We start from the raw sequence: 243,793 nt of genomic DNA, 5'->3' as shown, positions 1-243,793 counted from the left end.
TATAATCAAAGGCAATTATAATAAGTTATGGCGCTGGTCGAGAGCGGACAAGCGGCTAATGAAATTATAAAACAAATGTCCCTCATTATTGGACACTAAACGCCATTAGGAATTCAAATTTTCACAAACGATGGCGATGGCGATGGCTATGGCGATGGCTGTGGTAGAATCTGCCATTCAGCGATTTAATTGATATTTGGCGGTCGGTGGTTTCCTTTGGTCGCGGGGTCAAATTTATGTGACAGTTGGAATCGGAAAACAAGCAACAAATGTCAGCCACGGCGTTGGCCAAATGGGTCGTGAATTAGCCAAACAAGTTGGCAGAGATAGATTCGAAATGCGCTTCTCATTATCTCGACATTATCGCTTGGCAGTTGGCCCAACCTAGTGGGCTCAATAAACCCGCCATTTAACGGCAGTTTGATGGCCAAGACTACGAAAAACTGTCAAAATGCCCAGCGGGTCTCAGTCCATATTTATTTGCATAAATGTATTTTAATTTGAATATACGAGACATCCGAGGCGATCCGATCTGAGCCCCGTCTCTGAGTTGGCCTCAGATAATTCACACCTCATTCGGTGGTGTTGTGTGCCACGCCCCCTTCGCCCCCATCAAACTCTGCGTGCGGTCTCAAATATCAAAAAGCAGGGAATTTCTCACGCTGCCCGCGATACAAATTTTCAATGCAAAATATTTCAAGACCCGTCCAGCCAACGACAAAACAAGAAAGGCAACAAAATTATTGGTAACAAATAATTTTTGGCGCTTTCTTTATGGCAAATTAGCCGCGGCAATAAAATGCCAAAAACATGTGTCTGTATGGCCATGCATATGCAGTGTGTGTGTAATAAATAAAAATCCAGAGTGCCATGCAAATGGCACAACAGGCGTAGTATAAAGCCTGCCCGTCCCTCACCGTCGCCCCCTCTCTTTCCAACAACTCGCCATACCTCTCTGCAGCGGTACATTCAAAGAAAAATATAATTTGAGACCCAATAGCTTTTAAATAGTGCTCTATTGTTTCCTAATAGACCCCAAAATCGTATTTTTAATAATCATAATTTCTTAACCAAATCAAATGGTTATTTTTCCATTTAAAATACATAAAAGTCGATTTTATGATATTGACAGTGAGCATTGAAATCTAAAAATTAATTTATGATTTAAAATTAATTGTCAGTAAAATATGAGGTGTAATTTTATTGATAATTTCAACAGAAAAAAAATTAAATGATCATTAATGTCAAATAAAACAAAAAAAAAAGTATTAAACAACCAATAGAAATATAGTTCTCATTTAATAGTTTATTTTTGCAAGTGAATAACATCTCATCGTCATATTACAATTTATTTCTGTGTAGAGCTCTTCCTCCTATCTGCTCGTTGAGTCCGGCTGAACTGGCTAGATAGTCTGGAAAATCGTTGTTATTATTTATTGCCGCCGATATTTTTATGTTTTGCCGAAGTCGTGACTTGGCCAGGTCGCCAGCCGCCGTCCGCCAACCGCCAACTGCAAACCGCCGGCTCTCGGCCAAACTGGCAGTCGCCAGAAGGTGTGTTGTTGGCCACCGGACAGCAGTTGGGCCGGAGGAAATGCCACAGAGGAGGGACAAGCCAAACCCAAACCAAACCCAAGCCCAGAGACCAACTGATGGACGTCCGAAAGAGTGGCGTTCTTGGAAAGTTTCCGAAGCGTTAACAATCAAAGAGCTTGCATCGATTGGTCAGCACCACTCACACATGTCCAGATGCACCGGAAGTGGACATTTCAGCTGCTGTTTTGTATGCCACACACACGCATACACAGAGAAAAGCCTGTTGTTAGATCCCAAGTTTCAGTTTTACCCATAAACGGTTTTATGTTTCATCGCTGATCCACTGCCGATCCGATCCGACTCCCACACATCCAGATACAAACATCAAAGCTCATAAACATGCACGGGCACACTCCATTCGAATGGAGGTTTTTGGAGGGGATTGGGGGTTTGAGGCATGGGATTGGGTGTCAGGACAGGGACTAAGACATCCATCCAAGCTGAATTACGCGTTCGATTTAATCAGCCAGAAGAAATGGAATCGCAGCTAAGAGATACTCTTCTTACGTCTTAACATTTTTTAAATACATTCCCATTTCGTAATAAAATAAGTAGTCAGCTAACTAGGCAATGGAAAAAAGGGAGCTAGAAATAGTAAATGAATTTATATTAACTCCTAAAGGCAAGGTGATAATAAAGGTAGAAGTACTCCTTACTAAATAATGAAAGAAACGGTTACTTGACCTCACACACTTTAAGCTAAACTATCTTAGGTATCAAGAAATACCATCAAATGAATTTAAATTAATTTTTAAAAGCAATATAATAAGAATGGTAGAAGATTTCACTTAAACTAAGCCATGGCTTATTTCGATAATCAATATATTAACTTGTAAAATCAAGATGATATATACGTCTTAAATAAACCGCTGTACCCTAAAAGTGCCCCGACAATATAAAGATACCAAAACACGCATTGCCGTAAAGCATGCACCAAAAACAACCTCAAATACGAGACACAAGATGTTGTGCGATCAGCGTTCGATGACTTCGATTTGCTGGACACGATCGAGACAAAGTCGCTTACTTTCGCTTGGTCATGAATATTAAAGACATTAAGTAGGAACAATAAGGAACAGGGACAGCTTAGAATCGAAGTTGGGATGGGAATCGGAATGGGTATGGGACTGCAGATAGGAACCTGCACTTGATGCGCTTTGGTTTTATGGGAGCCTTCTTTACCCCCTTTATTTATTTTTTTTTTTGTACTGCTTATTTTGTATTTTGTATTTGTGAAAATGTCCGATCATGTCAAAAGCGTCGCATCCCGTCATACAGGCCAACAACAACAACAACAACAATGCAACAAGCGGTTGCCAATGGAAAAAAAAAAGGATTTCGTGTCGTTTTGTCATCGCATGTTCGCTGCCTTGCTCCCTGGCAAATGAAAACGTGATACGGAGCCTCCGCCTGCTCCGGCTGCTTATAAATATGCATTTCTCGATATTTTTATACGGCTGCCATATAATTTAGCCAAAGCGAAAACCGATAAACAATGGCCCCGGGATCGGGATCCGCTTGGATCCAAGTGGGGGCAACTGAAGTTGCAATTTTGCTGTCATCGGAACGCCAAACGAAGACGCGCCAGATGCCATCAAATACTTCAGACCGGCGTTACATCAGTCTCAGTGTGGGGCTCATCCGCAGATGGAGTCGCTTCGCGATCGTTTTGATTTGAACTTTCATCGCCCCGCTGACCACTCGAGAAAAAGCGTCAAGTGTAGCCCGATTGACTCGTCCGTGGAGTGGGAACCAAAAGATTCGGCTTCTGCAGAGAAAATATCTTCAATTCGGAGTTTAATCAAATTTTGAAATATTTTTTTAGCTCTTCAAAATATGTTTACTACGGTTTGTTATATTAAACAAATTACTTCAGATTGTTGCTATGGCAATAGAATATGGACATCCGATCAAAATTAACTAAACTTAAGTTTTTAATAATGAGTTCGCCAACGGTGTAAAAACAGAAGGCCCGATAAACTTCTGGCTAAATAAATTTTTATAGTATTGTGTTTATTTTATTTTATATTTTTTCAAGCCTTGGGTTTGGGAACATTCCTATTCGAATCGCCCAATTACAAATACTATAGTATAGTATAATATAGTATTTGTTTAGCACTACTAAACAAGTATAATTTTATAGTTAAACTATTTAATATAGAGTATTCACAATCAAATGTTCAGTATTTGTTTTTTTGTATTTTTATTACCTATCTTATTTAATGTTATACGAGTGTGTTATATCTTTTCCCGCTGTGCACATTTATTTATGGGTTGGGCATCCTCTCGTCGGGCTTTCCTTTCTTGTCGGTGCTACATTTAAATCGTCATAATTCAAATTGTTGCTAGCGTTTTACATAAGTACTCGTATCTGGTACGGGCAGCGATCCCAATCATTAGGCGAAGAAACGCTTTTGATTTTGCCTGATTATTAATGATTTCCGTTCGATTTATCACACGATCGATGTTCGTATAGTGCAAGGTCATCGAAGGAACGTGTTGATTACCAGCACACCGTAATAATAACAATAAATTAATGGGCAGTGGGATGCAAAGGGACGGACAACCCGCTGCTCCTCGGAGCCCCTTTCTTTTTGATGGATTACGTCCGAGGTGTATAAAGGCACAACAAATAGGTTTTCCCAGGTACAATGAAATTTGTTTGCTAACAATGTGCGCCAGCCAGACGAAATATCTCGTTTATTCACAGCAATTCCGGGGCGTTAAATCGAATGGCGCGGCGTTCGTTTTCTGATGATTCATTGTGATTTAATTTCCAATTTTAATGCTTTAAATGAACTTATAATTTATATTTCCCCATCAGCCACACTCTAATACTAATACCCACCATTTATCCGGCTCGGCTTCCCGCCGAATTTGTCCATAATTTATATGTTCCAATTTGGTTACAATGCCACAGGATCGGGCTACAAATATGTAATCCAACACTAATTGGGAGCTCATGAGGCGTCTGCGTCCACATCTTCTAATGGTCAGCCGAATGCTGCAAATGCCGCAGACAATGCTAGCTAAAAATGAAACTCGTTAAATATTTATGAGGAGCACGAGCATAGAGCACCGAGCTGGGCCAGTCCACTCCACTCTAGTCCACTCTTTTCCATTCCGACCCGGCTAGCCAGATGTGTAGGCCATAATTGTGCACAGATTTTGATTTGCCGCTGCCATTGGCAGTAAGTGCGAGCGGCTAGCCTGGCCAAAACCCAGCCCAGGTGCTGCTACCAACTTCCAGTTGCAGTTGCAGTTGCAGTTTCCTCTGCAGATGCATTGCCTTGCCCATGGCCATATAGTCGCACACTTACGGACGACGCGGCTCGCACATAGCTGTAAATAAAAAACAGGCAAGAACGTTATTAATTTGGTGTCGACGATCCGATACTCAGTACTTTATTCAGAAAAATATAAACAACGCTACTCAACAATATATTTTTCTTTAAATCGTTCAATTTGCCAATATATATTCAGAACTTAAAAGACAAGGACTTCTGCAATTAAAGCCGTATTGTAAGGCGATATATTCCATCCTTTCTTAAATAATCTGTTTAAAAATATTTGATTTTAATGTTGTTTGTTTGTAAATTTTGTAAACCTTTAATTTCATTTTATATTAAATATATTTTGTTATTTTGGCTTACTAGTTTTGCTGCACCATTTTTTTTTGTCTATTTACCTAACACCTAAATACCTTTTTTTTAATCCAAATTGTGTCAATGAAATATCATAACCAACGCTAAATATAAGCAAAATCTTCGATTATGCATTGGTTTCAAACGGTTCTAGTCCTCAATTGTGATGAGGAAGTTTACTTAAATATTTGTTCTTAACAGTTTTTAGCAGTTTAGATAGTTTCTGATCTTTATTAGAAATAGTTGAAAGCCTAATAATTTTTGTCTGTTGCACTTAAGTTCATTCATATGATATGCACATCCCCGTGAGTACCCTGTAAACCAAAAGAAGCGAGCCCAGCCCAGAGTGGCGTTGGCCCATAGCTCTCGGCCATGCACGAAGCTGCAACACTTCAGCGGCAGCATCGGCATCAGCATCGGCTTCAGCATCAGCTTCAGCTTCAGATTGGGCTTGAGCCGCTGCCCCGGGTTCCGACGTTTGCAGGACTGCGGACCGCGGACCGCGGACCGAGTTGGACCCACAACCTGTTTCGTGGGAACATTACCTAGTCTGGCACTGACTCCGAGCTCTATCGCCAACTTGGGCTGCAGCAGCCGGGCTGAATCGCGCTGACCACTGGAGTTTGGAGTTTGAAGATGAAGATGGAGGTGGAGGTGGACTTGGAGGAGAAGTAGGAATCGGAATCGGAATCGGAGGCTGACGCTGACTGACTGACTGACTGACTGACGAACTGCCTGTTGGTGTTGTTGGCCGCTCATAAATGAAACCTGTTAAATGAATGAAATAAAGTGTTATTTGCTCGACTCACAAATGTTTCTTTGGAGCCCCTTTGGGTTCTTTGGATTATGCGCTTCGCTGGGACTCAGCATGGGGATGACAACGTGTATGGCAGCTTGAAAAGTTTGAAAAACTTGTTAGGTAAGAGAGGAGACCATATGGAAATTAACCACAAGTTACTGTCAACTTACCCATATTAAATGCTATTGGTTTATAGTTAAAAAGTACTTTAATTCAGGAGTCAGTTTAAGATTATAAATGTAGTAAACACATGAAAAAAAAATTAATGAGGGCATTAAAAATGTTAAGCCGACTTAGATTTGTCGTATCTAAAAACATTAGATTCAATTCAACATTTGTTTGGTAATTGTGATATCAGTTTGCAAATCAAATAATATGAGATTATCCGACTACTTAATTATTTTAACCATAAACAGCTTGATTTTAAAAAAAAGTTGTTATATGAGGCATGATTTTTCTCATAGGCACGAAGCCATCTCTAGAACGAACAAAGCCTCGATTTTAAGCCTCACGTGTGTATGCTTTGGGTTTTTTGTGTTTACTATGCTCTGGTTCTCGGACTTTGGGAGCTTTATGTTTTCTCGAAGACCCCGAGCGGGATCCGTAAGAAGTTTAATTTGATTTTTTATACTCCTTCCAGGCCTTCTTCTCCAAACTTGCTCTGCAGCCCTGCCCCAAGACCACAAGTCCACCAGTCCACCAGTTCACCAGTCCATATGTGTGAGTGCCAGTGACTTGTACATTTTTTTTGGATGTTACTGGCGTGTTTTTGTTATTGTTTGTGTTTACCTACAGTAGTTGTGGCCTGCATGTTTTTTGTTACCTTTCGAGTTGGTCTTCAACTTGAGTTTTATTTTTAACTTAATTTCTTGCCCGACCAAGATTCCTCAATCCTCGACTCCCTTGCCGCAGTGCGTGTAATTCATATTTCACCGTACACGAGCCCCGTACATAATTCGCAAGTTTTGGGCCAACCATATAATTTGTGGCAACAACAAGAGCAGCAAATTGTGGCCATGTTGATCCCCGCCACGCATTATACGTACACTTAGCCGGTATCCATGGACGGACATGCTATATAAATGTGCGGGCTTTACATCATTTAGAGTCGCTGCGCAGACGTTTATTATTTCGCGAGATTTACATTTTATTGTATATGTTTTAATTTAAATTTATAACGTGTTCCCTTTGCGTCGCCAGCTTCGTGGTCCGCCGTTAAATGTTGCCTTAATTCGACAATTTAATTTGGGTTTATGCGGCCTTAATAAGGTGAGCCATAATCTGGAGGCGAAGTCTTCGACCAAAAGGGCGCATTTTGTTTGACTTATGTGAAATGAGGAAGCCCGGCTTAAAGGGGGCGTGGCTCGTTGGCTTTAGCTCTGCAATTTTCGAGAGTTTTCCTGCTTTTGGTTTCTTTTGTTCACATTTTGCTCAGAGCATTTGCATTTGATTGGAACTTAACTCCGGTTTTTAAGCTGCGAAATTCGGGTCAAAGATATGAAGTTTTGGATTAAAAAAAAACTAATGAGAGTCGTCGTTTTCTTTTACGATTAATGAAAGTGTACAATTCTCTTACGAACTTTCTTAAATTAGTCCAGTTTTTGTCAAGGTATTTTAAAACTATTTCTTTGGTACTGATTTTAATTCATTTCATTTTGGTTTTTATTCAGGAGAACAAAGTTGAAACGTTATTTCTGAAAATTAGTTAAGCAAACCAAAAATTTCAAGACCTATTATAAACATATATGAAAATGTATCCCCCAAACAACTTCATTCTTTTTCAATCCCCAATTTAGAAATTTAAATTTTACGCTTCCAATCGGGTGTTCAACATTTTATTCTAAATTCTTAATTAAAATATGAGCACAAATTGGAATTTGGACCAGAAAATCATTGAACTTCCACCTAGGAAAAGAGTGTGAGATTAAATTCTGCCTTCGATTCGATTTGAGACAAAGGGTTTAAAGGGCGCCAAACTCTTTAGTTCCACTTGGTGGCCAGACAAGGTTATATTAGGCCGAAACAATTTGTGGCCCAACCAAGAAGTTAGATGAGTAATGCGCGCCCCGTTTACATTTTGTTCCCATGAAGAAAAATATTTAATTTGATTGCGGTTTTTATGTCTTCATTAGCCAAATGCTCGGAAGGCAATAAATTAGAGATTTTGGCTCGGAGGCTGGAGGCTGGAGTCTGTTTTGGGTTGGATTTCGGTCTTGTATCTCCTATTATTTCTGCTGTTCGGCTTGTAATGCGGCCCATGCCCATGCATGAAGATTAACACTTGATTAATGAACCCGATTATTCATAATTTGTTGTTGCCGCTTCATCTCTCGAATGCCTACAAATAATTGAATCATTTTGCGACTGCTGCGCATGCGCACATTCAATGCTAATGCAACTTCGATTTCAAGATCATTAAGCGCTACATGGACATGTACATGCGCTTCCTTTGGCTGCCATTAAGGATGATGGAAAAGACACAACAACAAAAAAAAAGAAATATACAAATAAAAAAAAAATTATAAAAATACCCACACATCCACGGCTGGATGCTCCTCAAGGGGCACGCACCTGTGTGCGTGTTAGCTGCACATTTGAGGTACGCAACTCGTCAATTAGTTGACCATGTGCAACCGGTTTGTGCTCCACTTCCAGTTAAATCTCCTCTCGATTGATTCCACATACCCTCATACTCTCATCACAGGGTTAGATCAGCTTGTTCGAATGCTAAGCACTATTCTACGAAAAGATATCCGATCTGGAAGATTAAGCCGGCTCACCACTCATTATACTTGAGGATACAAAAGAGTATTGTCAAAAGTTTTCACTAACAACATGATTTGTACAAATTATTCCTATTTAAGGAAATACAAGTAATCTGTGATAAGAATTTTATTTTGGGAACTTTGTATAAAATAAGACTTTTGATAAAACTGCTAAAAGAAAGTTTTAAAAAGAAATTTGTTACAGAAATTTATAAGCCTACTTTAGAACAAACGTTTTGATGGCATTAAAAAAGGTAATTCATTTAAAAGAAAGAAAGAAAGCCCTGAAAATTGCCTTTAAAATGTTCTACCTATTTAAGAACAACATTTTAAAGCTGTAAACAAATCTTCAAGATTTAGTTTATAAATTCATATTAATATTATTAAACGTTAATAAAAATAGTGTTTTAAAGTTAGATGAATTCCTTAAATTCGAAAGCACATTCAATCTTCGTCCATTCTCAATAAGCTGCTCAATCGTGTGCACTTTTTCTTTCAAGTTTCCTTTATTCTATTATTTTTTTTATTATCTAGCATGTGTTGATTTTTCCCGGGCTCAGCGGCAGCGCTTTTCCAACTGTCAACGGCGCACAGCCGTCGCGTCGAATGATTTGCAGATTCTGTTTGACAGTTGGTCCGGTTTTTCATTAATGAACATGAGCCCATGGCGGATCGATGGCCAAAGGGGAGCGACTAGGAGTGGAACACACGCACTGCAACGCTGGATGCGTTTGTTTTGATTTATGACCATATAGGATTGGGGTTGCTAGGGGAATCCCGGGGGCCAGGAGCGTACAACTAGGGAGGTTGCTCGGCCAGTGGAACGATTTCGTCAGGCCTCGGACTCTGTCTCGAACTCAAACTCGAACTCGGTTCTGTTTCATTTCGTTTCGGCTCCGGTATCGGGATCCCAGCGATTCCCCCAGCAACCCTAATGAAGATAATTTATTATGCGATGCCGTTTAATTAAAATCAGATAACCCAGCCGAACCGACCAGAACCAACGATCGCTGTCCGTTCAGCTCAGCTCACCTCAGATCAACTCAGCTCCTTCAAAATGCATACGAAGTCTCAGACATTCCCAGACTTGGAAGTGGAAGTTAGCCCCAGCCGAAATGTGCTGCCGTTTAGGAGATATTCTTATTTTTTTTTTTTATTTTCATAGACAGTAGAAACAACCGAAAGTAGAATCTTAATGGAGGTAGCCAATTTACTAGGTCTATTTTAACAAGAAATTTCAGTTTTGTCAATCAGAAAGGCAGTTTATAATTATTTAACAACGTATGAATGATAATTTTGCAAAATTTTAATAGGATTTGGATTAGGTAAGCAAAATTATTAAAATTTAAATTTTTCAATTAGTATTATAGAAAATATGACAAAAACTCGGAGTATAAATTACAACTAAGATCTACAAAAGGATAAATGAATGCTTAAGATTTTTATTTGATTAAACAATATCATATAAAGCTGACAATTTAGGATATTACAGATTTTACATATCTTTCTTTACAGTTTCTGAAGCTTGACTGTAGTTAATTTCCCAGACGGAAAGATTTCGCGTTAAGTTCAACAACTCGCGAGCGGCAACAAAGTTGTTGCGGTCAACGTTGTCGTCGAGATGGTCGAATCCCAATACCAATCCCAATCCGAATCCGAATCGCCGGACGTCGCCGGTGGCAGCTGCCGGGGTCCCCAATCCCCAATCCCCGTTTCCCCATCTCCGCATCATGATTGGTATTGGTTCTTTATCAGGATCTTGTTTAGGCCATCTCGGTGCTTTGTTGATTTTGACTTTGACTTTTAATGCGCCATTACTTGTGTGTGTGTGTGTGTGTGTGTGTGTCCGTGCAGGCGGCCTTCCCTCCGGCTTATCATATCAGCCAGATCAGGCCGAGTTTCACTTTTTCCTCGCCGACTTCCCAGCCATCCTTAGTCATCGATGAATCTGCTGCGGTTCTTGTTGGAGTGCTTGTTTTATTGTTTGATATGCAAATGATTTTTAATTGTGTGGTCGCTCCTTCTGGCGGCTTGTTAACCCCTTGAATCCTCATGTGATTAATTTGAAAGAATTTCTACAAAATAAATAGGTTTCTTATCGGTGAAATCCTTGTGTTGTAAATAGTTTTCAATTGAAAGTGTAGTAATTAGTTACAGCTTCAATTTTTTCCTGAATAAAAATAACAATAGTTAAAGCACTCAACAATTAAAATGATAAAAGCTTATAGCCAGAAATATTTATTTATTTATTTCACAATTTATTGTAAAATTCCAGACCTTTGAATTTCACAACTTTTTGTACTTAAGATATTTAGCTCTTGATCTCAATTCAGTTTGTCCACATAAAAAGAGATGAGTTGAATTATTTTATATTTTTTAAGTATCTACAGCGTTTGTTCTTTTATTAAACCAAAATGGAAAATTATAATAAGGCTGCGGTTATTAAAGGGTTAATCCATCAAAGATGTCTTTATAAGGACTAGAGAAACCTTGTTAATTAAAACCCAGACATTGTTGATTAACTTTCCCATTTCGGACCACACAGGAGGCTGTTCAATGAGTCACATCTTCCACGGGTAGTTTAACTTGAATGTACTAATTAAAGCCCAATGGCAAAGTAAATTCGTATCGCCCCATTTTGGCACTTTCTTTGTGGATTTTTAGCGCTCTGTGGTTTGTGCTTTGTGGTTTCTCGATTTCCGCTCCAAGGGGGCGGAGCACACATATCTAAGTCGGCTCTAACGAGTGCTTAAGAGAGGGCCTCCGGCAAAAGAGATGTTCAGTTTAAGAGCAGGAAAAGAGAAACCGAGAAAATTGAACTGGAAAGTAAAGAGAACTCCAATTGGGAGGCCGAAAAGTGCGCGTAATTAAAGCGAGTGCAGCCAAAGGCAAAAGCCCGCAAATCAATCAGTTGGGCAGGTGCAGCAGTTTGGGAGCCACTGGACGACGGGTTTCCTTCCACGGAGGTTGTTCGTGCTATGTTGTGCGCTATGTTGTGTGCTATGTGCTATGTCGGACTGTCATAAATCAAGGCAAGGAGTGTGAAATTTTTTCGCCATCTGGCCCGACTTGGCCCGGCTTCATTAGTATTTGCTAGCCATGTCCAATGTGCCGCGCTTGGTCGGCATTTTTAGCCATTTATGACTTAATTTCAATTATACGCATTTGGCCAAAAATATTTGTTGCCACTTTGCAGGCAATTAAAATGGCAACACGTGCAAAACACTTAACAGCATTGCCGAATTTTTCCGTCACCCGGTGATATGGAGTCTGGGAAATGGATCAATATTTAAAGGTTAGTGGCCAATGGATTGGTTTCAGGGCTAAGCTTTTGGTAAACAATAAAATTTATAATACAATTAAGAACTTAAATTGGCAAATTTTTTTAAAACTGAAACTAAAAACCCCCTTAGGAATAAATAAATTTCAATTTTCAAATCACAGTTTTCATCTAAAATTTATAATTAGTATGATCTTTAATCAAATGACTTAGAACACAAACTTAGCCTAAAATTTTTATATGCCTGTATACGGCTAAAACTTTAAAGCCAAGCAATTAAAGTTTGTAATTTATTTCAATGTTAATTATAAAATTGCTTTTTGTTCTATGAACAAAATACTTACCACTCTAACTTTGATTGCCTAACCTATTTATTGGCTAGTTTTACAACCAAATTCAAATAGCAAGCTGCGCCTTCCCAACTGCTGTGCAAACTGAGTTTGATTAATTACGTATTCTAAACTGAATCGTGGCTAATAACCATAATTATGTCCGCTAGCTGTTGCCATTGTATGGCCACTTGACACACATTTATGACCGTTCTTGTGCCCAATCTGTCGGATGGATGCCGCACCTTGCGGAGCACATATCTCCGGATCGGAGCCCCAGAGAGCAAGGTGCAGGAACAACGCCCCAAGAAGCCCTCGACCCCGAAGTCGGTGGCATCGATTTTAGAAAGTCCGTCGACTCGAGGCGAGTCGAGCATTAAAACGGTAAAGCCGCAGTCAAAGCCTTTTCCTTTTGGCCAGTGCCGCGTCAGGAGCGGAAAAGCAAAAACCCCAGACCGAAATCCGAAATCCGAAATCCGAAGCCTATATATAACTCGATGGCAAAAGGCAGCCGCATAAATTTCATTGCAGACATTTGGCCTTTTATTAATTGTTTGACGGCGCCCGTGCCCATGAAGCGGGACATCCCCTCCTCCAATGCCTCCTGCCCACCTCCCACCGACCACCTGCCTCCCGAATCAAGAACCAACCCAAGTGAAGCGGCAGCTTCGGGAGCACTGCAGCCACTGCAACTGCATTTTCCTCTCTCTGGGCGTGATGAGAAATTTAATATTGGCAAACGGATAAAACCGCCAGATAATTATACATTTTGAGTGGCCAAAGCTGCGGACTTGGACTGCAGTTCGGAGTCTTTGGTTTTGGTTTTGGCTTTAGCTTCGGCTTCAGCATCAGCTTCAGCTGCGGCTTTACAGTTCATGCGCCTCATGATAGTATAAGATTTCATTTCATTAAAGTGCATCACGACGGACAACGGCCAATGGACGGCAGGCGGAATCAATGAGCGGCGGCTACATAGTTCCCCTCCAAATCTTCGCGGACTTCCAACCCAATACCATTCCCTGCTAGGCAGCTACCAGCAAGAAACACTACAAGAAAATGGTAGGTTCTTGCTTAGCAGGTCTGTTTAGCTTACTGACTAAAAGGCAACTGCCATATATAACCAAGGCATTGCAAAATAAAAACCAAATCTAATTTAAAAAAAAATAACTTACATAATCTATGTTGTTGTACAAATTTAAACAGATTTATTGGACTTGAATATAACCTTGAATACTTTTGTTTTTCCTAACACACAAAAATAAATTAATAATTTTTGAATAAAAGTATTTGAGTCATTAACCATTAATAATTTGTATTATTATATAAAAGTGAAAAAAGCTACTTCAACTTTTTCCCAGTGCACCTACCTCGCTAACTTTTCTTCTTATTGGCAGATTACGGCGGCGGGGTGGCCGGGACGTAGCCCGGGCAACTTATAATCAAATCCGATAAAAAATTTCATTATTGCTCCACAGCAGCAGCAACAACAAAAACCATAACTGTTTTACAGGTAATTTTGCTGTTGTTGTTATGATTGTTGCTGGCTGCACTTAATTTTCGCATGCGCACTGGAAACCGAGCTCATGATCGCGATTTCTTGATCTTCCGTCTTCCCATCCCAGAATTGGAACCTCCCCCCAGCCGCAGATCCCACAAGCCCCCGATCTCCGCCAGAAACTTTTCGCTCCCGTTCGTGTGCGGACGCCATTTTGCGATTGCGATTGGGTTCTCAGAGGCCAGAGCTCGGAGTTATAGCCACTGAGCCACTGAGCCACAGAGCCACGGAGCCACGGAGTCATTGAGCCACTGGAGGTCAGTTCGGTCCACAGGAATAGAAAGAAGCTTTGATTCGAAATGGCAATCTCTGGCCTATCGCCGCCGCCGCCGCTGCTCCGGCAGCACATAAATTGGGACGTGATTATGAAATAATTGCAATTCTATACTTTGGACTTGCGCAACTGAGCCAAGCCAAAAGGTAAAGCCACACGGCAAAGAACTGCGATGAATTCGAACAAAACAAACGTATAATTTATTTAAAAAAGAAAACATTTTGGTCATCTGTGTTGAAAGCAACATTTTTGTAGTGTAACAAAACACATGATAAATGGCAGATATATATTTTGCTATAATATATTTTAAAGAGATAAGTTCTAAAATATTTTTTTTGTAAAGCTCTAACTGGCTTAAATGTACTTTAGAAATCAAAATAAAATGAATTTAATTTCTCTGTGTGGAAAGGCAAAAAGGCAATCAGTTGGCTTCGTTGGCTTCGATTTGCACCTTGGGGAGCAGCAGCCACCACTTCAAATGGGAGCAGGTGACAGGCGACAGATGGGTTTCAGTGTGATGAGGAAGCAACTCCAACTGCAATTGCTGCTGCGAAACTGTCGCCACACAAATCAAAAGAAATCGCTCTGGAATACGCAACTGTCATTAAATTAACGCAAAAGCAAACCGCTTTCATTCATTAGAGGTTTCAAGGGAACTGTAACCACAATCAATTCATGTTTTTCACAGCTTTCACAATCAATTTATATCGATTGGATAAAAGTTGGCTTGCTAAAATGTCTTCTTGACTTGAGACTAGAAAGTCATAAAGAACATACGGTAAACACAACATAAAAATGATATTAAAATTGCACATTGTTATGCATCGCAAAGCGAAATTAAGTTCCAAAAAAGTTATACAAAGTTATACAAAAGTTATTTTGTATAAACTTATTGATTGACAGTTTCGAAAATCTGGCCGTTCTTTTTAATGTTATAAATTAAAAATAAAAGTTAAATTTTCCCTTTCCAAAACGCTTATTTTCAAAGCCATTCACAAAACTATGGAAAATAAAAAGAAGTATAAATCTACAAATTAAAAAATGATAATGTAAAATCAAAATCGTATAATAATAATTGAATAATGTGAGTTAACAAGTTTAAGTTTAAGTTTAAAAACTTTGTTGAAAAAAATATTTTTACATTTAAAACAATTACCTTTTGTATTTTAAATATATTAGGCATTGTACAAGTGATTATGAAAAGGGAAATGTATTATTTCCATAACGTTATTCCTTGAATAACATTTTTTTTTGTTTTCATAGCTTTACCATAACCATTCAGAGAACTACTGAGAGCCAATGCTTCCGTGACAAATCCCTCTTGTCGACATTACACCTGATCCACGTGCAACTCCCCCAACTCATTTGCATCCTTGAGTCCCTCAAGGGGGCCTCCTGGACAGCGCTCCTCAGTCCACTCAGACGTCCGCCAACATATGCAAATTAAATATAATTTCAACACTCGCATTTTTTTTGACTCTGCTGCCGACGGCTCCTCCGCCTCGGGACCATAATTTACATGAGGTTAACACGCAAGCGAACAGCAGACAACAACAAAGAACCGGCCTTGATTATCAGCGGCAAATCGAATGCACGCACATGCGAAGGATGCGGGGGTGGATCTGGAAGGGGGGGGATTTTGGGAGCAGGAGCAGGAGCAGGGGCAGTCGCCGAAAAGGAAGTCAAGTTTTAAAAGGCTGAAAGAAATTCTATTACAATGTTGAAATATTGCCAAATCATGGCTTTGGGGTAAATAAATTTCCACGCCACCGCGCGCTATGACCGCTGAACCTGGATGGATGGCAATGGAGGATGAATCGGAAAACTAGAGGATGGATAGATGCAGGTACACGGAAAATAATTTCATGATATATAACAAGTTTAGTTCACAATTTTTTGCAGCTACTACTACACTAGATTATATCATTAAAGTACAAAATTAAAAATAAAACCATACAAGAAAATTAACATTTTATGTTATTAAAACATTGACTATTAAAGATGTTTTTGAAATAATTTACAGATACATTTTTTTTTAAGTATCGTCATGGATTGCGAATTTGTCTTGTTAATGAGAGCTAACTAATAATTCTAATCTCATAGATTTTCTTTTGAAAATTATAAAACGATGTTTTACACATAGTGTTAAACAAAAATGGACTATACAGCATCAATTTATATAAAACATTTGAAATAGTATATATTATCAATTATTTATTGAAATAAAATTAAAACCAGTTGGGAATGGTAAGCGTAATATTTGCTCTTATTAAAATTGCAATTAACATTTTAAAAAGGGTAGAGAATAAAATATAGAATTTACATATGTTGATATGACCCCAAAAGTGATATTTCTTTCTCTGTGATCGGGCGGACCAGGAGCGGGCATGGAAGCTAAAGTCCCTGGCCGTGTATAAATAAGTAACCTGATCCCAGCAACACGCTGCCTGACAGGGGCCCAAAAACGGCACACAGCCTCGGTTTGGATGGTTCGGGATTGGGATGGGATGGGATGGGATGCGATGTGGTCCCAAGACCCAGGTCCCATCGCATCGCACCGCATCGGATAGGATGGGATGGGATCGGATCGGAGAAAAGCGGAACCCGTTTGGAGCTTCTGCAGCAGCAGCGTCTTGCGGCATTTTGATTTATAGGCGATTTATGCACTTGGCTGCCGCGGTGGGAGTGGAAATGGAAATGGAAATGGAAGTGGAGTGGAGTGGAGTGGAGTGGAGTGGCCGTTAAAGTGGAAGTGGGAGACGTCTTGACCGAATTCATGAGCGGACAGCTGGCCAGGGTTTATTACATATTACATAGTGCATATCATATCATATCATATCATATCATAAGGTAAGCCTCGACAGGCACGGGAATTTCGGTATTATCGTATGCGCTGGGCGCACTCACAATGTTCTCGGTTGGAAAGCATTTGAATTCTTGTTTTGGCGAATACGAGTTAGTAAGGCACCGCTCATTTTATCATCCTATCATCTTATCACGGCCGCCGCTTATCTCAGTATCTCTGAATCACCGGCAGCGATCACCACTAGGTGCTGGCACTGGGTGCCCTGTTGGCGAAGAACCACATCAGGCCCATGAGGCAGCTGGGCGGGCTGTTGTTCACCGCTCCCTGCTGGATCATGCGCTTCGCCTCCTCCAGGGACAGCTCCACCACCTCGATGATCTCGTCCTCCACGCCGCCGCCACTGGTGGCCTTGTCCGCATCGGTCACCTCGCAGTAGTACATGATTTGCTTGGCACCCGATGAGCCAACACCAGATCTGTAAGAATTAGTGGCAATAATAAAGAGTTATTAGGGGATAAGATATAGATACTATATATAGCATAACAAATAAAACCTACATTAAGTAAATAGTTATAGTTCACCCTTTTTTATTGTTAGTCTACCTAATCTTGCTTTAATGCTGATAGGTGCTATCTTAAATTAAACTTATTTTCAGTTAACGATTAATTTTAGTAACTTCTTCGATAGTACATGTTTTAATAAAAAATTATAGGTTTCTTAAACCAAAAAATGTTTACCTAACTAACAATTTATTAGCGTTTGGTCTGCTGTTAAGGAGGTAGTGGAAAAATCAATTAACTAGCTGCAAACAATTCACTGCTAAGACTTTATTAGTAAAGTGTTAGAAATGTCATAGGAATTCAGTTTTAGTATTTTACAGCCCTAAATAATATAACCTTGAAAAATAATTATTGAAACACAAAATTGGCTAAACAGGTATAAAGTTATCAATAGTATTTTTTAAGTTTTTCAATTCTCGGATGTATGGTAACCAATCTGAACCCACACCCACTCACCGGTAGACCATGACCTCCTCGATGCGTACCACTGGGACGTCGTAGCCACACTCCTCCAGCACCTCCTCGCGGGCGATCTCCACCCAGCTCTTGGACTTGTCCACGATCCCGGCACACAGCTCCAAGGTGACCCCGATGGCGGGCGGGTACTCCTCGAGGTTCACCTTATCGAAGTTGCCCTGTGCACTGGAGATGATCCCGTGGTAGACGGCGGGTCGGAACTGGCGGACCAGCACCAGCTTCTGGCGCGTCGTGTTGTACAGTATGATGGCTACGCTGTCGTGGACCTTCAGCAGATCCCAGTTCTTCTCCACGCCATTCTGGACGTAGTACAGCCGGAATGGCTTCACATAGGGCGAGTCCGCGGGCAGGGGTCCCAGCCAGATCTTGGATACGTTTTCCATGCTGAAAAGTCGTCGTGGGGCACTGACAACAGCTGACTGGGAAAGCTCCAGCCGGCGATGGGGAACCAGAATCAGGTGGTAGCTTTTGTTGTCAATGAAGCTTTTTTGACATTTTTAGCCATTCAGACAACGGTCACACATTTCGAATTCGAAAAGTTCGTTATAAGTTACTATTGACTTGCTCGTGAGATCAGCATTTGTTTTAAATACCTTTTACATAAATGATATCTTTTAATAAAAGCCAAAATAGAAACAATAAAAGTTTTACTTTGGCTGAAAATCTGATTATCTTAGTTTACATAAATTGAAATTGATATACAGTTTGTCATTGATGCTTGAAAATCCAAACAACTACGTTTTGTGGGTCGCTACACTTTGTTTAATATTTCAAACTGATTGTTCTGCTCCAAAAAAATGATATTTTTATTTTAATTCAATACTGTTGTACTTAGGCAAATATAAATCAAATTTATTCCATATTTATTTTGGTAAAAAAAAACTTCCCAAAAGCATTGTAAAAAAATTAACATTTTAATAAAATAATCACAATAAAAGAAACCACTAAGTTTAAGTCTTGGGAGCCTTGTTAAGAAAAAACCAGAGTAATCCCATTAGACAGGATGGTCCGCCGTTTGAGATGGCTCCTGCCTGGACCAGCTGCCTTGACTCCTCCACAGACAGCTCCACCACCTGGATTTCCTCGGTTTCCACGCCACCACCTTCCGAGACTTTCAGACCATCGTTTACCTCGCAGTAAAACAAAGTCATGGCACTGCTAGAGGTTCCAATACCCGATCTGTAATCTAATACACGCTCCAGGGATTCCGTAGGCACCTCATAGCCACACTCCTCCAGCACTTCCTCCTTGGCGATTTCCGCCACGCTTTTGTCCTTGTCAACGGCTCCACCGCAAAGTTCCAGAGTAACTCCTATTTCAGGGGGAAACTTCTCCAGATCAGCGTCTCCCTTGGACATTTCTACATTTCGACCAGAATAAATTCCCTGGTAAACCGCTCCCCTGAACTGACGCACAAATATCAGTTTGTCCCGCGATCGGTTGAACAATATCACTACCACACCATCCATAGTTTTTATAATGTCCGTATGTTTTTCTACATCATTTTCAATATAGTGTAGGCGTCCTGGTTTAATCCAATTAGAGTCATTGGGTAGAGGCCCAAACCAAATCCGCGATATACAGCTCGAGGAATTATTAAGCCCCATTTTGACAGTCGAACTCGAACTCCAGAAACGACGCAGACCGCCAAGGATTTTAAACATGTTTTGTAATTCTGAAAAACATTTTGAAAAGTATTTTAGAACGATATTTCAAGGGTATATGTAATTTTTCATTTTTACAACTTACAATTATAAACAATATAAGTGGGTTCTTAAATCAATAAAATATTTGTATACCCTTGCAGAGGGTATTATAAATTCAGTCAGAAGTTTGCAACTCAGTGAAGGAGACATCTCCGACCCTATAAAGTATATATATTCTTGATCAGCATCACAAGGAGAGTTGATCTAGCCATGTCCGTCCGTTTCTACGCAAACTACTCTATCAGTTTTAAAGCTATCTGCATGAAACTTTCCCAAAAGTTGTCTTTCTATTGCAGGTAGTATATAAGTCGGAACGAGCCGGATCGGACGACTATAGCATATAGCTCCCATAGGAACAATCGGAAAAATAAATGAAAAAAATTATAACTTTGCTGTTTTTTAATTTTTTGTTTAGTTCTTCGACATATAGCAATGGTTAAATATTTCAGAATTATGGTAAAAATTTCATCAAAATCGGACGACTATAGCATATAGCTCCCATGAGAACAATCGGAAAAATATTATAACTTTGGTGTTTTTTAATTTTTTTGTTACTTCTTCGAGATTTAGTAATGGTTAAATATTTCAGAGTTACGGTTTAAATTTCATCAAAATCGGACGACTATAGCATATAGCTCCCATAGGAACAATCGTATAGCTGCCATAGGAACTATCGAATAATTAAGCTGCAAATCATCATAAATCATCATCATAAATCCTATCTTTAACGTTTTCAAGAGTATTTAGTTTTTGAAATAACTGCAAGGGTATATGAACTTTGGATTGCCGAAGTTTGTTTGCTTTGTTGTTATAAATTGTTGTTTGCGTCCTTGTTCTACTGTTCTACTTTCTTGAAAATTACATTTTATACAAATGATTTTTTTAAGTTTACATTTTAATTCAACATTTTAGCTCGTTGTAAAGGATTTCCTTTTGCCTTGTATTTTAAAAATAAACTTATTTAAGTATATACTCCAGAAACTTATGAAAGTATATATATCTTAGTCAATAAAAAATAACAAATTTTTAAAAAGTATAAATATTTTCCAGTGTGACCACAGCTCATATAGTATATTTAAGAGCTGAACGACTGCTTATTTTTATTGCGCAAGCTGGTCACACCACCACACATTTTCACATCAAAATTTCGGGACGAAAGTCGGTGCGTAAAGCCATAATAGCCCATTTAAGTTAGATAATAGCTCTTAAAGCCCCGGAATCCCGCATTTGCAGCTGGATACGAAACCGATAGCCCCCTAGGAAAGCGAACCACAAGACAACGATGCTCCGATCCCGACTCATCCAGGCGGCCAGCTCCGCCCAGCGAGCGTTCTCCACCAGCCAGAAGGCGCTGGCGGCCAAGCAGATGACCGTGCGGGATGCATTGAACAGTGCCCTGGACGAGGAGTTGGCCCGCGACGACCGGGTCTTCATCCTGGGCGAGGAGGTGGCCCAGTACGATGGTGCCTACAAGGTGAGACTACGCGGCGGTACCATTTTTCCCGTCCCCTGATTACGTAAACACCAGCAGGCGGTTGTCTGCGATGACAGCTGATGCAGGCGGACAGAATGAGGGAAAATCGGGGGAGTGCGGCGGTATATGCGTGCTATATGTAACTACTGATAATGATTCGGAATAGGACAGTGTATGAATTGTGAATGCGTGATCGAAACTCACAAGGTCACGCAGAATGTGTGTGTCTGTCTGCTGATAATAAGTGAATTGTCCCATAAAATCACGATTTGTTTACCCTTCTGTAGGCGGTTTAGATGCCGGCATATATTTATAGCAAATTTGACTCATTAATGGATACATTTTCGTAACAATATGAAAGCTATTCGTTTTCTCTTTAGAATTAAATGGCGAAAATAACACAATAAGTGTGAGGCGCATTTTTAAATTGTATTTGTATCTGAAAATATTGAAATTTTTATAACTGTAATGTTCTCAAAAAACGTTTATGTTTCACTTATTTCATCTGATTAATAATTTCCTGTAAAATTCCTGTATATTCCTGTATACAAGTAATACAAAATACCTTTTATTAATCATGAGTTGTCAAAATAGTTTTTACATCCTTAGGGACATTACACCTATAATTAACAAAAGAGGAAAATATGCAGATCACGTCCGCCTCCATGATTAGCTAATAAAGCTAATATAAAAACCATACCATTCAACACCGAATTTAATTTGCTCCCTTTCCGTTTCAGGTCTCCCGCGGTCTGTGGAAGAAATACGGCGACAAGCGCGTCATCGACACGCCAATCACAGAGATGGGCTTCGCCGGCATCGCCGTTGGAGCCGCCATGGCCGGTCTGCGTCCCGTGTGCGAGTTCATGACCTGGAACTTTTCCATGCAGGCCATCGATCACGTGAGTGCCTTCATCCTCTTCCTCAGAACACCACTTCCCGCACTCCAGCAGTAGGCTAACCACTCATATTATCTCATTGCCAAAGAAAAAAGTGAGAAAGTACACGAATATCCAATCCAAATGACCCGAAACTCCACTAGCTAGTTAACAGACCAATTCAAGTGCAAGAACGGATCGCGGCGCTTAATGGGATAATATGGGTGGATTAGCTGCTGCCCCCAGAAATAGATCGGACCTCACTAATCCCCACCCATATTATCCGATTATGTGCAGGCAAAGATCCTTAATAATGTTAGACCGCCGGTCGGGGATCGCCCGCTGCCCCTGAACCACATTATCGAGAGTCCTCGTTCCACCTGGCTCAACGAGATCAACGACATCCTGCACAGAGACCGTGTGGGCGAGGTGATTGCCCCGCCGCTGGACAAGAGCAAGCCGGACAAGATGGAGGCGGCTCGCCTCATCGTCATCCGGCGGCGCAAGATGAAGAAGCACAAGCTAAAGAAGCTGCGCCGCAAGATGAAGTTCGAGTGGGCCAAGGTGCGCCAACGCCGCGAGATGCGCAAGGAGAAGGCCTTCCAGGGCAAGCTGATGGCCCAGATCAAGCAGGCGGAGTCGTTCAGCGCAGAGCAGCACGTGGCCGAGATCCTGAGGCAGGCCAATGAGACACCATTGCCGCGGTTCTGGAAAGGACGGCGCCTGCCAGCATTTATCATTAAGCAGAAACTAGGCATTAAGTGAAGATCGAGACGGAAGTAGAGCGGAGATAAAAAATAAAGTGCGACTTGTATTAACTTGGATTGGGGAATCGACTTGAATTAGCAGGAACTAACTTAACAGATCTGTTACTGATTTTAGAAAAAGTCATTATACCTATCATCATGTGGTTCCTATCAATAAGATAAGATCATTTTTATCTTCATAGCAATGACACATTATTTTATAATCCCTGAAATTAGATCATCAATGGATAGGCAATTAGATCATTTACCCATCATCATATGTTTCCTATTAACAAGATCATTTATTTATAATTTTTATCTTCATAACAATGAAACTTTATTTTATTATCCCCGAAATTAGATTATCAACTCGGCAGCCAAGACATTTTACATGTCCGCCGGTGCTGTGAACGTGCCCATTGTGTTTCGTGGTCCCAATGGAGCTGCATCCGGAGTGGCCGCCCAGCACTCGCAGTGCTTCGCCGCCTGGTACGCCCACTGCCCCGGCCTGAAGGTCATCTCGCCCTACGACTCCGAGGATGCCCGTGGCCTGCTGAAGGCCGCCATCCGTGATCCCGACCCGGTGGTGTTCCTGGAAAACGAGCTGGTCTACGGCACCGCTTTCCCCGTAGCCGACAACGTGACCGACAAGGACTTCGTGTTGCCCATCGGCAAGGCGAAGATCATGCGGCCAGGCAAGGACATCACCATTGTGGCGCATTCCAAGGCGGTGGAGACATCGCTGCTGGCAGCCGCCGAGCTGGCCAAGAAGGGTAGGACCTCCAGTTGCTTTAAATGACTTTGAAAGCTAATCTTTTGTTTTTGTTTTTTTTTTTTAACCAATCAGGCATTGAAGCCGAGGTGATCAACCTGCGCTCCATTCGTCCCCTGGACGCCGCGACCATCTTCGCTTCCGTTCGAAAGACCCACCACCTGATCACCGTGGAGAACGGCTGGCCCCAGCATGGTAAGTGATCATAAAATATCAATTGAAATATTGGTCATAAAAATGATAAGTTATAAGGTTGTCAAATGATATCTTTACTTAAACTCACTTAAGGATTCATTCTTGGTATCTCCCATTGACTATTCTTTGTGAATAATTATACTATCCCAAATTTTGAGCTAACTTTTACGCAATTTTAATTTTGCTAAAAATATTTTATTTTTATAATTGTTGTTGTATATCCAAATTGAGATATTTTTTTTTAAATCCAAGTAATAAAAATGGACTAATAATTGTTTATTTACCTAAGATTTTTATAATTGTTATATATTTATTTCGCTGTCGTTTTTAATTTTGCAAATGACATTTCTTCTTGAAAAAATATAAATATATTTATTATAACATTATTTAATTTTGTATTCCAATAGGTGTTGGAGCTGAGATCTGTGCCCGCATAATGGAGGACCAGACCTTCTTTGAACTGGACGCCCCCGTCTGGCGCTGTGCCGGTGTGGATGTGCCCATGCCCTACGCCAAGACGCTGGAGGCGCACGCCCTGCCCCGCGTGCAGGATGTGGTGGATGCGACCCTTAAGGTTCTGGGCGGTAAGGCGGGCAAGGCCGTGGCCGCCGCCAAGTAGGAATCCTCTTCCGGAAAACGATCAGTACCCCAAACTAATTAAATTTATCGTTCTCGTCGAACCGCTGCCTCTGGTCTAACCGAGCTGCCCCCCAAAATTAGTGCACCGCACTGGAATCCAAAAACCGGAAATTGAATGTTTTGGAAATTAAACGGCACCGATAATGGGTTTTGTTTCTTTTTCGAACATTTTAGTTTAATTATTTGGTTATAGAAATCTCTTGTGAAAATAAACGAAAACATTTAAATACGCTAGTCATGTGTTTTAACTGTTTTATTTCGGTTAGAGGCGGAAGACATTTATATTGACTTACAAATATGAAACAATTAAATGGTATATTTTGAAAATTATTTTATTTACTGTTAATTTAATTTAATTTAATTTGATTTAAAATATAACTTTCTAAAGCTTTGATTAGAGAGCTTAAGTTCTTATCACTTGTGTTACAACTTTGAAATTTGCGCGCACTGCTGGTGCAGCCCTGGAAACCCCCGCTATCCAGCACTGCCCCTCACCCACACTCCTCCGAGCGCTGCCCAACACTGACGACATCTACGCAGAGGAAAAAGTTGAAATCTAGGGAAACAATAACAATAGATATAAACGCAATGCTCTGTCTGTAATGGCCAGTAGCTCCAGCTCCGATGAAAGCTGCAAGGCGCCCGATAACTTCCGCATCTCGACTGCCTCCACGAACTGCGAGGACGAGGAGGCCAGCGATGTCGCAGGATACACAACAAAGCGCAGACCATTGGCCAAGGAGCTGCTGCTTGTGAAGGATGCGAGCGCCAAGGATGCAGGCGTCACCGCGGGACTGGCTGCTCATCATATGCGGTGCCCGCTGTGCCACAGCTGCAGCGCCAGCCGATTCCACTGTCGCAATTGCGTCAGAAACGGAAACATTACTCACAGTCAGGCGGAAAGGCCCGAAAGGTTTGCTACCAACCACCGACCACCTTATCGGAAAAGCACATGTAATCTGGATCGATCTTTCTGCATTTCAGTCTGACGGAGAAGCAGCAGCGCTATATCAACCTGCAGGCGGGGCTGAAAACCTTCAGCACGCGCTATGAACGCCTCATCGAGCAGCACCGCTCCAACGAGGATCGCCTGATGGCCATCAAGGCGAAGCGGAAGCAGCTGGAGCTGCTGCAGCAACTAATCACAGGATCGGGCCAGAGATTGCGCGTCCTCGGCGAACGGCGCGATGAACTGCGTCGGGCCAATGCCGAGAAGCGAAAGAACCTGCCCAAATACCCGGACAAGGTTAAAATGCTCGAGGATTACGTGCTGGACAGAGTGGAGAAGATAGAGAAACTCAAGGAGACCCATCTGGGATTGCTGGACAGCATCAAGCAGGCAGCGCGGCGAGGCATCCAGCAACTGGTCACCTTTGTGTTCCCCATTGCCGAGGTGGTCCTCAAGGAGGAACAGCAGCGCAGGGCCAGCGTGGAGCGCAGCGAGGAGGCGGAAACCATAGCGGCACTGGCCGATGCCAAGAACACCTCGTACATACGCGGCAAATGGGTTTTCCATGGCAGCGGGATCAGTGAGGTCCAGTACAGGATAGTGGGTCCTTCGCTTCCCGCCAACGGCGACTATACCGCCTACCTAGACTGGCTGGCAGACAACAAGGACGACGTTCCGAAGGCTACGGCCAACGAGATTACGCCCAGTCGATTCGAGGCCTACCGCATCGTGGGCGCTCTCACCTACACGGCGCAGCTGACGCAGTTGCTCAGCTTCTACCTGAACGTGCGGCTGCCGCACAAAATCGCCTACGGAGACTTCTGTCGCAAGCTGCTCAACGAGGAACAGTTCCGACGCAAGATATCGCGGCTGAACTCCAACATCATGTATCTGGCCTACACGCAGCAGGTCAAGTTGCGCGCCCTCAACGAGCATCATACACTGGAGAACTTGCTGGCCATCCTGGATCTGGAGCGCAGTGACCTGGGACGTTTCGGACATCTGGACGTCACGAATGCCCCGCTTATGAAGTCCGTGGATTCCCTACTAATCGGCATCGAAACGGCCACGGAATCAGAGTCAGAGGGTGAGTTGGTCTAACATAAACATAAAGAGAAATACGATCTAACAACCTCCTCTCGTGCTATTCCAGATGAGAACTCCCTGCGCATGGACTGGGAAGCGGTACCCAGTGTCACTCCGCAGCCAGAGCTGGCGGATCCCAGCCTGATGCCAGCGGCCAATCAGCAATCCACCATCGCCTTCGTGCGCATGGCGGCCACGTCGGTTCTGCGCTGGATCAAGTGAGTCGCAGCGCAATCCCCCGATCCTCCGGCGATATCATCATCAGGCAGGTGTGTTATCTTTTACAAATTAGGCTAAGCTATCGTTTCTGTGACAGCGTGCCGGAGTTTGTCGGCAGTCGCTGATTTTAGCGTTATCTTTTGGTTTACAGAACTAATTTTGTATCGATTCTATATACATTTATCTGCTGTGTGTAAAGAAGGAGCGCCTCTGATTTACTTTTATTACATAACTTATTCGCCTTTATTTAATAAACATGGTTCTCTATAAATAAATATATATAAAAATTTGCTTTATTAATGTTTGCAAAGTACACTGACTTAGTAGGTAAACGACTCAATGAGAAAACAAAAATGAAACTGGTGCAAAATGATTGGAAGGCAGACACAGCTGCGAATGAAACCTACCTAGAACCAGCCCTAAAATCTTAGATTAGAATCGCAGGGGAGCGAGCTGAGTGACCCTAGCTAAATGAACTTTGTGGGCAGTTGTTGCGTGGGCGGGTGAGCAGCTCCAGCAGTGGTGGTCATTAGCTCGTCGGCAGCGCTGGTTTGCGGCAGGCTGGGCTTAACAAATACTTGTGGCAGTGTGTTGGCAGGAGCTCCCACCTGGGCGGCCGACACGGACACGGATCCGTTTGCCAGCAGGTCGTAGCGCGGTGAGGCGTGGCTCATCGTCGAGAGAACTATGGCGGCGGCCATCGCCTCTGGGTTGTAGAAGGCCGTCACAGCAGCCGGCATGGGCTGCTGTGCGACCGCACCCGATTGTCATTGACGCGAGGGCGTACTCGGTGCGGAGGATCCCATTCCGCCGCTTGATCCCTTGACGGCGCTGGGCGAGAAGGCCGAATGAATCTGCTTCTCGAACTCCTTCAGATTCTTCATTATGTGCGCTTTGGAGGTGAGATCATACACGGGTCCCATGGCTCTGGAGTTGTTGTAGATGTACATGTTATTGGCGTTGAAGCCCAGGGATCCATTGACCTGGCCCACGGCTCCCAACGAGGATCTTCCTTTGTTCTGAGTCTTGTTCTTGGGTTTCGGCAGGACTTTTCGTTGGGGCTTTGAGGCAGGGAAAACGCCCACGATCTCCACGCCATCCGACTCGCTGCTGCTGCTCTCCCTGGCAACCGGCGTAGTCTGGGCGGCCTTGGAGGTGGATGTAATGACGGATGTGGTGGCAGCCAGCTGCTTGGACGTCTGTAGTATTTCGCTGGTACATTGGTAGTCATCCAAATTGATTACATGCGGCGAGGGCCGCGCTCCCACGATCACCTTGGCCTGGCAGTCATTGGGATGTGGACTGGGGTTCCCGCTGGCCGCCAAGGTGGCCGCTGTTATCAGATTATAGAAGTTGCTACTGCTGTTAAGGTCCATTTTCCGGCTGGGTGATGCCAGGTCAAGAACCGTACTGGCGGCTGCCACGGCAGCAGCATTCAGGGCTGCTGCCTGGGCCGAGGTGCTTGGCATGGACAGCAGTGTATCCAGGTGGGGCAGGTGGTTGTGGTTGTTGTTGTGGTTGTTGTTGTTGTTGTTGCTAATGACTGGCACACTGACCGCCGCCGTGGCAGCCGGCGCCAGCTGGAATTGCGGCTGTTGTGGTAACTGCTTGGCCACCTTCTTCTTTGGCGGCTTGTTGCTCTGCTTGGGCACATCCGCAAGCTTGCGCTTCAGACTGTTGGAGGAGGCACTTGTAGCTGAGTCCGTGTCTGAGTTGCCCCGAGATCGGGGCTCCTCCACTGGCTTCAGGTAGCCGCTTGCCTGAGGCAATTGCTCGGGGGCAGGAACAGGTGCAACGGACTTGGGCGATGCAGACACTGTCGGCGCCTTTGACTTCTCCTTGGCCTTGAGTCTGGCGTTCTTATATCGCGTTATTTCCCGCTGCAGCTCATCCAGGCGCATCCAGCCGGACGGCCAGATATCCACCACCTTTTCCTTGAGATATACGTTGATGAACTCCTCCAGCGAGTCCTTGCGCTTCGCCAAAAAGGGGAAGGATGTCCAGCGCGCCTGGTAAACATCGTACAGCGCCTGGCGCAAGTCACTGGTCCACTGGAACTTCTTGCGTGGCATCTTCGGTGGCAATTCCGCATTCACGTCCGCCGCTCTGAAATGATTAAGAAAAAATCAATTAAAATATCCACTTATTCCATTCTGTATCTTACGCCTGTTCCGCAAAAGTGCGTAGTTCCGTCTCATAGTTGGCTATCGCTTTGGGCATGACCACAGCTACAGCTCGCCGCAGTTTCTCCACCATAATGGTGGACTTATTCTTCTCCTCCTTGGCGCGCACTTGCTTACCCTTGCGCAGCATGTAGTACTTGGGCAGTTGCAACTGGTATTCGATGTGGGAAAATACCATGTTACGCTCGTTGCGATCAGTGCACAGCACCGCCTCGTAGACCCTGGTTGAGAATAAGGGATTACAGGTCTATAAATTTATTATAACAGGGGGAAACTCACCGGAGCAGCAGGGGCGTGAGCTTGGCATCCAGGTGGAACTTCTTGCCGCACATGTCTCGACTCCTAACATCTTCTTTGAAGTTGCTGACTGCGGTCATAATATCCGCATCCAGCGTGGCGGGCAGCACAGTGTCGGCGGTACGTAGATCTTGAAGATAGCAAAGTTAAATATAATAAATGGTGAGCCATGACAATATAATCAAATGGAAGTGACTAATCTTCTACCATATATTCTGAATAAATCTCCGAAATAGTTCATTAGTTTTCTTATTAGTAACTCACTTTCCTGACCCTCCTTGCCTTGTTGGCCGCCCAGTTTGTCTATCCTGCCCTGCTCCGTGGCCGATTCCATGTCGCTGCTGTCACTGCTGGACATGTCCGTGGAGATGCACTTCAGCTCGCCGTTGACGACGCCCTTGACAGCTGCCGTGCCGCTTTGCGACTTGAGGAAGCTGTCCCGCTTGGCCTTCAGCATGTCCTTAACCGTAGTCGTTTTAACCACCTTCTTCAAGGCTTGAGCCTGGGCCTGAGCTTGAGTCTGGGGCTGGGGCAGGGCTGGAAACTGGTTTTGTGGCTGTGGCTGAATCTGAATCTGGGACTGCACCGGGCCTGGCCGTTCTTCCGTATCTGAAATCTCCACAATAGAAGGCCGTGGCGAATTCGAGGATGAGGAGGTGGTGATCGGCTTAGCAGGTGGCTTCTTGCCGCCTGCCGAAGAACTGGAGCTTGGCTTGGACTTGCTCGTAACGATGACTTTCGGCCGCTTGGCCAGATGATTGTCTTTGTACTTGCTGCTGGATTTTGCCGTGGCAGCAGAGTCCTCGTCCTCAAGGCTTTCGCTTTCGGAATCGTCCTCGGAATCGCTTTCGTCCTCCTCATCATCGTCGTCCGAATCGCTTTCCTCCTCCTCTTCGTTGTTGTCATCATCGTTTTCATCGTCATCGTCGGATGACGAAGATGAGCTATCCGAGCTGGTCGAGACCAAGCGCTTGCGCGATCGCTCCGGCATTTTGATGATGGCATCCGTTCGTGTGGTGTAGGACTTTTTGGCGAGGTTCTTGAACTCTAGGGCGCCGCAGTTGATGTAGAAACCGCCTTCAAGGGTCTCCGCCTCCTCCGGGATGATCTCGTCGTACTAAAAAGGAGAGACGAGTCAAAAGTAGAAGGTAAACTATTTTTGTGAAGGTCTTAAAATCATAAAAGATTTTGTGATTGTACACATAGTAAGCATGAAGCAATATGCCTCATATATTTTTCAATTTTCGTTAGGTATTGCCAATCCACTGATTTTAATTTAAAAGTGAAAAAAATGGTCATATATTTTTATTGCGTATTTATTAGAACTAGGTCAACACTGCGAGTACTATCATCAAAATTAGGTCAGAAAACAATAGTAAATACGAATTATACTTACAGCATCCGTGTTGTCGATGAAGGAGTCGGACTCATCGTAGCCCATTCCAATATCCCGGTAGTCGTCCTTTTTGCTCTTGCCCCTGCCAGTGGCATAGGAGTTGCCATACTTGGCCTCCAGCTCCTTGACGATCCGTGCCACATCGTCATCGTTGTCGGCAAAGGGATCTGCGCCGGCGGAACCGTTGCATGTGGTCACCTGCTTAAGCTTTTTGGCCTTTTTCTGTGGGTTTGGGTAGTTAAGATCGAGTTTCCTCTTCGGATTCAATAACTCACCTTCTCCAAGTACACAAGCCGGGTGTAGTTAAACTCGGGGTACTTGTTCGAATCAGTCTCGAAAAGATCGAGCTTGATGCGTATGCACTTGGCGGGTTTGCTCGGGGGTTTGGCGGTGTTAGTGGATCCGGCGGATAGAGGGACATCTGGCTCCAGGATGTTGCTACCAAAACGCGAGAAGCCCGCATCGCCCTGGATGATCGAGGTGAGGGTGACACGCTTGTGTTCGCCCACCCTCGACATTTCCGGCGGGCAGAGTTACGGATTATTATTGGGTTTATTCGAAGCGAAGGGCCTTCCCGCCCTTTTTTTTATAAAGAGCCGCGTGTTCTGCTTTGCTCTCTCCCTCCGTCTCTCTCTCTTGCTGCCAAACAAAAACAACAGAGAAGTTGACGTCGGTGCTCCTCCTCCTTCTGCCAACTCTTCTTCTTCTTCTGGGGATGTCTGTTTTAGGTTTTTTGCACGTACACCAAGCAACCACTAAATAACCGTGGCAATTTCACTTTTAACTGCACTAAGTTGGCCCACAAATACTGTTTATCAACATAAACAAATAGAGGACCTGCGCCGATTGCACTTAATTTCGTCACTCTTTATCTGCCCGCTTTGCAGCTGCATCCGCCTACCACGGCCACGAATAATTGTCACTTTTCTGGGGGAAAGAAAAAGTGGAAACTTTTTTTGGGGGGGTTTCCGAATTGCTGAGCTCTGCCGGCACGAAAACAACACAATCTTTATCGGCAGGACACCGGGGACTTCACACACTCGATCGACGCGATCAACGAGGACATTTGGACAATTAGGCGCTTGGCTTTTCGCACGGCCAAAAGCGCGATTCTTAAATTGTTTCTTATTAAAATCCGTCCTCAACGCTACATTCTCTCCGCTCCACCCCTCTCCAACGATCCGACCCTGCTTTTGGCTTTCGCAGCCACGTTGCTTAGCACTGGTCGCGGTTTTCGCAAATTATACGGAGACGTTCACACTAAGCGCAGTAAAAGCAGTCACTTGGTGCTGTCTGCTGCAACAATTCAACAACAACAATGCAACAAAAACCACATTATTATTTTATATCTTCATACTCTGCGGAAATTGTCCGGTGTGGAATTCTTACCGTTCAATATAGTATTTCAACACCAAATTTGTAAATTAAATAAAAACTAAATTGCTTAACTCACTCTGGATGTTGCTTTGAACTCTCATAAGAGAATAACTGTACTACCAAGTTGTTGGATAAGTCTTACAACGAAGTCCTTGTTAATATGATCGTGAATTAATTTATGAAATGGGCTTTAAATAAATTTTGGAACTTAAGATATTGTATTTGAGTCATGTTCAAATTTATTTTGTTGTCTCATAATAAAAGTACTTTTTATAAGGAGGTTAGATGTCTACACAACAGTCTTAAGTAAATATGCATAACAAGAATTCATGCAAAACAAAGTGATATTACATTCAAAATTGAAATCAAATAAAGAATAGTCTGCAACTATAAAACGAAGTAGGACAATATGAAAATCCGATAATATTGTTTTCTTTATTTTTATAGCCGCGAAACTGTATTTACTGCATTAATCCTATGCCCACAAGAAATTGATTAAAAGGTTTGAGAAAATTTGAGAATGTTTGAAGTACTGTATTTCAATCAAAATTAAGTGTTTTATTTTTTGTACTTGATTTTGCTGTCACAATTTTAAAAACTATTTCTACCTAGTAAAGCTGTTTCTTTTATATAAATTTGTTTTTGGTTAATGCACTGGTGTTTCGTCAGTGCAAACGCCGTATAATTTGCAGAAATCTGCAAACTTTCCGAAAACTAGCCACATCTAGCTCGAAAGCCGCCAGCAATCAGCACCAGCTGCAATGCATCCCTGTGCAGTGCGCATACATTTTAGGTTTGTTTTGACCAAATCGCGACTCTGTGCAACACTGATCGGCACAGCTGCTCGAAATTTGGGGGCCGCGGTGGGGGGCTATTATTTTTGGGGCGATTCAGTATTATTTCGTTTGTGGAGCTGTTTACTTCTCTGCGGGGAAATCGAGTGCCCGCCGTTTAATTAACGTAAGTGCAAGTGAGTCGGAGTACGTGAGCTGGGGGGTGCTATGCGCCTGCCTGGCCCAGCAAAAAAAGAGTTTGCATGCACAGAAATTCGGTCGAAACTGCAAGCTGTTATTATAACGGGAATGGCCAGTGCTCGTTATCGGGTGAAAACGATTAGGATTGTGCAATTAACAAAAGTGTGCCGTGCTTCTCTTTTCTTTTTTTACAACACAATCCCCAAGTGGTACACACTCATACAGTAACACTTATGCTGCTTTTATGCTTACAGCCCCCACTTTAAGGTTTTATATATATATATATATGTATATATTTATCCAATCCAACGAGTGCAAGTGACCGACGTCCAAAGAGCAACGTACGGAGCTCTGACAAAGGCTTCCCGCTTTTAGTGGTCCGGTGACTTTCGCCGGAGAAGCAACTCCGTCCCAGGAATCGAGCTCAACAAAAGACCCCCACCCACACGAAAAGGGTCATGAGACAATAAAGGAACATAGAGAAATAAAATTGCAAGCGAAGAGAAGAGTGGAGCTCCTTTGTCGCATCTCTGGCTCTGAAAACGCAGGTGAGTAATACCCATTTCCCATTAGTTTATTACTGGTGCCTTGTAGTTCGAAAACTACAAGGGGAAATCGTTCAAATAAGATACAAGAGACTACCATTATGCGATAAGAACTGGTAGTGCTTTCTTTTATCTAAGGTGACGTAGCCCAAGGCAACTACAGTGCACACTCTATACAGTGACAATCTTACGGTGTTTATAATATACATAGATAATGAGAATTCAAATTTTTTATTACCGAGGTTACAAAAATATTATATTTATTGATACAAAAAATGAACTCAACTTGACGATTTAAAAATACCAAAAAAATATATTCATCATTATTTATATTGTACAAAAGCAGGGTTTGGGCTTTTCTATATTATATTAATATAAAGAATGTTTATGTAAGAGAGGGATCACACTTCAGAGCGCCCACTGTATGAATGGTGAAATGATAAACTCCCAGACATTGAAATTCCCAAAACCTTATACCGAAATGGAGTTATGACAATCGACCTTGAAACATGTGGCCCGAACTGCCTTGCCAGCCAAAATTGGTTTTCAATTTTTCTATGAAAAGCAGTGTTTTTTTTTTTGGAAATTCATCCATTAAAGGCGGCAGCGGGTTTTCCATTTGAAATGGACAGAAGCCGCAAACAAAAATACAGCGATACACATAAACAAACAAATGGCAGCAACAAGTGAGCGCACGAAATTTAATTTGCTTTTAATGCGTCATTATTGCCAATTTGTGACATGTTCGAGCTGCTTTTCTGCTACGGTTTTTGCTCTTTTTTCGCATCCCCAACAGATTCGCACTGTTCACGATCGTTATCAGAGATCGGAGACAGGAAAGCTAAATTGATATTCATTTATACATATACACTTTTATAAACGATAACCTTTTATGGCAAGTGAGTTTATTTCTCATTGCTTTTTCATGACATCCATTCCTCATTACCTCAAGTAAATTAAATTAAAAAAAATATAAAGTTTAAACACAAGTATTATTGCAATTTGAAAAGCAATGGAGCTAACATATGTAAATAAACAAAGTAGTCACTGCAATGGGTTTTCAGTTATCTGGGAACCACACTTTTAAAGATTATACATTTCTTTAGAATTGATTAATGCGCTATGGAACAGCTTCGTCTCTTAGTTCATGATCGTAATAACCTAAGCTATTTATTTATTATCTTTTTTTCATACAATATACACAAAATAAATGACATAATATATAAAAGCCGAAAACAATGTGTGCACGTATGTGCATCCGTACATACAATTCACTTCTAAAAGGTCTACGAATTGTTAACTACGAACATTGTCTGAATTATATAAATGATTAATGCATTTGTTATACTGGTGTTCGCTAAAAATTTGTTCGACAAGAAAAGACAAAAAAAGATCAACTTATTTTGAAATTTTCCAATGACGAATTTTGATAAGAATGAGGAGATCATTGGCTGCACTTAGATAAGATCAAACCACATTTTATCACTGACATATTCATTTTCCAAGAATGTGTATTTTCCCCTTTTAACAATCGAGTACAAAGAGTTGAGCTGGTAGTTGCCCTTACCACCAACACGACCACCCAACCATACTTATATATTTGTGGTTCGTTTTTAAAACAATGACGCATCTACGGAAATAAATTACATGAACTATGCCTGACAGCACAGATTCTTTCCCTCGAGACGACAACCATCAATATCAGGGTTATATAAATCATTCGATTCTTCTTTGATTTTTTCAGTAAAGAGCGATGACGGAAAGTGTGGAGCTGATGAACAAGTACGGCGAACCACTGCGTTACGACCGGAACTTTACGGGACCGCGGCAGCGTGATCGCAGCTGCACGGATGTACCTTGCCTGCTGCTCTTCGTCCTCTTCCTGGCGGGATGGGGCTTTATTGCCCATTATGCCATCAAGACAGGCGATCTCAACAAACTTTTGGTGCCCACCGACTCCTTCAACCGGAAATGCGGCATGGATTCCGGAGTGCTGAACAAGGAGAACCTGTTCTTCTTCGACCTGAATCAGTGCATAGATCCAATCGTTCCCCTCACTGGATGTCCCACACCGCAGGTAAATTTTTTTAATTTTAAAACGCCTTACCCACTTTCATGCTTTTGAAAAAATTGGTTTAATTTCAAATTTAAAAAATAGACGGAAAATCATACATGACACATTTTTCATGTGATTTTAATACTACAAACTATTTCAACAGGTGTGTGTGGAGACCTGTCCAAGACAGACGTTTGTCTGGGACACGATGAAGGACAAACTCAGCTTCGCCGAGCTGCACAATCTCCTCATCTGCCTTACTGAGGAGCACAAGGCTCAGATTCGCAGCAAAGCGGACATTGAGAATGCCATTAAGGAGAACAAATGTGCCCGCTGGTACATCAAGAGTGCTCCATTCCTCAAGCGCTGCCTCTTCGAGTTTTCGCAGGGAGTATGTGATTACATTCCGTCGTTCCTGCTGCAAGGTGGAAGATCACGACGGGAGCTTCAACTGCTCCCAGGGAATGCCACCTCGGAAGCCCAACTCCAGGCCCAGGTGTTGGCCATTAGCATGGCGCAGGCCCAGGCTCTAGTTGTGCCTCAGGCCAATAACAAACAGGTGCCGGTGGAGGAGGAACCGATCATCCAGTGCAAACGCAGACTCAACGAGGCCGTCATCAAGGAGAAAATGATGCAGACGGACACGCGGCTAGCCAAGCTGGTGGGCAACATGGTGGCACACTTCTACAATGGGACCCACGACGCCCAGCGTTTGGGGGAGGAAATCGTCGAGGACCTGATCAACTCCTGGTCGGTCGTCCTGGTGGCCTGCTTCTGCACACTGGTCGCCTCACTGATTTACATAGCTCTGATGCGCTGGCTCTCAGCTCCGATTTTATGGTTCTCCATCTTCGGCGTACTGATCGGCCTCCTGGCGGCCATCTACTATACCGTCAAACAGTACATATTCTGGGAGAAGACTCCGACGGTGCCGATTCACGGCTTGAACCTGCATTCTACGGTTAAGAACGTGCTGCAGAACCAGAACACATGGCTCTATCTGTCCATCTTCGTGGGTGTGTGCTTCGTGGTTATCCTGCTGCTGGTGATTGTGCTGAGGAAGCGCATCCGGATAGCGATTGCCCTAACCAAGGAGGGAAGCAAGGCGGTGAGCAGTGTGATAAGCACCGTGTTCTTTCCCATCTTCTCCTGGATACTCTTCATAGCCGCTATTGCGTTTGCAATTGGCGTGGGATTGTATCTGGGCTCGATCGGAGATGACTCGTTTAGAATGGTGCGTCAGTTGACGGAAAACGGAGATGTGACCACCGAGGACTGCTTCTGCGAGGGACCAGCCATCAACTACACAGTTGGTGGAGCCTGTGTCCCGAAAGTGTTTCAGCAGAATTGCTTCGTTCGGCAGACAGTGTTTTTCCAGCCATCACAGCGCGTGGGCTGCTCGCAAACCACCTGCAGCTTTGACACGATTAACAACCCGCCTCTGATTAAGTGGGCCATCTTTTACAACGTCTTCGGATTCCTTTGGCTGAGCTTCTTCATCTCAGCCTTCAGCTACATGGTGCTGGCTTCCACGTTCGCCCGCTGGTACTGGACCTTTAAAAAGCGTGATGTTCCATACTTCACCCTCACAAGGGCGTTCTGCCAAACCGCTTTCTACCACTTGGGAACCATTGCCTTCGGTTCGCTAATCCTTGCCATCGTCCGACTGATCCGTCTGGTGCTCGAGTACATCCATGAGAAGCTAAAGAAGTATGACAATGCGGTGACACGGGCTATTCTGTGTTGCATGCGCTGCTTTTTCTGGCTGCTGGAGACCTTCCTCAAGTTCCTCAATCGGAATGCTTACATCATGTGCGCCATTCACGGCAAGAACTTCTGCAGCAGTGCCGCGGACTCGTTTAACCTGATTATGAGGAACTTCCTGCGCGTGGTGACGCTAGACCAGGTCACGGACTTTTTGTTCTTTTTGTCGAAACTGCTACTGACCGCGGGGGCGGGGGTGTCCACCTACTACTTCCTGGCCAATAATCCGGCCATTATTCAGCTACATTACAATGCGGTGCCCACCACGGTGGTCGTAATTGCCGCCTTCCTCATATCGAGCGTGTTCTTTGGTGTCTACTCGACGGCCGTGGACACACTGTTCCTGTGCTTCCTGGAGGACTGCGAGCGAAACGACGGCTCGCCGGAAAAGCCCTTCTTCATGTCCAAGCAGCTGATGAAGATCCTGGGCAAGAAGAACAACCTTCCACCGCGTCAGCGTCGCGGGAAGTAGGAGATTTCGACGGGAAACGGCAGTGCAAATTATAAATTAACTACTTACAAAATATATATATGTTTGTATTTAATCTAACCCGAAATCGAAAGGGTTGTGAGCGATTGCTCAACCGGCTGCAATAGGGTGTGCATAAAATGCAGACTTCTTTGCCAATACTCTTAATCTTTAATCTAATGTATATAATACGCCAGTATCCATATGTAAAAGTTTTTTGTGCGGCTAGACGTGCGATCGGACATGTGATAGGCGCGGACCATAAAGACCAAAAGCAATACAAAACAATACAATAATATGTATACAGACACACAAACGAACATATCTCACATTCATACAGCTTAGGTTAACGATAAACTTATATCATTTTGATTATAATTTTCGAATTTAATAAAAATGAATTTCATTGAAGTCATATTTTTCTCTTTTGATTTTAATTATATTTTACTTTCATCATTCAGCATTCTGAATTTCAAAAATATTTAGCAGTATAGTCATTTCGAGTGAAGCTCTTTTAATTACAGTTTTCATTTTCAACTATTGTTGTATTTTAAATTAAGCAATGCTCAAGACATTCATTTCAGAAAGTCTGATAATGCAAGAGAGTAAAGACCGGAGAAGCCGTAATAAAGAACAGTAGCTTTAAGATTTTATGACTTAAAAAAAAAGTGTGTAATAAAAATTAATACTGCCTCAAGTGTTCTTTATTTACAAAAAGCTCGCATACATTGAATCCAACTGGGAGTTAGTCTTCAGTAAAAAGCGACGTAGTTAGCTTGTCTACTTTTAGCTGTTTTCTTATATAAGCATACTTATGGGCCGAAAATAACAATACTACTTCTCGGCATAAGACCTTAATCTTTAATCTGAACTGCGTTTTAAATGCTCACACTTAAGAGCAAACAGTTGTGTTTTGGATCATCATTCTAGTTTAAGTTAAACAATCTAAAATCTTCGATACAATGTAAGTGTTTTATAGAAATTTAAATTTTAAATAATTTGCAGTTAGGATCTCAGATTCTTCTATTTTGGTTTTAGTAATTTGTAAAAATTTGTTTATTCGATTTACTATAAATACTATTTACAGCAAACAAGCTGATTTTCAAAGTCAGCTTCAGTCATTGTTCTTATTAAAAACACTTTATTTTTCTTGGAACTCATTAATCATTAAGAGTATAATTTATAAACAACAAAGGTTTCATGCTTTTTTTTAACATATAAGGCCAATAAGTTTATTTATTTACTTGAAACACTGATAAACAATTATGATTTATTCAAGCGCGATGGCGGAAAACGTGGAACGGATGAACAATTATGGCAAGTCATTCCGCTAAGACCGGAGTTTTACGGGACAACGACAATTTAATCGAAGTTGTACGGATGTGCTTCCTGCTTCCTAGCGAGATGGTGCTCCATCGCCTCAGCAAGCTTCCTTCTGGCCTATAATTCGAACCTTATTCAACTGCATTACAATGTGGTTCCCGCCACTTTGGTAGTACTTTCCTTCTTTCTCATACCCAAGCAATTAAAAAAGATCCTCCTGGGCAAGAGAAGGGTACTTCCTACCCAAAATCTTTGCCAATAAGATTATCTTTAATATGATGTTGTGAAGAAAATTTTTCAAATTTTATTCGGTGCTTAGCTATTTATCTCAAAAATTCAGATTTTGCAAGGGGATATTTAGCGGAGAAGCCGCAATATAAAATAATATATTTTATTTTACCAATTTTAGCGATCTTTGTTTGTCTTCGACTAGAAGATAATATCTTTAAGCACACTATCGCTGATGTTTTGCAGGTCATCATCATCACCTCCGATCTGATCGAAATCGAACTTATGCGAGACGTTTAGTGCATTTCGGTTGTTTTCCGTATTCAAGAACAGTGAGTCCTGCCAAATAAATGGTCAAATATTTTCTTAATGCAGAATTCTAGATCAACCTTTTGCAGATGAATTTATAAAGTTTATCACGCATAAGCGAAAAGTTTTAAACTATTTAAATTAAATTGTCTTAATTGTCTTAAGTATGTCTTAGGCGAATTAAAAATGCCGAATAACTAAGACATATACAATCTCACTTACATTGATGGTTCTGTCGTTGAGCTGAAGTCTAGGCGTATCCCCCTGGTGGGTGTCGGTGGAAGGTACCAAGGCGTCCAACCGTCCGGATGGCGAGGTGCTAAGGTTAAGGACATTCCGAGAGACCTCCATAACCTTCATCACCGCAGCGTTCATGGCGACCTGCGAGCTGTTGTTTTCGGAATTACGTGGAATACGTTCGATGCGTGTGCAATCGCTGACGCTTAAGGGCGTGAAAGGATCACTGGGATCGGCCGGTGAAGCCAGCGGGGAAATCACATTTGTTCCCGGCACTGGTGCCTCATCGAAACCGAAAGAGGCCTGCATTTCCTTCCACTTGCTGCCCAGAGCAGAAAGATTCGGCTGCGGCGCCGAAGTCTTGACCTTGGACGTGTTCTTGTGGATGGTGCGCAACATTTGCATGGGATCGTTGATCTTGGATCGGTTTAAGGTGCCATTGAGATCAGCTCCCGCCGACTGGTCAATGATTTTTAGCTTGCGCGCCGATCGTGGCGGAGCAGGTGCTGAAAAGAGAAGAGCATTAGGTTGGTGGTCAGCAAAAAGATCAAAAACTTATCCTTACCAAGTAAACTGTTGCTTAAAGCATCAAGCTGTTTGCCATTAAAGTCGTCCTGGAGGGCAAGACGCACTGGCGCGTTGCGGCCACTGCCGCCCGCCAAATCGATCTTAATGGGAGGAGTGGACACAAACTTGGAGGTGATAAGAGATTCAAAGCGAGGCGTGGCCGGCTCACTTAGCTGTCCTTGGGCGGAGGCACTTCCGTTGGCACTTCCCTTTTCTTTCTTGGACGGCTCATGCAGTTTCTTAAGCAAATCCTTGAGCTGGACTTCGGATTGAGTCAGTTCGTCGCGCATGGCCCGCAAATCAGTGGTGACGAACGCTGTGGACTCATTGTAGTGGTCGTTGGCATCCAGCTGCTCCGCAATTGTGCCGCTCACGTGATTGAAGGCGTCTACGAGGGCTTCCAACTTTGAACCGCCCAACTGGTCCAAGAAACCTGGAAGAAATGGAAATAATTATAGGGGACACCAGGTGCAAGAGAAGCTAAGGTATCCCACCATCTTCTGTGATTGGATCGCTGTCGAGTAACACTCGCATGCCCCGCAGGGCCTTGTCCACGGCCTCCTTGTTTTGATTGTGCTCCGCCTGCTTGGACTGGAACAGGTCTATGACCTCTTTGAGGCCGCACAGCGATTCCTCCAGATCTAATTTCCTTTCGGCGGGCTGAGTGAACATTCGCTCGACGCCTGATGAGACGTGGGCTTCGAATATGTCCAAAAAGTTATCGTCCACCAGTTGCTCCACGGGCACTCCCATGTCCGCAGATAGATTGGCCATTAGGTGATTGATCTTCTGGGTTTTGTGGCGCAGCAGGGCAGTATTCTCCTCCAGATTGACAATGTACGCTGAGGCATACTCCTTCATCACGGCATTTTGTCGGGACATGACCTTGGCACTTACATCCGGTGTTCCAGCGTCCTGTTTGCGCTGTTTGATCAGCTCCTGGATGACAAAGCTCACGAATTCCAGCATGAAGTTGATGAACCTTAGGCCACCGGGCATGACCACCAGATAGGATGTGATGTTGGCCCAGTGCAGCTGGTGTTTCTCATTGAGATGCTTCAGGTACTCCACTGTGCTTGATCGGAAGTTGGCCTCCGACTTCTTGTCCGTAATGGGCCAAAAGAAACGGCGCTTAAATTCGGCCGGATCCAGCATGCGGAAGAGGTAGTGCATCACGTGGACAAAGGCCACCTGGTTGGGTTTGAGAAACATGTCCCAGGCGATCAGTTTTCGCAACTCATCCGGCATAGGATGCACCAGGGCCAGTCCTTGCAACTTCCTGTGCAGCTTCTCGCTCTGCTCCTTTTCCTCGGCCTTCCTGGGCGCGATGGTTGTGCGATCCATATTTACGGTTCAATAAATATTAAATTCCTTCAATTACAGCAATGAGAAAGATGGCGGTTTTGTTTCAATTCTTTTTCCCTCGGCGTTTTTGATTGGTGCTGCGCAGTGTTACCAGGTGCTCAAAGTAAATTCACACCAAAAATATGTTTAAAATAAGCCACTCTCAATAAGTATAACTATCAACGTATTTTCTTTAAATAAAGATTCTGCTAATTTTTTTTTTAAAAACAATAAGCAATTCTCAAATAATTGTAGAACATATGAGGAATAATTATACCAACACAAAAAGGGAACTTTTTTTTGAGTGTACCACTGCAAGAGTGGTATATTTCAGCAGAAGAGCCACGGTCACACTTCATAGTTTTCTTTTGTCGGGAATTCGTCGGGTTGCTGGAATATATTGGACGAATTTATATTTATTTTTAAGCAATTGGTAATTAATTATTCAGTGCTAATAGCGAAAAGAACCTTTGACCAACTTAAGGAGTTCGTGATATAGCAAAACACCAGTGATTTGTTGACCTCTTAAGAGCCATAAACCTTGACATCCGGGTCCAACGCAGCACTTTCTTTTCGTCTGCAGCGGAGAAAAATCAATATATGTATGGGGTATAGAAATCGAATCTCTGCATATAGTATAGAGTACAGATATCGCGACGAGGACAAGTGGACGCCCCCCAAACGATAATCAAATCAGCGTGAAAATATGTATACGACTGAGCCGCCAATCTTTCAAAGAAACGCAGATTGCAGCCGCGGCTTTTGTGACCGTGAATCATTCAATTGAACGGGGAGCTGTATAGGTGGAACATATGCATGTTCTGATTCAGTGCACCGTCTGTATTCGCAGATATCGGGGACCAGGCTGCCACAATGGGTTCCCTGTTCCGGAGCGAGGAGATGGCGCTATGCCAGCTCTTCCTGCAGAGTGAAGCGGCCTACGCCTGCGTTTCTGAGTTGGGCGAACTGGGATTGGTCCAGTTCCGAGATGTGAGTAGGATGGATTACATAAAACTGCGGTCCAAATAATAGCACATGGAATAGGTTACCTAAGACCTAAGATTTAACATTCCGTCATTCGTTTCCTCTTAATGTAAAACAACGTTTATTTTAAGACTTACGACACCGTCCACAAAACATTAAAATCTCGTTTTATTATCTACATTCATGCAAATGTAAAATTTAATTGGAAGTACTAAAATGTAGCCAGTAAATTAAAAATTATTCATATAGTGTACGGTGTTTTAAAATAAACACGACATAAGAAAAAATATACAAAAAGTACTTAAAGAACTAAAATTCCAGTGCTATGATTTAGCCTCAATAAGTGCAATATACTGAGAATTTCCTAATATTCAAGAGCTTTTTCCAAATCCACAGCTCAATCCTGATGTGAACGCATTCCAGAGGAAGTTCGTCAATGAGGTGCGTCGCTGCGATGAAATGGAACGCAAGTTGCGTTACTTGGAGAAGGAGATCAAGAAGGATGGCATTCCCATGTTGGACACCGGTGAAAGTCCCGAGGCCCCACAGCCCCGTGAGATGATTGACTTGGAAGTGAGTGCAAATGCAGAGAAAATTGTTAAAATATTTACATTATTAATTAGTATTGAATTGATTAAAATTTGATAAAAGTGTACTGCCAATATGCATCTCATATTGCTTTTATTATTGTTTCCCATTTTGCTAACCGCTGATTAACCTGTATGGCTTCTTTTCCTGCACTTTAGGCTACCTTCGAGAAACTGGAGAACGAGCTGAGGGAGGTGAATCAGAATGCCGAGGCCCTGAAGCGCAACTTTCTGGAGCTGACAGAGCTGAAGCACATTCTTCGCAAAACTCAGGTGTTCTTCGACGAGGTAAGCAGCTGCATGGGCAACAACTAATGGGTATCAGCTTACAAAAACCGATCGGTAACCGATTTCCAATTAACATAAGCAGACCGGAGAAACGGTCGATAACTAACCAACTTTTCTAAGCAATAACCAATTACCCAACCGACAACATAAGTGTGGCAGCCACGGCTTCTAGTTACAAAAGCCATCTCTCCCAAAACCACACACTAAAATGATTTAACCCGACCACCCTGCACGAATCTCCACTTCCTCCTTCTCCGTTTCCAAAGGCAAACGATGTGTGCTTTACCCCTCAGTTTGAGTTTGTATAAATTACCTAATTGTGCGTTTGATATCAGTTGATGGTTATTGTTTCTAGCAGATGTGTTCCTGAGTACTCCACAAATATTAAAGCTTTGGCTTGGCTTTTTTTTCCAAACCAATAAAAAACTTCTTTGGGCTAAAGATGATTTTGATGTTTATATGTAATTATGATTTTATAGCCATCTAAAGAGTTTCCAGAACACATATGTATGTATATTACTTTTTCAATTGCTTTGTTTTTTCCACACTCTTTTTATATATACCTACATAGATGTTTGTACCAGCTTATTGTTTAGTATTAATTATTTGAAATTTTCGGTTATTTTATTATTCGTTTTCTACATTTTGTTTTTCCATATCAATCAATACACAATCAAACAATCAATCAACCAAACACTCCCCGACCAAAAACCCGAAAAAATACACAAAACCGCACACACCACGAACCCAACGCCCAATCAAAAAAAAAAAAAAAAAACACCACCCAATGCCACGCCCACTGCCGGTTGTGTTGCCAAAAGTCGGTGCCCACGGTGTATAAGTCGAGTGGCGCATACTCATCCAGCAAATATCGGCGCTATCTGCAGATGGCCGACAACCAGAACGAGGACGAGCAGGCGCAGCTGCTGGGCGAGGAGGGTGTCCGGGCCAGCCAGCCGGGACAGAATTTGAAGCTTGGGTAAATATTGATGCGGACCTGGGACAACGGACAACGGACAAGCACGGATCACGACGAGAACGGGGGAAAACTAAACTCAGGCCAAGACCCACTCGCTCTCGCCCTCCTGCTCCTCTCACTTTATGCTGTTGTGTTATACGCGTCCATATGTCCCATGTCCATGTACAATTGATGAGTGTTCCATGTTCCACGTGATAGGCTATCGAATTGATTTCAAACATAAAGCACATACTCTACTTCTTTCCTCTGGTGTCGGTTTCCAAACTCTATATCCAATCCAATCCAATCCAATACCATAAGCCACAACCAAACCCCAAAACCCAATTGATTCGGAGGCGGTTTTACTAACCTTTCTCTAAGTGTTAACTACAAGCTAACCGCATAAGTAAGTCGAGTCGAAATGACATTTGCCCACCATTCACAATTTCTAGCAAGAAGGCGGCGTAAACCAAACGACCGAGTCGATGACCCGCGCCTTGATCACGGACGAGGCGCGCACCACCGGTGCCTCCATGGGTCCCGTACAGCTCGGGTACGTATCCAGCAACCAGCAAGCAGCATCCAAGATTGGGCAGGCGCACACTCGGTCTGGGACATTGCTCCTTAGACAGCAATATATTCCTTGGGCGAAGAAATTGGACACTTAAAATTATATTTCATTTAACGGATATGTCATGTTCAAGTCTTCTTTAATAATGCAATTTAAGTGTATTATATGATAACAAATTAGGTCTTTCCTGTAAACTATAATGAAATCTGTTATTTCTGTGTTTAGGAACACCTTATAGGGATTTAACTGATTTTTTTTGGGTTGTATGATGATGATAAAAGTTTCATTTAAGTTTTTAATAGTTAATTCGAATTGTTTATTTTTACATACTTAATGAAGCTAGTTTTTTAATAGAATTTTTTAAACTATTAAGCTTAGACCGCTCTTGCCGCCCAAGGAAGCTTTTGCTGTACCTAATCTTTTTTAGCTCTTAACCAACGAAATGCCACACAAAATTATTGCTTATTGCCGCCAACGCCAAACTAACCAAAAGTCAAAGCAGCTGCGCCGCCAATGATAAAGATTAACCGAACCATGACCATTCATTTCGACCAGCTTGGAGTCTCTCGGAGTTTCGAGCAATAATTTTCTGTGAAACATCCCAAGAAATGACACATCAAAAAAACAACTAAATTAAACGTCGTTCTCTTCTTATGCTCCTATCTTCCCCGCCTTAAAAATTTCCAACCGAATAAAATAATGTTCAAAATATTTAGTTACATGGAGAAATCGAACGAACGTGAGGATTATCTTCCATGGTTGGTACCCTGCCCCTTCAAAAACACAAGACTAGACCAAACAATCAGTCAAACTCGAATCCATTAGCCAACGAACTACTGCGCTCATCAATCGTATTTGTATCCGTATTCGTATCGATCGGTCAATCAGCTGTATATAGAGACATGTCATTAGCTTCGCTCGCCTCGCCTCGCCTTGCCCCCCAACACCGCCCCGCATCCCGTCCAGATTTCAGAGTGCCACCTAGAGTGCTAACCTCTCACCCGCCCATCCAAGCGATCCACCCACCCAGTCAGTGTCTCATTCATCCCGATTTTTGCTATCGCCTCGCGCGTCCATTGGTAACTTGTGCTTGAGAGTTTAGTTTTCCTTGTTTGTCGTAAATAACCGGAATGACTCTGTTGGATAGCCCATAGCGGAGACGTGTCACTAATCGCTGGTTCCCAATCTCCTCTAGCTTCGTGGCTGGCGTCATTCTTAGGGAGCGGCTGCCGGCCTTCGAGCGGATGCTGTGGCGCGCCTGCAGGGGCAACGTCTTTCTGCGCCAGGCGATGATCGAGACGCCGCTGGAGGATCCCACCAATGTAAGTCCTAAGCGGAAAACTAAACTTAAGTATCCATATTTAAATACTTTGATTTGGAGTAATAGTTTAATAAATCATATAGTCTTCAAACTTTGTTGTCCAAAAATTACTAACCTTACTAAAAAAAAAGTTAAGGTTTGCCAAATTTTCATCCTACTAGTGATTTAATCAAAACTTTCAGTTATGTGAGTTTATTCAATAATTCAATTTGGAACCTCTCTACGTTAAAAAGAAAATTGTATCTTTTTTAATACCTAATTACTTCATACATTATTTAAAATCATATTTGCTCAGTAACCTAATCCTTGTGTCCATCTAATTTCCAGGGCGATCAGGTGCACAAGTCGGTGTTCATCATCTTCTTCCAGGGCGACCAGCTGAAGACGCGCGTCAAGAAGATCTGTGAGGGCTTCCGTGCCACGCTCTATCCTTGCCCCGAGGCTCCTGCCGACCGCCGCGAGATGGCAATGGGTGTAATGACCCGCATCGAGGATCTGAACACCGTGCTCGGCCAGACGCAGGACCATCGCCATCGGGTCCTTGTGGCTGCGGCTAAGAACCTGAAGAACTGGTTCGTCAAGGTGCGCAAAATCAAGGCCATCTATCACACGCTGAATCTCTTCAATCTGGACGTGACCCAAAAGTGTCTGATCGCCGAGTGCTGGGTGCCGCTTCTGGACTTCGAAACCATCCAGCTGGCCTTGCGCCGCGGAACTGAGAGATCGGGCTCGTCGGTGCCGCCGATTCTTAACCGGATGCAGACGTTCGAGAATCCGCCCACCTACAACCGAACGAACAAGTTCACCAAGGCCTTCCAGGCGCTGATCGATGCCTATGGCGTGGCCAGCTACCGGGAGATGAATCCGGCTCCCTACACCATCATCACCTTCCCCTTCCTGTTTGCCGTGATGTTTGGAGATTTGGGCCATGGCGCCATCATGGCCCTCTTTGGTCTGTGGATGATTCGAAAGGAGAAAGGACTGGCGGCTCAGAAAACGGACAACGAGATCTGGAACATTTTCTTCGGCGGACGGTACATCATATTCCTCATGGGCGTCTTCTCCATGTACACTGGCCTCATATACAATGACATATTCTCCAAGTCTCTGAATATCTTTGGATCCCACTGGCACATGTCGTACAACAAGTCGACGGTGATGGATAACAAGTTTCTGCAATTAAGCCCCAAAGTCGACTACGAGGGAGCTCCGTATCCGTTTGGCATGGATCCCATTTGGCAAGTGGCTTCGGCCAATAAGATCATCTTCCACAACGCCTATAAAATGAAGATCTCGATTATTTTCGGAGTCATCCACATGATCTTCGGCGTGGTGATGAGCTGGCACAACCACACGTATTTCCGCAATAGGATATCCCTGATCTACGAGTTTATTCCCCAGCTGGTCTTCCTGCTGCTGCTGTTCTTCTACATGGTATTGCTAATGTTCATCAAGTGGATTAAGTTCGCGGCCACCAATGATAGTGAGTACAAATGAATCACTTCCTGTACTTAGCTAATTGCACATATATCTGGTTTTTAGAGCCCTACTCCGAAGCCTGTGCTCCTTCCATTCTGATCACCTTTATTGACATGGTGTTGTTCAACACGCCCAAGCCACCGCCAGAGAATTGTGAGACCTACATGTTCTTTGGCCAACACGTCATCCAGGTGCTCTTCGTGCTGGTGGCCGTCGGCTGCATTCCCGTGATGCTTCTGGCCAAGCCGCTGCTCATCATGCAGGCTCGCAAACAAGCTAATGTAAGTAGTGTCTCGATCCATGCACTCCATCACTACCCATAGAAAAGCCGTCCATCCACATCACAACATATCAACGCACATCGCACTCCCAGCTCTCCACATTATACTAACTGCTTCTCGTTTGTTTGTGTTCCCAATTAACAAAACTAAAACCCCCCAACACCAAATCCACACCGAATTAACTAAAACACTCCAATCCACAACCCATAGGAAGAGGTTAGTCGTGTCGTTTTGTGTTCCATGTTTAGTCGAACTTTTCTAATTCGAAATTATCCCATTGTTTTATTTTTATTTACCTTGAACATAAGTGTACTTTAAGGTTTATTAGATGGGATTTCCTTTAGAGAAGTTCGACTTTAGTTCCCCTGGACATACCTCTTTTAAGTCAGTCACTAAGCCAGATTGTTTTCAGGTTCAGCCCATTGCCGGGGCCACTTCGGATGCGGAAACTGGCGGCGTGTCCAATGGCGGATCTCATGGCGGTGGCGGTGGACATGAGGAGGAAGAAGAGCTTTCGGAGATCTTCATTCACCAGAGCATCCACACCATCGAGTATGTGCTGGGTTCAGTTTCTCACACCGCTTCGTATCTTCGATTGTGGGCGCTCTCCCTAGCGCACGCCCGTAAGAAATCAAATGAATAATAACTACTAGACACTCTAATTCAAACTAATCTTCTCTGGCAGAGCTAGCTGAGGTGCTATGGACCATGGTCCTCTCGATTGGCCTAAAGCAGGAGGGCCCCGTGGGTGGCATCGTGTTGACCTGCGTGTTTGCCTTCTGGGCCATTCTCACAGTTGGCATTCTGGTGCTCATGGAGGGCTTGTCCGCCTTCCTGCACACACTGCGTCTTCATTGGTGAGACACTAGTACTTATCATTACTTTAAATCCTCTCTAAAAACCTGTCTTTTATAGGGTTGAGTTCCAGAGCAAGTTTTACAAGGGTCAGGGATACGCTTTCCAACCCTTCTCGTTCGATGCCATCATAGAAAATGGAGCAGCCGCCGCTGAGGAGTGAATGGAGCGAGATTAGACGAGGGGTTAGGGGAGCTACAACCAAAGCATGTAGAGAGTCTCATTGCGTTATATGAAATTAACTATCCAATCAAGTGGAATTTACAAATTACAGTAACAAATAAATATGTACGCTTTAATGTTCAATTGTGAATTTATCTATATATATGTCATATAGCCCATGCAAGAGTTAGATTGCTAATAATATTAATGTTCTTTGTAGACGTTCTCGTGTTTATTAACTATACTTGTAAAATCATAAATAAATACCAAAAGCTATCCCCACTTGGGGTTGGCTAGAAAAAGGTTATGTTTTTCTGGGAGTTTTTAGTTTTTATTTAGTGGGACATCAGTTCATTAATGGCAGAAACGAATTTGTTAAGATTTTCTGGTTGGGGCTCGTAAGGTTTCAGGGCTTTAAAGTCCAGAGAGACGATCTGGGCATCCAAATCCTTAACTTTGCAGTAGAACAGATAGTTCTCGGATGCCAATTGTTTGGCCAATTCCATTTGATGGTTATCCATTAGTGTATCATTTATAACAATTAGTCCATGTTTTTGGTTATTTAGGATATCCATGCATGTTCCGGCTCCCGCATGTCCAATAATTAGGTCCGCAGATTTGATATCCTCTATGTTTGGCCGGAATTTGTATTGTTCTATCTGGATTCCGTAGAGTTGTCGTATCAGTTGGCAATCGCCTTCCGTTAAAGGTTGGGAGTTTCCGTGTTGTATGACGAGTTTAGTGCATTTTCGATTCTGCAGCGCCTTAAGAGTTGTTTTCGAAGTTACAGCTAATATGAGGGCATCGAATTTGGTAGTGCCCACGGTAATATAAACATTGCTTAAATGCATTATTTATTTTTATGAAATTAAAACACAAGTCACAGCTGTTTTAAGTCCTGCTTCTTCTTCACTTTTGCCATTCAGTCTGCATCACTAAACGCTTTTCGGTTAAATGCCAGCCCTGAAAGCTCAAAACGCCGGCAATAACCGTTACTTTTGCATCAAATGTGAGTGTAAAGTGCTGAAATAAATTAAAATCTTAAGAAAACAGCAAATTAATATATTTGCTTTAAGCAAAATGCTTAACTTTAATTTTAAATGTAAGTATTCCTCCAGCCTTATTTCTCTCGCGCCGCAAGAGAATGCAAATAATTTCTCAGCCCGATCTCTGCTCTCGCTATTTCGCTCATTATGCTTCCGCAACTTGTTTGTAACGGTTGTGCGCGCTTGTCGTCGGATAAATAAATAAAAACTGTGTGTGCCGTTTAGTGATAATCCCTTGGCAAATTGTATTTTGATTAGTTTGACAGCCTTAGTACATTTGATTTGTTTACATTTAATTAAATTAATTTGGCGCCTGCAAATCCCCAACTGTGTTTGTGTTTGTGTGGCTGACCGCAATTTGGTGTCGAGCCAGCGTAACCGTAAAGGTGTGAAAGAGTCCGACAAACGGTTCCAGGACGGAGGTGAAACGGTAAATTAAATTATTCCCACGTTTTGAAGTCTACGCGTGTGTGGGTGACTTGGGCGTGTGTGTCCACTCAAAAAAAATGTTATGGATTTCGACCACAGCAAAATCAAAATTTAATATGTAAAATATTTAAATAAAATTTACATTTTTTTAAATATTTTACCAAAAGGTACAAAATAAACAACATTTTCCTAGACAGAGAATTATTATGAAAAATATAAATGTCCACTTAAGCTGCACATTTCGATTTGATATTTTTTTCTCTGTGTGGGGGTGCCGGCTGCTGCTGGCTCGTCGGAAGGTAATTGACTAATCAACACTTCATTTAATTTCGTTTTTATTTCTGCACCCTCGCCGTTTGTTTATTTTGCAAACAGTTTTCAAGTTTGCCTGGCATCTGCTTTCGATTAAAATAAAAAAAACAAACAGTTTTCCCACACGAAATACTTTATATTATGGGAAGCTCACGCAGGACCCATAAATTCGCTGGTCTGAAACTTTCCTCCCCTTATGATCGTCAATTTATTATGGTTATCTCTCGCTTATTTACTATCCAAATTTGTAGAAATCATCTGGTACTGCCCCAAAATTCAATTAGAGCAACCGTGCAAATTATCTGGAGCCCCCAACGATCGTTTATATTATTTTTTTTCCGCAAAAAGAATACACACCCATACCCGCACACACGGGCCATCACTCAACGGTCAATAAATTGCCGCTCTCTTGTTTCTTTGACGGGAGAGCAAAAAGCAGACGATTAAAATTTAACGTCTTATTCGTGGGTGTGTGAAGAGCCAATATTTACATGTCTTCTCCCCCTCGCATTTTGTCCAATGATTTGTCAATATTCGCTTTCCCACTAGCAGACACCAATGTCCTTGCCTTTATTATTTGTCTACACTTAAAGAAAAAATTTGAGAAACGAATTTTAAAATTTGATCGTAGATTATATTGTAGATTATAAAATGGTTTGAAGTGTACAAACTTTGTCCATTGCCATATGCTGACACATTGCCAGCGGCTTACACGCAGTTTATCAATGAAATATGGCTATAAATTGGATCCCCAACGAGCGACCCAGGGACACCCGGGGGGAGGAGTGGGCGGATGGTGGCATCGTATCATTTGCAGCCTTATTTTAATGAAGGTCATCGTGCCAGCGTCGGGGTTGACTTCTGTACATGGTTGTCGGCGTTTAATTGCAGCAATTTGCAAAAACAGCAGCAGCCGAAGGAGAACGATAAAGAGATGGGAGCCCCAACTGGAGGCTATGGCAGAAACTGATCAAATTAATGTCATAACTCAATTAGCCGGCGGACGTATTTGCATGTATATATGTACATATAAGTTGATTTACGACAATGTTGTTGCCCGCTCAATTTGTGCTTAAACTTTTGCCAATTGATAATAACGCTGCTCTATGGAGTCCCACAGTCGGTCTTTTCAGTTGAGCTTCTCTCTGGCTGACTCTGTTAAAAGAAATTAGCTTTTAGTATAGCTAGTAGAACGAGTCCCAGGCCATTGACATTTTGATAAGAACATCTTCAATGAAACACAAGCGGTCAAAATAATTGTAGGTATAGAATTCAAGGGTCTCTAAATGAATGATTACATTCTAATAATTCTAATTACCATCCTAACTAATTAGCATGTATTTCTTTCACTCTGTAAAAATTCTATAGTTATAATGTTTAAAAAATAGTTGTCATTCGTGTTCTTTTCAAGTAGTAGAGCACGAAGCATAGGCGAAACCATTCTTATTGTGACCGCAGTTGTGATCGTGTTTGCGTTTATAGTATAAAGCCTCGCCTTACTTTGATTTGATGGTTTGGAATAACCGACGCAGTCTTCGACAACCAGATACTAGCTCCGACCACATCTTCTAAATGGGAAATATAAATTGAAATACATTATTTTCGATGACACAGAGTCTGTGGGAAACACCCCTTCCCATTAAACCAGATGCAAGTATATCTCCAATGAAGCTTTAAAAAAACCCGCCAGGTGACTTAAGTGTGCCTAACAAAAGATAGTTATCAAGTTAACGCGTAAGTCAGCCATTAATATGCCCAACAATTTTGTAAGGTACATTTCCATTGTGGAAGTGTATGTATTACTTAATAAATTACACAAATATACAATTTAGATTGAATTAAAGGAGAAGCCCCTAAATTTTTGTAACGCTTTACTTTCTAAAACGAAACGATTTGAAAGAGTGTAGCAATGTCTTTATTGGAAAATATTACTAACACCTAATATCGTTTTAGATAATATGTCATTTTGGTCATTACATGAACAATAATTTTTTGCTTCTAGCTGTTAGCTATACAATACTTTTTTCTACATATGATGAGCTAATGTCTACGTTCTTGACGACCCCTTAATTAGTAAACTAAACGATTTCCCTCTTGAAAACTCTTTTCCCAAACCCCTTCCTGTGGCTTCCCCAGACAATCGCAAGGACATGGCTCATGCACAATTTACGCAATTTAATCGGAACACAAGGCAACCAAAAGGGGTTGGCTACGTGGCCAGAGAAACCACTTAAGTGGAGACCCGAGATTGCAAACTGAGCAACCTGCAGTTGGGTATCATATTACTGAGCTTTATATTATATGCATATGCCATTGCGGAAGTGGATGTGGAAGTGGTGCGCTCAGATCCTTGGTTAACCGATAACTGCTTCCTGTTTGAAGGATCGGTTTTACATTTAAGAAAAAAACGATTGCCCTGATAGGCAATGATTTTAAGTTCATTCAATATTATAGGTTAATGTTCTTTTGGCTTATAGTTACTATTTTTTTTTTGAAATCCATTTTTTACTTTAATCTGCAGCCATGGTCGTCAAAGAGATTCCACTCCATGAGAATCTCAACATGGAGAACCGTCCCAGCAACGCTGCAACGCCGACGACAACTACCACGTTCTCGCGAGTGGGGCGACGCTATAGTCTGTCCCTGACCACTGCCATCCTACTGGCCTCCTTCTTCGCCTGCACCCTGCTGGCGGTGGGCTTCATCGTGTACAACTTTGCCACGTGTGCTGAACTGGAACCGTCACCTGACGAGGATATCGTCTGCACCAGTGTTCACCTAAGAAAGCTAAAAGCTGGCCAGGATGGACCACCCAAATATGATCGAGATGTCCGTTTGCCGCGCTCTATACGTCCGCTTAAGTATAATATAACGCTAGAGCCGCAGCTCAGCGGCAACTTCTCCTTCGAAGGCACCGTTCAGATCCGAATACGGGTGCTGGAGGATTGCTATAACATCACCATGCATGCTGAGGAGCTAAACATCTCGCGCAGCGACGCCACTGTCCGCCGGGTGCTGCCTGGTGGTGAACTGGATGGAGATAGTCTGCGGATTCACAAACAGTATCTGGTGGGAGCCAAACAGTTTTTTGTAATTGAGCTATACGACAAGCTGCTGAAGGGCGTTGAGTACGTGGTGCATTTGAGATTTGACGGGATTATTGAGGACTATCTGCAGGGATTTTATCGAAGCTCCTACGAGGTGCACAATGAGACCAGGTTAGTTATACCTTTTAAACCTAACTAGCCCTGCTTTAATTCTCCTTGATAAATTCCCATTTCAGATGGGTAGCTTCTACTCAATTCCAAGCCACAGATGCGCGACGTGCTTTTCCCTGCTTCGATGAGCCCGCTTTGAAGGCCAACTTCACCCTGCACATTGCTCGTCCTCGCAACATGACCACTATCTCCAACATGCCTATTGTGTCCAGCAACGACCAGTGAGTATTCCACTTGATCTGCCAAATAATCTGCTCTAAGCACTATCCTTAAACTTTTAGCGCCACCATGCCCAGCTATGTGTGGGATCACTTTGCTGAATCGCTCCCTATGTCCACCTACTTGGTGGCCTATGCCATATCCGACTTCACGCACATCTCGTCCGGCAACTTTTCCGTGTGGGCTCGAGCAGATGCCATCAAATCAGCCGAGTATGCACTGTCTGTCGGTCCCAGGATTCTGACCTTCCTGCAAGACTTCTTCAATGTGACGTTTCCCTTGCCGAAAATCGATATGATTGCTTTGCCAGAGTTTCAAGCGGGTGCCATGGAGAACTGGGGTCTCATTACGTTCAGGGAGACCGCAATGCTCTACGACCCTGGTGTGGCCACTGCCAACAACAAACAACGTGTTGCATCTGTTGTGGGTCACGAGTTGGCCCATCAGTGGTTTGGCAACCTGGTGACGCCCAGTTGGTGGTCGGATATCTGGCTGAACGAGGGTTTCGCCAGCTACATGGAGTACCTGACAGCCGATGCAGTTGCGCCGGAGTGGAAACAGTTGGACCAGTTCGTCGTCAATGAGCTGCAAACAGTGTTCCAGCTGGACGCTCTCTCCACGTCTCACAAGATCTCCCACGAAGTGTTCAATCCTCAGGAGATTACCGAGATCTTTGATAGAATTTCCTATGCCAAGGGATCTACCATTATACGCATGATGGCCCACTTCCTCACAAATGCAGTGTTTCGCCGGGGTCTCAGCAAATACTTGCAGGAGATGTAAGTTCTTAATTTCTTTGTGATTTATGTATATATTTTAATACATTTATTTATAGGGCTTATAATTCCGCAACGCAGGACGATTTGTGGCGTTTCCTAACAAACGAGGCGAAGTCTTCTGGGTTGTTGGACCACAGCAGAAGTGTCAAGGAGATCATGGACACGTGGACACTGCAAACGGGCTATCCGGTGGTCAAGGTATCGAGGCATCCAAATTCGAATGTGATTCGCCTGGAGCAGGTTCGCTTTGTCTACACCAACACCACCAGAGAGGATGAAAGTCTACTCTGGTGGATACCCATCACTTTTACCACTGCTTCGGAGTTGAACTTTGCCAACACACGACCCACTACATGGATGCCCCGCACTAAGCTGTACGAGCTGGAGAACAGGGAACTCACCACGGCCAAGTGGTTTATCTTCAATGTCCAACAGACGGGCTACTATCGGGTGAACTATGATCTGGATAACTGGCGGGCAATCACCGGGCATCTGATGGATGTCCAGCACTTTGAGGATATTGCTCCGGCTAATCGTGCCCAATTGATCGATGATGTGATGAATCTGGCCAGGGGATCGTATCTCTCCTACGAAACTGCCATGAACCTGACCCGCTACCTGGGCCATGAATTAGGTCATGTGCCATGGAAGGCGGCCAGCAGCAACTTTATTTTCATCGATTCTATGTTCGTCAACTCCGGCGACTATGATCTCCTAAAGGTTTGTCTTGAGTTACTCTAAAAATTTTCCAGTTAATCCCATGTTAATGGCTTTTCACAGAACTATCTGCTAAAGAAGCTGCAGAAGGTATACGAACAGGTCGGATTCGAGGACTCGCAGGGTGAGTCCGGGGATATCCTATTAAAGTTAAAGCGTGCCGATATCCTAGGCATGGTCTGCCATTTGGGTCACCAGGAGTGCATCTCCGAGGCCAGTCGCCACTTTCAGAACTGGGTTCAGACCCCAAATCCTGATTCGAACAATCCGTAAGAATACCGTGTAATTTTAAATTTAATTATGTTTTGATCAAGGAATTCTTTCAAAACAGTATTGTACCCAATCTTCGTGGGGTCGTATACTGCTCGGCGATACAATACGGCACTGAGTACGAGTGGGACTTTGCCTTCGAGCGTTACCTCAAGACGAATGTGCCTGGCGAGAAGGACCTGCTGCTGAGCGCCCTCGGCTGCTCCAAGGAGCCATGGTTGCTCTATCGCTACTTGCGTCGCAGCATTGCCGGCCAACATATACGCAAACAGGATTTGTTCCGGGTATTCGCAGCCGTTTCCAGCACAGTAATCGGTCAACAGATATCCTTTGATTTCCTACGGAACAATTGGCAAGAGATCAAGACCTAGTAAGTCGAAATAATACACGTTTTTCCAAGAAAAACTTTAATACTGAATTACTTTCAGTATGGGCTCGCAGATGTCAAACATTCACACGCTGTTCAAGTTTGCCACAAAGCGCTTTAACTCAAAATTCCAGTTGGGCGAATTCGAGAATTTTGTGAAGGACGCCCACTGGGACTACGACAGGCCCGTTCAGCAGATCGTGGAGCAGATCGAGACCAGCGTCGACTGGATGAACAAGAACTACAAGTCAATCGTCAAGTGGCTGCAGAACGAGGCGCGGGCGTAAGGAAAGGATCCTGCGGCTTGGCTGGATCAAGGCTGCAGCAGTATTAGATTTCGAAGCTGCAACTGCATCGGTTGGGCCACCAATGCATTTATGTTTAGTATTTATGTCGCGTGTTTTACCGATTGTGTGTCGCCAAAGAGAAATAGCCCTTGGCAGATCGTCCAGAGCATCAAGTTTTTCATTACTTTTAATGTATGCCTTCTTTTCATAACAATTATGAGAGTCTTGTAATTTTAATTTGTACTTAAATGTAAATGTAAATGCAATTAAAACATTGTTCGTCACAAAAAGTCTTTTAAAGTCTAATCCTGTTTCACAATTCGAGTTCTGGGAACTCTGATCACATCTGCAAACATTAAGGTGCCCACAAAGACCAACACTGTGCCCAGCCAGTGGTACAAAGTGAATGGATTTTGGAAGTAAATGATGGAAAAGACCAGCGAGATGAACTTCCGAAGCGTTAGGATCAGAGTTACCGTCAGCGAGCTGCATTCCGTGGTGAGAGTGTAAACGGAGCTGATGCACAGATGTTGGGCCAGCACGTTGCCCAATAAATAGAGTACGATCAGGGGCACTGCTACGCCCAGAAGAGGCAACTGGTAGGACTCGCCCGCGAACGCCAGTAGCCAGTGCGTCCGTATGTTATCCTGCATCAGGAGAAAGGCCGGCAGTGGCAACAGGTGGGTGTAGTACAAAGCTTCCCTCGCACACTTGCCATGACGTCGGTACAGCAACTCCTGGGTGATGCCCATGTAGGAGGAGACAAAGAGAGCCAGCACCAGGAGCAGCACGCCCACCAGCCACCAGAAAATATCCGCCTCGGTGTTACCAACAAGATTCTCCTTCTTACCCCCGAAATCTCGACTGGAGAAGTAGGTGCAGATGAAAATGCCCACGCTGATCATGACCACCGAGATGTACTGACTCGCCCGGTAGCTTCTCTTTAGAATCCAAGTGCCCAGGCACATATTCGATATGAGGGAACCGCCGCGTATGATCATGTGCAGCGTCATCGGGACATTGAACTCGAACACGTAGTTGTTGCACACGCTGGTCAAGAAGAACATGGCCACCAGGAGCGCATAGTCCCGCAGGCTGATCACCCGGTGGGCCAATCCAAACCGTGAGGTGAAGATGAAGCCCTCCAAGGCAATAAAGGCAAACTGGGCGGCGGTTATTAAGTTGCCAGCGCCTGGATCCAGTTTAACGAGCAGCTCCAGGAAAACTACGCCACTGCAGCAGCCCAAAAAGACGCCGCCAATGGCCAAAACAGCGCGAGTGGATAAATTCATGGGCTTGGATAGTGAATAGCCACGATTTCCACCAACTTTAACCTGTGATCTGGCCCATGACGAGCTTTCAGGCCAACTTTCTTTTTGGCCATGCAAAACGTAAACAACGCCAACAGGTGGTTATCGATAAGTGTAATCGCCAGCACAGCTGATTTCGTCCTATCGAAAAAGATGGGTATTTAAAATTAAGCAAAAACAATTGAAGATAAACAAAAGAATAACGAAGTATACAATTTCTTTTAGATTTAAAAACAACGTATTTTATTAAATTTACAAAACATTCGAAAACCAAACTTAAAGAACAAATTTCGTATAATCACATTCGAAACAGTCGCACCAGCAGTCTTTTGGAACAATTACAAATTACAATGATGAATGGATACATTTTAAATTTAAGTGAGAACATTTTTCGAAATATTATTTCTGTTTTTCAAGCAGAGCAATTATTTTGTCAAGCTTTTCTGTCTGTTGCGCCTCAAAATTGTCCAGTCGTTTGGCCACTAATTGAGTAAGCTTTTCGAATCTCATGTCTATGTGGTCTTTGAGAATTGAAACATCCGTGGGAGGAGCAGTTTCCTGGGGCTTAACCGTCGTCGGCGGGGAACAACCCTTCATCAGGGACATGAACTGCTGGAACTTCGCATCCTGCTCCTCCTTTTTGGATGGATTGCTTCCACCCTTCTGCAGCAGTTCCTGGATTCTTTCCAAATCCATTGGTCTTGGCAGCTGGGTGGTTATGCCATTGGGATTCGGGGCTGTCTGCAGCATGGCTCCGTAAACACAGATTTCGGTGGCCGAGGTGAGCATCTTGAGATTAATATCATTTATGCCGGAACGGTCTATTTCCATGTCGTAGCGATAGGGTCGCACAGGAACCTCGCCGTCCTCCTCTTCGATGCACACCCCGTAGACGGTTTCGCAGTACTCCTGGGAGGGCCCAATGAAAAGCTCCACCTTAGGGGCACTGCAAACCAGGGTGAGGGTTGCGATTTTAAAGCGGGTCGGGATCTGAAATCTGAGCTCACAGGGCGGCGGGGGATTTTCCGTATTTGCAAACAGCACAGCGCGTTCTTCGTTTACAACATCGTCCAAATCGGGCCTGCATACAAAAGAGATTGTGAAATAACTAGATAAAAACGAGTTTCAGGGCGTGGAATCCTTTGTCTCACTTCACAAATACGTCTTCGTCGGACAAACAGGTGGCCACTAGCTGACCCAACTCGTTACCCCCGATTTGAGGCCAATTACAGCGGGCGGTGACCTTGTCGCACATGGTTTAATTGACAAAGAAGCTGAATTTTGGAGGGGAAATTTAAAAAAGATTTCGTGCAACAGAACAGCAAAACTCAAAACACACAACTAGTGATGGCAAAAGCGAGCGATAACAGCTGCGGGGGATGCTAACCTATTGCAATTGTGGGAGGCTGCAAACCTATCGAAAATCAATTCTATCAGACAACAAATCTGATAAGTTTTATTATTTAATGTACCAATTTCTTTTAAAATCACCATGACAGAAGACGTTTTACAACCATTTTTTTTATTTTGTATTTTCTTAAATAGAAGTATTACTGCACTTAGCGAAAGCCCGCCAACCTTCTAATGTTGAATTCTAGTAAGACCAGCTACTTGCTATAAGTAGATTCTAATAAGACCATGTAGTGTGCCTGTATTTTATTTTCCGCCGGAATGGCAATATCGTGAATTGACAGCTGCGACCTTGGACATATCCCTTGTAGGTCAAATTTCAGCAAAATTTCCCACATATCGCAGTTAAAGGCGGTCGGCTAAAGAGTACACAATTCTTCGCAAACTAATTAATTCAACTAACATGGGCGGCAAGTACAAGATTGTGATGGTGCGCCACGGCGAGTCCGAGTGGAACCAGAAGAATCTGTTCTGTGGATGGTACGACGCCAATCTCAGCGAGAAAGGTGAGCTGATTACATCAATTACAGTCCCACTTCTGTAATTTGTACTATCTTTGGTGAAAAATGTTGCTCCAATGTGAAGAACGTACAAATCTCAGCATCTTTATCGAAAACGTTCTTATCAAAAATATTACAATTTTGAAATTCTCTTTAAAAAAATTGTTTTGGCATATAATACAAGTAACAATTTTTAAGGCAATAAGAAACAACAAAATATTTAAAAGATAATACATTTTGGAAAATCAATAAAATTCAAAATTGCCTTATTGCAAATTTCTCTTTAGTTCAAAGTAAGCTTATAAACCACAACGAAAATAATTTTAAAGGTCATTGATTACTTTAAACCGAAAAGAAGGTGGTTATTTAATAAATATTTGTTGAAAATGTAAAATCTTAGGATAACAATAATTTTCTAAAACTAACAATAATAATCCACAAAAATTAAAAACAAAATTTTAAACTTGCTTTTAACTTGTTTAAATAAATAAGAATTATAGAAGTCCGACTGTAATTATCCAACCAGGCGTATACTTAATGCAATATATTTTTTCAACAGGCCAGGAGGAGGCTCTAGCCGCCGGCAAGGCCGTCAAAGAGGCCGGTCTGGAGTTCGATGTGGCCCACACCTCGGTGCTGACCCGCGCCCAGGTGACTCTGGCTAACATCCTGAAGGCCAGTGGCCACAAAGAGATCCCCATCCAGAAGACCTGGCGCTTGAACGAGCGCCACTACGGTGGACTAACTGGTCTGAACAAGGCTGAGACCGCCGCCAAGTACGGCGAGGAGCAGGTTCAGATCTGGCGTCGCAGCTTCGACACCCCACCGCCACCGATGGAGCCCGGCCATGCCTACTACGACAACATCGTCAAGGATGCCCGCTACGCCGACGGACCCAAGCCCGAGGAGTTCCCCCACTTCGAGTCCCTCAAGCTGACCATCGCGCGCACACTGCCGTACTGGAACGACGTCATTATTCCCCAGATGAAGGAGGGCAAGCGCATCCTGATCGCCGCCCACGGCAACAGCCTCCGCGGCATCGTCAAGCATTTAGACAGTGAGTACTCTGGATAAAGAATATTGAAGAAATTGTAGAAAAAGTGGTATAGATTTGCTAGTCACCAAATGTTATAGCACACATTTAATTGCAGCTAGTTTTATATAGATTTGAAATTTATAGAGGAACATTTTAAATTCTTTTTCATAATGGTCTTAAAATAATTTGCATGTTATATATATTTAAATAGATAAGATTGCAAATGGATCCATATTTCAGTTTTAATATTTCTCTTTCTTTGCAGATCTCTCTGAGGACGCCATCATGGCCCTGAACCTGCCCACTGGCATTCCGTTCGTCTATGAGCTGGACGAGAACTTCAAGCCGGTGGTGTCCATGCAGTTCCTCGGCGACGAGGAGACCGTGAAGAAGGCCATCGAGGCTGTGGCTGCCCAGGGCAAAGCCAAGTAAACAAAGAGGCTGGCTCAAATGAGAGTCCCACACAAATCCGGCACAAATCAGAACACTCTGATTACGCTTCTGTTCAAGAAATAAGCCAATCCCATTCGTTGTTGTTGTTCGCGTAGCAGTAATTGGTTCATCCCCACTACAGTTATTAAATAATTTATTATTACACTCGAGGACAGGCTTTGCTTTGTTTATTATCTGGTTCATTTTTTCTTGTTCTTCTTGCCGTCCTTGGCCAGTTCCAGACCGAGGATGCACTTGGGCGGCACCTTGTAGGTCTCCGTCAGCAGGGTGTGGACGAACCTCACCTGGTTGCCTTGGATCTGCAGCTGCTCGTGCTTCTGGTGGGGCAGTTTGACCACACTGGTGCTGGCGGCGGCTCCCTGCTTGCACAGCTTGATGAACTCGGCCAGGATGATGCCGTACGCCTCGATGTTGCTCACCAGCGTCACCTTTTTGTTACCGGAGCGGGTGGCGAGCGACATCTGGATGAGGGGCTTGCCGCTCGTGTCCTTCCCGCTGCACATCTGGTAGGAGTGCTCCATCTTGCTGGTGATTAGGGAGCACATCTCGCTCAGCGAGGCCTCCCTGTTACCATACAGCTCGATCAGAGTTTCGTCCGGTCGGACTAGCTTGGTCAGCGGATGCAGCAGGCCATGCTTGCTCACATACTCCCGCACAATCTTCTTGATCTGACCCGCCGGGATTCCCTCGCCGCGCTTAAAGTTCAGCTTGGTAAAAAAGGCCGCCGTCACATCGGTCACTATGTACATCTCCTTCAGCTCGGAGTGGAAGAGAGGCGTCTCGGACGCCGCTCCATTCGCCTCGTTTGCCTTGACATCGGTTATGAAGTTCACCACTTCGGGGTGCTCCAGATCCACCGATATGATCTTATCCACTCCCTTGCTCTCCTCCCGCACCACAATGAATCCCTGATCCACCATCTCGGCCAGGAAGTTGGAGAGCTTCTTGTAGCGGGTCTTCTTCAGGTCAATTTGCTCTGGGGCTTCGGTGACCACATACAGCCTGTAGAAATTGCTGGTCAGGAGTGGCAGAGGCAGCTTTTTTCCATTGTTTTTCAAGGCGGCAAGGAAGGCGTTCTTGAGAATCAGTTCCGGTGAGGCTTCCTCTCCACCTTCTTCTTCGGATTCGGGGCTTTCCTGGTTCTCTAAAGTAAGAGCAGCCGTTTCTGTTTCCAGTTCCTCTGTTTGAGCCACAGAAGCAAAGGTTACAGAAGCTGGAGCTGATGGACTGGCTGCCTTCCTCCTTTCCGTCTCAGATCCCAGAGCAGGAAAATCCTCGCCAGACAAAGCTTTCGTCTTGACCAGCGGAATCTGCTGCACCAGACTGGGTTCATGGGACCAGAGCTTGTCGCCGAAGAGGTGGAGCATTTTGATGGCCACGCCGTGACCGCCACACATGTACAAATCATGGCTGGAGCGAGCCAACTGTCCCAAACCCACCGCTGATTTGTTGTTCGTAAGGTTCACAGCCACTAAAAGAGATTATGGGTTGTTTATTTCGCTCGCAGGCAATCAAACTAGATACTTACTCAACTGCCCCTTCTTGTAGTGCCCGTACATGTTCAATCCCACGCCCAAGGGCACCACTCCCGGCAGCATGAGATCTGCACCGTTCGTCAGCTTGGGCAGGACGCCCTCGTGGGTGGTGAAATAGGGCAGGATGTCCGGAACGGACCACAGGGTGTACAGAGTGGGCACCAGCTGGCCTCCATCCAGTTCGAAGAACAAAGGCAGCTTGTCCACGCAATAGACCATGCTCTGGACGCCGCCGTGGGTGAGGATCTTCACCTGGGTCACCGCCGCCTTCGCCGGCACCAGCTGATCCACGGACACATGGGGAAACGCCGCCTCCACGCGCTGCCGGAACTTCTTGCTATCGGATCCCTTCAGGGCAGCACTGCTCTTCGGTCTGTACGGTTTGAGAAACATCGGTCCGCCGTTCCGGTTTTGTGTGCTTAAGAAAATAGAAAATTAAAAAACAATTTTTTTTGATTGGCACATGCCACAGTGAAAACAAACAACTGGACAGTGGAGGTGCCTGTTTGGCTATTTTCCAGCCAGTTTTGGCTATGTGCAAATATTGATGGGATTCCGTTAGGAACAATGATAGCAGTTCATAGTAGTGAATATTGTGAACATTTTTCTAGAAATAACAAAGTCACCTGAAATCAGCACTTTTAGCCCATAACTTCTCTCATAGAAATCAGATGCAAGAAAGGCATAACTTTTAAAGTTTGTTGTTTAAATCTCTTAAAATCTGTTATTAAATGTTGGTTTGTAAATTTGTAATCTTTACAAAAAAAATGACTTGAAACCAGCAATTCTAAGCAAATAACATTTCTTCCAGATATCCGACTTTGAAAGACATATCTTTAAGGCTGTTTTTGGTTAAATTTGTAAAAATCTTCATTTCAATATTGATCCATAATTTTAAATTTATTTGCATTTGCAGAAAAGTGACTTGAAACCTTCACTTCTAAACTCATACATTATATATTTTAAGCTTCGTTAATTTAATGACTTTAAATATTGACCAAAATCGAATTTTGCCATATTTTTAGGGGTCTCATTTCTAGTTTTCGTAAAGCCAACACTGAATTTAGATATGTAATTTGCTTACCTTAAAAATATTCTTTAATATTTACCTTTACCTACATATATTTTTCGCCATATTTTTAACTTTGTAAAGGTATAAATGTAACCTTCTAGGTTTGACTAGAATCCAGTGCGATTATCAAACCATTATTTAAGGAACCACAAAGTTTTGAAAATAGTACGTGTCCCTGAAATTAGATTACCTCTTCCCAACCCATATTTGGAAATGTATAGAGCCACGCAACAAGCGCTGTGGAATTTTCGCCGGTTTTTTCTTCTCCGAAATGGAAGAGAGCCTTCTCAGGTAGCAAAAGGTAGGAAACCCAAGGATCTTGTAAGACGCCATTTTATTCAACAAAACATCTGTGGTAACAATTCTCTGCATGGCCTTGTAACTTGGAAATGCGTTTTCTTCATTGTTATAGTTAGCTCAAATTTGTACTTGGACTGATAATAAGTTGGTAAAGTAAACCCCCTAATTTAGATAATTGAAAAACGTAGCCCGGCCCGGTGACAATACTCTAATCCGAATCCGAGTCGGTATTGCTGTCGTTAGCGGTGGCGTTAGCCTGAGTGGGTGGGTCGTAGAAGTGAAGGCTCTTGCGCCAGATCTTGACGAGACCATCGAAGGCCCGGCGGCTGTACTTTCCGTACTTATTCGGGGTGCGTGGATGCTCGCGGGCCCGCTCAGTCTTTGGCACCATTTCCACGTAACGCTCGTAGGCAGCCGTGTTCTTGCCATAATCGATTTGCTTCTGACGACGAGATAGGACGGCGGGATCGGCTTCGGTGTAGGAGGAAGAGGACGAGGTGGAGGATGTGTAGCTGTTGTGGCGCACCCGCTTCTCCTCCTTGTGGCCACGGAAGCTGGTGGATTTGTTGTGGTTCCTTACGGAACGGGGATTGTTGCCACTCCTGGTGGCAGATGCGTCCCCGTTGGCCGAGGAGTTGCTGCTGTTTGGGCTGTTGGAGCGACTGTTCTCGTTGCTGGGCGGTGTATGCGAATGGCGACGCTTGTATGGCGTCTTAAGCTTCTCCTCCTTCACCAATCGCTCGAATTTCTCCTCGTTGACGTTGTCCAGAAACTCAAACGCCATCTCTCGACCCGTCTCGTCATCAATGGGCTCCAGCTTAATTTCCTCCTGCTCCTTTTTGACCAGAGAAGCGCAGCTGGCGGCACTGCTATTAAGCGAACTGGAGGCCTATACACAAGAGTAATGCGTTTAATAGGGTTAACACTCTTAGCACTGACCATTCCCCACATACCTCATCGCTCTGCCCCAACTCCGCCCGGACCTCCTGGGCCCAGCTCTGCATCGTGGGCTTCACATCAATCGATATGGAAGATGCCGAGGAATTTAGGCTGCCGGAGCCCTTCTGCGGGGTGTTGTCCACGGACATGTGTTGATCCTCGAAGAGCATAATTGTGCGCTTGTGTTTCGAGTGTTTACTGTGGTGCGGAGGATGCGTTCCGTTGCTGGCGAGGATGTTACCACGGCGATGTTTTGGCTTTTCTGCCCGACAACCTTCGCGCGTTTTTTGTTGTGATGCTCGCGAATCTGTGCAATGTGCCCAGGTGAAGAGTGGGTAAATTAGCAGCACAACTACAAGCAATGTTAAATACGCGATTTGGTCACTTAGAAAGTTTTGAAATTTGTTTATTGTTATCATTAGATCTTTTTGAATAATTTATAAGTTTTCTATACAAATATTTTTAATATTCAAAAATAATTATGGTTCAGTAGTAGCTCCAGTTTTTCGCCAAGTTTATTGACAGGAATGAAGATTGACATTTTATTCATGGCCTTTTTTCATTTAAATTAATCATACCACTTTAAAAATGTCACATACCACCCTTAGGAAGTTAATACTTAATAAGCGCTTTATAATGCTCTTTAAATCCTTTCCATGGTTAACCTTAATAAAGAGTCCGCCAGCATCAAAATCTTTATTGTTTCGGAACATGACTGATCACAAGATCTCAGTTTTGCAGAGTAATTATATTCTGTGTAGCATAATGAGTGTAATCCCAGAGTTAAATAAAATGTTTTTAATTTAAATAATAAAAAAAATAGAAAGAAACAACCTATTTAATATTAAGTTAAAGATTTAAAACTTAGCTGTTAAAAGTTTTGAATCTAGCTATCTGTAACGTACCTAACCTGTTGGTCCCTCACTTTTCAACACTACTACTACAAGGTATTTCAGTGCTTCGCCAGCAAGGTCACACTGTCTGCTTATTCGAGTGATTTAGCATTTTTTTTCGGCCACAAAGAAAATTGAAAATTGAAACGGTGCAATTGGTGGTTAGTACGCAGAATATTTCTTTATTTTCGCTACATTTAAAAAGATTTTCAACCCGAGTAAAACATATGTCAATTTCAAATTCGTAGAACATACTTTTGACTGGAAACAACGCAGCTGAAAAATGAGTCTTACGTCCGCCGCGGGGATAATTTCCCTACTCGATGAGCCGATGCCGGATCTCAAAGTGTTCGCCCTCAAGAAACTGGATAACATCGTGGACGAGTTCTGGCCGGAGATCTCGGAGTCCATCGAGAAGATCGAGATGCTGCACGAGGATCGCAGCTTCCCCGAAAACAAGCTGGCTGGCATGGTGGCCTCCAAGGTGTTCTATCACCTGGGATCCTTCGAGGACGCCCTCACCTACGCTCTGGGCGCAGGCGATCTCTTTGACGTGAATGCCCGGAACGAGTACACGGAGACCATTATTGCCAAGTGCATCGATTTCTACATTGCCCAACGGGTGGAGTTCATCGAGAATCCCAAGGAAGCGAGCACCGTGGACGAGCGGCTGGAGGGGATTGTGAATAGGATGATCCAGCGCTGTCTGGACGACAACCAGTTCCGCCAGGCCTTGGGCATTGCCCTGGAGACCCGACGAATGGACATCTTCGAGGCGGCCATTATGAAGTCGGACGATGTGCGTGGCATGCTGGCCTACGCTTACAACGTGACCATGTCGCTGATTCAGAACCGCGGATTCCGCAACCAGGTGCTGCGCTGCCTGGTGGGTTTGTATCGGGATCTGGGTGTGCCCGACTACGTCAACATGTGCCAGTGCCTGATCTTCCTCGAGGATCCGTTCGCCGTGGCCGAGATGCTTGACACCCTCACACGCTCCTCGGTGGAGACAAACAATCTGATGGCCTATCAGATTGCTTTTGATTTGTACGAGTCGGCCACGCAGGAGTTCCTGGGCAATGTGCTGCAGGCCCTGAAAAACACCGCTCCCATTCCGACCGCCCTGCCAAGCACATTTAAGCCCCAGGGCACAAGTTCCGAGGATGGGGCCAAGTCGGAGGGGGACAAATCCAAATCGGACGAGGATATTACAGAGGAAAAGCAAGGTAAGCTGCATTTTGTAACCCAATCTTTGAAAAAACGTTTTAATCAAGTAATAATCCTCTAGCTGATACTAAAGTAGAGCGAACAATCGATTCGCTAAACGAAGTTGAAAAACTGCATCAGAAGAACATTGAAAAGCTTATATCGATCCTCTCCGGCGAGGTTTCCATCGATCTGCAACTTCAGTTCCTCATCCGCAGCAACCACGCTGACTTGCAGGTTTTGCGAGGCACAAAGGAAGCGGTCCGAGTGTCGATCTGCCACACAGCCACTGTCATTGCCAACGCCTTCATGCACAGCGGCACCACCTCCGACCAGTTCCTGCGCGACAACCTCGACTGGCTGGCCAGGGCAACGAATTGGGCCAAGCTGACGGCAACCGCCTCACTTGGCGTCATCCATCGAGGCCATGAGAAGGACTCACTGGCGCTTATGCAGAGTTACCTGCCGAAGGAGGCTGGTCCGAGTTCTGGTTACTCAGAGGGTGGTGCCCTGTACGCGTTGGGCTTGATCCACGCAAATCATGGAGCCAACATAATAGACTACCTGCTGCAACAGCTGAAGGATGCCCAGAACGAGAATGTGCGTCATGGTGGCTGTCTGGGATTGGGTCTCGCTGGCATGGGCACCCATCGGCAGGACCTGTACGAGCAGCTGAAGTTCAATCTGTACCAGGACGACGCGGTTACCGGAGAGGCGGCGGGAATCGCCATGGGCATGGTTATGCTGGGCTCCAAGAACGCTCAGGCCATCGAGGACATGGTGTCGTATGCGCAGGAGACGCAGCACGAGAAGATCCTTCGCGGCCTGGCCGTCGGCATCTCTCTCACAATGTTCTCGCGGTTGGAGGAGGCTGACCCCTTGGTGACCAGTCTGTCCACCGATAAGGACCCCGTCTTGCGTCGATCGGGAATGTATACCATCGCCATGGCCTACAATGGAACTGGTAGCAACAAGGCTATCCGCAAGCTGCTCCACGTGGCCGTTTCCGACGTGAATGATGATGTACGTCGCGCTGCCGTCACCGCCATCGGTTTCATCCTGTTCCGCACGCCGGAGCAGTGTCCCTCGGTGGTGAGTCTGCTTGCCGAGTCCTACAACCCGCACGTTCGTTACGGAGCCGCGATGGCGCTTGGTATCGCCTGTGCCGGCACAGGATTGCGCGAGGCCATCGCCCTGCTGGAACCAATGGTGAAGTTCGATCCGGTCAACTTTGTGCGCCAGGGAGCTCTGATCGCCTCGGCCATGATCTTGATTCAGCACACCGACCAGAGCTGTCCCAAGTCGACATTCTTCCGCCAGCTGTATGCCGAGGTCATTAGCAACAAGCACGAAGATGTGATGGCCAAGTATGGCGCTATTCTGGCTCAGGGTAAGCACAAAACAAATTTTTTCCCTAAATCTTCTTTAAACCCCACATATAAAAATAATTCAGTTAGACACTGCGTCATTACTTTCATAACCTAATCATTACTTTTAAATCCATGTAAGCCTTAAGTAAAGAATACAGCCCTTTTGCGCAAAACTTTGCGAATATTGTATTGTTTTAGAGGTGTGACGTATTCCCGCTTAAATTAATGATAATATAAGATTTTTTACTATGTCTACACAATATTATTGAGAATTATCCCTAACAATTCCTGTGATTAGTATTTTTAACAAAAAGTCGAATCAATAAGAATATTGCCCTTATATAAATAACCATTAAATCTAACGCCAAATTTTTTTTAGGAATTATTGATGCTGGTGGTCGGAATGCCACTCTATCCCTGCAATCTCGCACTGGACACACAAACCTGCAGGCGGTGGTGGGCATGTTGGCCTTTACCCAGTACTGGTACTGGTTCCCCCTGGCCCACACACTGTCGCTGGCCTTCACGCCCACCTGCGTAATTGGCCTGAACTCCGACCTGAAGATGCCCAAGATGGAGTACAAGTCGGCGGCCAAGCCCTCGCTGTATGCCTATCCTGCTCCTTTGGAGGAGAAGAAGAGCGAGGAGCGGGAGAAGGTGGCCACCGCAGTCTTATCCATTGCCGCCCGGCAGAAGAGACGCGAAAATGCGGACAAGAAGGAGGACGAGAAGATGGATGTGGACGAGGACAGCAAGGAGGGCGCTGCGGTCAAGAAGGAGGAGGAAGCCAAGACCGAGGAGAAACCAGCGACGGAGGAGAAGCCCAAAAAGAAGGAGGAGAAGGAAAAGAAGAAGGAGGAGGACAAAGACAAGGAAGTAGCTGGCACAAGCAGCGACAAGGATAAGGAAAAGGAGAAGGAAAAAGAAAAGGAAAAGAAGGAGAAGAAGGAGCCAGAGCCCACATCCGAAATCCTGCAGAATCCCGCCCGCGTGCTCCGCCAGCAACTGAAAGTCCTTAGCGTTATCGATGGCCAATCGTATGAGCCCCTGAAGGATGTCACCATCGGCGGAATCATTGTGTTCCAGCACAATGGCAAAGCGGAGGACCAGGAGCTTGTGGAACCAGTCGCTGCCTTTGGGCCCATGAACGACGAGGAAAAGGAGCCGGAGCCACCAGAGCCCTTCGAGTACATCGAGGACTAAATGGGCATGCTGTTTGTCATTATCTAAGTAAACCTGTTCGATTTTCAACCTTGCATACTTTTTACGAGAGGTACTAATCAGCAAAAAAAAAAACACGAAATGCTAATCCCTAATTATAACACAATAAAAATGTTCATCGTACAAGATGTAAATTTTGTGTACTTTGCTTTATGTATCTCCCAATCTGTATGTTTACCTGTGAAGCTTCTGCGGCAGGCGCCAATCTCAGTGTAATCTTTCAAAAGCTTTCGATCAGTAAGATTGTTTCGTCACCCGTTGAAAGCACTTCCTCCCAAACATAAATAATTAAGCGATTTCACAACGCAAGGCAATTGCTCGTTCTCAAATTAGTATTATGTTTTGTTCTCAGAGTTTCTTTCAATTTGTAGTTTCGCTCTTTTGGCAAGGGCGTAGTAATGGGGAAAGGGGAGCTTTTGGGCCCCAAAGTAAAAAATTTATTTTTTTTTGATTTAAAAAGGCTTTAGAGTTTTATAGTTGAACGAATTCGGTAGCTAAAGTCATAACATTAGCATGAAATTTACAAATATTTCAAATATTTTTCTGTAAAATTGTATTTTAACCAAAAATTAAGACTTAAAAAATACTTATAGTCCCCTTTTGTCACGCCCTTGTTGTTGCCATGGAGCTCGATGCTTGAAAATACTCATTCAACAAGTAAAATATCATACATGCATATATTTTTTGTGGCTGCTTTCTTATAACTATATTGTTACCGGAGGATTTTTAAAACAAACAGTAATTTAACATTAAAGTTATTCGCCTGTGCAGACAATAACAAAAATGACCGTTTTACCCTCTGGCTCCGACTTTGGGATACCCAGTAAAAATTGTATTCCACAACTGAATGAAATCGATTGTGGGTTGGCCTCATAACTGGGTTGCTTTAATATGGAGCTGTTTTTTTTAAGATAGTCTGATTTAAAACATTTATCGTTTTAAATATGTAGGTTTATGAACTTACTATCAGCTATCTTTTTATATTTTAGAACTTTGTCGAATCTGAGATCCTTAAGCTTAAGCCAAAATGCTTTGATCGACTCGACTTAAGAATGTATATATTTAACGAGCAAATATTCCTGTTACAAACATCTTAAGAAGTATGGTATACCCTACACCAAATAAATACGCAGTATAAAAATGCGACTGGGTGGCAACGTTTGACTTCTCTCGAGTATAAATACTGAGCAACTTCTCTCTCCCAGCTCAGTAGGTTTTTTTTGTTATTCCGTGCGGGTGCTCTATCCGCGTAATATTAGTGTAAATTCCCATAGCCCCTAGTGTTGACAAAATTGTGAATATAGTGCCAGACGACTGTTAATTAGCATATAACACACTTACCAAATACTTTAACCAAAAATCCGAGCAAATTACAACTCATCTCCGACGCAGTTGCCAGTTCTTTGTTACGGCTTCTGGCGCAAACCAACGGTAAATGTGGATAACGGTGGATAAATCACTGCTGACCTCGACCTAGGCAACATATACATACATACTTGTATTCGTTGTATAAAACTAAATCGACCGACCGATTTATTGTTACCGGCTATGCATTATTGATTTTCACTACCATTTTGGCAGAGAAAAGAGAGGAGCGGAGGAAGGAGAAAACGAACGCCCCTCGCCCGCGTGCGAGAGAATCACTGTTGTAACGGTAAACCCCGGGCCCCAGAAACCCCCGAAACCAATCCCAAAGTTATGAACCGCACCAGAAGGAAGGTTGTGCGTCCAAAGAATCCCTACACCAAAGCCAACTTCTTCTCACAATGGAGCTTCTGGTAAGTTAAACCCGATAAAAGAAGAATTATAGGAATTCGAATAGCCAGACATTAGTCAGTTTTTACGGTAAATTATAAGTTTGTGCGTTCCAAATAGCACGTGTTCTGACCATATTGTAGTATCATGTTTTATCAGACACACACCTATCGTATAATTAGTTTAGTTATATTAGCTTGTTTGGGGCGATAAGTTCGGTGGACACGATAAGGCACGGTCCAATTTAATGAAAAATAGAATGAACTTTCATTAAATTGGATGGCAAAGTTTTATTAAATGTCATTGTTGGACACAAGGTTACATCTTTATCTGACGTACATAATGAATGCTTGCCAATTGAAACCAGATGGGTCTGGCTCCCGCAATTATTACGATTCCCTCTAATAAACAAAGCGTTCATAGTCAAAGTTGAGCTGATAGCGCAAAATCTTGAATCCATATTTTCAACAATGTCACAAAGATTCGTATGCCTCCCATCGGCAGGCAGTTATGAAAACAATAAATCTGAATTGTAATTTACAGGCGGCTCTCTCACATGAGCCCGATTTTAATTTAAGATCGCTGAGTTCTGTTGCTAGATTTCTTCCGAATTTACAGTAGGCACTTTAAAGGAGGAATTTCTATGGAATTATACGAACTGTGTATACCCGTTTAGCGTTTCTTCAATGTTCAATGATCAAGTATTGTCGCAAGATATTTGATTCGGATTTTATAATTTTTACGACATCCCCTTTACTCTCGGCTTGCCAGCAGTTTAAATCAGTGTTAAGTTTATTCAAATAGAAAAATCGTTTAATTGTTCATGCGATTATCACCAATCAATTAACTCTATTTTGATTAACTATTTAGCAACTTTTATGATTTGTAAAATTTAAGATTTAATTTGTCGATATGGAAAAAGAATAAAAGAATGTATACAAAATCCTGCCGTGCCTTTCTAGCATTTAGAACATAATTTAACTTTCAAATGTATACGCCATTTAACCAGTATTTATTTATTTTTTATTTTAACCAGTATTTACTGTATATGCAAGTGAACAGCCAACTACAATTGTTTAATCAAACAACGTCTGGGAGGTTTTGCAGATGTTGAAATTCGCAGTAATATTTCTTTATTTGCGATTCTTGTTTGTCTATGTTTCAGAAGAGGAGTTTCTTATATCAACAAACAATGCCCACGATATCTTAATTGAAGTCATCATAACATAGACTTTGCTTAATTAAATACCAATAAAAAGTAGGAAAACATACAAAATCTAACCCTCACTATCAGCACATTTAAAGGTCTTCAGTAAAACTATTATAGTGGCATCGTAAACCATTACGTATAAAGGAGCTCTAATTGTATTGCAAATTAGAAAAACAACATTTATTTTATATGGGCACTCGTAGAAATAATTAAATTCACCGAAATTGCTTATGATTAGCAGGCACTCACAAATATAAGTTAATTGGATTTTTTTGAGTCAAGAGAGGTAACCAGTTGAAAAGTTGTAGATATCCCTTTTGGCTTAAAGTTTTAAGGTTTGATTACCTTGGGTTTGAATCTTATTCCAACTCTGCTTTAATGTAATCCCTATTTTTTCTTTAGGTGGATGCGGGATCTGTTCAAGCGAGGACTTCAGGGTCCGCTAACGGACGAAGAGCTGTATCAGCACAGAAAGACTCTAGATAGTGAACGGGTTACGAATAAGTTCGCAGAGCTATGGGACGATGAGCTCAAGCGGAGTGATCCCAGCGTGGTGAGGATGATTCTTCGGGCGTACGGCAAGATTTTCCTGCCCATGGGTCTGGCCTTCTCCATAAGCGAAACAATTTGCAAGTAGGTAGAACCTTTTTTGGGTGCAACGGCTTAGCTAATCCTATTAACTTCCCTTTCAGATCTCTAATGCCACTTTTTCTGGGTGGCTTGGTCGGTTATTTCGCCACCAACCAGACGGATATCAGTGAGCAAACAGCTTATCTGTACGCCATGGGCATTGTGATTTGCATGCTGATACCTGTGATAACATTCCACCCCTTCATCTTCTACATCTTCCAAGTGGGCACCAAGCTGCGGCTGGCCCTCTCGGGACTCATCTACCGCAAGTGCCTGCAGGTCTCCAAGAGCAGCAGCAACGATGGCCTCCGAGGAAGAGCCATCAATATTCTGTCCAACGATCTCGGTCGTTTCGATGTGGCGCTGTGTTTCCTCCACGACACGTGGAAGGGTCCGATGGAGTCGATACTGATTGGTTTCCTCATGTACCGGGAGATTGGAATATCTGCTGTGATCGGTGTGTCCTTCATGCTCAGCTTTATCCCACTGCAAGCGTGGGCGGCCAAGAAAGCAGCCTACTATCGCCAAATGACGGCAGAGCGAACGGATATGCGTGTAAAGCTTATGAACGAGATCATTCAGGGCATCCAGGTGATTAAGATGTATGCGTGGGAGAAAAGCTTTGCCCGGGTCATTGCCGAGGTTCGCCTCAAGGAGGTGAAGGCCATCCGGGGCACTGCCTACATTCATGCTGCCCTCGGTTGCACCTCCATGATATCGCCGCTATCGGTGTTCCTCGCCCTGTGCTCCTACGTTTACTTGGGTGATCTCCTAACTGCCCAAAAGGTGTACACCGTGTCGTCCTATTTCAACATGCTCAACGATTCGATGGTAACTTTCTGGCCCATGTCGATTACCTTTATTGCCGAGGCTATGGTTTCGGCCAAACGTTGTAAGGATTTCCTGCTAGACGGCGACAGAGCCGAGGTGCCCATAAACCTGGAGGCTAATCAGCAAACGGGCAAGAATAAACGCAAAATCACCAAGGAGGACAAGCAGAAAAACGTGGAATTGAATGGCTCACTGCTGTCCAATGGTCACGTGCAGCACAATCGTCTGAGAGATTACGATCCAGAAGCAACGAAAAAGTGTGTGGTGCTCAAAAATGTATCTGCCTCGTGGGACGCCAGTGATGGCCATGCGAACTGTGCCATCGAGGACTTTAGCACAGATATACAGGATAATACCCTGGCCGCTGTCGTTGGACCTGTGGGTGCTGGCAAGTCCAGCTTCCTAAATGTCCTGCTGGGCGAAGTGGGCATCGACAAGGGCGAGGCCATGGTTCACGGCAAGATTTCATATGCCTCCCAAGAAAGCTGGGTCTTCGAGGGAACGATTCGCGATAACATCGTTTTTGTGGAGGATTACAACGAGAGGCGGTACAAGAAGGTGGTGAAGGCCTGTGGCTTGGAGCGAGATATGGAGCTGCTGCCTCGAGGCGATTTGACAGTGGTTGGAGAGCGCGGTGTGAGTCTCAGTGGTGGGCAGAAGGCCCGAGTGAGTTTAGCTCGTGCTGTCTACCGCAAGGCGGATATATACCTTCTCGACGACCCTCTTTCCGCTGTGGACACCCACGTGGGCAAGCACATCTTCGACCGCTGCATACGCGACTTTCTGTCCAATAAGATACGAATTCTGGTCACACATCAGGTGCAATATCTGTTCGATGTGGAGCACTTGCTGCTGATGGGCTCTGGAAAGATTATGGCCCAGGGCAGCTACCAGGACCTCCAGCGCTCTCGCCAGTTCCAGTTCCTCGAGCAGACTCAGCACGACGAGAGTGGCATCGACACCCACAGTGTGAGCAGCTTTTTGTCGCGCAGTGACTCCGAGAAGAGCATGGACCACCAGCACAACCAGCTCCTTCGGCCGGGCGAGCAGGTGGAGGAGCTCAACCAGGAGCAGCAGTCGATGGGCGCCATCAAGATGCACGTCTACGCCTCGTACATCAAGGCTTTGGACAGCACCTTCATGCTTTTCATTGTTATCTCCTTGTTCGTCTGCGCCAGGGTCATGCTCACTGGAGTGGATTACTTCTTGTCCAGATGGTAAAATATTTTCTTATCCATATTATAGTAGAATACTAATAATACTAATTATATTTTTATTAGGGTTATTTGGGAAGAGCAAATATCAGCTAATAGCACTACCACCCTGCTAAAGGATAATGATGCGATGCCCGTCAATGACACGCTGCCTCTAAATGCCACGGACACCTCTATCGAGCCTTTAATGGCTGGCGACATTCAGGCAGGCATCCGTCAGGAGCTCGTCCTCTTCTATGCCACCATACTGGGCGCCACGCTGATTGTCTACCTCATTCGTACTTTTGGCTTTTTTAAAATGTGCCTGCGCATCTCGCTGCACCTGCACGACCGACTCTTCCGGGGAATCACCCGGGCCAGCATGTACTTCTTCAACACGAACTCCTCTGGCCGTATTTTGAATCGCTTCTCCAAGGATATACGCACAGTGGACACGGATTTGCCGCACACGCTGCTGGATTGCCTGGCCTTCATCATCGATGTCTCTGGCGTAGTGATTATCGTGGCCATTGCAAACTATTGGCTCCTGGTTCCCGCTGCTATCATCGGTGTGATTCTGGGCATGATACGTTATCTCTATGTCAATACCAGTCGCAGCATCAAGCGATTGGAGTCCATATGTAAGTACAAATAATGAGTGACTAATATCAGTTCAAGGGTCTTAAACAATAGTCCCACATGTATTGTGTTTTTTATAGAGATTTTTTGAACGTAACTTTAACACAATTTCATTATTTACCAACCATCGCCATGTTTACAAAATCACTATAGCTAGATGTTAGTCAGAAGTAGAAACGTGTTTCAAGAATATACATATCTATATTTTTTGCAGCTCGTAGTCCAGTTTTCTCGCTGACCAACCAAACCTTCCAGGGTCTCACCACCATTCGCGCTTTGCAGGCCCAAAGCGCCCTGGAGCAGGAGTTCCATGAGTACCAGAACACCAACACCTCCGCCTGGTTCCTCTTTCTGTCCTGCACTCGTGCCTTTGCCCTCTGGTCGGACGTGCTGTGCATCGTCTACATGACGGCAGTGACCTTCAGTTTCCTACTTCTTAAGAATGAGTTCGACAGCGGCGACGTCGGATTGGCCATTCTACACTCGACCACGATGACGGGCATGTGTCAGTGGGGCATGAGGCAGACTGCGGAGTTGGAGAATCAAATGACCAGTGTGGAACGAGTGCTGGAGTACACGGAGCAGCCGTCAGAGGCTCCGCTGGAGACGCCGGAGAAGTTCAAGCCGAAGACCGAGTGGCCCAGCAAGGGACGCATCGAGTTCATCAATTTTAAGCTGCGCTACTCGCCCAAAGAAGCACCTGTGCTAAGGGATCTGAACTTCACCATCGAGTCGCGCGAGAAGATTGGCATTGTGGGCCGCACAGGCGCCGGTAAATCGTCCATTATTCAGTCCATCTTCAGACTGGCCTGCAACGAGGGCATGATCCGCATCGATGATGTGGATATTGAGCATATTGGGTTGCACGATCTGCGCAGTCAGATTTCCATTATACCTCAGGATCCGGTTCTGTTTTCTGGTACTTTGCGTTACAATCTGGATCCCATGGACGAGCGTACGGATGAAGAGATGTGGAAGGCTCTGGGCGATGTGGAGCTCCGCTCCTATGTGTCAACTTTAATTGGCGGACTCAATTGTCGCATGTACGATGGTGGGTCCAACTTTAGTGTGGGCCAAAGGCAGCTCGTTTGCCTGGCGAGGGCCATTCTGAGGCACAATAAGATACTGATCATGGACGAGGCCACCGCCAACGTGGATCCAGAGTAAGTTCGATAATTACCCACTGTTAACTTCACATATTAACACAGAATTTTATAATGTATTTCAGAACCGACAAGCTTATACAGCAGACCATCCGCACAAAATTCGCACACTGCACTGTTTTGACAATAGCCCATCGTTTGCACACCGTAATGGACAGTGACCGGGTGCTGGTCATGGATGCCGGCGAGGTTCGCGAGCTGGGACATCCTTACGAGCTGCTGCAGCGATCCGGCGGGTACCTGCGCCAACTGGTGGACAACACGGGAGCGGCCACCTCATTTGCCCTGCAGCAGGCGGCGGAGCAGAGCTACAGCAAACAGGTTCTGGGTGATGATACGGCCGCCGAGGATCTGAACATCACATTAGCCATGGAGGAAAGGGCCCAGTGATAGAGATGGCACAACAACTCACCTACTTCTAAACTTGCTTAAGGGTTAGATCATAAGAACTGAAAGTATTATGTACATAGCAAAGTTGTACTTAGAGCAAACGAATAACCTATTGCCTTGTACTTACGAAATTTTTGTAAGCTTGTTTACCGCCACGAATTTATGTATGTATATGTTCCATAGTGTACCGAGTACTGTTCGTATCACCTATGTATATTTTGTACGTCATGTGTTCAATTGGCCAACCAATCGAAAGCAATTCGCAAACGCAGTGCACAAATCAGAGCAAGTTCAATCAAACGAAGACAAATAGTTTGTTTAGGTACTTTTTTAAAATATGTAGCTAGTGTAGGATTACAACATCGTACTTATAGATACGTACAATCTCAATAAAGTGCCTGAGAATTATTACTTACAAATGAAAAAAAAGCAAGTGATTTATTTTTAATTTGGCGGTAATTGCCTTTGATCTCCAACAAGTGATAATCGTTGCATTAACCCTTTAATGACTAATTAAATAACTAAATAATTAAATTAAGAAACCATTTCAAAATGAAATCTTAATTTTAAATCTAAATGAAAAAGAATATTATGAGCATGTTTTTATTTCCAAATATTATTGACAATTACACGATTCATATGATATAATTTACATTTATAAGTAGTTGCTTAAACCAACTTATTATTGAAAAGAAAGAAACAATTTTAGTTTTTAATGCCTTCTTAGTATCTTGGCCATGACTGTCAAGATCCGTGTGAATCATGTGTGGATCGATAAGGATGAACCTTTCGGAGTTCCAATTAAAATTGTCAATTGCTGAAAAGTGTAATCAAAGTAAGTCAACACGGTAGCTGTGATTCCGATAAGATACTGAGGGCCCGGAGAGGTGTCCAGTGCGGTCCACTGCCAGCCGGGATGCCCCGTCCGGGGGTCGAAACTCTCGCAAACAACAGCGAAACCCAGCACCCACAGAAAAGCCGAAATATCGTGGCCCGGAGTTGCTGCAGCGTCTGCTCCGATGTCGGCTGATGGGTGGCTGTCAGCGGGCATTAAGATAAAACTGGGCTGCCGCTGGCCGATAGGGCGGATCATTGATTTATAGCGATGATTCCCGACCACGGCGCTGTGGCTAGTGGTTAGTTAAAATTGAAATGCCCAGGTGGCTAGCAGTCAGTGGCGAGTGGATCGGCGCAAGAATCGCACGCGAGTTCCTTGAATCGTGTCAAGGATCTAACATATATGTGATATTTATTCGCGATATTGCTAACTCCAACTACATATTTATGTTGTTAAAGTGTTTAAAATAATGAGTGCGGTCCATGAGCAGCGCAAGCCGAATCCGGTGACAAAGGCCAACTTTCTTTCAAAATGGTTCTTTATGTGAGTGAAAAAACGTGTGCCATCCCTGCGTATACGTAATATTCAAAGCGTATACGTAATATTTCTTAAATTACAAACTCGTGTGAAGTGCTCCGTTCGATTCAAGCAAACTGATTTCGCGAGCTGACCCCTCTTGAAGTCCTGCTGATAAGATAGAGCTGTCCAGCTGACGGACTGCCCACCCTCAGATTTATGGCCACAGCACCTTGGCCGTCACTCGGAACTTACGCCGCGAGTTTCCATTCGTTTGATTCCTTTAAAGCGCGATAAATGAATCCGCGACAGCCCGGCGACACCTGTCATGTCCGTCAATAACCCGAACATCTGCCCCTGGGCTATCTCTATCCTTCCAGCTGGACGCGCGAGATTCTCGTCAAGGGAATGCGCCGGAGTCTGGATCCGGCGGATCTCTACGCCCCCGAGCCCAGTCTCGAGAGCACCCAGGTGTCCGCCTTCCTGCTCGGCCACTGGGAGCAGGAGCTGAAGCGTCCCAAGCCCAACGTCCTGCGCATGATATTCAAAGCCTACGGCTGGAGTTTTGTGCCCGCGAGCATAGTCTACTCCATCATGGCTATAGCAGTGCAGTAAGTGCTTTATGGCAGAAAAAATTAATTTCTAAAGATATGTTGTTTGTAATGAGAACACATTTTACGTTAGGAAAACTCGTGATTCGTAATACTAAACATTGATCCCCGCGTTGTTAAATTGAATTTGAGGTAAACAACAAACAAGAAAGTGCCGACGGATAAATACTTAAAACTAAATTCAACTTTTTTGTTAGTTTAAACTTATGTTCGCAAACCCTTTGCTAATTTATAATAAATTACCCCGGTGGCTTATTGTTTTAAAGTTTTGGTAATTTGATATACTATACATTTATCCCCGCCATGTTTGAATTACATTTTTAAATAAATACTTTCACAAAAATCAAACCCTTGTGTTGTTTACTTTTTGTAAAGAAATTCTTTGGTTTACCCTTAATTTGTTTAGTATCCAAAAGTATATATAGTATTTCAAAGTTTTGGTAATTCGTAATATTAAACATTGATTTTTTATATGTTTACCAAGAACTGTAAGTAACCAGTGAAAAAAAAAAATGACGACACATAAATACCTTAGACAAATTCCAACTTTTTAGCTAAATAAACTAGTAATATAAATTATATTTAGTTATTTAGCTAATCCCTAACATTTTTAATCGTCCAACAGCACAACGCAGCCTTTGATGCTGGGCGGCTTGGTGTCCTTCTTCTCGGAGAGCACTGAAAATATCACGAAACACTCGGCTTACCTGTACGCCATGGGAGTGGTTCTCTGCTCCCTGATCTCGGGACTCTCCTTCCATCCGTTCATGAAGTACCTGTTCCGAGTGGGCTCCCGCGTCCGGCTGGCCTGTGCCGGCCTGGTCTACCGCAAGTTCCTGCGTGTCTCGGTGGCGGCGGACAACAGTGGAGTGAGTGGCTATGCCATATCCCTGATGGCCACCGATCTGCCCACCTTCAACGAGTCCTTCTACTGTTTCCACGAGCTGTGGCGCGGACCGCTGGAGGGAGCGGTCTTTGTCTACATCATATACCAACTGATTGGCTGGCCGGCGCTTGTGGGTTTGGGCAGCATCTTGGCCTTTATACCGCTCCAAGCTTGGGCGGCACGGGCCATAGCCCGATACAAAAGGAGCTCTGCGGATGTGGGAGACGAAAGAGTGAAGCTGATGAACGAGATCATCGCCGCCATGCAGCTAATCAAGATGTATGCCTGGGAGAAGTCCTTTGCCAAGCTGATTGGCAGGGTGAGAAAGGAGGAGATGGACTCCATAAAGGGTTCCACCTACATCTACGCGGGATTGCAGTGCACGGGCATGATCTCCAAGCTCTCCCTGTTCCTCTCCCTGGTGACCTATGTCTTCACTGGCGACATTGTCACCTCGCAGAAGGTGTTTATTGTTGCCAGCTACTATGATCACCTGAACGATTCTCTGTTGCACTCCTGGCCCCTGGCCATCAACATGTGGGTGGAGACCTTCGTGGTGGCCAATCGCGTGAAGGAGTTCCTCTTCCAGCACGAGAATCCTGCCGACGGTGGAGTGCACAACTTCAAGGAGGCGGAGGACAATCCAGAACATGGCAATTTCTTTGGACGCACTCACAGGCCCAAGGCCGAGGTCAAGAGTATTACGGTCCACAAGCTGACCGCCAGTTGGGATCAGGCCAAGCAGGAGAAGCGTCATCGCCACATCGAGGATGTGAGTTTCCAGGCCACGGACCAGCAGTTCGTGGGCATCGTGGGAACAGTGGGTGCTGGCAAGAGCACGCTCCTTCAGGTGATCCTGGGCGAACTGGACATCATTGGTGGCAGTGTGGACCTCAATGGAGTGCTGAGCTACGCCCCCCAGGAACCCTGGCTACTCCGGGGTACCCTGCGCGAGAACATCCTCTTTACGGAACCCTACGATGAGCAGCGCTATCTGGAGGTCCTGCGTGTTTGTCACCTGGACATGGATGTGGAACAGCTGCCATCTGGTGATAATACTCGAGTGGGTGAGGGTGGTGCCAGTCTGAGCGGCGGACAAAAAGCCAGGGTTAGCTTGGCCCGGGCTGTCTACCGGAAAGCGGATATTTACCTCCTGGACGATCCACTATCCGCCGTTGACTCCCATGTGAGCAAAATGCTACTGGATCGCTGTCTCAACGAGTTTCTGTCCAAGAAAATCCGCATCCTGGTCACCCATCGTGTGCAGCTGCTCAAACATGTGGATCATTTGGTCCTGCTGGAAGGTGGACGCATCTCTGTCCAGGGACACTACGATAACCTAAAGAAGCTTATAAGATTCAGGATGTCGGTGGCCAACGATGTCGAGGTGGCCAAGTTGCGGGCCATGCGAACGGACAGTGTTTACGAGGAACCAGAGCCACGGAAATCTCTGTCCCAGGAGGAGCACCTCGATCGGGACCAGATCGAGCAGCAGTTCAAGGAGCAACAGCAGAGGGGATCCGTCAAACTGAATACCTACAAGGAGTACTTCAAAGTTCTGGGCCATCCTCTGGTTGTGGTCCTGATCCTGCTGATGTTCGTTGTAGCCCGTGCCTCGGAGGCCACCATGGATATCTTTCTTTCCAAGTGGTGAGTGAGTCTTATCATATAAATTAGTTAGTATAATTACTTAGAATACAAATTGCCAAAAAAATATATCAGGAGAATTTTAAATTCATACTCAAGATTACCAAAAAAATCCAAAGTCATTTCAGTTATTTTTGGCTTTAAGTGACTAGCCTCGAACTAAGATGAGTCAGTTTGATTTATAGATTGCGACATGTTTATGAACACAACCTATTGATAAAAACATGTTCCAGTTGTTGATTGCAATAAATATTGCCCGCATTTCCGGACAGATGGATCAGATTTGCTATCTCGACGCCACATGTTTTATGGGTGTTCCAGTATCAGAAGGTCAAAATAGAAAGTCATGGGCGTACAACATAGTACAAACTGATTTCGTTGTTAAGTGTTATTTGATAAGGTGAAAAAATAATTGAATTTTTAATTTCACACTTGACTCTTTAGTTATTAAAATGTCATAAAATCTTATTCATATCTTTTTTTATTTATTTTTATTCAGGGCAACTTGGGAGGAGACGGAACCCAACCAACACGAACCCATTCCGGAGTATCACAGAACACGCTTGCGTATGATGATCCTCTACACATTCCTCATCCTGTGCACCCTCATCTTCTATGTGCTCCGCACTTTTGGCTTCTTTATGATGACTCTACGGATATCGCTGCGCATCCATAACCAACTTTTCCAAGGGGTTATCCGAGCCTTCATGCACTTCTTTACCCTGGCCACCTCTGGTCGGATTTTGAATCGTTTTTCCAGCGATATCCTGGCCATAGATGTGAATCTGCCCCAGGCGCTGATGGACTCCATTGAGTTTGTTGTGAATGCCTTGGCTGTGTTGGCGGTGGTCAGTACGGCCAACACCTGGCTGCTTCTGCCGGCCATCGTGGTGGTGGCCTTACTGTACGGATGTCGGTGTCTTTATATAGGAGCCAGTCGGAGCCTCAAGCGCATCGAAACCATATGTGAGTAGCTTGTTTATTTAGTACTCGTACAAAGTGTTAATTCCATATCCTCCAGCTCGCAGTCCCATTTACTCCCACACGAATGCCACTTTCAAGGGCCTGGCCACCATCCGTGCTCTGAATGGCACCAAGCACATGGAGCGGGACTTCCATTACTACCAGAACGAGAACACCTCGGCCCTGTTCCTGCACGTGAGCATTAACCGGGCCTTCGCCTTCTGGACCGATCTCATCTGCGTGCTGTACATCCTGGCAGTGACGTTCAGCTTCCTGCTCTTCGATCGCCATCGCGGATACTACAGCGGGGATGTGGGTCTGGCCATCACGCAGTCCATGAAACTGGTGCTGATGTGCCAGGCGGGGATGCGGCAAACTGTGGAGCTGGAGAACATGATGACCAGCGTGGAGCGGGTGATGGAGTATGTGAATATACCATCGGAGCCTGCCTACGAAACGAAGGAGTCGGTCAATCTGCCCCAGCATTGGCCCACTGGAGGGCAGCTGGACTTCCGGGATCTCCGCCTGCGCTACAGTGATCACGGCCCGTATATCCTAAAGGGTCTCAACTTCACCATACGTGCCGAGGAGAAGATCGGCATAGTGGGTCACACGGCGGCGGGGAAATCCTCCATTGTCCAGGCCCTCTTTCGGTTGGCTCACATCGATGGACACATAGCCATCGATGGCTTCGAGACATCCGACTTGGGCCTGCACGATCTGAGGCGCAGGATCTCGATCATTCCGCAGGATCCGGTGCTCTTCTCCGGCTCTCTCCGCTTCAACCTCGATCCCTTCGAGGAGAAGACGGACGAGGAACTGTGGATGGCCCTGGAGGCCGTCAAGCTTAAGGAGTTCGTGTCCAACCTGAAGGAGGGCATCTGCTGTCGCCTCCATGACTGCGGTTCCAACTTCAGCATGGGCCAAAGGCAGCTGGTCTGCCTGGCCAGAGCCATCCTGCGCCAGAACAAAATACTCATCATGGACGAGGCCACGGCCAACGTGGATCCCGAGTAAGTTTATTCAGAAATGTTATGGTGGAAGTTCTTCTAAATCTAAATCTCAAACAAACCAAAGTGCTCAAAAGAGCTCAAAATCAGCTGTCTGACAAAAGAAATTAAGTTAGAACTCAAAAAAAAAAATTGATTGATTTAATAATACCCTGGGTTTGTTTAGGTTTGACAAGAAAAATCAAAAGAATCACTTTGGCTTCGAAATCAGCTGATGTTGATCATTATAATTTGTCAATGAATTCTACATTTAATTTGAACAATGGCTAGGAAACTATCAAACTTTTCCCTCATATATTATTCTTGAGGGTTTTAAATGTGAAAATAAATTATACGTTGCTTAAAATAATACATATTAGGTAACATTTTGATTGTATTATAGAACTTATCTTAAATAAGAAAAAAACAAAAAAACATCTAAACTTAAATTCTTTTTTTAAACAAGTTTTATAGGAATTGAGTAGCTTTGAAGCATTTTGATAAATACCTTTTTAGCTGTAGCTCTTAACCTTTTATCCAAATTATATCTTAAATAATTACCCCACTAATGTCTTATTCTATCCCCACAGGACCGACAATCTCATCCAGGAGGCGATCCACACCAAGTTCGCCCACTGCACCGTGCTGACCATCGCCCACCGCCTGCACACCGTGATGGACAACGACCGGGTGATGGTGGTGGACATGGGCCGGGTGGTGGAGCTGGGGCATCCGCACGAGCTGCTGCACAATAGGCACGGGTATCTGCACCGGTTCGTGGAGAAGACGGGCGTGGGCACCGCCCAGCACCTGAGGCACCTGGCGGAGCAGAGCTACCGCAAGAGGGTGCTGGGCAGGAGGTCGGAGGATCAGGGATCGGTGCTCGAGCTGGGGTACAAGAGCACGACCCTGTGAAAGACTGGGAGGGGAGGGGTATTCGTGTTCATTGAGACAATCAATTGTTCTGTTAGGTATGGTAATATAGACTTTATTATAGTGAACTGATCTTTAAATATAATTATATATGTATATATATTATATGTATTTCATTATATACTCGTACTTAGTTGTTTCAACTCGACCGTTTGCCTTCTTGAATTTGAAAAAAGCAATTTATCTTGTAGGTTACCATCGTCTATATTTTGCTACTCGTACTGTCTGGCTTTGATTCGCTCTCTATAACTACGATCCACTCTAGTTTCATTTTGGTTTTTGTGGTTTTGGTTTTTGGGTTCTTTGTAGTTACAAGTCACATGAAAAATCGAAATGTCGAACTATATAAGTTGTTTCTCCTCTAGGCTTAAAGATTTAGGTTTGTCCCTTCATTACGTTAGTTTTGTTTTTGTTTAGTTTTGTATGGCTTAGATGTGCGATAATGGCATTTGATTCTAGATGTATAATATTAGCATTACAAGATTTCGCTTCGTATATAAAATTTTTGTTTTCGTTAGGTAGAGTGTAAATGAATTTATCGCATTCGGTTTGGTAGCAGTTATTCACGAAACTTTAATACAAGTTCATATAATAGTTGTATGTAGTTGTTGTGTATAATGTAAATATTAAAGTAAATAAAGCATATTCATGTATGTATATAATTGGTTTTAAAATATTCTCTTCTTATGCTGATCATTGGTTTAGCTTATTTAAAATTCGCTTAAAGTCTGCCTTCAACAATATTTGATGTAAATAGAAAAATCAGTGATTCATTTATTTGTATTCTCTTTTATAATTAATTGTAATATACTCTAAATCTTTGGTGCTTAGATGTAAGTGTCTTGCGGTTGTTAAAAAAACAAAGTTAAACCTTGAAATTCTTCCCCAAATTCCAAAGTCTAAATTGTTTTATTGAATGCCCTTTTGAATGTAAATAAGTGATTAGTTTTGGATGTCCTAGAAATAAGATTGTTTGTTTGCTCATTTGGTTTTTAAGAAAAATTCGATGCTTTAATAAAATTGTTTTCGTTTTCGTTTTTTTTTTGTTTTTGTAAGTTTTCTTGTTGATGTTAATCTAATTGTAATTTTTTAGCTAGAAGTTCTCAAGCAACTTTAAGATTTTTTCGCTCTACGTTTACTTGTATCATGTATTCATTGGTAATCTCACAGTTAAGCTTCTTTGATTGAGCACAAAAGCAAATGAGAATCGTCTGTTTTGAGGGCAACAACTAAACCTTATCAATATCGATTTATATTTCTACTATGGCTATAAGTTGGAGAGTTCGATTCGAGCCTCGCATTGGACAGACCCGGAAATCTTCCCCTATTCCCGACTAGCCCAATACACTGTTCGAAAATCGTCGGCCCGATCAGCGGTGTGCTGTGTGTGAGATTGTAAAGGCTGTCGAACGCAAAAAATCAGCATAAAGTATAGGGTTATTCGAACTGAAGTCAAACGGTATCCTTCAACTGGAAGTCAATATAGATTTTGGACTCTTGGCGAGCTTGTTTAATCATTATCCTTAATATCATGTTGTGAGTGTTCCCTAATATTTGCTCAGCTAGTTGTTAAAAATCTAGGTACTCCTTTTCAGTATCCCCTACATCCGAACCTACATCTGTTCGAGAACGAAAAGCAAATACCAAAACGAGAATAATGTGAACGTGCGTGCTTCGCAATGAAACGCATATTTTGATTATAAAATATGGTCCCGAGGTTGTTAAATATTTCTTCAACTTGGTTTGTCATCGATTCTGGGTTATAACATCCATATGTGGGAGCTAGAGCGGCAATTGGATCTATAATATAGGTATAGATAAGGCGTTGTGTCAGCGGTTTGCATTTGGTTTCTGCCAATTTATCGCATCCTTGGCCACGATGCAGTGCCTCCAATGGCTGGCTACAGAACACTAAGATTGAGATCATGCTCTAGGTTTCCTCTACGCTTTGTTTTTTTTTCTTCTCGTTTGTTTATCCTTAAAGCCTTTAACCCAAAGCTTAGTTAATTAACTGCATTACAATATGTTATTTAAATTAATAAAGTTTTCCTCTTTCGGCTTTATCATTTTTTTTTTTTTTTTTTGGTTGAAAAAAAGAGTAGTATGAATTTGTTATGCAAGGTTTTTTTTTCAATTATTTTTTACTGTGTAGTCGTACGTAAGTAATTCATTTAGCATTGTTCTGGGTGTATGTGTGTGTGAGTTTATTTTATATGCTCCGTATTTATATAATAAGTATATAATTGGTTTGGTTAAAAAATTTCCATTAATTGCAAAAATTGTCTTTGTCAAAAAGAGTCGAACAATGGCCACATGTTTTTGTTTTTTTGTTCTTTGTGTGTTGGTTGCCGGGGCCACGCCCCTTTTGCGAGCGGGCCCGCCTTATTATCGCGTGCATATATCGTGACTATATGTTTCGTATTACGTGTCCAGTGTTCGTGTGTCAGAGAGTTAGCCAGTTAATCTTGCCTATACCATTTTTCGTGCTATACCTTAAATTCCAATCTACTTTTGTCCCGGTTCGATGATCTCCACGGTGACGCTCTCGGCCACCGGATTGGTGGTGATGTTGGTGATCAGCGACTGATCCTGCGGCGACTGTGGCTGGTCCTTAGGATGTGGGTGGCCATGTGGGTGGTGCTGACGATGGGCGGATCCGTGGCGCTCGTGGTGAACAACCTTGCCGGGAGCCACCGAATTGCTGCGATTGGAGCGCACCGAGGCGGCCGATGCATTGCTGCCATGCGACTCGGAACCTGAAGAGCAAATGTTCATCCATATCAGGGATTAGTATGTGGGGACCAAGTGCATCAGCTACTCTCTACGGATAACCGGTTGAAGGGCAGTTATCGTTGGCATCACAGGACAACAGCAATGTGGTCAACGGGAACCCGACTTCGAGTCCCTTTTTCTACGTGGATTATTCTAAGTACAGTAGCCGATCAAAGAAGTTATGGAAAACTTATCGAAGTATTATTAATAGTTGCAGAAATCATCACTATTAACTATAGGGTATAATTTTAATTTCAATATCCTTAGATCGCTTATTGTACTACAAAATTATATGTCTGAACGAAGCCAGATAAAGAAACTATATATAGTTAGCCGTGCTAGAAAGGAAAGAAACTAAAGCGGTTAAAGGAACTCAAAAGGGATGCTGCAATGGATCAGAGTAGGTTAGAAAGTTAGAGAGAGAGCGAGAGAGAGATATATATCGATGAGGTTTTATGGTAAGAGTATCTACGTTCGTTTATCTTTGTATCTGTGGTCTGCATCTGTGTCTGCATTTGTATCTTTGGGTGTCTTCTAGGGAGCTTAGTAGTGGCGGTGGCAGGAGTAGTGGAAGTTGGAGTAGTATTATTACATACAGGTTTAACCGCAACTCTCGACTACAGCTTAACACTAAGGTAACAACACTTCGAGCCAACAAGAACAACAACGAGAACAACGACTACAAGTACACTGGGGAAAAGGCGTTCTCAAATCAGGTAAGTGTTTCCGAAATTTAAAGCCCTCTTAGCTAACTTTGAACAAATATTAGATCAGTAAGTAAAAAATATGACGAACAAAGGTTTTGAAGAAGTCTATAAAGTTCTTTTCTTAAATACAGTTTGTATATAGGTATAGGTATAATTAGTATAAATATATATATATATATATATATATATATTTGCTAATTTTTAAATAAATAACATTATAAGTCTTTGAACATAAACGTAATTTTAAATTATTAGACTTTTATTTGGAAAACAAATATGAGGGACATTAAAAAGTGTTTTGTCAACCAAAAGTTATTAATTTGAACAACCATTAAAGTACTTTCAAACTTATTTTCGATTTAACACAATTTCTGATTTAAGCTTACGCAATTTCTCCGAGTGTGCGAATACGGATACGGGTACGAGTACAACTGTTTGGGCAAAACTTTCGCTAGACGAGACAACAACTTTACGAGTACACTACGCAGACTGTCAACGATTTTTGGGTGGGGCTTTTTGGGAGTGGGTTGCGTTTGCTTTCAGGTCTGCCTACCTCTTTGGGCCCTGATATGGATGCGTTTGTCTTTTGCGTTTGAGTGTGATACGTTTGCGGACATATTCAGGTATGTATCTAGATCTTTGTGATCTAGAGCTCTAGAACTTGTTGGTCCGACCACAGGCTGGTGCCGCCCCCGCTGGGGACACATAGGTGGTGGTGGTGGTGGTGGTAGTGGTGTTGGTGGTGCTGGTGGCATTGGCGGTATTGGTGATGCTACTGGCATTGCCCGGTGGCTGAAGACCCGCCGAGGGCGGCGGCGTGGGCGTGGGCGAGGGCGTGGCCGAGGCAGCGTACGTTGCAGTGACATTGGTGGCCGTAAATGTGCTGGCCGTGGTCGTTGGCACGTAGGGCAGGAAGTGGCTATGGACCAGGTTGTGCTGACTGGCGGCACTCGGATGCTCCAGCAATCTCGAGCAGGTGGACACATCGCTGACCCGCGAATCACTCGACCGTGTATTGCTCTTCGACCGTATCATTCGTCCTTTTTTCGGTGTTCGTGGTTCGTGGTTCGGTTTTCGGGTTTATTTGTGTTTACGGTTTCAGTTGTTTGTTGTTCATGTTTTGTTGTTTTGGGTGTTTGGTTTTTATGTTGTTGTTGTTATTGTTGTGGGGGGAATGAGCGGTTGGATACGTTTAATATTTTGCCTTTAGCTGGACACGCGACATCGAGTCAGTGCGTTTTATTGGGCGCTTTCGGGTTGAGTTGAGGGAGTGGTGGCACAAACTCAAATAAGAATATAAATAACCCAAAAAAAGGTAATTTCAAACAACTGTCCGCTGGGCTTAGCACACCAACAATTATCGTCGTAATGGCGTTGAGTAAAACGGTTCTTAAACTGTCAGTCAAATTGATTGAGCCCCCCGAAGAGTTGTTGTTCCTGTTTCGCCAGTCTTTAGCGTACCCCATCGAAGTCGGGATAAGGTGGCGAATATGGCCAGATAGTCGTCACTATGCTGCCCAGCGCACTAGTTGCGGGTCAAAACAAAAAAAAAATCAAAGGGTACTATAATCAGTTATGTTTTTTTTTTCCGAAAATATACATCAATAGATATAGGGAACCAATGTCTCAATTAATATTATTATTTATTTAAATATAATCTTTATCATGATCTATTTTGCAAGCCGAAAAAAAAATATATTTTAATTTTGAAATCGAAAAAAAATAAAATTAAATGGTTTTGTATAGTGACTCATGAAATGCTTAAACTGCTTATGGAATAAAATGATTGGAAACATTGCTGACTTCAAAAGGACCTTAAGTTTAGAATTTTTCGTAAGAGCAACATTGCAAAATTCTATTTAATAGGTACCTATACGCATAACTCTTGAACAATTTATTTTGTAGTCCTTTATAGCTATTTTTCATATCCTTAGACTAATCATATGTATATTACTGTACTCCGTGATGGCTAGTTAGACTTGCTATAATATTGAATATCATTTGGGCTTTGCCTCTCTTCTTTTGGGTACTTCCACACCCCAGAGTTTAGTTTACTTGGGTGATTTTGTAGGTTTTTTGTTTGGTGACTGACTGATCAATTGGCAAACGTTGACTGACTGACTGACTGACTGACTGGTTGATTGATTGGGTAAGTATTGAGGGGTTTCTCACTCTGTTCGTATAGTTTTGGGCTGTAAAAAGAAAGTTCTGCAAGTTGTTGAGACGAGACAAACGAAACAAAAGCAATAATGGGAAGAAGGAATGGTAAAACAGGAACCAAAAAGGCAATCGCGGAAGACGGGGGACCAGAAAACCAGAGACTGGAGGAGGTGGACCATCGACAAGGGGGCATGGAATACAAACCTGTCTTACCTAGCGACGGATTGGGGGAGTGGGGTCTCAGGGAGGCCATGCTGGGCTGCCGGGATGGGGCCCGCACCGACATCCTGGATCCCCGGCGCTCCTGACCATGGAGCAACTTGCTGTCCCGCAGCAGCGAGACGTTCATCAGGCGCGGATTCGGCGTATTGAAGATGGTTCGGTTATCATGCCAGCGGGCTCTGCAAATTACGGCCAAGAATTAGTAACATTTCGTGGCTCGACGGGTTGGAAAACAAGCGGGCGTGTGGTTGTGCACAGATATTGGGGGCCATGGCTACTCAGACTTAATGCCAATTAATGCAGAAATGCTGTTTATTAGACTGGAAATTAATTGGTGCTCGAATTATGCACCACAAATTAACAAAGTTCCATCAAAGTTCCATCGACAGTCCAATTGACCCAGTTTATTGGCAAACTAACGGATCAGCTGGTTGAACTTAAGATTAAGGCTCTTTGCTATGCACTGAAAAAATGGCTTGAAGTAGTCAAAGTATGACATTTATGTTACATAAAAAAATAATATAAAAGAAAATGTAATGCAAACGTATTTTACAGTTTTCACAAAATCATTCTAAAGGACAAATGCATAAATTGAAAATTCATAATCTTAAATGAAAGTAAAGTACTGAACAGAAAATATTTTTATTGCAATGGTTATTGTATTTATAACTTTAAAAATGTAACCGTTAGATTATCAATGACCTACTTTTAAAAAGACATAAGTAAACCATTAATAAACGGACCAATATACATTTTGTTCTTCATAATTCTTTACAACATTATGTGTGCAGTCAAGCGATAGTATATGTTAAATGGTGTGTGACTGTTAGCCTAGATTTAATGCTTAAACTATTTGCGTGGGCGTGGGGGCGATGAAGATGTTTGCATTGCAATTTACTCACTGGCTAAACAATCGCAGGACGACACAAATAATAATAAACATCAATGCCATTCCTACCAGCACGCCAATCATGGCCGGATCGATGTAGGTCTCGGGTCCCCTTTTGTCCTGGCGCCCTGCAAACAGCAAACAGCCAAACGTCAAACAACACAGCCCCATTAACTAAAAGCAGTGCCGGCTTAACGTCTACTACGCTCCTGACCACCGACCTTTGCACTCCACGGATCCGTCCTTGGCCCAAATGGGCGACATCTCGAACCGGCAGATGCACCGCCCGTCCCGGCACTCCGTCTGGAAGTATCGCATCTCGCACTGCTCGTTGAAGAAGCAGGACTCGTTCACGGAGGCCTCTGTGGGTGGATTAAGAGACAAAAAAAATGGTGAGAAAGGACACAAAAAGGAATCAGTTGAGTTGACAAAATGGTTGTTATTTATACAGAGAAGAAAAACAATCAATGAACACTCAGCTCAGATTTACAGACTTACAGATTTATGTTGAAAACTGTTATTATTAAATGGATAGTTTTAAAATTTTTGTTTATATAGTTCATTTATATTTTTAGTAAATATATTTAATTTAATTAAATCTGCAAATCTCCTTCTTAAGTGGAATATACTATTTTTTGCAACTAGCAGCACTGTAGACAGCTTAAATTGAATAGGAATTTATTTTTAAGAATCTATCTAATGTTAAGAATATTTTTCAAAAAACAATAGATTCTTTAGTAGGAGTTGAAAATTTCTAAGTGATTTTAAAATTTTAATGAGTATCTTTATTTAAATTAAATAACAATATTTTTTAATTGAACCAGGACTTTTTCAGTATTTCATAAAAATCGAATTTCACTCAATTTTGTCTACTGTTTTCATCACTAAAACCCTTTTTTCCAGTGCACTGTAAGCAAGCAACAACAGGCGAGGGCTCATATCAAGAAAAATATTTCCCGACTGTCGTGGCAGTTTGCGGATTGATTTAATGGCTGATTGAAGTGCGATATGGCTGGGGCGGATTGACTTTCCACTCCGGTGACAAATATTATCGTGGAACGACTACGGCGGAGGGAGGCTTCTGAGTCCCGGAGACACTGCACCGCTCGTGGGGAAGCTAAGACATCTGACTGACTGGCTGTCAGCCGCGTCGATGATCAATGGCCGGTAGATATTTGGCCGGGAATTGTTAATTAAGTCACTCCCATAGAAATAGATCTTCGCATGTCAGCGGCTTTTGTCCCACTCCCCAGCCATAAATACGCATTCGGAATGTGCCACCCGATTTGATTTTAATTCACAGCACCGCACGTGTGCCACGGAGGAATATCTATTATAATTATGTCAATTCTGCATTAGTTGCATTTTCTACCCTCCTGCGGCGGCTGCCAAGTTTCTATTTTAATTTACACAACTTGTGGCTACGCCCCGCAATCAGGACCATCGGGCTTGGGGGATTTCACTTTGCTGCCAGTGCAGCTTTCTTGACTCTTTTTTAATGAAAACTTGGCAGGGTGACAGCGCCCGGTAATGGCCTTACCTTTGCCACATTTGTCAATGTGGTTGGTGACGGGCAGATCCTCGGTGCACTGGCAGGACTTCTTCTTGGGATCGCAGATGGAGCCGGGGAAACCGCATTCCAGGGTATTATCGCACTTGTCCCCGAACTTCTTCTGCCCACGGCTGGCATAATCTGTGGTGGAGGAAGGTACAAGTATAAGGGATTAGGTTGTGCTTGTGACGTCAACGTGACTAATCCCAGGCGTAAAATTTGTAATGAAACCGCCGCCAAACTTTCGATTCGCCACTGTGAATATCAATAAAAAATAAAAGCTGGCAAGCAACTTTTTTGCGAAATGTTTTCCAAATCCCCCAACGACTTGGGGGCAGATTAAAATGTAAATTCTTTAGCAGCCTTCGAGGTGTTTGTGTGTGCTACTGGGTGTTTTTTTTTCTTTTTCCTTTTTAGCTTTTTTTTTTTTGTTTTTCACTCGTGTAAAAGGGGCAATGTGTGTGTTTGTTTTTTCCCCGAGCATTCTAGCTGGCCCGGCTAGGAATCCTTCATTAACTTTGAATGGAATGAAAACACTCGAGTCGGCAGTGAGTTGCGTTTGCGGCCCTTCACATCTTAATTAAGCTCTTGGGAGCAACTCTACGGCCCGTGAATTCCGGGGATTCCCCGCCTAGCAATGTGTGTAAAATCTCAGCCAATGGTTGAGCCGCCATATTCCACCTCTAATTCTGTTTATACTCCGGCCATAATTACCGGGGCCAAGAGGCAAGCTAAAGCCAAAGCCAAAGCCAAGACCAAGACCATAAACCAGCGGATGCGCCGACATTTAAGCCAACGGAAGCGAAAAGACAAAACAAAATGGCTGCTCATGCACAAACGGGTGCGCCATTTTCCAGCTCATGCCCATGTGCGAGTATTAGTGGGTTCTTATGTGCGAGGTCTATTTGCTAGCGGTTTATTTTTAAATGCACCGCCTGGCTATGAATAGGCTCCTAGTGGCGAGGGTCGGCGAAAAATGAATGCTAATACGAATAATGGTAGCGGTGGCCAGAATGCAAGACTGCCGGATACCCAACTATAAATAGTCGTCATATCTAGAGATCACATATGGCTATATATACATCTGACTTCTTAAAGGCCTGCAGCCTTGTTGGTTGGCTTAATAGAAAACTATGAGAATCATCTAATATTTGGCAACGAAAATCTTCCTAAATTTTTATTACAATATTAAACTGAAAATGGTATATATAATGCATTTTTTCTACTTCTTGTCTTTCAATAAAATGTTATAATGAAAAAATACTTTCAGAAATAGTGATTATTGAACATTTAATAGCCAAAATGTTATTCGATTTATTCATTTTAAATATTTACTGCTTCTTGCCTTTCATATTTCCTTTGGAATTCAAGTACTTAAGCTTGAGATGGTCAAATAAATTGCGAACGGGGGTTATCACTTATGCATTGGAAGCGAACCCACATCAATCCACCCCGTCGTACCCTCGACTTGCAATTTGCAAAAAGGAAACCCAGCTGCCGCAGCATCAGCAGTACACAAAGCTTTGCTTACGTTTTTCCACAGCTGAGTTTTATTTGGTTTTGGTTTTCGGTGCGCTACTGCAGTGGCGAGGAAATTCTGTGAAATTGTTGACAAAGTGGCTGCCTGGGGGCTCTGCTGTGGACCAAGTCCGTGACCCGAGGCCAACCTTTGATAGCCTCACCAAAAAGCGATTACCCAACGGCCAGACCTGGGCCATATTTCACCCGAAGAACGAGCCTAAGATCAGACAACAAATTGTACATGTCAGGCGGGCCGAGAGCCCACATTAAACAGGCAGAGCTGCAACAGAGCCGGCATTTATAATTAACCGAACTGGGCCGAGCCATTAAAGCCAACTTTGCTTATTTGGGCACTATCATTAAGCCTCCTCGACATACTAGGCAAAAAATAAAAAAAAAAACAAAGTGGGTACATGGAAAACTTTTCACATTCTGACTAGAACACATTGCAGACAGGCCATTTAAGTTTCGGATGAGAAAACTACTCTAATGCTGGGAGGTATGAGAACGTATTACGAACCCATGCACTGTGGCTTAAAAGCTTTCAGCAAATGAGCTACACAAAGGCAAAGAAATTATATGAGGAAAGCCTGTATGGCAGTTCGAATATTACTTTAAAGAAGTGGGTTTGTTATAGTCAAACAGAATACAAAGAAAAATAGTAATTTTTTAAATCAAATAACTACTTTTATTCAATAGTATATATAAAAAATAAAAGCTCGGCGATTTATCTAGTTTAAAAAATTATTGAAAGATGTGCATATATCTTTCTATATAATGAAAGTACGGAAAAAACTTTATCTTGAAGGAGAAAAAAGGCAATGAAATTTAATGTCACTGTAGAACTTATGCAATTGCAGTGGAATTTCCGCCAGCCAAGAGGACAAAAGACTGTCAAGGCAGCCGCATGTACATATGACACCTCGATGACGCCATTGCGAGGCTTTTGCATTCTTAAATAGGACTAAGCCGGTGGTAATCTCACTGCCTGATGCAGCATTCTTATCTGTGCCATGAACTACTTACCAAACTCTGGCGTTGTCGTCTCCGGACCCGCACTAAAGGCATTCACGGCAAAGAAATTATCACCGTCATCGCCGAGCGTCAACGGCGGCAGAAGGGCAATAACGGAAATCAGGCACAGGACCAGGCCGTTAAGGCGCTCCCATCCGCCCGCGCCCGTCGTCATCCTCTTGCCCCGCTTCATCGGAAGTCGACGGCCAAGGCTCTTCCGCTGATGTCCCACGTTGGGCGCCATTAATAGCCCCACGTTGGGCGCCATTAATAATGGCCTGGTATGCGTTTTCAGGGCGATGGCTACCAGGTTACCTTTGCCTCCAGTTGTTTTCCTGGGCGTGGGTATTGCTGGTGCTGGTGTTGTTCTGTCTGAAAAAACACCCTCTGGGTTGAAGCCCAAGTTGGCTTGGCAATTGTTGCTGCTGCTACTTCTGCTGCTGTTGGTGGTCAAACGCTCAGCGTCTGTGGCCTCGTCGTCTTCGTCAGCTGACTGCTGCTGCTGCTGCTGTTGCTGCTGCTGTGTCTCACATGGTTCGCGGGTCTCGCGCCTCAGGGGCTGGCGGCCCATGAATGTGACAGCTCCGTGACGGGGCCGGGGCTCTACAGCCCCATCTAATCTCATATTATTCGATCGTCGTCGTGCTCCTCATCCATGCTGCTCCGACTATATCAATTTGCACACTATTTGCCCTGTCACCTTTGTTTCCCTTGGTTCCTACGATAGCGTTCGCCCCTTGTTTCCGGTTCACATCAAAGTCTGTCGCTGCAAGAAGAAACGGAAAATGGTTTTTGGGTTAGTTTTTGGCTGGGATTGGATTGAATCAGGGGGACAAAAGCTGGGCTAATCACTTTGCGGCGTGTGAAATTACAAACCGTTGTTGAAACAATTTCCGAAAGTGCCACCAAAAGTCTGTAACTGAAACCGAATTGACACATAGTTGGCCCCACCCTTGCCGCCCATTTTGGGCCATCACGAAACTGTCACAGCTGTGGGTGGCGTTTTGGCCTTTTGGCGCTGCACAACCAAACTGAGTGACGGCCAATTTGTGTGTCTATGACAGTTAATTGGATTAGGCGCACCCACGGTCGCCACCGATGGACGGATGTGGCCGGTTTAAATCCATTGTTAAGCCAAAAATATTACAGCATTTAATTAAAATCCATTTTCCATTATTTTATTTAATGGCATGACAATGTTTTGTGTGCTACAACTGCCCAGGAAATGACTGACGGATAAATAAATCATGCAGCTTAGAACATGCAACGCATGTTGGGCGACAAGTGGTGCTTGTTTAGTCAGCGATTATAAGCCATGTCAGGGTTTGTGGCCAAATGGTTGGAGTTCGTCTGCATATCTGGTCGAAACATGCACTCCAGGCTGGATAAACAGGTGAATTAAGCTGGGAGCTACACAATTTATTGGAAAAAATATACATAGTTCTTCATCTTTTGTAGCAATCAAGTTGAGACGAAGCTTAAGTATAAAGCTATTTAATTCATAGTGAAATTTTAATTATTTAATATGTAGTAAATACCGTTCTACTGTACCTTAAAACATGCCTTATTACGTTATGGTTAAATATTAAACTGCTGCCTCGCTAAAAACTTTTAAAATTTGAGACCGAAACCACACTTCGTCCTAAATAAGCACTGCTACCGAACATTTATAACCATCAAATTTAGTTGAAGCTCGACCGCTTTAAAAGTCTTAAAATGTCTACACATCTATTTATAAAGATTTGTCAAAAGAACGAAAGCCGCAAGTATTTTAAGAAATGTGTCTACGTAAAAAAAAACTACGTAGTCCTTGACAAAGAAAATATATTGTCTTGGGCAACTTATATATACTACGTGCAGCACATGCATTTATATGTAGGATCAGGGTTATGACAAAGTGGTGCTTGGTTTTATTAAAGAATCCCCAAAATCTTGTTGTCTAACCTCTAAACAGCCCCATCGTTCTATTTTTAGGATCAACCAAGCTTAAATTGAAACCTTGGACGTACAAAAAGTACAAAAATAACCGCAGTACTATTTATAAAGATTTTCCAAAAATGAAGGGCTAATCGCAATTGTTTATGGAAACCTACACGCATAGGAACCGTTCTTGACAGGCAAATGCCTTTGTTTTTCGGCTTGGTTACAAGCCTGCTTTGGTGCTGATTTGAGAATAAAGACTTTGGGGCATCCAAGAGAGACTTTGCCAGGATTTTCCAGCCAGGCAGCCAGTGTAAATCCGCATTCGCTTGTAATTTATACTTGCTCGCAACGAAATTGTAACACAAATTCATCGGTTTAAGCCTGTTTTGGCCTCGACTTGTCTCTCTTACGATTACGATTGCGAATATCTCCTGCGAGGAGAAACTCGTAAACGCGTGACGCAGTGAGACGCAAATGATGTACGGGAAACATGTTGCATATTTATGCCAACATATCTCTGTGTACATGTTGTGTGCCCGATCCGCACTCGGAAAACCCATGAATTGTTTTTCGTTTTTCATAAATTCATGCGTTGTCAATTGGCGATGAGTATTCATTACACGGCGTATACGCAATATATTCCATGTGACTGCCTTCAGTGGCCCAAACTGTGGCCAGGGGGTCTTGGGGGCTTAAGAGGATGACAAAAGAGATTTTGGGGTTCTGGTATGGTGGTGATGTTGATGTTGATGTTGATGGGACAAATGCCTGACACATGAAAGGCAACCACGAACAAGGAAATTACAACCATAATATCAGCCACAACAGCATCTACAGCAACGGATGTCGGCCCAACATTGTCGGTACAGTGAAAGTTCGCACATGGAGCACAGTAATCCTGCCAAGTTGTTCCGCTGCCACGAACACAAGTTCAATTTGCCCACTAATTACTAATTACTGGAGTAATGAAATTAAATTGGAGTTCATTCCATGGCACTTCTTTGTTCTGTTGCCTCCTTTGTTCCGCGGTCGTAAGTCGTTGATCGTGGGTCGGTGGCAATCACAAGCAGTTCACTGTACTCACAATACAAAGGGAAGTCAGACTCACAAACTATTTAAGAAAGTAAATTAAATATTTTCTACTACCAAACAATTAAATTTGAGGAGAAGTGGACTTTATTTGGTTTTATTATAGCGCTTATGGACTTTTTAAGCAGTATTTAGACAGTATTAATAAATGACTTATTAAATTGTCGGTTCAATTGTTTTTTGGTGGAATACTCAAACAAATAAATATTATTTAAATTTGAGGTAATAATCCATTTAAATTTGAATTTAAATATCTTTTGATTGGCTTAAAAAAGTACAATTTACAACTTTTCCATATGAATAAACCAGCATGGATAGTAAGCTTAATGTTATTCAGTTCGCAACTTAATTTCCGCTTCCTGTAATTTCGTAATAAGCATTCACTGTAGCACGTGCGCCGTGTTCGTTTAGCCGGCGGCTGTACCGAATATTTTCGCATGCGACAACGTGTCGTATGCGCAACGCCGAGGCCCACGACGGAGGAACTAACCCTAATCAGGCCGAGATCGTGCTAATTAACATGACACAGGCATAAATCATAAGGCAGGTGGGCTGACCGACCCATCAGCCGCTCTTCAGGATGTGCGGCAACTGGTCCAATAAATTCTCGGTGCCCGGAATGGCCATTGTTTTAGCATAAGCATCAAGGACACGCGCTTAGGGGTGTAAAAATAAGAAAATAAAACTACAAACAGTCGCAAAGAGCCAATTCAGAAATTCGTGCAATAAATTCGGCAAACAATGGCAAAGGACACACATGTGCCCCTACGCCCAACGCCCACGTGTGCGAGTGTGCGTGTGTTCTGTGTTCAAGTATTTGCAGTAACAACAATGCATGGCCAAACATGGCAAAGCCAAACAATGGGTCTTTCCACATGGAAAAGCCGGCGGAGCGAGGGCAAACAGCGCCAGTCCAAGTGGGCTTGAGCTCCACAGACGCCGCCAAAACGAAACGCACTCTGGCTAAGCGCCAGCCGGGTGGATACTCGGCTGAGATATAGATACAGATATTTAAATGCCGATATAGATACAGGAGAAGTTCTTCACATAGAATCAAACAAAAAAATTTATGGGAAAAGCCGTTTTGGCCTTAACAATACAGTATTTTGGCCATATAAATGCAATGAACAAACTAAATATTGAGTGCCTTATAATTATTAAAGTAATAATAAAATTCCCATTTGAAGCATGAAATGTTTATTTTTATTTCCTAATGAATAAAGAATAGGGAAAATTTGGGATATTTTTTAAATAAGCCTAAACTATTTGATGTAAGGAATCCCCTCTGTTCATGGTGCACGCTAAACTTTTATTGATTTCTGTTGGGTACAATCTTAGCGAAGAATCTAAAGAGCAGAGCCAAAATGCAGTTCAGTTCGCATATTTTAAGCGGCCCTCCATCGATTGAGGCCAGAATCTTTGCGAATGCGTGCCATTACAGCAATTATTTGCCAAGATTTATGTGCTCGGAGCAAATTGCTTGGCATTTGGCACACAACCACCGGCACCAAGAGACAAGAGGCAGTCTGTGACTCGAACAAAGGACCAAAGGACGAAGACGGATAACCACACCATTGCTCTTGGCCAACCAGAAAGACACCCACACAATGGCGCCTCAATGTGCCATTTAATGTGCCCCACACTAATGGAATCTGTTCTTGTTTTATTTGATGAGCACACACTCGCATCACCAAAATAAATCCAGCTTGTGGCTACAATTCAATGATTAAATCAATATTTCAGTGTCCGAAATGAAGTCGAATCGATTTAGGACAATGAATTTTTTCTTGATAATATCGTGCAGATCAAATATATAGCATCAGTTTGGATAAAATCCTAATTAATTTACTCTTCAAATAAGTTTTAGAAAACAACATGGCATTTAATCTTCTCCTTGGGCTAGTATTTGCAATATTGTTAAGGCCATTAGATAAAATGAGAAAACCAATGTAACTTAATATTTGATAAGCAGATAGAGGTAGACTCCAATAGAAAAAACTCAATTATATTTGATTATACCCGTCATAAAATAAACTAGTTTTTAAATTTAGAACTCGTATTTTAATTCCATTAAACCAACCAAGTGATTCAAGTATCCATGCCGAAAAAAAATATATACATAATGTCGTTTGGAGCAACAGCCACCAATTTAAACCAGTCCAAGTTTAATCCTCAATAACTAAATCAATGTTCTACCTTCCAACGAGACCCCAATTTCAGGCCAGTGATTGAATTGGAATTTTCAGAATTAATTAAACCAAGTCAGATATGAAAATATGACGCCGAAGGGAAAAATGCTGAGAGCAATGAAATTTGCTAATTGGATTGCCCTCGACTCTTGCAAATTTCTGAGTGGCAAATTGAATGCGTTTGGGTACCGCGGGGAATCGCTCTGAATTTTCTTGCGAAAATTAAAACCAAATGAAATGGGCGATTGAGCAATCAGCAGGGCGAGCACATCGATTCGAGTCGATTACAGGTCATCGGATGCCTTTCCTTTGTCCCGGTGGTCAAGTCTACAAGTGCTGATGCATTTTTGTGGCCACATTCCGTGAATCAGACCCCAGAGGTTAACTTCCCGTCGAGGTGGAGTAATGAAATTGAAAATAATGTACATTTTCCTGCCACTTTAATTGTTTTATGTCCCAAACCAGCCACCTTAGAGCTCTGATATTTCTATTAAAAACTTGTTTGCCAGGCGAATTACATTTTAAATTAGTTTGCACGCTCCTTTGAGCTTCCTAATAGAATTACCAACAGCAACAAAAAGTGTATGCATATTAATACAAATTCGCTTGTTAATTCGTGACTCATTCCATTTGACTTCCCACCTAAAATCCGATCCATTTACCTTCGCTTACTTGGTGGCAGAGTGTGAGTAATGCTTATCGCATTCATGGCTAAATTACGTTACATTTAGTTTTATATTTCAAATGTCCCCTGTGTGTGTTTGTTTGTGTGTGTGTGTGTGTGTGTGTGAGTAAGGTATATTAAAACTCAATTAAATATCGCATGTTGTCAAATGGGCCCATCGCAGTATGCAACAAAAAACAAACAAAAATACGAAGCTCGAAAAATTTCTAGCTGCTGTTGCTTCGCTGCGCCTCATTATGAATTAATTTGGGTTCGCATTTCATTTGGGCGGCGGGAAAGGCCCGGATTACTAAGTGGATTTACGAATGCCAGGCCAAATATGAATGAATTATGATCGCTGGAACGAGGCGAAACTGTTGAACTTCGAGGCACTTTTCGCAGACGCAGGTGGATGGAGGCTTCGCAGAATTTGTGGGACTCTTTTTGAGGCGCCCTGGTTCTCTTTTCGGTTGCCATGTGAAGGGCAATAAATAAAATGGCGAAAAATGCGAAATACAATAAAGTATTGCCAGCAACCAAACGAACAAAGGTTACAGAGTCACACTGAGGCTATGAGGATATCGAAAGGAAGTACAGAGCTCTTGTTTGTGGAAGCTAAGATGGGTGTTAAATATTTAAAACTAATTTAATTAGCAACTGTTTTATTAAGGAAAAGAATCAAAATATTTTTCAAAGTGTACCAATTAAAAATTAATACATTAGAAGTGATAAAAGAGAGCCTTTTATTGTTAGGGCATGTATTTCATTGGTTTAAAATCTTTTAAAGTAAAGCTTACAAGCTGATTATATTTTATATATTTATCTATATATTTTCTTCAAATAAAATTGATTTGTTTTACCATGTATTGAATTTAAGATTCTAACCTGAACTTAATTATTTGAAGCCTATTCAAATGTTATAAATAAACTTGTTCCTAAAAAATTGTATAAAAAAGCAGACAAAATTCGCGTTACATTTCTTGAAAGAGAACTTTCTCTTGAGCTTTTTTTTCCAGTGCAGTGTGACGACGACAGCAAGGCGACTGGCGAGCGGAAATGGCGTGAGCTGTACACGTTGTTGGGGGGCGTGTGCCGGGGCTTCCCCCGACTCTCTACTGCCATTCCCCCTCCCCGTTTCATACTTCATCGTTGGGACCCCCAAAAGCAAACGCATTGAATCAAAGGAAATCACGAAACATGGCGTGGCAAGCGGCGGTTCCTGCACACTGCCTTTGACTCCATACAAAAAGGGTAGCTGGCCTGGAAAGTTCGGTGCCACCCCTCCGCCCCGCCCAATTAGCCCACCGGAGGCACGAGGGTCGTGTCTTAAATACTGAAAACCGTATAAAGCGCTGACGAAGATTTGCTGCAGCTCGTCTTGCAAGTCGGATGTTCGTCCCATAACCTTTGATAATAAATAAACTCGGGCCTTTGTCGCCGGGCGGCGCTTGTGCATTTCCGTTTCCGCTGGCAAAGGGCGGGAAAAAGGGAAACCAGGGGAAATAGGAAGTGGAAGTGAGGACGAGTTCAATGTAAACGGATTTCCATCGAGTTGCCATTGCAATTGATTCCAGGTTCCGGAGCTGGCAGTCGATGGGCAACTTTTAACCTTTGCCGTTTGACACATTATAAATAAATGGTTTGACTTTGCGCTTGCAGCTGTCATTTTATTATATTTCGCAGTGCAAATGCCACATAACAATTGTTTACAATATCACCCATACGCCCCGTGTGCAACGAACCAAAAGCGAACTAAATTTGAGCCCGGTTAATGAGTTTCTAATGCACGCAACGAGGCGTTCAGGGGGCGATTATACAAAATCAGATATGTCAGCATGTCACACACCATGGTAATACAATTTGTGATTCATCTGGCGCCCTTTGTCTGTGTGTCAAATTCAAAGGGGAAATGAACGGATATCGCACTGCGTTCAATCAATTGCGGCCCAGTTCTATTCTGGCTGCGTTGATTTGCGGGGGCAATTTGAACTCAATTTCCCGAACAAAAGAAATTTTAGCCATTAAATTCGCTTACCATGCAAAAAGCCATCAACAATGCATCCAAAGTCGCATTTACAATAGCAGTGAAATTCCCAATCCCAAGCCCATCGCACTTTGGCCCGTGTCGAGCTAACGAAAAATGTTGCAGTTTCAACCACATTATAGTCAGCCAGACAGACAGATGGCTAAAGTCAAGGCTGGGACTTAAATTCAAAGATGCCCATTAAATACATGAGTTATTTCGATGAATGGAAGTAACTTTTGTAGTTTTTTTGCTCTAACTATTTTAGCTACAATTGTTTACATATCTGGATTTGTGGACCATTAAAAGAAGGTTTATTTTATTCAATCTTTAAGCTCTAATATTTGGAGACATGAATCAAGTTTGCTTAAAAATATTTCAACATTTACCTATTGATTAAACTTGTTTAATAATGTTGTATCCCTACTTTTAGTTTACTTTCAAGATGAATAACCGAGCCATTGAGTGTGATGCATATTTAAACTGAAAATACTTTTAAAGTTTAAGTATCTAAGTTATAGGCCCTTGGATAAAAAATTCTGCAATTGAAAAACATTTCTTAACTACATTTATATAGTAAAGCTAATTTGCACTTCAATCCTAATTAATGTCATATTTAATCAATTAGGACTAATTCATGATCCATTAACCAACAGAACGTAGACCATAAATCTGGATATACCCATTAATACCCATCGATTGCTGAGCCCGGCGTGCATATCTTCCGCTTTTTGCCCTAGTTCGCCGGATGCGATTGCGGATGTGGCAGTGCTGGGATGGCGCTTCCAGAAATCGCATGAAAGTGCTGCAATATTTAACCTCTGCGTCGTGTGCAGGACACGTGCGAAAAGTGGCAGTGGCAGTGGCAAAATGGGTGAGTGAGTGGGGCGTGTGCATATGGAAATAGGCTTTGCCCACATCCACTCACGTCGCTAATGCGATTTCCCCCAGCCCAGCCCGGGGATCCAAAAGCACTGGAATCCATTTTGGGGGAGCGTGAAGTGGCGCTAAGCGGCTGCCGTTAGCTGGCCATAGGTCACTTTAATTGCGCATAAAATAGCTGGAACGCACACTCAATTGATCACGCACGGAAAATATGTACTATATGTTTATTATATTTAGAACACGGTCAAAAACAAAAGAAGTAAATAGAAAGGAAACACTCCGAAAAATAATAAAAATTATCATTTTTAAAATAACATAAATTATATCAAGAAATAAAATAATATTACCCACCACTTACTGCCGTGTGACCAATTATCTCGGAAACCTGAAAAGGAAATATTATGCAAAAATAAAAAAAAATTGTGTTTTACATTTTTATGAATATTAATAGTTAAAAACTTTAATTTTAATTAATTTTAATTATATTGACAAATGAAACTAAGCGCAAGATTACAATTATTTGGATGCATTAAATCATTTGATAATACAACGCATTGTTTTTCTTTCTTATCGTGTTTAGGAAACCCCTCTACCCACTTTAGAAATTGGGCTTTTTTCCCGGAGTGCACGGATATGTAACTGCCCTCTTCTCCATAACCAGTGATGCCCAGCCAGTATGATGTTTTCTCGAGTTTGCCTTTTATAGAGTCAAAGTCTTCTTCGTTTTCGAAAGATGCTAGATGGCCGTTCTTTTCAACGCATTCCCGTTCAGCAAAAACCCAAGGTTTAAAAACATCCCTGGATACAAAGTATCGCTTGGTGTTTCGCTCGAATCCAGTTGCTTGCCTGTTATCTATCTTGGCCTCAATCCTGTCCATCTTTTCCAGGCCCTCTTTTTGAATCTTGGAGAGCCTCTCCTCTTGACTGCTCAGTTTCTCAAGAGTTGCATTTAAGATCGCAGATTGGATAGTAAACTGCTCCTGGAGCGTAGCCAGGTGATCAAAAAGTGGATGCAGTGCTGCATGACAGAATGACCCGCACTGTTGGGGGGCATCCTTAAGAACACAAACTGAATTTGTGTTATCCTCAGACTTTGACACGACTAACAGATTGCAGGTGATAAAGACACATATAAAATATGTTTTTGTGTTCAACATTTTGAAAGCGTAGAACCGATAGAGTCGAATGTTTCCAACAAACTAATGCCGGGGTTTCGAAGAACCGTTGAGAAATGTTGATAAGAGCGGAAAACAAATTAAGCTGAATTGTTTCTGAAAGAATGGAGCGTCGGCTCTTAAAGTCTATTAAAAAGCTTTGATAAGAACGGTTGATTCAAACATGTTTTTGAGCCGAAAGTTCCGCTGATTCGTCATTTAATCGCTGACTTTTGAACTATAAGCATTGATTAACAGCTCCTATATTCGTTTGCACAGTTCGCGTTTCTTATCCGCAAGTTTTGTCCCCATAGCTAATCTTGCATTCGAAGATTTAGTACAGTTAATAGTTAATTTTTGAAATTCAAATATTTTTATCAGATCAAAGATTATCGGGTATTTCATATTTAAGTCACTCGACCACAGCTTTCATTCTTGTTCATCCATTTTATTTGTTTTTGCTTTTTTAAAGCTTAATTTTTTTAGGAGATAAATTGTATACATGAAACCAAATATCTCTGTTTTTCCTAGTGTAAGATTCTTCAATCGAAGAGCAAAGAGTCGGGGGGTGATAGACTGGCATATGCACTTGCCATGACATGGTTAATGTGACAACGACTGTTTGCACAGTTTGCTTAATATTCCACACGTGCAGTCCGGACATATATATACTACTTATATACGTATAGATATTGTAGACACATGTACTGGGGTCATAATGAGGGGCACTTGGCGGTGTCAGAAGTTCAGCCGCTGGACTCCTCGGGTCTGTGTCATCAGCAAAACGGGGCCAGGCGACCGTTGGAAATTGTATTATTTATCCTGGAGGTGGGTCACACACACACACACACACATACACTTGGCCAAAGCCCCAGAGATGGTCACCCACACAAGCAGGCAGTTAGTTATCCTTAAGCTACTTATGCTACTTATACGGTCTAAATGACGGAAGGAGGCTGAACGCCATTTACAGACTCACCTCAGCCAAATTAATTAGTGCAATCAAGCTAACCGAGCCTGCGGGAGGAGCTGTCAACTGGCCTTTAGTATTTGTCCAACAAATTAAGTATACGCAGTGGAAGCCATACTTTTCCACTTCACTGCCATTCATTCTGACCCACTACAGCAGCCATTTGCGAAGGGAAAATCCAGCCAAAACTTTCCAGCCCAAAGGATTCAAATGTCGAAGCAAAACGATTTTCCAGCCAGCGGCGGGCACAGACAATTTATCTTCGCAGCCAAGGAGCTGGCCTATAAAAATGGCAATCATTATTATAGTCATGTACCAGGCAATGGGGCGTTACGGCAATCAACGCCATCGTCCCTAGCACAGCTCCATAAATAAGCGCACAATTTCAATTTTCAACAACGCCCCAAAGGAGCACACACTCAAGCCACAGCTCCAATTCAAAGTTGAGCCTAGAGCCCCCGAACCGGAGACAGACGCAGGCCGCATCACAGATTATATGGTGTATGGGGTATATTTAAATGCATATTTTAATAGCCATAAAGCGGCCAGCTCCTTGGGCAAAGCGCGAGAACCCCGGCACAAATACATCCGCATATACGGAGTCGAATTCGGATACGGATACGGATACGGATACTTGGCCAAGACAAGGCCAAATGCGCAACTAAAACAAGAGAAGGAATGTAATATATAAATTATAAACGCAAACTGTGCGACAAGGATTTCTAGTTGGTATTTCGGGTTTTCTGTATTATTTGCCTTATTCATTTTTTATTTTCTGGTATTATTTCAGCCGGTCGACATGCGATTTCGATGGCAAATGATTTTGCAGTTGCACGAGAAAGGGTGTTCTCGGCCGGCGGCAAATCGAAGCATAAGCGGGCACATGGCACATGGTGCTAGTCGAAGGTCAAGGGTCATGCTGGCAGTCGAATCTGCTCGAAATTTACTGCAACTCTTGACGACGCCGCCGCCGCTTTGTAAAAAACGCTTTTACTATATTTATAGGCTGGAAAGAAATTGATGACGTTTCCATCGAGCCACTAGCTGCCACGCCCCTTGCCTCCAATCGATGTCCTTAGCTCCTCGATGTCATGCCGCATGCAGATTGTCGTGCAGCAGTAAGCGAAGTAACTGCAACTGCTGACAATGCACTGAGAAATTAATTATCTTGAATTGAGCTTGATAAAAGTTTAAAATTAAAAAAAAAAAACAAACGCCTGATTTCATTTCAAATTAAATATTAAGGATTTTTGTCCCAGCAATTTCGTATAGTACCTAATTTATTTAGATTTTACGCAACCTTTCTAGCAATTTTTCTTTCCAGTTTCTGTATTGCAAATTTTCTGGTTGAATGTCAAGTTTAAAAAACATATTTGTTTTCCATTTTGATTTTGTTAAAATAATGAAAACAAAGCTTAAAAATCTTTGCTGGTTTGGCCAAATATTCTAGATTTCATACTTATTTATAACAACTTTTTAAACCTATTAATTTGTAGTATATATTTGTTTAGAAGATACATTTTTGGCCATATTTTCCCTTAGTGTGTGCGATGGCCACTGCCGCAAAGTCTGTGTTACCCGGAATCGATCCGAAGCAGGAGCAGCGTAACTCGAGTCCTTATAACTTCACCCCACTGTGCATGTGCACATTTGCGAATGTGTGTATGTGTGTGTGTGTGTGTATTGTAGTAGAGAGTGTATTAGTGGAGGCCAGACCATGTTCCTATGCCTATGGCGTATCCTTACGCCTATGAATATGCCACGCGATGTGATTGTGAGTGCGAAAATGTGGCGACGCCAAAGGAAAGTTTGAAGGAAGGCAGGACCCGGGGTTTCAGCTTTGGTTTGGCTCGGTTCGGTTTGGTTTGGTTTAGTTTGGCTGCTGGCTTCAAAGCTTCTGGGCCAGGATGACGTAGTCCTCCGACTAAAGTGTGTTAGTATGCCTGCCCTTCCGACTTGGGGTTGCACACTCACACTCAAACACACACTCAAACACACACACACAGGCGCACCGAGGGTGCGAAGGGGCATTAAATGGTTCGTGTTTTTCTTTTTCCTTTTTCTTTTTTATATTTTTTTTTATTTCTGCCTCATCTTGCTCGTTTGTCGCTCATATTGGGGTCGCCTGACGGTTCATACTTTAAAAGCGCCATTTAGTCCACAGCCAGCTGAATTATTAAAAGCAAATCCAACACAAGCACACAGTCAGTTCATTAAATTCAATGTATGCAAAATAGCGGCAACAAATGCGGCAAAAGGCAATCTCAAGCCACCCCGCCACCCACACTACCATCCAGCTGTTGTCATTTTAGAGGTACCAGCCCAGAAAAAAAAATTTAGCAAGACAAGCTCATCATAATCATATGCTTCCTATATGCACTGAGAGAAAATAACAATTGAAGGCTGTGTAAAAATATAAGATTAATTGGTAATAGACAATATATTGCTCGGTTGGCCTCGTTGTTATTTCCCCACAATTGCATAGTATTTCAGCTACCATATTTTTAAACATCCGATTCTTTTCTTTTAATATAACAAACTCAACGTTATAGTTCTGCAAATCTCTTTAAGATCTCACTGCTATTAAAAGAAATCATGTTATATTTTTAATATATTTTTTAGAAATAATCACTATGTCTGAGCTTCGTATTCGTTGCATTTTTTGTTAAACGTATTATTTCGCTCAAAGTCAAATTTCTTTTATTTTACAAATTTTTATAACCACACGTTTTGTGATTTCATCACAATTTTCCTAATACAAAATATGAACGTTGCCTATTTTTAGGTATGTTAATTTTGCATGATTTCATATGTTAAACTTGGGAGTGTTTAGATTATATAGAACTGTTAATAATGTTTAACAAATCCGCCCACGAAACTCGAATTTTGTGTTTTTTCCTGTGTAGCAACTTTGCTGCGCAAATATGTTTCGCCAACTTCAATTTGTGCTCCAGGTAGTAAGCTTACAAGTGTGTGTGTGTGTTTAACGGGGCATGCCGCGTCCCTGTGTGTATGTGTGAGTGTGCGTTGGTTTTTTATGCGTCACGTGAGAATTTCCTTTATTATTATTTGACTTGGCTGGCTCTGTACATATCACGTATACGCAACGTATAGTTCGGCATTGATTTTTTTGATTTGCTTTCGATTTCGCCAACCCCCTTAATTTATTACATTGATTGCTTTTCACTTTTTTTTTAGGCATGGATACTTTCTGTAGTTTGTGCTTTTCTTTGCCCTGCTCAAGCAGAAAAATATTTGCTCGCCAGCTATTTTTTTTTTTTGTGTTTTCATTTTTTGTTTGTGCTTGTCACTTTTTGGCATTTCTTTTTTCTTGTTGCACGCTGTTCATCATCACAGTCACACACTCGCACTCGCACTCACACTCACACAGAGTAGAACGCACACACACTCACGCATACAGACGCGCGCGTAAAGAAATATACTACTAAAATAAAAATTGCTCACAATTTCCTTTGCTCTAGTTAGTTGTTGTTGTTGTTGTTGCTGCTGCTGCTGCCTCGCACTGTTTTTTTTTTTGCTTTGATTTTTTCTCGGAAAAGTTCACGACCACGCGCTTCAACGTCTGACCACGTTCTGAATTGAATTTTCCTCAGCCTTGATGGAAAATGCGAATATCGTTGGTGAAAAGTCTTGGGTTCACCAGCAGGCGGCAGCCGCTTTTCCGCTCACAGGACCTGCGCATTCGGGACCTGCAGGTGACACACTTTTCCGCGCCAACCGTCGCCGATGAAGTAGATTTTCCGACTCGTTCTTCGTCCTGCACTCCCTTTCACGTCCACAAACTTTACTATTTACATGGTACATCGGTTTAAGGCGGCAGGCAGTTTTCCTTCGTTTCCCTACTCTTTTTAGCACTATAGTTTGAAGTGAATTTCGCATGCATTGCCCGAAGGATGAGTACATGGAAAAAAATAAAACAATTTAGCTATGGTTAGTTGTAGTAAAGCCGGAAAGTAATTTAAAAGATGTGGTTTGATGTATACTATATTTTATATTATTTATTCAATTCTTTTGAAAACATTTTTGCTTAATGTTACAATAATATGATTCGTAATGTCAAAAAATTTCCATTAAATAATCTACCTATCTATTATATGTATGTTAATATTAAATTAATATAAAATTAATATAAAAAATATACATAAAGCTTTTATGTAAATTTACTGGTGATAATAGAATATTTTATGGCCTTGCTTAAATATATTGTGAAGAAAAAATAAATAAATAAATAAATGAAAAAGAAATATAAAATAATGTAAAGGTACAAGTAAATTACTTTTAGATAAACATTAAATGAGCGAAAACTTAATAATAAATAATATTGTGCCTTCTAATTTATAGGTATTTCTCCTTGTGTTTTTTACAGGACCTGGCGTGATGTGGCGCAAATGTCATTTTCAATGGCCGAATATTTTCGGGACGCTGCTGCCCAGTCCAGGGAGTCGAAAGTTCGCATTCGCCGCATCCATAATGAATGACATGTCCTTTTGGCCAGCCCCGTCTTTCGGTTAAGCTCTCCGGGTTAACTGACCTTTTGCAGTGCGGCTAACAAGAAATGCAAATAAAAGGCAATACCCAATTGTAAAGTTCAGCACTCTGTGTAATCTGGCAATATGCAATCTAAAATTATATTTATCGCATTCTCGAGCAAACACAATTTACAAAAAGTAAACAATTTAATTTTGTGCACACGAAAGTTGCTGATTTTGGCATTTTCCAATTTAAATATTAAACCGAACATTTTAATTAATGAAACGAGTTTTTAATTGTGTTTGCTCAAAGTGTGTGTGCGTGTTTTCGAGGGGCAAATCTAAGCAATAAAACCGTGTTTTTGCCAGTAACGGTTTTGCTTTATTTTTACATATATAAAATTTAAATTTTGTATGCCATTTGGTATGCTGTTTGAAGTGCATGAACAGGTGATTATAGAAACACAATTTAATTAGAATCAAACATTATTTAATATAAAACTATTATTCAAACAACATAACATTGTTTATTGCCAGTGTTAATATAATATTAATTTCATTTTATTTCATTTTCCTATTATTATATATTAATTGTTAAGTTGTAAGTTAAATTTATACGATTAAGATACATAACAAATAAGATTTAGATTATTTTTAAAACATTTCACATTTTGTTTTCTCAAATAAATGAGTTATGAATATTATCTAACCAACCAAAATTAAATTAAATCTGAAAAAAAATAAGGAAAACCATTTTTCAGCGAGAAACAGCGTTGGCGGAGCCCAGAAAGGAAACCACCGCCTGCAACTGCGAAATGCGAAACGCAGCGGAATCAAAAGAGGAAAACGCGAACCCCCAGAAACAAAAAACTGAGAAATAAACCCCAACGAAAACCAACTCAATTCAGCGAAATCAACGCCAACGGCAGCTGCCTGTCAATTAAAACATTAAAACGCGCTGAAAAATGCACTGAAAAGGCGCAAAATAAACAAACGACGAAACAGCACAACACAGGCAACATTTTCAGCGATTAGAAGCATAGAATTTCGCAATGGAGCACTTAGAGCTAGAGCTAAAGCTAGAGCTAAAGCTAGAGCTAGACTTCAACACCGAATCCGAATCGGCGACTCAGGGGAGGGACTAATGTGTGACCCAGTTTGGATCACGGTGCAGGAAAGGAACTATGTTTTGGCTATTTGCTTTTTGATCATTAAAAACTGGTTGCCCACAACCAGCTGAGCGCCGATGAACGTTTGCGGTTAGTTTAATAGCAGCAGCAGAACTGACCATAAATTAGTCGAAATAAATCATTAATGATTCACGACCTACGACCCACTAGCTAGCCAGCCATAGAGCAACTGCCAATGATGTATCTTCTTCATATATAAATTTTTCAAAAATAAACACAAAAAAGAGGAGTTTTAATTAAAGTTGATTGCAATTATATTCAACAATTGGTGCCCATAAAAAGATAAGATTATATTCCTTCTTTAAAATTTAAATAAACCCAATAAATAATAAATAGTTTACTTTTGGTTAAATATATTTTTATCATTGAGAAGCTATTATTCTGTCCTCAACTGTGTTTATCTCTCAGTTTTGAACGCCCATGTCCATGTCTTTGGCGGCAGCGAAGCGTTTGGCATTGCGGCGTGGCTTTATAAACGGCCGGCGATGGCGGCCGCGAGCCGAGTTTTGCCGTTAGATTAGCCGAGCGCGCGCGCATTTTCCCACGATCAGCAAATCGAAATTGCAGTCATGAAGGATCAATTGAAGTGGATAACCCTACAGCTGCTCCTCCTGATGGGCACTGCCACTGCCTTTCCGGATGGCGCCCCGGCGGACACGTGTGTGAAACAAAGGGCCAATCAGCCGAATCATGGCAAGGCCAGAAGTCAGCCGGCTCACTCCAATCCCTTCGAGGTGGTGGCCGACACCCAGACATATCACCCCGGCCAGCAGATATCGGTTGTGATATATCCGCACTCGCACCAGAGCACCGTCTTCCGGGGATTCTTCCTGCAGGCAAGGGATTCCAACTCAAACGAGTGGATCGGGGAGTGGGTGCAGAGCGAGAATACCAAGACCATTCCGGAGTGCTCCGCCATCACGCACTCGGACAATCGGGACAAACTGGGCGCCAAGCTGATCTGGAAGGCTCCGCAGAACAAGAAGGGCAATGTCTACTTCACGTAAGTCTAGAATTTTAAATAAAACTCAAATTAAAACTAAAGCTTAAGTGTGGAAACTAAGCTACAGAGAGGGTGTTCTCTACTTGAAAGACCAAGTGTTGACACAAAGAAAGTATATTTGTTCATAATTTAATAAACATATAAAAAAAGTATTTAAGTTTCTTAATTAACAAGTAGTAATAACATATAATTCAAGAGTTGATTAAGTTCCGCCTTAAGGCCATGTGAACTTTATCATAACTCAAGGTACAATTTCAAGAGTAAGTTAATTTAATAAAATGGTGTTTAACACCCATATTTTGGCAGTTTCAATGAAACACTTTGTCAAAACTGTCTTCGTAGAAATACAGTACGTGTCTTCTATCGCCCGTCACCATCATAATAACAATCATCATTATCATCAGAAGCGGCAGTAGAAGTAGTATAAGCCGTACTCCCATCACCGTGGGTCGTGAAGGGATTCATTAATCATACGCCACGTTGACCCACATAATGTAATGTGCGCATAATTGTCAGGCCGACAAAAACTTGCCGGATAATCGCACAAAAAAGGCATTATGTAATTGATTATTTGGAAAGAGCCAGGCGAAAAGAGTCTCCCAATCATTCGTCCACAAAAAAGGCATCAAACAGCAAAAGACGCCACGCACTGACAACGTCAAAAAGTCGAAGAAAAGTTGTCAATGCTTTTTGTGCGGCAACAGCAACATTGTCAGCAGTTAACACTGGCCAACATAAAGGAGTGCCAACTGTGAATTAAGCCAAACAGAAGTTTTAGTTCGGACACTTGTACCATTTATCATTTTACCAAACGAAAGTATGCAAATATGAGAATTAATCAAAAACAGAAAATGAAAGTTGGGAAACTTATTTTGCATAAACTTTAGTTCCTGAACATAAATCAATATTTTTCGTAAGGAAAATCAGGCTATGTTAAACACTTTAATGGAATTATAGTTGGTAATTAAAAATAGTAATTTTAACTGTGACAAGCAAGAGTTTTGCATACATTTTAAAAATGTAGTGGTATTGTCTTGCTAATCGTATATAAAAAGTTCAGTTTTGGGAACCTAACGAAAAAAATTATTACTCAATTATCTAACAACTTGATTGTGTGGAAAATTCAAATTACTTTCGTAAAAGCACTTCTTTTTGAAATCCCCTCAATCAATATTTATCTTATGCAGTCCAGTGTTGTCTTACCTAAAATATCATCTCCTGAAACTGTCGAATCATCAATTATTACCTATTTAAAGCCGCAGCTACACATCGCATGCAATCTTGCCGTATAAATTAAAAACAATCATGACTTGCCAAACTAGTGGAATTTACATTTACATTTCCATTTTTCTTTTGCAGGGGCACTGTGCTACAGGAGTACGGAACCTTTTGGAGCGACATCGTTAACAAAGTGCAGGCGGAGCCGCAATAACAGAAATTATGTACTTATTTATAAAGCAGCTGTACCCAACGCCGGGCAAATAAATCTTAAAACCCCTAATTAGTCAAAACGAAATTGTTGTTTGAAGATTTTTCAAATAGCATTCGGACGTCTTGGAGCCAAAAGCGCCCCATTGAGCTGTGCAATCAACATTACAGGGCAAAATTATTGACTTTTTGGCTTAACGTTTATGAATGACCAGCCCACATCCGAGCAAGCGAACCAGTTCCCACCGCCCATCGTTATACTCAGTACCCCAGTAACACCCACAAACAGCTAAAACACCCACCAACACCCACTTACACCCCGACAACACCCACAACCGCCCACTCTTAGACCAAAATCAAACGCACGAGCCGAGGACGTTTGGGTTTCCAGACACGTTGCCCAGCTTCTCATTGGAAATTCGTTTTGGGCGTTCGAGTAAATTGGAAACTTTAAGCACCTTTCATGCCGGCTGTGCAAGGCAGCGGCAGCGGCAGCGGCGGTGGTTATAAAGTAATTAGACGGTCACCGAATTTGGCCAAGACGTAGGCCAAGATAAGAATTCGTAGCATAGGTCTGAGCACTTCTGATTGCCCTGTTACAATCGCTTCTAATCGGACGAAGGGGATAGGAATCAATAGCAGATATGGGCAGTTATAAATGTGTTTGCAGAATTCTTAATCAGCAGCCGTTTTGGATTTCAAACAATATTTACCAGTTGTAAAAACTTGTTTGAGAGCCGCAATAGAAAGTAAAATTTAGGGATAATAGTAGAAGTTTTTTTCTTGTTACCCAGTCAAACCAATAGAAACTGTAAACTTAATTTTGATGAGGACAAGTTTTAACAACACTTTTTATATGAAGAGAATGATAAAATGATAGTTTCTTAAAATTGCACATTAAACAAATTATATTCTATCGAGTTCCTTTTTTATATTTTGTTATATATTTGAATATAGACATCCAAACATCCTCACCAAATATAAGTTATTTCCACAAATGCTTCTTAATAAGCCGGGTGATGTTAAAGCAAAACTTCCCTTGAAATCTGAATAAAAAAAGCAAATTGCAGCACATATTGGGGCTTGACTGTACAAATGCACTCACATATTTTGCTTGGAGCTTGTTTACTCGGTCGTCAACTTAGTCGTTCGGTTGTTATTGTCATTCCATCGAAAAGTGCATGGCAACCCACGCTGATTGGGGAAAATGGGGTAAAACAGGGGGCTTGGGTAGCATTTTGTTTTCGTGCGTATATGTATGTTCATTTGTATATTTGCGAATATAGTCGCCCTGCGGTTTGCCGACTTGTTTTGATCGAATTCGCCGCACCGCCGGTCTTTGTCTGGCTTCGTTGGTGGTTCATGAGCGGATTCCACAGTCGGGGGCTTGAGGTGAGATACCCTCTTTGGGAGTATTCCGCTCCTGAACGAACCAAGTTCGTTGTCCAGTCGGGCGAGTTTCAGTCTGTTTTTCAGCACGCGTTTTGTTTACCGCCCAGTGACTTGTTGCTGTTCTTTCCGCTGCCTTCGTCTCGTTTATCAGCAATTGCGAATACACTGGCTGCTCAACACTTTAGTTAACACTTAGCGGCTTTCCGGAGAGGTTCACAGATCGCAGACGCTCCACAACATCAAGATGGTTATCAATTTCGCCGCCGGTCCAGCCAAGTTGCCCGAAGAGGTCAGTAAAATTAGTTGGATTACTGCAACACTTTGCATTAACACGTGACGTACCCATCTGTAATATTAGAATACATTTTCATTAATTATTCTGAATAATAGAAGGTTATTACAGTGACTTGTTCGCTATTATACATGCACAATTTTAATTGCTTGCAAATTGCTTTTATTTTAATGAGAGCGCTTTTGGGACAACATAAAATATAAAAATTTGTTCACCATTCTTTCATTTTCGAAATATCAACGATACAAAAGTTAATGCTTACGATTTTTATTAATGTGCAAAATAAATATTGTTTTTCGTATACCTTTACTTTTTTCCATGTTTTAATTACTATATATTGCAAAGGCAATAAAATCCTTATCAAATAATCTTACTTTTATAAATATAATCGAAGTGCTGATAAATTATTATTATTATTTCAGATCTATTACCTTAGTTCTATAGTTGATTGACCCTCTATATAATATGTACTGATGTTAACCATCTCCAACACTTGCAGGTCCTTAAAGAAGTGCAGGATAACCTGCTCAACTGCAATGGCAGCGGCATCTCGGTCATGGAGATGTCCCATCGTTCCAGCAACTATGCCAAAATCCAGGAGGCGGCCATCAACGATCTTCGAGACCTCCTGAACGTGCCCAGCAACTATAAGATCCTGCTGATGCAAGGCGGTGGCACAGGACAGTTTGCAGCGGTGGCAATGAATTTAATTGGGAAAACTGGCAGTGCCGATTATGTAATCACCGGTTCTTGGTCCTCCAAGGCGGCCAAGGAGGCGGCTCAGTATGGCAATGTGAACACTGTGTTCCCAAAGTTGGCCAAATATACATCCGTTCCGCGGCAGGACACTTGGAAACTGGATCCCAAGGCCTCGTATGTCTACTATTGCGACAATGAAACCGTAGAGGGTGTGGAGTTTGACTTTGTGCCCGAGGTTCCAGCGGGTGTTCCACTGGTCGCTGATATGTCCTCCAATTTCCTGTCGCGCCCCGTGGATGTCTCCAAGTTTGGCGTGATCTATGCGGGAGCCCAGAAGAATGTTGGACCAGCCGGCGTCACGGTGATCATTGTCAGGGAGGACTTGATAGGCAAACATCTCAAGATCACGCCCTCCATCCTGAACTTTGAGCTGATGGACAAGAACAGCTCGCTGCTAAACACTCCGCCGACTTTTGGGTGGGTACAAATAGATTTAAATTTTCATGAAAAACCTTTGTTAAATGTTCTTCCTTGCAGCATCTATGTAATGGGCTTGGTCTTCAAGTGGATCAAGCGGAATGGAGGCGTCGCTGGCATGGCCAAGCTGGCTGCGGCCAAGTCAAAGCTTATTTACGATACCATTGAGCAGTCAAATGGTTTCTTCTACTGCCCATTGGATGCAAATGTGCGTTCTAGGATGAATGTGCCCTTTCGGATTGGCAGTGCCAGCGGGGATGATGCGCTGGAGAAGGAGTTCCTGACCAAGGCCGAGGCGGAGGGCATGATTCAGTTGAAGGGTCATCGCTCGGTTGGCGGCATTCGTGCATCCCTCTACAATGCGGTTACGCTGGAGGAGACCCAGCAGTTGGCCAATCTCATGCTGGCCTTTTACAAAAACAATAAAAACTAAGAGTGTTCCTTTGTAATTGGTTGGGTTTTGAGTTTACAAGAGACCTCGCTGGCGGAATATGTCGTCTAGACTAAGCTCCAATTTAGCATTCGTACCTCGCAGATTGTCCACCACCTGTTTGGCCCAAATGAAGTACTGCTCGCGACGTTCCTAAAAAGAAGGGGGATAGGTTTTAAAGGAGACTTTTAAGCGGTATGTCAACCTACGTCTGTCCATCCTGTTGGCGTGTTGATCTGCAGATCCCGCAGGTTATCCAGCTTGTCGGCCAGTTTTATTAGCTTTGCCCTGCAGCTGCTTGTAGCCGCATTTACTATTTGTAGTCGCTTACGTTCCTGTTTCTCCAATGACTTATCGTCGGTAACCTCGCGAACTAATCCACAGACATCCGGTCCAAATAGTTTCTCCACATCCTCGAAAGTTGCATCCGTATCCTCGACCACGTCATGCAGAAGGGCAGCCATGAGAACCGCCTCATCCGTGATGCCGGCCTCCACGGAAAGAATAGTGCTCACATTTATCACATGATTTACATAGGGGGTTTCCTTGGGATCCTTAAAATATGGAAACTATTCTGATAGTTTTGCCTTTTAATTGGGTAAATAGGGCTTACCTTGCGTCGCTGTTCGCGGTGTTTAAAAGCCGCATACTGCAGACACTCCATAAATTTCCGCGATGGACAAGTTGCCATTACAAACAAGATAAATAATTAAAGATTTTTAATTTACTTTGTTCAACTTTGTTTACGCATTTAACAGAACAGCTGTTTTTACATAAAAGACTGGCAATAACAGAACACATGCTAACTGCTACTGCAGCCCTGAACCACATATCGATAACATAACGATAACAACAGAGCGCGATTAATCATTAAATTCAAAAGCCTTTATTTGGTTCTACAACAACGATTATTCCTTCTTTTCGTTCTGGTTCTCGCACTTGTTGCACTCCTGCTCCTTGGCCTTGGACAAGGCTTCGGCGGCCTGCTCCGCTTCCTTCTTGGCTTGGGCCTCTAGTTCGGGAATAAAGAAGATCTTGCGAGACTTCAGCGAGGACCACTTGAAACGCTTGATGTAGTAGGAAATGCCGATCAAGAAGGCCGAAATAAGCGTAACCTTGATGAGCAGCAGGCGGCGTTCATCCGACTCCGGTTCCGAAGTCCACTTGAGGAAGACGCACACATCCTTGGCGATCTGGGCAGCCGAGGCCGGCACATTGGCATCCTCGAAGGTGATCACCTCATTGTCTACCGCTTTGGCCATGGCAATGGCTCCGCCGGAGAAGTACGGATTAAAGTAGAGACCTTCGCGCAGAGCAAAGCCCGCCGGAGGATCACAATATCCGGTGAGCAGCGCAAACACATAATCCTCGCCACCCTTGCGAGCCGACACTATATAGCTGAGATCCGGTGGATAGGAGCCATTGTTGGCCGAACGGGCTGCCTCCTCGTTGGCATAGGGAGCCGGAAAATGATCAGATAGCTTGCCCGGACGATCGAAGAACTCGCCCTCATCATTCGGCCCATCTCGCACGGTTATGGCCTCCGCCTCCGCCTTGGCCTCCGATTCCGTCATGCAGACGCCGACCAGATTGCGATAGGCCATGTACTGCAAGGAATGGCAGGAGGCGCACACCTCCTTGTACACAAAGTAACCGCGACGCACGCTCTCCTTGTCCAAGGCGGCCAGCAGGCCAGTGTGGTTCCAGTGCTGATGCGGCGGATGCACGCAGTCCGAGGAGGCATCCACACTGCTCTCCAGGGCGTAGATCAAGAGTCCCGCAGCTCCAGTTAGGGCTCCCAGGGCCCCCAGCCACTTGGAAGAATGTCGACCGGAAAAGCCGCCGCCCGGAAAACTCATCCGCGGACGCACCGATGTCCGGCTGAAGCTGCCATGGGTCAGCTGGAACAGTTTACCGCTCAGATTCCGGAATTTATTAGCCATTTCGGTCGGTTAATTCTCTAAGCTTTTTTGTTTAAAATGACAAGTATCACTTTCCGATTAAAATGTCAGCGTAATCAGTGTTGCAAAAGTTCAGTGTCCAGGGTTGTCACCACGTGGGGCATATACTGGCGAAATTACATAAATACAATTACCTGAAATAAATAATAAAACAAATAGACGTAGAATACAACATAGAATTACCCTCTAGAAGGACCCTCTACTCACTTATGGCAAAACAGTTGACTTGGTCCTTTGATGGTGAAAAATCATCATTTCGGGAAAAATATGTAAATGTTAGGGAAATATTGAAATGTGTAAAAGATTTTTAAGTGACATGTTCTACAAAGTTTACCAGAGCAATAATCAATCCCACAAACAATAATACACAATGAATTGTTCATTTAAGAAGCCTTTTGGAATAAGTATTGCCTTAGAAGAGAAAAATCTCGGATCTTAATGGCTAGTTTTACAATCTTAGAAATAAATCACTAACATAAGAACTACGTTGGCCGGAGTTCGATGGGCCCAGGATGCCTTTAAATCTTAAGCCCGACTTTCTGCCACGTTTAGACCAGATCAGTCAGTTCCTTATCTACCATCTTTCCCCATAAAGCATATGTAAACCAAAACCCACCCAAATTGCTGTTATTCTTTACAGCTAAAAGGTTGAGTCAACGTTTTTCTTTCTATTGTTGTAACCATCGCCTCCTTCTTGGTTTTTTTTTTTTTTTCCTGCCCAACGAGCGGAGCAACTGAAAAAACAAACGAAAAAAAATCAAATGCCAGGGCACTTTCATTTGTTATCTGGCGCAGTAATCTGTAAATCTGTAACAGCCCACCAAACAACGGTGCATACAATATTTCCTAGCCATTCTTCACACTGTGTGACCACGAAATCGTCAAAGTCAGGCCCAAAGCCAGGTTTTCCATAGCCAAGAAACATGGACGTGAACTTCGCAATATTTCAAGGGGATCACCAAACATGGTAAGCAATGGTAAGAGAAAATTATACCTTTAATTACATCTTTTTATTGCACAAATTATGTTTATAATGCGCACCGCCCTAAAAGATACTTTATACTTTAATTACCTCTGATTAGTTCAGAGTTCTAACTGATATATTTCAAAAAAAAACTAAATTTAAACTAGCTTCCAAAGCAGTTATGAAATACAAAAGCTTAATTGCTTCAGATAAATCGATATAAGATTCTAATGCTAACTTATATTTTATATATTAATAGAATTAATAGAATTTGATAGAAATAAATCTTAGTTTTATAAAAATTGTGTTAAATATATCTGGTTGGCAAAAGTGCGTAAAAGTTGAATAAAAAACAACAATATAACATAGATCTGTATAATGTAACTTATAGGTAGAACATATATAGTAAATCCCCCTCTGTACGCCCATGGCAACCAATAATGACAATGCAACGGCCGACGTCGGCAGAGTAGGCGATGTAAACTCTTTTTTTTTCTGTTTTTGGTGAAAATTTGTACCTGATTTTATATTTCCCTTTTTTGTTACACTGTTTTCTGCTGCTGTTGCTGTTGCTTTTTTTCAGTTATTACGTATTTCCATGTTTACCATATTTTACACGCGCTTACAGACACACAGATACAGATACAGATACAGATACAAAAATACAAAAATACCCTCGGATTTTTTTCCTATGTGCGTTTTAAGAGTTCTGCTTCTGCGCAGCGATGCATAATTCCCACTTTTGAAATTTGTGTGCGGCTGTTGTTGCTTTAGTTGTTAGTTGATGTTGTTGTTGTTGTTGTTGCTGTTGTTGTTGTCTTCTGCCGTGGTGGCTGATGTTGTTTTTGTTGTTCCAGTTGCCGCTGCGCAATTAATAATTCTTTTCGACTGGCGTGAAATTTTCATAAGCAAGAAAAAGCAGCAACAGCCAACCGCACCAACTTTCCATGAAAATCTCCGGCCATTAGTAGCAATCGCAGCGCTTTTCACCGTGGAAAACCGCAGAGATTGTGCTGTGCTGCGACCCCATAGAAATGGGCTCACGTCATGAATTTTATTCAAATTACAAACTCATTAATAAATGGCGTTGTTTACATTTAAGTAGAAAACAAACCAGCGATGATTGCTCAATTTCTGTAGTGTTAAAAAGGCTGGACAGGAAAATGATTAAAAAATATAAATGTCCATAAACAATTTCACATTATTATTTTAGGCTACATATACATTTTTCAAAGACGACTCTTATTAGATATTCAATTTTTAAAAGTAAAAAAAAGGAAGCTTGCATTCTTGCAGGGTTGTTATTATCCAGGATAAATATTATTTTCAAATTGCGATCGTTTAGGTGTTTTTGTGTTTTTGGTTGCATAAAATAAAATAATTTATAAGTGAACCTTTGTATTATATTTTAATGTATACTGAAAGGTATCTAAAATACATATTTTCGACTTCAGCGTTAAATACAAAGCCAAAGCCCATCTTTGTCCAAATCAGATGAAAAATGCAAGAGATATGACTTATCATCAACTGAATAATTATTCGTGAAAAAGATGGGCCTGCAAATAAAAATACCTGAATACGGCACAAAAAAGTGTGCATAATTTAGCAATAAATGTAAATATTACTGGTCCGCTTCCTTTGGGAGACAAAGCGCCATGCTGCTGCAGTTTCCTGTGGCCTCTTCTACCAGAAAAGATGATGATGATGATGATGATGATGCCAGAGGATCGTAATAACGATGAGGCTGTGCTGTGCTGTGCTGGCCATGTCCCACTCCTTATCTTGGCAGCACGAAAACCAGAAACAAGAATTATAGACCAAAAGCCAGTTGCAACGCGAGTGCATCTTGCATCTTTGCCACCGATCCCACGTAGGTGTGTGTTGCATTTATGTGTGTGTGTGTGTGTGTGTGATTGCGGGGGCACTGCATCGGTGTGTGTGTGTGTTGGCCATAGTATCTGTGTGAGTTGCGCCTTTTGACCAGAAGTGAATGCAATTGCGGTTGCATCTGCCGCAGTGCTGGTCAACGCTCGAAAAACCTAGCTTAGATTTACTAAACGGAAACGATTAAGCGATATATGTATGTATGCTTCAATTAAAATAAGTTAACATTTATAAGTTTAAAATAAACGTAATTAAAGCGTCTTGTAGATCCACGAATGAATAAATACACACCTTAAACCAAATACTTTTCTAAAAATAAACCAATAAATAAAAACTTGACATCGTAGAGGTTGTAGACAGGAGTAAAGCTTGTTATCAAAAGCATAGATTGAGGCGCTAAAAATGTCCCCTTTTTTAACGAAGTCTGATCTCGAATAAACCTTACGCTTGCTTCATTAAATTAAAAAATGAATTTGATATTCAACAGACGAGTGCATTGAATGCCCGAATCTCTTTGTTCATGATGAACATCTTTATTTTATGACGTATCTGAAAGATCGTTTTAACGCGTGCGCAGCTACCGTTGAACGCGTACAAAAATCTCATGCGAGAGAGGAAGTCCCAGTCTCTCTCTTCGAGTCCAACAGGTTCTCATTCTCGCTGCCCATTTACCACTCAATTTCGCAAAAACAAAAATAAAGCTATGCTCCCCTTATATACAACAACATCACGATTTGTGAGCGTGTATGGGTAAGGTGTATCTGTGTGTGCAGTCATGGTGTGTTTATGTGTAGCATGCGGTTTTGTTGGGGATTTTGTAAACTTTTTCGCAGTCGTCAGTCACCAAGAGTAAAGACATGGGGAAAGATACAGATAGCTGTTGGGTATATGGGGAGAAGAGGAGGGGAGGGAGTGAGGAGATGCCAACTTCATTATGAGGTTGTAACTGTCTTTTCAATTTCTCGTTCTGCCCGATTCGCTTTGCCAAATGGAGCCTAGAAGATGGATCCCTGTCTCCTCTCGGTTCTCCTCTTGATTCTTCTTCTCATACCTTCTCCTTCTCCTCCCCCTTTTGCCTCTGCCTTTCTTCTCTCCCCAAACCCACATACACACAATCGCGTCAATTGACGGCTTTGCGTGTGTGTGCCCGTTGATGTTGATGAGTTTTGTTTTAATTCTGCTTCTTGACTTCAATTTCTTATAAAGACTGTTTATATGCACGTAATACAGTGGAGCCCCCTTAAGTCGGACTCTAAAAACAAGAGCTTCTTAAGGGGTTTAAAATAGTTTGTAAATATTTTTTAAATTTAATTTTTAATTAAATTTTAGTGTTATTTTATCCGCAGTGGCATAAGAATTTTTTTGTAGGCAAAGAATTAGTTTACATCCAATATTTGGAGTTAAGTAATACAAAAAACAAAATTCAATCATTAATTATTTTAAAAAATATTTTAGCTTTAAAACTTTTCACGAAATTAAAAAAAAAAAAACCTAAAATCCCCAGTAAAGAAACACCCCTTAGAATCTGAAGTGCAGATTCTGTATTCGAATCTGTGCGATGGAGGCCACACTGTCTTTGTTGTTGCTGTGATTTGGTGAATCGCGCGTAGCCGATTGTAATTATTGTAATCGAGTCTCGAACCGATCCAATCCGATACGATACGATCGCAATAGCACACAGCCATTGCCATCGTTGTTTGGGAAGATCGTCCGCTATAGCTTGGTCTTCGCCTGATTTGATTCTGTTATAGCTGCTTTGATCATTTCGTAATAGTTTTCTCAGTGCTCTGCTTAAATCATCTTGGCCAAGACCGATCTGACCGCTCTTACCCATCCAATCCCGACCAATCCGCGACTCGTGATCGTTTCGCTTGAGCCGAGCCCGCGCTTTTCTCTTTGAAGCCAACGTCATCGTCATCGACAGTCCCAGTCATAAGCGCACAACAACAGCACTACAGCACTACAGCACTACAGCTACAGCACCAGTCATCATTGTTGTTGCCATAGTTGTCTTGGCCGTTTCTGTTTACTAAAAGTTGATTGACTGTCTGTTCATTTAGCCGCTTGTCCATGGCTCGCTCCGTTTGTTGGCTTTGTGTGCTCTCTGTGCTACATAGAGAAAAACTATAAATCTGAATAATAAATTGAATTTTTATAGTTCAAAGTAATGGTTTCTTTTGGATTAATTTTATACTTGCATTAACGTCTGAGACCTTACAATAAAGGGGGTAAATTGTACTCATATAAGGACATAAACCACTTTTTCCATAAAACGCATTAAGTAACAAAATTCAATACTTATAATGCTCATGTATTAACAATGTTTATGACCAATAAAACTGAAATCGACTTAGAGAAACTTTGACTTGGGGCATCGATCATACATAGCGCATTTATAATAATACATAACATATGTTATTTATAACTGTGCCCCAAGGACAATTTTGTAAATTAAAGTTGATTCCGAAATTGGTTTTAAATCGAAACAAGCTGAAAAAAATTTGTAATTACAAAAATTAGAAATAAATTTAATAATAACATTTTATATCCATTTTTAAGTGCTTTGTAATTCTTAATATTTAATTTATTTTTAAATTGATTTAAACTTGTAATTATATCAGTTAATTTAAATACTTATTTATACATGTTGCACTATTTTCTCCCAGTGCATTTTCGTTACCCCCTACCCGTTGCAAGCTTCGGTTGCGGCTTCTCTTGCACATTTCGTTTTAGGCCATTATAGTTTTGAACATGTTCAAGTGCCATTCTCACGATTGTTTATAGTCTTTTAATTTCAGCCGGAGCACAAGAAATAAACAGTGAAATTTAGCAGCAGGCGATTTGAGTTGTTCGTAGGCCTAATGTTCTGGAAACGAAACGAAACGAAAAGAAACGAAACCAAGTCAACGCCAAGTCAAAATTCGGTTTCGGGTGCAGTTTCGGTTTACTGCTGTAGCTTGGGTTTGGGTTTGGATTTGTGCTTGGGTTTGGGTTTGGGTTTATGCTCCATCTGGAGGAATAGCCGCCGAATCGCCAGCAGAATGGCCCCAACTCCAGCTGGCAGCGGTGAAAGGCCTCAAGTGGTCAATAAGTACCAGGGAGCTCGATGCTCCACGGAACTCGAGTACTCCGAAATGTTTGCCTATTAAACAGTCATCAATGATTGTTACATTCTACAAATAGAAAATGGTGGAGCCATCAAGCTGGCAGGGCAGAGAATGTTTTTTGAGCGCCGAAAGAGATCAGGCCGGCGATCGTTTACCAGATTTATGAGTCATGATCCGCAGAATGGCTTAAGCGATCAAATAGATATTTGGAAAACTAGCGCAAACTATTATTGAGAGATAATTCTAGTGTGTAAGGCTCTTAACGATCACTTCGTGAAGTACTTGGCCATCAACAAGGTATTGATCTTTAATCTAACGATCTGTTTTTACAACACTAATTTAAGATAGGTGTGACCTAAATTAGAGAAGATCATAAAATAAATGGTCAAATGATTTAAAGTGTCCTAGTTTTAAATAGTAATAAATAAATTAAAGTAGTTTAGCTATTTAACTATTGAGTTAAGAAATGAATATTGAAAAATGTTTAAAAATAATAAGTAACATATTATTATTGATTCGTTAAAAGTACAATAAAAAGACACACACGATCAAGAAATGCAAAATATTATATATCTGGAATCGCTGGCCATCCCATGTATTTTTGTGCACTCGAAATGCCATCAATTAAGCAACCGTCGATCGCTGAAAAATCATTCCCAAACAAGCATCTCGATCGGTCGATCGTTAATTAACTCCCATCGAACTGCCACCAAATTGACATTCCCAGTCCAAAAGTTTACCATTTCCACGGCGGACGTGAGCGTGGAACGTGGACGTCCCAGCGCTTTTGTCCATCGAATTGGGCCCCAGATCGTGGGTATCACGATCATCTTGGGCAATTTTCGCGCATGGAACTTTCAACTCCAAAACGGACTGACAATTGATTTGTGCCATAGCCATAGCTATAGCCTTAGCCAGAGCAGAGTGCAAGGGAAAAGGAAAAATGAAAACAAAACAAAGCCTGGCTGCAATTTAAATTAAAAGCGCAATTGAACTGGAAAATTCGTCTAAATTGTTTTCACAATTACCCACACACACACACACGGGGGAGGGTGGGGGGACAACCTGAGGAGATCAGGGTGACAGCCGAGGAAAAGCGAATGCGAATGCGAAGAGTTCAAGAGTTTTTCCACCATTTCCACCATGGTCACAATCAAATCCAATCCTCGGCAATCGCTGCCTCTAACAACATGCAATAGAGCCGGGTCCACAATACATACAAATTTCAAAACTAATGATGCCGAGGAGGAGAGCCTGGATAGAAAAAAAAATAGACAAAAAAAAAAAACAGACCAGTGGAGCTGCTTTCGTTCACAATTTATGCATGAGAAGAAAGATCTTTGGCAGAAGAAATGGTCCGCTTTGTTTTTTTTTTTTTTTTTTTTTTTTTTTTTTGTGGGAGTTCTACGGCGCACTCTTTTTGGCCTGGCTTTATTTTTTGCGCTCTGAGCCGCGCGACGCGATAAAGATCGGAAAAGCCCGAAGTTTAGAAAGGCAATAGCAAGAGCAGCATCCGAGCTGAGTATCTATGTATCTGCAATACATAAATTGTATGTATCTATACGGTCTACAATGTATCTCTTTGGGCCGCAGAGTGACCATATATGTGTGTGTGTGTGTATCTATGTAATGAGCATGTAACTAAACTTCTGTGTAGCCAAAACTCCTACAACAGAGACACAAAAACAAAAAGCACCAGTACTCTATGGCTCTGTAAACTCTGCAACTCCCTCAATACCAATACCCGTTTGCCTTTGCCTTCGCTTTGCCTTCGCTTTGCCTTGCCTTAACTTGCCACAACTTCAATTCAAGTGAACTGTACTGGCTGCTCTTCGGGCTCTCCAGTTTTCAGTTTTCAGTTTTTCTGGCCATGCTCTATCTGATGATGGCCGTTAACGTTAAAGTTAAGGCCTGAAGAGCGCCCGACCCGACCTGCTGCCCTGGCTTCCCTGGCTTCCCCTTAAGACCCCCATTCCCCATTCCCGACTCCCAATTCTTTTGCCAGTGACTCGTAAACATGAGCTACGTTCTTGCCCCATTCCCCCCTGCTTTCGGCCGGGTTTTGTCTTTTCCCCCGCCGCGACTTGACTTCATTTGTTTGGCTTTTTTGGGAGACAAAACTGGTTATTGCTCTCGCCTTTTCTTCAGCTCGGTTACTCCGCTGTTTGTATTTTATTTTTTTATTTTTATTTTTTTTTTTTTGGCTTTTTCGGTTAGGTGAGCGGTGGTCTCCGCTCCGTTCTTCGTATATTTCGGGGGCCCCAGTGGCGTACATGTATGCAAAGGGGCTTGTTGGCCACGTAGAGGCGCACCAGAGGTCCCGGCGACCACATCGCTGCACAAGCCACGCAGCTTCCACAGCCTCCTAGGCTCCTAGCCAGCAGCTACCACATACAGTGGGTAATGCTTAAAAGGGATCCCCAAAAGGTGGCAACTCCCAATTAGCAATATCCACGTAAATAGATCATCCAAAACAAGAAATAGATTAAATTAAGTCACTTAATGTCACTTAAGAAGTTTTTTTAAATGCAGATTTAAAATTATCTCAATCTGGCCTAAATAAGTTCATAGTTTACGAATTTAATTTAAGAATTAATAAGCGAAAACCAAAACATAAGACTTTTTTGTCAACTAAGTAATACTACGTTGTATCACTTCTTTGGTAAGGTGTTTTAAAAAAAGTTCTTAAAACTTGAAAAAAATATTTTCAATAATTTAATTAGGACAATTTTTGTTATTATAAATCAAAATGTTAATATTTTTTAAAGAACTCGTGTCCTGCTTTTCAACTGTACCTTAGTTAAGTAATTAAACTTTTAACAATTAAAACAAGTTAATATATATATATATATATGTGCTGTTCTTTGTAGTCAATAGCCACTGTAGTCAGCTTGGCAAGCGATTCAAGCGGGGCACGGGCACCAAACGACAACCAAATCTCGGTGGTGCAGCTTCTAAGTGGAGGCTTCGTGGGCATGGGCAGCGTGCAGTAACAAGTAGGAAGTGGGCGCTAGGCATAGGCTTGGCCTGGACTTGGTCTAAAACCGAGATCGAGACTGGCCACCTCCTCCTCCTCCTCCTCCTCCTCCTCCTCCTCATCCTTCTCCTCCTCATCCTTCTCCACCGCCCGTTGGGCAACTTTTTTCCGCACAACTCCTTTGTTACATTTTGCGAGCGAGCTAGCGAGGTAAACGATCGTTAGAAAGGTTTTATATGAAGCCATGGCTTCAGATTTGCGCTCACGTCTATTTATTGGACTTGCAGTTGCCGGAGCCAAACTGAAGCTGTAGCCATAGCTGAATCTGAAGTTGGGCTGGATCTGTGTGTGCTAGAGCTATCGTTTTTGCACAGCAGAAAATTTGATCCACTTTATAAAAATAAATAATGCTAATGTGGCATTACTTCTAGAGGTAATTGGATCTTAGTTTTCATTACTGCTTCCGTTCAGTTCTCAGTTTAAAGTCTTTCAAGTTTTAAATCTTTCTAATAGATTATTTTATTTACTTATTTAACTAAATGGCTTTTGTGAATAATGAAAAGATTTTACTGACAAATTAAAAATGATTTTAAGTAATACTTTAAGATAACTATTTTTCTACTTATGTTATCCTATTTAATTTTTACCGCTTTTTTTGGGTGTATGGTCATGTTACCACCGCCTGTCGTTTAAGATGGCTCTTGGCTTGCTGTTTGTTTTGCTTTGGCTTGCACAGTTTTTTATCCATTTTGGTGGCCTGTCCTCCATCCTCCAAGCTTGAAGCTCTTCGAGCTCCCGACTCCCAAACACCCAACTTCGAACTACCAAACTCCTTGCTCCATCCTCAATAGTCCATCCAGCCTCAACTTCAATGGAAGTGGAAGTGGCATGAAATGCTGTTAACCTCGTTTGAACTTTGCCATTTGTTTGAGCCATTGGATAGGCCGATCTTTCTTCTTGGCAATGTTATTTTTTTATTTTTACGTATTTCTTTCAGCGCTCCTCTCTCTGTTTTTGGACTGTTTAGACAGGCCGGCCAAGCAATTTAAATATATTGCAAACAAAAGGAGTGTATGTAATTTAATGTGAGTGGACGTCGGACTTAGGACATCGGACGTGGATGGGGCCTAGAAATGGGATTGGAATGGTTTTGGCTTTGGTTTTGGTTTTGGGCTAGCATGGCATGGGGGTTGGATGATGGGAATGGAAATAGAAATGGGGATGGGGACCATGGACCATGCACCGTGGCAGTTGGGCAATGGCTAAAAAACACAACTGACATTTACAATGCGAGAGATACGGGTCCGAGCACCAGCTGGAGATTGCCCGGGTCAGCCACAGTCACAGTCACAGCCAATCCTCCTCCGCACCTCTTCGTCGATAAGTTCCTCGAAAGCCCCTCCCCCCGAGAAATCCCCATGAAACCTCAAACACCTCTGTCAATGCTGTGCTCCTGCCTACACACCTCGAAATTTTCGCAATGACAAGTAGCCCAGGCGTGTGTGATTTTTTGTAATCTACCCAAGAGCTGGTGTTGCTCCAATCTTGCTTCAAGCTGGTCTTCCACTAAGGCTGGGCTTTGAACTGGGTTAGACCAACTGTGGGAAGAACAGAGCGTTTAATTGGGCCAGCGCAAAATTGGGGGAGGGAGTTTCTATACACAGTAAGAAATCTATAAGTTCCAAACTTATATAAGCTGATAAGTAGCCTTAAGAACCTTTAATCTCTTAAAATGTTTAAGAGATCAAAAATATTATAATGATGAATTTAGTTGTCACAAGAGTTCTATGAAGCTGGATAAATTACTGTGGCTATTACTTATGTATTGAAGCTTAGAATTAAATTCACAGAAATATTATAACATGAAATAATGAACAATATTTTTAACAAACGTAAAATATACAAAATTATTTGTTTATTTTGCCTTAGATGTTTATTTATATTTATTTCAAAGTGTTTTCAGCTGTAAACATTATTTTTTTATAAGCTACCATCTCCCGATTTCCATTCTGACTTTTTTAAGGCCCTGTTTTCCACAGTGCACAATGAGTATTCAAGAGCAGCGACCATAAAGACGTTCTAGTCTGTCAGATGAACCGAGATTAGTTTATGTTTTTGGGGGAAGAACGGTGGCGAACAAACGGTAGCGGATGACCTGATCCAAGACCATTATTGTGCCCGTTTTAGCCCGCTTCCAAGACCAACCAATTAGCACTATCTTAAGTGGAGGGCTGAGCAGGGTTTCCTCTGGGCTTTTTATGGGAACTGGGGGACACTTTATGCCCCCACAGAAGATATTCCCGGGAGATATTTGCATGTACATATACGCCCACGCAATGGACAATTAAAGACACGTCGCCGAATTTCAATTACAGGAAGCGGAAAATGAATGGAAATACGCGTATGCAAAATGCAACTTCTGCCAATTTCATTGAGAACGAAGAAAACTGTGTCACCCTGACTGAAAAATATAACACGATCGCAAGACAACAAAAAAATATGGTAAAATAAAGAACTTCTTCAAGCTACTATATAATGAAGAAGAAGAAATGAGGGAGCAACAGCTGCACAGGCGCTTCATAAAGAGGGTGGCAAAAGTAAGGGAGGGGAAAGCCAAGACAGACAACAACCCTTCTTAGTTTTTGGCAAAGCCATTGACATACCAAAATAAAGGAACAGAAAACAAATTCCGCATGTCTGTGTTGCTGTACACTATTTACTGCACAGAAAAAAATCAAATTACTGCAAATCAAAAAATAAACTACTACTAGAAACTAGAGCATCTTTTAATTCTATCATATGCATACCTGCGACTTATACATTTATAAAACGATCATCATAATACCATACTTCTGACTTTAAAATATCCAAATGTAAATTATCAAATCGATCATCTTATCAGTACAGTTTAATTTCAGTGCACCCGAAAGACATTTGATTGTCTGGAAAACCTTTCTTTCCACTTCCACTCCACTTCCAATCCTCAAGAAACCACCCCAAGAAGAGGGAAAAAACCAAAAAGGTGCGATCGCTCTCTCGCTCTCTCCGCTGTCGAAGAGTCGACGGCCGTTGTAATTATTTTAATAATTTTTTTCACTGCGTCATCATTATTTTTCTCTGCCTTTGATATATAATTCTTCTTTGTATCATTTGCACACACGATTGCACACATACAAAGGACGGGAGAGGGGGAGAGAAATTCACGCTCAGCAATAAAAGTGTGTATGTGCGCAGAGTTCAATTACCAGGGCTTAAGGGTTGTCAACACAACAGAACAGAAATAAAAAATAAGAAATATATCATTAAATTATTTAATAAATTAACAAATAATTAAAAAGCCAAATTGGTGTTAAAAAACAATTCTGTAAATGTAACCCATAAAAAACAAACTAAAGCAGTGACCAGGAAACGAGAGCCTTGGCAACCCTACGATCGTGGCGAGAGAGCGGCTTTGCTCTCCCGCTGCTCAAAACGAGCCGTTCGAACGCGCCGTGAGCCATATAAAAGGAAGAGCGTCGCTCGCGAGCAATTGTTGTTTCTGGCCCGGCTTCCACTCCACTTCCAATCCTTGCGCACTATTGACCGTCACACAAAACACTCACAGCGCTGCCAGATCGACGTTGCGCCCGCGATTCGCGCTCCTTCCGAGATTTAAAAAAGCGGAGCCAGAGCTTTGAAGAAAATTGCATAAACAAATAGTAAACTTAAAGAAACGTGTGTTTTCAGTGTGTGTGTGTCCCGTTTTTAACAATTATTACAAGCCGAGCTCACCCACACACACGCACGCTCGAGACTTTGCCGATAAAAACTGAGCCAATGAGCGGATGCACGCAGCATTTACAGTTGAGTTCAAATGTGACGTCTAATTAGAAATGATTTAATTTCAAAGCGATTTGATAAAAACAAATTTACGAATAGAAACGACGCGTGTGTATTTTGTATGTACATATATATTTGTGCATGTGCCTGTGTGTAATTCGCCATACTTCTTCAATTCAAAGAACAGACAGAAGAAGAACACAACAACAAGAGGGCAAGACATACTTGAAAAATAAAAAGGCAACAACTATTGCTATCTCTTTTTTCGCTCTCTCCCGCTCTTTACTGTTGCTGTGCGCGTGTGTAAGCTTCGCTTTGTTTGTGTGTATAGGTATGTATATAAGCGAGCGAAAAAAAACCTATATATTACGCTCAATTTTCCCTATATTTTTGCGCCTGCCAATAAGCGGTTCTTTGGTGGAGTTGCCACACCGCAGCGTCGATCGTGGAATTTTTAATTGGAATTGTGAAAGATTCGTTGCGTACACTCACACATATGAATAAGTGTGTGTGTAGAACTGATAAGACGCAGAGAAAGCAGAAAAAAACGAGACACCGCTTATCAACGCCACACAAAAAGACTACAGAAATAAACGAACTAAATGGGTCGGCCACATTGTCGTGTATTGTTTTTGCACTATCGCTTAATAATTGAAATTAAAGAAGAGGCGAGGGAACCGGAGAACGCAAAAATCCCATTATAATGGAACGGAGAATGGAAATGGAATTCATACTACTGTTTTTAGTGGGTGGGGGTCCAGTGTTTCACATTGATTTTCTTAGTATTTGTGACTAGATCCACACTCATTAATAACGGTAGTTCAGTCATCAAGCACGTGTTTTCTGGATAGTATTCGTTTCCTCCGAACAGAAAAAGGACAAACAGGTGGTGTTTAAATAAAAAAGGCAAGGTAATTAGTCAACGTCTCTCACGCACACATCGTCATTCGGACGGAAAAGAGCACCTGTTCGAGTGCCCAAAAGAGAGCAAAAGAGAGGGCGAAGGAAGAGGAAGAGGGACTTAAAATTAATGCTAATTTAGACCATTTTCGGGCAATGAAAAAGGCCCAGAAAACGATCCCCCAAATTCAAAATTAATTGTAGTCAACTTGGGTAGAACTGGGAACATTGTTGTTAGCCTAACAACAAAGGTTAAAAGTTCAGCAACGATTGCCAGCTGAGTCACAGTGTCTCAATGTGTGTACAGTTGCGGTCGGAATAATAGTGTTTTCTTGAAAAACAATGAAAGAAAAGAACAAGAAACTTTAAAAAATAACGGCGTTCATATCTGATTTTTAATTATAGGAAGAAGTCAAATTGTTGGTAATTAAGATACAACAACATATTTAAACCAATAACATTAACAATCACGACTTGAAGTGAAAATCTACAACAAAAAAGGAAACGACAACAACAAAATTTCGAACGAAAGGAAACATGTTATTGTTCAACTTCATTTTTTTTTTAATTGACTTTTAAAATATATTTTTTGGAAAATAGTTAGATTTTTCCTTTTTTTGATATAATATTCTATTGATACAATATTCTATATTTGAAACTTAATTAACGTTTTCCTTCAAACTCAATATTCATCTTTAAGTTTTAAAGAACCCACTACTATTACTTACCCCGCAACTGTGTTTTTTTCAGAATGTCTGTAGTTCCGCCTCTCTAACTACCTTTGACTTGTTCTTCTCTGGTTTCTACCGGAACAAATTGCTGAAATACTAAATTCTGAGAAGACACTTCTGTCGCATAGTTCAGATTAATAGCTATGTATGTATATACACCCCCGACTTGACAAACAAACAATAATTTCCGCCGAATCATGTGGTTGTTGTCACTATGTGTATCGGATTTTATCCAACTTTTGTTCTTCGTTTTTGTGCGCCGATCAGCAGAAACTGAAACTGCAACGACGCCACAATTCTTAAACAATTCTCAAAGACGACGACGACGATTCTGTCGGCTTTTTGTCATAGAAGAACTGGATGGGAAGAGAGCGCGGGAGCTGATATATATATTATTGTATAAATCAGCAGAAAAAACAGCAAACAACGGACAGGCGAACAAAAAATAATAAACCTTAATTCGAAGCTGGGAGCTTGATTCATTCATATTACCCGGGGGAGATCAGAAAAGGGGGCGATACGCGGGAAACTGAAACTGACAGAGACTGCTGACGCTGACGCTGACTGACCACCCAATTGAGCTATGAAAACCGATCAAACCAAACCGATCCCAATTGTTGCCAGGCACGAGAGCAATGACATGGCATGCAAAGTCGCCACCAGGAAAACTAAGCCCCTAAACGAAAACCAAACCAAACCAAAAACCAAACCCAATCACCAATCACAAAAATGCCACAGAAAGTCGTGCAGGGGCAATAATCATCATCCGCGAAAGCAAAAAAAAAAAAAAAAAAACTAAAAGAAAAGCTGGTAAGGATGCTCTTTTCTGACTCTATTTTGTCGGCGAACATGGATCTAGTGCACGGTGGTTCATGATTAAGTTCGTGACTAGATTTCATGCTCGTCTATTAAGTTGGGTCAGCACAACGAAGAGAGTTTTCCCCGGGGGCCAGTTTTTCCACCGCCACCCCCCACCTTCCCTTTCCCGACTGAGTGGCCAATTAGCAGACGCATTAATTATGGGAAATGTATATTTGCCTGATTGACCCGTGACCCACATAGAGTGGCACACGCCCCGCAGAAATAACTCCAAAATGAGGGCGTGTTACAAATAAAAGTAAATAAAAGAAAACAAAAAAACAAAAAAAGAGTCAATGGCCTGCTGTCCCGCATGCTGTATATTGCTTACTCAAAAAGCAGTAGCCTTGCCGATTTGTGCGCCTTTATCTGCCAAATGGAGTGAGTAGTGACTGCCCTGCCAACAGTCGCAGAATGTGGAAAACCAAAACCCGTGACAGCCACCACGGCCCACCAATTTATGGGTTGGTGACACGCGATTAAAAATCGAATTCAAACAGGCCCGTACGACCAGAAGACCAACCAGAAGGCACAGAAACCCATGCAACTGCAACTGCAATAGATTTCCGTGTGAAAAACTCTGCGAGGGTTGTTGTTTTTGCCACTACCGTGGCGCCTGCGGGTAAGTAACGGCTTTTTACCCGCCTTTTGTCACATGGTGAGATAGAAAAACCAAACTATTGGTTGGTTAATGTCCTCTAAAAGTTTACATGTCATATATACGAGCTAGGTAGGTATAGGCTTACACAGCTGGAACTTAACTTTGAAGTCTCGCAACTTTTTTTTTTACTTTTTGAAATCAGTTATAAAATTGTATTTGCAAAGTTTTTAGACACCTAAGTATAAATTTGCTGGTTTATTACTGAAGAACGAAGCACTGATACTCAGAGGTAATATATCGTTATCGTTGTCTTCCCCTCTACTAAAAAAACTACAAAATTCCAAAACATTTAGCTTATAAACCATCAACTTTTAATGACAAATTTGAAAGATCTTAAATTTAAATACACTTAGGTTTCTATCTTTAAATAATATGTGAAACTTTTTAAATTTTTTTTAGTTGTATTGTATATTGTATTTTTAAAGCTATCAACATTTTAGAAACCAAAACCACTTGAATTAGGCATTAAAAGTTCTTGTGGATTTTTATAAAATCATAAATAAATTAAAATTTAAATGAAAAAATCATTGAAAAAAAATGTTTCTTTTACAATCATCTAAATTGAGTTGATCATTACCAGTGATATTTTTCCCAGTGCACTTTGTTGCCAACGACAACAACGACAGACTGTTGCGTGGGCGTTTGAGTGTAACTGTAACACCTGCTGCCCTGCCGCTATTAACACAACATTTCTCTGCTCTCCAATTTTAATTTCAGCCCAAAGGAATGAAGCCGGAACACCTTTCAACCCTGCGAGCCATTGTTATATTATTATTGCTACCGTACCATAGGCGGGTACTATGCCTACTCCTCCTACACGATCGCATTCGCATTGGCTTCACGCTCATTTAAATGCCAACGCACCGGGGGAAAAGAGAGCACGGCGATCTAACAAAACATTGGCTGCTTATTTACATATTTTCTGTATGAATGTGGCTACGAGTTTGCAACCCCGGCGGTGGCAAAGCCAAGAAGCGCATTCAGTTGCAACGGCGGCAGCTGCTGCTTTTGCTGTTGTTGTTGGCTTTCCCTGCACTGGATTTCTACTTCCTCCCGGTCGAAGCAGCAGCAACATCAGCAATCAGGAACAGCAGCAGCAACAAGAAGCCGTCGTCAAACGCCGCAACTAATTGATATAATAGTTAAAATAACAAACTAACGAGAAAGAGGTTGTCGGCGAACGCGCTGCCGCGTTGGTGAAGTGCAAAACCTTTCCAATTTGAAAATAGTTTTCCTGCTATGTGTGCTCGTTCCCACAAGCAGCAGCAGCAATAGCAATACCGCCACTAGATGAAGCAGCAACATTGGCAGTAACTGCAGCAACATCGGTTCAGAACAAGCACAAAACAACATAGCCTACACTTTGCCAAGAGGTGATTGGGAAAAGGGGCTGTAGCTGGAGCTGGAGCTGGAGTTGGCGTTGGAGCTGGAGAAGATGACAATGCAGCGATTAGAGCAATGCAGAACTTGAACTCTACAAGTCGACGGCATCATCATTATCATCATCTTCATTGGCGGCGGCAGCTGGAAAAATGTTTGCCCCAATCCCCAGTCGAAGTCGCAGTCCCAATGCTCGGCATTTCCGTTTGGAAAAGAGGATGAAGCCGAAGCGGGATCGATTCGTTACTGATGCACTTTGCAAGAGGGGAAATAGTAATCACATTTATTAAATCTAAATAAAATATGTCTGGTGTTATTTATTTAAACGCTGCTGTCTTTCACTTTTTGGTTTGGGAAGGGTTTAATGGCTGGCATCTGAGAGTTCTAGGAAATAGCGCTTAGGTAGGGGATATTTTATGTCAAGTTGGAATAAAATTAATAACAAATCGTATGATCTTTTAAAATGAAAAAGAACTACAAAATTTTTAAACTGAGCTGTTAAATTAAAATCTTGAAAACTTTTTATAGAAAGGTACCAGGTTTCTGGGAATGAAATATTATAATCATAAGTAAACAGGCTGTTTAGCTCTAAGTATACAATATATTAATTTAATTTAATTAACAGCACCTTTGTAAAAGAATCCACATCTGTTAGACACAACAGGTGCTGTTATGCGCTAATCGACTGTTTTACAACACTACCAATACTGAAGATCATTCGATAACAGGACTATACAAAATGGTTCCATTCGATAGGACAATAACAAAGAATATAATAAACAAGAGAAAAAAAAAACCCAAATTTAAATGCAGCCTTATAAAGATTATATATTAGATATGTGAATGCATCTCTTAAATCCTATTCTAACAGGTAAAGACAGTACAAAATAAAATTAATCGAAAACATCTTAATCCCATAGTGAAATGAAATTTAATTGATAATCAAAGCAAAATACACCAGCGATTCAATTTGAAAAATAAAAATGTAACGGCATCTGGGTTGTGGTGAAAGATCTTGCGCTTTACAGAAAGCTTGTTTCGTAACCGCATTAATTTCGGACAAAATCGAATCAAAAAAGAATAGTTTTATAAAACATTAAATTATTTGTTATTATTTCTTTTTGAACACCAAAACATGAACATTAAGACATCGATATCAGAATAGACTTTCAAAAAAATCGATTTATCGAAGTAGTATCGATGATTGCTGCAGCCCTGTTTCCGTCCCTTCTCTTCTTCGTTTCCGGTGAGTGCGTGTGCTCCGCGTTTTTTCACTGATTTTGCAAATATATTACACTGAATATTATATTTGTAGGCAGACGTTTTAAACGGCGAATCCACCATGGTGCAAGGAGTACGTAAATGAAAGCGGTATGCAAATTCGCCGAAAGCAGCTGCTCGAGGCCATGTGAATTGGCGAATTTGCAAATGCCGGTTAAAAGGTGCCACGACACATACTAATTCAGATTGACTTGATTGTTTGCAGACTCTGTACACTTATCCCGAGAACTTCCGCGCGTACAAGGCGCTCATTGCGGCCCAGTACTCCGGAGCCCAGGTGAAAGTGGCCGATAACTTCAAGTTTGGCGAGACCAACAAGTCGGCTGAGTTCCTCAAGAAGTTCCCCAGTGGCAAGGTGAGTGGTGGTGCTGGTGGTGGTGGTGGAGTGGGGTGTGGTCATAATGCCATGTCATCATACATACTATATACATACATACCTTGTAGGTGCCCGCATTCGAGACCGCTGAAGGCCAGTACCTGAGCGAGTCCAATGCCATTGCCTATCTGCTGGCCAACGAGCAGCTGCGCGGTGGCAAGTGCCCCTTCGTCCAGGCCCAGGTCCAGCAGTGGATCTCGTTTGCCGACAATGAGATCGTTCCCGCCTCGTGTGCCTGGGTCTTCCCCCTGCTGGGCATCCTGCCGCAGCAGAAGAACTCCAATGCCAAGCAGGAGGCCGAGGCTGTGCTGCAGCAGCTCAACCAGAAGCTGCAGGACGCCACCTTCCTGGCCGGCGAGAGGATCACCCTGGCCGATATCGTCGTGTTCAGCAGCCTGCTGCATCTGTACGAATACGTTCTGGAGCCCAGTGTGCGCAGTGCCTACGGCAATGTGAACCGCTGGTTCCTCACCATCCTCAACCAGAAGCAGGTGCAGGCCGTCGTCAAGGACTACAAGCTGTGCGAGAAGGCTCTGGTCTTCGATCCCAAGAAGTACGCCGAATTCCAGGCCAAATCGGGTGCCGGCAAGCCCCAGCAGCAGCAGCAGCAGCAGAAGCAGGAGAAGAAGCCCAAGGAGAAGAAGGAACCGGCGCCCAAGAAGGCTGCCGAACCCGCCGAGGAGTTGGATGCCGCCGACGAGGCCCTGGCCGCCGAGCCCAAGTCCAAGGATCCCTTCGATTTGCTGCCCAAGGGCACCTTCAACTTCGATGACTTCAAGCGCGTGTACTCCAACGAGGAGGAGGCCAAGTCGATTCCCTACTTCTTCGAGAAGTTCGATGCCGAGAACTACTCGATCTGGTTGGGCGAGTACAAGTACAACGAGGAGCTGTCCAAGGTGTTCATGTCGTGCAATCTCATCACCGGCATGTTCCAGCGCCTGGACAAGATGCGCAAGGCGGCCTTCGCCTCCGTGTGCCTGTTCGGCGAGGACGGCAACAGCACCATCTCCGGCATCTGGGTGTGGCGTGGACAGGATCTGGCCTTCACCCTGTCGCCCGATTGGCAGATCGACTACGAGGTCTACGACTGGAAGAAGCTCGACGCCAAGAGCGAGGAGACCAAGAAGCTGGTCACCCAGTACTTCTCGTGGACCGGTGCCGATAAGGATGGTCGCAAGTTCAACCAGGGCAAGATCTTCAAGTAAACAGCTCAGCTCAATAACAACAACAACAAAAGCAACAGCAGCAGCAGTAACAATAAAGTTTGAGATTTGATATGCAGGATGCAAGCATGATGCCTTTATCTTAAGTTCCAACTGATAGTATCCTAAGGATATTCAATATCTGTCTTGCTGCCTCGAAGGTTCGGTATTGTGCGTTTTGCCTTCTGCATTATCGTAACTGGAGAATTTCTTTGTAACCGCCTACTACACCATGATATTGTCAACGGAACAGCCGCCTGCAGCCAGAACATAATTTATAAAAAATAAAAGGTTTTCTATTAATAACACCATGTTACACAATTTGTTGGGTTTAATTGAATGCTTTTGAAGGTTAGAGAGCGGGTTCGATTTATAAACTTTTAGTTTGTGAGCTTTGCTAACGTTAAAGGGTCTCCTTTAACATTTTTCATAGCTTTTCAAGAAAGAGTATGATAATTCTAAAAATAAGTCCAGCCATTTTTATAATCGGACTTAATTTCAACTCAAATACCAAATAAATAATAAACGTAATCTTAATTGATTACTATTATTAACTATGATTAAATAACAATTTCAATAGATTTCGATAATGAAATTTATAAGGCTGTTTAAACTAATTCGGTGAATTTAACTACGTATTTAAGTTTATTTAATTAATATTAACAACCAACTGATGCGCACATGCATATGCATATGTGATAACTAAACCAAGCAAAGTGATTTCGATGTTTTTTGGGCAATTTTATTGGCTTCTTTAACTTAATCCATCAATATCATCAATTATTGCTTATGTTTACAAGGGGTTCTGACAGCGTAGAATTATTTCGAAGTAGTTCAACCATTAAACTTGGTTCTAAAGGCAAACAGAAAGTTCCAAGAGAGAATTTGAACAAGGAAATGCTAGAGGTGTTTCAATATCGATGCACGGCTGGAATTTACTTCTTCACCACAACTGGTCCAACGTTGTCGCCAGTCAGCTTGTTGTGCTCGCCATGGCTGCCATCGCAATAGGGCCACTGAAAAAGAGGATTATATTGGGTTAACATTGGCTGATTAGTTTACTCATTACCATTGTTAAAGCATTAATAAAAATATAGTTACTATAAATCCTAAGAAAACCTAATTTGTTACTTATTAAATTTATGTTTATAAGCATTACCCTTTCAGAAATTGTAAGCTGATCATCATCTCAAATTCGAATTTTGATCCATACTCAATTTCAAATTGAAGAAGCTTTTAATACAAGGAATTCAAAAATATGTCAAGTTAATTTATTTGTCGTTTCATGTTCTTGTAATATATTACGATTGTTCTTCAGTTACGGTCTATACACCGATATAGTTTGCAGAACTTAATGATATATGCTCTTGAAATTGTGATCCATATTCAATAAAAGGGATATAAAGAAGTGGGATAATAGAGCTTAAACTATTGCTTGTTCAGTTCTGTAAACGAAATTATTTCCAACTATAAGGAGTTAACAAGGAAATCAAATTGAATTGATGTCCACTCACGTTCTTGGTCTTCCAGCAGCGGCAGAAGGCCGCCTTCTCCGCAATGTCCTCCACATCGATCATGTCCACCACCTTGGGCTCATGTTTCCGGATTTGGTTGTTGCAGCGTCCGCTGCTTTTGGCCTGGCACTTGGCCGCCGGGCAGAAGGCCAGATATCCGGTGTAACCCAGTCCGGCCACCACAACGGTGGGTGGGATCAAGGCCAGCCAGTCCTTGACTGAAAATTCAGATGCGAGTTACTGATAAGTTGTATTTTAAGGCACAAACCTGGATCTTTTAGCAATATCGGCCGTAACCGGCACAAGGTCGTTTTCTATATTCAGATTAGGTTATAAACGCACTAAGGGATCTGTGTGTAAGTGTATGTATGTGGCCAATGAAGCATCTACGCAATATAGGTTTATCTAGTTCCCTATCACTTTGCAAGATAAACTGGCTCCAATTTATAAATTTCTAGGCGAGCTCAACAAATGTTGCATAATCGCTGCAATTTCACTTTTACTTGTGTGCCTGGAAGTGCAGGCACTGCACTTACATTAAACATATTTGTATTTAAACTAGATCACGCCATACTTTCGTCTAAACAGTTCCCTATAGTTATGGCACTAGATGCTGCTGTGTCATTATCGTGGGTTTTTAGGTTTACGTTTGTGGGTCGCCCTTTCGTAGGCAAAATCAAATTCCAACCATGACCACTTTTATGTCTATTGATATCAACTTACAGGAAAGCTTAAACCAACCGCCGATGCTGTCCGGAATCGGTAGATTTGACAGATAATTGGGTAAAGTTGATTTTACTAATTGTGATATACCCTCCATTTCAAAACTTTTTGTATTTTACTGGGTTCAAAAGCGAGTCTGAAAAACCTGTTTTTGTTGTTGCTATCGGTTGGAGATGGCAATACATCGATGACTGGCTTGTATCGATATTGCCGGTTTTACATTTCTATCGAGTGCGGCCACACCAATGTTATAAAAATACTAAATACTGCAATCTCGTGTCATCTCTAGCGGGCAGTGCCATCTCTAGCCTATTTCAGCATTCTTGCGATTTGTTTGCAATATCAATTGCATTTTATAATGTCTGCAGGAGTTCAAGAGCGCCTGCAACTGAGCCGGACTCCGCTGGACACCTGGTCGAAGCGCGAGCAGCTCATCCTGGCGTCGGCGGTGTCCTGCAGCGGCGACCAGAACTGGATCTCGGTGAGTCGCACGCTGAGGGCAATTTGCGGCAATGGAAACGGCGGCGGCGGTCCCAGCAGCAACAACAACAGCAGCAGCAATCGACCGGCGGATTGGTTTTCCCAGAAGAACTGTGCCGTCCAGTACGGCCATCTCCTGGAGAGCGTGGAGGCCACCAAGCGCAAGAAACGCAGCAGTGAGAGCAGCGCCGGAGTGTCCTCGCCGGCCACCGTGGAAACCCCCACAGAATTGCTGCTCCGCCGGCTGACGGAGGAGCGTCAGGCGGAGATCAAGGCGCAGATGCGCCACGATCAGGAGACCTACCGACGCATCCAGCGCGAGATCGATTCCCTGCAATCGGATGCAGTCACAGAGCAGGAGCTGAAGGACATGTGGCTGGAGATCGAGAAGGAGCAGGAGACGCGGCGCATCGAGGAGATGAAGATGGAGAACCGCATGCGAGAGCGGGAGCAGCGCAAGAAGGACCTGGCGGGCAACTGGCGGAACAGCAGTCCCGCTGCAAGGCGATCCAACCAAGCCACAGACACCACATCCGTGGACATGGACGTGGAGGATATCAGTGGCAGTGGCAGTGGCAGTGGCAATGGCAATGGCAACAAGCAGCAGGCTGCCGCTCCTTCGCCTCTTCTCACATCCCTGCTGAAATCCCCCACAGGCAATGCTCCTGTCACACCAATTAGTGGCGGCGGAGGAGCAGCTGCATCAGCAACTGGCAGCGTGGCCAGGGCCACGGCACCCACCATTACATCGTTGCTGACCAGCGGCCCCAGTTCGACCGTTTCAAATCAGCCAGTCATCACCATGAAGAGTCCCACGGACGCTGCCTTCATGTCGCGACCCATTAGTGGCCCTCCAGCCAGTGAGGCACTTGCGCCGAATACGCCCGCGCTGGAACGTCCGTCGCAGGCGGCACCTACGCTCTCCATGCTGCTGGAGAAGAACAAGGCAGCTGCCAGGGCCAACGAAGGTGGAAGCTTAATAAAAACCGAGGGTGCGGAAGGCCAGGAGCAGACAGTTGTAAATGACACCACTTCGGCGGCCACTGGAACAGCGGATTCCGATGAGGCGGATGCCAACGACGATCAGTTGCTGGAGGTATTCCCAAACATTGACGAAATAATCGATGACATCGACATAGATATGGCCAGTGTCATCGATGATGAGATCCTGAAAGATGTGGACGATGTGGTGGCCTCGCCTTCGAACGACAAAGCCGAAGTCATTGACTTCGAGGACAAGTTGGATGCACTGAAGCGGGAGCAGAGTAAGAGTTCGCCGGCCAGCGATAAACCGAAGTCTGTGGAATTGGTGATTGGTTCCAGTGACGACTCAAATGACAACATTCCGCTGGCTGCTGTGGCCTCACAGGAGAGCAAAGATCGCGGCCAATCGGGAGGTGAATCTACTCGGGGCACAGATGATGTCGAGTCGGAACCTTTGGCCAGCGAGGTGGCCGTCGAAGAGATTGGTGAGACCATAACCATCATAAGCACTTCCAGTGAAGACACTGCTGGATCGCCACCTACCAAAGTTGATGAGGAATTGGCCATAGATTCTCTTGCAAAGAAGGAGGAAGCCAAGGAGGAGCAATCCGAACAAGACATAAACGCGGAAAGCAAGGAAAAGGCTGGAGATGGAGCACTAGAACCGAAAGCTATGGACCAGCAAGCCACAGCAGAAGCACAAAGCAAAGCCAACAAGGAGAATGCTGAGAAACCTTTCACCAGCGAGGAGAAGGTTGCCACTCCCTCAACACCTGTATCCGCTCCTGTGCCCGGATCCCTACACGATACGGATGAGGAGTCTTCTTCGTTAACAGACAGCGGCAGGCAGGAGGAACAATCGAGGAGTGCAAAAGCTAAGCAGACAACAGCGAAGTCGGCTCCAGATGACTCCAAGTCGGAGCTGGAGTTGAGTGGAACACCTCAACCTCCAACAGCGCCAGCTCGCACTCCACTGCTACGCAAGCTTCCACATCGAGATCGGTCGGAAAGTCCAATGGTGGATGACGATGCCACTACGGCCAGCGATCATTCCACAGCTAGATCCACTCGTCGCCGATGCTCCTCCACGCCCGTAATCGACAGCATACCCAACTCACCCGCCTCCAGCGAACACACGGATGATCGGCGAGAAACGCGAGCCGCCTCCAAGAAGCTCTTTCTGTCCATTTATGCCATGTTGCAGGATAGCAAGCATGCAGCACCCTTTAAGCGTCCCTTTCACGACGAGCACGCCCAGCGGCACGCGGATCTTTGCCTGCGTCCCATGGATTTCCCCACCATCAAGCGAAACATCGACTCCGGATTTATTCGCAGCTTAAGCGAGCTGCACAGGGATGTCCTGCTAATGGCGCACAATGTTCTGGTGGCCTACAAACCCCACACAAATCAGCACAAGACGGCGCGTTTATTCGTGCAGGACTGTCAGGCTATCAAGGAGTTCTCACAAATCCCAGACACGCAGGTTGTAGGAATCACAGCCACGCCGACGAGCAATGCCGGAAGCTCCCGAGCGGAGAAATCAAGCGGAAGCAAGGCTAGAAGTGGTTCGCGAAAGAGCCAGAGGCATCACTAGACTTAGGTTCAAGTAACTTGATAATCTTTAAGGTTACAAGACTCCTCTAACCGCAGCACAATTTATAAGTATTTGTATATTTAATCGACTTATTCGAGGTTTTTCTACTAGCGAAAACATTTCATTTAGGTACTTTAACTAACTAACTGTAACTAACTCACAAACTATCATCAACAATAAACATCAATCGAAGAATATGAGGTTCTGTAAGCGTCGAGATCTGGACGAGTGGCAGATGGAGCGCCGCTGGGGGCAGTAAAACTTCTTCAGGCACCTGGACAGTCGCAGGTCGCATTGGCAGAGGCGGGCGGCACACGAATCGGGGCCACCGAACTCACCATGGTCCACGGCACACAGCGGCTTACCCCGGTAGCATTTCCAGATGTAAGGCACAAAGTATTCCAGATAGGAGATGCAGTTGCTCTGGCCGTAACACTTGTCGTGGACACGACAACAGCGATCGATGCCATCGGCGGGAACTCCGTGGCCACCGAATCCACAATAACAGCCGTAGCCCTTGTAGATCAACGGATCGCAGCCCGTGGAGCACTTGATCATGGAGTAAAGCCGAGTGACATCCCTCTTCCCGCGATCGCCCTCCGGCTGCAGTTCCTGCTCCCGACTGCTGTCGTTGTTGAAGCTCCACTTCATGGAATAGCCGAACGGATCGTTTACCCTTGCTATGTACACATTTTGTCCATTCATCAGGTCCTCCACTTCCGCCGGTCTACCAGTTGTGGATGTTATCACGCGAATGTCCGTCACCCGGCCATCGAAATGGTGCTTCTTAAAGTCCAAATTAATCGCATCGTGTGGATACGAGTTCTGCCAACTGATCGGCGGCGGAGTGTCCCTGCAAATTAACTTGAAGCGTAAGCACTAAGTTGTTTTCTTCATGGATGAGTTGTTAAACTTGGGTAACAAATTCGTATTAACATTAATATTCAGGTAAACAAGCGCTCTTTACAGTAAAAAAAATAATTTAAAATAAAAAACTATAATCAAAAACCTAATTTTGAAAATTTTTAAATATGTATTTTGCTAAAGTGCTGCTTTTGAATTTATAATATTTTACCTAAGACTTATTCAAAAATTGACCATAAAATATTTACAAACATGTGTTCTTATTTCTGACAGAAGCTGACATATTATTATATTATCTGCAGCTGTTTTTTTTTAATATAGCGAAGCAGTAAAAAATCTGTAGTTTGGAGTTAATGCAGATGATGCAGAAAGTCTTACGTGACTTTTTTAATGAACACAAGTAAAAATAATTGATTAAGACATGAATTAGAAGCGATATTTCCTTAATTAATTAAGTTGATATGTATATGGGTAATTGATGATTTTTATTTGCAGATTTGAAAATATATGGGTTAGATATTGACCTAATTTTGTACCAAACACCATGGATGTCTTACGCACTTGTGGCTCTGCTCCAGCCAGGGAACTGGAGGCTTCAGCTCCCCCGTCCAACCCTCCAGGCCCATCTGCTGCCAGTCGAGTTGCGGTGAGATAGCCAGACTGGTCTTCACGCTCGTTTCCGGAGGAATTGTCGTGGGTGAATCGTTGGCCGTGGCCAGCTGACTGATATTGGGAAAGATTGGTTCCACGAAATCGGATCGCTGCATTGTTAGCAGCTCGAATTTAGCAGCCCCACCGACGATCGATTGTATGGGCATTTTGAAGACAAACGAGGGATTCGCACTGCGCATGCTCGCCCCGTACATTTCCGGTATTATGTGATTCACTAGCTCCGTGTCGTTGGTGACGCCTCTGAAGGCGCTCCTAATGTCTTCAATCACCGTGACATTTGCCACAGCATTGGCCTGGGCATCGAGCCGCATGGCGGCCACCACTAGCCCCATTATCCACAACATGTTTGGGTTTGAATCCAGGAACTGATGTTGCGTTACTTGGTCACCACTCCGCTCACACCACCGATCCCAACCGCTCGCCTCGAGTGGCTATCGAAAATTGAAGCTGGCTTGGCTTGGCTTGGCTCGACTCGACTCTGCTTGGGGAAATGCGGTAGTTGGAATTGGCCTGGCCGGCCGACAGCGCCAAGTACACCGGTACAAATGGCTCAAAAGCGTGTTAATAGCAAAATAGCCGCTCAAAACGAACAGTAAGAGCAGCGAAAACAGCAACAATAACAATGACCAGGCAAGACAATTTTGGCAGATTTGGTGCAAATACACAAAGAACAATTATATTGCAAATATGTTAGCAATTATTTCAAATTCTAATTTAGTTTAGAATTCTAGCTAGCAAAATAGCTTTTAAAAAAAAAAACTTTATAGGAAATTTTGACACCCAAAAAATTGCTCTAAGGTTTATTGTTATTTTTGAAGAGATTTAATGTTAGAGTTGATTTTACAATTTTCACAATATTTGTTGAAAAATGTAGGTAGCATTTTCTTTGAGTGGCCTATTCCCAAAAATTAATCATTTAAGGTGGTACGGGGCTGGTGGGTGGTCAAACGGTGGCACAAATTCGAAGCCACTTGAAGCGTGGTCATTTACCCATTTTGTAGACCGAGAGTTAAGGCGAAGGTCGAGCTCCAGAAGCCGTCGAATCCGTTGCAGTCGTAAGCAGTTCATGGTCAACTTTTAGAGAGCTTTAATTGTAACAATTAAGACTGCGTCTGTGTGACTTGACTGCTTTCCCACCTGCAAAATTGTGTGTGCAAAACAAAACCGACAATGTAGATAAAATATATCCACTCGTGTGCATGGAGATTATATGGTCATGCGAAGTAACTAAGCCAACTAAACCACTGCCGACTAATAATTGCACATCCACATGGGTAATTTATAGTGGCCGTAACCGCCTTCTTGTTACGTTGGCCCCACTGGGTGGTGTTTGGTGGTCCAGTGGCTCAGTGGTTCAGTGGGGCTCAGTGCCCGCGAAAGGAAAAGCCAAAGCAAACAAGTCAATTGCAGTTGTAAGCACTTGGAGCACATTTAGCGTTTAATTAATGCTGCCATTGTGGGTGAATTTAGGCACTCTAATCGCAGGCCCACGCAGTTGCTCAATCATATTTATGAGTGGGCACTACTAATTATCACTTTTCTGCTCTCGGAAGAAGTGCATAATATTTAAATTATACATTTGCATATGTTCAATGTGGAGCCACGCCCTCTATGCCCTTATTTACGTTAACAGACTTTACGGTACTGTATTATTATAATTATTTAATATATGTTTTTCAGGTTTTGAACTTATATTATTATTTTGCATTCCTACAAATAGGTAAAGTAGGTCTTGTCAAGTCTCGAAATTTTTTTTATGTTTTATTTAGGAAGATATAAATAAGTAAAATATAAAAATAAGAATTATACCAAACAAGGGGATTATTTTTTAAATTTAAATTTTTGTCCCTAACAAAATTTACCAAAAAAGCTTGTAAAAATAAAATTTAAAATGCCTCTTTCTGAATTACATTTATTTTATTAAGAGTTATGCCAACAAATTCTACAAAATCCCATTTGTGTTTATATTTTTGATGCTCTGGAAACACAAATTGACACGTTTTACTAGCTAATCAAAATTAAAGCCTTTGTTTGGACTGTTATATTTGGCAAAAATGTATTTAAAAATGTACTCGATTTAATTCGTCGACCTTATTCGATTGGTGCTCGTTGGCAACTATCGATAGCGGAACCATCACTGGCACGACCGCCATCGATTATTTCTCTTGCATCCCTAGTCGTCCGCTCCAATATAATTTCACTCGACTTGTTAAATGAAAAAAACCACCTAAAATTAGGACTAATTGGACAAGGAGAAGGCACAAATTGGCCTAAAATACTGGCCAAAAGATAAAAACCGATAAATGGCTGAAAACCGGGAAGCTGTGCGTGGAAAAAAGTGAAAAGTGCTGCCAGCGAGTAGCGTTTGTGTGTGTGTGTGCGGTTGTGCGTGCGTATGCGTGTGCGTGTCTTACGTTGCAAACAAAATTTCTTTACAATTTTTTGCATTTGATCGGCGGCTCAAGCGGCGTTCTATAACTTTTCCCCCGATCCGTGGCAGCATTGTAAAGCGCAGCATTGCCTACAAATGTTGCTCCCCCGATATGTGAGTGTTTTTTTTTTTTTATCTGGGGGTCCCGACCCTAGAAATCAGCAAACTAATTAACCGACTTTAACCCACGGCCGTGCATAAATTTTCGACACATTTATAACTGTGTTTACCTAGTGCGACTTTCGGGGTCACCGATTTTTAAAATCTGTCATCCGTAATTCCCAATGACCTTCATCCGAGCAGCAACAAAATCAATAATAATATAGTTTACTTTGCATTTGGGCTACCCACCGCCCACCATCCACCATCCACCACCCCCTTTGCGTTTTTACATAATTATGACCAAGTTCACGGGTTCATGTCTATATCAATTCAATTGGTTTTTGATTGGCTGCAGCAACGAGCGTGGGATTATGACATTATAAATAGGAATTTGGTTGATTGGATGACACCGCATGTGATCGGGCGAAAGGTGCTCCCCACGTATCGAAAAAATCAGAGAAAACAGCTGACCGAGGCTGAATTGAAAAGCTTTTTGGGGGCAAGCTTTGAAAGTTATTAGCTGGAGAAGATGGCACAGATACTACTGATACTACTGATATCCCCCTTGAACTTCGGTATTTACCTGGCTATGAATCACTACTTGGGCTCCCACATGGGTAGATTAGTAATTGATTCCTATCAATTGCGGGCCCCTTATCGCCGGGAACCTGTTCTGATTGTGGCCAGTTGCCTATGACTGCTCACCTCGATTGTTTCAACACCTCCATATAGTATCTCTCTACCAACATGTCTAATGTTATTGGCATATTTTTCCTTTGTAGGATAATGAAAGATGCACGAATATGACGTAAATGAGCGCAAAGAGGAACCAGCCAGTCTTCCACCAATTCAAAACGTCACCAGCAACGGCGAGGATAACCGGCAAGATCTGCAGGATTCTTCACCCAGCAAGAACAGCCAATTCCTACAGAATCAGCCAAACCAGGAGCTGAGGCTTCCAACTCAGCAGCAGGAAAATAAAGAGCAACTAAATCGCCAGCAGGAGGTGCGGCATCAGCAGGATCCGGCTGCAACTCAGCAACAGGATCAGCCAAATCAACAGCAGGAGGATCACCTCCACCCACTGATAGTTTTCAATCAGGTGCCTACCAGCCAGCCTAATCTAATTGAGGAGACGCCAAAGAGTTCGCCAGTTAAGAAGCGACAGCGTCGCGTTTATGTCGCCGACTCCACGCGCTGCTCCAGTCTACGTTCTCGTCGAGAATCCACGACCAAGGACCCCGTCGAAGTTGTTGGCCTGAAGCAACCGGAAGTCGCTCCAGCACCTGCTCCAGCTCCAGCACCGGCGCCTTCGCCCACACCCACAGAGTCCACTGAATATATACCACTAGGTAGGAATAGATTCTAGGACCAGCTGAGAATCGCCAGTCAAGTTCCACTTTGACCATGCTAGCGATCAGCACATGTTAACTATTACAAGTACAAGTATTGTGATTAGTGAGGCAATTAAATTATATAACACCGCTGTGGTTACGTTTGCACAGATAACTCTTTTGATTATCAGAAAACTGATTAAACTAATCTGTTTTATGTACGCCACGATTTTCAATTCCAGTCTTTTTCTTGGAATTTAGTTTGATAACAATTTTTTCTTTTTTAAATAACATACAAAATGTACAACTAAAATAACTTTGTTAAATTTTGTAAAATGTGTAATTATACTTTATACACTTAACGATTCTCAGGTGCTTAAAATTAAACATATTGGTGAGCCTTGCTAACAAAAAACATTCTTTCTTGCAGACCAATTTAAGGCGGAGTTTTGGAACCGTATTGAGGAGGTACTGGAGACAAAGCCCACTGGCAGGAAGCGACGCGTCGCCGGAGGACCCAAACGGACGCGCGGCAACAAGCTCCTGAGAGAGATCGAGATCCAATCACCGGAAACGGCGGCCGCAATTGCGGCAGCGCAGGCGGAACTCAACGCCGTTGGAAAGTCGGGAGCAGCAGAATCGCGGGTCAGCCGCAAAAGAGCCAACACGATGTCGCTGTACGATCGCCGATTCCAGACGACCACCGATGAGCGTCGCGTAGCGAATGGATACGGAGGAAATGGTGGGCGATCGGGCTCCGGTTCCGCAACCAACGAGATCGAGTCCCAGGACCTGCAGAGCCACCAGTACTATGGGCCCAACGGAGGCAGCAATGCGACGGGATCGGGAGCGGGCATAAACGGCAGCGCGGCGGCCCTTAATCAGACCCCTTCGATGGGCACACTCTGCAACATTGGGAACAGCTGCTATCTGAACTCCGTGGTATACACCCTACGTTTTGCTCCGCACTTTCTGCACAGCCTGCACCATTTGATCCAAGACTTGAATGTGGTGCAGCAGACCATTGTGCGTCAGCAGACGGCTAGGTCGGCATCGTTGGGTCGAAATGTGAGCGCCGCCCAGTTGGAGCATGCGCGCAGCTGGAGCAGCAAGGATCTGGCCACGAGTGCGGATCAATACAGTGGCTTGAACGGCGGAGTCAGTAGCGGAAGTGGCAGTGGCAGCACTTCCGGCAAGACGACGCATCAGTCGGTGACGGAGAAACTCCACGAGCTGTATAACAACCTGCACGGCAACGAGATGGCCGACTCTACGGAGCCCTACCATGCGGACACGCTGCTGCACGCCATCCAGGACGTGAATGCCACCTTTGAGGGAAACCAACAGCAAGACGCACACGAGTTCCTCATGTGCGTGCTAAACTGCATCCGCGAAACGAACCAGTCGCTGATCAAGGCCATCGGCGAGTGTCCCGAAGTCATTGCAAATGGGTGAGTGTCTCAATTAGAGTTCTGTTTTGTGAAATAAATTAACCATTTTTCTCGATCTCTACAGCTACATAGCCAATCCAGACGATGTCGACACCGGAGAGGCCCAGGATCGAACCGATTCCGCTGCGTCACAAAACCTGAGCTCTGGCAATGGATCGCTGGCATCTAGTCAAATAACCACGACCAAAACGTCGTTCTTCTCTCGCAAATCAAAAAGAAAAGACGAGGTCAAGTCATCCAAGTCGACGCGCGTTCAGTCGCCCCTGAAGGACAATAGTCCCACGGCGGGCGGGATATCCGGACCGGGCACGGCCCATGCCACCGCCAACAGTCTGTTCTACCTGAACACAGTTGATCTCAGCGGCGCCAGTGGCAGTGGTAGCACCAGCGTAAGCGGAAGTGGTATTATACCCACGAGCGTTGCATTGCCAACTTTACCGGCGCCGCAGGCCACAAAGTACTCCAGCGACGACGAGATGAACTCCGCCACCATGCTGAAGGACAAGATGCGACTGGAGGAGCGGATACGTGAGCTGAACCTGAACTTCTTCAGCTCCGACTTCGAGGGCATTGTGGTGCTGACCACCAAGTGTCTTAGCTGCGAGACGATCACGCGGCAAAAGCAGGGCATGCTCGACATTTCTGTGCCGGTGCCGATCTCAGGCTACGACAATGCCGATCTGCAGGATAAACCCAGCACCTACATACAGGTGAGTTGGCTCACGAATAGAGAATGAAGCGATTTATCTAATTAATGTGGGAATTTCAGAACTCGTGCATCACCAAGGAGTATTTTCGCGGCGAGAACAAGTACAGCTGCAACCAGTGCACCGGCTACACCGAGGCCATTCGATCCATCTCGTACGAGGTGCTGCCCCGGCTGCTGGTCATCCAGCTGAATCGCTTTTCGGGCGGCATGGAGAAGGTGAGTACGTACGTGCCCACCACCTTCACCCTGCCCTGCTTCTGCGCCACCTGCTGTGAGCTGAGCGAGGGCAACAAACTGCACGTCTACAAGCTGTACAGCGTGATCACCCATGTGGGAGCCACCCTGACGGTGGGCCACTACATCGCCTACACGTGCTTCTTGGATCTGGCCAGTGACTATGTGAATTGTCCGAAGGACAGGAGAAACACGATGACCAACTCGCAAACGATGGCTTCGCAGGCGGTGGCCTCCAATGAGAATGCAGCTCCAAACAACGGAAGCAGCTCCGTGGCCAGCACTCCGGTCATTGCGGCCGCCTCGGCGTTGGCTTCGTCGGGAAACATTTTGATGAAGAAGATGAAGTTCGGACGCAGCAAGGCCTCCAGCAGCGGGGATATGAGCAAGAATGTTAAGCAGGTGAATGGGACCAGCAGCAAGAACATCACCAACGGGATCGGAAAGCTGAGCATGAACACCACCTGTCAGGGGGTGAACTGCTGTGCCATGAGGCTCTGCTGTGGCCAGCAGACGACCAGCAGCAGCAACTCGGCCAGTTGCAGTGATTTCAGCGAGGAGTCGCTGCAAAACGGCAGCAACAGCAATCTCAGCTTTGGCGGATCGGGCAGCACCTCCTATCCCACGGGTTACGGGAGCACGGGACGCGGTGGCGTCAGAGCAAACTACGCGCACGGCGGCACAGATCCCATTTGGTACATGTGCGACGACGACAAGATCAAGGCCATGACCCAGCGGGAGTTCGAGGAGCTGCTGTCCCCCACTCGGAAGATAACAATAACACCCTACTTGCTCTTCTACGCACGCTTCGATCTGCAGCCGCAGAAGGCCACGCCGCCGAAGCCGGGAACATCCTCAACCCCCCCGCCACCGTCGTCGGCACAGAGCTCCTGGTCGAATGACAACGTGGCCAGCAGTTCGCACAAGATTTGAGGTTGTACCAAGTCGCAGAGATCCAGTGGCAAACGAGGCAAGTGAAATTGGTTGACGGAGAGGTACTCTTGTCTGTCAATCGTCACTTCCCTCGCCTTTTATCGGCTGATCGGACTGATCGGATTGGAGATGTCTCTAGCCTAGAATAGTAAGCAAAATAAGAAGTCTGTTTGTTAAACAATGTAATCGTAAGTGTATTTAAGACCGAAAGTAATGCAACAATTGAATGCCAAGATCAATGCATCGATTGGGCTCACTGTTCAACAGACTGTTTTTTGATCGATGTAAATGATATTGGCATTTAATTATTGCATTCTTGTCGTTATTAAATAAGGGCCAACTCCCTTTGGCTCCTTTTTTCCCATATTCGAAGATCATATACTTTTTGTTTGTTTTAATTAGTAGCAATCAGTACAGTCTGTTTAATCGATGCATTTGATTTTGGCATTCAATAATTGTATCCTTATCGTTATCAAATAAACTTACCGGAAGCGTCACATTGAAAACACGAATTTAAAACGTTGAGATTGTTTGCTCCATTGAATGTAACTGACATCTATCCCGCATAACGTTTTTCGATATACTCGTACATAAATTTAAAAGCGAAAGCAATAAAATTAACAAATCTTTGATTCGAAATAGTCGAGTGCATGGCAGAGCAAACGAGTGTTGTAATAAAAGTTATTATTATTATCATTAGTAATGAATAATCACAAATATTCTCATAGGACATACAATCCCAGTTACATCGGCAGTAGCGGTTGAAAATCTGTAATAATTACAGCAAATTACATCCGATATACAAATAGTAACTGGAATGGTTTATTGCAAACAATGAGCTATACCCACGCAAACACACAAATATATACGAAGTGTTGAATAGTTGTTAGACTCATGACACACCTCAAAAGTGAAATGTAATTGATTGAATCGAAAGTGGCGGACAACACAGACACTTCAAGCGAACAACTGAGAATTGTTATGAAATTGATTGCATAGTTTATAAAAACGTTTTCATATGACAAGCTGCGACATAACTTCATTCACTCACAAAAACACACACGATCGTAATGTAATATTGATAAATAATATCTGTAATAAAATTAAAATATCTGTAACAATTGTAATAGCACACAACTTACGCAATATTTTTTAGTGGATTAGCCTGAGTTTCTCCATGCATTAGTGACTCTACTTAAGTTCTCTTCGATTTATTTTCCAAGAGCGCTGCTATAGTGATATTAACATTTACAGAGCAAAGATTTGTGTACATTGTAATGTGTAAAGTTTACATTTAACAATTAAAAATAACATTAACGCTGAGCAACATAAAAACATAAAAACCGCTGTGCAGCAGTTCAATGCGACACATAAATTTGATTATGAAGCGGCTCTATCGAAGCGAGAACCGTTTGATTCCAATTACATTTATGTTTATTATTGATTAGCATTATAGAACATGCTTATCTAAATATACGAAATATACAACATACACATATTCATATTGTTAACCTTAATCTAAACTGGCTGGCTCATATAGCTGGGGTATGTTCGTCTACGAAATGGTTTGAACATGGCTGTATAAGATAATGATTATTTATCAAATCTTTTCTATATACTAACTAAAATATAAGAAACACTACAGGAGTGGTTTGATGGCACCTGTGAATGTATGAAAGTTTCGCTCCTTCCACTGCACATTGGTAAGCATTATCTCCAGAGTCTGCTGGATAGCCTGATCCATTCTCTTCAGTGACTCCTGCGAACTGGCAACAAAGTCCTTGAACTCATTGTATTACCTGCGATTGGAGACCTGTTCGTAGAGCGGCGGCAAAAGTCGGGACATAGTAGCTGAAAATTAAAGTTTAACACTCATTTCTAATCTCACAACTTGTAGATAGTGTCGACGTTGTCCATGAAGTACTTCTTGGCCAGCAGGAAGCCCACCTCATTGTAGGCCACCGACTGGCCTTTAACAATTTATTTATTTTTTTAAACAATTCTTTAAGTAGAGGAAAACAATACGTCTGGACTCAACGGAGGACGAAGTCCAAATGCTGAAAGTTCGATGATCAATGCGAGATTAATATTTTCTGAGAGCGTGGCTTGAAGAGAGAAAAAAATAGATTAGCTCACAGTGAATCACAGACCGGCACAGCACAAGTTCTCTGAATTAATTATAGGGATTACTTGGCGTATGCGTAATTTTTATTCTCTGCTTAACAGTATTAACACACATACAATTTAGGAAAAAGATTTTATAAAAGTACATAAAATTACGCGAATATAATTAACCATTATTATTATATATAATCAACTAGACTCATTTTTCTAAATCGCAATGTTAATAATTTCAATTAAATACAAAGTTGGCTACATTAAAATCTTAGTTTAAAGATTAATTTTAATTCCATCTCCGATTATCTAATACATTGAGTTCAACGACCTTTTTGATAACCTAAATATTAATAGTCTTGCACATAACGCAAACAAGTTTCTGCCATTTACCCAAGTCATATTTAATAGCTACTCTAAGTATGTAATATGTATTTTATTCGACCAATTAAGTTATGGAATCTTTAAATACTAGAAGATACTTTTTTGTAAGACTCTGACCAATAGGTAGACTAGATTAGTCTACAGAACTTCTTGAAGAGCACTGGTGAACTGGTCATAGTTTCGCTCCTTCCATTGCACATTGGTCAGCATTATCTCCAAGTTCTGATGGATTGCCTGATCCATATTCTTGAACTGTTCCTGTGAATTGGCGATAAAGCTCTTAAACTCATTGTAGTCTCTCCGGGAAAAGACTTGATCGGAAAGCGGCGGCAGAAGTTCAGACATAGTCTCGGCCTGGGGATGATAGCTGGAAAAATAATATATATTTACTAAAATTAATGTAAGAACTTAATATGTTAAACTTACAATTTGGAGATGAAGTCCACGTTGTCCATAAGGTACTTCTTGGCCAAGAGAAAGCCTACCGGATTGGAGGCAATTGACTGGAAAACAGAAGCTGAATCCTGCTTTCGTATGTCTCCTTTAGAGTCGAATATCTTCTCCAGATATCGCTGCAGCACCCACACCTCCTGCGAACAGGCCAGAGCATCCATAATGATCTGCTTTTCGGCCGCCACATTCGACTTCAGGTACCGCGCCCACAGAAACTCCCAGTCCTCATCGCTGCCATGTTCAATGGAAGTGCTGTACACAATGCTACGAACGCCGAGGGGAACTGGATTATCCTCATCGGGATTAGCCACAGATCGCCAGTTGCGGAAGTATGCCAAGGCCTGGGGTACACAGTCGGAAACCTCAAACCAGCAAGCCCAGTTCGCCACCGTCGTCTTTAGGAGAATATCATCCTGCTTTTGGTTCTGGAAATCTGTATAGTTTATGCCCTTTAGTTGCTCATATACTGGGGTGATCAGCTTTGCTATCAGGGGCTGGAAATAAATGATTTCAGTTAGGTGAAAATACAATTGAACCAAATTACCTTAAAGAACTTAAAGTTCGAAGTCTGGCGATAAATGACACTTAGAATCTGTAGATGCTCTAGGGCTGACCTCCAAGGCAGAAGCTCCCGCTCTCTCTGCAAATAGTTCAACATTTGCAGTGCCACGTGGTAGTTCTGCTCTCCAGTCCAGGCGAAGTACATGACATCGTCTATAAGTTGAGCCCTATTGACCACGTGGATGGTCTGGAACTCCTCACTATTCAGAGTTTGAATGAGAAGTTTCCAGTTCTGGTCATCGTAGTTGACCTTGTAGGGCGTGGACAACTGGTTATTGAAGATTACCCACTGATCGGATCCTGGAAGGCCACGAATAGTCTTGGGCAGGCTTTCCCCATTGTCGCTGCACTCCATCCACGCCTTCGGGTTTGTGTTGTCAAAGTCCTTTTCCACCTGGTTGGTATAGCTCAGAGGAACCCACCAACATTCACCGAGGTCAGCTCTGGATATATTGGTATTCAGGAGGTAGCGCCTTTGGCTGAGTTTCGCCGTCTTTGCCTCATAGTCACGGGTCACATTGATCACAGGATAGCTGAGAGATCGACAGTTGCTTAAATCGTAAGTCTATTTCTATTGAAATTTTGACTTACCCGGTTTGCAGAGTCCACGAGTCCATTATAATCTTGATGTCGTAGTTCTTGGGCAAAGCATTATTTTTGTGGGCAGCTTGGGTAAATGACTCCCACAGATTATCCTGTTCGGCGTTCTTATAAGCATACCTTTCTAGATAGGATTTCAAACCGGAGCGGAATGAATCGTCTCCCAGGAACAAGTGCATCATGCGCAGCACTGAGGAGCCTTTCTCGTATGATATCTCATCGAAGCTTTCAGAAATCTGCGATACCATTTCAATGGGTCTTGAAATCGGATGACTGCTATTCAGGGAGTCCTTTCGAAAAATCGTCAAGAGGTTGGAATGTGAATCCTTCTCTACTGAACGCCATTCCGGATGAATGCTTTCAACGCCCAGGCTGGCCACATAAGTGGCGAATCCCTCGTTCAGCCAGAGGTCAGTCCACCACTTCATAGTCACTAAGTTGCCGAACCACTGGTGGGCCAACTCATGAGCGACCACATTGGCGATTTCCTGTTTGTCCTCCAGCGCGGAATACTTAGCGGAATACAGAAGCGCACTCTCCGTGTAGACCACCAAACCCCAGTTCTCCATGGCACCCGCAATGAAGTCTGGCACGGCGATCTGATCGACCTTTGGAAGCGGGAACCTAATGCCGAACAACTGCTCATAGTACTTGAGTACTTTGGGTCCAAACTCTGCGGCATAGTCACACTGATCGACGGCATTGGGTCGTGCCCAAGTCCGGAAAAGAGTGCCGTTTGGCAGAGTAGAAGGTTTGTGGGAGAAATCGTTAACGGAATATGCCACCAGGTAAGTGGGCATTGGCAATGACTCTTGGAACTCGGTCCATACGTAATCGGCCAGGTATTCACTACAGGAAATTACAGTAAAGTTATGATGGTATAGACTGTTATATAAGTTTTTTACTTACTGCTGCTTAGTTTCCTTAGCGGGCATATTGCTGATACCTGTGAACTTCTTGTGATAGCCCAATGTGATCACAAAAGGTGCCTTATAGCCGGGCTCATCGAAACAGGGGAAGGCCAAACGAGCCGAAGCTGGTTCAAAATGCGTAATGGAGATCCATCTGCAAAAAGAAAACACTCCAAATAAATTATTAAACATTTTTTTAGGCGCATTTAGCCTACCTTGTCTCATTTGCCAGCGGATTAACGTAGGAGCTCAAATAGTAACCTTCAAGTTGGTCTGTTAACTTGGCGGAAAAGGGCAAATTCAGCTCATAGACTTGGCCAGCTAAGAGCTCTTCACAGGTGCTGAGAATATAAAAGTCGTGGGTGGGATTCACCTCCGTGGAGTTGACACAGTTATTAGACTTGCGATCACCGCTTATTTGTCGAAGAGTGATTTGAGTCTCGTTGATCGTAAGTTTCTTCGAGTGAAGAGTTATGTTCTTCGTGTTCTGCTGAGCTTCTATTGCGATTTTCACATAACCGCTAAAGCGATGATCATCGGGATTTTCCAGATGTGTCAAGATGCGCAAGTCGTACTTCTGTGGTCGAAGAGCAGTTGGGAGTCGAAAATAGTCGTAGCTGGAATCGACCGATGCTAATCTCAGGCCAAGTGCCACCACAAATAGCAGAAGCCTTTTCATTTCCTAATCTGGTTTTAAGATAATATGTTAATAACTTATTTAAATACAAATTTGTTTTCATTAGAAGAAATGTATAATCAATCCACTTTTTGTTACCGTCAAACCTTTCTTTAGCGTAAAAAAAGTAGCCGACAATCTTGGTCAAATAGAACAGAGGTCAATAGACTTACAAAAATAGAGATTCCCTTCATCTTAGCTTATTTCTAAATCATATAATATCAAATTATTCTTATCAAAAAGTAAACTCTTAAAATTGACAATTTGAGTGGAGTCAAATTAAATATTATAATGGCCATAAAGGTCTCGAGCTGATTTAATTAGCATTTATTTTATTTCAAAGAACTATGTCAATTAGTAAAAAAATAATTTTCTATCTAAGTTACTGTAATAAATAAATTACGTGGCAACATTTTTTAATAGTTTAATAGTTAATAGTTATGGTTGATTTACTCTGCTATTCACAAGTCCACTATTTTGTTTTCCATGATGTTTTTTTTCCATATATTACAGCTCTAAAAAGTTAATTTCTCACACCTCTAAACAAAACGGAGAACGAAGACCGTATGCGGCAAAGTCGTCAATCGAACTGAATATAAAAGTGTTCTGAGCACGTCGTTTTTAGAGAGGAAAACACGAATGGAGATCAATTCAGAGTTTTGCGATTATTAAACAAAACCGAACCACTCGCCGACTGTCTGTCTACTTTGCGTATGCGCAATATTTAATCATCAATGAGGTGGGCAAAACATACTAATTATTTGGTGTTGATGTAGAAATTAATTTAGATTGAAAAACAACCCTCTATAAGTAAATTGAGCTCGTATTCTCTGAAATGGATTAAATACGTGCGTTGCTTAGAATAATCAAAGGTTAATATTCAGTTCCGTTTCAATCCCTTATAACTATATGAGTTCATAAGTTCAGGAACTTTGCTGATTGATAAGCTAAGTGTTATTTGACAAATGACATTAAAATGTTGTTAGATGTTGTTTTAAGCAATTTGTTTCCCATTGGTAAGCATTACCTCCAGAATTCGTTCTTTCCTTTAAGAATTCTAGGTATAAATATCAAAAGATATAATAATTTAGTTCAGAAACTTAAAATTTTATTGTATTCCATTATTTTAATATTTTTCCCCTTGTCCAAGTCCAACGTAGAATTACAAACGAAACACAAAAATAAAGTTTTCTGTTAAAAATGTAAATATCCTGAACTTGAACTTATTATTACAAAGTCTTAAAAGGGATTTAACTTTGTGTGTTATAGGATACGTTTAATGGCACGGGTGAACTGTTCATAGTTTCGCTCCTTCCACTGCACATTGGTCAACATAATCTCCAAGGTCTGTTGAATTGCCTCCTCCGAACCCTTAAAGGACTCTTTTGAATTCACAACAAATTCCTTGAACTCATTGTAGTCTTTACGGACAAAGACCTGCAATCGAAGTGGCTCTAGGAGAGGAGCCATGCTTTTAGTAAGCTGATGGTAGCTACATAACAACAAATACAGGAAAATAGCAATCATAAATTCAGTTAAAAAAATAAATCCTTATTCGGTACACTTACAACTTGTGTATAAAGTCCACATTGTCCATAAAGTACTTCTTGGCCAGCAGGAAGCCCACCTCGGTTTTGGCCACCGCCTGGAATGCCCACTTCGAGTCCTGCTTGCGAATATCCTCTTTGGGGTCAAAGATTAGCTCCAGGTAACGCTGCAGCAGCCACACCTCCTTGGAGCAACCCAAGGCCGTCAAAATGGTACGCTTTTCGGCCGCCACATTCGACTTCTTGTACCGCGTCCACAGGAACTCCCAATCGGCATCGGATCCATGGCTGATCGAGGTGCAATAGACCGTGTTGCGCACATTTATGGGCACTGGGTTGTTCTCGTCGGGATTTGGCTCCGATCTCCAGTTGCGGTAGTAGGCTAAGGACTGGGGTACGCAATCTGCCACCTGGTACTGGCACGCCCATAAGACCACCATCGTTTTTAATAGAACTCGATCCTGCTGTTGAATCGATTCAAATGTGTCGTTGATGCCATTCAGGTGCTCATAGATAGGTGTGATGAGTTTTTTCACGTAGTTCTGCAATTGACGAGATACTTTATGTATGCAATTCCTTCTAGAATAAATGTTAAGTCTACCTTAAAGAACTCGAAGCTGGGTGTCTGTCGCACAATGCGATTCAACAGCTTTAGATTGTCGAACGCCGATTTCCAAGGAAGAAGCTCTGTTTCTCTCTGTAGATAATTAATGACTTGAAGTGCAATCTCGTAGTTCTGTTCTCCTGTCCAGGCGAAGTACAAGACATCGTCTATAAGTTGAGCCCTATTGATCACGTGGATTGTTTGGTAGTCCTCGCTGTTCAAAGTCTCAATCAGAAGTTTCCAGTTCTGGGCATCGTAGTTGACCTTGTAGGGCGTGGACAACTGGTTGTTGAAGATTACCCACTGATCGGCACCAGGCAGATCCTGTATGGTTTTGTTAAGACTGTCGCCATTCGGGCTGCACTCCATCCACGCCTTGGGGGTCGTGTTGTTAAAGTCCCTTTCCGCTTGCGTGGTGTAGCTCAGTGGAATCCACCAACATCCACCGCTGTTCATCCGTGAAATATCAGTATTTAGGAGGTAGCGCTCCTGACTGAGTTTCGCTGTCCTGGCCGTATAATCACGGGTTACATTAAGTACGGGATAACTACAAAATTAGGAGGTTATTAACATTACAATTCTTTTTCATTCTAAAGTTTAACTTACCCAGTTTGCAAAGTCCACGAGTCCATGATTGTCTTGATATCATAGCTCTTTGGCAGAGCTCCATTTTTGTGGGCAGCTTGGGTAAGTGACTCCCAAAGATTATCCTGTTCGGCGTTCTTATAAGAATACCTTTCTAAATAGGTTTTCAAACCGGAGCGGAAAGATTCCTCGCCCAGGAACAAGTGCATCATGCGCAGCACTGAAGATCCTTTCTCGTACGAGATCTCGTCAAAGCTTTCGATAATCTGGGAAACCATTCCAATAGGCCTCGAAATGGGATGACTGCTCTCCAGGGAGTCCTTTCGAAAAATGGCTAGCAGGTTGGACAACGACTCCAGCTCCATGGAACGCCACTCCGGATGGATGTACTCCACGCCCAAGGTAGCCACATAGGTGGCAAATCCCTCCTTAAGCCAGAGATCAGTCCACCATTGCATTGTGACCAGATTGCCGAACCACTGGTGGGCCAACTCATGAGCCACGATGTTGGCGAGTTCTTGTTTGTCCTTCAGCGAGGAAAACTCAGGTGAGTATAGCAGTGCAGTTTCTCTATACGTGACAAGACCCCAGTTCTCCATGGCACCAATATTGAAGTCGGGCAATGCGATCTGATCGACCTTCGTCAGCGGCAACTTTACTCCGAATAACTGCTCATAGTATTGGATTACTTTTGGTCCAAACTCTGCGGCATAGTCACACTGATCGACGGCATTGGGCCTGGCCCAAGTCCGGAAAAGGGCTCCATTGGGCAGATTTGAAGGCTTGTGGGAGAAATCATTAACGGAATAGGCCACCAGGTAGGCGGACATTGGCAATGACTCTTGGAATTCGGTCCAAATGTAGTCGGGAAGAGTCTCACTAATGGAATGGAATGCTTTTAAAATAAATATTTTAAGTGAATTATAAATTATGATTTACTGTGACTTAGTTTCCTTCACGGGCATATTGCTGAGACCTGTGAACTTCTTGTGATAGCCCAGTGTGATCACAAAGGATGCCTTATAGCCGGGCTCATCGAAGCAGGGAAAAGCCTTTCGAGCCGAAGCTGGTTCAAAATGGGTAATAGAGATCCATCTGCAAGAATAAAGCCTTTTGCTTATAACTGCTTACCAAAAGGATTAACTACATTTGTTTACCTGGTCTCATTGGCCACATGATCCACGTATGAACTACGGTAGTACCCCTCCAGTTGGCGGTTCAACTCGGCCGAAAATGGCAAATTCAGCTCATAGACATGGCCAGCCAATAATTCTTGACAGGTGTTGAGAACATAAAAGTCGTGGGTGGGATTCACAGTCGAGGAAGTTACGCAGTTGTCCGTCTTCCCTTCACCGCTTATTTGGCGAAGAGTGATTTGAGGCTCATCTATAATAAGATCCTTCGAATGCAGCGTTATGTTCTTTGTGTTTTGCAGGGCTTCAATCACGATTTTCACATTGCCGCTAAAACGAAGATCTTCCGGGTTTTCCAGCTGCGTTAGGATCCGCAAGTGATACGTTTGGGGTCGCAGAGCCGTCGGCAGGCGATAATGGGTATAGCTGAGATCGGCCGATGCCAAACCTATTCCAACGGTCACCACAAGCAATAAAAACCACTTCATCTTCGTTGCTGTATGTATAAAATTTTTAAATAGTTAAGTTCAAATTTTAATTTAAGTTTTTAATCATAAACTCTATAGTTCAAGTGTAAACTTAAGATTGATTTAACATTAAATTTATTTATATATATATATATATATATTTTTTTTTAATATTGTATTATTTTCCAAGAATATGTGTAAGTAAATTTGTTGAGTAGGTAAAGTGATAAACAGAATAATTAATTCTCTAACCACAAAATTCAATGAAACTGTTTGATTATATATGTAGATACATATGTATGTATGTGTATATTAAAAAAGTTGTGCGTTGCTGCTCTTCACGTTTTATAATTCCTTTTTTTTTGCAATAAATAAATAGTTTTACTATATGATGAATTTTCAACGAAGTTTGTATTTGCTCTAAGATTTATTGCTTTTTTATATTATTAAAACAAAATTAAAATTCGTACTAGCCACACTTTAAGCAGTTTGTCACACCTCCAAACACAACGGAGTTCGAAGACCGAATGCGGATTATTCGACAATCGAGACGAATATATTGTCACTGTTTCTGAGCGAGTCGAATTCAAAGAGAAAAGAGAGAGATTAACATAGAGCATTTAAAATCAATTTCTCAGAGCACTAAACAAAATGACGTTCATGTTAATCTTGCGGTTAATCTTCTGTTTACCTTTTTGATAAATAATTTAAAACTAGAAAATATTTTTTTTTATGTTTTTGAAAAACGTTGTGTTTAAGCAAAACAAGTATTCGACTTGGTTAATATTGTCTAGCTTATCAAAACTTAGATATCCAAAGGTTTTTTAATTTTCCGAGAGGGATGGAAAACTATATTTATGCCTAATTACGACCAACTGCGAAAATTAATTATTTATTTGAATCTACTTATATAATACTGTGGTATTATGTAGTGTATTTATTTATTCTTTTAATTTTCTTTTTGATTTTTTTTTAGTAGACTGAACAATCTACAGACGTGGATGTGAAATGTTAGAACTACAAATGCCGCTGGATTGTGCGCGAAAACTGATGATAGTTTCGATCCATCCACTGCACGTTGGTCAGCATTATCTCCAAAGACTGTTGAACCCCCTGATGAACGCTTCTCAGGAACTGTCTTGAATTTTCAACAAAAGCCTTGAATTCATTCAAGTCGGTCGTGGTAATGACCTGCTCGGAAATAGCCGGCAATAGTCGGGACATACTCTTGGTCTGGGGATAGAAGCTGAAAAGCAGGTAGTCATTTCAATCTGATACCCTCTCGAAGAATATTTTAACTTACTACTTGTGGATAAGTTCCACATTGTCTATCAGGTACTTCTTGGCCAGCAGGAAGCCCACCTGTCCGGATGCAACAGCTTGGAAACATAGCGTGGAATCCTGCTTGCGGATGGCACCCTTGGGATCGAAGCCTTTCTCCAGATATCGTTGCAAGATCCAAACTTCTTTCGAGCAACCCATGGTACTCAGTATGGTCTGTTTCTCGGAGCCCACATTCGACTGCTTGTACCGCGACCACAGGAACTCCCAGTCCTCATCCGTGCCGTATCTTATTGCGGCGCAGTACACGGTGGTGCGGATGTTTAGTGGAACCGGATTGTTCTCGTCGGGATTGAGCTCGGATCTCCACCTGCGGAAATAGGCCTGTGCACGAGGTACACAATCCGCCACCTGGTACTGGCACGCCCAATTAGCCATCATGGTCTTCAAAAGGATCTCATCCTGATTCTGCATCGAACTGAAAGTGTCGTTCATACCGTCCAGATACTTGTAGATCGGGGTGAGTAGCTTTTGCATATAACGCTAGAAATAAAGGATTACATTAGAGATCAAGTTCAGCATAAGAAGACATAAAACCTACTTTAAAGAAACCAAAGTTCGGGGTTTGTCGAAGAATGCGGTTCAACAGCTTTAGATTGTTAAAGGCCGATTTCCAAGGAAGGAGCTCGCGCTCTCTCTGCAGATAATTGGTGACTTGTAGAGCGGTCTCGTAGTCCTGATCTCCAGTCCAGGCGAAGTAAAAGACATCGTCTATTAGCTGAGCCCTATTGATCACGTGAATTGTCTGGTAGTCATCGCTGTTCAATGTCTCAATCAGAAGTTTCCAATTCTGGGCATCGTAGTTGACCTTGTACGGCGATGCCAGCTGGATGTTGAAGATCACCCACTTATCGGAGTGAGGTAGATCCGGTATAGTCTTGGAAAGACTCTCGCCAGTACTGCTGCACTCCATCCATGCCTTGGGTGCCGTGTTCATGAACTCCATTTCCGCCTGGGTGGTGTAACTCAACGGCAGCCACCAACATCTTTCGCGAAAAACTCGGGATAGTTGGGTGTTCAAAAGGTAACGTTCCTGGCCGAGCTTTGCGGTATTTGTCGTATAGTCACGGGTCACGTTGAGCACCGGATAACTTAATGAAGAAAAGAAGTTATTAACAACGCTGCTAAAAGGACAAAGATCATAAGGATAGACATACCCGGTTTGTAAAGTCCACGAGTCCATGATAGTCTTAATGTCGTAGTCCTTTGGCAGGGCACCATTTTTGTGGGCAGCTTGGGTAAGTGACTCCCAAAGATTATCCTGTTCGGCGTTCTTATAAGCATACCTTTCTAGATACGATTTCAAACCGGAGCGAAAGGCATCTTGGCCCATGAAAAAATGCATCATGCGCAGCACTGAAGATCCCTTCTGGTAGGAGATTGCATCAAAGCTTTCCTCGATCTCCGTCACCATTTGGATGGGCCTTGAAATGGGATGACTGCTGACCAGACCATCCAGGCGGAAGGAGGTCAACAGAGAGGACAACGATCCCCTGTCCTTCGAGTTCCACTCCGGATGGATGTCATCCACACCCAAACTGGCCACATAAGTGGCGAATCCCTCGTTGAGCCAGAGGTCAGTCCACCACTTCATGGTCACCAGATTGCCGAACCATTGGTGGGCCAGCTCATGGGCTATTACTTCCGCCAGGTACTGTTTGTCGCTCAAGGAAGCGTGACTGGCCGAGTAGAGAAGTGTGGACTCTCTGTAGACCACCAGACCCCAGTTCTCCATGGCACCAGCACTGAAATCGGGCACCGCAATCTGGTCAATCTTCGGAAGCGGGAACTTAATACCGAAGAATTTCTCGTAGTACTGGAGTACTTTGGGCCCAAACTCCGCCGCATAATCACACTGATCGATGGCATTGGGCCTGGCCCAAGTACGGAAAAGGGCGCCATTCGGCAAAGTTGATGGCTTGTTGGAGAAATCGTTTACGGAATAGGCCACCAGGTAGGTGGACATGGGCACCGACTCTTGGAACTCGCACCAGACGTAGTTGGGAAGGGTCTCACTGCAAATAGTATCTTGGTATCAAATAGTGTAAATAATACAGTAACAAAAACTTACTGAGGCTTGGTTGACTTCACGGGCATATTGCTGAGAGCGTTGAAGTTTTTATGGTAACCCAGAGTAACCAGAAAGGAGGCTTTATAGCCAGGTTCATCGAAGCAGGGAAAAGCCTTCCGAGCCGAAGCTGGTTCAAATTGGGTGGTAGACAGCCATCTGAAACAAGCTCAATAGTATTACAAGGCAGTTGTTTTATATTTAAAGATCAGAACCCACCGCGTAACATTATCCACAGGATCCTTGTAGGAGCTGCGATAGTAGCCATTCAAAGGTCGACTTAATTCGGCGGCAAACGGCAGGCTAAGTTTGTAGACATTGCCGGCCACCAGTTCATTGCAGGTGTTTAGGATATAAAAGTCATGGATGGGATTCAGCGACGTCGAGGACACGCAGTTATCCTTCTTCCCCTCACCGCTAATTTGACGGAGCCTAATCTGGGACTCATCGATGGTCAGATTCTTCGAGTGCAGCGTTATGTTGTGGGTGTTCTGAAGGACTTCAATCACGATTTGCACAGTGCCGGCAAAGCGAAGATCCTCCGGATTTTCCAGCAGGGTCAGGATACGCAAGTAATACTTTTGCGGTCGCAGAGCAGTGGGCAGTCGATAGTAGTTATAGTTGGCAGTGGCTAAGCCCAGGCCAATTGCCAACACGAAGAACAGAAAAATCTTCATAACCAAATCTGATGGAAAAGGTAGTTAAAATGTACATATAGTTTTATAGTTCAAGCATAGCGAATGATGTCATTACAATTATTTACTTTAGCAAATTATTTGCAGTAAATTTTGTCTGGAGACAACTGTTAACTATTTTTATTGTTTTTATAAATATCAAATATTGAACCGAACACAAACGTATATAAGTGTTCAATGAACTCCACTAATTATCGTGTAGGTGTTAAATTTGAAATGGTCTATACATTTTATTGGCTTGTCGTTTTTTTACTACATTTTTTCATTCATGTGCCTAATCAAATGAACCCTATCACAAACTATAATCTGAACTCATAATCTTAAGCTCAAACCAGAATTGGCTTATGTTAGTCTGAACTTAATGTTATTGCTTCTTCGAAATGTAAATAAACGGGCATTTCAAAACAAAAAGTATAGAGTAAAGAGCATTTACTTTTTTCAGCCACTTAAGCTGACATTTTCTGTAGTTTGCACCAAACTGTGATATGGATTGCCATAGGTTTAGATCAAAGTTCAGAAATGGCTACAGATCACACTAAACAAGTTTCACCAAATGCACTTGATTCACTTAAAATGTTTGAGCTTACTTTTGAAACGTGTTTTTTGTGCACTGGTTAGAATCTAAGATTTCATGACTTATTTAGTTTTTTTTTAGAACACAACACCAAAAAAAGACGGCAGCAGCCAGCGTCACTACTAAACTCACCAGCGGATGGTGACCGAATGTGGCTAGTTCGACGATCGAGCCGAGATTGAAATATTATGAGAGAATTGTTTTTAGAGAGGCAGAGAAGCGAGATTAGATCGTAAAATTGAGAGATTGGCTTTGGCGGCAGCGTGAAGAATATTAGAAGGAGGGCTTACCCGGCGTATACGCAATATTTCTTCTCAATAATGTTATTAAAATCATATAACGGTATGTAAAAATTAATAGAAAAATATAAAAAGCAGATAGTATTATAGTTTTGAATATTATTAGTATATATATTTTATATAGTGAAATACTTGTAAATGCACACTGGGTTAGTCTTAACGATTAATACTTAAGTGTAACAAATTTAGTTATGGCAATCTCAATATTGGAAATTGATTTCTACGGTATATGAGCCAATGAAAGCTGATAAGAAAACCATGAATTTTTATTTATTTATATTTTAGAAGATACTAGTTATATTTCCTTAAAAGTATGACATTTTAAGTTTTACAATTTCCCTCTCCCACTCAGAAATAAAAATTCATTGATCTTGAGATACACGAATAATACTAGAGCATTAAATAGTTTATTTGGGGGACTTTAAACATTCATAATATTCCTGCTGAAATCAAGAGATTCTTTTCTTAATGGGCTGATGAGAGACTGGACTGGGTAATCTAGAGCAGCTGCTGAATGGAGCGGGACATCTGGTGATAGTTTCGCTCCTTCCACTGCACATTGGTGAGCATGATCTCTAGGGTCTGTTGGATGGCCTGCTCCAGACCCTTGAGCGACTGCCTGGAGTTGTTGACGAAGTCCTTGAACTCATTGAAGTCGGTCAGTGTGATGACCTGTTCGGAAAGTGGTGACAATAGCCGTGACATGTCCTTAGTGAGGGGATGGTAGCTGAAATGTAATTATTCATACTAAGTATTTCCTTAGTAAATGGTGAATCTACAAACTTACAACTTGTAGATGAAGTCAACGTTGTCCATAAAGTACTTCTTGGCCAGCAGGAAGCCCACCTCGTTGAAGGCCACCGCCTGGAAGGCCCACATCGAGTCCTGCTTGCGAATGGCCTCCTTGGGGTCAAAGGTCAGCTCCAGATATCGCTGCAACAGCCACACCTCCCTAGAGCAACCCAGGGCCGTCAAAATGGTACGCTTTTCGGCCGCCACATTCGACTTCTTGTACCGCGTCCACAGGAACTCCCAATCGGCATCGGATCCATGTTTTATCGAGGTGCAGTAGACAGTGCTGCGCACATTGATGGGCACCGGGTTCTTCTCGTCGGGATTTGGCTCCGATCTCCAGTTGCGGTAGTAAGCCAAAGCCTGAGGCACACAATCCGCCACCTGGTATTGGCAGGCCCAATTGACCACCATTGTCTTCAAAAGGACTTGATCCTGCTGCTGGATCGAGCTAAATGTGTCGTTGATGCCGTTCAGGTGCTCGTAGATCGGGAAGATCAGCTTCTTCATGTAGCGCTGTGGGTAATGTATAAATAAGGTAACGTTAAAAATAGCATTAAGACCTTCTAAAAAATGTTTATGCACAAATTAGAATAAGCTTATATACCCGGCACTCATCAAGTATTTTTAGAAAATAAGTTGGTTGATAAATTGATCTACTGGAACTCATGAAAATTTTTATAATCATATGATCTATCTCTTATTTTTGAATAGTTTTTTGTGTTATATATAACAACAGATTCAGATGAATCAAAGTGCTGGGTATCTTAAAGTCGGTGGGCCCGACCATATCATTCTTACTTGTTTTTTACGACACTCTCAGACTTACGACAAAGAACAACTTTTCGTTGGTTACCCATGGCAAGTGTAGTGAATGGATGTGAGCAATTTTGAAAGGTTCGTTTCGAAATACAAATCAGAATGAGGTTATGCCAAGGGGCAAATTGTAAAAGTAAGTTTTTTAAAAAACACCAGCACCCACCTTGAAGAACTCAAAGTCGGGCGTCTGACGAACGATGCGTCCCACTCGCTTCAGATTCTCGAAGGCCGACTTCCAGGGCAAATACTCCCGCTCCCGCTGCAGATACTCAATCAACCTCATGGCAATCTCGTAGTCCTGTTCGCCGGTCCAGGCCAAATACAAGGCATCATCGATCAGCTGGGCCCTGTTGATCACGTGGATGCGTTCGAAATCGCCATTGGTCAGAGTCTCGATCAGCAGCTTCCAGTTCTGGGCATCATAGTTAACCTTGTACAGCGTCGACAGTTGCGTGTTGAAGATCACCCACTGATCGGGTCCTGGTAGGTCCTGCACGCTCTTGGGCAGACTCTCGCCATTCTTGCCGCACTCCATCCAGGCCTTGGGGGTGGTATTATTGAAGTCTTGGACCGCCTGAGTAGTGTAACTGAGCGGAACCCACCAGCAGCCACCACGGTGAGCCCTGGATATCTGGGTATTCAGGAGGTAGCGCTCCTGGGTGAGTTTCGCAGTCCTGGCGGCGTAATCTCGGGTAACATTGATCACGGGGTAGCTGTAATAAGGCACATGATCATGAGTTATTTGTTGTATTTTGTAATTTTTTTTAGCTTACCCAGTCTGCAGAGTCCACGAGTCCATGATGCTCTTAATGTCATAGCTCTTGGGCAGAGCGCGATACTTGTGTGCTGCCTGGGTAAGCGACTCCCAGAGATTATCCTGTTCGGCATTCTTGTAGGAGTACTGCTGCAAATACGACTGCAGTCCAGAGCGGAAGGACTCCTCGCCCAGGAACAAGTGCATCATGCGCAGCACTGTGGAGCCCTTCTGGTACGAGATCTGATCGAAGCTCTCCGATATCTCCGACACCATTTGAATGGGTCTCGAGATGGGGTGACTGCTCTCCAAAGCGTCGCGACGGAAAATGGTCAGCAGATTGGACAGCGACTCCTGTTCCATCGAACGCCACTCCGGATTGATGTTCTCCACACCCAAACTGGCCACATAAGTGGCGAATCCCTCGTTGAGCCACAGGTCAGTCCACCACTTCATGGTCACCAGATTGCCGAACCATTGGTGGGCCAACTCATGCGCTACCACACTGGCCACCCGTTGCTTATCCGCCAACGAGGAATGCGCCGCCGAGTAGAGAAGAGCGATCTCCCTGTAGGTCACCAGACCCCAGTTCTCCATGGCACCGGCACTGAAATCGGGCACTGCGATCTGGTCGATCTTCGGCAGTGGGAACTTGATGCCAAAGAACTGCTCGTAGTATTGCAACACTTTGGGTCCAAACTCCGCCGCATAGTCACACTGATCGATGGCATTGGGCCTGGCCCAAGTACGGAAAAGAGCGCTATTTGGCAGAGTCGAGGGCTTGTGTGAGAAATCATTCACGGAATAGGCAATCAGGTAGGTGGACATCGGGACCGACTCCTGGAACTCGCACCATATGTAGTCGGCCAGGGTCTCACTGAAAGGGAAATGTAGTTGTAATAAAATTCCTAATGAGGGTTTCCTTTGTTCTAAAATCTCCAAAAGTATAACTCACTGTGGCTTAGTTTCCTTCACGGGCATATTGCTAAGACCCGTGTACTTCTTGTGATAGCCCAAGGTAACCACGAATGGTGCCTTAAAGTCTGGCTCATCAAAGCAGGGGAAGGCCAAACGAGCCGAAGCCGGTTCAAACTGGGTAACAGACATCCATCTGAAACAAGATGTTACCGTCAGTTTCCTTCTGTTTTAATATGAAATGAGTTAAGTTGTACTTTGTAGCATTGGCCACTGGATCCTTGTAGGAGCTGCGGTAGTAACCCTCCAGCTGTCGGTTCAAATCGGCGGTAAAGGGCATATACAGCTCGTAGACATTGCCGGCCACCAGCTCCTCGCAGGTTTTAAGGATGTAGAAGTCGTGGGTGGGATTCACCAGTGTCGAGGACACGCAGTTATCCTTCTTCCCCTCGCCGCTGACTTGGCGGAGAGTAATGTGCGACTCATCGATGGTCAGATTCTTCGAGTGCAGCGTTATGTTCCTCGTATTTTCCAGGGCCTCAATCAGGATCTTAACAGAACCGATAAAGCGGAGGTCCTCCGGATTTTCCAGCAGTGTCAGGATGCGTAGGTGGTACTTTTGGGGGCGCAACGAAGTCGGCAAGCGATAGTAGTTATAGCTGGATTCGGATTCGGCCGTGGCTAATCCCAGGCCAAGGGCCACCACGAACAACAAAAACCACTTCATGACCGATTCTGTGGAGAAGAAAAAAAAAACCATTAGGCAAGGCAAACTGAAGCAATTAACTGAATCACTTTAGCAAATCAATAAACAATGAAAATCGCTTAATAGTTACACAGTAAAATAAATCTAAATTTAATGGTGTATCAAATAAGTGGAATTCGACACACAAAAACATTAAATAAAATGTATTTACAGATGAATAGGTGTACTTTCTCTTACGCAGTTAACAATTAACATTTAATTTTTTTACAAAAAATACTTAAAATCAATTATAAAGACAACAATGAGGGGGTGTAATGGTTGACTGATGTCTACTGTATAAATCAAATCGCATTTTTTGCTGTTTATGAGGTTTCTCTGATTTACTTCAAATTAATGCAAATTGCTTTATTTATTATGTTTTCTTTGCCAGTGTTTATTTTTTGGCTCGTTATGCCGCGCACGTATTAAGGTCTGGGCCAATGAAACCCGATTGAGACTCTCCTCACAATTGGCATTATGCGCCGGCTACCTGATGTAGTTGAATATACCCTTGCCAGGAGTACTAAAAATTATCAATATATATCAGCTGATGTGAAACAGAAATATAAGTTAATTATATAGATTGTTCTTTATAGTAGGAAGTTATAATTATCTTTTTAAGTACATACTTGACAAAAGTTTTTAAAGCAAACAATTAATTTTCCCAAACAGCTTTTACTAGCATTTAACTGACATTCAATAATGTAGCTGTCATTACAAACATAGCTTATCCCACCTATCGTTCAAATGCCCACGACTTCATTTTTATATTTTATACCTTCATTTTTAACGTTGTGCGTTGAAATATTTTAATTTTCAAACTTTAAATAGTTCTGAGTTATTTTAATTGATTTTGTAAAAATCAACAAACAAAACAGCAAAATGAAGACACCATGTAGCATTCAAGTTGCTTGCAAAAGGAACCATAACCATAAACAAAAGTACTAGACTAGATCAAGACGTACCAGAACATCCCAAGAAAATAAAAAAGAAAACTTGCATACATATTTTTTATACTGGACAAACCAGATTGCAACGCCCTACTAGTTTATTTTTTCTGCGCTTCTCTTTGTTTATGGTTTAATTATGCAAAAGTTGTTCTTTTGGTTCGGCTCCCTGAGTTCTTAGGTTGCATATGAATAAATGTAAATGCGGGTGAGGCCAATGAACTTCAAAGATTAGCATATAGGTATGATAACCGAATATTGATTGGGTCTACCACAGTTGGGAATAGATAATGGAGAAATTTTAGAAATTAACATTAATTGCTTTCAAAGTTGAAGGTTGTTAAACTTGGAATTCGTAAGTATATTAGTATTAAAATTACTTAATTAAAAAAATAGCATTTTGTTAAGCACAAATCGCTGCATTAATTAAAAATTGGAGTCAGGAAATGACTTTAAAAATGTTCAAATAAATTTCCTTATTGAATAACAATAAACGTGTCTCGTCGAAATTCAATTTTAAGCAGTTAATTACTTGTTATGATTTGTCTTAAATATCAAACACGTGCTGCTCTGACATTGACTTATCAATTGAACCCTTCGAAGCCAACTGGTAGTACTAAACATACAGTAGCGGTCAAAAGAATAGCACCTATGAATACAGCCCGGAATTGGAATATTAAGAAAGGAAATTTTTTTATTGTATTTTTTTATTGGTGAACTAAGAAAGAATTAATAAATTCTATACATTTTGCTTTATTTAGAGTATTTACTCTTCTCAATGGATTGTTTTTATCACTTTAATTTTGCTTTCTACACTGATTTTAGAAATTCATTTAGATTTTCGGTTTACACAATTTGTTCTTGTTTATATATATTATAAACAATAATTTGTGATTGCTGTGATTGGGTTTATCGTACTGCATTTGGAAAGAGTACATTTACATAATTTAAATTCGTTTACACCAAATCGTTTTGACAAGTGATAATTTATGGTTCAGCACTTAGAACTTGTTTTCTCTTAATTTCGGTTATTTTTTTGTTGGCGCTGTGTTCTTAACACACTTGTGTCACTTTATTCTTTTTCGGGTACGTGTTTTGTGTGTGTTGTTACTGACTCGTGATTTCGGTGTTTTTTGGTTTTGGGTTTTTGTCTGATTCTTTTCAAGTTGCACTCTCGAGGTGCTTGACATAGAAAGATTCTAAAAACAAACCGTCTATAGAGCGCCAGAAAAGCAGGAAAGCACACAGGAGGACGAGGACGAGGACCGAATGCGACCTGTTCGACGGTCGACGCGAATCTAAAGTTTCCTGAGCGCGGCGCTTTTATCTTATAGCCCGTGGTTACACCGCTCACACATACAAGTGGAGGAAAAAACCGGAGAGAACTGAAACGTCGACGGCTTAGAGATTGAATCGCTGCTTTGGCGTCGGCGCATAGAATCCGAGATTCTTTTTGTTTTTATACCAACGAGCATAGAAAAAAGGAAGGTATGGCAAAATCAAAAAAAGAAAAAAATAGCACCACACGAAAAAAACAGCGGGAGATTGCAATGAAATAATAGTAGGGCTTACCCGGCGTATGCGCAATTTTGATTCACATTGCACACACACACACACACATCGCAAAGAGATGTCACTACGTGTTTTTGACCTTAATTGCGCTGATTAACCCATTTCTTTCTATATCGTATGCCAGCAGCACTTTAGCCACTCGACCCTAGAGTTCACCCACCCACTCAGCCACCCACCCACCGCCCCTCGTTTTGGGGGAACCCCCCGTTGCGGAAGCTCTGCAGATAAGCGCACACAAACAGGCAAAAACAAACCATAACAAACCAAAGTGCAGACAGACAGGCACAGCGTGCTGGCTCACAGGAGGGGGCTTCAGGGGGTTAACCCTTTAAGCATTCAGTTCTGGACGCTATCTTAAAGTGGTTATGTTAACACACATCTATTTAATTTAACAGTATTGAAATATTGGTGTTCCTCCACTACGCTTTTTCTTTTAATTTTCAAAAAAAATATTAAACTTATATTGAAGATCACAAAAGAGTTCATAAATAATGTTCTCTGGTTAAGAGTCGGTATTTATAGGGTTAAGTTGGCATGGAAATTGTTACAAGCCCGAAAATATTTTCATGGCAAGGCACTGCCTTTGGCTAATTGCCAGAAACCGCGCTTGGCTTTTATCTTCACTTTTTTTTTGGGATTACTGCTCTAGTAGTTTTAAGGAGAAGGAGAGAAAGCTAATTGGGTGTGGACGGGAATCGAATATAGGAAAAAAAAAAAACAGAATATAATCAGCTTATCTGAATTAATAAATGGCAAAGGTGGGCAGGAAATCAACATAAGCGGATACCGTGAAAGTTTATTTGCCTTTCATTAAAAAGAAAATATGTCATTCATTTTGAAAGTTACTTCATAAAAAATAATAACTTCAACAAAAGTGTAATGAATTAAAACAATAAGAAAATTTCCAAATAAAAAATTATAAAGTCAAATTAATTTAAACTATGCTATGAATTCTAAGCCTAAAAAGTCTGTACAAACACATATTTGACATAATTTTAATAATGCACATTTATTTTAATTTTTGTGCCTTTTGAAATTTTTTCACGCGCTCATCTCTAATTTTAACCAAACAAAAGTAAGAGACAACATGTTTGTATAACAGTCAGGCCAGAATTCGCCTCTGTTATACTCACTTTTTTTACAGGAAACAGCGCCCTCTGCCTCTCATAAAATTTAACTGACCGCTTTGCGCGCCAAATTCAAAGTCGTAATTCCGGGAAAACAATTTGACTCCCAAAATCCCGTCAATCTTGCGCTTTTTGCACCCTTTGGAAGATAAAAATGCCAAGGATTTCAGTTCGTTTAAGTCGTGTATTAAGTAAATTTAAAATTGATGGTCTTTGTTCAATAATATTGCCTTTTTTGATGCAAAAATAAGCTTTGCTTAAATAATAATCATTACATGGTAAAATATTTGTTTTTCTTGTATGCATTTGCGTTTCGGGTGCGTGTTCGGTTACGGATTACATAAAAATAAACAAATAATAAGCGTAAATTGTACCTATCAGAAGTTTTTAACTTTCAACTCTTAAATGATAGTTCTTAAACATATAGATGTGGATGTAATTGATGATGAGTGTGTTTTTGATATTTTTGTGTTTTTTTTTAGCCATTTTGTTCTGCTTATCATCTACAAATGATTAAGGGGTCTGTTCGGGATCGGCCTCTTAAATTTAAATGACAGTGTTCCTCACGTTTTTAGATTATAATGCACATTTTTCATTTGCTTGTTCGATGGTTATCTTTAAAATTTGAACTAGAGTGCTTAAATAATTTAACTAAAGCCGAATCCATAAAAAACAATAATAACTAAACAAAAGCGTTAATTCCAAATAAAATTGTCGGTTTTGTATGAATGAGAGAAAGTGTTGGGTGTGTCAGCGAGTGCGAGAAACTTAGTCTACGGATTAACAAATGAAAATCAACAAAAATCAACTTAAAAGCAGCGTGAAATAAATACCCCTATACGTCTATATATACAATACGATAACACCCAAAATTTAGATAACGAACTGTTGGCCTACAGCATCAGTCGGGAGCGCGACTTCTTGAGCCGCCCGGTGGCACCGCCCAAGCCATCGCCGTTCCAGGACTTGGACTTGGCCCGGAAGTGGCGGTAGGCCTCGTTGTAGGCGGGGTCCAACATGGTGCGGTAGGCATGTGGCTGGCACAGCTCCACATGCGACTCAAAGAAGTCCTTGTAGCCGTTGTGCAGCAGATAGATCTCGGGATAGTGCAGCGCCGGGTAGGCATTGGTGTTCCTCTCCCGATCCAAGTTCCTCAGGAAGCGGGACATTTTCGGTCCACGCTCCGAGGAGAACTCGCAGTGGAAAATGATGATGTTGCGCTTCGGTCCCGACTCATTGTTCTGCTGCTGCTGCAGCTCAGTCTGTTGGACGGTGAGGAACTCCTCGAGGATCTGCTCGGTGGTGTACAGATTCTTGGCGCCCTCGATGTGACCACCCTCAAACTCGTAGGGATAGCGGCAGTCGATGATCCGGTAGCTGGCCACCTGATCGTTAAATTCACCTCTAAGCAGGCGGGCCACTGTTTGGCTGGAGATGCTCTTCAGATCCCGATGACGTCCCTCCATCAAGGGCAGGGCATAGGCTTTGCTGAAGTCGCCGATCAACTCGGGCTCGTTGCGGTTCTCGGAGCGGGCCAGAGCGGTCATGATCTCGGCGTCGTTCAGAGACATGCACTTCCTCAGCGGTGGGGGATGGCTGGTGGTCACCTGGGTGTTTTGGCTTGGTGCAGGGCAGTTCTCCTTCTCAATGGCGGCGCAGCGGTGGCGTTTGCTCTGGATGGGCGAGCAGTTGGCCGATGCTGGCGGTTCCGGGCGCTTGAAGCAATCCCGGGCAGTCTCTGGGGTCTTTGGTGGTGGGGTGGTGGTGCTGGTATTGCTGGTATTGCTCTCCGTCATGCTGAGGCATCGCCTCACCGATGGACGGCGCATGGACAGGCCCGCTGGCGACTTGGCCGCAGGCTGCTCCTTGATCTGTCCACTGATCAGCGAGTTCAGGCCACTGGGGAAACCCAGGGCGCTCTGTTGGCTCTGCGACTCCATCTCGAACAGCTCCATGTACTCATCGTCCATGGAGGACTCCATGGAGCAGGTGGAGGACAGGCTGTTAAAGATGCGGAAGCTGCGGGCCGGTGTGTGCGATGCGACATCGTTGCTGGCTCCTCCAACCGCTGGCAGGATCTTTGGCTGGCGGATGATCTGGAAGCGCTGGGGTGAACCCTCCGGCGAGAGCAGACCCATCAGTTCCGGACTGGCCGACCGCTGTTGATCCTGAGGCGCGGAGTCGTCGTCGTAGAACGACAGCTCCTCCTGGTCCATGCTCATCAGTTCCAAGGAACGGCGGGCACGACGAGATCCACTCATTTTGTTGATATTGCTGGAACTGCTGGTGTTACTGAAAGAGCAAATGAAGAGAGGGGGAGGATTAGTCAACTGTTTGGAAACGAGAAAGAGAGCTGCTTCTTGCTTCCCTAAACTCTCGAAAGAGCGGGTCATTAAACCCAGCTAAAAATACTGGCAAAGTGGTGGTGGTGCTGGCGGCGTTGGTGGTGTAAAAACAACAAGAATAACCGAAAAAAAATATACAGAGGGGTTGTTGTAAATGGGTGAAGGAATAGAAATTGAACAAGAATTGTGAAATTTAATTTGGGAGCTATATTTGTAAGTCCTATTTTGAAAATTATAAAGCTAGCTAGGTATTTTAAAGTGCTGATACACACATTTAACGCTGAAGAACACTATGCTTCTTCTTGATTATTTTTAACATTTGCGGTACTCTAAACGGAATTCCCTTTCGATGCATCTGCTTTTCAGCTTGACTTTTGGGTCACACGTCACGCAAGCGCAGCGATATTAAAAAAAAAAAACAGCACAAAGAACCGCAAAGAACACGAGGGGAAAAAAGGAAAATACGAAAAAATGACTGACTGACGGACAAAACATTTTTGTGGGGCCTTTTGTATTTTTTTTGTGGAGCCTCGCGGAAGCCGGTTTAATGAATGAAAAACGGCAAGCGAACAACAACAACAGCTGAGCGCCAAAAAAATCGGGCAAAAAGTAAACGTGCCGAGCGTGATAAAAAAAATAAGAGCGTAAAAAACTCTTACTTTTGTTCGGCCACAACTTTTGTTTTTTTGTTTTGCTGTTGTTCTTGAACTTGCACTTTTCATCGCGTATAGTTAACTGGTATTCCTGGTGCAAAATAATTTTTTGCTAATCCTTGGGCGGTTTGGTGTAATTACCTGATATTGCAATCCATGCTGCAGTTGGTCTCCTCCACAATTGTTTCCCACAGCATTTTGTTGAATTTTTGTTCTGTGTTTTGGGGGGTTGTCGAAAAACTGAAGATTTTTGATTTCGTTTGCGAGTTTTTTGTTGTAGCCGAAAAATTGCTAAAACACAATATTTTCTTGGTCACACTTCACTCATTTACAGTTGGTTTGTTAAGAATTTTGGATGGTAGTGGTAGTCCTTTTGGTTTTTGGCTAATATTGCATTTTAAATGTTGATGTTTTTTTTTTGTTAATGTGTCCGTTTCAGCATGTTTTTTTTTTAGTTTGGTGTGTGCTTGTGCGAGGGTTTGTATGATGTTAATAACTGTGAACCGCACAAACTCAGGTCACCGAACGAGGAACCGAAAGGTAGAACAAGAAGAGCTGTTGACTCGACGACGAACTGAGAACGAATGTGCCTGCTCTCTCGCCACAGCTGGTTTTTATAACTGCAGCCCTGCCGAGGATCGCGGCAGAGAGAGCGGGAGAGCCGGCGCACAGCTGATGAAGCGAGAGAGAAATTAGTTAGTTCTTAGTTCCTTTTTCGGTTCTTTGATTCCATTTTCCTTCTTAAGAAATAGAAGTGAGAACGAGATGGAGCGAAACCCAACACATAACGGCGAGTAAAACCCATGTGCCAAAGGAGGAGGGAAATCGGAAAACCTAGAAAAACCGGGATAATATGGTTTCGGAATCTCTGCCTTTTGGAGCGTTCTCTGCAACAGGTAGAATCCTAGCCCGAAATCCTTTCCCCTACATTTCCCCTCGCTACGCAGCGAAAGAAAGCAAAGAATATCCCGAGAATCCAGAGGAGAAACAGGCGCCTTGGTGGTCGCCAGTCCTATTGAGGCATCTGATTTTGGCGCGCGAGCTTTTATACTCAGACGCTTAGCTTCCGAAGTGGAGCCGAAGTCCCCAGAAGTGGAGCCGAAGCCCCGAACACATGTGCAGAAATAGTGGAGCCCTCCGAAGAAGAAGAGAGCGGGAACCGAAGAATCTCGGCGAATCTTTAAGCAGAATTTCAAGGCGGCATCGATTGTGTCGTTTGCAGGTAATAATGTGAGATCCACGCATTCCTGGTGTGTCCCCCGTAACCCCCTGGTATGCTTCCCCATCTCCTTGCAAAAAAATCAGCAGGTAGTGGCCGCAGTCATATGATCGCCGCATCGGCGGGATGGGGCGGCTGTGGACTGGGGGCGTGGCTCCTTTGTGTTCTGCAGACGTAGACGCCAATGTCGTTAAATGAGCAAAGCTTCCAGCCACGGATCCATTTACAGGGGAGACCAATTAAGATGAACGGATGAATGTAGTAATTGGGGTGCTGACATACATACATACATACATAGGTGAGTTTTTCTAAGAGTTTTATTTTTGTCGCCGCAATGTTATTATAAAAATAGTATTGTTCTTAGAACTAAGCTAGGGACAAATTTGTGATTGTACAGTTTGGCGGACTATAACACGTGCGTTTAAATATTGATAACCCATATATGTATGTACATACATACATATGTATGTAATTGTCTTGACTTAAAAGAAACAAAGCTCTCTTAAAGAAGTTCGTCTGTAGCTTTGTGTTTGTGCGAAATCGCGGCAAAGTTAAAGCAGAAATCGAGTTACATATGCGCCGAAGCCCTGCGGGAGTCATTTTGATGGATCCAAGGGGCTTGTGAGGGGGACGAACACCCATGGGCTGCAGTCCGAGTGTGTTTTTGTAAAATCTTCAGCAAACAAATAAAATACTGACAAGGAAGGCCAGCTGATATCATTCGCATTATCTCAAACTAAGCAATAAGCGAATGATTTTTTTGGAGAACCTTAGCCGAAACCTCCAAATGAGCTACGGTTTCATTCCGCTGAATTCCTTTGGTGAGCTTTTGTTGTTACTGCTGCAGGAAGAGCCGAGGGGATCATCTTTATGGAAAACAACCAACAAGGAGGGCAGCAAAAAACAACAAAAAGGACGCAGAAATCATAAAGTGGGTTTGAACAAGTTAAAAAAGCGCATAGGGGAAAAAAGGAATGAAAAAGCTCAGACCTCAATCTCATTCATAGTAAGCGGTGCGAAGACAGTGGTTCAAAATTCAAATTTTTGGTTAAAAACTAGATCCCACTGTAAGATAATGAATCATTTTATGACAGAAAACTGTGTGCTTTCGTAATACCAATTTGGGAAATAACACTTATTTATTTTCTATTTAGTACATACATACATACATGCCACGTGCTTTGACTGTTATGTTTTGGTAGCGGAAGCAGATGGTATTCAAACTTATTTATCCGACTTTAAGTGCCAATTTAAAACCGATTGAGAAAGTGCCCAATGAGTAAATGTACATATTTCCATTCAGTTCTTATCTAGCTTTTTACCCAGCCTTATAATAGTTTTATAATTTGTATTTCAGATACCACCGTGCTATCGGCGGCAGCCTCCAGAATCGGAGAGCAGAAGAAAAGGGCAAAACGAAAAAATCAAAAACGTATGCAAAAAGCACACTCGCACACCACATATGTGTGTGGGTAAATTTGATAAAGAATGAGAATAGGCTGCAGAGAAAGAAATTGCAGCAACAATTTTGAATGGGAATGGAGCACAACAATAGCGGGGGGACCTACAAAACATAAAAAAAATCAAGACAGGACCAACAAAATGTGAAGAGCTAAATTGTAAATCGAAATTCCAAGAAGTGGGTTTTGAGCATCGGTTTTTTTTTGCGGTTCGGTTCGTCTGTGTATTAAAAAGCCTGTGAAGTGTGCGAAAAAAGCGTTTGAGATACTTTTACGCGCGCGCGCGCATTTCGCAAATCGCTGACGAAAAGGGTTAAGGGTGGGGCGGTGGGCAGGAATGGGTTAAAGGCTGGGCGGTCCCAGTTTGCCAATGTGTGTGTGTGGCAGACAATGCAATGCAATTAGAAGAAGGCGCAAAGAGGAGCCCAACAATTGGACGTCTAGGTGAGATATGTTGTATGTATTGGTAACTTTTTTAAATCTTAATTTTTTTTTAAATTCTTTTTAAATAATATACGTCGAAACCTACTAGAAATAATATGTTTGCAAATAATACAATAACATTTTAATTCGTGCAATGGGCTAATATGTACATATGTACATATGTACTTACTCACAAAGAAAAGGATAAATTAATTCATTCTTTTAAGTAAATCCTTAAGTCTGTAGTTAAATTCTTAACCATTAAAAAAAAAATGGCCCAATTATACATTTTTTGCATTCCTCGATATTGCCCCAACAATTCCTTCCAATTACCCAACAAATCTCAGGGGTAAAGGTGTGGACAGGGGAAATCTCTTAGTACATAAGGTGAGAAGAGACGAGTAGAACCGCACACAGATACTGATTAGAACACATACCCATGGACACAGGACGAAGAAACAGTTAGATAGGGATAGCGGTCCCCTCTCTCATATGTTCGATCAGCTGATCAGCTAAGGTCCAGGACCGAAGGATATGAACAGCAGGGAGACCGAAATTAGTCCTGCTGTGTGAGTGTGAGTGAAGGGGAAAGGGAAGGGGGAAGGATAAGAAGGAGAGGACACAACATGCGCGCGCAAATTCCTTAACACGAGCTGAGAAAAAGAGAGAGAGAGGGAAGGAGAGAAAATCAAGGGGGTGGGGGCAGGAGGAAGGACGAAGGAGGCGCGGCGCTGCGCTGAGATTTCTCGGGAGAAAGAGAAGTGGAGAAGTGCAGCGCTGGCGAAGAAGTAGGTGAAGAGCAGGGAATTGCCTGTTTCTTTTTTTTTTTGCGCCAAAACCTTTTTTCGTACTGGTGTGTGTTCGTGTGCAGGACTCGTTTCAGTGGGAAAGGGAGGGGGCGAAAGAGGAGTTCGATCTGTATTCTGTTTATCTTTCGCTGCCTTCTCCTTTGGCCGTGATTTCTTGCAGTCTTTGTCGCTCCTTGTTGTCTTTTTGCCTTTTTGTTATATTTATGTATTTTTTTAGTCGCGTTTTGTTCGTTTTCCTCGTCTACAAACTGATTGTGAGAAATATTGTATCTTCGAGATACATTTCGTTACTTGACTTTCCGCTGCGTGTCGCGTTCTTCTTTCATTTTTCACTTCGCCTTTAGTGGTCTTGCCCCACTAATTGATTCTCTGCATAAATTTTATTTAAAGCTTTAATAAATGTCAAAATAAGCAATTCATTTCGATGTTAGAGAACGCACACCCATATACTATATGCTCACGTTGCGGTCCATTGTCAGTGGAATGAAGCTCTCTCCGGGACAATCAATTGCCGGGTTCAGAGTTTAAATGTGGAAGAAAGCTGAGAAAGAGGAAATCAATTGTCCATTAGTGCTGAATGAGCCGGGATCTCGATGGGTGGGTGTTGTGTCATCATGTGATTTGTGGGAAAGGAAGTTACCGTAATCAACAGGAAGACCGTTGCTCTGATTTCTTGGTTCAAGCTTTGTATATATAGTTGAAGTATAGCAGTATTATTTGATGGGATAACCATAAGCCCTGTATAAAAGAAAGCCTTTAAAGATCCATCATCTTTGTAACTCTATAAAAATAATGACAGCCTTTGAGCAACATCATCTTGCAGACAAATCTGGCAAATAATAGATCTGGTAAATTTCAAATAAGAGTATCCAAGAAACATAAGTTATGATCAACATAAAAACGTTTCCTTAAAGGTTTTGGGGATATGCCCGCCCTACACTGGTTTTCTGATAAACTGAGTTCAAGTTTTCCCCCTGACACTCCAAGTTCCGAGTGTTGCAGTTGTTTGTTGGCAGGGCACTATGCAAATGTTCTTTTTTTTATAGCTTTGTCGAATGATATGGAAGTACAGGCGCTCATATCTGAACTATACAGCAGCCTCAGGAAGTACTAATCAACGTTATTTCTCTGTGCGTACTCTCTGTTCCGTCACTCTCCAAACATATTTTTAACGGCCGGGAGGTACAACAAAAGTTAGTATTGTGTGGCAAAATGGGGAAGTGGGGGAATGCGGAGAGTTCCATATGTAGATCAACATACAGACGTAGTTCGCGCTCCTCTAATAAGCGAACAATGTTCTTGACACGCTTAGATATGGCACATGAATTCTTATTAACCCTCTCGAGGGGTATAATAATTTTTGAACTTTCATATATAAAAAAAAGTATTCAAATGTAACCGTAAATGAATGCTAAATCTTAACCTATATGATCTAATTTGGTCAAATACTAAAAAAAAACAACTTTTTGAATAGCTTTTTCTTAGCCACATTTTTATTATTCTCTGATTATTCTTACAAGTAAAAGAGTTAGAGGGTACAAGCATAAATCAATCTGTTAAGTATAAATTAAAAAGGAATATTTTCAACCTTTTTATTTTCTTTCATTTATGTTTTTTTTTTTTAGCCCAAGGGTATCCAAGCTTCGATCCCCAAAAGCATCCATACTTTTATGTTTATTTAAATATGTTTATGAGTTGTGCGCATTTCTATTCGATTTTGATATGCCTGTCGCACATATCGGGGTTTCCAGGCCAGTTCGGGGTGATGCGAAAATAAAGATTAGATTGGAATCCGAATAGGGCTCATCTGCCTGCCACATTGCTGCCAGGCGAAAGAAAAGCAATGCGATGAGACCCCATCAAAGAGCACACGCTGAGTGCCACTTGAGTTTCCCAGGCCTTTTTGGTCTATAACTCCAATGTGATCTGTTTTGGATTGGCAAGGTTTCCCACAACACCCCCTCCCGACTTGGGATAGTGCGATAGCTCCGCACTGTATTGGCAAACACAATTAGTTTGTGTTTTACTGGCAATTTTCTATATAATTTGAATAGAAGCAGCGGCCGGTCCTTTGTCCCGGTCAAGTGGATGGTCATTTATTCAGGACTCGGCACATGGCCGTTCCTTTCTTGCGACTCCGCACGGTTTTGTTTTCGCCAAATAGCAATTTGGGTGACAATGTGTGCAACAACACAACTAAAACAAGTGGCACACACAATGAAACAGTTTTGATCTTCTTTCCGTCCGTCCAATGTCTTCCGAAAACTGTCCGGCGGTCAGTGCAAAAATACTGTTGTTCTTGTCACATGCAATCGGACCGATTTGGTTCCCACACAGCAGGCAGTTGGGATCTTTCCTTTTTTTCGGTTTTTTACGAGCCTTGGATGACTTCTCAAGTGGTTCGACTTTTTGGCGCGCAAATCTTCGGCTGTGTGGCCCAGATTATATAGGGGTTCTTAAAATAGCATCCACAATAACCTTGTCGCCAAGCGGCAAGATAAGATATTTTAATAAATTATTATTGCCTTGAGGGAGCAGTGATGCAATCTTTATGTGTTTTTTGTTAAAATCAGGTTCCATTTGTATAATTTATGCTAATTATTGCCTGTGTTGTAGAAACAAAAATAGTGAAATCTTTAAAGTCTAAAAAAAATGTATGAAATATTGAAAATGTTGTTTTTTTAACACCAAGAATAAGCACACTCCTTGATTTTTTGATTTTAAAATCCCTTGGTCGAACAATAAACCCTCTGCGTGTGATATATTGCTCACCCCTTTGATGATGGTCAATATTTTATTTGTATATTAATATCAGCCACGCGACTGGCCCACGAACTGACCAGTGGTCAAGCTAATTTCCCGGACCAAGCCAATTTCCCGGATGGCCTGGGGAACTGTCGGAAATTAATCAAGAAAAAGGAAAGAGGCAACCCTTCAATGGTGGCGAATCCTTTTTCCTTGATCCCTACATGTATGCACAGCATGTAATTAATTGATTAACGTTCTTAGGGATAACATTATATTCCCTAGATTGATGTGAGCCGATCTTATCGCGTTACAAACTCGAAAGCGGCGCATTCTTCAACACATTTGGCCCAACCCTTTCATCGGCGATTTGTTTTCTTTTTTGTTTTTTTTTTCTTGGCCTGTCCAGATCTGGGACAATGAATATGGGATAAGATGATGAGGGAGGGTTGGAGAAGTTCAGGCATCTCTGGACCCACTCTAGAAAGCTGATCTTGATCTTCATCTTTATGTTGCCTAATGCGCAGTTCTTGTGGTTCTCGGAAATAGTCGGACTTTTGACAAATTCCCCATGACACGAGGGGAAATCAGTCAAAAAAATCATCTTAAGCATGTCCTGGTCCAGTGATTTTTCAATGTCTGGCCGAATTACACAGCACATTAGACGACATCGATGTGCTCGTGGTTGTTGCATAATCAGAAAGCGTTATTTTCCTCAGGCAGCTGCACCCATTTCGCACAATTTCCATTTCCATTCCCATACAGGATAGGTTAGGATGGGTTGGGATATGAGAGGTCCTGGGATCAGGACGAGCTCGTTCGCCTTGGAAGGGGCAAGAAGGCAAAAAAGCAGGAATGCCGGAGAGCAAGTCTCAGCAGCAGGACGGCCAATCGCATTGTTTTACTAACAACATCAAAGTTATGACAAGATTTTGTCTATCACGTCGTTCCCCACCCCAAAAATTCAGGCGGAGGGAGGGTTTCGAGATGCCAGCGATCGACGGACTGTCTGAGTTCCTGAGTTTTCTTGCTCCGACTGACTGACAGCACCTTTCCCTTCCTCACCTTCAGATGCATTACGATTCGAATTTCAAATTTAATCGCATATACAAATTTTATTTATGTGACATGGGTGCATTTTACCCCGCTGCCGTGGGATGAGTTCCGGAAAACTTAAAGATCCCTGATCGCCCCGAAGACATCAGCAAATGGTCCATGTCAATTTGCAATTGCCTCCTGTCCCTATGCAGTTTCCAGTGGTTTTCGGGTTGGGTGGTGGTGCTGGGTTCGGTGAGGGGGTTGCATAAGAAAGTTGATCTTCTGGGAAGGAAAAGAGATCAATAGGGATTCTCCACTTCCGATTTTGGCCTGCTTTTCAAGCAGTCCATGGGAAAAGTACACGAATCGATTAGGGGTCATTTTTCACCGGAGCTAAATTTAATAAGCAAAAAAAATGAAATGATATATTTCCCACCATTTATATCAATATTTTGAGAGGGGCTATAAATTTAACAAATCAAAATAATTTTCCAGAAAATCAAAACCATTCTTAAAGCTCTGATTCTAGACTTTATACCAATTATTTGTTCTATGCTGATGTCTTGTCAACATTTTTAAACAAATAATGTAATTTTCTTCTATATTTAAACAATCTGAATACAGATTATAATTATGGCAAACAATTGAATGAAATTGTAGTTATTCCATATACCTGAAAAATTTTACAAAAATGTATCTCTTATTACAAATCGCCTATTATGAAGATAGATTCTTAACAGTTAATAACTAATGTATCTATTTTGAGGTTTCGGAAAAAAAGAAGATATTGAGTGATCAATAACTGATATGGGAGGAAATACCTTCCTTGAACCTCAGGATTATCCGCAGAGTGGGCAATCATATCTCAAAACGAAAACCGCCAGCATTACCACTGTGAATATCCATCCGGAATTGGAAGGCGTTACAAGTGCAATCACATGCTCATCGCATGGATTGTTGGACTGCAATCTTTTGCCGGAATATCAGTAATTGCACACATTCAGCACATTGTGGCCCAGACAATGGGCACATGACGTTTATGAATTCTTCGACAAGTACACTCCATCGATCCATCAACTGATCCTAACCATCCTCGCCATATGTGTGCAATATTAATCTGCAAAACAGAAATTTGGGAGTTCGTCTTGTCATCTTTCTTTCTCTTTTTTTTAATACTTGTCAGCGCCTGCCGTTTGGCACACAAATGAAGTCATTGTTAGCAGTTGTCAATGCAGCCACGCCCAGGGCCGCCCCCCGCCCACGCACTATGTAGATGAAAATTCGAAAAATTTTTAAAAATAATTCCCAAATTATGGTTAAAAATGCTTGTGGCGGCAAAACAATCTGAGCTGCCACTGAGAGCGGGAAAAGGTTTTGCTTTGTTTTTGAGGGCTTACAATCTTCTCAAAAGGAGTGTCCGCCGATCCAGCCCATAATTAACTATTCAAACAATGGGCACGCACAAAGGGATCAGCAATCAAATACACATACACACACTCGCTTTCGGAACTTGGTATTTCGAGTCACGTTTGCTGACACAAATCCTTCTTAGGAAAGGCAATATTTCCTAGTCATTGCCGATGATCAACTCAAACATCATCATCATCAGCAGCAACCTGAGCCACCTGAAGATGCGCACAGTGCTGTCAGGATGTGATTTTAAAAACTAGACGATTCGAGCTGAATATAAATATTGAAAAAAAGGTGATTCAAAAATGGTTTTTATAGTTTTGTATAAACTTGTTCATAGTTTTTGTTATTAATTGTTGTAGTTTATAAATTAATTAGCTTTCCAATCAAAACTCTGGCTAATCTCTCTACATTATAATTTTTAATAAATTCTTAGATTAAAATTATTTTTTGAAATTTTTTCATACTGAAAATTTATTTTAGTAAAAGTTTTCATGAGCTACGAAATTTCAATCTATTAAATGTAGTATTTAATATCAGTGATTACTAAATCGAAATATATAGAAAAAGGAAAGACCATTCAGATTTGGCTATAAAATACCCAAATTGGCATAGCTGGATGGGAAACCTTATTGACAGGTCCCCCGGTCTGTGCATACCAAAGCAGATTGCGCAGATTTCAAAAATGTTAGAAACGAGAAGACAGCCACAACAACACCGCTGATTTTGGGTACGTGAGTTTGTCTACCTATTGTTCGGATCCCAGGGAACTGAGCTGCAACCTGTTCCGTGCATTCGGCGTAAGGTGTTCCCTTCCTCCCGCGATCACACCTATGTATACCCTATAGCCCGTTCTCGGATCCCAGCCGAGTTCCCAGCGTGTGTGTGTCGCTTGCCAAGCATCAGACCAAGTCAAGTCCAAGTCCAAGTCCAAATAGCCTTGACAGCCCTGGCTCATAATTCACTCACTGCAGGTTTGAATTTCTACAAAAATAACTTCGTTTGCATTGCATGTCTGGGACTGGGACCCGCCTTTGGGCATGTCTTTGGCATCCGATATATAATATATTTTCACTTTGTATCTATAATCTGCACAGAGTCATGTGTGCATAGTTCTGTGTCTTGATTGCTGGATTGCTGGTGCGTATCATATTTAAAAGGTGATATATGGGGTCTTAACTTGCTTGAGATGGCTACTAAAAAATTGAGCTCTAAAAAATATATGAAAATTAAATTATCATTTAGAAACAAAAATAAAATATAATTGTGTCATTATGCCACTCCCATGAAATCATTACACAGCATTTTCTTTTCTTTTTATATATTCATCGCAGTGTTTCTTAACGAGATTTTCTTGTAGGCACTTGAATTTCATTATTTTTTTTTTGTTAAGATAACATTTCCTTTGATTCTTGTATTTTTTTTTAATTTTATTAGAATTAGATTTTAATAAAGGGTGTTTGTTATGTGTTTCTAAATGGATTATGATGCGTTTTCATCAAAAATTTAAATCCTTACAGAATAGTATTTTATTATTGAATCTTAATTACCAAATATTCCTTCCTTCCTACTTTGCCCGCTTGAAATGTCTCAATTTAAATACTTAATTTGCCACGTCTCGCCTCACGCCCACAAAAGTAAACAAACCCGTACACCGTGATCTGCATTTTCGTAGAATCCTTTCAATTTGGCACGTGTGCCGGATACAATTTTCATCGAAATTGCCATGGAAATCGGTGGGCACGTTCTACGCTGCATTTTCCTATGTAAGTCGTACTCTTCTGTTCGTCCCGCATGAAATGTATTTATTTTCGACAAAATATATTATTGTTAATATGCATCGCTCACAATAAGGTCCCTTTTGTGAGCGAGGAGCGAAAGGATGTGCGATTGTATTTGCATTAAAGTGGCATTGTTAGAGGGCCGGCATCAGGATATCAAACTCAGAATGTGTAGAGGGTGTGTATGCGCCAGCAGATCCTTTTGTCAGCTGAAAATGCGCGAAAGTGTGGCGCAGGCGCAGCAGGAACTGGATTTGGATCAGCTTCAGATTCGGATTCAGCTTCAGAGTCGAAATCAGGACCTAGCGCACGTGCGTTGGAAATGGGAAGCGTTCACCCCCGGGCTGGAAAATGAAAACAAGTGAACGCCATTTCCGCACGGCTCGAGTCCTTTAATTGATCCTGCATGGTGGTGGTGGCAATGCTAATGCTAATGGTGGTGCTGGTGGTACGGGTGGCAGTGATACTGCTGGTGGTGGTGGTAGTGGTGATGGTGGTGGCGTTGTCGTTATCCTGGTACAGTGCGCAGGACCAGCGCCAGGATAATGCGCGTGTGAATCCAACGGCTGAGACTGCGCGAGAGGGTGGCAGGCGGTTCACTGAACGAAAAATCCTTTCCGAAATCTCAACAAATTGTAAATGTCGTTTGGGAACAGAGACATCTCTGAATTTTCTTTAAAAATTTAATACCTAACAATATCCGATTTTAAGTGAGTTTTTTTTTCTTAAAACATAAAAAAACTAAAATCACGTTTTATGAAGGATATCTATACTACTTTTCAGATCGCATACGACATTTCTATCAGAGATTTGGTTGTTTGGAATCTCTAGGCTTTTGCACCAGATTTTCGGTTCAGTGTGCAATTGGTGGTGGTGTTGCTGCTTTTTTGGGGTGGTTGTCAACCCCCAGGATATGGCACGTTCCCGTTGTAAGTTGTAAACAGGCAGGTGCAGTCTCATGCTGGCGGCGGTTGATGATAGTCCCGTAGTCCTGTTGTCCTGTTGTCCTGGCTCTGATTTCGATGAGCCATTTCACTCCACCGCTGGTGATGCTGCTCCTACGGGCGGCAGCTGCACTCGAGTCCTTGCGGAGTCAACGACCGTGTGCAGCTTAATCAGTGCGGTGATTACATGGGTGACATAAATCAGGGCGGTACATCAACGAAATTAGAGGCAGCTGCAAAAGCTCTCTACAAAATCACCTTCTAAACAAACTCAATGTCGCAGCTGGGTACAGTCTGCGCTTTATGTTACTCAAGGCTAAGGACAATAGTCAGTTTTGTGAAAGCCACCGACCACAGATCACGAGAACAAGATAATCCCTTAAATAAATATGTTACACTTAGGGACTTTATAAGCTTAACTATTGCATATTTCTGAATTTTTAAATAACGTTTTTTTTAAGACCTTATTACTATTTACAAATTTCACATTCAGGCCAGTCCCAGAAAGATTCTTTACATATAGTTAATAGTAAGGGTCATACAATTTAATAGTAATGAATAATTACTTATATAACCGAATAGATTCTTTCTTTTATATTTAAGACCAATTTTATTTTTCACTTTGGTTCAAATTCAAAATTGAAACAACGTGAGCCCCAATAATAAAACCTTCAAAATTTGTAGAAATATAATTGAGAAGTACTTATTTCCATCAACATTGATCGGCACCCTCTTTTAAATATCGACAGCTGCAAAAGCTCTGTGGCCCCGTCCAAACAATCTTGAAATCGCAGCTGGGTAGAGTCCACTCTTTTCGGCATTCGCTGTGCCGGACAATAGTCAAATTTGTGCAATAGAACGGCAAGCGAATGACCACAGAAACGGAGGACATTGTCGGGCACACCGGGCCATCTATCCGTCTATCCACAAAAATAATCGGCACGAGGCAAGGCAACACTCTGGCGCAGCCTGCTCCCTCCGAAAATCATATAAATTACTGGCAGGACATTAGCTGCGCACAACGGTAATCATTGCGCAATGTCACCAAGAGCGGCTGTGTGTGCAAAAATCTTTTTGAGGAAGAAATGGAATCAAGAAATCAACAATGCATCGCACAATGGCCAGCCAAGGAAAATCAGTGCAGCACCGGGCTCCTGGCGCACATCTTGCAGTTCCCTTTCCGCCAGGACAAAAGGACCCAATGTTTATGCCATTATTCTTCCGGCGCACATCGGCCCATTGTGCGTTGGATATTCCTCGCATTCCCCGATTCTGCTTCTGCTTCTGACGGGCAGCAGCTTCCATCCCCGAATCGCCGGTTTCTTCCGTCTCCAAAATGCAATCATTGTAATCGATTTTGCACAATTTCCAATGCTCAAGACAGTCGTCAAGACGTCACAGGGGTGGGTAGTGGTGCACTGAGAAAAAAGGGGGAATATCTAAAATAGGTTAATGAAATTGAGGAAAAATTAAAAGATAATAATTTATTAAACCGCTGTTGGCTTTCAGTTTACTAAGCAAAATGACTTTAATTTTAAATATATATATATATACATTTTAAATGATATAGTTAATACATTATAGAACATAGAATACTTCATAGAACATTTTATTATTATTATTAAAATACTATTTTTAAAATAGTACTTATACTCTGTTTAAAAATTATTATTAACCCCTCCTTAAACTCTTGAAAAAGACTAGTTTCAAAACTGAGCTTTGTTATTATTAATTATACATTTATACAATTTTATAAATTTATAAATGTTTATTAGCTAATAAAAACGGCATACCAAAATAAAACAGTAGTAAAGCCAAATATTAGGAAAAGATATATAGATATATAAAAACATTGGAAATTGAAGGTTCATTTCATAATGAAGATCCTACTGAGTTTTTTTTTATTCCTTTTTCAAATAACAACCTAGAAAACCGGGTTCTCTTTTTGGTTAAGTGTAGCTGGTCCTTGGCAGGACGAAGCTAGACGCCGCCACCTGGAAGAACGCAGCGTTTCATCCCCCTGAAGTCCACAGCTGATCGTAGCTCGTGCCAAAGTGCGCGGGGTTTTCGTCTTGAAGGAGGAGGCCAAACTGTAACACGGCCGGCCGAGCCAAGCGGATCGGGCAAATGCAGCGAATAATGAGGTCCTGGCAGCCGGCTTTGCCGCTCCTTCTTCCGACCACTCACCCTCACGACTCCTTCGATCCCACTCCTACTCCTTAGCGTCAGAGTCAGCCTGACACCTTCAATTTGTGTTTTCTTCGGCGCAAGCCAAGCCAACCTTTCGGTTACCAAACATCTGTCCCATATTTTGTGCGGTTTTAATGTGCGGACTGATGTTTTCTAGGTGCCAGCGACCTTATCGCAGGGCGACAAATTCGGTAAGTGATCCCTAGCTAAAAGGGGTCTCCAAAGTAATTCCAGCCAAGTATCCCCCCAGCAAATGCCTTAATGACCTACCAATGCTCCTGGGTTCTTGCTGCGCTTTGCTGGCTAATGAGTTCGATTGGGGGGCTAGTTGTATAGCAGAACTGGAATCGAAAATATCCACAGGGGTTGGATCCCCGCCAATTGAACTCTAGTTTAGCATAATTGTGCTTAATTTGGAATTATTGATCTGCTCCCCCATTACCCGATCAATTTTCATAAACAGTTAATGGACACAAGGTGAAAATAATGCTATCCTATGCAAATATGGGGCTTGAAGCAGCTTGCAGTTGGATTTTCCGTTAAGGAGCATAACCATAAATAAATATCTTACTTAAGCCCTGAAATTATGTACAATTACCTTGGGGATACCAAAGTTATAGGTTTGGAATTGTCTGAATAACTTTATGTATTATTTTCTCCTAATTCCCATATTGCCTGAACAACTTGATATTTGTTTAATTTCTCTAAAAAATATGTCGAAAAAGTATTAGAGCTAAGAACCCACAAACAAAACAAAGTCTTTCCTTTTTTACCAATGGGTCACACAAAAAAGCGACATTTTTCTCGTCAGCAAAAAAATGTAACAACTCAAACATTTACAAGATCCCCACCTAAAAAAAATATTGTGGTATATTAACCATTTCTTTGTACTGCTCCCCTTCCGTGGGATATCACAATCTAAATATAGTTCGGCATAGTATGACTAATCCCCTATTGCTTATCACGTGTAATAGATTTCTGGGAAGTTTGTGTCTGTTTTTTATATCGTCCATAGATAGGGGGTGTATGTGGCACGCTCTAAGGAAGTTCAACGAACTGTTTGCTTTGTAGTCCCTAACCTAAGACATTTGCAAGATAAGTGCCCCACATATGCGCTGCTCGGAATAATTTCATTCCATTTCCACCCCGACTTTTCCGATCCACAACCATCCCCACTCCTCCCCGCGGAATTCTTAGCTCTAACGGAACCGCTGCATTTTCAGCAGCATATTAATTACATTTGGGGTCATTGTCACGCCGGCAGTTTCATTTATTTATGTAGCAGAGTCAACGCATAAATGTCGGCAACTGTTTTCTCCCCTCCGGTACTCCTCACCCACTATAATTTTTGGGACAACTGCACCATTTCAGTAGGTTTCCTCACCCACAAAATGCATAGTTTTGTTTTGGGTGGAAGCGACAAAGCAGAGAGATAATATTAACATCAGATAAAAATGTTTATTAAGCTTATTTAAAATATTGGTAAAAAATATAGATGGTACATACTTATAAATAATGCACTGAAGCTATGAGCTTTTAGGTCAAAGTCTGTATCAAAATTTTAGCACTTAATACAAAACCTTTTCTGCTTTCATTTTCAAATATTTTTCATCTTGTTAACATTTTTTGACAGATAAAAGTTTATAGAGTAACAGAATTTACATTGCGGTTGTGAAAAAGCCTTTGCCTGGTGAGGATTACCATGAATAGCTAATTATGTCTCGGAAGACACACATAGTCAAAGATTCCCGTTTGGACAGTCTCATCAATATTCCTGGGATTCCAAGGAAAGTCTAGTCGATCGATCGGGTGGTTAAAGTGGTGGTGGTGGTGGTGCTGTGGCTGGTAGTTACTGGTACTGGTACTCGTACTGCTACTGGTACTGGTGGTGCTTTGCTGCTAATACGAGTACGAGTTCAAGACGAATGCCAGGATCAAGTTGAACCCTCCGCCCTGGCAAGGAACTGCCTTCGAGCAGCTGCTCCTTGTGGCTCTGACTTGGAGAGTTTTCCCTGAGACTGAGACTGGGACTGAGGCTGTTGCTGAGTCCCTGCTTTTGGCCCCTTGCCACGATTCATTAAATTTTTGCTTCATTTCAAATGCGATTGCATGGCCCTGTCTGTGTGCCCGTGTGTCCTTGCGACTGGCGTTGTGTGAGTGCAAGGAGCAGGATTACCGATGGGCGATTGAGGTGGCATATGCGTTTTCTTGGCGCGAGCTATGTGGCAAATGCACACGCAAGGAAGCGAGCACAGCCAGCCGAGCGAAGCGAGGAAGCAAAGGAGCCAGTAAGGAAGGAAGCATAAAAGTAGGATGCACTGAAAAAAAGTATACTTAATTTGTTGGTGCTTGGAATCACAATTATTAATTTTAAGTTCCTTGCCAGCCTATTTATTTAGTGGTCTTTTAAATTTTTGGCATCCTAAAGGAGTAACTTCAAAAATTTAAATTTAACAATATTTTCTTCATGGAATAGAATTTTGATTTAAATTCTACTCCTAATATTAATTAGAGTACACGAAGAAAATTATGTGGCCAATGTAAATACCTTGTAATTACAAATGAATATATAACTATATATAATAACTATTTCTTTTAATCTGTTTTAAAATATTTAACCATTTGATGAATATTTTGAAAAAACTTTTTAAGACATACATTTTTGTAGTTGAATTTTCCTCAGTGTATATCTCGAAGGGCGGCAGTGAGGCACTCACGAAACTAGGGAGAAGGAGAAATGGCATAATGAAAAGTTTTGCCCATGGGGTGACGACGGCTTCTCCGCCTCCTGTTTCTGCTTTTTCCAGGAGCAGGAGCAGGAGCAGCAGCAGCAGCAGGAGTAGGACCTAAAGGATCAGTAGCAACGGCAAACGCAGCCGGTGGTGCTTTTTGTTCTTACAGTTTTTTTTTGGTGTAGAAATGCGCGCAAAATGCAAAAATCTCAGCCACATAAAAAACCCAATCAAAAGTGCAAGGAATCCGAGTGTGTGAAAATATATGCAAAAATAATGCGCTTGATATAAACACAAGAAAACAAGCACACACACACACAAATTGGGACACAAATGAGTGAAACATTTCCCCCCCCAGACAATCGAGATCCTTGATTGCTCGAGGTCCTTGGCACTGCAGCTGCTGTGGATGTGGCTGCTAAATGTGAGGAAAATGAAATGAAAATGATGAAGCTGCAACAATGCTGGATGCCGGCTGGCTGTCACTTGGATAATCTAGAGGAATCCCCGACCGTTTGTCCCGTGCCAAGACATTCGCTCCTTTTCCCTGCAGTTCTGCCTGTTCCTCCAAGTTGGCCGACTTTCTTTTGGAGATTTATTTGCCAGCAGGCAGCGGGGCCGAGCATCCAATGGAGGGGCGTGTGTGGACATATTGTGACGTGTCACGCCCAGGGAGTTCGATTCCGGCATTATCAATAGGAGCTAATTATTTTGGCATTGTTCCATCGGGGGGTTTTCTTCCTTTTTTTTTTTTTTTGGCAAGCTGGGGGTTTCCTTTGTTGTGATCCTTTGAGGAAGTGGTCGCTCTGGCGGGAATTTCCGATTAAGAGAAAGTGTCAAGTCAGTTGAAAAATTGGCAGCCTGCTTCATTAGCAGGTTCTTACAAAAGTTTTCAGCTTGCCTTCTCTATTTATCCAAAGAAAGCCCACCCGCCAACTTCTCAACACCTTGAATGCAACAAAGAAATGCCTCTCATTTGCCTAATCAAAGTTCGGAGAAAATAAAAACTCCCTTATGCAAATCTTATTCCGAAATGTGTGTAAAACTTCAAACCAATTAACTTGCTACCCGAAAAGAAAGCAACTTAAAACGCCTTGCGGCCAATTCGAGCACGACATGATTTTCCATGAATTTAAATGTGAATGGAGGATCCCCTGGGGGGGAAAATTTTGAAAATCTAAACTAAAGCTGGCACACGCACCTTTCAGCGCCAACGAAACGGAAAATTCCTGCCAAAGCCAAGGCTGGTGCAAAATGCAAATCGGGCTTTTCCTCTATGGGCTCATTAGGGTTTATTGATCCCAATCAAAATCACATTTCGCAACATTAACATGACAAAGCAATTTAGGCAGCCACTGGGATGTGCATTCGAGCGTTTCTAACCGATCGACCGATCGATCGTCGATCGTTGATCGCTGACTGCAACGATCCTTTGCCAACTCCTCGGGAGTCCTTCGACCCAAGCCAGCTGAAAATTCGCAAAAATCTAAGCGCGCGCGCGCTTAAAAAATGCAATTAAATCCCCTCACAGTCTGTCTGGTTTTATTTTTTTTTTTCGCCTGCCCCTTCCCAGAGAAATTTGTAGCAAACGTCTTTGGTTTTTCGGTTTTTGGTCTTTAGCCGTTGCCATATCCATGTACCCCATTTCGCAACCCTTCCGGCTTTCTTACCCTTCTGCCTTTGTTCGCTTTTTCAGGAATCTCAGGGAGTGGCAAGGTGAGGCAAGGTAGGTCGGGTCGGGTACTTGCAAGGTGAGAGGAGTAGGGTTTGGTTTAAGGTAAGGTTTCCTCCTCTCGACGGCGCAATGTGTCATGGGGTTTTGTTTGTGTTTTTTTCGCAATTGATTTGCGGAGAAAGCATCGATTGTAGGGCAATTGTGCAAAAATTGGGAAAAGTCACAGGAGACATACGAGTTGGGAAATGTCAAAAGGGGAGGATTCAACGAACACGTGATAAATCGAAGCTTGTGATGCATATGTGCAGCATTCGGAAATATAGATTTACTAAAAAATAAGAAAAAGAAATTGATTCCTTAGAAATTTTGTCAATAGAACAATACAAATATTATTTCTAAGCATTTAGAAAAAGATTCATTTATATATAAATCCATTGTTTTAGATACTAAAAAAAGTTTTTCATTAAAATACGAGTCACATACATAATTTAGTATTAAAACAAGTATTGTAATTAATTAATATTTTCGCTAACAACTAAAAGTAAATATTTTATTACATTATCAATACAGTAACTATTGGTAAGCCTTTCTTAGAAAAATGTTCTTATCCAACAGCTGTCTTATTAAAGCGCTGTCGATCAAAATAATATACAATCTATAACACTTTTACTTGAGGGAGGAATTAACAAAAACATTCATGTTGATCCACATAATGGAGCAATTGAAGGCTCAACTCGTTAAGATAAGACGTGAAAAACAGCTCGTGTATTCTAATATGATAAACCCCAAGTCTATTTATCCTGCGGTACCCTAGCAACTGACCCACTTACGCCTCAAATAACTTTCCCATCGCCATCGAAGAAATCCAACGACAAACCCGAGGAAAGTGAAATTGTGGCAGTCTATCGGGCATTGCTCAACCCTCTGCCCGAGAATCGACCCCTGGATTGATCAAAGCTGCACAGCTGCTATTTATTTAATTACCAAATATTTATTGAACATACATTACGGTTAATATCGTGCTGCTAGAGCCTCACTCCACAGTTCGCCTCTTGGGAAAGGGATTGCGATTTGGGTGCGTCTCGCATTTTCGCAATTTGCAAGGACTCAACAAGGATCCCTTTGCTTTCTCAGCCCTTGCCCAAGATTAGGTAAACAGGGTGGCGAATGGGGTCTCGAGGGTGCCGATTCCCATCGATCGGAATACGAATCGATCCGTGCAGAGTTCAATGAAGTTTTCAATATGCACTGCCAGGGATTTTCGATTTTTTCTTCCGTTTTATTCTTTTGCGAATAATTTATTGCGTTTCTTGAAATTGCCATTTTTGCAATTTGAATTTAAGGCGTTTGGGAGGGTTTGATCTGGGATTGTCTGAAAAGGGATAATTAGAAATTTCCACGGCAGATGGCAAATTTATTTCACTGATTTCCCTGCTACGCAATAAACCTTAATTAATATTTATTGCAAAAAAAAAATCCACGGAAAACTGCATTAAATTGAGTGTCATAAGCTCTTTCAGCCTTTGCACTTTTGTTTACATTTATTACACAAAAAACATGTAAAAAAATGTCCTTTATTGTACTTTTTTTGTGGATATTTTTTTCCCTTTTTGAGACTTCTTGCGCCCGAACACGCTTCGGCCTGGCAAATAAAGCATTTTGTTAAGCTAATTTTTATCCCATTTCGAACAAAACATTTTCCCAAATTGAAAACGCTTTTTTCGTGTCTTTTTTTGTGCACTCCCTTCCCCTTGTCATGTAAAAGAAAGCACCGCCCCAGGTCCTGCCATTGATATGTCTTGGAAAAAATATAACAAAAAACAGTCAAAATTATGTTATAAATTATAGGGAAAAAGGGGAAAATCCATGTTGAAAATTTCAAGTGTTTTGTAATAAGGCGCAATAGCGCAGCCCAGCCGAAGATCACAAAAAATGCATCAACCCTAAGAAGTTCTCAGTGAAAAAACCATTAATACAAAAGACGTCGGAAAAAAAAATCAAAAAAATAAAAGAATGAGGAAGAAAAGTTTGCTTGAATATATTTCTTGTTTATCGGTACATACCCTAACCTTAGAGGTATATAAATATATTTAAGTAATTCTATGAAATTTTCAAAACTTTCCAATATTTGTATTTCTTTATTTTTGATTTTAAGCAGTTGGTTCTTCTTTTGCTTTAATTTAATAGCAAAAAAAAAATGATATGTGAACAAATTGATTTTATCTTTTATGTGATCTTGAAAACAGTATTTGGTATTTTAATAATTTCAATGCCTTTGGCAATGGTGATGTAGTTTTTCCCATTAATATTTTTTGCACTTATATTTAAGCTAAGGTTTTCTACACTTATTTTATAGAAGAGTATTCCAGCTTCGTCTTTTTTGGTAAAACCTCAACCCTGACTCCTTGCGACCGCTTATTGTGCAGCACAGCACAGAATTGTGATTGAAATGATACCCTGCGACAGAAAGCAACCCAAAAGCAGAAAGCAAAACCCGAAACAAGTACAAATTGCCGTTACCCGCGAATGTAGCCAAGCAAAAGGCTGCAATCCTTAAGGAAAACATGGAAAAAAGCTGGCAAAGAGTTGGGCAGGAAACCAGAAGAAGCCGGCGGATGGTTGAATATGGAGTATCGGAGTAACCTTGCGCCAGTCACTCACCCAGGCCGGTCGGACCATGCCACCCCTCGCCGAAGTCGCAATCTCAGGCAGATCCGTTGGAGAAACAAAAAAAAAACTAAAGAAATCCTCACCCTACTGGATGTGCCAGAAATAGCATCGCTGCTCAGTCACCCAGTCCTGCACTGAGTAGCTCTAAGTAAACCCAAAGATTTCACACGCCATGCCGTCAAAGGCGTCAGGCTCATGTTTTTTTTTTCTGTTTTTTTTTTCACTAACCCCCCCTCTCTTTTTTCCGATCCTTCAGATAATTTTTCTGGGAGGGTCTGGCGGCGGGATGCTGGCAAATGCATTTTTTACTTGACGCCTTGGCACAAAGCTGCTGCTGCTGCTTTTGCTGCTGCATAATAATCAACTACGTGACCCTTATCAGGCGTTGAGAGTGCGAAAAATCGGGAGCCTGGAAAAACCTCATTTGAATATGGGAAATGTGTCTGGCGGCGGCACAAATTAATGAATATTTCCGAATACTTTATGAGCCCTGCCGAATGCATTACTAATTCAGCGATCATTTGCATTTTGGGGTGAAGGGAAACGAGTTTCACTCGCATACTATATAAGTGTTCTCCTCTGTATCTAGTAGATACATTTCCTGCAGCACCAGCGATCTCCTCCCGAGTGGAGCCACCTGTGCCGATGGAGCTACTTAAAACGCAATTACAACCATGTGGCCGTGAGCAGCATCCTGGGAAAGTGCGCCAGATCCAGATAGGACAATGGCCCGGCCCTGTTGATTAATCGTCGGAAATGCTTGTCGCTATATTACGTGACGTCTAACCCATTTGCCGCAGCTCGTAAATAATCGATATGAGTTGGAGGCGAATGTAGAGCAGCAGCCCAACCCCATTCCAAGACCATAAACATGATTCAAGCTCAACAATCTTGAGTGCCTAGCATTTAGCTATCGGATTTCTTAAGTGTTTGTTTCTTAAACAAAAAGTTTCAGCTCCCCCATAAAAACCTTATATCTAGTGCAGTCGAAAACAATTTAGGATTAAAAAAACTTTTATTTATAAAAAAATATTATTTATTTAATGCCCTTAAATAAGGTATAAATTTATTTTATAAATATGGTAAATCGTCCTTTTATATTTATAATATTTACAGACTTTTTTTTTATAAAAACAGGTTATGAACAAACACTTTTTAAACAAGAATTTTAAGAAGAAAGATTAGTCATAGTTTTAGATTTATTATAGTTAAAGAACTTTTTTTTACAAGTTATGATCGAATATTTTTCTGGAATAATAAATAGTCATCGAATGAATTTTTTTAAGATATTAAAAAAAAAATCCATTCCTATCCACTTGTTCCCAATTTTTAACTTATTTTTTCAGTGCAGGGGCAAGCTTAAAACACTTGTATTCGGGCTTAGGGGATTTCAATGTTGTTGGATTTCTATGAATTCGTATTGTGTGCGGGGGTTCGTTGTACTCTTTTGTGGCCTCATTTCGTGCCGGGATGTCGGATCCTCTGTTTTCCATTGGTCTAGGCGTTATTAATTGAAATTTATGCTGAAGCATTTTTAATAGATTTCTCCATATTTAAATTTGTTTCGTTTTCTCAATGATTTAGTGTAATTTGACTGGGGGGAGCATTTCTTTAACGATTAAGATCTCCTTCAAGTGAATTGAGAGCGGGAAAGTGGGTTGATTGTGAGATCATCAATGGCATATGTTCCTCTAATTGAACAATCGTAGTATGTTCCTCGACTTCCCCCAATTTCAAAGGGCTTTCGAACTAATTGAGACATGGGAAACGGCCATAAAAGTTCTGTTTTCTGTTGAGATCTAATGAATGTTTTGGCCCGATGGGGGTAGTCCCCTGAAATTGACTTGTAACCGACCAAACGGAGTTTCGAGTTTTTAATTCTCTGGGTTCTTTTATTGAAATTTGTGTACCAAAAGTGTTTTCCTTTTTGTTGCTGTTTACTTTCGAATGAAAAGAGTAAGGATCACAATGGAAGCACCGCGACTTCGGACAGCTTTATGTGGCATTTCATCTTAAAACACAAAAAGAAAGCTGTGACGACCTTTGTGATCCCATCTGGTTATGGTCTGACATGGGCCATCTGCAGAGGTGAGTGTAATTCCCATAAAGCAGCTTAAGACACTTTCCATTCTTTTTCGCTTTTCCGGCCCAAAAAAAGGGGCACTTAAAATTAAGCATAAAATTTTCTACTCCGTTTGAGCGCTAAACGAAATGATCAGCGAATGGGATGCTGAGTGGCAAGGGTAAAACCTCGTAATTTACATGATGAGCTGGCCCCTTTTTCCGCCCAAAAAACAGCCCAGAAACTGGACCAACTTCTATCCCAAACCCAAACAGAAAGTTGCTACATTTAATGGCCCGAGGTCGCGGAAAAAGGGGTGGAAAAGCTGCGATGGGAAAGTGCGGCGAACAGCATCTCGCGATTTTCAGGGTCTTTGGGATCTCAGGATCTTAGGCATCTCGATCCCCGATGAGTGTCCGCCATAAGGTCACGGATGCGGCTAATGACCGTGCAGCTAGAAAAATATAATGCCCAGTTGCACAATTAGCCATACAATGCCACCAAATGGCCCCTTGGAGGAAAATTTGCATTCAAAATCAGCTCAACGCAGTTCGGATCTCTGTTTTTTTTTATATTATTTGGGATTGTTGCCCCTCTTGTGGACACTTTCTTTGGACAGTTTTATTTTCCTTTGTGATTTACTTGGTCATTGAGACGGGGCAAAAGGGTAAGGAGGATTATCTAGAGGGTTTTTTTTCGTTCTGTATTTGGGATGCTGCGTCATCATTTATCGCTTGGCTTGACCTATTTTGCCAACTTGCTGCGGGCCTATAAATGTCAGTGGCGTCATTAAAGTTTCATAATTTATGAAAAGCCGAAAGCCGACTCGCCGAAAGTATCCCGGTTTCTTGTGGAAGCGGTCGTTGACTGTTGTAATTAACAGAAATTAGTTTGATTTTCACTTTAAGTTTTCGAGCTGCGTTCCCTGAAGTGGTTTCTTCGAGCACGCGCCAAAACCGGAAGTGGTTTCCTCATCCCCTGGCACCTTCTGCTCCATTTGGAGTTTCTAAAAATAGTGGAGGTCGCTGGGGGCGTTTTCTGTTTTGAGTTTTCGCTTTTCAGTTTTGAGATGTTTGTCAGCGCTGCGGAAAATTGGGGCGATCCTGCTGCATAATGCCCATCAACAGTCACTTATTTCGAGATCCCCGAGAGGATCGAGGGGTGATATCAGTCTCCCCATTGAGTGACAGCTGCACAGATCTCCTTGGCTTGTAATTTTCCTCTTGAGGCTTGACTTTTGTTAAATTTCATTTACCGAAATGCGTGCGTCATTTGCTGCCCCATTTGGGCTACCGTTAGTCCCAGCCTCTTCAGCCACCCAGTTTCACAAATTTAAGGCCTTCAAAACACCAGAACCGAAAGTATATATCCTTTTAGTCGCATTTTAAACTCAATTAGCGCTCATTAGTAAATAACTGGCGGCACAAAGTGAGCGAATCATTCACAAAACGCACTGCAAGTGTATGCACTGAAAGAAGTTAACAAGGATTAGTATTTACATTAAAAATACATGCATTATAGAAAACAATGCTCTTTATTATGCACTATAAATGTAGTCTTAAGCTATTCGAACATTAGAAGTCAGAAAATTTCTTAAATTTATATATTTATTTTTTAAAATCCTTTCCTTTTAAGGTGCATTTTAGTGATTTTTTTTATTATTTTGTATTATTTCTCTGTACCGGCAATGCCTTAGAGGCTCGAATCGAATACCTCTTCAGAAGCCGCCTCCTTCAGTCCTCATCCAGCTAAACGGAAACGAACATTGACAACGACAATTGCTCGTTATTTGCAAAGCGAATTCCACCGCTTCATCAAGTTCGAAAGGAAGCTTTATAGAGGGGCTTTGAGGGGGAAGACCCCGTCACACACAGTTGTGGCCCTTCGTAATTATAATTATGAGATGGGATGGGTTGGGATGGGTTGGGATGGTTTGGGTTGTCTTTTCGCATGTGGTCCGAAGCGGAGTCGAAAAGAGAGCGCCTGGAGCTGGAGGACGGGTGAGGAGGAGGTGATGGGTAGCATCATTACCGCCAGTCGAGAACCGACTTGAGCTCATCATTGGCATGATTATCGGACGGGAAACGACATCATCAACAGCCGCGCGATTTGGTGCGAATCGCACTTTGACTTGGACAGAAAGAGGCTCCTTATACCCTTCTGGAAAACTACCCAAGTTTGGTCGAATTAATTCTTAATTTTTTGAAATTTCTTCATGTTTTTGAACATACGAGTAAGTCTAAAAAGGAAAATGTAACTCATAATGGAATTAAAGTAAAAGATATATGGACTTAAAATCTTGACAAAAATTTTGAAATATTAAAATTCGTTAGAACTTATATTAACTATCTTTTTTGAGGAAAACCAATCTTTACACACATAAAATGTAATGTTAATTCATCATAAATTCTTTTCTTTTTGTTAGTCCTAAATCATTTTTCTGATGCTTAAGTATTGTTAAGAAATAATTATCAGAACTTCAAAATTTATTGATTTATCTAAAAAATCACTAAAATCACATAAGTATGTTTTCCACACAACATTTCAATCATACTTTTTCCACAGTTTTTCCCAGACATTTAAACATTTCTTATGAATACTGCAATGAGATTATTAACTCTTCGACTTGGGCAGTTAAACTTGAGACCCTGTCTGACTTTTTGTAGAGGGTTTAACTGGGGGAGCCGGGGAAACATAGTGCGTGGCATGTTGTGAGACTTTGCAACACGCTCTTGTGTCCCCCAGCATCTTCGTCACTTAACCAGCGAGAAACCAGTGGAGAATTCGGAGGCGAATCCAGAGGAGAATCCAGAGGAGAATCCCCAGAGGAGACTTGGTTCTTGCTCTGGTTATTTTCTGTCCTCCTTGTTCTTGATTCCTTTGCCTTTGTTTGTAATGCAATTTTCAAAGCGCGAGAATTACAGCGAAACAAAACAATGAAAATCATCTGCAGCGCAGTTGGAGTTTCATATTGAGTTTAAGTCGTGGCTTTTGTTTGTGTTTGCAATGAGTCTGCGGTTGCCTTGAAGCCTGAGGTCTGGAGTCTGGAGACTGGAGGCCTGAGGCCCACAAATCGGACAACATATAGCTCCGGGGATCGGTAATCGGGGATCGGGGATCGGGCATGGGAGTTGGAGTTGTGGGGCCGGACTTCAATTTCAATTTAAATGAAAACAAACTGTAGTCACTTTGTATTTATGTATTTTGTGCCTGTGGTCGTCGTTCATTCAGCTTGTTTGCATCTTTAATGCTTCGTGACTCTTGAGTGTACTTAACGACACAGATGGATGGACTGCATGGAACGTGTAGGATGCAGTTGCAGATACAAAGTGCACTGGCAATTGCATTGCGAAAAAGGAGACTTGAAATCGTAGAAGAGATCTCGGAAGAGTGGACCTTTGATCTCGACTGCAAGTGTTAATTGGTTTATTATGAAAATGCTTAACATGATATATTTACCAAAGCAATCTTGCCGACCTTAATCGAGGTTGTTAAGAGATCAGGCTGACAATTATGGTATTAAAACAGTTCCTTTTGAACATTGAAAGGCTTTAAATTTCAAGACCTACAATTATAGTTCTAACTATGTACACAGCTACATAATCAATTGAAATAACCTTAAACTTCCATAGAAAATTCTTTGCTGATATCGAAGAACAGTTTCCCGTTATTCAAAGTGACTAACACCCGACTTATCTGAAACACACATTCCATGTGGCCACCCAAGCATCCCGAGATCGCTGGGCACTAACTTCACGCCTTACGAAAATAAACAGAAACATGAATGAAACTGAAAACTGAAAACAGAAAACTTGAACTTAAACCGAGAAGTGCGGTCTGCGAGGAGTGTGTGTGTGTGTGGGAAAGATCGGGGAAATCTGCGGAGGTAAAGGGGAGTCTGGGGAGGGGACGAGTGCCCGGATACTAGCGCCTAGGCCAAGTGTGAAGAGCGATTGACGCATTTTGCACGCCTTCTTCCAGTTAAAACAATTGTTTGTTTCCACATTTTCTGCGAATGCTTGGTTGGCCCGGAATTTCATACCCCAAGCAGCGACAGCATCCTCAAATCTCAAGAACTCCAGACACCAGAGCCCACAGCTCAGAACTCAGAACCCAGAAACCAGCTGACAAACGGAAACGCCGAGCGCCGTCTGTCATATTGCGCCAAAGTTATTTTGAATATGCAAAAAATTATGAAAATATATCTGGCGAAAAAAATGGAGCTAAAAAAAAGGAGGAACAAAGAATGGAGCCAGGGAAAATGAACTTCGGCAAAGAGATTGGTCCATTATGGAGCACTCAATGCACGCAGAGTTGTGTGCACTTAGTGTACTCTGCAAAAGAGTATTTTAAAATTGGATGTCAGATGAAAAGCATTGAAAGAATATAACAATATAAATTATTTTGAGCAGTTTGAAGTTATATATTGTTAAGATAAATTTTAATAAAATTATGATAACTAGTAACTAATTTATTCTAGGATAAAATTTTTAAATAATATCCAGTTGTTATGGTTTAAATAAATTATTTAGTACTTTGTTTTCAAACTAATTAGCCTGTATATAAAACAGATCAAATTGATTTATAAAATAAGTTTTTATTTTTATATTTTTTATTTAAAAATTGCACTGAAACTTTTAAGTAAAAGAGCGATACATATGATGGAGGGCAAAAATATTAAAATCTTAAGTATAATGTGATGCTTAACAATAAAAGCGATAATGATTTTCACTTTGTACTGCCGATCTGTGAGCAAGGGTATTCAAAGGTTCGAGGTTGGCCACTGTTTATTTTAGATTTTTTTGTTTTTTTTTTTGCATAACAGTCTCGTTATATATTTGCGATTGTTGTTATTGTTGTTGGCGGTGCTGCTGTCGCTGCCTGTTACTTTGTTGTAGAACATACAAAATCCAGAGAGTGGCGACGCGGAGGGAATCCAGATATTCAGGCAGACGGACGGACCTTCGGACGGACCGGCAGACAGTCCAAGGGCTCAACAAAGCCAACAAGTCGACGAGGGAGATGGGATCTGATGGGATGGTGGGTATGGTATGGTTTGGTTTGGTGGGCATGGTATGGAGACATGCATATTTGAAGATCATAAAACAACGCCAGCAGCAGAAAGAGACGGCCTGCCAGTTGTTTCGCTTCGCAGGCGAGTGTGAAATTGTCAAGTTGTTTAAAGTTTACGCAGCGTATTAAATATTTGCCAATCGGCGTTTATAGATCTTGGCTGATCTGCTCTGAGCTCTGAGCTCTGTCTGGCGTTTTGGGTCCAGCCCCGCCTGTTTTTCTTTCGTTTTTATATCGCTTCTTATGTGTTTTCTCTAATTTTTACTGTAGCAAAAATCTTAAGTCGAGGGCGGAGGCTTCAATTTGCGTGGGAATCTTCTAAGCGTTCGTTTTGGGTGATTTTATTTATTTGCTTTATTTTTTTGGATCCAGTTATCGATGAGCATGGTAATGATGATGTTTATTTGTGTTGACAACAATTTTTGGCGCGCAGCTGGCAGTGGGTGATTGTGTGTGTGCAAGAGTATCTGTGTGGGGTCTGATCTTCCTTTTGGAGCTGCTCTCCCGTTCTATTTGTCCGTTACAAAATAGATGCTATCTTGGGGCGCCATTTGATGGTATGGGTTATTTGGGTTATTTGACGGGATTTTTGGGGAAAAGTGTAGTGTTTAGGTTAGATTAATGAATACAATTCAAAAACCTTCAAAAAATACAGCTATATAGTGCCCCTAAAATACTATATTCTTCATAAATATGTTGAACTTAATATTACAATAAAATATAGTTTAAGAGCGGTCAAAAAATGACTTATAAATGTGGATAAACAAAAAAATGGAGTTTAAGATTTTCTGTTTCGAGAATTGATAACATTTTTATTTTTTTCAAAACACAATAAACCTATGTCACTACTGCTCGAAGTAGCTTAGAGATAACACTCCCCTGCCTTCGAATTTGTGGACGGACTGGTCGGTCCACTCTAATCTGTGTGTTTGTATGGGATGCTGGGCCTATGTAATACTTGAGGTCTCCACAATCTCCACTGCCTTTTTATATTGTAGTTTGCTGTGTTTGCGAAGAGTTTCTTGAACCTTAGATAAAAGGGGCGGGGGAGTGTGCAGAGCCGGGGCTTGTTTAATATAGCTCCACTTGTGAGGGGGCTGCTTTGAGTATAACTACAGGCAGCTAGCTCCATTGTAAACACACACAGTTACCCACAGGGACCCAGTATACCCACTATTACAGTATACAGTACACAATGAGCTGGAATGGATGCATTAACTAAATGCATTGACCTTTCGGCTCCAGTCTTTTTCAGCCCTCAGCCTCTCGGCTCGCTTGGTGGCAGAAATACGAGTTTTCCGTGTATCTATCCCCATGGATGTAACGACCTAACTGCACGACTCGGGCTGTATATTTGTATCTTTGTATCTGTATCTGAGCTGGTGTGTGGGGAGTGGTTCTTGAACTTGTCCTGCATCTTTTCTATGTATCGCACGCCTCTCACTCGCGTCTTCTTCGTGTTGGCGTCGATGGCCATGGGGGCATTTGATTTGCTCTTTTATATTTTTAGATGATCCCTGGAAAGAGCACACAACTTTACCATAAAAAAAGGGGAAAACTCTGACTTGGGGGAGCGTTTAGTTGGCCGACTTGTAATTGCCTTAAATTGATGTTCATGATGAACTCTGTCCTGGGGATATTTTATCAGCTTGTGGGGAGGTCAAAAGTTATCCTATGGGCAGATCATACAATCTTAGCATGTTTAAAAGACCTTAAAATTTGAAAAAAATACCTAAGAACACTTTCTCTATTTTAATTTTTAAGAAAAAGCAAAAAGTTTTTATAAGACAACATGGTCTGGACCTATAATCATTTTGGATTTCTTGGAAACAATGTGTAATAGTGTTGAGGCCATTCTTTTAAGTATTTCGAATAATACCCTAATATTTTTCCAATAACAATTTTCAACCATATTTGATCTTAAGCAATCCATTATATTTTTCTTGATAAGAAACGACAATTGTGAATGGTTTCATTTATGCCCATAACACATTTTTGCACACACTGATTTGGCATATGTCGCCGCCTTCTTCTCCGTTGTGTCCAGATTCTGATCGGAAGTAAAATGGCATGCCCGACGCATATTAAGTATGGAGAGGAAAAATCAACCATACGAACCGATATTATTCCCACGGGACGCATGGACACAGGCACACAAAGGCGAAAGAAACAAAACAGCGAGAAGAAATGAGAAACATACAATTCTCCAATATAGGGCCCTATTTGTCAGAGCCTCAAATAAACGCGAATCGCGCTTAAAACGGGGCTCAATCCCTCTCGATAAGGAAACACAATGCTATAGACGTATCGTTCATATATCCTAATCGCATAATTTGTTTGCTTTTCGCAGTGCAGAACAGGTACAAAAGTCCGAGCAGAGGACCACCTAATATACCGATCTTCGATCTTGCAGACCACCAGTCAACCACTAATTGCACGGAGATCTCTTTATTGGCCGATGAATCACTATAACAATCACAATCACAATCACAATCACAGGAAGCAAGTGCACAAAGCGGAAATATCTCTATTCAGAGTTTCCCAAATTTTCTCAAATTTTTCGCACAAAGGCCAAGGATGCACGGTTGCCGAAAATGGCAAATGAATGGAGCGTAGGGCCCGAAGATGATGACGTACAGGGTCCTAATCCCCGAGCACAACATTGTTGCTAATTTTCCCCGGGCTGACCGCAAATAATCGGACAGGAAGCTGCTAAAACCCCTCAAAAAAAAAAATAGACGGCAAGTGTGTGTGGGCTTTAATGTCGAACAATTTCATTAGCAAGTGTTTGCAGGATGCAAGGTATGACCGTATGATCGTATATTCGAGACGGTTTTTAGTGCGTGCTTCGTGAGCTTAAGTGGCTTTTAATGCCTCTATCTTGGCGCCCAATTAATTTCGTCCAATAAAACGAAAATTATATGCATAAAAGGGGTATATCCGACAACACACTCTCGCCGAAAAATACAAAAAAAAAATTCAAAATAAAAGTATCTGTGTGAGCACGAAGGGCGTTTAAAGCGTGGCGTGGAAACGAAGAGATTTGCAGAAATTTTGGCGCCAAAATGCAAGTTGATAAACCAGTTGCGTTGCATATTTTGTGTTCAAATCTTTTTTGCGCCTTTTTCAACGTCTGCACGGTCATATGTACGTGTATATATGGTCGTATATGGTGTGTGAGAGTCGCTTATCGGTGCTCGTCATTGAGGCAGTCAGTGCGGTCTACATTTATAGCGAGCTTTCGCACACACACACAGCCCACTGCCTCAGATACTTGTGCGTTTGAAATATATGAAAAAGGGGGTTAACAAGAAAGAATTCTCGATACCCTTTCTTATTCCAGCAGCCCATTGAGCCCAGGTGACCCCCAAATTAGGGGATCTTATTTAAAGTCTTTCAACTTCTATTTAGTTAAGTCCTGCATGCTAGTAGACTATTAAATTTGTTCTAAAATATTTATGCATATAAGAATTCAAGGATGACAGAGACTATAAATGTTAATTAAAGAAAATATGTACACAGTCTCTCTAATTTAAATTATTTTAGTTTAGTATGCCACAACAAGGTGTCCAATATTTTTTTATGAGTCATAATAACCTGCAATTTTCGGGCAGAATACCCCTCAGTTCAAGACCTCCCTGATTAATCTAACAAACTAAGATAATTGATAGTCTTCAAAGTACTTCCACCCAGACGAGGGTATTAAAGGCCCAGCCCAAAAAAAAGGGATACCGGCAGACGAAAAGCAGCGGCAAAGGCGACGCATAATTTGTAATAAACCTCCAGGACTAATGTGTCTTTTTGCCGCCGCAGACCGACCAACGACCATCCATCGCCTCCCCCTCGCAAAAACAAAAATACAGAAAACAGAAACCCAAGCCCGGCCGCCGAGTCATAAAAATCAACTGCCAAGAATGAACGAAAAATTTGAGCCTTTAAACTTTTCACTTAATGAATCTAAGCGGAGTGCGCGGAATGGTAGTGGACGTGATCGTCGTCGCCGTCATCAAACCTCCGCAGGTAGTAAGGTTGTGCAACATTTTTTCCCAGGAACTTCTGCCGGTGCCGTGGCTCCTTATTGAAGCATATCGAGAACTGGTGCCACAGCATTCCATGGGACATCCACCGAAAGCCAAGAGGAAAACCACTGAGAGGGCCAGGCAGAAAAGCAAAAAAAAAAAACCAAAGAAAAAAACTACCAAAATGCAGGCTCACAAACACCGCGGACGTATCAAAGACCTAAGCAGCCATCCAGCCATTGATCAGTGGTATTCGTTGTTGCACTGTCTGGTTAGAACTGCAAGTTTACCTGGCCAAACCATTTAACGTGCCAGACACATTTTCGGCGAAATGTTTTTAACAGCCGAAAGTGCAGGGCCCCAGGATCGCCGTGGATCGAAACGGAACGAAACGAAACGAATCGGCTTGGATTGGATTGGATTGGTATCGCATCGGTTCGAATCCGGACATGCGAAAGCTAAGAAATTGTTATAATCGGTATTAGTTGGGAATAATGCCCTGTTGCTATTCCAAAACATAAGTTTATTTTTTGTAATAACATATTTATGATTTTCATAGCAATTACCAATTACAATGCTATTTATAGATGGTTTTTTTTCTTTTATTCATGAAAGAATAATTTTGAAATTATTTTTATAACATTTACTCATCAAGGTTTATATTTATTACATTTTTATTTATAAATAGACATATATATATGGCCTTTTCAAAGAGTTGTATTAATCAATTTCTTAATAACTTAAATAAAATGTACTTAGGTGTCCAGAATTTTCTATTCATCCATGATATATGATTGTTCCTTGACAAATGATCTTTTACACAATGAAAGTTAATATGGAACTTAAGCAGTGGGTATAGCTTAGCCGATAAACTTTAGTCCTGTCTTCCGAATTCATTCTTTCCCTTTTTCGCTGGTCGGCTTGTCGAAAGAATTCGCCAATGCGAGACTCTGCGTGATTAGAGAACCAAATTGTGCATTTCGCCGGGGTTTGGCTCCATTCTTGGCTCGATACTGGGCATTGTTACTTTGGTGTGAGTGAGATTTCGAATTGGTCTTCTCGTCTCACCCACAATCGCGACATCTTTCTCGTTTATTGAAAGCAGCAGGCAGGAGTACATGTCTGTTATCGCTGTTTGCGAAGATCGTTATGTGTGGTTTCCTAACCCCGCCATCGGGGTACAGGGTATGGGGTATGGGGTATGCCAAGTGATTGGGACTGCTCATATATGGCGTGTGTTTGTGAAATACCGCCAAAGTGCAGTCCACAATCGCTTTCGGCGCTGTGTGACTCAATTTTTGGCGCGAAAAGTTGGCGTCTCTGGTTAGTGGGGCTGCTGTGGAGCAGGTTTAACGAGATACGAGAATCGCAGGGGAAAAGGAAACTCTGGAGTTTAGGCATTCCCATAGGTATGGCTCTTCCGTTTTCCTGTTCTCACTTTCACCGGAAGGAAATCCTGTCCAAGCGACGGGACTTTTGGCAAACTTCTGGTGTTCTAGTACTGGGGTTTTAACCTTGAGTTGTCCTAAGTAAATAAAGATACACCGCAGACATGACCACATCCTCAAGGCTCAGTTGAGAACTGTGACGAACAGGAGATCTCGAACAGCCGTTAAGCAAAGTTCGATTGACCGCAAAAACCCCAAAGAGCAGAAGTAGAACCGAAGTGACATTTGCCTGTAATCCAATACGCTTGAAGAGGCTGCGAATGGTTTTTGGTCAGGTCTTGACTTACACAATCGTTAAATAAGACCGACCACTTGCAACTAAGAGGATCTCGAATCCTTCAAATCAGGAGCAACTGGAGAGGCAGGGCGGAACGGGCAGGTTGCGAACTACAGATTTGCCTTTGAAGTGTTTGCTTTAGCGGGAAACCCTAGAGATTTTCGGTGGGCGAGGCACCTGTGACTAACCGTTCTTATGCAATCCTGGTTTTCCCAATTTCGTGGAATCGAACCGCAAAGAGTCCATAGATTTTGCGGACCTCCGGTGACAGTTAAATGGGCGAGGAGATAGTACGAATGACATACGATACTCGGGGCAGGGAAAGTGATCCTTGGTTTTAAGGATGCGCCTATCAGCTGGACAAATCTAAGCACAGTGCACTTGAATCCGTTGGACACTTGAGGTGAAAAACAATTTTCTCATCATTGCCAATGCGTTGGGTCAATTAATGTGCTTAGAGATAGGACGGATCCTGGGCCAAAGGATCCTGGACAAATACGAGTATCCTGTTGTGCACTTCGCTTAGCCGTTGACACTCCAAATAAAGTGCAACAACGGCAAAAAAGATTCGGTTTTTTTTTACGGCTAGTTAGAGATATCCCTTGTTGGACAGACAGTTTGACATTTTTGTGTTCCTGTCGCCGCCGTCCTGTGGTGTCCTGTTTTTGTAGTGTTGTTGTCCTGTTAGACAAACAGCAAGTGTTTGCCAGTGTGTGCGTTGAGCAGGATCTTGAGACGTGGGATCGTGGGGACACCACCAGCTATCAGCTGAGCCCGAGAAGTGCTGGGAAAATTTCTGTTCAATCAGCTGTTGGCTGGTAACACATAAACCCCTGGCCGTTAGAATTTGTTGTTGGCGACAAGGTTATGGGAAAATTTGGAACGTAGTAGGGGTCTTGGCCGTTGGATTTTTTTGGGATCTCGAGTCTCGAATCTCGACTGACTTGTCCTGAAGTGTAGCTAAACCTGTTTGACTTTTGTTGTTACCACTGGCTTTGGATTTTTTTTATTATTTTTTCATAGCTGTGTGGGTAGCCCTAATGCTCTAACTTGTTGCTGCTTTGCTGGTTTTTTGCTGTCTTTGTCCTGATTTTTGGACTCAACAAAGGCTCAGCAAATCATCAAGTGCTGCCGTCCATGATGATGATGATGATGATGAGAATCGAAGTCGGATTGCACCATCATTTTTCCAGCTGCACGAGCGTGGCGAGTGGGCGAAGAAATCGGGCAGGGATTGGGATTGGTATTGGGATTTGAGGTCTTGGAATCAAGGATCGTACCTGCCGTGTGCTGATCTCACGCTCGCCAAACAATGCCAATGCCGAGTCAATGACAAAGTGCTCTGGGCTGGACAGGTTACAGGTTATTGGGTGTGGGGGTCAGAACTATATACTAGGATATTCCCATCACAAATAGACCCTAATAACGCTGTTTCCATTGCCATTGTCCTCTCCCCTCGAGGTGTTACAATTGCAGAATTATTGCCCTGGGAAGCGGCTCCACCTCCGTTTCGTAGGACCACCGAGCGGATTGCCGATCATTTGGGCCCCGTCAGTTAACCCACGCCTTGAACCATAAACTCTGACAGTCAACACACAAAAAAGAGGTCCCATAAAAACAAGACACCCGCTCAATGAGCGAAACGCTATGCAAACATTTAAATAAAAGGGGAACACTTGGAGTGGTTCAACAAATTCTTAATTTGTATACCCTGAAAAGGGGTTATAGTTAAGTCCGCCTCAGTTTGTTTTAGTCGGTGAAAAATAATTTTTCTAATATTTTGAGTTGGTTATTAATCCTAAGATTATATGAAAACTAGTTTTTAATTATTTAATATATTTAAATTAGTCTTTTTTAAATTGAATTACAAGAAACTAATCCTAACAAAAGTAGTATTATCATATTAAGTTATTTTTTTTTTAACTGGACCTATTTGTTGCCATTCTACAATATTATAATATTTTGAAAAATTAAAACAGGTTGGCTAACTGAAGCACTTGTATCTTTTTCTATGGTCCTTGTTAAGCTCTTTTTTTAATAGTTCATAGTTACCCATATAAGATTTTTAAAGCTTGGGTCTTTAAAGCTACCCTTTCTTAATTTCTTTTTCCATTCTATTCGCATTGAGCCAAAAGTGCATAAAAAATAAAATTTTGTCCGTTACAAAAATCTGCCGCTCGGCGACAGAGAAAGGGAGATTGAGAGAATCGGAGAAGAGGGAGAGGGAACGGGCGCGTGTTTGTGAGTGTGTGTTTATGTTTGATAAAATGCGATATGGGCACATTCCCATTCCTTCCCACTTCCCACTGAAACTCCCCTCGCGAGAAAGAGTCTCCCTCGGAGAGAGAGAGAGAGAGAGAGAGAGACAGAGAGAATGAGACAGGGAGAAAACGGAGAACGTGAGTCTCAACGCGCAACATTGAGCACTCCGCTCAGTGCCGCCGCATGTGTTCATGCCCCATCTCCAGAACTGGAGAATCGAATCCGAATCCGACTCGGAACGAGAATGAGAATGAGACTCAGCCAACATAAACGGGAATAACGTATTTTTGCTGTCGGTGTGGCAAACACACACAATTAGACGACGAGAAGGAGAGATAGAGATTGAGATATAACCCCCTCCCCCAAACCCCATAGCCATAACTACAGAGAAAATTCTAGAAACTTTAATATATCGAGAGGGGTTTTCAAAACTATTGACATCAAAATCTCTAGATATTTCCACGAAACCTTCAGTAGAAAATTATTTTAATATTAAAAAAATAACAGTTTAGAAATGTTTTACAAGCATTCTACTCCAAATATTTTGGTTTGTTATGATAAAAATAAATATATTTGGAGTTCACAAATATGAAACTTTTTGATGTGGTAAAATACATCGATTGTTTACTTTGATATTTTTCTGTGTGCACTCAACATAGAGTGTCAACTTTTAAAGGCAATAAAACTGAAATAATTGAAAACCAGACAGAGCAAGATAGAGATGGAGAAAAGTGACTGGGCGGAGGGAGAGAAGGTCTGGCTCACTATTTATGCCCAAAAATATCTGAAAGATTAGATGGCGGGCATTTGAGAACCCCTTTTCAGGCTTCAAATTTTGGCTCCACTGCTGGCAGCCAGCCTCAATTTTTTTTTTGGGGGCACAAGACGACGAAAGCAAGACACTTATGATTAATGTTCTGGCAAAATTGAAAATATATTTTTAACCCCACATGAACAACAACGGCGAACGGAAATGAGGAAGTCTTGGTGTGGTTTGGTTTGGTTTATGTTCTGCCAAAAAGAGTTGGGGTGGATCGGCTAAGCGTCGGGGTTTTTGGGGTATAGTATGCTTAACATACGGGGCAGATCACGATCACCATAAGTGAGATTAGGCGGGGGAGTGAATGTTCGTCCCAACCATTTCCATAAAGAGGAAGTTGGAGTTTGTTGTAGATGAAATTCTCGGAAAGCGACAATTGAATGGGGAGGATGTAGTTTAAAAGGGTTCTGTCAGATGGAGCTAAGCGGAATAAACACCAAATCAGACGGAGTTGGAAGCTGCGGATAAGTAAGATTTAGTTTTCGCAATAACTCAGTGATTACACTTTACATTTCTTAAGTCTTGTATATTTTGTATACAAACGTTGCACAGCAGTAAAATCACTTAGCCCATGAAAGTATGCAACAATTTGTGCACCTTTTTATAAATCACTGTTCATCAATGAAAGTAAAATATTTTTCGCAATTTTTATTTTAAATACATTATTTTTTGACATTTTAAATATTAAGTAATAATATTAATAATTCACCAAAAGGTTAAGTAATCCCTTATTATATTTTATTAAAAACTGAGAATATTTTTGATTTTAAATTTATTTAAGTCAATTATTTGACCATTGTGTTTAGGTTTACATTGTTCACCCACTTGATTTATCCCAATCTTCCATGAAGTTAATTAAAAATGCATGAGCAATTATCAATTCTACGAATCATTTCATGGCATTCGCATTTAGGACTGACCCATAAATCTCCCAACCTTCAAATCGAGATCAATGCACGTGCGAATCCTAAATGTTTAAGAATGTTTAGAAAGGAACCCAAAATCCACCGGCAATACGAGAGCAAATTACGCAGTCGGACGAGTGGACAACAAGATAAATGACCTGCTGACCCAGCCCATAAACGATGCTGTCACTGGGAAGATAGTTCCCAAAGTCAGCCAAAAGAATGGGTCGGGGCCCAAGTAATAATAGTAATAAAATAGACAGCAAACTGCGACAGACAGAAGAAAGAGTACTGTAGAATAAACACGCCAGGATATCAAGTGTACACGTCTCAGCTCGACTCTTTTCGGCTTGGATCGCATCGCATCGCATCGGATCGGATCGGATCGGATAGTGAAGAGCATGAGTTATGTTCGGACTGCGAAAGATCTCCAGTTTCTGGTTTCTGCACTTGCAACTGCAGTTGAAATTGCAGGCATTGTGCCCACATAGATGGCCCGAAAGAGAGTATCGTGGGAATGGGCATTGTGACAAAAATAAAAAAGGAAAAATTGTCTGTGGGCTTCAAGTGTCGCCAATGCCCGGGTCCGTTCGTTCGTGTTTTCTTAGACAAATGTGTCCAGTTTTTTTTGTTGTAGTCGGTTGTTCTCCGATTTTCTTCCCACTGGCCACAAAGAAAGTGTAGTACGCGTTTACCATGCGACCGGGATGCCCGATCTCAAGTGGTCAACGCTGGGAAAGACAATCACAGACAGTCTAATTTGTGCGCGGGCCACTTGAGTCTGGGAAAGGAAAGGAAAGGTTGGGCGTGCACCTCTCCCTGGACAAAAGTGAAGGAGTATTCCGAAATGTCCTGGACCGAAGGCAGATGCATTTGGCGTGCGTGGGAGTCAATTTCGTTAGGGCCAACGTGGGCACGATGACGCAAGGGACAATATATTCCTTTAAAGCACTTTCTCACGACCCAAAGTAAGGTGTCAATTTTGGAGGAAGCAGAAAAAGAAGATTCTTCATAGCGAGGAGAAAGAAAAAACCCAAACAATGCTGTTATTTTATTAAATATTTATTATTCAATAAACGTACCACATGAAAGTGAAGAATTAATTGCTTTTAATACATTATGTCTTTTTTTTTGTATTTATATATTGTCTTTAGACTTCATAACATTAAAACATTTAAACAAATTTAATATACTTTGCTAACAATTTAAAAAGTAAACTCAACAACAAATTTATTTATATGTGGCTTAAGTATCCTTTGGTTATTTTATATAGTTAACTCTTGTTGAAAAAATAATTAAATTACTTAAAATTGTAACAGCGTATTTTTTATAATTTTTACTGTGGATTATAAATCCACATGTTACTGCCCTGAACTATAACCTGTTGGTCAGAAATTAAGTATTATTTATGATCCCTAGCGACATTTTATGGCCATTAACACCGACTCTTCCGGTCGAAAAGGTCGCAAGGTATCGTAAATCAATGAAATCCCGATCAAATAACTGCGATATATACTCAGCACAATGGTTCAGATACGAAGCAGATTGCATGAATGAAACGCGGCAAAGGAAGGAATCTCGATTTGGACACGGATGTGGCAACAATGTTGCTAAGTCTGTGCAAACATTTGAAAGTTTGCTGCTCGGCTATTTGCTCTGAGATAAGTGCCAGGCTGATCGATAAGCGTGGCATGTAGGAGCTCTGGACTCGGTCTTTTGAGAGCCGGGTCGATAGGGCATCTCGCTGATAAAAAGTAAGGGTATCAGCTCGAGGGCAGCAACAAAATCAAAAGAGAGAGTGTGATTCCTGATGTCCCAAGAAATCCGCGTTGTTTCCTTCATTTTCGGGCTGGTGATAAAAACCTCTGCTGACTGCCAAGCCGTGTTTGTTCGATAAGTAAACATCAGATACGCAGATACGGCACAGATGCAGCGCAGATACAGATACAGATACATTTGGTCGAAAGATACGAACTGGCCGACAGAAGTGTGCAAACATATTTGAACTTAGTTAAAAGCGCGTAAAAAGTCGATAAATGTCACTTATCTGTTTGTATAAATAATAATAAAAAGCCATCAGTGGTCAGGGGAGTGTGATAGGATAACTTGCTAACAGAGGGCTGCACTGAGAATAATTTTTGTAACAAAAAAACATAATTTTATAATTATAATGGTCAAATGAATACCTATAAAAGTCTTTTTTATATATTTTTTATATGAACCAGTAGTTTATCCCATTCTGATGCCATAAAATTATGCTCGAAATGATCAGTTTTTTTTTCTGTGTAAATCCCAGAGGAAATGTGAGTCTGCGGGTTATGCAGAAACGGAAACTGAAGCGAGTGCACGAAATACAGTGAAACAAAAAAACAAATTAGCGCCAGCTGCACTCAAGTGACGTCACCAAAATATCGTCAGAAAATACGCCCCCCGCTTTAACCCCCCACTGGCCGCTTAACCCGCATGTGTGCAGCACTGATAAACCGAGTTTTTATGAATGGAAGAAACGGATTTTTGATTGCTTTATAACTGCCGTTTCGTTATTTGCCGCCTCTTATCAATGGAACATAAAGCGAATACTGCGATGCCCCCGAATGGAGGCGCTTCTTTTGAAGGCCGACCTTGGGGGAACTGCCAAAAGAGATATTCATATGACCAGATGATACACTCCCGAGACGAGAGTGTGTAAATAATGGGGAGCCACAACAACACATGTGTGTATCTGCAAATCATATTTTATCTTACTACGGAAATGACTGCGACGTGCTCACTGTGGAATTACTCGTCTCCTCAAATTTCCCCGTTTCGTTCGTCAAACAATTCGCTACAATTCCAGTCGACAATTTATGCAGACTTATCACATACAGTATACCATGCATATATGTATCTGCATACATTTGTGCACATTTTATTTCATTTTATTTGATTTTCTGATTCTTTCAATATTTACTAAGCCTGGCGCGTGCTTTGGTTTCTGAATGAATCAAATTATGTGTTATATATATATCTGAGAGTTAGCTTCAATTGACCCAATCATAAAGCTAGTGAATACCCTTTTTCAGCTCTCAACATTTTGTTCCATTGGTTTTTCCATCTTAATGTCATTGAACAATACCCAATTTTTTAATTTTACCCAAAGCTTACTTCAAATTTATGTTTATATACTTTTCTCTTTTCGTATTTCTCTTTTTGAAGGGCATCTAAATTTCTATACATAGTTTTATTTTTATTTGATAACAGCATATTGTTTTGCTGACTTAACATATTTTTATACCCGCATAAAGGAATTCATTGTCGATCATGTGTTTCCCTATAAATTCCTTTTTATATGGGAGTTGTTTGATATTGTATCATATGATTTTTTTTATTTTAAATATTAAAATTTTATCCCATGCTTACATTAGTTATTTGGGGAAGAAACCTTGATCTTTGATAGAAAATTTTTTTTTGAAAGCATTATATCTGTAGGATTTGCAAGGGTGTTTTCAAAGTCAATACCATAAAAGTTTAACCCTATATATTGCACCATATCACGCAGCTGCCTTGTGAATGTTGAGTATGTTTTTCGTATCGAAACAGTTATATAAAAAAAAGGTTAAGTATCCATGGAATATTCTTAGAAATAACCAAATGAATTTATAAATAAAAGTATAGGCGGCAGGCTCAACCGCATTCCGGCATAGTCGGGTTTTATCGTTCTCGGGTCATCTCTGAATGGGATTTACTGGCCACTCCCTGCCATTGACCAGAATCATTTATTGAATGGTTGTTGCTCTATCTCTGAGATATATTCCTGGAACGCATTTGGGTGACACAGTGAGGGACGACGGAGTCGCGGCCTCTTCAAAAACCATTCGAGCCCCCGCCTGGCTTTCTCAAGCACCGGAGGGTTTTCATTATACTCGAGCATCGCGGACAAAGGATGAGTGTGTTCGGTTGGATTCGAAACCTAGAAATTATGCCGGACAAAAGTGTTAAAATTGCGTAGAGAAATTGTTTGGAAAATATGAATTACAAGCCTCTCGAAGCGATCTCAACTCCCCGAAGAGTTACCTGCCGCGCTCTGCACGGGCTTACCCTGTTATGCAAGGCATTGTAACAGGTTTCTCGACTCTGGTTATTGTTTTCATCCATATTTTTTAAGTGCCTGCCGTAAAAAATCATCGTTCTGGTTCGCGAGATCCTTGAAGTAAGTGTTAAACAAACAGCAGCCAGATAGGAAGCTGTGCGGAAATCGGCTTAAAGGGCAAAAAGTGTATCAGAAAAGGCGAGAGAATGGCATCCAAGGGGGTATTGGTGAAAGGAGAACTCGGACCAAGGAATCCTTTATGGGAAGTAACTTCTGTTTAATTTGAGAGGCGACTTGAAAGTACTACTCGAAGGTATCTTGTGGTTTTCTTAGGGTTTGACCTTAAAATTCTTGAATTTTAAACACTTCTGGTCATATTTCTAAGGGCTACTGCTGTTTTTCTTGGAGCGGTTTCATCTTGAGTACTTTGTGTGCTTAACCTTAGAAGTACTCTCCTTTGAATACTCTCAACATGATCATATTGCCAGTTATTGTATTATTTTTCACTAAGTACTTTAATTTATTTGGGACGACTTAAAAATCAGTTTACCTTTGAATGTTTTTCTTTTGTTTTTAAAAGAAAAGATCCTAAAAACCTTCATCAAAGTGTGTTAATCGTAAAAAGTCCTTTTTTTTTTTTAAAGTTTACCTACAAACTGTCTAAAAATGCGGGGAAACAAATAAAACTCTTGTTACAATTACAAGATTTATTTGTCCCGCCTTAAAAAACATATGATATTACATACCTTGAATAAGACACGTTTTTACTATTCCCTTAATTGTGCGCATGCCCATTCATTCGCCGCAGAACAAAGGCCATTTAAAAACCCATTTCATACAATTAATAACAATAAAATTACACTAAAATTGCAACAACACCGCACACCCCCAACAAGGCGCAACACAAAGGACACAATGTCCTTTGTCGCCGGATCTGATCCACTTGCCAATGAGGCTATCGCTATTCAAAGTAACTCGTAACTCTGTTCGCTTCATTCAGTAAACTCACTATATGGTCGGCTATATGACAATGGGCGTGGCCCTGCGCACTCGACTTCGAAATCCACAGATCCAGAGGAACATTGCACGTGCGTGAGTGCAACAATTGTCCGGCGACCTGCAATTGTGTCATGTCCTGATCTTCTGCTTGTCCTGCACTGTCCAGCCATAGTGTGTATTTTTTTCCATTTAAAATCAGCGATGTGAAAATTTCCCAAACGTGATTTTTATGTAGTTTTTTCCTTAAAGAGTCGGTCATTGTTTGCGCAGTTCATTAGTTGCCAGGATTCGAGTTCATTTCGGCGGACACGTACATGTCGAAAAATGCCGCCAAAATGGTAAGACGATTTTTCCTGCCAAGCTTTGCCGCCTCAGCTGCGGTCGAGTGTCTTTTTAGTTTTGTTTTTTATTCCTTCAGAAGTTTGGTGTTCCAAACATTAAACTAATTTATCACCAATATATGCCAAGATCCTCTGGGCACAGGATGGGCTGGGAAAGGACACCCCTTTCGGTGGGAATCGCTCGTGTGTTGGGCTTTTGTGTCTACTTACCATAATGAAAACATTTTCAAATATTTTATGCAAAGTCCTGACATGACCTTTGCCGAACCTCAACTGCCGCGTCACCCGTTGCGTTTGATGTCCTGTCCTGCGTCCTGCGCCCTGTGTCCCGAATGGGAACTGCAATCGAATAGATCCCATGCCATCCCTTACCGGTTCGTAATTTGCGATCTGAACTAGTTTTCGGGATGGCCCTGTCATTATGTAGATTTTCCAGGCTGTGCCAGTACTGTGAGTTTGCCCCCCAAAAAAAAAACGGAAGGAGCAGGGGAAATGAGTACTTAGTGGAATGTTGTTGCTGTTAGTCGGGATGTTCGTTGCTTGGGTTTACGGGGGTCATCCTCAAGCCTGGGATTTGTTCTCATAGGAAATATAGCGTATATGTGTGTGCTAGACCATAAACCTTGAAAGCACAAAGGGAACCAGATAACGATCCGGCCCAGAAATGTATCCACCGGCAAATGGGAAAAGGTAAACACAAAGCCGCAATTTGGCTGGTGAAAATCGAGGTCGATCCATTTGCAGGACCATATACCATCCAAGTCCGCCTTCGCCGCGATGACTGACTGCGGGGTTTGACTGTCTAAGCCGCAGGTACAGAGTGATTAACCGCCGAGCTATTGCCACCGCAATTAGGATCGGGATGCCCGAGATCCCAATAAAAGCCAAATTGAATCGGGAATCGGGGGACGGGGAAGGAGAACTAGTGCAGCAGGACCTGTAAGGATGCAGCTGATAATGGCAAGGAATTGCGTCGTCACAGGTTCACAGAGATGGACAAAACTAGGGGGCAAAAGGTTGAACAATTTTTTAACATCAAACGAATAAAGGTAGGTCGCCCATCTCACACGCACACTCATATTTACTTTGGAAAAGGGAGCTCCTGATTTGTTGCAAGATTTCTCCGTAAATGGCATAAAAAACCGCTCGAGAAACAAGGCGACAAGCCGTGGGATCGCTGCGGCTGTGGATCGTTGTTAAGATTGTTAATGGCACCCGACCTCTTCACGTCCACGCTCACAATGCTGGACAATTAACACGGCCAACAACAAGAACAGTCGGCTTTTTGGAGGCACATCCTTGGGAATGTCGGGCAAAACAGAGGCTAAAAAGAAATCAAGGCCCACTTTTTTTTCTCTTTCATCGCATTCCCTTGTCTCTTATGAATTGTTCATATTTTGTGGATCATTCAATGAGGGTAATGCCGCCATCAGCTGATCCAGGGGATTAATTATGTTGACAGGTTGCTGCAATTGGAGTGCCCCCAGGTTGTAAGTGGAATTAACTTTATAATATTTTCTCATTTCATTCAAACAACTCCTTTGATATGTTCTAGGAATAAGGTACACATCCTTTGGGGTTTCCTTTAAAATAGATTGGGAGACAAACTGAAAGATGAAAAAATGTTCGATTTTCGTTTGATAAGTAAATGTATTTGCGATTTTAAAAGTAGGATGACCATTCCTATTCTGTTACTCCATACATTTGATCCACATACTTCTTGATTGAAGGACGCTTAATCCTCTCATCGGGTAGGATATCGATATAGCACTTGCTCCTCCGATAAGCCTCCACATTTGTATAGCAGTGATGAACGTAATTTTGACCCAAAGTGGACAAAATAACGGACCTTAGATCGGGTTTCACGGTTTCTGAAATGATTTTTTTGGGCAGGGGAACCAGGGGAGTACGAGTCAGTAGGAAGGGCAAGGGTGTGAGAGGAGAAGGAGGTCCTGGTGGATCACGAGTAGGTTCTGGAGGATCACAAATGGTTCCTGGACTCTTCGGAGCATTCGACTTGGGGGATTTTGACGACACAGTTCGTGCAGCAAGGAGAGTCTTTGCCGTCTGTGGAAGACCCTTTCCCATTACCCTCTGCTCGTCCACACTCAGATTCAACCTGGACAACTTGAAACTCCAGCGGGAGATCCCATCTTTTGTGGTCACTGCATATACAAAGTTCCTATCCGATTTGCTGGGAGTCACTCGATTCTTTGCCTTCGACTCTACTTGTTTCTGAATTCGTTTCGACCTGCGCAGTGGCTTGGAAGTCTTATTCAGCTCCTGTTGGATACTTCTTTTGGGATCCTCTATCTTTCGCTGTCGAACAGGAGGTTCAGTTGGCTTAATCGGCGACTTTGGTTCCGGTTTCTTAGAGATTTCCCGTTTATTATCATATAACTCAAAGGTCTGTTTGCCTGACTTATTTTTATATCTTTCAGTGGCCTTGCGGCAGCTCAAATGGTGTCCCTTAATCACGTGCGAATTGGATTTGATGGCCTGTTCCATGCCGGCAGTGCGTTTAAAGAGGACCATGGCATAGTTCAAGTTATCCGTACCATTCCTTACGCACACTCGCTCCAGATCCCCAAAGTTGCAGAAGTAGTTGAATACATCGCGATGGGTAATGGCTTGATTCAAATCGGGCACATACATCCGCCGATCGTTCTCTGCCTCCGGAGGCAATTGTTTGGGAGGCTGGATGACCACTGTAGCGGGCTGGTACGGTAAGGCCTCCGCCTGCAGCGACTGAGAGCGAGCTGGTATGGATATTTCATTTAAACTAATTAATCAACAAGAAATTCGCCTCTAACCTGTCTCCATTTTATAGGCACTGGCCATTTCTTTGGGCATGGAAAAGTCCTTCATATAATCAGCTTTCCTGGGTTTCTTTGACTTTGGACCTTCGGCCTTCGATATATTATCTATTCCCGGATAACCAGGTAAATCTTCAGACACATTTGACACCACCAGAGATTCCAGCGAAGCCAGGGAGCTCCAATTCGAGTTCTCCATGCTTACAAGTTGATTACCAACATAAGGCTTTTATATTTTAAACTTCACATTGACATGTAGTTAAAAGGCAACTTTGGTTTAATACTAATATGAAAACATTATTTCCAACTAGTAAAAAAACATAAATACTATAACAATTCACCCCAATTAATTACCTTTAGGGCTTCTCTTATTTCTTAAGGATAGATTTATCCTATTTCAGATCATTTCTTTTGCATGTTTTTTTTTTTCAATTTTATTAATTGCGGCATGAAATGGGTGTTTTCACTATCAATTATATTTTCGCAGGCAGTCAAACATTTTTTCATTGAAAAAATGGCAAATTCCGTGTCATTAATTCCCCTAATATCCCTGATTTTACCCGGAATCTTGGTTTTTCCTTGGGGGTTTTCCTTCTCAAACCTTTTGCATTGCATAAATATAAATTGCATTCTCAGTACGCAGAGGCCTGGGTAAGTTTCTCACCCTTTTGCAGTCGGAAATGATTTGGCAAACTGCTCACAAATATTTTCGTTGGAAATTTAATAAATATTTTATGAAACCATAGAGCCAAAATCGAAGCCCCATTCAAGGTCCCCAGAGTGTGTGCCGCAATGAATGAATATTCGTAACGGTCGGTCCTTAGATTTCAATTCACAAAACTGTTGCTACCAAATCGTGGCCAAATGAAAGGAGCCAGTAAACCGAAACGGTGAAACGGTGAAACAGTGCAACGGCCACGGCCAACAGCAAAAACTCAGCTGGAATGCGTTGGCAGTTTGAATGTCGCCTCAGGTGACAAATTGCAAGGCTTGCGGCACAGGTTGCACAGGCTCTAAAAAGGACTCAATGACGCGGCAGGTTTCGTCAAAAAAAACAAAAAACACGAGAAGAATATATGTGCCATTTCGCACCTCCATAAAAACGTGTCCCAAATGGGTTTCCCTGCCATTTGCCATCAATGAATCAGACGGCCTTCAGTTTTGGTTGCATAATGTTTGACTGCTGGGCGGAAAGTTGCACATGGCTTCTAATGTGCGATTTGCATTTGCAATCGGTCAAGGGTAAACAGGATGTGAGTGCTGTTGCTTTATAATTGTGTTTACCCAACGCGCAGCAATCAGGGTAACGATGTTTTCACAATCTAAGATTTTCAGATTTTCACAGCATTTTGCCACCCAAGTTACGTAAGCCATAAACAAGTGACTGGTCGTAATAGACTTGTTGCCAAGGCCGCCGAGATCGCCTCCTTCTCACGCCTCGATTGCATCCGGGACTCATTGGTTTCCAGCTAAAAACGCGGCAATCCCTCAGATACTCAGATAATTTATGCGGACGTGAACTTATTCATTCGTTCGTTGGTTCATTCATTCATTCATACACCCGCAAACAATAAGGACACAACTAGCAAATCTCTCTCGAGCACTTCAATGAACAATGAGGAGCCCAAGCAAATTTCTGTACGAGGACATTCGGTGTTCTCACGTTTATTCCACTGATTTCCTTCGTTTTTGGGTGTTTTTTTTTCGGCTCCTTTTTTTAATGTTGGCTTAAACCTCAAGTGACCGAGGGTTTGATGATGATTACGATGGGCTCACAGGGAGTTTGCAAAAAAAAAAAAAAAAAAAAAAAAATGTAAGGAAAAAAGGAAAGCGGATACTCAGCCACTCATTCACCGGGGTGTCCTGGCTGGCATCCTCATCATCCGCCGATCATCCCGGATATAGTTCGATATTTTTTGCGAGTTCGCCGCTCCTTTCACAATTCACAATTTCCTGGAATGCCCCAAGAACACATAATCAGCAGATAATGCCGTTGATTATCTCGGGAATGTCTATTCATGGCTGGCGCTGTGTCCTTCGAGTCCTGCCGCCTCGAATTTCCCCACGCCGTGTGCGGCCTGCCAAAAAGTGAGAATTTATGAGGTTTTCAGTTCTGAGTGGTGACTGGAGGGGGTGGGGGAGTTCCCTAGAAAGCGAGTGGAGCTGTTCCGTAACTGTGGGAAAACTGCATTTTCCGGCCTGACTTTGGCGTTTCCAAGGAATTTGGGCTACTATCACAGATGCGATGTTGTCGCCTGTCGCTCATTGTTTGCACAAAACACAATTTAATTTGATTACAAATCAGAGAGACGAGACAGTCATTTGCATTCAAGACTTTTTCCCAGCCGCCCTAGAGCCCGCATCCCTGCGATTTGGTCAAGAAATTATGCAGTCGCTTGATAAGCACGAACGAAGTCTGTAGCTGTGTCATTGTCGCCTGATGAAGATGAATGATGTAATAATTCCGTCATAAAAATAACGCATACTCAGCATGTTCGTATAGGCTATGCAGGGTGGATTTACCATTTACCATATAGCTTTAATACGAAACGGACCAAATTAAAGCTAAGAACGGAGCATGAAAATCCTCGGCCAGCTGCCAGCTCAACAAGTTCTGCATGCTGTGTAGTATGTGTGTATACGTTTTCATTTAGAACTGGTTTACTCCGCCTAACCCCATCATATCCATTTACATTTATCGCATTTCCCGAGCAGCTTTGATGTATTCAATGTTTTTTAATGTTTCCAAAAAATATATGTCGGATCCTCGTCTTCGGGGCAAGAGAAGAAAATCCAAAAATCCATTAGCATGCTCAGCCGAGCAAATCCATCATAAGCCATGCCTAAAAAAGTACGTAAATCTCCGTTCGCCTTGACCCTGCCTCCGAGTATCTCATGGATGCGAGTCGTGCATCCTTTTTTTTTAGAGCTGGATAGCTGGATACTTGTTTTATGTCTTCGTTTCGTTGGCTTGTTGCCCTCGCCTCACCTTTGGTTTGGTTTCGTTTTCTACAACTCTGTTTTCAACGTGGGCCAGTGTTCGATGGATTTTGTTTTGATTGCGCTGTCCGTTGGGTTCAAAACCCCATTCCCCTACTCCCTGTTCCCTATCCCGAAGACCCCATCCTAAACCCCTTCCCAAACCCCATTCCCATTCCCATTTCCAATCCCTTTTCCGATTCCTCTTTCTCGTTTGTAAAGTCAAAGTGTCGAATTGTAAAGATCAGTCACCTTTAGGTGGATCGCCTAGGTCTCTTACATACATAAATGGATGTGTGCATATGTAAGGCATCCCATAGATACATAAACATTTACATTCCTGCCCCCTTTCGTCGCCTTTTTTGAATCACTGAGAAAAATATTAACAATATCTAGAATTTCTAAAGCTTCAAAGAGAGAGGTATAGTATAGAATAACATGTAGATGATATATTTTAATAAATTGAATTTATTTTAATTAAGATTTTAATCTTGAAGGAACTTATGTACAATTTACTTATAAGAAGGATTGCTTAAGACTTATCATCAGTCCTTATAATCGTAGTTAATAAATGAATTAACAAAAACGTACTCAAATAAGAAAAGAACAAGATCAGTGTTTTTCTTTTAAGTTATTCTTGCAGTGCCATGGGGCCCACCTAAACCCCATTATTATGGCAGGCATGTCGCCTTCTTCCTCTGCGATTTTACTGTGCAATCACGGCCAAGTTCACTCCCTACCTCCCCAAAACTCCATTCCACCAGATGTGGCATTGTAGCATATCCCAGATCGCTTCAGTTCGCAGCTCTATGGCTGCACGCTTATTTGTTTGTTTGTGGGCTCCAGCTCCAGCTCCAGCTCCAAACTGGTACTGCCATCCGTTCCAGGGCGTTCACTGTACAAGGGTACAGTCCTCTCTCTCTCTCTCTGCCGTCTTGCTGTTTTTCCTGATTTTTCTCCAAAGGGCGCACGTCCAACTGGTTTGTCTAGAAACGCGTACGTACGTGCAACGCTCCCCACCGCTTTTAATGCTTCTGTTGGCTTCTTAGAACGCTGTTGTTTTCCTTTCGGCTCTATCTGAATGCCGATCGGGCCCCCTTTCGGTTGGGCTAGGAGTCAAGTTTACATACCTTGCCGCAGTTCTGTTTGCCAAGACTTTTAAGGGCGACGGAATAGAAACTCTGGCGGAAACTCTGGAGGAAATCGTTTCTATAAGCCGATTTGCTGCAAGCGAAGACGGAAGGAAGTTGACCAAATGATGATGCGTGGAAAATATTAAACAGCAGTCGCGGCAACGACCTCCATCAGTTGTAAGATGGGTATATTTGGGGAATCATGAATTTTAATGTAGTTAAGACATGAAAATTGTCGGGAAATAAGGTTCTAAAGACAGACAAATTGGCTTTCATTTGTGGAAAGGTTGGAGAAAGGGTCACATAAATGACCATTTGGATCATTAGATGCATATTAAGTTTTTTTAAAGAAGACAAGAAATCTAATCAATAGTGCACAAATTGTGATTCCCCATTGCTTTTGTACTCTGCTCGAATGTACCACATTTTTATTACCCCTCGTAAAATCTTTAATATCCAACAATCGTTTAGCAAACCCCAGTCACGCCCATTTGGAATGTGGAGTGTTTCGCCCACGCAGTCGATGCCAAATTGAGATGTTGCATTTTATGGCTAATTGATTTTAATCTCGACTGCCTTCTTGGTGGTCACAAAATCAGCACACAAATCCCTATACATTACACTTAAATGCAGGAAGGGCAGCAAAAAAAAAAAAGAGGCCAAAAGGTAAATACAGATATATCACGATAAGAAGGACATTTTGCGCATCATCATCTTAATTTTGGAGAGCAGGTTCCGACGAGATCTCCATTCCGGAGCAAATAATTATGGCAAACGCAGATTAGTTGCGGATGAATAGCTGCACAGATCTCTGGCCAGTTATCAATGGCACCCACAGTGAGGTCCATACTGCCATATCTGAAGTTTCGGATCTCCCAGATGATAAACGCTTCAATGAACCGGACTGTCAACAATGAAATAGATGTGGAGGGAGAGCTCGAGAAAAGGATTTCATTTAGTTTTATTTATTTTCTTTGCCAGTCGTCAGCTGACTGACCCGAGTTTCAGCCCACTTGAGGTCCAGCCGAACCCAAGATAATATCTGCTACGAGTATAACTCCATCTCCTATCCTCGTTGCATGGATTTTTCAATTTTCTATTTTTCATTTTCCATTTTTCTGAATTCTGTTATCTGGGGTAGAGCAAAACGGCCGAAGACAAAGACATTTTTTGGCGCTCTTTTTCTTGGGTTGGACTTGGTAAAGAAACGAATTTTACTGTGAAAGGATTTTTGGGCAACCTTTTAAGAAAAGGATTTGCCGCACTGCTGTTCATTTTTCGTTGGCCGCAGGACCAAAGCCAATAACTCTTAACAGTGTGTGCGCATTTCGTAGTTGGTATCTGCGAACTCACATCGTGAGTTGGTCCGGCTTAAGGCTTATATTTCCATTTCTCATTTACCATTTCCAGAATTTGCATGTGTAGGCTGAAACAATATTCCACCCACATAGGAAACCGGGTATATTCATTAAGGAAAGCCAAACAAAACCAAACATAAACCCGGCCAAGTTAGTTATTCTCTTGATGCTTTGCTAGCAATATTTTCAAGTTAAAGCAGGCTTATCCCAGAACCAAATCCATATCCTGCTGGCCAAGTTCTATTGTAAATTGATTAACTATCCACAAAAGCAACCTGTAGCTGTTCAGTTACAGTTCGGCTAAGAGCTCGAGTTAGATCTGCATGTCTGGGATGGATCTGGAACCCGAGACCATCGTGGCCACACATGCTGGACCAATGGACCAATGGACCGATGTCCATTCAGTCGGAAGTAAATGTGCGAAATTGCTTTGTTCCCATATGAGATCATCTGGTTTTTGTTGTGCAAAACTCGAGCTGGCAGATGCCAACTAGTTTTACATATGCGGCATACCTATATGGCGTATATCGATCCATTCAGCAATCTGTCGTCAAACAGTTGCCGCCTTAAGTCCTCGGACAGGTTCGGCTCATATGCAAATTATGTCCAAATTGTTCAACTTCCTGGAAGCCTGCACTCGGCCAATAGCTCTGCGTAAGTATTCCAGATCGGGTTATTGTTTTTTGCACAAGTGCGTCCATACCACCGGAAGTTTTTATGATTTTTTCCCGGGAACTTGGAACAGTAGCTGACTTGCGTAATGTTTTGCCAAGTTGAAGAATTTATTGTTTTTTGATTTTCAGTTTTATTGTTTCGCAGGACCTAAGCTCGTGCAGATCCTTCGGGAGAGGCGGCAAAGATATATGGGGAAAATGCATAATAGGTTTTCACACTCTGCCGCTAAAATCTAAAGGACGATGGATTTTGACTTGAATGTAAATTACTTTGATTGTTTAAACAGAGTGTTAAGAGCTGGGAAACACTTTTGTCTATACGGATTTTATTTTCTGAAGGTGTTCTTTAAACGAATTTCAACAACATTCCTGGGGAATTGATATATGGCTTCAGTTCGGAGATAAGATAAGAAGTATTTTGTTTTTTTTAAGTATTACCATGTATGTTTATATTTTTAAGACTAGATAAACGTAGCATTTATATCTTAGGTTATAAATATCCACTTTTTAGATGTGAAATCATTTATTTTTGTTAACAAACAAACAAGTGTCGGTCCATTTGACCGTTTTGTACACTTAACCACAAAATACAACTTCAAAGATCTAACCGAAACGTTGCAAAACTCAGATATCTATGCAATTTTGCCATCTCATTGAGGCATGCTAATTGCCTTTGGCCAGAGTCCCAAAGAAATGAGTTGTAAATGAGCAGAAATAACTTTGCTTGACAGTCATAATGTCCTGGGCTCCTCGAACCGCAGGAGTGATGCTGTCACAATGCTTTGAGGTGGCTAATATTCCGCCAGGAGATCATTAATAAACCTTTTTGCCGGGAGCCACAAATGGCACATGAAACACTCCGCCTTTCCAACATTCTAATGATAATATCATCAAAGGATTTTCAAACCATAACGGTAACCAATCGATTCGCCATCATAGAGATATATACATATATACATAAAGCCTATCTTTAGGTGGAAATCAAACAGTAAGCACACGCCCACGTCTACGACCACAACTAACAAGCCGTGAAATTATTTTTTATTTTTCGGGTATATGTATCTAATGGGCGATGCATAAATCGGTTGGTTATGAAAAGGCAATTAAGTGAGGGCAATCAGGGAGTGGAGGAGGATCCTTCTCAAAGTTGGTTGAATGACCGCCGAGATGATCGTGAGAATGCCCGAGTAACCCTTCGATCAAATGAGTTCTGAAGAGGTTACTCACTAAAAATTAGATGATTGCGTTTTACAGTGTGTCATTAAAATCGGACTATTTGTCTGCGATCTCTGTGGAGTGTTTCCATCGTATCCATCGATTCCATTTCATTTTGTTATGTTTCACATGCACCGCCTGGCTCAGCAGTTTTTCCGTTAAGGAATCAAAACATATAATTTTCCCCCTCCTTGAGCAAGGGAGAACGAACCGACAACAGGTATTATGTATATGGGCTGTGAGGGAGAAGTGTAGAGCTAAGAATCTCGGGGCATAGAAGAAAATCCAATACATACAGGTAGGCCTATGCACATAGGGCCCGAACCGAACAATAGAACCTGTTTGACGGAGGGGAAAGTCCAACTGGAATCGAGCACTCTCATATAAGAAGACCTGCTGAGATTTCCTGCCTGCAAGGAAATGTGAAAAACAAACCCAAGTGCAGAAGGATGGCCAAAGGAAAAATGATAAATGCCAAGCAAACAGGTTGAGGACAGGTAGGGGCAGAGTATGGGTATTTCAGGGGCGTTTGGAGGGGGCAGAATCAGAGGACTATCTCCCGGTAGCTCCGGGGCCCAAGATCGAAGCGAGGCCTGCACGTTGATGCCCAGGATCCATCCAGCTAGATAAAGAAGCCTTTTCTTCGCCATGTGTGTACTGCGCACTTCCAAACGTCAAAGACCCAATAACGAGTTTTGTATTCAAAACCCATCGACGAGATTTCTTGTAGGAAGGGGATAGAAAACGAGTTGAGGATCTTGTGGTTTTTATGGGGGTTTGGCTTTTTCACAGATTACCAAATTATTTTCCATTCTTCGCCGTTGCGCAGGCGTTCCAATGTAAATGACCAAACAAAGGAGCCACGGGAATGCGTGATGTGGCCCCTCAGTTGGCCTGGGAAAATCGGGAAAAAGGCTGCTGGAGTCCGGCTTTGGGACCCCAAACATAAAAAACCTGTATACTTAGGCACAACAAATTTAGGTAATTGTAAAGTCATATATGCATTATTCATAATGTCCAGTTTTGGGGTATGTTTTAAATTTTCTGCCCACTGTATAAGCTTTACAAATCAAGATGAAAATTATGTTTCATGATTGTATTCAATATTTGTCCTTGAAAAATGACTTTACGAAATAACTTGTTAAAGTCCAGACGTGATTCGATATTTAAATTAAAAAACCAATGTTATATCTATGAACTTGTCTCTTCGAATATTATTTTGTTTTTTTTTAATATTTTTACCTTTTTAAAATTTTATGTAAGACTCGAAAATGTATGTACTGGAACTCGTACTGATTTTCTGACCTTCGACAGCAGACATAAACATCGGAATTCAGATGGCCCGACATTTCGGGAATGTTTTTATTTCATTGTCATGTAAATAAAAGTTTCAAACACATGTGGACAATGTTGCAGGACAACGGCGGCATAAACAAAACCCGATCGTCAGGGTTTAGGACTCAATAAATTGCCGCTGATCCTGGCAAGTCGCGACTTTTGACCCAAAGGCGAAGACAATTCACTGGTCGCTGCTAATGAGCAGTCAGAGCCAGAGGTTACTTGAGATCTTATCAAAACAGAGGAACACAGACTCCGAAATCTGGCAGGATAACGGTAGCGGCGATCGGTTTTCATTAGATCCTTTTTGGCGCTGCCGCCCGTTTTGTTTACTGCTACGTGTTTATTAGGGGCATCCAAAATTAAAGAAAAACATCAGAGAATTACGAGCGGGTCTTGAAACTCGAGTCGCCAGTGCGGAATCCTTGAAGTGGTCAGTCCTTCGAAACCCGGCCATATGTCGTCGTCATCCTTGTCTCCGGTGAAATATGCATGTTTTCATCCTTCCACTCCGTTTTTTTTTTTGGTTCCCCATCTCAGGCTCCTTTGCATGTGGTGTTGATTGAGCAATTTGTGTGCTCCTACATGGTGTGTGTGGTGTATGGTGTGTAGTGCTCATTGATTTGGAAGCTGTCAGCGTGGTTGCTCCAATTTCATGGCCGATTTGCTCAAGTGCATTCTAATTAATGATCGAATCGGATTCGGCTTAAAAACTATTTGGCCATGAAATTTGAGGACATCTGGCATCTTCTTAATTATGGATCAAGGTTGCTGAAAGGGTTCGGTTCTTGTGCTTAACTGTTTGCTTGACGGGTCGATTAGGATATTGAATTTCTGAAAATGTTTATGGCTTAATAATATTCGGGGACGAGTTTTCTCCTCTTAGAAAGGGTTTACCGTTTTTATTTTATATATTGCAGGTAAAGTATTCTTTAAAAAATCAGCAAATATTAGTAATTTCAAATTGTTAAAGCGCTGAGCAAAACCTTTTAGCCCTCATACCTTTGTCATGAGTTTCCCCGAAACAAGCAATTTACGATCGCAAACATTATCTAATATCTGTGCGGCCACCCAACAATTGGCGCTGTCTTGAAAAGATCATTAGCAGGAATAAGATCGTAAAAATTCGTGACACGCGAAAATAAAGCAAGTGCCGCCCACCGAAAGTGCGGTCAAGAAAAAAACTGGACAGCCATGAAATTGCAACATGAGGGAGTCGGTGCCATTAACCATGGACCAATGGATGGATGGATGGACCTCCCGGGAAATCAAAATGTTCAATTGCACACAATTGCGGACTCGAGTGGCGTGCAATGGACAAAGGACGACAGAAGGATGACCGAGGCAACAAATTTATAGGGACACAAACACGGGCCGACTGTCGGCGTCTTAGAATCAAATGCACTGCGTCATCGGCGACCTCGGCAACCAAAATATATCATAAATGCACACAGGTTCTTGAGTTGCCCTTTTATTTTCTGAGGTTTTGCCGCCCTTTTATGATTTTTTTTATTCTGTGGGGATGTGCTGGTGGTCGAGGCGATTCCTAGAAGCCAGCAAATACAAAGAGACTGGGCGAAAATATTATGAGAAAAAACACTGGGAGTAATTGAAGGAGTCCCTGCCACTTGTTAATGTTTCCCCAGTTCTATTTACACTTTTTTTAAATATTTTTTCTGGTTAATATTTATTTACTTTCGTGATGGATTTGTTTGAGTTTTGAGGGATTTTCTGTGCGGTGTGAAGGAGTTGGCAAGCCGATTATGATTTGCCACCACACAAGTCGAGGTCGAGACTTGGTAACGCGGGTTTTATGGAGGATTTCGGCGCTGGACTTTGACTAACGTGTCAAATTGACAGCAGGACACTTTTGCGTCGCCCGATCCTGGTGCAATTTCGCACGGTCTGGTTGGAATACCTGCGCCTAGCCCACGCGGCGATCGCTGCTGGGACTCCTCTGTCCAGAGATCCTGGCCCGATCCTGGATATCCAGACGATCCAGACACTCGGCTCATTAAGCGTTTGCCTAGATGGCGCCTATCCTGCAGCGTCCTCTCAGTTTGGTGGCTTTGCAATTAACTGCATTGTTTCTCGGCCCAGGCACACGCGCAACACAACGAGTGTCCTTTTCGAAAGGACTCTGCTGCGACACTCGCTGCGTATTTCACATTTTTCACTCCTTCGCCGGGAAATCTAATCGCGTTCTGCTCCTTTTTCTTCTTCCCTCCACCCGCTGCTTAATTGCTGCCCCCCATTTAGTTGCCAAAAATCGTTGGCCAAAACATGTGCTGGACAAAGTGCTCCTGTGGAAACGCCCTAGATCCATAAATATTTTATTGATTTTCCAACCCATAAGAGAAGAGATTGCCAGACCAAGAATCGGGAATAGATATCATCTACCTGCTAAAAGAACCATGCACTTGAACTAATTGACAATTGAAAGGTGAGAGATTGCAGTTAGCTGATAGGACCAACGGATTTCTGCCCTTCTTTGTGCCTCGAATTTATTGCGTTTGTCGAGAGGTTCGTCCTTTGTTTTCGCCAGAGGTTTCCCACTGATCGCACCAAAACAAAGTGCCAGTTTCTTGCTCCGACATGGACTATTAATTTGATTTTTATGTGCACTTGCTCTGCCCTCGCCGCCTCGCTCGTTTTATGGCAGTTTAATATTTTTGCGCCTCGTCTTTGTTCGTAGGAAGCCACACTGGGACCTCCAAAGACCTACAGTATATGGTATACATGCCCCTTGGAGCGACCTACTTATAGAGGGTTACACACATAATATATATATACCGGGATCGGTACAACGATCGATGGTGTAACTCGATCGCTTTTTGGCAACTTTTCTGTCCCGAACACATGTTGCTACGTGCCTCCAAAGCTGGAATCCCTTCAAGTGTCCATTGATGTGAGCTTCCTGCTGCTTCGCCAGCTACTGGAAGGATTAATGTGGGAATATTGTGATCAACACGAAAATTATGATTATCCCTGCTGCAGAGGACAAAATGTATCGAATTCAGTCAGGTTCCAGTGAATTTCGCCAAGGAAATGTCAACAAATTGGTAAATAGTGTGGTTGCTCTTGAAACTCTTGGTTCATTAACACTGTCTCAGTGCATTGAAGATAATTACTTCGCATGATCGATAAACAAGCATTAAGTGGAACAAATCTTGTCAATTTATGTCAATGAAATTGATGATCCTCTTAAAAAGATCAGCTCAGAATCATTAGATTGAATTAAACGTAATGGTTTTCGAAAGATGTCCTTTCCTGATTGACATTGAAAATGTTTTTCCTTTAAATATCATTCATTTCTTCCTATCAGATATTTATTAAAAAATAATTACATTTTTTTAACAATGAAGCATTGTTTTTTGTTCATGGCAGTAAACTACTTTAATCTCTTTATGAAACAATATAAGTTTAGTTGATTAAAAAACCAAACAAATATTTTGTATATTTTTTCTCTTTCATTTCAATTTGTTAATGTACGACTGTGCGGAAGGGAAAGTTTTTGTACTGCCAGAAGGTTACTTTATGTTGACTGTTTGAATCCACTTGTAGTTCCCACATCTGGAATTCAAAGTAATAGATTATTGCCAAGCCAAGCTCACCCAGCTGGCGATCGATTTCACCCAAAGAAGTCAAACTTTCCGGTCCTTGTGCAGCGGGCGGAACTTCCCACCGAGCTGGTTCCACTTGAAGAGGTTGCCATATGGCGCCGCCTACAATGCCGGGCCACCACATAGAGTCCGCCACCCATGTCCTGGCCTGTTTCTGAAATTAATAATTGCAACATTTCGCACTAAGTGAAACCAAAAGTACGCAGCTCGAGTCACACATGGAGACCAGGAGTCAGTTGGTCAGTTTTATGGGTGAATTACCAGATCGGCAGGGGCTCGAAGGACCAAAGCGCACAAAGCAAACACCCACCCATGTGTGGGCCAGATGAGAGGTCCTTGCGTGCGTGACCGTTACAAACTAGCCGCCCGATGACTCAGTGCTATCTACGCTAAAGTCTGTGGCCAGGATCAAAACGCGGGTGCGCAGGCGCGCGTCAGTTGGTCTGAAAGTCCTAACCCTTAAATGCAGCCGGCGAACTGAGAACTCAGGACTCTTAAAACTCAAACTCCCTCGCCCAGTAAACCACCCTGTGTTCTAGTTTAAAACGTTGCCCAAAAACCTACACCTCCTATCTGAAATTATAAAAGTATGTAGAGCCAGCCGCTGCTGACGCGCCCACATTGCCCAAAGTTGTTATCCTAGAATATTTTAGTTTTAATTGTTATGCTGATGTTGGCACGAGCCAACATATGTCCTGAAAAACATCCGTGTGGAGTGTCATTGACTGGCGCTGCTGTTTATTTTTGGCGCCCAATTCTGGAAGGAAAACTCCCTGCGATCGGGGGTTGTCGCTCAAGGAAAACTGTTAGTTCTGCCACCGCACCACCATCCACATCCATATTATATCACCACCACCACCACCATCATCGAATGCACGGCACCACCGATCAACGGAGCGCAACCAAATTATGCTCAAGTTGCTGCAGCGCTTCGCTGACCCTGTCTTTTCCGTTTGCGTTTGCTTTTGCGTTTGGGTTTGCATTTGGGCCTTCAACTTCAACTTCGACTTCCAGCTCGACTTCTACTTGGCCGGCGACCTTTTGGGCCGCGTTTTTGTGGAGTGGGATTGGGCCAAGAGCACGCGCTTCCACAACCATTTCCTCAACGTCCTCGAGTGCACCCGAAATGTAATGAGTCGGCTATGTCAGGTGCATGTGCCTGATGTACTGACAGAAAAACACCTTACAATATCCTTTAATTGTGTATCCAAAAATAGAGACATGAAATCCCTTAATCAGTTTTAAATTTTATAGTTCTGAGAAATGTATTTTAGTGCATTTTTGACAATCTCGTATTCTAAGTATTATTTTTTAAATAGTGTTGTTATTAAAGTCAGTTCATTTTTGCCTTCCAACAGTAAAATAAGGGAAAGAAGGCATAGAATTTATTTTAAAACTCAATTTTATTAACAATATTGAAATAAGAACTTAAATAAGTCTGGCTGCATCTTAAAGTAATATTAAAATTAAAATTCTTAGACACATAATACATTTTAATAAAATTTTCTTACAAAAATTTTTTTTTGTGTATAATCGAAATGACCCCGACCCCGACCGCGACCCAAAACCCCAACCCCAACCCTCAATGGGTCATGAATTTTCTTGGTTTTCTGGCTATCTCGCTCTCTCCACCACCGCTTAGACGTCTCGTCTCTTTCTCGTGCGCGTAATTACAGCGGCCAAGTCGAAGTTTTTCCTTATGGGCCAGGTCAAAGAGCCATTGGCACTGCCAGTTTTAAGGCACGGCGACATCGTCGATCGACTCCCGACTCTAGAGCGGTGCTCATTAGACCAAAGCATTTCCAGGGCGCATAGAGGGTGCATAGCATAGACATCTGTAGGCAGCACGAGCTATGTCCTTATGTTTAGCGCATTTCGTTGTAATAATTTGAAATTTTGATCAGGTGTTTCTTTTTATGCATTTTGGCTTTCTTCCGCCGGGGAAGGGGCGGGGATCAAAGGGGAACTAGGAGCGTTGAGGTCGTCGGACCGTGTAACGCAACTGCAAGTGGCTGACGGGCTGAGGGCTGACTTTCTTGGCTCAAAATGCTCAAAAACGGGCAGGAAACCCGAGGAAAAAAGCGCGCAATTTCGGGTGGTTCTTGAGCTGGGCTATTTAGCATTTGAACCGTGTCGTGGGGTCTACTGGAGGGCTTAACCAAAGTCTGATTTCGCAAAGAAACAGGTGTGGACAGGCTAGCTGCAAATGTTTCAACGGTTACTCAACAACGCAAAAATAAAACGAACACATGTTTATATGTCAATATTTTTCAAGAATTTTGTATACTATTTCTTACTAACTTCTTTAAACTTCTTTCAATTCGGAAATTAAAAAACCCCTATGATGCTAGGATTTCTATGAGGATATTGAATTAAAAGTTGGGATTAAAAATGTATGTGTATTTATGTTTAATCGGTTTAATCCTATTGTACCTACCAGCTAGCTATTAAACACAATTGTAATCAAATTTATAACTGTCAGTCTATTATCATATATTAAAATACAAATGTTAAATATCAAACCTTACTTATTAAATAACAAAAACCTGAAACACACTAATTCTACTCTTTTTAACGCACAGTTTTTGTTTTTAGTTAGTCATTTAAATAAAACAATATTTCTCTGGGCAGGCACTTTCTGTAGCTGCAGACACATTCTGAAGACAATGCCCACACTACACCCATTTTTTCAGCTCGATCTGCATCGCCCACTCTCGAAGATGTGGGCACTCCTAGTCGATTCCCTTGGCAACACACGCCAACCTGATCCGAGGCTCCATCGTCGGCATTGCTGTGAACTTATTGAGCAATTTTATTTTTTTTGGGCGGCAGACGTTGCATAAATATATCGTTTGCATGGGGAGTCTGTGTGTGCAGACGATGAGTGCAATGCGAGTACTAATGAGTGCCAGATCAAAGTCAATTTCGGGGCCCACGTAAAGTCACGCAATATTGTGTGGAGGCAGGATGCCAGGATCGAGTCAGAATGGGGAGCGTCTGCAAATTGTATTGCAAGTTGCCCTAACAGAGGGTTCTTCAGCTTAAAGAAATTACTCTTAATTTTACATATGATAAAATAAAAGTAACAGTTAGACATATGTAAAGACTTACAATTGATTGGAGTTATATACATATGTACACCCTTGGCTCAAGCCAATAAATTTCTTAGGGTATCTCAATCCTCGACCTTTTGCATTTTAAATTTAATTTTAATTTCTTATTGCAATTGTAGCAAGTTCTTTTTTTTTTGTGGCGAAGGAGAGAAAAGTGTGCAGCGCACGTACCTACAAAATTATGATCCCGGCAAATTGAGTTCTGGCTGAATGGGTTTTTGGGAGTGCTCACGAAAATTGCCGAAAAATGAGCGAAAACGTGCGATCCAATCGAGCACATGCAAATCGAAATTCAAGCTCGAGCAAGGGGTCTGTGGTCGCAGCTCGACCTGAAACTGATCCGCTTAAATTTCCTGACCGGAAAGTGCATCAAAAGCTGACCGACGGACAATGGCTTGGAATTTAGGAAAGGTTAAGCGGTCCAGTCCGGTAAAACAAACAACTCGAAGGCAAATAACAATGGAAAACCCAGTGCAGGCTTTTCTAATGCAATTAAAAATTTCTTGTGTCGTAAGTCAAATGCGAATCGAAGCGTAACCCGTTGGTCAAGCCAAGTGTTTGTTTAGTTGCGGTCAGTTGCGTTTGCTCAAAGGATCTGCGATGGGATATTGTGTAACTGATCCAGCTCCTTTTCCAATTTTCCAAAGGGGTCAGCAAATCGCGTTAGGGCATCGAAATGTTGAAATTAAGCGTTAAATGGAAAAACAAAAGCTTAATCTCAAGAACAAGGCAATGAAAAGACAAACTAAGCGCCGCACAAAGGAGGCATAATTGCGAAGGGGTCATTCATGCATTCGCGGCCACAGCCATGCAGGGGTTGCAATGGGTTAAGATAATGGGTGGGTCCGGTAGAAATCAAGCAGGGATTCGGACCTCGATGGGGTGGACACTTGAACTCCGAGCTGGTCAACGGCGACGGCGCATTTATGACAGCCACCGTTCGTTACCAACAACCGGTTTTGTCACATTTCTCAAGCTGCGGTTATTTGCAGAGTTTTGACGCTGGCCGCGTAATGAAGATAAACGATTTACAATAAAATTTTATTGTCTTTGCACCACCGCATTGCCAGTTTCGAGGAGTCGGTCAAGGATATTAATGATTGGCTGACCACCGCCAAGGACGAAAACGATGGCCATGCGGGACAGGACCCGTCTAATGAAATGCATTCAGAAAGGTGTCTAATGCGCAAATCCTGTTTAGATAGGGCAGCCAGCATGAAGTCGATAAGACATGGAACCTTTTCAACTGTCAAGGATACAATTGTGATTTTTCTTACGCATTTAATTTACCGAGTTTGAGTTAAAACTGATATATAATAACATTTAAAAGCATTTAAAAATGTTGTCGATTTCTTAGCACAGTGTCGCCACATTTGAGCTATCGATTCACGTCTGATTTAAGAACTATGATTGAATAGGAACTTCATTTTAATTTATTGTAGTAACTATTTGGAAATGCATAATATTTCTTACAAAAGCTTATCATGCAAAACTTGTGAAACGAGCCTCATTAAATGAAGTTTATTTGTGTTTTATAAACCAACTAAATATAATTTTTTGCAACTTCTCAACAGATTTTTTAAGGGGTCACCTTAATTGTAAGTTAGGGGTTTACTTACACGGTTTTTGAGGTCATGTAAAATTGGCGTACAATGGATAGTACTGTAGAATAACGCTAGAGGTCGTTTTGAAAAATGGTGGAAAAATCGGCTATACCAATTTATAAAACGTTAGCAATGCACACATTTCATAAAAAAATTAATATTAAAATATTTTTTTCATGTTTCCCATCCACTTTTCAGCTTTCTTTTTATCCAAAATTTATATTTATGATGGGCCGCAA

The 243,793-nt window shown here is 42.3% G+C and overlaps 34 protein-coding genes and 2 long non-coding RNA genes across 52 annotated transcripts; 15 read left to right on the top strand and 21 right to left on the bottom strand.

The window, feature by feature from the left end:
• Positions 1-17,015: 17,015 nt before the first annotated feature.
• On the bottom strand, positions 17,016-18,518 carry LOC108148854 (uridine diphosphate glucose pyrophosphatase NUDT14). Its single transcript, XM_017276143.2, has 2 exons — positions 18,065-18,518; positions 17,016-17,523 (listed from the first exon to the last, which is right to left on the bottom strand). The coding sequence occupies exons 1-2, from the start codon at positions 18,466-18,468 to the stop codon at positions 17,289-17,291; spliced, it is 639 nt and encodes a 212-aa protein (XP_017131632.1). The 5' UTR covers positions 18,469-18,518; the 3' UTR covers positions 17,016-17,288.
• Positions 18,519-19,035: 517 nt separating this feature from the next.
• On the bottom strand, positions 19,036-19,812 carry LOC108148434 (uridine diphosphate glucose pyrophosphatase NUDT14). Its single transcript, XM_017275469.2, has one exon. The coding sequence runs from the start codon at positions 19,747-19,749 to the stop codon at positions 19,036-19,038; it is 714 nt and encodes a 237-aa protein (XP_017130958.1). The 5' UTR covers positions 19,750-19,812.
• Positions 19,813-20,841: 1,029 nt separating this feature from the next.
• On the top strand, positions 20,842-24,729 carry LOC108148853 (pyruvate dehydrogenase E1 component subunit beta, mitochondrial). 2 transcript variants are annotated; one of them, XM_017276140.1, is made up of 6 exons: positions 20,842-20,953; positions 21,025-21,265; positions 22,006-22,167; positions 23,251-23,662; positions 23,737-23,856; positions 24,264-24,729. In XM_017276140.1, exons 2-6 carry the CDS (start codon positions 21,074-21,076, stop codon positions 24,473-24,475), a joined length of 1,098 nt encoding a protein of 365 aa, XP_017131629.1. In that variant the 5' UTR covers positions 20,842-20,953; positions 21,025-21,073; the 3' UTR covers positions 24,476-24,729. The 2 variants fall into 2 exon arrangements, with proteins under 2 accessions (XP_017131629.1, XP_017131630.1); XM_017276141.2 differs by lacking the exons at positions 20,842-20,953; positions 23,251-23,662; positions 23,737-23,856; positions 24,264-24,729 and adding an exon at positions 22,441-22,967 and having other exon boundaries at positions 20,960-21,265.
• A 268-nt stretch (positions 24,730-24,997) lies between these two features.
• LOC108148796 (beclin 1-associated autophagy-related key regulator) lies at positions 24,998-26,950 on the top strand. The gene is made up of 3 exons (XM_017276016.2): positions 24,998-25,408; positions 25,480-26,531; positions 26,598-26,950. The coding sequence occupies exons 1-3, from the start codon at positions 25,098-25,100 to the stop codon at positions 26,750-26,752; spliced, it is 1,518 nt and encodes a 505-aa protein (XP_017131505.1). The 5' UTR covers positions 24,998-25,097; the 3' UTR covers positions 26,753-26,950.
• Positions 26,951-27,024: 74 nt separating this feature from the next.
• On the bottom strand, positions 27,025-31,815 carry LOC108148795 (yemanuclein). Its single transcript, XM_017276015.2, has 6 exons — positions 30,901-31,815; positions 30,626-30,847; positions 29,494-30,346; positions 29,212-29,359; positions 28,914-29,153; positions 27,025-28,855 (listed from the first exon to the last, which is right to left on the bottom strand). Exons 1-6 carry the CDS (start codon positions 31,141-31,143, stop codon positions 27,517-27,519), a joined length of 3,045 nt encoding a protein of 1,014 aa, XP_017131504.1. The 5' UTR covers positions 31,144-31,815; the 3' UTR covers positions 27,025-27,516.
• A 1,049-nt stretch (positions 31,816-32,864) lies between these two features.
• LOC108148890 (choline transporter-like 2) lies at positions 32,865-38,221 on the top strand. Its single transcript, XM_017276198.2, has 4 exons — positions 32,865-32,962; positions 33,231-33,524; positions 35,266-35,598; positions 35,741-38,221. Exons 3-4 carry the CDS (start codon positions 35,275-35,277, stop codon positions 37,811-37,813), a joined length of 2,397 nt encoding a protein of 798 aa, XP_017131687.1. The 5' UTR covers positions 32,865-32,962; positions 33,231-33,524; positions 35,266-35,274; the 3' UTR covers positions 37,814-38,221.
• A 1,188-nt stretch (positions 38,222-39,409) lies between these two features.
• LOC108149000 (augmin complex subunit dgt6) lies at positions 39,410-41,917 on the bottom strand. The gene is made up of 4 exons (XM_017276343.2): positions 40,969-41,917; positions 40,473-40,907; positions 39,893-40,413; positions 39,410-39,700 (listed from the first exon to the last, which is right to left on the bottom strand). The coding sequence occupies exons 1-4, from the start codon at positions 41,816-41,818 to the stop codon at positions 39,563-39,565; spliced, it is 1,944 nt and encodes a 647-aa protein (XP_017131832.1). The 5' UTR covers positions 41,819-41,917; the 3' UTR covers positions 39,410-39,562.
• Positions 41,918-42,154: 237 nt separating this feature from the next.
• LOC108148708 (V-type proton ATPase 116 kDa subunit a1) lies at positions 42,155-49,606 on the top strand. 8 transcript variants are annotated; one of them, XM_017275863.2, is made up of 13 exons: positions 42,155-42,251; positions 42,669-42,808; positions 43,199-43,375; positions 43,549-43,677; positions 45,088-45,188; positions 45,923-45,964; positions 46,402-46,528; positions 46,855-48,010; positions 48,070-48,287; positions 48,498-48,503; positions 48,700-48,910; positions 48,973-49,144; positions 49,203-49,606. In XM_017275863.2, the coding sequence occupies exons 2-13, from the start codon at positions 42,692-42,694 to the stop codon at positions 49,303-49,305; spliced, it is 2,559 nt and encodes an 852-aa protein (XP_017131352.1). In that variant the 5' UTR covers positions 42,155-42,251; positions 42,669-42,691; the 3' UTR covers positions 49,306-49,606. The 8 variants fall into 8 exon arrangements, with proteins under 8 accessions (XP_017131352.1, XP_017131354.1, XP_017131353.1 ...); XM_017275865.2 differs by lacking the exon at positions 45,923-45,964; XM_017275864.2 differs by lacking the exon at positions 48,498-48,503.
• Positions 49,515-50,236, bottom strand: LOC108148710 (UDP-N-acetylglucosamine transferase subunit ALG13 homolog). The gene has a single exon (XM_017275871.2). The coding sequence runs from the start codon at positions 50,153-50,155 to the stop codon at positions 49,640-49,642; it is 516 nt and encodes a 171-aa protein (XP_017131360.1). The 5' UTR covers positions 50,156-50,236; the 3' UTR covers positions 49,515-49,639.
• A 131-nt stretch (positions 50,237-50,367) lies between these two features.
• Positions 50,368-57,238, top strand: LOC108148707 (aminopeptidase N). Of its 2 annotated transcripts, none has more exons than XM_017275859.2 (8): positions 50,368-50,406; positions 53,613-54,309; positions 54,375-54,530; positions 54,591-55,307; positions 55,364-56,027; positions 56,088-56,293; positions 56,356-56,664; positions 56,723-57,238. In XM_017275859.2, exons 1-8 carry the CDS (start codon positions 50,385-50,387, stop codon positions 56,946-56,948), a joined length of 2,997 nt encoding a protein of 998 aa, XP_017131348.1. In that variant the 5' UTR covers positions 50,368-50,384; the 3' UTR covers positions 56,949-57,238. The 2 variants fall into 2 exon arrangements, with proteins under 2 accessions (XP_017131348.1, XP_017131349.1); XM_017275860.2 differs by lacking the exon at positions 50,368-50,406 and adding an exon at positions 50,511-50,780.
• Positions 57,118-58,342, bottom strand: LOC108148709 (UDP-xylose and UDP-N-acetylglucosamine transporter). Its single transcript, XM_017275870.1, has one exon. It carries the CDS (start codon positions 58,238-58,240, stop codon positions 57,251-57,253), a length of 990 nt encoding a protein of 329 aa, XP_017131359.1. The 5' UTR covers positions 58,241-58,342; the 3' UTR covers positions 57,118-57,250.
• Positions 58,343-58,473: 131 nt separating this feature from the next.
• Positions 58,474-59,613, bottom strand: LOC108148505. The gene is made up of 2 exons (XM_017275542.2): positions 59,410-59,613; positions 58,474-59,339 (listed from the first exon to the last, which is right to left on the bottom strand). The coding sequence occupies exons 1-2, from the start codon at positions 59,511-59,513 to the stop codon at positions 58,658-58,660; spliced, it is 786 nt and encodes a 261-aa protein (XP_017131031.1). The 5' UTR covers positions 59,514-59,613; the 3' UTR covers positions 58,474-58,657.
• A 351-nt stretch (positions 59,614-59,964) lies between these two features.
• Positions 59,965-61,806, top strand: LOC108148869 (phosphoglycerate mutase 2). The gene is made up of 3 exons (XM_017276170.2): positions 59,965-60,174; positions 60,728-61,225; positions 61,470-61,806. Exons 1-3 carry the CDS (start codon positions 60,072-60,074, stop codon positions 61,634-61,636), a joined length of 768 nt encoding a protein of 255 aa, XP_017131659.1. The 5' UTR covers positions 59,965-60,071; the 3' UTR covers positions 61,637-61,806.
• LOC108148868 (eukaryotic translation initiation factor 2D) lies at positions 61,774-63,698 on the bottom strand. Its single transcript, XM_017276168.2, has 2 exons — positions 63,186-63,698; positions 61,774-63,128 (listed from the first exon to the last, which is right to left on the bottom strand). The coding sequence occupies exons 1-2, from the start codon at positions 63,583-63,585 to the stop codon at positions 61,837-61,839; spliced, it is 1,692 nt and encodes a 563-aa protein (XP_017131657.1). The 5' UTR covers positions 63,586-63,698; the 3' UTR covers positions 61,774-61,836.
• Positions 63,699-64,581: 883 nt separating this feature from the next.
• Positions 64,582-65,959, bottom strand: LOC108149028 (histone RNA hairpin-binding protein). Its single transcript, XM_017276377.2, has 2 exons — positions 65,518-65,959; positions 64,582-65,453 (listed from the first exon to the last, which is right to left on the bottom strand). Exons 1-2 carry the CDS (start codon positions 65,920-65,922, stop codon positions 64,773-64,775), a joined length of 1,086 nt encoding a protein of 361 aa, XP_017131866.1. The 5' UTR covers positions 65,923-65,959; the 3' UTR covers positions 64,582-64,772.
• Positions 65,960-66,438: 479 nt separating this feature from the next.
• On the top strand, positions 66,439-70,327 carry LOC108148865 (26S proteasome non-ATPase regulatory subunit 1). Its single transcript, XM_017276165.2, has 4 exons — positions 66,439-66,557; positions 66,645-67,622; positions 67,685-68,992; positions 69,352-70,327. Exons 2-4 carry the CDS (start codon positions 66,680-66,682, stop codon positions 70,173-70,175), a joined length of 3,075 nt encoding a protein of 1,024 aa, XP_017131654.1. The 5' UTR covers positions 66,439-66,557; positions 66,645-66,679; the 3' UTR covers positions 70,176-70,327.
• A 1,070-nt stretch (positions 70,328-71,397) lies between these two features.
• Positions 71,398-78,432, top strand: LOC108148802 (ATP-binding cassette sub-family C member 4). Of its 2 annotated transcripts, XM_017276025.2 has the most exons (7): positions 71,398-71,624; positions 71,775-71,971; positions 73,561-73,791; positions 73,851-75,836; positions 75,900-76,453; positions 76,666-77,614; positions 77,680-78,432. In XM_017276025.2, the coding sequence occupies exons 2-7, from the start codon at positions 71,892-71,894 to the stop codon at positions 78,002-78,004; spliced, it is 4,125 nt and encodes a 1,374-aa protein (XP_017131514.1). In that variant the 5' UTR covers positions 71,398-71,624; positions 71,775-71,891; the 3' UTR covers positions 78,005-78,432. The 2 variants fall into 2 exon arrangements, with proteins under 2 accessions (XP_017131514.1, XP_017131515.1); XM_017276026.2 differs by having other exon boundaries at positions 71,398-71,971.
• Positions 78,433-79,170: 738 nt separating this feature from the next.
• LOC108148682 (probable multidrug resistance-associated protein lethal(2)03659) lies at positions 79,171-85,487 on the top strand. Its single transcript, XM_017275822.2, has 6 exons — positions 79,171-79,385; positions 79,739-79,969; positions 80,595-82,505; positions 83,002-83,468; positions 83,524-84,478; positions 85,045-85,487. Exons 1-6 carry the CDS (start codon positions 79,312-79,314, stop codon positions 85,367-85,369), a joined length of 3,963 nt encoding a protein of 1,320 aa, XP_017131311.1. The 5' UTR covers positions 79,171-79,311; the 3' UTR covers positions 85,370-85,487.
• On the bottom strand, positions 85,422-110,724 carry LOC108148683. 6 transcript variants are annotated; one of them, XM_041709103.1, is made up of 7 exons: positions 110,587-110,724; positions 96,237-96,990; positions 93,678-93,830; positions 92,359-92,499; positions 92,151-92,265; positions 91,231-91,427; positions 85,422-88,143 (listed from the first exon to the last, which is right to left on the bottom strand). In XM_041709103.1, exons 2-7 carry the CDS (start codon positions 96,847-96,849, stop codon positions 87,893-87,895), a joined length of 1,470 nt encoding a protein of 489 aa, XP_041565037.1. In that variant the 5' UTR covers positions 96,850-96,990; positions 110,587-110,724; the 3' UTR covers positions 85,422-87,892. The 6 variants fall into 6 exon arrangements, with proteins under 6 accessions (XP_041565037.1, XP_017131317.1, XP_017131313.1 ...); XM_017275828.2 differs by having other exon boundaries at positions 91,240-91,427; XM_017275824.2 differs by lacking the exon at positions 85,422-88,143 and adding an exon at positions 89,458-89,906.
• Positions 110,725-113,355: 2,631 nt separating this feature from the next.
• Positions 113,356-115,813, top strand: LOC108148570 (putative defense protein 3). Its single transcript, XM_017275616.2, has 2 exons — positions 113,356-113,804; positions 115,164-115,813. Exons 1-2 carry the CDS (start codon positions 113,371-113,373, stop codon positions 115,234-115,236), a joined length of 507 nt encoding a protein of 168 aa, XP_017131105.1. The 5' UTR covers positions 113,356-113,370; the 3' UTR covers positions 115,237-115,813.
• A 236-nt stretch (positions 115,814-116,049) lies between these two features.
• On the bottom strand, positions 116,050-117,436 carry LOC121467593. Its single transcript, XR_005977649.1, has 3 exons — positions 117,348-117,436; positions 116,338-116,970; positions 116,050-116,278 (listed from the first exon to the last, which is right to left on the bottom strand). It is a non-coding gene; the product is annotated as an uncharacterized LOC121467593 (long non-coding RNA).
• On the top strand, positions 116,811-118,541 carry LOC108148951 (probable phosphoserine aminotransferase). The gene is made up of 3 exons (XM_017276283.2): positions 116,811-116,913; positions 117,416-118,092; positions 118,153-118,541. Exons 1-3 carry the CDS (start codon positions 116,869-116,871, stop codon positions 118,523-118,525), a joined length of 1,095 nt encoding a protein of 364 aa, XP_017131772.1. The 5' UTR covers positions 116,811-116,868; the 3' UTR covers positions 118,526-118,541.
• LOC108148953 (guanosine-3',5'-bis(diphosphate) 3'-pyrophosphohydrolase MESH1) lies at positions 118,523-119,301 on the bottom strand. The gene is made up of 3 exons (XM_017276286.1): positions 119,136-119,301; positions 118,732-119,076; positions 118,523-118,675 (listed from the first exon to the last, which is right to left on the bottom strand). The coding sequence occupies exons 1-3, from the start codon at positions 119,211-119,213 to the stop codon at positions 118,559-118,561; spliced, it is 540 nt and encodes a 179-aa protein (XP_017131775.1). The 5' UTR covers positions 119,214-119,301; the 3' UTR covers positions 118,523-118,558.
• Positions 119,302-119,385: 84 nt separating this feature from the next.
• Positions 119,386-120,805, bottom strand: LOC108148952 (cytochrome c1, heme protein, mitochondrial). Its single transcript, XM_017276284.2, has 2 exons — positions 120,691-120,805; positions 119,386-120,617 (listed from the first exon to the last, which is right to left on the bottom strand). The coding sequence occupies exon 2, from the start codon at positions 120,463-120,465 to the stop codon at positions 119,431-119,433; it is 1,035 nt and encodes a 344-aa protein (XP_017131773.1). The 5' UTR covers positions 120,466-120,617; positions 120,691-120,805; the 3' UTR covers positions 119,386-119,430.
• An 18,186-nt stretch (positions 120,806-138,991) lies between these two features.
• LOC108148744 (elongation factor 1-gamma) lies at positions 138,992-140,929 on the top strand. Its single transcript, XM_017275938.2, has 4 exons — positions 138,992-139,010; positions 139,080-139,118; positions 139,251-139,400; positions 139,490-140,929. Exons 2-4 carry the CDS (start codon positions 139,107-139,109, stop codon positions 140,624-140,626), a joined length of 1,299 nt encoding a protein of 432 aa, XP_017131427.1. The 5' UTR covers positions 138,992-139,010; positions 139,080-139,106; the 3' UTR covers positions 140,627-140,929.
• A 414-nt stretch (positions 140,930-141,343) lies between these two features.
• LOC108148747 (CDGSH iron-sulfur domain-containing protein 2 homolog) lies at positions 141,344-143,037 on the bottom strand. The gene is made up of 3 exons (XM_017275941.2): positions 142,861-143,037; positions 142,138-142,355; positions 141,344-141,639 (listed from the first exon to the last, which is right to left on the bottom strand). The coding sequence occupies exons 1-3, from the start codon at positions 142,955-142,957 to the stop codon at positions 141,559-141,561; spliced, it is 396 nt and encodes a 131-aa protein (XP_017131430.1). The 5' UTR covers positions 142,958-143,037; the 3' UTR covers positions 141,344-141,558.
• A 118-nt stretch (positions 143,038-143,155) lies between these two features.
• On the top strand, positions 143,156-146,115 carry LOC108148743 (bromodomain-containing protein 8). Its single transcript, XM_017275937.2, has one exon. It carries the CDS (start codon positions 143,219-143,221, stop codon positions 145,916-145,918), a length of 2,700 nt encoding a protein of 899 aa, XP_017131426.1. The 5' UTR covers positions 143,156-143,218; the 3' UTR covers positions 145,919-146,115.
• On the bottom strand, positions 145,980-148,033 carry LOC108148745. The gene is made up of 2 exons (XM_017275940.2): positions 147,344-148,033; positions 145,980-146,771 (listed from the first exon to the last, which is right to left on the bottom strand). Exons 1-2 carry the CDS (start codon positions 147,796-147,798, stop codon positions 146,102-146,104), a joined length of 1,125 nt encoding a protein of 374 aa, XP_017131429.1. The 5' UTR covers positions 147,799-148,033; the 3' UTR covers positions 145,980-146,101.
• A 1,574-nt stretch (positions 148,034-149,607) lies between these two features.
• LOC108148805 (ubiquitin carboxyl-terminal hydrolase 1) lies at positions 149,608-156,140 on the top strand. The gene is made up of 5 exons (XM_017276034.2): positions 149,608-149,999; positions 150,770-151,339; positions 151,752-152,772; positions 152,837-153,482; positions 153,542-156,140. The coding sequence occupies exons 2-5, from the start codon at positions 150,781-150,783 to the stop codon at positions 154,646-154,648; spliced, it is 3,333 nt and encodes a 1,110-aa protein (XP_017131523.1). The 5' UTR covers positions 149,608-149,999; positions 150,770-150,780; the 3' UTR covers positions 154,649-156,140.
• LOC108148806 lies at positions 156,065-156,689 on the bottom strand. Its single transcript, XR_001774579.2, has 2 exons — positions 156,292-156,689; positions 156,065-156,225 (listed from the first exon to the last, which is right to left on the bottom strand). It is a non-coding gene; the product is annotated as an uncharacterized LOC108148806 (long non-coding RNA).
• Positions 156,690-157,186: 497 nt separating this feature from the next.
• Positions 157,187-165,218, bottom strand: LOC108148859. The gene is made up of 13 exons (XM_017276156.2): positions 165,155-165,218; positions 164,242-164,713; positions 164,024-164,179; positions 163,106-163,963; positions 162,497-163,046; positions 161,917-162,437; positions 161,618-161,840; positions 159,888-160,354; positions 159,671-159,826; positions 158,753-159,610; positions 158,145-158,694; positions 157,574-158,094; positions 157,187-157,514 (listed from the first exon to the last, which is right to left on the bottom strand). Exons 2-13 carry the CDS (start codon positions 164,703-164,705, stop codon positions 157,286-157,288), a joined length of 5,553 nt encoding a protein of 1,850 aa, XP_017131645.2. The 5' UTR covers positions 164,706-164,713; positions 165,155-165,218; the 3' UTR covers positions 157,187-157,285.
• Positions 165,219-165,463: 245 nt separating this feature from the next.
• Positions 165,464-169,514, bottom strand: LOC108148861 (aminopeptidase Ey-like). 2 transcript variants are annotated; one of them, XM_017276160.2, is made up of 7 exons: positions 169,495-169,514; positions 168,313-168,778; positions 168,097-168,252; positions 167,183-168,040; positions 166,567-167,116; positions 165,988-166,508; positions 165,464-165,930 (listed from the first exon to the last, which is right to left on the bottom strand). In XM_017276160.2, the coding sequence occupies exons 2-7, from the start codon at positions 168,768-168,770 to the stop codon at positions 165,702-165,704; spliced, it is 2,772 nt and encodes a 923-aa protein (XP_017131649.1). In that variant the 5' UTR covers positions 168,771-168,778; positions 169,495-169,514; the 3' UTR covers positions 165,464-165,701. The 2 variants fall into 2 exon arrangements, with proteins under 2 accessions (XP_017131649.1, XP_017131648.1); XM_017276159.2 differs by having other exon boundaries at positions 169,376-169,506.
• Positions 169,515-170,032: 518 nt separating this feature from the next.
• Positions 170,033-175,942, bottom strand: LOC108148945 (aminopeptidase Ey-like). Its single transcript, XM_017276278.2, has 7 exons — positions 175,845-175,942; positions 173,199-173,676; positions 172,982-173,137; positions 172,046-172,903; positions 171,436-171,985; positions 170,449-170,969; positions 170,033-170,388 (listed from the first exon to the last, which is right to left on the bottom strand). Exons 2-7 carry the CDS (start codon positions 173,666-173,668, stop codon positions 170,160-170,162), a joined length of 2,784 nt encoding a protein of 927 aa, XP_017131767.1. The 5' UTR covers positions 173,669-173,676; positions 175,845-175,942; the 3' UTR covers positions 170,033-170,159.
• A 1,554-nt stretch (positions 175,943-177,496) lies between these two features.
• LOC108148991 (M-phase inducer phosphatase) lies at positions 177,497-181,330 on the bottom strand. The gene is made up of 2 exons (XM_017276333.2): positions 180,472-181,330; positions 177,497-179,624 (listed from the first exon to the last, which is right to left on the bottom strand). Exons 1-2 carry the CDS (start codon positions 180,525-180,527, stop codon positions 178,226-178,228), a joined length of 1,455 nt encoding a protein of 484 aa, XP_017131822.1. The 5' UTR covers positions 180,528-181,330; the 3' UTR covers positions 177,497-178,225.
• Positions 181,331-182,336: 1,006 nt separating this feature from the next.
• LOC108148435 lies at positions 182,337-191,580 on the top strand. Its single transcript, XM_041709124.1, has 2 exons — positions 182,337-182,555; positions 191,425-191,580. The coding sequence occupies exons 1-2, from the start codon at positions 182,337-182,339 to the stop codon at positions 191,578-191,580; spliced, it is 375 nt and encodes a 124-aa protein (XP_041565058.1).
• A 33,788-nt stretch (positions 191,581-225,368) lies between these two features.
• Positions 225,369-226,764, bottom strand: LOC108148436. Its single transcript, XM_017275471.2, has 2 exons — positions 226,515-226,764; positions 225,369-226,460 (listed from the first exon to the last, which is right to left on the bottom strand). The coding sequence occupies exons 1-2, from the start codon at positions 226,714-226,716 to the stop codon at positions 225,385-225,387; spliced, it is 1,278 nt and encodes a 425-aa protein (XP_017130960.2). The 5' UTR covers positions 226,717-226,764; the 3' UTR covers positions 225,369-225,384.
• Between the last annotated feature and the right edge of the window lie 17,029 nt (positions 226,765-243,793).

Source organism: Drosophila elegans, unplaced genomic scaffold (assembly GCF_018152505.1).
Source record: "Drosophila elegans isolate 14027-0461.03 unplaced genomic scaffold, ASM1815250v1 contig_476, whole genome shotgun sequence".
Classification (NCBI taxonomy): domain Eukaryota; kingdom Metazoa; phylum Arthropoda; class Insecta; order Diptera; family Drosophilidae; genus Drosophila; species Drosophila elegans.
This window is presented reverse-complemented; position numbering and strand designations above follow the sequence as displayed.

What these genes read in the sequence shown, in the direction of transcription:
- LOC108148854 (XM_017276143.2), bottom strand. Translation starts at nt 18,468, where the DNA reads ATGGAAAACGTATCCAAGATCTGGCTGGGACCCCTGCCCGCGGACTCG. An exon ending in GAGGAGGTCATGGTCTACCG is followed by an intron (nt 17,524 to 18,064) that starts GTGAGTGGGTGT and finishes TAATTCTTACAG; the next exon opens with ATCTGGTGTTGGCTCATCGG.
- LOC108148434 (XM_017275469.2), bottom strand. Translation starts at nt 19,749, where the DNA reads ATGTTTAAAATCCTTGGCGGTCTGCGTCGTTTCTGGAGTTCGAGTTCG.
- LOC108148853 (XM_017276140.1), top strand. Translation starts at nt 21,074, where the DNA reads ATGCTCCGATCCCGACTCATCCAGGCGGCCAGCTCCGCCCAGCGAGCG. An exon ending in CCATGCAGGCCATCGATCAC is followed by an intron (nt 22,168 to 23,250) that starts GTGAGTGCCTTC and finishes CCCCGAAATTAG; the next exon opens with ATTATCAACTCGGCAGCCAA. An exon ending in GAACGGCTGGCCCCAGCATG is followed by an intron (nt 23,857 to 24,263) that starts GTAAGTGATCAT and finishes GTATTCCAATAG; the next exon opens with GTGTTGGAGCTGAGATCTGT.
- LOC108148796 (XM_017276016.2), top strand. Translation starts at nt 25,098, where the DNA reads ATGGCCAGTAGCTCCAGCTCCGATGAAAGCTGCAAGGCGCCCGATAAC. An exon ending in CAGGCGGAAAGGCCCGAAAG is followed by an intron (nt 25,409 to 25,479) that starts GTTTGCTACCAA and finishes TCTGCATTTCAG; the next exon opens with TCTGACGGAGAAGCAGCAGC. An exon ending in CACGGAATCAGAGTCAGAGG is followed by an intron (nt 26,532 to 26,597) that starts GTGAGTTGGTCT and finishes GTGCTATTCCAG; the next exon opens with ATGAGAACTCCCTGCGCATG.
- LOC108148795 (XM_017276015.2), bottom strand. Translation starts at nt 31,143, where the DNA reads ATGTCGAGGGTGGGCGAACACAAGCGTGTCACCCTCACCTCGATCATC. An exon ending in TCATCGACAACACGGATGCT is followed by an intron (nt 30,347 to 30,625) that starts GTAAGTATAATT and finishes TCTCCTTTTTAG; the next exon opens with TACGACGAGATCATCCCGGA. An exon ending in CGCACTTTTGCGGAACAGGC is followed by an intron (nt 28,856 to 28,913) that starts GTAAGATACAGA and finishes TAATCATTTCAG; the next exon opens with AGCGGCGGACGTGAATGCGG.
- LOC108148890 (XM_017276198.2), top strand. Translation starts at nt 35,275, where the DNA reads ATGACGGAAAGTGTGGAGCTGATGAACAAGTACGGCGAACCACTGCGT. An exon ending in CTGGATGTCCCACACCGCAG is followed by an intron (nt 35,599 to 35,740) that starts GTAAATTTTTTT and finishes CTATTTCAACAG; the next exon opens with GTGTGTGTGGAGACCTGTCC.
- LOC108149000 (XM_017276343.2), bottom strand. Translation starts at nt 41,818, where the DNA reads ATGGATCGCACAACCATCGCGCCCAGGAAGGCCGAGGAAAAGGAGCAG. An exon ending in CGATCCAATCACAGAAGATG is followed by an intron (nt 40,908 to 40,968) that starts GTGGGATACCTT and finishes CATTTCTTCCAG; the next exon opens with GTTTCTTGGACCAGTTGGGC. An exon ending in TTTAAGCAACAGTTTACTTG is followed by an intron (nt 40,414 to 40,472) that starts GTAAGGATAAGT and finishes TTCTCTTTTCAG; the next exon opens with CACCTGCTCCGCCACGATCG.
- LOC108148708 (XM_017275861.2), top strand. Translation starts at nt 42,692, where the DNA reads ATGGGTTCCCTGTTCCGGAGCGAGGAGATGGCGCTATGCCAGCTCTTC. An exon ending in GTGAGATGATTGACTTGGAA is followed by an intron (nt 43,376 to 43,548) that starts GTGAGTGCAAAT and finishes CCTGCACTTTAG; the next exon opens with GCTACCTTCGAGAAACTGGA. An exon ending in CACACACTGCGTCTTCATTG is followed by an intron (nt 49,145 to 49,202) that starts GTGAGACACTAG and finishes TGTCTTTTATAG; the next exon opens with GGTTGAGTTCCAGAGCAAGT.
- LOC108148710 (XM_017275871.2), bottom strand. Translation starts at nt 50,155, where the DNA reads ATGCATTTAAGCAATGTTTATATTACCGTGGGCACTACCAAATTCGAT.
- LOC108148707 (XM_017275859.2), top strand. Translation starts at nt 50,385, where the DNA reads ATGCTTAACTTTAATTTTAAAT. An exon ending in GCTTAACTTTAATTTTAAAT is followed by an intron (nt 50,407 to 53,612) that starts GTAAGTATTCCT and finishes TTTAATCTGCAG; the next exon opens with CCATGGTCGTCAAAGAGATT. An exon ending in GCGACTATGATCTCCTAAAG is followed by an intron (nt 56,028 to 56,087) that starts GTTTGTCTTGAG and finishes GGCTTTTCACAG; the next exon opens with AACTATCTGCTAAAGAAGCT.
- LOC108148709 (XM_017275870.1), bottom strand. Translation starts at nt 58,240, where the DNA reads ATGAATTTATCCACTCGCGCTGTTTTGGCCATTGGCGGCGTCTTTTTG.
- LOC108148505 (XM_017275542.2), bottom strand. Translation starts at nt 59,513, where the DNA reads ATGTGCGACAAGGTCACCGCCCGCTGTAATTGGCCTCAAATCGGGGGT. An exon ending in GACGAAGACGTATTTGTGAA is followed by an intron (nt 59,340 to 59,409) that starts GTGAGACAAAGG and finishes TTTTGTATGCAG; the next exon opens with GCCCGATTTGGACGATGTTG.
- LOC108148869 (XM_017276170.2), top strand. Translation starts at nt 60,072, where the DNA reads ATGGGCGGCAAGTACAAGATTGTGATGGTGCGCCACGGCGAGTCCGAG. An exon ending in CGCCAATCTCAGCGAGAAAG is followed by an intron (nt 60,175 to 60,727) that starts GTGAGCTGATTA and finishes TTTTTTCAACAG; the next exon opens with GCCAGGAGGAGGCTCTAGCC. An exon ending in CATCGTCAAGCATTTAGACA is followed by an intron (nt 61,226 to 61,469) that starts GTGAGTACTCTG and finishes CTTTCTTTGCAG; the next exon opens with ATCTCTCTGAGGACGCCATC.
- LOC108148868 (XM_017276168.2), bottom strand. Translation starts at nt 63,585, where the DNA reads ATGTTTCTCAAACCGTACAGACCGAAGAGCAGTGCTGCCCTGAAGGGA. An exon ending in CTACAAGAAGGGGCAGTTGA is followed by an intron (nt 63,129 to 63,185) that starts GTAAGTATCTAG and finishes AATCTCTTTTAG; the next exon opens with TGGCTGTGAACCTTACGAAC.
- LOC108149028 (XM_017276377.2), bottom strand. Translation starts at nt 65,922, where the DNA reads ATGATAACAATAAACAAATTTCAAAACTTTCTAAGTGACCAAATCGCG. An exon ending in AGTTGGGGCAGAGCGATGAG is followed by an intron (nt 65,454 to 65,517) that starts GTATGTGGGGAA and finishes TCTTGTGTATAG; the next exon opens with GCCTCCAGTTCGCTTAATAG.
- LOC108148865 (XM_017276165.2), top strand. Translation starts at nt 66,680, where the DNA reads ATGAGTCTTACGTCCGCCGCGGGGATAATTTCCCTACTCGATGAGCCG. An exon ending in TATTACAGAGGAAAAGCAAG is followed by an intron (nt 67,623 to 67,684) that starts GTAAGCTGCATT and finishes ATAATCCTCTAG; the next exon opens with CTGATACTAAAGTAGAGCGA. An exon ending in TGGCGCTATTCTGGCTCAGG is followed by an intron (nt 68,993 to 69,351) that starts GTAAGCACAAAA and finishes AATTTTTTTTAG; the next exon opens with GAATTATTGATGCTGGTGGT.
- LOC108148802 (XM_017276025.2), top strand. Translation starts at nt 71,892, where the DNA reads ATGAACCGCACCAGAAGGAAGGTTGTGCGTCCAAAGAATCCCTACACC. An exon ending in TTCTCACAATGGAGCTTCTG is followed by an intron (nt 71,972 to 73,560) that starts GTAAGTTAAACC and finishes TTTTTTCTTTAG; the next exon opens with GTGGATGCGGGATCTGTTCA. An exon ending in ACCGCCAACGTGGATCCAGA is followed by an intron (nt 77,615 to 77,679) that starts GTAAGTTCGATA and finishes AATGTATTTCAG; the next exon opens with AACCGACAAGCTTATACAGC.
- LOC108148682 (XM_017275822.2), top strand. Translation starts at nt 79,312, where the DNA reads ATGAGTGCGGTCCATGAGCAGCGCAAGCCGAATCCGGTGACAAAGGCC. An exon ending in CTTTCAAAATGGTTCTTTAT is followed by an intron (nt 79,386 to 79,738) that starts GTGAGTGAAAAA and finishes CTATCCTTCCAG; the next exon opens with CTGGACGCGCGAGATTCTCG. An exon ending in GATATCTTTCTTTCCAAGTG is followed by an intron (nt 82,506 to 83,001) that starts GTGAGTGAGTCT and finishes ATTTTTATTCAG; the next exon opens with GGCAACTTGGGAGGAGACGG.
- LOC108148683 (XM_017275824.2), bottom strand. Translation starts at nt 96,849, where the DNA reads ATGAGATTAGATGGGGCTGTAGAGCCCCGGCCCCGTCACGGAGCTGTC. An exon ending in GTCCTGCGATTGTTTAGCCA is followed by an intron (nt 91,428 to 92,150) that starts GTGAGTAAATTG and finishes CGTAATTTGCAG; the next exon opens with AGCCCGCTGGCATGATAACC. An exon ending in TCCGTCGCTAGGTAAGACAG is followed by an intron (nt 89,907 to 91,230) that starts GTTTGTATTCCA and finishes CACCGAAAAAAG; the next exon opens with GACGAATGATACGGTCGAAG.
- LOC108148570 (XM_017275616.2), top strand. Translation starts at nt 113,371, where the DNA reads ATGAAGGATCAATTGAAGTGGATAACCCTACAGCTGCTCCTCCTGATG. An exon ending in AAGGGCAATGTCTACTTCAC is followed by an intron (nt 113,805 to 115,163) that starts GTAAGTCTAGAA and finishes TTTCTTTTGCAG; the next exon opens with GGGCACTGTGCTACAGGAGT.
- LOC108148951 (XM_017276283.2), top strand. Translation starts at nt 116,869, where the DNA reads ATGGTTATCAATTTCGCCGCCGGTCCAGCCAAGTTGCCCGAAGAG. An exon ending in CAGCCAAGTTGCCCGAAGAG is followed by an intron (nt 116,914 to 117,415) that starts GTCAGTAAAATT and finishes CAACACTTGCAG; the next exon opens with GTCCTTAAAGAAGTGCAGGA. An exon ending in AACACTCCGCCGACTTTTGG is followed by an intron (nt 118,093 to 118,152) that starts GTGGGTACAAAT and finishes TCTTCCTTGCAG; the next exon opens with CATCTATGTAATGGGCTTGG.
- LOC108148953 (XM_017276286.1), bottom strand. Translation starts at nt 119,213, where the DNA reads ATGGCAACTTGTCCATCGCGGAAATTTATGGAGTGTCTGCAGTATGCG. An exon ending in ACCGCGAACAGCGACGCAAG is followed by an intron (nt 119,077 to 119,135) that starts GTAAGCCCTATT and finishes CCATATTTTAAG; the next exon opens with GATCCCAAGGAAACCCCCTA. An exon ending in CGCCAACAGGATGGACAGAC is followed by an intron (nt 118,676 to 118,731) that starts GTAGGTTGACAT and finishes CCTTCTTTTTAG; the next exon opens with GAACGTCGCGAGCAGTACTT.
- LOC108148952 (XM_017276284.2), bottom strand. Translation starts at nt 120,465, where the DNA reads ATGGCTAATAAATTCCGGAATCTGAGCGGTAAACTGTTCCAGCTGACC.
- LOC108148744 (XM_017275938.2), top strand. An exon ending in AGAAGTTCCCCAGTGGCAAG is followed by an intron (nt 139,401 to 139,489) that starts GTGAGTGGTGGT and finishes CATACCTTGTAG; the next exon opens with GTGCCCGCATTCGAGACCGC.
- LOC108148747 (XM_017275941.2), bottom strand. Translation starts at nt 142,957, where the DNA reads ATGGAGGGTATATCACAATTAGTAAAATCAACTTTACCCAATTATCTG. An exon ending in CGGTTGGTTTAAGCTTTCCT is followed by an intron (nt 142,356 to 142,860) that starts GTAAGTTGATAT and finishes CTGAATTTTCAG; the next exon opens with TCAAGGACTGGCTGGCCTTG. An exon ending in GCTGCTGGAAGACCAAGAAC is followed by an intron (nt 141,640 to 142,137) that starts GTGAGTGGACAT and finishes CCTCTTTTTCAG; the next exon opens with TGGCCCTATTGCGATGGCAG.
- LOC108148743 (XM_017275937.2), top strand. Translation starts at nt 143,219, where the DNA reads ATGTCTGCAGGAGTTCAAGAGCGCCTGCAACTGAGCCGGACTCCGCTG.
- LOC108148745 (XM_017275940.2), bottom strand. Translation starts at nt 147,798, where the DNA reads ATGTTGTGGATAATGGGGCTAGTGGTGGCCGCCATGCGGCTCGATGCC. An exon ending in TGGCTGGAGCAGAGCCACAA is followed by an intron (nt 146,772 to 147,343) that starts GTGCGTAAGACA and finishes GTTAATTTGCAG; the next exon opens with GGACACTCCGCCGCCGATCA.
- LOC108148805 (XM_017276034.2), top strand. Translation starts at nt 150,781, where the DNA reads ATGCACGAATATGACGTAAATGAGCGCAAAGAGGAACCAGCCAGTCTT. An exon ending in CACTGAATATATACCACTAG is followed by an intron (nt 151,340 to 151,751) that starts GTAGGAATAGAT and finishes TCTTTCTTGCAG; the next exon opens with ACCAATTTAAGGCGGAGTTT. An exon ending in CCCGAAGTCATTGCAAATGG is followed by an intron (nt 152,773 to 152,836) that starts GTGAGTGTCTCA and finishes CGATCTCTACAG; the next exon opens with CTACATAGCCAATCCAGACG.
- LOC108148859 (XM_017276156.2), bottom strand. Translation starts at nt 164,705, where the DNA reads ATGAAGTGGTTTTTATTGCTTGTGGTGACCGTTGGAATAGGTTTGGCA. An exon ending in CCCGTGCCATTAAACGTATC is followed by an intron (nt 160,355 to 161,617) that starts CTATAACACACA and finishes AAACCAGATTAG; the next exon opens with GAAATGAAAAGGCTTCTGCT. An exon ending in CCGCTGGCAAATGAGACAAG is followed by an intron (nt 159,827 to 159,887) that starts GTAGGCTAAATG and finishes TTCTTTTTGCAG; the next exon opens with ATGGATCTCCATTACGCATT.
- LOC108148861 (XM_017276160.2), bottom strand. Translation starts at nt 168,770, where the DNA reads ATGAAGATTTTTCTGTTCTTCGTGTTGGCAATTGGCCTGGGCTTAGCC. An exon ending in CCTGTGGATAATGTTACGCG is followed by an intron (nt 168,253 to 168,312) that starts GTGGGTTCTGAT and finishes AGCTTGTTTCAG; the next exon opens with ATGGCTGTCTACCACCCAAT. An exon ending in CGAACTTTGGTTTCTTTAAA is followed by an intron (nt 166,509 to 166,566) that starts GTAGGTTTTATG and finishes CTTTATTTCTAG; the next exon opens with CGTTATATGCAAAAGCTACT.
- LOC108148945 (XM_017276278.2), bottom strand. Translation starts at nt 173,668, where the DNA reads ATGAAGTGGTTTTTGTTGTTCGTGGTGGCCCTTGGCCTGGGATTAGCC. An exon ending in CCAGTGGCCAATGCTACAAA is followed by an intron (nt 173,138 to 173,198) that starts GTACAACTTAAC and finishes ATCTTGTTTCAG; the next exon opens with ATGGATGTCTGTTACCCAGT. An exon ending in GTTGACTTCATCTACAAGTT is followed by an intron (nt 170,389 to 170,448) that starts GTAAGTTTGTAG and finishes ATTACATTTCAG; the next exon opens with CTACCATCCCCTCACTAAGG.
- LOC108148991 (XM_017276333.2), bottom strand. Translation starts at nt 180,527, where the DNA reads ATGCTGTGGGAAACAATTGTGGAGGAGACCAACTGCAGCATGGATTGC. An exon ending in AGCATGGATTGCAATATCAG is followed by an intron (nt 179,625 to 180,471) that starts GTAATTACACCA and finishes TTGCTCTTTCAG; the next exon opens with TAACACCAGCAGTTCCAGCA.
- LOC108148435 (XM_041709124.1), top strand. Translation starts at nt 182,337, where the DNA reads ATGAGCTACGGTTTCATTCCGCTGAATTCCTTTGGTGAGCTTTTGTTG. An exon ending in AGACCTCAATCTCATTCATA is followed by an intron (nt 182,556 to 191,424) that starts GTAAGCGGTGCG and finishes TCCTTTTGTCAG; the next exon opens with CTGAAAATGCGCGAAAGTGT.
- LOC108148436 (XM_017275471.2), bottom strand. Translation starts at nt 226,716, where the DNA reads ATGGAGAACTCGAATTGGAGCTCCCTGGCTTCGCTGGAATCTCTGGTG. An exon ending in TGCCTATAAAATGGAGACAG is followed by an intron (nt 226,461 to 226,514) that starts GTTAGAGGCGAA and finishes TATCCATACCAG; the next exon opens with CTCGCTCTCAGTCGCTGCAG.